General features: G+C 43.8%; 7 protein-coding genes, 1 long non-coding RNA gene and 1 pseudogene across 12 annotated transcripts in view; 4 read left to right on the forward strand and 5 right to left on the reverse strand.

The window, feature by feature from the left end:
- Nucleotides 1-6,545: 6,545 nt before the first annotated feature.
- On the reverse strand, nucleotides 6,546-10,218 carry LOC112834151 (ubiquitin-related modifier 1-like; annotated as a pseudogene).
- A 781-nt stretch (nucleotides 10,219-10,999) lies between these two features.
- PRKAR2A (protein kinase cAMP-dependent type II regulatory subunit alpha) lies at nucleotides 11,000-119,055 on the reverse strand. 2 transcript variants are annotated; one of them, XM_025885082.2, is made up of 11 exons: nucleotides 118,570-119,055; nucleotides 59,382-59,417; nucleotides 48,404-48,456; nucleotides 45,600-45,683; nucleotides 40,525-40,631; nucleotides 38,538-38,691; nucleotides 31,111-31,212; nucleotides 30,868-30,942; nucleotides 17,884-17,949; nucleotides 15,286-15,427; nucleotides 11,000-14,833 (listed from the first exon to the last, which is right to left on the reverse strand). In XM_025885082.2, the coding sequence occupies exons 1-11, from the start codon at nucleotides 118,820-118,822 to the stop codon at nucleotides 14,700-14,702; spliced, it is 1,206 nt and encodes a 401-aa protein (XP_025740867.1). In that variant the 5' UTR covers nucleotides 118,823-119,055; the 3' UTR covers nucleotides 11,000-14,699. The 2 variants fall into 2 exon arrangements, with proteins under 2 accessions (XP_025740867.1, XP_073757264.1); XM_073901163.1 differs by lacking the exons at nucleotides 30,868-30,942; nucleotides 31,111-31,212.
- Nucleotides 119,056-119,129: 74 nt separating this feature from the next.
- On the forward strand, nucleotides 119,130-122,052 carry LOC112833559 (uncharacterized). Its single transcript, XR_003210672.2, has 4 exons — nucleotides 119,130-119,550; nucleotides 120,195-120,278; nucleotides 121,320-121,392; nucleotides 121,811-122,052. It is a non-coding gene; the product is annotated as an uncharacterized lncRNA (long non-coding RNA).
- Nucleotides 122,053-124,404: 2,352 nt separating this feature from the next.
- SLC25A20 (solute carrier family 25 member 20) lies at nucleotides 124,405-152,693 on the reverse strand. 2 transcript variants are annotated; one of them, XM_025885447.2, is made up of 9 exons: nucleotides 152,452-152,683; nucleotides 147,902-147,994; nucleotides 143,054-143,181; nucleotides 139,692-139,782; nucleotides 127,797-127,914; nucleotides 127,010-127,082; nucleotides 126,531-126,640; nucleotides 125,913-126,037; nucleotides 124,405-125,253 (listed from the first exon to the last, which is right to left on the reverse strand). In XM_025885447.2, exons 1-9 carry the CDS (start codon nucleotides 152,554-152,556, stop codon nucleotides 125,191-125,193), a joined length of 906 nt encoding a protein of 301 aa, XP_025741232.1. In that variant the 5' UTR covers nucleotides 152,557-152,683; the 3' UTR covers nucleotides 124,405-125,190. The 2 variants fall into 2 exon arrangements, with proteins under 2 accessions (XP_025741232.1, XP_025741233.1); XM_025885448.2 differs by lacking the exons at nucleotides 124,405-125,253; nucleotides 125,913-126,037 and adding an exon at nucleotides 126,045-126,205 and having other exon boundaries at nucleotides 152,452-152,693.
- Nucleotides 152,694-167,562: 14,869 nt separating this feature from the next.
- On the forward strand, nucleotides 167,563-215,349 carry ARIH2 (ariadne RBR E3 ubiquitin protein ligase 2). 3 transcript variants are annotated; one of them, XM_025885430.2, is made up of 16 exons: nucleotides 167,563-167,747; nucleotides 170,725-170,783; nucleotides 172,798-173,141; nucleotides 198,353-198,420; nucleotides 202,395-202,458; nucleotides 203,950-204,100; nucleotides 204,982-205,103; nucleotides 206,403-206,512; nucleotides 208,264-208,381; nucleotides 209,381-209,431; nucleotides 209,522-209,543; nucleotides 211,248-211,399; nucleotides 212,214-212,357; nucleotides 212,968-213,036; nucleotides 214,556-214,639; nucleotides 214,866-215,349. In XM_025885430.2, the coding sequence occupies exons 3-16, from the start codon at nucleotides 172,893-172,895 to the stop codon at nucleotides 214,935-214,937; spliced, it is 1,476 nt and encodes a 491-aa protein (XP_025741215.1). In that variant the 5' UTR covers nucleotides 167,563-167,747; nucleotides 170,725-170,783; nucleotides 172,798-172,892; the 3' UTR covers nucleotides 214,938-215,349. The 3 variants fall into 3 exon arrangements, with proteins under 3 accessions (XP_025741215.1, XP_025741218.1, XP_073757276.1); XM_025885433.2 differs by lacking the exons at nucleotides 167,563-167,747; nucleotides 170,725-170,783 and adding an exon at nucleotides 187,360-187,405 and having other exon boundaries at nucleotides 173,002-173,141; XM_073901175.1 differs by lacking the exons at nucleotides 167,563-167,747; nucleotides 170,725-170,783; nucleotides 198,353-198,420 and having other exon boundaries at nucleotides 173,119-173,141.
- Nucleotides 215,350-220,897: 5,548 nt separating this feature from the next.
- On the forward strand, nucleotides 220,898-234,355 carry P4HTM (prolyl 4-hydroxylase, transmembrane). Its single transcript, XM_025885616.2, has 9 exons — nucleotides 220,898-221,269; nucleotides 221,475-221,556; nucleotides 229,483-229,673; nucleotides 230,517-230,613; nucleotides 231,432-231,594; nucleotides 232,132-232,317; nucleotides 233,013-233,103; nucleotides 233,310-233,433; nucleotides 233,945-234,355. The coding sequence occupies exons 1-9, from the start codon at nucleotides 220,898-220,900 to the stop codon at nucleotides 234,163-234,165; spliced, it is 1,527 nt and encodes a 508-aa protein (XP_025741401.2). The 3' UTR covers nucleotides 234,166-234,355.
- LOC141374229 (secreted frizzled-related protein 1-like) lies at nucleotides 225,173-227,670 on the reverse strand. The gene is made up of 4 exons (XM_073901738.1): nucleotides 227,585-227,670; nucleotides 226,427-226,596; nucleotides 225,566-225,744; nucleotides 225,173-225,211 (listed from the first exon to the last, which is right to left on the reverse strand). Exons 1-4 carry the CDS (start codon nucleotides 227,668-227,670, stop codon nucleotides 225,173-225,175), a joined length of 474 nt encoding a protein of 157 aa, XP_073757839.1.
- Nucleotides 234,356-234,489: 134 nt separating the features above from the next.
- WDR6 (WD repeat domain 6) lies at nucleotides 234,490-242,266 on the forward strand. The gene is made up of 7 exons (XM_025885428.2): nucleotides 234,490-234,755; nucleotides 237,950-240,431; nucleotides 240,524-240,607; nucleotides 240,702-240,818; nucleotides 240,917-241,035; nucleotides 241,136-241,740; nucleotides 241,869-242,266. The coding sequence occupies exons 1-6, from the start codon at nucleotides 234,656-234,658 to the stop codon at nucleotides 241,594-241,596; spliced, it is 3,363 nt and encodes a 1,120-aa protein (XP_025741213.1). The 5' UTR covers nucleotides 234,490-234,655; the 3' UTR covers nucleotides 241,597-241,740; nucleotides 241,869-242,266.
- Nucleotides 241,800-242,864, reverse strand: part of DALRD3 (DALR anticodon binding domain containing 3) — a 4,850-nt gene continuing 3,785 nt past the window's right edge. Inside the window, 5 exon segments of the mRNA XM_025885435.2 lie at nucleotides 241,800-242,033; nucleotides 242,120-242,188; nucleotides 242,292-242,405; nucleotides 242,500-242,682; nucleotides 242,767-242,849. Of these exon segments, the coding sequence (XP_025741220.1) occupies nucleotides 241,914-242,033; nucleotides 242,120-242,188; nucleotides 242,292-242,405; nucleotides 242,500-242,682; nucleotides 242,767-242,849 (569 nt within the window). The 3' untranslated portion in view covers nucleotides 241,800-241,913.

The following is a 242,864-nucleotide window of genomic DNA, read 5'->3' on the forward strand; positions in this document are numbered from 1 at the left end:
GGGGTGCCTGGAGGACTCAGTCAGTTAAGCATCTGACTCTTGATCTCAGCTCAGGTCTTGATTTCAGGGTCATGAGTTCAAGTCCCACGTTGGGCTCCACACTGGGTGTGGAGCCTACTTAAATTCTTTTTTTTTAATATATATATTTTTTAATTTTATTTATTTTTTGAGAGAGAGAGAATGACAGAGAGAGAGAGAATGAGAGGGGTGAGGGTCAGAGGGAGAAGCAGACTCCCCGCTAAGCAGGGAGCCCGATGCGGGACTCGATCCCGGGACTCCAGGATCATGACCTGAGCCGAAGGCAGTCGCTTAACTAACAACTGAGCCACCCAGGCGCCCCTTAAATTCTTTTTTTAATTTACTACAAATAACCCCCTAGAAATCAATAAAAATGAGAAAAATATTCAATTAACAATGACAGAACTATAAAATATTTGGGAATAATTTATTATGAAAGGTATAGGAATTGTACTGAGTGGGAAATTTCCTATAGGAAATCATACTAGGAGTCTGAGAGGGAATGGGGTCAGGATTCATACATCACTTGAGACTGGACACTTGCCATCCTGGACAAAATCTGGATTTATTAGCAAAGAAGAAGAAAAAAAAGGATTGGGAGGCAACCAACAGAATGGTCAAGTATATCAGAAGGCAAGGAATGCAAATCAGAGTGAAAATGTAACAGTGGCAAAACTGTGGAGAGAGTAAAAAGATGAGTGGTTGCCAGGCATTTGAGGAAGAGGGAGAGATGAACAGGTGGAACACAGAGGATTTTTTAGGGTAGTGAAACTGTTCTATATAATACTCTAATGGTGGATATATGTCATTATACATTTGTCAAAACCCATAGAACGTACAACAAAAAGAATGAACTCTGGGTAAAATCTGGACTTTGGTTTATAATGGGTCAACATTGGTTCATTGATTATAACAAACATACCACACTGATATGGGATGGTGAGGGAGGCTGCGTGTTGGGGCAGGGAGGGGATATATGGGAACTCTCTATACTTTCCACTCAATTTTGCTGTGAACCTAAAACCACTCTTTTTTTAAAAAAACTATTAATTTTTTTTTAAAAGAGAAATGAGCTGTCACTTTATATTTAGTAGACCAGCAAATGTTAAAAAGAGCCGCACCAAATCTTGCTTTCCAGGATGTAAGGCAAACATTAAACATTAAAACAAAACATTATTGACAAAGGTAAGACTGGTTACAGTTTTTTTTTTTTGGAAAGCAATTTGGCAAACTCCAGTAGAATAAAAATGCATATACTTTTGGACCCTATAGTCCCAAACTTTGGATTCTCACTTATAGAAATAAGAGCACTGGATGTGAGCTATATGGTCAGGGATATTTATTCCTACATCACGTACAGTGAGAAAAAACAGTTGCAAAGTGATTGGCCCATCCACAAGGCCCAGGTTAGAGACATTCTGGTACGTCCACACTGTTCTGGCTATTAATGCTGTGTAAAAAAATTACCTCAATTTAGTGGCTTAAAACAGTAACATTTATTTTGCTCACAAATGTGCCATTTGAGCAAGATTTGGGGGCTGCATCAAGATTCTTTGCTGCATCAATCTGGGCAGCTTGAAAGCTGGGGCTGCGATCACCGGAAGATCTCTCACTTGACGGGTGTTTAATGCTGGCTGTCAGCTGAGGCAGGAACACACACATTGGCCTCCATGTGCCCTGGGCTTCCTCACAACATGGTGGCGAGGTTCCAAGGATGATTGTCCCAAGAGAGAGGAAGGCAGGTTGGAAGCTGTATTACCTTTCCAACCCAGACTCCGAAGTCGCAGCGTCATTCCTGCCTCATTCTAGTCATTAGAAGCAAAGTCACTGAGGCTGGGATGTATGTTCAAGGAGAGGGAAATTAGACTCCACCTTTTGTGCGAGGAGGATCAAAAAAATTGAGGACAGGTTTTATGTCACCATCGAAAAGGAGGAACTGGAATACCACCACCTGAATTGGAGGGCCTGCAACAAGTTGACACGAGTGAGAAAGATGCAGAAAAGTGTGTACAAAATGATCTCATGTGTATAACAAAGACAAACCACTGTGTAAGTGTACATTGGATACCTCCTACAACACGGGTTTGAACTACACTTATTTGCATATTTCCCCATAAATACAGTATAGTACTGTGTATGGATTTTCTCTTCCTTATGATTTTCTTTCCTCTCTAGCTTATTGTAAGAATACAGTATATAATACATACAACATACAAAACAGGTTAATCGACTGTTTATATTATTGGTAAGGCTTCCAATCAACAGCAAGCTATTACGTGTTTGAGGAGTCAAAAGTTATACATGGATTTTCGACTGTGCCGAGGGTTCACATCCTTAACCCCTGTGTCATTCAAGGGATATATTATATTATATATACACACACACACTAAATATATATATATATATATATATATATATATATATATATATATACACACATATATAGCCGCAGAGGGGTTATATATATTGAATGAGTCAGGGATATATATATATATATATATATATATATACACCTTGAACGACACAGGGGTTAGGGATGAGATATATATAGATATAGATATAGATATAGATATATGGGATATAATATATATATAACAATTATGTAAGCAAGGAGAAACATAGGAACATGTATCTTTTTTTAAAGATTTTATTTATTTTAGAGAGAGAGCACGAGCAGGGGGAGGGGCAGAGAGGCAGAGGGAGAAGGAGAGAATCCCAAACTGAGTGCCGAGCCTTACCCAGGGATTGATCCCAAGACCCTGAGATTATGACCTGAGCCAAACCAAGAGTCAGACACTTAATGGAATGAGCCACCCAGGTGCCCCAGGGAATACGTATCTTGTAACGATGATTTTCCAGAGAGCGATGGTGATAGAAGGGAGAGGCAGGGGTAAACAAAAGAGGAAAAGATAAAGATTGTGCTAAAACCCAGCAGTTAGGATGATTCTCCCTTATGCATTTAATTACAGGTGGTTATATCACTGTATGAAGAAAGTGGTTACCTATCTATTTATTTGTGGTTGTGTTGCTGTTTTTAAGTCAGCTCTACACCCAGTGTGGGGCTTGAACTCCTAACCTTCAGATCAAGAGTCACAGGCTCCACCAACTGAGCCAGCCAGGTGCCCCAAGAAAGTGGTTTTTCGGAGAGGCATGTTTAGGTGGTGACGATCAAGAAACTTACCTTAGAACCTTAGAACTCAGGACGGGGAGGGAGGACTGGCTGCAGAAACACAGAGGCACTGTAGGGCGCCAACAGTGCCCTTCACCTGGGCTGTGTTTTGTGAGTGTTTGGCCCATGAGAAGTCATTGAGCAGAATGTTTTTGTTTTGTGCATCTTTCTGTATTCGTTATATTCCACACTTTGAAAAAAAACTTTTTAAAAACAAAACAAAACAAAACAAAACAAAAGCAAAGCAAACTTCGCAGAAGGTTCCGAGTGGGTGGAGCGAAGAGATGGGAGAGGGATCCCAGCCCAGACCACCGGACCCTCGGCCCAGCTCAGTGTCCCGGATGGAGGTGTAAATCTGCAGGGAGCAGCATGGAGAGAACACCCAAAGCCATGCTTCTGACAAATTTCCCAGGGTGGGGAGTGGAGTGGAGCCCTGGGACACTCCAACATTTAACTGTAGTCTGGGTTAAAGTGGCAACAGAGCTGCGAAGAAAACCCAGAGAACTAGATGTTCCTGAGAAGGTGGTCCTTGAAGCAGCAGAAGGGAGTCCACCATGGGGACTGATCCGTGACATGGGGACTCACCACCGCAGGGGTGAGCTATGTGGCCAGAACGGGAGGCGAGGAGGCAACTGCAGGGAAGTCTCAAGGCTTTTGCCATGAAAGGAGAACAGTGGGGCAAGAATTGCAGGGGCACATGGGGAGCAGAGGAGGAGCCCGGGGCTTTTGGCCCACGTTTCTGTTTTAATGAGGTGAGGCCATCGCTGAGGGGGGCTGAGGCAGAAAAGGTTAGAGGATCGGCCAAGGGCCAGGCAGCAAGCATTGCAAGGGGCCTGCAGATGAAGGGGGGCAGGAGGTGCTGAGCAGAGACCTTGCCTCAGAGATGTAAGTAGCCAGGCCCCAGGCAGGCATCAGCCAGGGTGAAGAGGTTGTCCAAAAGTGGAGGGAGTGAGAGTTGGACCAGGAGGTGGAGGCGGCCTTTCTGTGCTGAAGATCCCAGTTGGGGATCCCTGCGTTCCTCCCACACAGCCCTGGCCTGGGACTGAGGAAGGAAGAGCTCTTCTCTGCCAGGGCCGGGGCCAGGGGTAGGTTCGGGAGGGGGTGCATGGGCAGAGCTGTCCTGGGCTTAGTGATCCATCAAAAACCCCTTCCCTGCCTGTTTCTTAAATCAAGCTGGCCTTTCTTGCTCCACTCCACCCCCTCGGGCCCACGACTCCCAAGGGTTGATGGGCAGTTCCCAGTCCAGAACACGATGTTCCCACCAGGACAGGGCAGGACCCAGGTCCCCCACCACCCAAGACCGTCCCCTGAATCCATAGCCCTGGGAAGTGGGCCACATGCGGAGGGGCTGGTTGCAAATCATTCCTGATTTTGTTGTTGTTGTTGTTACGGAACAAAGGCAGGAAAATCACCAAGAAAAGGATCCCACAGGGCCAGGGTGGAGGCGGCTCCCAGCACATCGTCCTGGACGCACACCCTGTCCCCACCGCGTACAGGCCGCGAAGAGCCCAGAAGGACACTGAGAAATTCCCATTGTGCTGGAAGCCTGCCTGGTCTCAGTGAGCCCCATTCTGGCACGCTTCGTGTACCTTTGCCTCACTTTGTAAACCTGGCCCTGGACCAGTTCCCAGGTGCAAAGCTAGCCCTCCTGGGACATAAAACTAGCTCTATCCGTTTACCGGGTATGAGAATAACTCACATAGGTTTTCAGTTGTGAGGCCAGTTCTCTGTCACAGAGTGGGGCCTGCTTTTGCTGTGAGCCAGGGATGACCAGCTTAAAGTGAGCGTAAGGGGAGAACCATCTTGAGTTCTGAGGTAGGGGCAGTGTCCTGACGTGGGGGTCTGGGGGGTCCCATGCTTTCTGTGCCCCAGCTCTGTCTTGGTTTGAAAGCAGTCTGCCTTCCAGAGCCGCCAAGGCTGCCCCTCTCCTGGGGGTCCTATAAGCCTGTATGCAGCCTCATTTCTCATCCTGGCCACGCGGGTCTAGGACGGGACACCAGGAGTCCATCGTGGCTCGTGTGCTATTCCAAGTTGTCGGGAATTGATGCACATCTGCCCCAAAGGCCTCTGCCCTGACTGTCCTGCAGATCAGCTTCAGGTCCCCCAATCCTCCAGCTGCCCAGGCTGGGCTTGTGACGGGCATGGGAGAGTGTGCTGCAGGTGTCCCTGCATACCTAGGCCTTTCTTTTTCAGAATGAAAATGTCCAGTTTGGGGGCGCCTGGGTGGCTTAGTCGGTTAAGGGTCTGCCTTCGGCTCAGGTCATGATACCAGCGTCCTGGGATCGAGCCCCAGGTTGGGCTCTCTGCTCAGTGGGGAGTCTGCTTCTCCCCCTCCCTCTGCTCCTCCTCCACCCCGCTTGTGCTCTCTCTCTCTCTCTCTCTCTCGCTCTGCTCTTTCTTGAGTAAATAAAATCTTTTTAAAAATAAATAAATAAATAAGGGGAAAAAAGAAAAAATGTCCAGTTTATGCTTGGATGTTATGCTGGAAAGTGCTGGTTTGCTTATCTGGTGGGTCTAGACTTTAGCTCTTCCTTTTTACCAGTTTACTAAGAAAAAACCAACTGTATACCCCTGCCTCCTCATTCTGGGGGCTGGAGGACCTGGCCAGGAAGGAGATTGCTGGATCCTGGCGTCCAGCAGCATACACAGTGACTTGTGACCCTTGGCTCAGTGCAATTCTGCAGAGGGAGGGAATGGTGGGCCGATGGCCAAGAAGGCCACAGAGATTTGGCTGGTACTATTTCAACTGTGTTCCCCAAGAGCTGACCGCCCAATGCCCATCCTTCTGCCCGTCAGGATGGACTGATTGGTGGGGTCAGATCCTGCTGGCTTTCCTGGTGTCTGGGTTAGCTCCTTTGGTTTCACATTCCAGCCTGGCCAGCCTCCTGCCCTGCAGTCTACAAATGGGCTGGGCGCTGCTTGACTTTATGTACTTAAAGACAAGCCATTTGGGGTGCCTGGGTAGCTCAGTCGATTAGGCATCTGCCTTCAGCTCAGGTCATGGTCCCAGGGTCCTGGGTTCGAGCTCCACGTCAGGCTTCCTGCTCAGCCAGGAGCCTGCTTCTCCCTCTCTCTCTGCCCCTCCCCAGCTTGTGCTGTCTCACAAATACATAAATGAAATCTTTAAAAAAAAGACAAGCCAGTTAACTGGTTTTTTTTTAAAGATTTTATTTATTTATTTGAGAGAGAGAGAATGAGAGATAGAGAGCACGAGAGGGAAGAGGGTCAGAGGGAGAAGCAGACTCCCCGCTGAGCAGGGAGCCCGACGTGGGACTCGATCCCGGGACTCCAGGATCATGACCTGAGCCGAAGGCAGTCGCTTAACCAACTGAGCCACCCAGGCGCCCCAAGTTAACTGTTTTTTATTTATTTATTTATTTATTTGACAGAGGGAGACACAGAGAGAGGGAACACAAGCAGGGGGAGTGGGAGAGGGAGAAGCAGACTTCCCGCCGAGCAGGGAGCCCGATGCGGGCCTCGATCCCAGGACCCTGGGATCATGACCTGAACCGAAGGCAGACATTTAACAACTGAGCCACCCAGGCGCCCCCAGTTAACTGGTTTTATAGAAGGGAAAGTAGTGCTCACAGGATCAAGAATTTTGGTTGGGAAAAGTCAAAGAGGAAGGGGTAGAAATGCCACACAGAAGAGACAAACTTTCAGAAAAGTTTGATTTTGAGCCCATGGCATCACAAAATGCAAACTAGACCCAAAACCCATCTCTGGCCAAGTTTCATCATGATGTTTAGGATGACTAGGGTGAAGGTGACAATTTCTGAGACGTCCCTACCTGGAGGGAGTATCCTTCAAACCTCAAATCTGGTCTTTCTCCCTTTATAGTGCCTCAGACGCTTGTGTAACCAGAATTGTGCTATGTAGGCTAGAGCAGGGAGGGACAGTGCATGCTGTGTGTCCAAACCACTCACTTTATGAAGAGGCAGTGGCAGCTCTGAAGAAGGGCAGCATGACCAAGGGCAACAGTAAGGCATCAGGAGCATGATCATCCTTGAAATAGGAGACCAGGGCTGCTGTCTATGTGAGTCCAGAAACATGGAGGATAAGCTCTATCATCAATGGAAGAAAGGTCCAGAATGCCCAGGTGGACCTCAGTATCACTCTTGATAATTCCTGGGGTTTAAACAGTATCATGGGGTGCCTGGGTGGCTCAGGTCATGATCCCAGGATCCTGGGATCGAGCCCCACATCGGGCTCCCTGCTCAGGGGGGAGCCTGCTTCTCCTTCTCCCTCTCCCTCTGCCCCCCTGCTCCTGCTCTCTCTCACTCTCTATCTCAAATAAATAAAATCTTTAAAACAAAACAAAAAAACACAGTGTCAGGAATGTCCACAGCAGGTCATCAAAATTTGTTCAATGAGGGGCGCCTGGGTGGCTTAGTCGGTTAAGCATCTGCCTTCGGCTCAGGTCATGATTCTGTAGTCCCAGGATCGAGCCCCGCGTTGGGCTTCCTGCTCAGAGGAGAGACTTCTTCTCCCTCTGCCCCTCCCTCCCCCTATTCGTGCTTGCTCTCTCGCTCTTTCAAATAAATAAAATCCTTAAAAAAAATTTGCTCAATGAATGAATAAGTTAAGACTTAATTTCTGACATTCTAATTCAGAACTTGGGTAATACTCATGTAAATTCACAAGTTATTATTCAGTAAGTTCCTGGTCAACATGTTGCATTTTATCTGCATATCCCCAAATAATCAGGTAACAGTGCCATCTGTGCCATCATCTGTGATGGGGCATTTGTCCATAGAGAGGATGGGTATGGGTAAAGGAAGCAAAATTCATACTTAACATGAGGCCTTGTGAAACAAACACAGATTCCTTAATCACAGTAAACTGTTTTAATTCTGATGTTATAAAATGGATGCACTAAGATTGCTGAGGATATATTCAGGTGCCTGTGATAAGTACAGAACATATAAGAAAGCAAAGTCCTCATGTCACATGCACTCTTCAGGGCTGAGACTGTGGACAATATGCTGTTATTGTTGTCCTGGCCCTTCTTAACTGTTCATAGCAATACCACCACTAAAACCACAGAAGCCAAGACATATTTAATTTTTAAAGCCTTGAAACAAGGCCAGTTTGGCTTTGAGACAGCTCAGCTACCAGTTTCTTGAGCTCCGTGGGCTGTCTCAAATGCTTACCCACTATCTGACCCTTTTGTACTGCCAGGTCAAGGCAAGATCAAACTGGAACATGATTTTGTTGAACAGCTTCTTTTGGTTACTTGGAAAGAAATTGTAGGTCTACTGGGTTATCACAGGATCATTCCTTGTTCTCCTTATCGATGTTACCGAGAAGGAAATGGTAGAAGTAATATTGTCAGACAGGAGATGTTGTCTGCTGGGCTTCATTGATCAGTTTATCTTCCCCGGCAAGGATATACCTGATGCCCTTCCACAGCATCCCCGACAACTCAAATACCATGCTGTGATAGTTAATTTTTTAAAAACATTTAAAATTTAAAAAAATTTTTGTTTACTTTGTTTTTAAAGATTTTATTTATTTTAGAGAGAGAGCATGTGAGTGTTGGGGGTGAGGCAGAGGGAGAGGGAGAGAGAGAGAATCCTAGGCAGACTCCATACTGGTTGGGACGTGGTCTCATGACCCTGAGATCATGAACTGAGCCAAAATCAAGAGTCATACTGCTTAACCAACTGAATCACCCAGGCGCCCCTTAATTTTTTTATTTTTATTTATTTTTATTTTTTTAGTAAACAACATCTTTTATTTGCCCAAGGCCAGCTGTTGTAGGCATTGAGGCCCCAAGACTTCCAGAAGGGATGAAGGGAGGAGGGGCAAACCATCCTGCTTACCAATTGCTGCCTGCCCCCGGGAGGCAGCAGGAGGTAGGAAGGGAGATAAAGTCTACATTTGTGCCATCAAGGATCACGCCTGCTTTCAGATACTTATAAACATTCAGTTGCTGTGGAGGAGGAAACTGAGGCACTCTGACCCCCCAGGCCTCTATGTGCTAGTCCAAGTTTCTGCCTGCTCCTCTTTCTCTCTCTCCAGAATGAGCTGCAGGCAGCCTTTTGCTGGGGAGGGTCTTAGGAGCCCATCTGGTGGCCTGTGGGGGGGAAGGCCAGCCAGGGTCAAGGGCTGGGGATGGGGGGGCAGGAGGAGGGGTGTGGTTGGAAAAGCAGCTGCTGGGAGGGGGGAGTCAGCACTGAATAGGGGACCCCAGCTGGGGTTTCATAATGATATCAGTGGGGGACAGCCAGAGCCCTCTGCTGTCTAGATGGGGAAACTGAGGCAGAGACTCCTCCCATCTTGGAGAAGGGAGGGGCCTCCTATCAGCTATTCCGGTCCGTTCATCTTCTCCACGAAGACACTACAGCCCGGGAGCTGGACTGCCTCGTCAGTGGTCACTCGGTGTTTACACTGAGACACAAGGAGTGGAAGGCAGCTGGGTCACCTGGCCAGGGAGCCCGCTCCTGTTGTGACAAACCAGAGAGGCACCTTCCCCTACTTCAGCTGCTGGGGAGAGAGGCAGGGCTGAGCCTGCCCATCCCCACTCACGTGCCTGAGAAAGTCTCATTTTTAGCACCTGGCCTCTTTTCCCTGCCTGGAGGGAGGTTGGGTGACAGAGCAGGGAAGAAAGCGGCCAAAGGGGACAGGGAGACCTGGAAGGAGGGCCCCAGGGGATGTCTGATTGTGCTCTTCTCCCCACCCCAAGGGAACCCGGGCTGAGCGGGGCCCTCGGCCACCATGCAGCGTGGATATGAAGAGGATGCTGTCCTGGTCCTGCAGCTGGTAGTCCAGCTTGCCCAGCAGTTCCCAGTCTGCATCATTAACCAGCACCAGAATTCCTGGGCGCACGCTGTCTCCCTGGATGAACAACTCTCGCCGCTCTTAAAGCAAATTCTTCTTGATCTGACAAGGAGGTTCCAGAAGTTCCAGGGCTCCTCCTGTCCAGGTAAGGGGACCTGATGTTTCTTTACGCCGTCGAAAAGGAGCTCCACATCACCTCTGAACTCCACCTCCACTGACAACAGCGCTGCCGTGTTGAGGAAGCCCAAATTTTTTTATTTTTAAGTAGACTCCATGCCCAGTCTCATGACCCTGAGATCAAGACCTGAGCTGAGATCAAGAGTCAGAGGCTTACTCGACTGAGTGCCCCCATGATAGTTAATTTCATGTGTCAACTTGACTGGGCCATGGGGTGCTGATATTTGGTCAATCATTGTTCTGGGAGTTTCTGTAAGGGTGTTCTGGGATGAGATCAACATTTAAATCAGTAGACTGAATAAAGCACACTGCCTTCTCCCATTGTGTGTGGGCCTCATCTAATCAGTTGAAGGCCCAAATATAACAAAAGGACTCTTTCTCAAGTAAGAGAATTTTCCTGCCTGACTGCCTCCAAACTGGGGCATTGGCTCTTCCCGGGTTTTCAGCCTGCTAACGTTCTAAAAGGAACTACTCTATCAGCTCTTAAGGGTTGAGAACCATAAGAACCATTCCAGACTCAGACTGGAATGAAATCATCAGCTTTCCTTGGTCTACAGTTTGCCAACCCATCCTGCAGATCATGAGACCTGCCTGCCTCCATAATTGCATAAGCCGATTCCTTATAATAAATCTCTGCACACACACACACACACACACACACACACACACACACACACACACACACACTCCTTACTGGTTCTTACTGGAGAACGCTAATACATATACCCAGGCCTCGTGTCTAATTTTCAAGAGCTCACATCCCAGTCCCAACAATATATCTGCCAGATGAGTACTATGATGGCCAGGAACCCTAAAATGAGAGGACAAACAACACAGGGCCGCACCAGAAGGTCAGACATGATTTGTCAGCCTTTATTAACCAAAAGCAAAGCCGAGCCCTAGAGTTTCCTTTTAAAAAACCCAATCTTGTTTACGGCAAACAATGATTTAATTATATGTTCAATACTACAGAGCAATAATTGATCACTTTCTAATCACTTATTCTTCTGACATTAAAATACAAGTGTAAAACGGTTAAAATAAGATTCTCCCCAATGATTTAAAAACAACTCCAATTGAAAGACATTTCGAACACTATGTGTAGAACTCAGGACCAAAAAAAGACCGTAAAACATTTTACCTTTGAGGTAGCACAATAATGCTGAATTAGGTTTCTTTTATTACAATGAGCTTAAGAAAACAATGAGGAAATCTACCTTTTGCTCAAGGTGGGCTAAATGGTTTTCTGCAAATACCCCATGAGGTTAGTGACAGTTTTCTCCTTTCTTTCTCTCTCTCTTTTTTTTAAGTATAAAGATAGCCCTGCAGTGTGTAAAAGGAAACCCACAGGGGAAGGCTGCTTCCCATAAAATAGACATTAGAATCATTGAGGAACGTCAGCAGTCAAGACAGGAGTAACAAGAGGTAATTGTAGTGAAAAACCAAAACAACTTGTATCTTGGCAAGACTGGTTTACAAGTGTATGTCAAGAACAAAAATTCCAACATTTGCCAACTGAAAACAAAAGATGACATTCATGGGTCTTTTTCCTTTTTCTCTGTGCAAAAATGCTCTTTCACTTTTTCTAAATGAGAGAAGACTGTTTCTACACTGCGACTTGACATGGAAATGCTGTGTGCCCAGGGTGCCGCTGGGCACCAGTGGCACCTCTCACTGATTACCATTGTGAGCAGAGAATCTGGGCATTAAGAGGATGAACATGACCTCTCCTGGTCGGAGAACCATTTCTTGCCACTTTGCTGCTGAATTCACTCATTAAACTGCTCAAAGAAAAGATGCACCCTGACTCCTGCGAATCTACAGCAATTATATGTAAGACTATCAACTAAGAGGACAGCACACATGAACACTTCCTTCAGAGACTACAACCAAAACAAGAGAGTGGGTGTGATAAACTGGGGCTAGAAGAAAGGATAATATTGTAGGCTGGGCCTCAAGGCTCTCAGGAATATTTTCCATCATCCCAAATCAATAGCAAAGCCAGGAAAGAGGGCGTGAAGCTCTAACCCATGAAAGAGAAGAATATAAAAGGGATCTCTTCCCAACACACTCCTCCCCTTGAGGCTCAACCAACAGTGCAGGGCTTGCCTGGCATAATGTGGACACCAGAGCCCTCAGTTGAGCTTGGTCTGCCACCTCTGATTCCCCATGCTGCAAAGAGAACTGGAACCCTGTCAGACTCCTGGCACTAGTTCACTCACACTGGTCCCTTTAAAGTCTTCCTTCCTCAAGCCAGACCCCCAAGGGGTGCTGTATGCAGTGAGGATCTATACTCGTGATCCATATGTCAGTCTGTAGTTAGAGGAGGACTTAAACCTGGATGAATTCTACTCTGTAAAACAGCAACCATCAGTGAGTTGGGGGTACCAAAGAGGCTTCTGTGAAGGGGGAAGACTGAATTGGGATGTGCAAGAAGGCAGGATGAGAAGCCCATGCCTAGCAGCCTGCAGGAGTGACTCTGGCACTAAGCTCCCAGCCAGTCCTGACTAATGCTGGCATGGGAGTGCAAAGGGGGCATCTGCTCAGTGTTTAAAGAGTCCTTGAATAGAGGGGGCTAGACCTCTCTGACACTCCTAAAGCTCACTGTACCTACTTTTGGAAGAAACAGGTGTGATTCTTGTCTGCTAAAGTGCAAGATCTGCTTTCTTAATTTATTTGATAATAAAGCAACACCCTAGAAAAGAACCTTGGAAAATCGTGGGGAAAAAAACCACATGGGCTTTCCCATAGCTAGCTGCCTGTTTTGGGGTATTAGTTACAACCTTTCATAATTCTGGGAGCTGCAACGCAGGCTACCTAGCTAGGGCGGTCTGAAAAGAGTCCTTCTGCTTTCACTTCACGGAACACAAGAAAAAGGGAGATTTGACCAAGGTTGTGGTGGGTCACCACTCTGGAAATCCCTCCACCACGCTGTCCATGGCAAAAGCAGAGAGCCCCGCTTCTATGGACAATGGAAGTGACCATGTGGGCTCTATCATTATCCTACAACAGGAATGACTCAAGCCCCAGCATGCAATCTCTTAGGGATTTATTGAGTTACACAAGTTTAAAAAGTAAATCATATTGGAAAGGGCCTCTTGATTTAATATAACCTTGGCTACAATATTCAAATTTATCTCTATGCAAAGTTCACACTGCTCTTAGGATCTCTTATAGCATCTAAGTCATTCTCAAAAAAAAAATTTATCCTTAACTATATCTAGTTAATTAGGATAATTCATCACAATTCTACTTGATATAATTAAAAGGTTAAAAAGTTTTAAAATACAAGCTAATTTACTTTCCTCTGGGGTTAATAATTGGAACCCCCAATATCCCAACACCTTAATTAGAAAGGTCTTTGCAGTAATTTCATGGATTTTTAAAAACAAAGAGTTGATCTTCAGGATGAATGCCTGAGTCAGCTGACACACTGATATATATGACCAGGTCCAACGGGAATTCCCCAAATACAGAAATAAAAATTTTTTTAATTTCAAAAAAATAGCTGCTTCTTCTTTAAAGAGTTTAAAAATTGATAGTTCAACAGCAAAGCTATGTAACAACACTGGAGAAGGAAAGGGCTCTCTTTGTTGTAGTACAACCTCTTGCTGGCACACTGCCATTATCAGCTGGTAGGGCAACTGGAAATAAGATGGCAGGAGTTGCCCAGGGAAGCATTTGGGTCAGATAAAGTCATGGCACATCCAGACCCTGGCTCCTTAGAAATGGACAACAATTCATTCATGCAAACCGCACAGAGAGTAAATAAAACAAAACAGAATCTACTGAAACAAAACAAAACCAACCAAAACCCCCAACCCAGAAAACCTTCCCTGGCTCTCCGCTACCTGAAGAATGTGCTGATCGCAAATTCTCTGCTCTAACACGGGTCTTCATGGCCAATCAGTGTGCTCTGGGGTGCTGAGCTGCTGGGCCTGGGGCAGGGCCCTGCCCCCAGCATCGCTGTGAATTTGGAGATAGCTGTCATGGGTGCCCCAGGCCCGCAGACCTCCAGCCTCCCTGCCGCATCTTCTACTGTAAAACCGAAGGCTACCAGTGTGAACAAATGCGGACTTTCTCAAAGGACAAACGAGAAGATCAAGGGCTATGACAATTCCTCCCTTGAGAAAGGTCAGGGGCGGGTGTCTACAGTTGAACACAGCTCTGTGCAGACCTGTGGTGACTTCCAACAGCAATAGTAGCAGCCAGAGAGGAAAGGAAGATGATTATGCTGTGGACTTTGTATCAGGCACTTAAACTGTTGGAGAGACATGCCATTGTGAACCAAAGATGTGACAACTGGGTTGGAATAATCATTACGAGTGGTCTAATAATGGGCTTTCAGAAGCAAAGTGGAGGAGGTGTGGGCTGAACCTTGGCCCATCTTGTAGTGCTGACTTTCAAGTGTCCTACATGCCCATGGCCACAGCGATAGCAGCTGGCGGCGGCAGCAACAGCAGGAACGGGTCTGTTGTGTCTGTCTTCTGTGTGTGTTCTGTGGCTGACTGGGAGGTTTTGGTGTCACACTGAGAAGGCTCTGGGCTTCTGCCTACTGCCCGGGGTCAATCAGATCCATGCTGGAGCCAAACATCTTCACAAGCTGTTCCTCGTAGTGTGAGATGTTCCTCTTCATGATGTCCATGCAGGGCCCCAGAAGCCTCTCAAATGCTTGTACGTCCATAACTGCATTGTTAAAAAGAGGCGCGAGAGAATGAATTCTCTACACCAATAATTCAAAGTCATTTCCCTGATGCAAACCTTTTCTCACATATACCTGTTCACCTCAGGGAATCAGACTGGGGGATGCTGAGTGCTTGGAAAAAGGACGGATGTTTCTATGTGAGCACAGCCAGACTGTGTCATCTGTTGGCAACTTTGCAGAGCCCAACAGCACCTACTCACTCGGTCCCAGCAGAGCCCTGGACACCTGCCTCTGTGACTGCTCTTCTCACAGGCTGCCCTCACTCAGTGCTCAGAAATGTCTGCTCAAAGGGTACATTCACCCATTTCTAGTTAGTCAAGCCTAGATGTATGTGAGAACTGGTGAAATGAGTCAAGGCTTACTGATGGGGAAAAAAAAAATACTGCGTGTTAGAAAAAAAAAGTATTTGTGCATAAGAATTTATTTTTCTTACCTAAGCATTTGACATCTCCCACTGCATAAGCTGAAGCAGCTCTGGGTTTGTTGGTGACCAGTGCAAGCTCTCCAAAGTACTGCCCCTTATGGCAACGGGCAATCTCGACCTCCTGGTTCCCACCATCCTTGTTTGCTTTAGTCTAGAGCAAGTGGAAAACATGACCTAGGCTGATTCCAGAATCACAGCTGAGCACATCCAGTTACACACACTTGCATTCCCTTCTCAGGACACTTAAAATACAATTACTGAGAAATTCACTTTGCGGAGACACTAACTGTACCATGTCAACTGCAGGGGCTAATTCATCTCAGTGGTCTGGTTTATTTTTTTTATTTTTATTTTTTAAAGATTTTATTTATTTATTTGACAGAGAGAGACACAGTGAGAGAGGGAACACAAGCAGGGGGAGTGGGAGAGGGAGAAGCAGGCTTCCTGCTGAGCAGGGAGCCCGATGTGGGACTCGATCCCAGGACCCTGGGACCATGACCTGAGCCAAAGGCAGACGCTTAACGACTGAGCCACCCAGGTGCCCTCAGTGGTATGGTTTAATTAGAGGAGTTGGCTTTTACCTGGGCCTTCATCCAAGACCCAACACCTTTCAGGTAATGGCTAAATATCAAGAGGTAGGGAGCAGACCATTTTCTTTGGAAGATTTATATGTATCTTCCAAAGGAAAAAAAATAATTATTATAACATACATTATATATGTCAATATATATGATCATATTATAGTGTCAATTATATATTAATACATATTAATATAATATATATTTTTACGTATATATTTTTATACATTATACATTTACATATATTATATATATATATATGAATGCTGTCCTTTTGGTAGATGCTGACTTCTAAGGTGCAAGGGAAAAGACAAGATCTTTTGTTAAGTCCTGCTAAATGATGTCAATGTTTCTCTTAGGTAAAGTCACAATCCCGGGTCACTTCTTTTTTATTTGAGACCATGCCTTTCTCGGACAATACTTTACAGTAACAAGTTTTCTTTTTAGGTACTGCCTGCTCTGTAAGTTAGTGGTTCCCCACCCCTCCACCACACGCATTTTTTTTTTTTTAGAAGAGCTAAGTGACTAAAAAAAATTTTTTATAATGTTCAACCTGGATATTTAGTGCTTTAACTCTGTATTAAGATATCAAGCAGGGGGGAGCCTGGGTGGCTCAGCCAGTTATGCGTCTGCCTTCAGCTCAGGTCATGATCCTGCGGTCCTGGTAAGGAGCCCTGCATCGGGCTCCCTGCTCAGTGGGGAGTCTGCTTCTCCCTCTCCCTCTCCCCTCTGCTTGTGCTGTCTCTCTCTCTCAAATAAATAAAATCTTAAAAGAAAAAAAAAGAAATCAAGCAGGTTTTAATTTGTGCTTATCAAATTATGGAAAATAATGTAGCATATCACATTTAATATCTAGAGTTTCCTTTTTTTTTTTACAAATCCATCTACTAAGCTAAGCAATAATTTCAGTAAAAAAATTATTTAGAATTTATTAGTAAGAATTAGTCTCAATCTCTAAGAGCCACTTTAGGTTATAGGCAGATAATCTTCCTTCCACACTTCTGCCCCAACCTGTTTGCTCTGAAGTTGATCTGCTCCATCAGAGCCAACACTCTCCTTCCAATTTCTGTAGCATTCTCTGGGTCTGCAGATGCGTTTGTGCCCAAGTAGTCCCTTCTTTAGAGTAGCAGTTAACACACTGTCATATGAACACCAGCCCCCTGGGGATTTGTTACAATTCAGATTCTGATTCAGTAGGTCTGGGGCAGAGTCCAAGACTGCATTCCTGACAAGCTCCCCCAACCCCCAGGGCCACAGTGCTGCTGGTCCCACATACCCAACATTATGCTGTGATCAAGAAGTGTCAATGAGTATTTGAAAAACAAACATGTATCACTAGTCCAAAAACAGTAAAACTAGTCCAAAAACAATAAAAGAACATAGACGTTTCAACCTACTGTTTCATGTGAAACAGCAGATCTATTTTTAATAGAGGCAGTAATCATGTTTTTCTTTCTCCATATTTAACTTTTACTAAAGATAGTCTGTAAAAGGTTTCATATTAGGTTAGAATTATATTTAACTATTTTAACAAATTCTACATTCTTAAAAAAATTGGAATAGGGAAATCTGGTGACAATGGATTTATGATGAGAATCATTCCTCCCACTTACTGGTCATCAGTTTTCTAGGCCTCCCTATCCACGAAATGGCACAGTAATGCTGGTCCTAAAGACCTCCCCCCCAGTGCTCTAGAAAGGAAGCTTTTTTCATATTCAACACCCACGTGTATGCCTTTATCATGTAATTCCCCCATTTTCTACTACGGGGTTTATCTTTTTCTTATTGACTTATAGGCCAATATTTCTCATATCATTAATTATGTCACAGAGGCAAAGGCAATAGGAACAAGGAGAAATATACTAAATCCCTACCACTGGAGGTACTTAAACATGGGTCTTTGCCAGTCACATACCTCATAGAACAATGATGGTTTTGTTATACTAGACACACTTCACATTATTTAAAGCAAGCAGCTACTTTCTGTGCATGCACCTGGCATAAATTGCACCATCACACACAGACTCACCTTGCTTCTGATCAGGATGCTCACCTCTCCGGACTCTATAATGTAAAAGCTATCAGCCTTTTCACCCTAGAAAGGGAGAGAAGGTTGTCAGAGCTATACATATGTATTGGCGAGGGACACAGAAATACATAATTTTCTCATTGCCTGATTTTTTTTTTTAAAGATTTTATTTATTTATTTGACAGAGAGAGACATAGCGAGAGCAGGAACACAAGCAGGAGGAGTGGGAGAGGGAGAAGCAGGCTTCCCGCTGAGCAGGGAGCCCGATGTGGGACTTGATCCCAGGACCCTGGGACCATGACCCGAGCCAAAGGCAGACGCTTAACGACTGAGCCACCCAGGCGCCCGTCATTGCCCTGATTTGTATTTATTTTCCAACTCTACAAATTAACCAGTGGCTAACAAATTTAGTACAAAACAAGAGGATCCTGGTCACCGGGAATGTCAGTCCAACTATGACTGACGCACATCTCTCACTTCCCGACATGGAATATTCATATTTCTCCCCATGAATATGCCCAGGCTGCACATAGCATCACTATTGCTCAGGTTAGTCTGCTATTGAAACCTGTGACCAGGGGAGGGAGGGGGGGGCGGGGGACCAAGAGACAAGACTGCTACAGACAGTATTAAGGTGACTCCTGGCTGCCCCTGGGCCTGGGGCCCAGGGATAATCTGGACCACCAAATGCAGCCCTCCAGAGGACAGGGTGGATCTGGAGAAAGCCCTGCCTTGGTGAAGGAGGTACTTTGATGCTGGTTGATGTCACCCTTATGAGCCTCAGGCTTTTCTTTCACTTGCTTGGATTTTAAACCACTTGGCTGAACCGGTCATTCAGGTATTTCAACAAGTAATTAAGTACTTACTATGTGCCAAGGCACTGTTTTAGGCATGTGAGATGTATCTGTGGACAAAACAAATATCCCTACTCTTGTGGAAATCACAGTCTGATAGGGCAAACAAACTGTAAACAATCAACATAGTGAATCAGCAAATGATACTGTTACATTGGAAGGCAATTAAGTACTAGGGGAAGAAAGCAGAGCAGGCAATGTGGGATCTGGAGTGCTGGGGGAGGAGATGGCTACAGTATATAGATAGCAGAGTTTCATCAGAGGGTGAGATCTGAGCAAAGGCTGGGAGAAAAGGCTTTCACAGGCCCATTTCAGTCTCTGACACCTTTCTCTTAACATCTGGAGCAACGACCATCTACACTGGATAATTAAATACTAATCATCTGTCCACATTCCACGTGGGTCTTTTTTTTTTTTTTTAAAGATTTTATTTATTTGAGAGAGAGAGAATGAAGAGAGAGAGAGTACAAGAGGGGGGAGGGTCAGAGGGAGAAGCAGACTCCCTGCTAAGCAGGGAGCCCGATGTGGGACTTGATCCCAGGACTCCAGGATCATGACCTGAGCCGAAGGCAGTCGCTAAACCAACTGAGCCACCCAGGCGCCCCTCCACGTGGGTCTTATGTCTTCAGAAGAATCTACACTTCTGAATTTGTGTAAGACTTCAATGTCCTCCGACTACCGCACAGAACTCCAAATGTCCACCTTACAACTGAGGCTGCCATTCCTGAGTCAGTCTAGTCCCAGTTCACTATGTAATAATCACTGCTCCATGTGAGTAGAAGCCACAGCGTTATAAAGAGGTGTCTGCGGGTTTCTGCGGTGCTGTGTGGGATAAGTACCCTGTACCCAGCAGAGCCAAATCAGCATGAAATTCTAGAATTACACAAAGAGCTCCCTGACACGAGTTGCTGAAAGAAACTAAGGGGGAGCCAGACGCAGAGTCACCAGGATGAAGAGTGGTTTCTAGGTCCAAGAAGGGAGTTTCATAAGGGAAGATGTGATTACCTGTGTTCAGTTCTGTCGGGAGGTCAAGAGTAATAATGATTCAAATGTGTGGAAACATTCGGTGACCAAGACGAGGGTGGTGAGTGACAGCACTGAGCCACAAAAGGGACAGGTGGTGAAGGGTGGTGCCCGAGCTCTTTTTGTTTAGATAGATGTGCTCATTTTTGGGGAGCCTGAGTGGCTCAGTTGGTTAAGCGACTGCCTTCGGCTCAGGTCATGATCCTGGAGTCCCGGGATCGAGTCCCACATCGGGCTCCCTGCTCCGTCTGCTTCTCCCTCTGACCCTCCCCCTCTCATGCTCTCTCTATCTCATTCTCTCTCTCAAATAAATAAAAAATAAATAAATAAAATAAAATCTAGATAGATGTGCTCATTTTTCAAGGCTGCAGCCTGATGAACTTTTATACGTGTATGTAGCTGTGTGACCACCCCCTCGATCAAAACAGAAAATCTTTCTGGCCTCCACCCTACGGAGTGTTTCTCAGTCAAAACCACCACTACTTCACCTATTAGGTAACTGTGTCTGACTTCTGTCCTTGCAGTTTTCCTTAACTTCTGTTAAGGAAAGGAAGGCTGTTCCTTAACTTCATGTAAATGGAATCACACATTGACTTTTGTGTCTGGCTTCTGCTAGTCCACATTGTGAGATGGCACTTTGCATATGCTTGCCTGTGAAACGAATGAGAAGCTAGTTGCTGGGGTAAAAACAGTGAGTGGAGGAATCTGAGTGTATTTTGAGGACAAGAGAGACTCAGTCATGTCTACAGGATGAAAAGAATGAGTTTGATGAGGGGCACCTGGGTGGCCCAGTCGTTAAGCGTCTGCCTTCGGCTCAGGTCATGATCCCAGGGTCCTGGCATCGAGCCCCATGTCGGGCTCCCTGCTCAGCAGGAAGCCTGCTTCTCCCTCTCCCACTGCCCCTGCTTGTGTTCCCTCTCTGACTGTGTCTCTCTGTCAAATAAATAAAGTCTTTGAAAAAAAAAAGAGTAAGTTAAATCAACAGGGGTGCTCAAATAGAGCAGAATCTGCTACCAATGCTGTGTGCTCCCTCCCAGCAGGCACTCTGGTGAGCGCTGCATGTACATTGCTTCATACGAGCACCTAAGAAGTCAATAAAATCGGTACTACTGCTATTCCATTTTACAGATGAATTTCCTCAGAAGCTCAAAAGATAAATAACTTTGCCATAGGAGGCAAAGGGAATAACTGGTGGATTCCAGACTGAGAGGAGATGGGAAGGAATATTACCAAGACCACGTGGAATAATGAGGCTTCCCTAGGTAAAAGTCTGCTTCTCCCTCTGCTCTCACCCTGCTCTCGTGCTCTCTCTCTCACTAATAAATAAATAAAATCTTTTTAAAAATTTGTAAGGACGTAACAAGAGAAACTCTGAAGGGGGCAGCTCGCCAGGGGCTCCCCTGACAGCACATATGGTCTAGAGAACACCCAGAGACAGGCTGAGATGCACACTAGCATCCCACCATCCCGTGCAACAGGCAGTGGCTTCTGTTCTTTCTTCTGTATCTGGGCGCCAACTGCACACCTGCATTAAGCAAGGCACCCACCTTTAGGCACAACCACATGTAAAGAACAACTGGGTTGCAGGAAGAGGCTAGCGGTATGCTGGTGCTAAAGAGTCCCAGCAGTCCCAGCACAACTGTCAAGAGGGACTTAAGGCAGCAATCTCTAAATGCTGATGATCATCACTGATCTTCACAGATGCTGGGAAGCTTCTAGTTTTAAACTGCTAAGCAACCAACTCAAGAGAATGGGGGAGGGGGATATAGCAAAAACAAAATAGAAGAAAGGAAGTAAGATAAAGACAGAAAGTAATGAAACAGAAAACGTTCAATAGGATTAATAAAAGGTGCGAGTTGGTTCTTCAAAAAGACTGAAGGAATTGATAAGCCCCTCGCAAGCTTGAGCAAAAAAAAAAAAAAAAAAAAGGAGAAGGCACAAAACAACATCAGGAATGAAGACAGGAACATCATTCTAGGTTTTGTATATATTTAAAAGGTGTTATAGGGGAAACAATCAACAAAACTAAAAGGCAGCCTACAGAATGGGAGAAGGTATTTGCAAAAAACATATCAGATAAAGGGTTAGTATCCAAAATCTCTAAAGAACTTACCAAACTCAACACCCAAAAACAAATAATCCCGTTAAGAAATGGGCAGACAGGGGCGCCTGGGTGGCTCAGTCATTAAGCATCTGCCTTCGGCTCAGGTCATGATCCCAGGGTCCTGGGATCGAGCCCGGCGTCGGGCTCCCTGCTCAGCGGGGAGTCTGCTTCTCCCTCTGCCTGCCACTCCCCCTGCTTGTGTTCCTGCTCCCACTATCTCTCTCTGTCAAATAAATAAAAAATCTTAAAAAAAAAAAAAAAGAAATGGGCAGACAACATGAATAGACACTTTTCCAAAGAAGACATCCAGATGGCTAAGAGACACATGAAAAGATGCTCAACATCACTCATCATCAGGGAAATGCAAATCAAAACTATGATGAGATACTACCTCAAGCCTATTAGAATGGCTAAAATTAACAACACAAGAAACAGCAGGTGTTGGCGAGGATGCGGAGAAAGGGGAACCTTCTTGCACTGTGGTGGGAATGCAAGCTGGTACAGCCACTCTGGAGGACAGTTTGGAGGTTCCTCAAAAAGTTAGAAATAGAACTACCCTATGACCCAGCAATTACACTACTAGGTATTTACCCAAAGGATACAAAAATACAGATTCAAAGGGGTACATGCACCCCGATGTTTATAGCAGCATTATCAACAATAAACAAACTATAGAGAGAGCGCCCAAATGTTCAACTGATAAAAATAGATAAAGATGTGGTACACACACACACACACACACACACACACACAATGGAATATTACTCAGCCATCAAAAAAGAATGAAATCTTGCCATTTGCAACAACGTGGATAGAGCTAAAGTGTATTATGCTAAGCGAAATAAGTTAGAGGAATACAAATACCATATGATTTCATGTGGAATTTAAGAAAGAAAACAGATGAACATATTGGGAAGGGTGGGGGGAAAGGAGAGAGGACAGAGGAACCATAAGACACTGTTAATGATAGAGAACAAACTGAGGATTGACGGAGAGAGGTGGGGGCGGATGGGCTAGATGGGGGAAGTTAAAAGGAGGGCACCTGTTGTGATGAGCACTGGGTGTTGTATTTAAGTGATGAATCACTGAATGCTACTCCAGAAACCAATATTGCAATGTATATTAACTACGTAAAATTTAAATAAAAATATAAAAAAATAAAAGGTGTTACAGGAACATTATGACCAACTTTATGCCAAAAACACTGAATTTTAGACAAAGATGAAATAGAAAACTTAAATAGCTTAACAATTAAAATGATTTAATCTATAGTCAAAAATCTTCCCACAAAAGAAACACTGGTAAGTTCCATAAGGTATCGAAGGAATTCTAGTCTTTTTTTTTTTTTTAAGATTCTATCTGACACAGAGAGAGCACGCATGCGCACAAGCAGGGGGCGCGGCAGGCAGAGGGAGAGGGAGAAGCAGACTCCCCGCTGAGCAGGGAGCCTGAAGTGGGGCTCGATCCCAAGACCCTGGGATCATGACCTGAGTTGAAGGCAGACGCTTAAGGGACTGAGCCACCCCAAGGAATTCTACTAGTCTTACACAAACACAAACTCCTCAGATAATAGGAAGAGAATAGAATCCCAGCTTACATTATGAATCTAACATCCTGATATCAAAATTTGACAAGGCTGCTGTAAGAAAGGAAAATTATAGATCAGTCTCACTTGGGAATATAGCCATAAAATCTTAAACAAAATATTAACAAACTAGATTCATCAACATATGAAAAGGATACTACACAATGACCAAGTTGGTCTATCTCAGCAACAAAAGTCTGCTTTAACATTTCAAAATCAAATCAACGTAATCACTGAAGCCTTGTTCATAACAGCTAAAAACTAGGAACACCCCAAATGTCCATCAGCAGTGGGGAGGCAAATAATTTATTCACACACTGGAATATTGTATAGCAATGAAAACCAAACTACAGCTGTACACAACAATGCGGGTGAATGCTGAGCAAACAAAGATGCAAATAAAAGAATACTTTCTAATTCCAATTTAGAAATTTAAGAAAGTAGCAGGATGTGGCCATACTGTTTAGGATGTATACCTCAGTGGCAATCACTACAAAGGAAAGCAAATACATGACTACCGTAAAAGTCTGGATAGGGAGGAAGGAGGGCTTGTGACTAGGAAGGAGCTCATGAGGGTGGAACAGCTTCTGAGGTATAAGGGGGCTTCTCTGAAAATATCTAGAAATAAGTTTTTGGATTATAGAATAAATTCAGCTTTACAGGATAAGGGCAAATTTCTCTCAAAAGGGGTTATTCTATTAACAGTAAATAAAACTTCCTACTACATCTTGCAATTGTCAGATTCCTACTTTTTGCCAAGCCAATAGGTATGAAAATAGTTCTCACTGTGGTTTTTATTTTTTTATTTTAATTTGAGAGAGAGAGAGAATGAGAGAGAGAGAGAGAGCACGAGAGGGGGTAGGGTCAGAGGAGAGAAGCAGACTCCCCACTGAGCAGTGAGCCTGATGTGGGACTAGATCCCCGGACTCCAGGATCACAACCTGAGCTGAAGGCAGTCGCCTAACCAACTGAACCGCCCAGGCGCCCTCACTGTGGTTTTTAATTTGCACTTCCTAATTACTCAATGAGGCTGAAGCCAATTCATTTTTCACTGATGCCAGAACTATGGTTCGAGAATACAATTCTCACAGGGGCGCCTGGGTGGCTCAGTCGTTAAGCGTCTGCCTTCGGCTCAGGTCATGGTCCCAAGGTCCTGGGATTGAGCCCCACATAGGGCTCCCTGCTCCGCGGGGAGGCTGCTTCTCCCTCTCTCGCTCCCCCTGCTTGTGTTCCCTCTCTCACTGTCTCTCTCTCTGTCAAATAAATAAATAAAATCTTAAAAAAAAAAAAGAATACAATTCTCACAGTGACATCTTGCCTCTCAAAAATCTTTGAAAGTGCTTCTCAAACATTTCCACCAAGTATTCTTAATGCAAGGGCATTACCAAGTCTTGGAACAGTCTACAGCAGTGTTTTTCAAACTTTAGCAAACATTAAAATCGTCTGGAGGTGTTGCTGATACCAAAACCAGACAAAGACATCACAAGAAGAGAAAACTACAGACCAATATCCTTCATGAACAAACACCAAAATCCTTAATAAGGGAGTTACCCACTACATGCTAGATGGGATGCTGCCTAATTCACGAATTACTTAATAAAGCCAATAAGATCTTCAAATTAAAAAAAAAAACTTAGCAAAATTTTCGCAAATCCAGTAATAAATAAAAAGGATAATATATCACGACCAAGTAGGACTCACTCCAGGATCAAGCTTGGTTTAATGTTCAAAATTCAATCAATGTTAAAAAAAAAGTCAAGCAATGTAATTCATACTTGTTAACTAGAAAAGAAAACCCATATGAGCACCTCAATAAAAACATCTGACAAAATTCAACATCTTTTCATGATAAAAACTGAGAAAACTAGAAGAGACGGACCTTCCCTAACCTGATTAAGGGCATTTATAAAGAAGTTTACAATTTACATTATACTTAATGGTGAACAACTAAATGCTTTCCTCCTAAGATCAATAACAAGACCAATAACAAGACATAGATGTCTGTTTTCAGCGTTTCTATTCAATATTGTACTGGAGGATACATCCAATGCGATAAGACAAATTAATTAAAAATTAAAAAGAAGGTATACAGAAGTAAAACTGTCTTTGTTCATAGATAAAATAATCATCTACATAGAAAATCCCAAGGAAGCTACAAAAAAGCTACTAAAATCAGCGAGGTTAGCAAGGTTGTAAATACCACAGGATCAATGTGCAAAATTCAACTGTATTTTTATACACTAGCAATAAATAATTAAAAATTGAAAAAAGGAAAACCACTTAATGTTAAAAATATGAAATATCCAGGTATAAACTTAACAGATGTGTAAGACCTGAAAAGTATAAAATGTTAAGGGAAAAATTAAAATATATAGAAAAGTATAAATAAAAGTATATAAAAAGTATAAAAAAGTGCAAATACCTGAAAATTATAAAATATTACAGAGAAAAATTAAAATATATAGAAAAATTTAAAAAATATAGATATATTATGTTCATGAACCAACTCACTGTAGTGTACGTATCTGACAATAAGGTTTTTTGATTGTAATGTAAGTGAATGACATTAAGCTTTTGATTATTGAGGCAACCATTTCAAAGACACCCATCTTGAATAAACATATTGCCAGCTACACAACTAGATAAAGACCCAGGCTGCTCCCACCTATAAAGTTTCCCTTTTAGAAAGCCCTGGGAAATGTAGAAAACTGACTGCTGGAGTGACCCCACTTTTCTCTTCCCAGACCCTAATTCCTGCTCTTACGTTTTAAATTCGCCAATAAAGAGTGAACCTTTATTGGCGTTGGACACCAAACCCTGGACACCCCACCCTCATCCCCAATAAAGACAGAATTCCAGGTCCCCCACCCCACCCTGTGACCTCACTGTGTGGCTCTGGATGTGCCACGTACCCTCCAGGATCTGTGAGTAATAAACCCGTTTTTTCAAAGTTCCCTCATGGTTGTTGCTGAGGTAAATCTTGCAGTCATAATAAGAACCACAGGGCTGGTCCAGCCACAACACGGCTCTGGAGAACTGTCTGTGGGGGCTTGCTAGAAGTAGGTGAGTGTCCCAGGCATTCCTAGCTGAGAGCATCACTATTAATGACCTGAGAGTGACACAAAACACTCACTATTGTTACAATGTCAATTTCTCCCCAAATTGATCTATAGATTCAACATAGTCCCAATAAAAAAAAAATCTCAGCAGGCTTTTTTGGTAGAAATTGTTAAGTTGGTTCTAAAATATATACAGAAATGCAAAGAGCACAGAGTAGCCAAAATAATTATGAAAAAGAACAAAAAAATCTGGAGGGCTTAAACTACCTGATTTTAGGACTTAATATAAAAATCTTTTATAATCAAAACAGTGCAGTATTCAATGGAACAAAACAGAGACCACAAATAGTCCAAAAAACATATGGCCAAATATTTTTCAATACAACTGTCAAGGCAATGGGATAGGACAATCTTTTCAACAAATGATGCTGGAATAATTGGACATCCATATGCTAAACTCTGTAAAAACTTTACACCGTGTACAAAAATTAACTCAAAATGGATCACAGATCAGGGGCGCCTGACTGGCTCAGTCAGTAGAGCATGTGACTCTTGATCTCAGGGTCATGAGTTCAAGCCCCATGTTGGGCATGGAGCCTACTCTAAAAAAAAAAAAAAATCACAGATCTAAATGCATGAATTAGAACTGTGAAATATCTACAACTGCCCTGCTCAATACAGTAGCATGTGGCTACTGAGCACTTGAAATGTAGCTTCTACAGATTTAGATGTGCTGTAAGTATAAAATACACATCAAATTTTGAAGACCAAGTACCAAAAAAAAGAATGTAAAATATTTCATCACTGAATTTTTATATCACTTAGATGTTGAAATGGTATTATTTAAAGATATTAGGTTACATATATCATATTATTAGAATTAAGTTCACCTTTTTAAAAGATTTTGGCTGCTAAAAAATTTTAAATTACATATGTGTCTTACATATTTATTTAACAGTGCTGGCCTAGAGGTAAACATAGGAGAAAGTCTTATTGACCTTGCAAAGATTTTTTTTTAAATAGGGCATGAGAAGCATAAATTACAAGAGAAAAAAAATTATAAACTAGATTCTTCAAAATTAAAAATTTTTTAAAGGTTTTTATTTATTTATTTGAGAGAGAGAGAGAGAGAGAGACCAAGAGTGTGTGTGGGGGGGGCAGAGGCAGAGGGAGAAGCAGACTCCCCACTGAGCAGGGAACCCGACATGGGGCTCGATCCCAGGACCCTGAGCTCATGACCTGAGCCGAAGGCAGACATTTAACCAACTGAGCCACCCAGGTGCCCCAAAACTTTTGCTTTTTAAAAACTACCATTAAGAAAGTGAAGGGACAAGGGAGGTGGGTGGGGGATAGGCTAGATGGGTAATGGGGATTAAGGAGGGCACTTGTTATGATGAGCACCAGGTGTTATATGTAAGTGATGAATCACTAAGTTCTATTCCTGAAACCAGTATTACACTGTTTGTTAACTAACTAGAATTTAAATAAAAGTTTGGAAAGAAAAAATAATTAAAAAAAGAAAAGAAAATAGGTCACCTGGGTGGCTCAGTTGGTTAAGCATCTGCCTTCAGCTCAGGTCATGATCCCAGAGTCCTGGAATCAAGCCCCAAGTCAGGCGCTCAGCCCAGTGGGGAGTCTGCTTCTCCCTCTGCCCCTCCCCCTGCTCGTGCTCTCTCTTGCTCTCTCTCTCTCTAATAAAAAATAAAAAGAAAAAAAGAAAAGAAAATGAAGAGACAAGCCAGAGTCACAGCCACAGACTGGGAGAAATATTTGCCAACCATTTGTCTGATAAATGATTTGTAGTCAGATTACATAAAGAACTCTAACAACTCAATAATAAGAAACCAAATTACCTAATTGTAAATAGGGCAAAAGATTTGCAGAAACTTCATCAAAAAAACATATGGATGGCAAGCAGTCACAGGAAAAAGATACTCAACATCATTAGACATTAGGCAAACACAAATTAAAACCAAAATGAATTACCACTTCATATCCACTAGAATGGTTAAAATTAAAATGACTGTTGATACTGAATGTTGATGAGGATGCAGAACAACTGGAATTCTACTACATTGCTGAGGGAATGCAAAATGGTAGAGCCATTTTTAAAATGTTTGGCAGTTTGTTAGACATACATATACCATATGACACAGCAATTCCATAAAAACACATGTCCACACAAAGACTTGTATAAGAATGTTCACTGCAACTTTATTCATATTTGCCCCAAACTGGAAAGACCTCAAATGTCCGTCAACTGGTGAATGGAAAGACAAATTATGGTAGACCCATATAGTGAAATACTACTCAGCAATAAAAAGGAACTATCTGATGACACATACAACATGAAAAAAAATCTTAAAAACATTATGCTAAGAGAAAGAATTCAGACACAAAAGACTACATGTTATACGATTTCATTTATATGAAATTCTAGAAAAGGAATTTCTGTAGTGTTAAGTAAATCAGTAGTTTCCAAGAGTAAGGGGCTGGAGCGGTGGATTGACTAAAAATATAAATGAGGGAACTTTTTGGGGTGATGGAAATGCCCTATACTACTATGATTCTATGATTGCAGGGATGGCTATAAAACTCTAGAACTATACACTTGGTGATTTTATTGTAGGTAAAATATACTGTGACAAACCTGACCAAAACAAACAAACAGACCAACATAAAGCACAGTTTCTGATTCCTAAGAACTTGCATTTCTAACAATTCCTTTCAAATTCCCAGATGACACTGATGCTGCTGTTCCTGGGACCTCACTTGGAGACCCCTTGTCTAGAGACATTGCCAAAAGGGGTCTAGAATAAGCTGAGATCATCCCAATTCTTGCCCATTCTGTGTCGCCACCTAGCACTCCTATCTTCAAGAGGACAGACACTCCAGAAACACTGCTGCTTCTCATACCTCCTGAAGGCCTGGTGCTTTCAGAATGAACTAGAAGTCCTTTGGGAGTAAATTAAAGCACCTCAGGATCAGAAGCAAATTTGACCTGTCAACATATCCCATTTAACAGACCAGGACACCTGCCCTGGAACAGAGCTCACACCCACAGGCCTTTGCTCATATTGTTCTTTTGTCCTGAAAGACCTTTCCCTGACCTCAACTGCTGAAGCTGCACTTATTCTCAGCCCATTCCAAATGGTATTTCCCCCACAGAACCATATGGAATACTTCCTTTCCTACATGTTCTCACTGACATTCACGTGTTCCTTCATTATAGTGCTCATATCTAGTCCTACGTGTGTAGCTTAATAAATGTCTATAGAGAATCAAACCAATTTCTAATTGAAGGAATTTTTTTTAAGGTTTTATTTATTTTTTTGTCAGAGAGAGAGGCAGAGCACAAGCAGGAGAGCGGCAGGCAGAGGGAGAAGCAGGCTCCCCGCTGAGCAGGGAGCCCGATGTGGGACTCGATCCCAGGACCCTGGGATCATGACCTGAGCCGAAGGCAGACGCTTAACAACTCAGCCACCCAGGCATCCCTCTAATTGAAGGAATTATTAACAGCAGGAGTACCTAGAAAACAAAGGCATTTAAAGATGCCACTCATAGTTTTTTTGTTAGTCCTTTTTCTCTGGGAGTTTCTCTCTCTCTCCTTCTGTGATAATAAGGCCTGATTAGTCCTTGTAGTGCTGGTTGGGCCAACTCCACCCACTGGCCCTAGGGGTGGGCTCAGGACTTAGGTTTGACCAGTCGGGAGCCTTTCCTCCTCCGAGCTCCAGCTCTGGGTTCATAATGGGAACACTGCCCAACCCAGACCAACCAGATATTTTCCCAGTGTTCTTGCCAGAACCAGGCAGAGAAGTTTACACCTGAAGTCTTTACATATAATTAAAGATGCAAAGATAGTAGACAAGGAAAATTTTTACACAACACTCATCACAATGACCCAGGCCACTGTGTGGTGATCCTTACAGCACCCAAAATAACATGAGAGAAAGGCACAAAGGCAATATTAAAGACAACTTACAAATCTGGCCAATCACTGAAGACTGAAGACTCTGGGTTATGTTGGATTAGCTAAGAAGGCACCTTTGGGCCCAACATAGAAGGTAAAGGGCACAACCCTTAGACCTTCTCCAGGCTTTAGCACCAACGGATGAAGCTTACTCAAGGGTCAAAAGAAAATGATGTCCAAAAGAACTAATACCAGAAACCAGCGAAAGGTGAATGGAAGCAAGAGATGTGCATGTGTCCATGAGATGAACATCAATGGGCTTCAGGGGACTCTGCAGGAAGTGTGCCCTAGTAGCGAGCAACATGAGCTCCTGAAGTGAGAGGACAAGGGATGCACTAATCCTTCAGGAGGTGATTCTCAGGAAAGGAGCGGCACAAGGACGTGCTCACCTGCGTGATTATGCGCTCTCCATCCTTATAGACCTTCTCTCCTATTACATCCACAATCTTCATTCGTTCTGACACCTGAAACAATGGACATACCCATAAACTACAAGGAAAAGACCTCAATTGAAAGTCACAAATAATATCTAAACAACACAGAAATGGGTTAGAATAGTCCAATTTGAAAACTTAATAAATTACTTTGAAATATTAAATCTCCATAAACACTCTTATTCAAATATGCTTTACCTCTAGTGATTTAAGGAGAGGCACAGATTCAATAAATGATTCAAACATCCTTCTCTTTTTTGCATTGTTTTTCACTATAATTCTTCTAAAAGTCACACGGTCCTACAAGAAAGAACATGAAAATTCTGGTAAATGCCTCTGTAAGAGAACACCAATGATTTAATTAACTGGATGACAGCAAAAATTAGAGGACTATGGAATGTACTGGGCCAACTGAGTGTTTAATGATATTTTAATCAGAGTCACCCCTGGAAGAGAAAGACTGGTAACCTGTGTCAGACAGACGTCCCCTGAGGAACTGCTTGCTATCTATACTCCATGAGCGCCACCTATGGGTCATAAACAGAATACAAAATACAGAACTCCCAGTCAAACACTTGTGAGCTCCCAGTCACTGTTCAATGTGAAAAGATGCACCTTTGAAAAAAAGAGATAAAACAATCAGAGAGCTCTTGCCCTGAAGGACTTTACAGTCTCAATGGGGAGACAATACAAAATATACGGGAATAAAAAATCTACAGTTCAAGACAGCATATGAAATGTGCTAGGTGAACGCTAAAAACAAGAAGAGTTAAGTGCCACAAGAATTCTGAGGAGGGAGAGAGAGAGATCACAGTAGGCTGGAGTGATCAAGGATATTTTTGTTGCAAAAATATAAATTTTGGGGGTGCCTGGGTGGCTCAGTCGGTTAAGTGTCTGCCTTCGGCTTAGGTCGTGCTCCCAGGGTCCTGGGATCGAGCCCCGCATCGGGCGCCCTGCTCCGTGGGGAGTCTGCTTCTCCCTCTCCCTCTGTCGCTCCTCCTGCTTGTGCTCTGTCAAATAAATAAATAAAATCTTAAAAAAATTTTTTGGTGGGGTGCCTGGGTGGCTCACAGTTGATTAAGTGTCCAACTCTTTTTTTTTTTTTAAAGATTTTATTTACATATTTGACAGAGAGAGACACAGCGAGAGAGGGAACACAAGCAGGGGGAGTGGGAGAGGGAGAAGCAGGCTTCCCATGGAGCATGATCTCAGCTCAGGTCTTGATCTCAGGGTCATGAGCTCAAGCCCCATGTTGCGCTCCACACTAGGTGTGGAGTCTACTTAAAAAACAAATACATAAATATATATAATATATATAAGTAATATAAGTATTATATATATAAATATTTATTTAAAATTTAATATAACTTTTAAAAAATATAAATTTGGGGGTACCTAAGGGAGGGGGAGGATTTAAATTAATGGAAAGAGGGGAAGAAACTCAAGATAGAAGGCAGGAACGTGAAAGGTCCCTTGGCCCCAGCAAGTCATGGATTCAGATCAGGAGACAGCTAACCAGAGCTACAGTCAGGTCCCCCTCAGATATGTGTACGTATGTGTAGGGAAGGACACAAACAGAGAGGAGAATGTTAATTGCTTAGTTTTAGGTTTCTTGTAGCTAAGTTAATTGCACCTTTTGTCCGACTCAGGCTGTCAGGGGTGGAAAAGTGTTTGTTTTTTTTCCTTTGAAAGCACATAATGAAATCCTCAAGGCTGGCAGAATGAAACATAGCAAGGTAAGGACATGTTTAACTGTAAGTTGCTAGTGGAGTAGAGAAATCCCATAGAAGACAACTGAGTTGAGATGTCCAAATGGGTTTCACTGGCTCACAGTCTATTAGCTACAGAATTCCCAGCCCCTATCCCATACCATGTTTTATCTGCCTTACTAGAGAAGTCACTTACTACACCCTATACTCCTAGTATGAGCTACAGAAGCCTCCAACCCTCCCCCTGAACTGCTGTAGAAATCATCTGCTCTTCAGCACAGAGCCAGATTCTGCTCCATTTCTTCTCCATCTGTCTGCTTGAAAAGAGCCATTCGAACTCTGATTGCTCTAATGGGCTGCATGATTTGCCACTACTTTTTTAAAGTCCAAGGTTAGAGATGTATCATTTAAAATGTTACTGTTATACTTTGGAATATTATTCCATTATCTTTAGAATTCAGTTTCTACATGTTTTCTGGGCCAATCTAGGCATGAATGCTATAGAAAGAGGACAATCAAAAGTGAGAAAATGGGAATTATAAAGTTCTCTTCCTTCTATTTGAGTAGGCATTATCAAAAAATATTCTAAAAATCCCTCTACAATGTCACAAAGATTGCTACAATTGCAATAGCAAACTATTTCTATCTGAAGAGAAAACAACTGGTATCTCCCAAAGTGACAGATTTATTAATGTTCCAACCCTTTCTATGCAGACTTCCACCCTTCCCAGAGCTCTCACGCTGAGCAAGGCCAGCCCCTGTGGTTGTGGAGGGCATGCACAAGCAGCGGATCTTAACCCAGCTTTCAGGGAGCTTCCAATGGAGCTGTGAAGAGGAAACTCCCACTGGGAAGTAGTGGCTCCTTCAGGCAGCAAGTGTTCCGAGTCAAGCATAACAGCCTGAGGGTTCAAAAGAGAAAAGGAACACTACACTTTCCTGTGATTGCAAGCGTTTCCTAAGAAAGTTTCTATTGACTTTCACTTTTGCCAAGAGAGAACGGGAGCAGAGACTGTTAGCGGTCATGGTGGCAGCTGCCCCCGGTAAGAGAAAGAATGTAGGATCCAATTTGAGAAACTCAAGTAACAATACCAAGCCCTCCCTGCTTTGGCCTCAGAAGGCATTTCCAAGGCCTTGGAAGGTAACAAGAAGTCAGGCTGTGGAGGAGCCTCTTGGAGTCACTTTCTTGGAAGCGGTACTAAAGCACATGAACAAAGCAGGAGAAAAGCAGAGGCCAGAAGGGCATCTTGATAGGATGCTTAAGAGAGCAGGGAAAGGAAGAAAAGACTGCAAAAGATCAGGCTAGGAAGCAGAAAGACAAGGCAGGGATCTCAGGAGAGGGAGCTTCAGGAAGAGAATGGTGATAAGCAGCACCACAACCATGGAGAGCAGGTGTCCCATTCTGTAATCTCCCTTTTTTCAGACCCCAAGGGAGCTGCCTCCCTTATGTCTGTCTATTGAATTCTCATACCCCAACCATGGGGCAGGTGGTTTTACAGTTCAATTTGTTAAAAAAAATTCTATTGTGACTTTGACTTACAAATTCTTTAGGAATGTGCTATTTAATTTCCAAGTGTTTGGAGATTTTCCTGTTACCTCTCTGTTATGGATTTCTGGATTTATTCCATTGTGTTTAGAGAATACACAGTCTGATTTCAATTCTTTTAAATTTGTTAAGCTTTATTTTATATGCCAGGATACAGTCTATCTTGGTGAATGTTCCATAGGCTTGAAAAGAATGGGTACTCTACTGTTGTTGTATGGAATGTTCTATAAATTTCAATTAGATCTTTCTGGCTGATGGTTAAGTTCTTCTATATCCTTCCTGATTTTCTAATTGTTCCACCAACTCTTGAGAGAGGAGTGTTAAAAGTCTGCAACTATAACTGTGGATTTGTCTATTTCTTCTTTCAGTTCTATCAGTTTTTGCTTCACATATCTTGAAGCTCTGTTGTTTGCTGTATACATAATTTAGGGCTGCTATGTGTCTTCTTGGTAGATTAACGCTTTCATTATTATGTAATGTTCCTCTTTGTCCCTGGTCACTTTCTTTGCTATGAAGTCTATCTTATCTGATATTAATATAATTACCCTTGCTTTCTTCTAGTTAATGTTTGCATGGTATATATATAATTCTGTATTTTTACTTTGAACCTACCTATATCATTACGTTTGAGTGAGTTTGGTGCAGATAGAATAGAGTTGGGTCATCTAAAAAAATCCATGTGACTTGTCTCTGTCATTCAGTTGGTATAATTAGATTATATTTACAGTAATTATTCATATATTAGGGCCTACGTCTACCACTTTACTATATGTTTTCTGCTGTTCCTGCTTTTTGTTCCTCCATTTCATTTTCCTGTATTCCTATGGTTTACCTGAACAGTTTTTAGAATTTTGATTTATAGAGCTTTTGAATACATCCCTTTGTACAGATTATTTTAACGGTTGCTCTAGGTTATATTGATATATGTAACTTATCACAATCTACTGATGTCAACATTTTAGTAGTTGGAATAAAGTGTAGAAACTTTACTTCCATTTGGGTCCCTTTACTCCCTCCTTTAGACTATAATTTTCTTAAATATTTCCTTTATATACACTGAGAACCACATCAGACAATAATTTTGCTTTATTTTTTTTAGAGATTTTATTTATTTGACAGAGAGAGACACAGTGAGAGAGGGAACACAAGCAGGGGGAGCAGGAGAGGGAGAAGCAGGCTTCCCGCTGAGCAGGGAGCCCGATGAGGGGCTTGATCCCAGGACCCCAAGATCATGACCTGAGCCAAAGGCAGACGCTTAACGACTGAGCCACCCAGGCACCCCAATAATTTTGCTTTAAGCATCTAACACAATTTAGAAAACTCAAGGGGATAGTCTTTTGTATCTCCCCATAGTTTACTTTTTCTGTTGTTCTTTCTTCATTCTTCATGTTTCAATTTTCCTTTTTTTATCACTTTCTTTCTGTTTAAAGAACTTTCTTTTGCCATTTTTTTTAAGGTAGGCCTGCTGGTAACAAAGTCTCTTAGTTTTCTTTGATCTGAGAATATCTTCATCCCTGCAGGATATTCTAACTAGGTATAGAATTCTGAGCTGATAGTTATGTTTTTTTTCAACATTGACAAATGCTGTGCCACTTGTTCTGGACTCTATGGCCAGGAAAGCTGGTATCATTCAAACTGTCATTCCCTTAGAGGTAATGCATTTTTTTCTCTCCAGTAGCTTTTGAAATTTTTCATGTCTAGTTTTCTGAAGTTTGATTATGTGTCTTGCCATAGATTTGTGTTTATACAATTTGGGGTTCACTCAGCTTTTTCAATCTGTAGTTTTATCTTTACCAAATCTGGGAAGTTTTCAACTATTATTTCCTTGAAGAATCTTTTAGTTCTATACTCTTTCTCCTCTCCTTTTGGGATTCTATTGATACAAATATTCCATCTTTTGTTATTATCCCACACACTCTGTTCACTTCATTTCAGTCTGTTTTCTTTCTGTTGTCCAGAGTGGGTAATTTCTATTGTTCTACCTTCAAGTTCACAGATATTTTTCCTCTCTCATATTCATTCTGCTATTGAGCCCATCCAGTGAGTTTTTATTTTGGTTATTATATTTTCCAGTTCTAAAATTTCCCATTTGGATCTTCTTTCTGTCTTCTATTTCTCCATTGAGACCTTCTATTTTTTTCTTCATTTTTTTTCAAGTGTGTCCATAATTGCTTGTTGATGGCTTATGTTCTTGGTTATATGAGAACTGCTTTAAACCCTTGTCAGTTAATTGCAATATCTGTGTCATCTTGGTATTGGCATCTGTTGACTGTCTTTTCTCACTCAGGTTGAGAATTTCCTTGTTCTTTGTATTAACAAGTGATTTTTTAAAAAAGATTTTATTTATTTGAGAGAGAGAGAGAGTGAACAAGAAAGAGCATGAGCAGGGGCGGGGAGGGGCAGAGGGAGAGGGAGAAGTAGGCTCCCACTGAGCAGGGAGCCTGATACGGGGCTCAATCCCAGGACCCCAGGATCACGACCTGAGCAAAGGCAGACACCTAACCGACTAAGCCACCCGGGCGCCCAACAAGTGGTTTTCTATTGTCCCTCTGACATTTGGGCTATTATGTTGTGAATTATGTATCCAATTTAATCTTCTTCTTTTGCAGGCACTCTATTAGGCATAGTGTGCATGTACATGTTGGAGTGAATGTTCAGCTCCCCTCTGGACCCCAATGACACAACCCTGGCAGGGAAAGTGGAGTGCCAATTAGTGACACTACATATCATCTTATTTTGCCTCTTTGCTGCTGGGTGAGGCTGTAAGTTCAGCTTGCTGCTAGCCCCAGTGACACTGTGGGGAGGAAGAAACAGTTTTTCCTTTGGTAGTTGGCTGGAATAGGGTGATATTATCTGTTCTGCTAGGCTGCCCTTTTCCTGGTCCTTTAGCCAAAGGGGTCAGGGTTTCCTTGGGGTTGTTTTTGTATGTACTTGGTTGGTGGATCTAGGTTGTAGGCTTTTCCGAATGTCATCTGGGACTCACTCTCTAGTCCTTCTTTAAGTCCCAAGATCCCTAGCCATTCCACCTTCTCTTTTCCATCTTCCAGGGTCTTCCTAAGTTTGTTTGTTGTATGATATCTGGACTTTCTTAGTTTTAAGAGAGAAAACTAGTGAGGAATGGAGCTATTCCATCTTGACCTGGACCAGTAGTTGTTATCAATGTTTTTTTAAAGTTGGCTCCACGCCCAATGTGGGACTCAAAACTCACAACCTTGATATCAAGAGTCACATGCTCTACTGACTGAGCCAGCCAGGTGCCCTGCATCAATACATTTTAAAACTGAGTTTATTTTCCCCCATTACTTATTGATCTATGATCTAACCTTGAGTGTTTTTTTTTTTTTGAGACAAGAGAGATAGATGGAAAGTGAGTGAGCATGTGAGCGGGGAGGGGGGGGTGAGCAGAGGGAGAGAGAGAACCTTAAGCAAGGCGTGGAGCCTGATCTCATAACCCTGAGATCATGACCTGAGCTGAAATCAAGAGTTGGATGCTCAACCAACTGAGCCACCCAGGAGCCCCATCCTTGAGTTTTTCAATCACTAGGGTTCCCCCAAGTGTGTGATCTATTCTTAAGGCATTATATCTCCCATTTCTCAAGACATTCTTAGTTCTACATCACTATATCACAGGAAAGTGCTCTAATATGTCTTTAAACTGTGATTTCATTTGAGGAACTATATTGATAATGCTATGGTATACATTTAATTCTGCTTATAAAGCAAATGGAAACAAATTATCACAGATGTTAGTATCTTAAAAGTGAAATTTGGAATTTGTACAAGAGGATAATTATTTTGTTTAAGAAGGAAGACAGTTATAGATTTTGAAGGCTTGATGCTGAAGGAAGCAAGGTGGACCATGGGTAATGGAGGAAAGGGATCACAGTCGTGCTGTGCCACAGACACTCTAGGAAAGTTCTCTTTCCCAGGATATGGCCATCAGCCCTTCTAATCATCTAAACCTACTGGATGTTGGCATGGGCTGATGCACAAGTGGGTGGCTGTCCATAAAGAAAACTTAGTTCTGGGACAGCTAGAGATGGAAAACATTGTTGGCAGAGCTTTCTATGATAATTATTTTTCTAGGCTGTCTCTTATACAGAGAATTATCCCCTTTGTCTCTACCTGTCCGATAAAAACATAAACAGAAAGCGTAATAAGAACTGACATGACTATAAGGTCATAAGACTCAGTCTTTCCCCTGCAATTTAGAATAAGTGGTTTGTTGACAAATCATTTTAGAGAAATGGAAAAACACATTGGTACAAGATGCTTCATAATGTCTTTCAGAGAACTAGCTATAAAATATAGCATGAACCAAGAGCCCAAGGACAGAAAACCCTGAAGTAAGGGGACTCATTTCTCTAACTCACCAGTCCCCAGAGGGAACCTTCTGAAGTGGCGACAATGGTAGCAGCTCTCGGGGTGTTGTACATCAGAGCAAGTTCTCCAAAACTGCCATGGTTGTCGTACTGGCCAACAGAGCGAGTTTGATTATCTTTTGTTACTAAAATATCATAGGTTCCCCTGGAAGTATAACAAGAAATAATTTCATTTATTACTTCTAATAACAAATTTTAGACCTGGCATGTGGTACAGAAATAGAAGGTACATATGATATAAAACAGGCAATTTCCAAAAGATTTTTGCTAGCATACAGAAATATAATAGATTTTTGCATTTTGACTTTGTATTCTGTGACCTTGCTAAACTCACTTATCAGTTCTAGTAGCTTTTTTGTAGCTTGGGATTTTCTAGGGAGGAGCATATCATCAGCAAACAAAGACAGTCTCACTTTTTCTTTTCTAATCTATATGCCCTCCCTTCCTTCCTCCCTCTTTTCCTTCTTTTTTCATTGCCTTATTGCATTGGCTGGACCTACAGTATAATACTGAGTAGAAGTAATGAGAGCAGATATCCCTGTCTTGTTCTTGATCTTACGGGGAAAAGAGTCAATCTTTCACTACTAATTATGATGTTGGCCATAGGTTTTTAAAAAAATTCCTTTAATCTGATTGGTGAAAAACCACATCTATTCCTACTTTGCTGAGAGTTTTTACACTGAAAAGGTGCTGAATTTTGTCAAATGCTTTTCCTGAAGGGATTGAAATGACTATATGGGTCTTCTTTAGTAGTTTGTTGAAAACTAGGATATAGAACTGATTAAAATAAAGAAACCAAAAGGTACAATATTCTACCTATTGACTGGTAATTAATGCTAAAGAATAATATTCAGAACTGATAAACATTTAGAGAAACAGGCACTCTCAATACATCACTGAGGCAAACTTAAATATATCAATGTCTCTGCAAGATAATTAACAACATATAACAAATTCCTTAAAGAGACCCTTTTACCAGAGACACAATTTCTATGCATTCTATAGGAGATGATCTGGTGAAGGTGGTTCCCTTCAGGTCTGAGAGGGGGTCAGAAGGAGCCACCAAGATGATATTAACGGCTCAAGATCTTATGACACACTAAGGCCAGCAGGTCAAACCCACATATTTTATGTCTCCCAACATGTCTTACACCTGGAACAGAGCCAGAAGGGGCCAGCGACATGGAAGTTGAGGCAGTGTATTCATGTGTAAAATTAGGCTGGGACCGAAAGACCCAGATGACAATAGAGCAAAATGGTTTATGAAATCAATTCACTTGAACACTGGCAAATAACATGTTTACGAAGCACATCCTTCACATCTTGCCTAACTGTAAAGGAGACTTTTTAGTATTGATAATGGGTTGTACTGAGAACTCAGGTCAGCAGCACTAGACAGAGGGGGCAGGCTATGGACAGAGAGGGACAAGCTTTTTTTTTCCCTTTCTTGATTTTTTTTTTTTTGATGTCTTTTTATTAAGAGAAGTTCTTGGGGTGCCTGGGTGGCTCAGTCAGTTAAGTGCCCAACTCTTTTTCCCCCTTTTAAAAATTTTTTATTTTTATTTAAATTCAATTAATTAACATATAATGTATTATTAGTTTCAGAGGTAGAGGTCAGTGATTCATCAGTCTTATTTAATATCCAGTGCTCATTACCTCACATGCCCTCCTTAATATCCATCACCCAGTTACCCCATCTCTTCACCCAGCAACCCTGTTTGTTTCCTATGATTAAGAGTCTCTTACGATTTGTCTCCCTCTCTGATTTTGTCTTGTTTTATTTTTTCCTCTTTCCCCATGATCCTCTATTTTGTTTCTTAAATTCCACAGATGAGTGAGGAGAGGGACAAGCTTTAAGAAGCTTGTACACCTGGTCCTAAGTCCTCTCTCGGATGAACAAAGCATAGGGTAAAGTACATGCCCTGCATCATGAATCTCATTAAGTGTAGCCACACATCTGCAAAGCTCCATCTCCTACCGTTCTATGACATAAAAGTTGTCTCCATCATCTCCTTGGTCAATGACATGCTCATCAACTTTGACTGTCCTTTCAAACATGGCATCAAGGACTTGAGAAAGTTGTTCCTGCAGGGTATACACACAAATAGAAAAGAAGGCTTTTACATTTGCTGGGGGAAAAAATGATTACGCTTATCTCACTTTGTGACTACATAGTGGAAGTACATATATTAGACTGTTCTCCATATTCAAGCAAAATCCTTAAGCTATCTGAAACAAATGTTTTCCTCTGACCATTCAGCTTTGTACCTCCATGTACACAGCACAGCTGCCAAGTATTCTGAGGCAGTACTGCTTTTAAAAAAAATCCCATAATTTATGCAAAAAGAGGTATCTAAATCATGGCGCCCATTCTCCTAGTCACACCCACACGACTGTCAGTCAGGTGCCTTGATGGCTCCACTATGTCATCTGTAAAGCCATGAGACGCCAGCTTCCTACAGGTGTTGATCTTAACAGGATCATCAAATCTAAATGGTTGGGATGGACTTAGAGGTTACCTCACAGAGCAGCACAGCAACTGCTCTGACTAGCCACGCACATCACTTAACTCTCTGAGTCTCAGTTAATTCACATTTTAAAAAGGGTTTAATAGTTTCTATGTCATTGATTTTCATGGCTAAAAAAGAAAAATCTAAGGAAAGTGTCATACAACAGGAACTCAAAAATTGAGATTATTGGACAGCTACTATTGCTTCAAACATTTATATACAACACATACAATTACTTACTTATCATCACTTGCTATAACCAGAAGGTATCTAACTGTACTAAGTATAATGAAAACAAAACAATGCTATTAAATTCTTTTTTTTTTAAGATTTTATTTATTCGAGACACAGAGATAAAGAGAGAGAAAGCATGAGCAGGGAGAGAGGCAGGGGGAGAAGCAGGCTCCTCGCTGAGCCAGGAGCCCGATGTGGGGCTCAATCCCATGACCCTGGGATCATGACCTGGGCCGAAGGCAGACACTTAACCATCTGAGCCACCCAGGTGCCCCAATGCTATTAAATTCTAACGAAACAGTGGTCTCAGTCTAGGGCCAGTATCCCTCTGTCAGGGAGGGAGATCAGTGACTGTCAGGGGGCACTAACAAATACCAGCTTCAGCTCAAAGAAAGACTTTCTCCTTGGAGGAATGTGCACTGAAGATGTGGCAAGGAAAAATTTTATTGTTGCATAATTCCATGTGATTTAGTGTCTGTCAGTGTGACTGTGCTACCTAAAATAACTGAGTATCACTAAAAGCATCTCTTTAATTCCACAGTTCCATGTGTGTTGAATACTGTACAAGCTGACAAATACTAAAAAGGAAGTGCTATTCATGTGCATTCCACATTCACATGGAATGTGAGCCCAGTGTTGCCAGAAATCTCATGTTTAAATACAGGTAACAATTCAAATTTTCATGTACAATACAGGCCAAACCACACACTAGCTGTAACTGGCCTGTGGGCTGTCCACTGGCAGCCTCTCATCCTGAGTAACTCTTCTTCTGGTCTGGACTCTTCAAAAACATCAGTGTCATGAGATACAGAATAAGGTGTAAGGGGAGGATTCTAGGCTGGAGATGACTAAAATGACCCCATGACAACCAAAGGCAACATGTAATTCAGGAATGAAAAACAAAACAAAAAAGCTGTAGAGAACTTTACTGGGAAAATCTGAATACGGAGTGGGTGTTAGATAACATTATTGCATCACGGTTAATAATGGTTTTGTGCTAATGTAGAATATCCTCATTCTTGCAAAATACATCTTAAGGTATTTAGTGGCTAAGAATCAAGATGTCTTAAACATATTCATAAATGGCTCAGGACAAAAGAAAAAAGCAGTTCATATATACTTATGTGTGTGTACATACACATACAAAAGAAAGTAAATGTGACAAAATGTTAACTGGTCAGTCTAGGTAAGGGTACATGAGTGTTCATGGCACTATTCTTTTGACTATTCTGTAAATTTGAAAACTTAAAACCAGAAATTTGGGAAATAAATTTTTATTTTATTCATGTATTTTTATTTCTATTTTTTTAAGTAAGCTTTAACCCAACGTAGGTGTAAGTAAATTTTTAAAAACTGAAACAAATACACTCACCAGAATGGTTAAAATTTTAAAAGATAGATAGTATCAAATGTTGGTAAGGATATGGAGCAACTGGGAATCGCATATATTGTTGAAGGAATGCAAAACAGTACAACTGCTTTGAAAAAGATCTGGCAGATTTTTATAAAATCAAACATATACCTACCCTATGACTCAGCCATTTAGCCCTCAGATATTTTACTGAAGAGAAATGGAAAAAAAAAAGTTCACAAAAAGACTTGTACAGGGCGTCTGGGTGGCTCAGTCGTTAAGCGTCTGCCTTCAGCTCGGGTCATGATCCCAGGGTCCTGGGATCGAGTCCCACATTGGGCTCCCCGCTCAGCAGGCAGCCTGCTTCTCCCTCTCCCACTCCCCCTGCTTGTGTTCCCTCTCTCGCTGTGTCTCTCTCTGTCAAATAAATAAAATCTTTAAAAAAAAAAAAAAGACTTGTACAAAATGCCCACAGCATTATTCATAAGAGCTAAAAACAAGAAATAGACCCAGTATCCATCAACAGGGAAAAAAAAAACGGATAAGCAAGCTAGTATTTTCATATAATGGCACACTACTCAGCAACAAAAAGGAATGAACTAACATTACCAGCAATAAGGCATCCTGACATCACAGACCCCTTGATATGATGCTCTGAGAAAGACAATATAATTTCTGTAGCAGTCAGGCCAAGAATGTATGTATATCCATATTCCAGTCATGAAGAAACATCAGACAAATCCAAACTGAGGTACATTCTATAATGAAACAGTACTCTTCAAGGTGTCAAGATTATGAAAGACCAGAAAGGACTGAAAACCACGACAGACTGAAGAGAAAGAACTAAATGCAATGTGGGATTCTGGATTGGATCCTTAACCAGAAAAAAAGGAAATATAAGTGAGAAAATGGGTGAAATCCCAATAAGGTTTGTAGTTCAACTAATAGTATTATAACAATGTTAATTTCCTGGTTTTGCTCACTGTCCTACGGTTATGTTAAGATGTGAATCCTGGGGGAAGCTGGATGAAGGGTATATGGGAACTCTGTACTGTTTTTGCAGCTTTCCTGTCAGTCTAAAACTAATTCAAAATAAAAAGTGAAAAAGGAAAAGGAATGAACTACTGATACCTGCAACAGGGATGAACCTCAAAAACTGTGCTAAGTGAAAGAAGTCTCACACAAAAGAGTGCATACCGTGTGATTCCATTTATATGAAACCCTAGGAGAGGCAAAATTAATTTATTGTAGAATAAATCAAAATAGTAGTTGTTTCTAAGAGGAGGCGAGAATTGATCACAAGGGGGCATGAGGGAATTTTCTGGGGTGGTGGCAATGTTCCATAACTTGTTAGGGAATTTGGGTTACCCAAGTGTATACACTTCTCAAATCTCAGTGAACTCACTTAAAATTTAGACATTTCATTGTATACAAACTTTGTATCAGAAGACTATAAACAGGACAAGCAGCTCCAGGATATGCATGCCAAAGTCTTTAAAGGAAGGTATAATGGTATCTGCAACTTAACTCTGAAATGAACCCAAAAAAGTAAGATGGGTTAATGCAGGGGCCAGCAAACAGCTGCCTGTTTTTGTAAATAATGTTTTACTGGAACACAGCCACACCCTTTCATTTATGTATCGTCTGTGGCTGCTTTCCTGCTACAATAACAGAGTTGAGTAGTTGTGACAGACATATTTACTACCTTGTTCTTTAAGAAAAAATTTACCGACCCCTTTGCTGAAAGATGGGTAGATGGCATATAACAGCAAGCACAGTAAAACATTAATCATAGAATCAAGGCAGTGGATGAATGTGTGTTCTATAGAAGTCTTTCAATTTTGTTGTATTTGAGTATTTTCATGACGAAATATTAGAAAAAAATCACTACATCTGACATTTTAGTTATAAATAAAATGGTAAAATGGTTTTCTTCAATACTAAGAAAACTCTGAATATTAGATTGACATAGCAACTGTCCTTAGAACATCTGATGATATAAAATTTACAAGGGGTTTTGTTCAGTAGGTAAAAGCAAGTCTTCTTTCAATTGATACAGATGGATCTTCTAGGGAAAAGAGGAGACACAGACCAGCATTTCTCACAACCAGCCTTTCCTTGAGGTCAGGGTCCTTGTTTTAGTCAGCCTGAGACTAATAAAACTGACTGAAGTTCTGGCTATTCTTATAGCCACACAGCTCCCAAACAGACTGGTTTATAGATATCAGGGATGGTTGTGAGGACGTCATTAAAAGACTTATTTGCAGGAGCTGTGTAGTAGGGGAATTCTAATCCCATCCTTCTTGTCTCCGCACATTCTAGGATTCTCCGCCCAGTACCTCAGCTACTTATACAGCTTCAGCGTGTGGCTCTCAAAGAGAAGAAGTAATGAAATTTGAAGATTCTCTGTCCTCATGAGGTAGCCCCTGCTCTCTATCGCCACCAAGGGAGGGAGGACAGGTCCAAGCATAGATCCCACACCAGAGCGCTGCTGACACACACCACTCCCCATGTCTGAGGTCTTTGCTGAGAAGCACACAAGAGATGCCCCACATCTAAGGCCTGAGAAGTCACAAACCTCCAGTGGGTTAACTGCTACCAGAGAAGAGAACTCCATAACTTGCATCTTTGGAGAAATTACTCTGCAGCATAAATTCAGACCCTCCAAACTAAGCCACGGTCATGCAAACCTGAACATTTCCTTTTAACATGACCAAGTTGCATGGTCCTCAAAGTGGTATTTTCTTGGAGGAAGTACCAAAGCAATTCAGAGAAATACTAGAAGTCATCTGAAAAGCTCATTATGAGTTATGATGGGCAACACAATGCAAACATTTGTAGGTAAGATGAATCTAAAGTTTTCTGCCTTATATAGCTTAGGCTAAGACGACAAAAACTGTTTAAATGACAAATAGGAGAAAAGCTGAAAGACAAAAATATTTTTAAAACCAATGTTACCTGATCAAGATTTTTGAAAAGGAGAATATCTTTGCAAGCTTCCTGAAGTCTGCATCTCTGTTGATCAGTTTTAGGATGAATCACCTGCCAATCCAAATGAAAGCAGGGAAATATTTTTATTCCATTTTAAAATTTGACTTTACTTACAGATCGGTAAATTTCTTTCTCCTAAAAAGTGGGGAAAATTAAGAGCATGTTTACTATGACTTTCATTCGATACAAATACCAAGCAGTGCCCTGATCATGGAGGGGCACTGTGATGGGGGCAGAGCACTTACCTTGGGGCCACTAACTGACTGTGTGACTTGCAGCAAGTCAGCTACCCCCTGGGAGCCTCAGCGTCCTCATCCGTAAAGCAGAGGGCTATTGATTTGTTCATTCAACAGATACTAAGCATCTACTAGGTGCCAGGCACTGTTATACCTCTGGGGACACGGGAAATGCACAGGTCAAAATAACTGCTCTCATCCAGTAAATCTGTAAAATATGTTAGAGAGTGACAAGGCTAAGGAGAAAATTAAGGTAGGGAAGGGTAATAAAAAAGTGTATGTGTGTGGAGTTGGGCGGATGAGGCCCCATTGAGAAGGTGACTTTGTGTAAAGATCTCAAGGAAATGAGGATGACCTGAGGGAGTGAGTCATGTGGACATCTCTATGGGAAGAGCACCTCAAGCAGAGGGAACAGTAAGTGAAAAGAAGGCCTTGTGGTAGGTGAAGAGCATGTCTGAGAAGAACCAGGAGATGGGTGTGACTCATGCAGAGCAAGGGTGAAAGATCAGGATGAGACCAAATTGGGAAGTTAGGTGAGGGTGATGCCCAAATCACAGATGGCATTGTAGGCCACAGAACTACAACTTTCCCCTAGCCATATGGGGGCAATTTGAAGGCTCTGACTGAGGAATTAAAAAGAATTAAAAAGATAAAAAATGTTTTTAAAGGCTAACACTGGCTACTGAGTGAAGAGCAGCCTTGAGGGAAGCAAGAGTAGAAGCCAGGAAACTACTGTGATTATTCCAGTGCCAGATGGTGGTGGTCAGGACTGGGGTGGTAGCCACGGAGGTGTTGACAAGTAGTAGAGTGCTGGATATGTTTTGAAGACCAAGCCCATCGGATTTGCTGGAAACTGAATGCCCGTGTGAAAAAAATAAGAGAAGCTGAGGGTGACCCTCAAGTTTTGGACCTGAGCCCTTGGAAGGATGGAGCTGCCATGAACTGAGCTGGGGAAGACTATGGGTGGAGAAGAATGTTTAAAGGGAAATAATCAGGAGCTCACATTCAGCGTGAGTTGCCTATTGAAATCTAAGTGCAGATGGCAAGTAAACAACAGCTGTACATGCTGTAGTCCAAACATCAGTTTAGTAGTAGTACTGGTGGAATCTACTAAATTAGAGTTGTCAGAAGGATTAAATAAGTTAATACATGCAGTATTTAAAACAGTAACTGGTATTTAGTAGGTGCTCAAAAACTGTTATTATTACTGATATTAAGTGTTTATTGAACTAAAAAAATAATTAGTGCTTAGTATTGCTGTTATAATTTAGAGACCTAAGTACTAAAAAAAAAGCACATTTCTTAATCTGATGAGAAATAACAGATGTCAAAAGTATTAAGTAAAATTTAATTTGTGATATTAAAAAGTTAGTAAAAAACTGCTTTAATTTTTTTGGTGGGGGAAGGGGTAGAGGGAGGAGGAGAGACAGAATCCCAAGGAGACTCTACACTGAGCACACAGCCCAATGCAAGGTTCCATCTCATGACCCTGAGATCATGGCCTGAGCTGAAATCAAGAGTCAGATGCTTAACTGACTGAGCCACCCAGGTGCCCCTCCCAAAAAACTGCTTAACTGCTTTAACTTTTAAAAGTCATCAAGAATTTTATAATATCCAGAATAAATTTTTAAAATTTACATATCTATTATATTCACACAATGGTAGCATTTTATTATTAGAATACTTCAGAAATCTTTCATGGGCTGCTCATTTTACGGCATACTTGAAAGATCATTAAAGCTTCTTTTAAAACATCAATCTTTTAAAAATGGTGGTTCAGATATGCTTTTATAAAAATAATTTGGTAACTGTACAAAAGTTTAAAAAGTCTGAGTTTTTAAGAAAAGACCAAAAGTGAACCATAGTCCTGCCACAACCACTGTTAACATTTGGGATATATCCTTCCAGAAATAATTCTTTGTACTAATAAATACTAGACGGATGGATAAATATATGTGTGTATGTGTGTATTTTAAAGTTTATTTACTTTTTAAAGTAATCTCTACACCCAACATGGGGCTCGAACTCACGACCCCAAGGTTAAGTGTTACTTGATCTTCCAAAAAGGTCAGCCAGATGCCCCAGATAAATATTTTTTTAATTATTTTTTTATTTTAGGAAATGGCTGCAGATTCTCTTGATTTGAATGCACCATAATTTAGCCCCTGGTAATCCCCTATTTTGGGGGCATTGTTCGCATTTTTTACTATGACAACACTGCAATGATCTCTGTTTATACATCTTCAGGAAGGATCCAGCTGCTTATTAGGGATGAATTCTCCTTCAGGTAACTGCTGAGTCAGTTGGCTTGACTATGTTTAAGGCTTTGACAGCTACAGCTAGGCACCCCATCTTATCATAACCTCAACCAGTCCTGCTTTCATTCTTCTTAATATTTATCTGGTAGATAAAAAAAAATAGCACCTTGTTGAGATTTTAATTTGTATTTATTTAATTACCAGCATGATGTAGAGGAGGAGGGGAGTGAGTGGGGAATAAAGCAATTCTACCTAAGGCCTTCGCAGCAGTTCTTACCCTTGGATCAGTATCTTCCTCTTCTTCATCAGGGTTATAGGTCTCAGCACAGACTAAATTTGGAGAGAAAAACATAAAGAGAAAGTGAATAAAACAGATGTGTACTTTTACTGGAAAAATAGGAAGTGAACACAGTTTCCTGTTATTTACTGTTTTCTAAAACTATAATGATTTTTAAAGCCCTTTCATCAATTAATAAATATATTAAGTACCTACTCATGCCAGGAATGCTATTAGGTGCTAAAATGCCAGCTTTCTAGGGATTGGCAGTCCCAAAGAGGAGAGAGTTGGTAAAAGATATCATAGAGTAAATCCCATGGTAGTGGCAAGGACAAGCAAGGAGGTACTATCTCTGCTGATTTTTTTTTTTAATTTATTTGACAGAGAGAGACACAGCGAGAGAGGGAACACAAGCAGGGGGAGTGGGAGAGGGAGAAGCAGACTCCCCGCTGAGCAGGGAGACTGATGCGGGGCTTGATCCCAGGACCCTGGGATCATGACCTGAGCTGAAGGCAGACGCTTAACAACTGAGCCACCCAGGCGCCCCTCTGCTGAATATTTTTTAAACAGGGGTGGAAAATCAGAGAGTACAACATATGCGATATAAACACATGGACATGGATATGGAATAATTATGAAAAGAATCAATTAAAATTGCTCAACATCATTCTGTACATGTATGACTTAAAAATAAGAACGAATGTTAAACAAAATGAATACTATATGTCAGTCTTTGTTCTGGGTACAGTATTAAATAAATCTAAAATCAACTTGATTTTCTTTGTAGGTAGCCTGTGTTTGTTGTGCTGGCTGCCTGCAGGACTTGTCTCTGTTGCAATTCAAAGATTCAGAAAATATTCACTGAACATTTGTTTATAACAGCAAAATATCAGAAATGATAGAACTACCCAAAAAATACGACATAACTATTTGAATAATATGCTATAAGAAAGAATGAGGAAGATCTCCACGGGCTAAAAGTGAATTCTAGGGAAAAAGAGCAAGGTGAAGAATATATGTAGTATGCTATCCCTTCCATAAGAAAGGACTTCTATGAGAAAGGAGGAGAGCTAAGAAGAGGGGAAAATAAATATAAAAATAAGAATATATACACAAAAGTTTTTTTTTTTTTTTTTTACCTATTTTTCCAAAGGGAAACAAGAGAAGAATAAACCAGGAAGTTAGCAGGCAAGGACTGCAAATGGTTTCTGACCCTACATTCAATGCATTTGTGTGATGGCTAACAACTAGGGAACAAACTGATACATACTGCTCTCAATTTAACTCCTGGTTTCTTAGACACATTTACTCACTGAAGCCTTGGTCTAGCTGCATGCCAGCTTCCCTTTCCATTGACTCTCTGAACTCACGGAACACCTGAGAAATGGTATGTCATGTAGACATGAGGCCCCTCCTGCCTGGACTACAGTACTCTAGTGTGGGCCACACCTCCTGTACTGTAATGCCATCAATACTCTGCCTGTCCAAAAGGGATCCTGTACCCTCACACAGAGAAAAATTAGGGAGAAGGGAGTTATTAAGAGGACAAATACCATTCTAGTCCCTAAAACAGCATCAGGTAACGTTCTGCAGGAAGGTCCGCCTAGTCCCCGGCTGGTGCAGGCTTTGGGTAGCTGAGCCAGGGAAGTGACAACAGGATGTAGATAATGACTCACTAACTCTCTCCAAGTCATTCCTGATTCCACAAGAGGAGGTCAGCTACATTTATCTCAGATCTGTCCTAAAGATTAAAACACACACTTTCCTCCCTGCTCAGTGGGGAGCCTGCTTCTTCCTCTCCCTCTGCTGCTCCCCCTGCATGTTCTCTCTCTCTCTCTCTCTCTCTCTCTCTCTCAGGAATGACTAAGGAACGAGGAAGCAGCAGTGAAGGCAAACACTGTTAAACTGCAGCCTCTTGGTTCTCTGTGCTCTTCATTAACGTTGTCATTAGCAGCCCAGGTTTGTTTGTTTGTTTTTTTCTTTCTTTCTTTCTTAATGTATAATGTATTATCTGTTTCAGGGGTACAGGTCTGTGATTCATCAGTCTTACACAATTCACAGCGCTCACCATAGCACATACCCTCCCCAATGTCCATCATCCAGCCACCCCATCCCTCCCACCCCCCTTCACTCCAGCAACCCTCAGTTTGTTTCCTGAGATTAAGAGTCTCTTATGGTTTGTCTCCCTCTCTGGTTTCATCTTGTTTCATTTTTCCCTCCCTTCCCCTATGATCCACTGTCTTGCTTCTCAAATTCCTCATTATCAGTGAGATCATATGATACTTGTCTATCTCTGATTTATTTTGCAGCCCAGGTTTCTAAATCAGAAATTTGTAACTCATCAGGACTTTCTTCATTCACCTCTTATCCAATGAATACATCAAATTCTACTTCAAAAATGTCTTCTTAGAAAAAATGCATTTAAAAACCCTCACTTTGGAGACAGATGGGTACATGAGTATTATTACACTAACTTTCTCTACTTCTGCGTATGTATGAAAATTTTCATTTAAAAAGTTTAAAATAATAAGCCTGCAGGGTTGAGACTGACAGGATTTTACTGATAATGACACAGTCTTGGCTAGCCTATTTCCAGGCTTGCTTTTCCTTTGATTTTGAAGGAAAGTACTTTAGTGACTTAGCTTGTTTTATATTTTTATTTTTTAAAAAAGACTCAAAGGTCTTTCTTTAAAAAAGATTTTATTTATTTATTTTGAGAGAGAAAGAGCATGTGCATGTGCGCCTGAGCAAGTGGGGGTGTGTGGGGTGGGGTGGGGAGAATCTGAAGCAGACTCCACACTAAGCACTGAGCCCAACTCAGGCTCGATCTCGTGACCCTGAGATCATGACCTGAGCCAAAATCAAGAGTCATATGCTTAACCGAATGAGCCACCCAGGCGTCCCTCATTTTTATATTTTTAGACATAAACATAACTGAGGCAGGAGATGTTACAGTCTTGAAGTCTTAAAGTATAGCACTGTGATTTAAACAAAAGTAGTTAGTTCCAGTAAAACTATTATTAATGTTTCTATTTGTGGAAAAGCATTTTATTTTTCAAAACTGCTTTTGAATTTTTCCCTTTTCTTTTGAACTCCAGACTCACCTCCCTTCGCCTCTTCCCCGTTTCCACCCAACCTCCCTACTTTTTCCTGGTCTTGACCCCAAATCACTTTTCTCATCTTTCATATAAAAATCCATTTTTAAGTGTCTATGTGATTGTTGCCCCAGAGTCTGTGTGATTCCCTATGAAGCCTCAAGAACAACACTGTCATGAGATGCTTAAGATCTACTGAAAATGAAGACTGAAAGAGTAGCACAAACCCTTGTTCCAGCGAACTTGTTTTGCCACAGTTCTCCAGCAGATGTCACTGGTCAGCAACATGAAACTATACAAAGGGACAAGAGACCATCCAGCACAATTTCTTCTTCTAAATTTTAAATGCTGCTTCTGTCATCCAGAAATGTGATTCATTTTTTTAAAGATTTTATTTTTAAGTGATTTCTACACCTAACATGGGGCTCAAACTCACAACCCTGAGATCACGAGTTGCCCACCCCACTGACTGAGCCAGCCAGGCACCCCTGGAAATGTAAATCATTAAAATGTGCTGGTGAGAGAAAACTCTTTCATTTCTACAAAGAAATGAGCACAGATCCTGGTCACAGCCTGAGGCTCTATGCTCTCCTGCCATCTCCCATGAAGAGTTGACTCAGCCTGTGTGTATTAGTCAACTTGGGCTGCCATAACAAAGTATCAGGCTGGGTGGCTTGAAGAACAGAAATCTATTTTCTCACAGTTCTGGAGGATGAAGTTCAAGGTCAAGGTAATGGCACCATTTTGTTTCTCCTGGGACCCTCTTCACTTGACTCGCAGGTAGCTGCACTCTGTTCCTCACATGGCCCTTTGTCTCTGTGGTGCACTCCTGGTGTCTCTTCCTCTTCTTATAAGGAAACCAGTCCTATTGGATTAGGGCTCCACCCTTATAACCTCATCTAACCTTAACTGCCTGTTTTTTTTAAAGGCCTTTTCTCCAAATAGTCATATTGGGGTTAGGCCTCACGTAGGAATTTGAGGGGGACACAATTCAGTATGTAACACTGGGTTTCTAAATTATTTCTAGTAATGCTTGGTAATATTTCACCTGAAGATAGCTATTGGTGGAAAAAATACTGAATATTGTGAAAGGATAGCAAGAGAAAAATCAGTATTTCAGTCCATTATAAGCATGTAAGCGTTAAAAGGCAGGGACACCTGGGGAAGGAAGAGCACCAATCATGCAGACATGAGTGACCACCATGGCACCAGACTCTACTGACTGGTCAGTCATCACCAGAGTCAGATACTCCCCGCCCAAATGTGGCATGATGTCAACACACAAATTTCTGATTAAAATGCTTTGAAGCTTCAACACGTATTTAATAAAAGAAAGGGTTTTCTGGGGATGAAGTTTCTTAACAAATCAGACTAACGTTTCAAACTCAAAGGCAGTTAATACTACTTTAGGACTATTTCAAGAAAGCTGCCTTTAAAGAATTTATGAACTCTCTTCATCTAATGAATTTATCACATGTAATAGGGCTGTTCTCCTAGAACTTAAACTTGGAAGGCACAGCTTTTCAATTCCATTGCTTTGCAATGGAGAGAGAACATCAAGGAGGGGAAGAGCTCATCTCTGAAGCTACTACATGCACTGGTGTCTGAGCTTGGATCCACCCACCACTCATTCACTATTTCTCTATGTCCCAGATCCTTGTCTCTTCAGGGGTAAGAGGGCATAATGACACTAAAATCATGTAAAAGGTTAACACTGGGCTGCAGGGCACCTGGGAGGCTCAGTCAGTTAAGCACCTGACTCTTGATTTCAACTCAGGTCATGATCTCAGGGTTGTAAGATCAAGCCCCACATCAGGCTCCACACTCAGTGGGGAGTCTGCTTGAGATTCTCCCTCTGCCCCCACTCAAATAAATAAATAAATAAATATTTTTAAGATTTTATTTATTCATTTGAGAAAGAGAATGTACATGCACGCGCAGGGGGAGGGGCAAAGGACAGAGGGAGAAGCAGACTCCCCACTGAGCAGGGAGCCAGACATGGGGCTTAATCCCAGGACCCCCGGATCATGACCTGAGCTGAAGGCAGATGCTTAACCAACTGAGCCACCCAGGTGCCCCAATAAATAAATCTTTTTTTTTAAAAGTTTTATTTATTTATTTGAGAGAGAGAATGAGAGACAGAGAGTACAAGAGGGAAGAGGGTCAGAGGGAGAAGCAGACTCCCTGCTGAGCAGGGAGCCCGATGTGGGACTCGATCCCGGGACTCCAGGATCATGACCTGAGCCGAAGGCAGTCGCTTAACCAACTGAGCCACCCAGGCGCCCTCTTTTTTTTTTTTTTAAAGATTTTGTTTGACAGAGAGACACACAGTGGGAGAGGGAACACAAGCAGGGAGAGTGAGAGGGAGAAGCAGGCTTCCCGTGGAGCAGGGAGCCCGATGCGGGGCTCCATCCCAGGACCCTGGGATCATGACCTGAGCTGAAGGCAGACACTTAACGACTGAGCCACCCAGGTGCCCCCCAATAAATAAATCTTAAAAAAAAATTAAAACACAGGGCTGGGCTCACAGGAGATACTCAACAACTACTAGCTCTTTTATGCTGCTTCATGTTCCAGACTATGATTCAGTCAGACATGCTGAGTTGTTGTTGAAGTCTCTGACACAGCACATGTCCTCACACAGCTAGTTATTGCTGAAATCCCTGGATCACATAAGGAACACCATTCCCTACCTCTCTTTCCAATCTTATTTTATCTCCTCACCCACAGTCAGAGCAGCCAGATCCAGTTCATCCCCCTTTGAGTCTTAAGACATTCTTTCACCTAGAATACATTCTTCTTGGTACTAGCCAAACAGTAACCATGTTTTACAAATTCCAGTGCAATTTCTGCCTCCTTCAAAGAAATGTCTCTTGATTTTTTTCTGTCCACAGTAATTTCTTCTCCTGATTTCTGATCCCTTCCTTTGTTCCTTTCTTCTATCCATCCATCCATATTTACTGACATTGTTCTAAGTGTTAACTATATGCATCAATGAACAAAACAGATGAAACTTCTCTGCCTGATTGGAGCTTACACTCCAGCATACGGAACTAGATAATAAATAGGACAAATAACAGGGGGAGAGAGTGGGAGAGACAGACAGTAAGAAGAAAATAAAGTGAGGGAGATGGGTGTGTGTGTGTGTGTGTGTGTGTGTGTGTATTGGGTCTTACTGAAGACCTGAGAAGGTGTCTTTCAAATGAAGGTCTGAAGGGTGTGAATAAGCAATCCACAAAGATAGTTTTGATGAGATATGGGAGCAAAAGTCTGATTAGACTGGACTCAAGAGAGAATAGAAGAGAAACTTAAATACAGCAAATATGGACAACTCCTTCAAGGAATTTGCTATAAAGATAGGGAGAAAAAAAAGGGTGGTGGCTGGAGAGGAAAGAGTGGTTTAAAAAAAGCTTTATTTTTTAAGAACTGGAAGTCAATGCTGTGTTTCTCCTCTGAGAAGAATAATCCCACTGAAGGATAAAGAGTATGCAGGATGAAGGGATGAACTAATGTACAGGTGGACACTGGACTCATAGGTAGGTAAGGAAGGATAGATGTGGTGGGAGTCTATGGAAGCTATCTTCTGTTGCTTCCGTTTTCTTCGTTAAGAACAAAATCATCTGCCAGGCATGAAGATTAAGGAGGAGGTGCAGGTTTTGGGAGAAAGAAGGTATGAAAGGCTTATCTGGGAGAACAGGAGAGCGAAAGAAGTACAGAGACACAGTGTGACTGCTGGCATCCAGAGCCTACTAGTGAATGATCAGGTACTGAGAGTAAGATCAGTCAACAGGGCTGTGTATTTTCCTTCAATCATGTACTGCTGTGGTGCAGAGTCAGAATAAATGGACAGCTGGGCTTAAACAGAATATAGTTTAGCCAAGTAAGTAAAAATGAAAAAGGAAATTGAGGGTATGTGCCACAGAATGGTTATAATCGCTGATCAAGGAATTTAAGGTTAGTAAAAGGTGAAGCGAAGAACAAAAACGAAGATCAAGTTGTCAGGGTTGGAGCAGGAGAGCAAGAGCCCAGACGACAGCAGGTGGTGGGAGATGAGGATCACTGACTGAGTATGAAGAACTGTAATGCTTGGGGTGCCTGGGTGGCTCAGCTGGTTAAGCATCTGACTCTTGATTTCAGCTCAGGTCATGATCTCGGAGTCATGAGATTGAGCCCTGAGTCAGCTTAAGATTCTCTCTCTCTCCCCCCCGTCTGCCCCATCCCTAAAAAAAAAAAAAAAAAAAGAGTTGTAATGCTTGTCATCCCAGAGTATGACCAGGGGGAGGAGGAGCTAAAGTAGGGTGGAAGACAAAAGGTCAGGAATGGAAGGGCAAGACACTGAAAGAATCATCTATATGGAAATCAGAAGAAAACAGCCCATGCAAAAACAGCCCATGCATTATTAGATAACTAAAACAAGGAGGAGAAATGGCTGATAGAATATAATAATGTGAGGTTTGAAGGTGAGGGTTGTAGGGAGGAGGTAGGAGAACAGTCTGGAAGCACTAAGGAGTATAAAAACATTTACCCATCTCCTGTCCATGTTACAAGAAAGGTGGAAGAGAAGAATCACCATTTGAGAAGACTGCAGGGCAAGCCAACCTTCAGCTAGATCCAGAAGATGAAAGGCTGGAGAGGGAAGAGTGTACAGGCTGAGAATTTAGGGGATTTAGATGAAAACTGACCAAGAGGTCCAGAGGGTATAAGAAAGGGTCCTTAGAGACAGGAAGGGTAGTACTTAGGACCCATGCTACCTTTGGGCACATTATCACTTTGACTGTTCCAAGTGACTTGACTTCTGCTTTGTCCTCAGTTTCTGCATCTGTACAGTGGGGATAATCATGGCACGTACCTCACAGTGTTAATGTGAGGACTATGTTCGATGACATAAGGGAGGCATTTCGAGAGACCCTAAAATTGTGCACCTAGCACATAGTCTGGATTAAAAAAAACATTAGCTATTCCTACAGGCTATTTTCTCTCCTGCATAATCATTTTGGATTCTTTTAAGAATCTTTTAACTTAACACTTGAATAATATTAAAAAGTTTAAAATCTTCAATTAGATTGTTAAATCTAAGGAGGAGGGATAATACCATGTACTTGTCTGAGTTCTCCACAGAGTTCAAGGCCTGAACAACACTGACAGAAAGCTTAAATAGCAATTCATGAACACCATCCGTGACCTCTGGAGGAGATGTCACTGTAGTCTCCATTTCCCAGATCTGTCCTACAGATGTCAAGAGATATTACTAATCATTTAGGAAAAGGGGGTATAGGGCAAGGATGAACACAAATGGAAGATAATAGCTCACGGATCTCGTACCAACCTTTAATCCCCACTCTATTTTTTCTCTGTAATGTCTCTCTACATAGAACACATTTTTTTCAATCTCCTTTCAACAGACTTTGGTGTACAACCTTACCAAAGGCTTTCTGAAACACAAATGAGCAGATTTTCTCAAAGAAGAGGACTGAGGGACAGAAAAGGGCGCCTGGGTGGCTCAGTCGTTAAGCGTCTGCCTTCAGCTCAGGTCATGATCCCAGGGTCCTGGGATCGAGCCCCACATCAGGCTCCCTGCTCAGCGGGAAGCCTGCTTCTCCCTCTCCCTCTGCTTGTGTTCCCTCTCTTGCTGTGTCTCTCTCTGTCAAATAAATAAATAAAATCTTACAAAAAAAAAAGGGATTCCTAGTCTCACTACATATTAGGTCATGTGACAATTTAAAATCAAGAAACCTTTCTAGAATGAGGGGATATGAAAGAATGATGTGATACATATAGCTCACATTGCAGTTTGAAGCACATTAACATTCCCATTATACAATCAAATAAACTCTAGATGTATCCAAAAGTCAAACATTTTAATTATAAGGAAACTTCTAGAAAATACATCAGCTCTATAAAAAAAGGACCTTCTCAGCTTAAGAGCAATTATTTAAAACTGTGTGTATATATACATATATATATATATATATATATATATATATATATATATACATTCAATTAATATTTAGTGAGTGCTTGCTATGTGCCAGGCAGTGTTCATGGAGCCAGTCCCATGTTAAAATGTCTGAGTCAACAAAAAAAATAGCAAAACTAAAATAAGTAGCACAACCAACTAGGAAAATTTTGCATTAAAAATTTCAAAAAGTTGGGCACCTGGGTGGCTCAGTCAGTTGAACTCTTGGTTTCAGCTCACGTCCTCATCTCAGGGTCGTGAGATTAAGCCCTGTGTCTGGCTCCATACTCAGCACACAGTCTGCCTGGGATTCTCTACCTTCTCCCTCTACCTTTGTCCCTCCACCTGCTCATGTTCTCTCTCTCTCAAATAAATCTTTTTTAAAATTTTCAAAAGGTTAAAAATCATGATAGAAATTTACTCAAACTTAAAAAAAATTTACTCAAACTTATAAAAAAATAATCTGGATCATAACAGAGGAAGATATTGCCAAACTATTCCCGTATAAGAAAATAAAAATAGATTTCTCATATTTGGAAAATATTCATTTTTGTTAATAATCAAAGGAGTGCCAAATAAAACAATCTGAAGTACTATTTTACATCTAAATTAAATAGGTACCATCTATGTTAGTGAGATGGTGGTGGAAGAGAAGTCTTTGTAGGGTGTCTTTCTCCCTGTAGCCTATTCTGTAGACTGCCTCTGGAAAGCAATATACAGAAAAAAATTCAGGCAGTGCTCAGTCTCTGACTAGAGAATGCTACCCAGCACTGTAACTGAATAAACAGTTTTAGTGGCTCAACAATGTATGCAAGTAGTTAATACAGTATAATTTAGAATACCAGAAATAATAATAATAATATGAAAAGGAGTTTTACGAATAGACATTTTTCCAAAGAAGACATCCAGATGGCCAACAGACACATGAAAACATGCTCAACATCACTTAACATCAGGGAAATGCAAATCAAAACTACAATGGGATATCACCTCGCACCTGTCAGAATGGCTAAACTCAACAACACAAGAAACAGCAGGTGTTGGCAAGAATTCGGAGAAAGGGGAACACTTTTGCATTGTTGTTGGGAATGCAAACTGGTACAGCCACTCTGGAAAACAGTATGAAAGTTCCTCAAAAAGTTAAAAATAGAACTACCCTATAATCTAGCTATAAATACTAATAGATATTTACCCAAAGAATACAAGAATGCTAATTCAAAGGGATACATACACTCTGATATTTATAGCAGTATTATCTACAACAGCCAAATCATGGAAACAGCCCAAGTGTCCATCGACTGATGAATGGATAAAATGTGGTGTGTGTGTGTGTGTGTGTGTGTGTGTGTAATGGACTACTACTCAGCCATAAAAAAGAATGAAATCTTGACATCTGCAATGACATGGACAGAGCTAGAGAATATAAGGCTAAGTGAAATAAGTCAGTCAGAGAAAGACAAATACCACATGATTTCACTCACTTGTGGATTTTAAGAAACAAAACAAATGAGCAAAGGGGAGGAAGAGAGAGAGAGGCAAACTAAGAAACAGACTCTTAACTACAGAGAAGACAATGATAGTTACCAGAGGGGAGGTGTGTGTGGGGATGGGTTAAACAGGTGATGGGGATTAAGGAGTGCACTTATTGTGAAGAGCATTGGGTGATACATGGAAGCATTGGAAAAAAAAAAAGTAGTTTTTAGAAGCCATAATTATAAACATGGGAAAATACTAATGATATAAATGAGACAAATATGTACATATATTCTCAGAACTCAAAATGAAACAGAATGAAGGAATTACAGGTAATTTTTATAATGTTCTGTAATGCTAACTTACCTTTTTATTTAAAAGATCAGTTTTTTATTTAAAATAATCCCATCTTAAAACAGCATTTTAGCAGTATGTTATGAAAGAGAATACATACCTGATACTCGCCGATCAAATCTGCCAGGAATTGGAACTGTAAAACAAAGAAGCAAAATTTAGTCATCATTATGTCACATGACCCCATTTTTAACAACAGAACTAAAAGCACCTTAATACCAAATGTTGGGTCAATTCATACTCTTTTTTAATCAACCACAGATAGTTGTTCAACATGATCACAAAACGCAATATAAGGAAGAACTTACATCTTTGAAAACAAGCTCTTTATAACTTTAAGGTACTCAGGGTGGCAATTTTCTGTTTACATTCATGTTCCATCTAATTTGTATCATATCAAATGAATAAGAAGTCTACTAAATTTATTGGTAATGTTATGATATTAAATAGTTAATTTTCTTCTTTAATGTTTTTCAAAGATAATCCCAATACCTGCCGGATAATAGCCTTTAAATTTCATTTTAAAATACTTTAATGAGGGCGCCTGGGTGGCTCAGTTGGTTAAGCGACTGCCTTCGGCTCAGGTCAGGATCCTGGAGTGCCAGGATCGAGTCCCACATTGGGCTCCCTGCTCAGCGGGGAGTCTGCTTCTCCCTCTGACCCTCCCCCCTCTCATGCTCACTCTTTCTCTCTCTCTAATAAATAAATCTTTAAAAAAATAAAATAAAATACTTTAATGAGCATTACACTAAAATGAAAAAGAAATTAACCATTAAGTTATGTTCTCCGTCAGTATGTCCACAGTGTATCAAAATCAGAAAAATGTCTTTAGGCTGAAAAAGAATCGCATAAGCTTTCCCTTTGCTAATCTCTTCTACTTTTCACCTATCGTTCCTTATGTTTGATGATTATCTAAATTCTCACTACTAAACTATATCATATGAATACAATGATTTTTTTAAAGATTTTATTTATTTTTTTTAAGTAAACTCCACCCAATGTGGACTTTGAACTCATGACCCTGAGATCAAGAGTCACATGCTCCACTGACTGAACCAGCCAGGCACCCCAAGCTGGGTTTTAACCTTCAGAGCTTAATCTGATTATTTTTATTTAAAAAAAAATTACGTAAAATATCCCTTCTCACCCTCCATAAAAAGATAAACTTGAAGATTAGTGAAAAACAAATTGAAGATGGCTCAGAGAGCCAAACTCAACTAATGTGAAGCCTCTGAAACAAAAATAGACCCAGGAAGGAGACAAATGTTCATTCACCATAACAGGACTAGAATTCTCTTTTTGCATGTAGCATGGGGTAAAAGTCACGTTACCAACAAATAGGCAAAAATTCAAAAGAAAACTGTAGCCATTATTGATAGAATAGTCCCTCACTACTTCCTCAATGAAACTGTGGATATGTCAAAAAAACAAAAACTATGGATCTGTCAAAATTAATCCTCCCACCAGCAAACAAAGACGATAAATTCAGTTCAACAAATACAGGTAGGCTACCTAGTAAATGGCATGCACTGCAGTAGACAATTTGGAAGACACTGGTAAATAAAACAAAGACTCCTAATTTCATGAAGCTTGCATTCTAGCTTGAGGGATGTGGGAGAGTTTCCTTTGGTCACTTAAAACACACGTTCCTGTCACTCAGGCAGACAGATGAAATGTATACCAACTTAAACTGACAAACCAAGGCCTCATGGAATTTCCATAATTAAAATCCCACTAAACATTAGTATACAACATAAAATTATAAAACATACAATGAAACAATTTAGCATGGGTGCTATCAGGGGATATCTCAAACAAAGGGTTAGATATTAAGATTAAGAACTATTATAAAATAACAGAATTTTTGGGGGAGATTTTATTTATTTATTTGACAGAGAGACAGTGAGAGAGGGAACACAAGCAGGGGGAGTGGGAAAGGGAGAAGTAGGCTTCCCACTGAGCAGGGAGCATGATATGGGGCTCAATCCCAGGACCTGGGATCATGACCTGAGCCAAGGCAGAGGCTTAATGACTGATCCACCCAGGCGCCCCTAGAACAGAATGTTTAAAACAAAGACATAAAAACAGGAATCAAAAGCATAAATAAAGGAATAAGATACAACCAAAACAAAACAGGGAGACTTGAAAAAAATTTGGAACTTCTAAGAAAAAAACAACACATTGAAATTTTAAAAACTATGATGCAAGGCACCCTATCTGGGTATATAAAATCTAAAATGCTGGAAAAATCATTGTAAAACATCATTACCAACAACTTACTACAATAATATTGATTTAAATGTATAGGTGGAAATCAAAAGGGAAATTAGAAAATATCTTGAGATGAATGAAAACAAAAATACAATACACCAAAACTTACGGGATGTACTGAAAGTAGTGCTGGAGGGAAATTTATAACTATAAATGCCTACTTTTAAAAAGAAGAAAAGTCTCAAATTCATAAGCTAATTGTACAATTTAAGGAAGTATGGAAAAAGGACAAACTAAATCCTAAAGCAGCAGAAATAAGGAAATTCAGAGTGGAGAGAAACTATAAAATAAAGCATAGAAAAAAAAATCAATGAAACTAAAAGTTGGTTCTTTGAAAAGATCAACAAAACCAGCAAACTGTTAGCTAGACTGACTAAGAAAAAAGAAGATTCAAATTACTAAAATTAAAGTGGGGACATTACAATGGAATACACAGAAATAAAAAGAATTATAAGAGAATACTATGAAAAGCAGTAGGTCAACAAATTGGATAACCTAGATGAAACATGCCATAGGGGCGCCTGGGTGGCTCAGTCTTCAAGTGTCTGCCTTCGGCTTGGGTCGTGATCCTAGGGTCCTGGGATCAAGCCCCGCATTGGGCTCCCTGCTCTGCGGGAGGTCTGCTTCTCCCTCTCCCACTCCCTCTACTTGTGTTCCTTCTCTTGCTGTCTCTCTCTCTGTCAAATAAATACATAAAATCTTTTTTTAAAAAAGAAACATGAAATAAACAAATTCCTGGAAATACACAAACTTCTAAAACTTGCTCAAGAAGAAACAGAAAAATCTCAACAATCTATAACAAACAGGAGGATTGAACTGATAATCAAAAATCTCCTAACAAAGAAAAGCCCAGGACCAGATGTCTTCATTGTTAATTCTACTAAACATTTAAAGATTAACATCAATCCTTCTCATACTCATCCAAAAAAATCAAAGATAAGGGAACACTTCCTAACTCATTTATGAGGTCAGTATTACCCGATAGCAAAGCTAGAGAAAGACACCGCAAGTAAAGAAAATATTCATTATGAATATAAACACAAAAATCCTCAAAAAAATACTAGCACACAAAACCTGGCAACATATTAAAATGATTATATACCATGACCAAGTGGGATTTATCCCAGGAATCCAAGGGTGGATTAAAATAAGAATATCAAGCAATATACACATTAACAGAACGAAGTGGGGGGAACCACATTATCATCTCACTGATGCACAAGTATGTGACAAAACACTCTTTAATGATAAAAAATAAACTGGGAGTGATGTCTGGGTGGCTCAGTCACTAAGCGTCTGCCTTCAGCTCAGGTCATGATCCCAGGGTCCTGGGATCGAGCCCCGCATCAGGCTCCCTGCTCCATGGGAAGCCTGCTTCTCTCTCTCCCACTCCCCCTGCTTGTGTTCCCTCTCTCGCTTTGTTTCTCTGTCAAATAAATAAAATCTTAAAAAAAAATGAAAATGAAAATAAAGTGACAGTATGGCTAAAATTATTTAAAAAAAATAAACTGGGAATTATAAGAGAATTTCCTCAACATGAAAAAGGCACAGCTAACACCAACTCAGTGGTAAAAGATTGTAAGCTTTCTCCGTAAGATCAGGAACAAGACAGAATGCCTGCTTTTGTCACTTCTACTGAATATATTACTGAAAGTTCTGGCCAGAGCAATTAGGAAAGAAAAAAAACTATAAAAGGCATCCAAATTAGAAAGGAAAAAGTAAAATTATCTGCTTGTAGAATGACATGATCATCTATGTAGGAAACCTTAAAGAACCCACACAAAAAAGTTAGATTTAATAAGTGAATACAGCAAAGTTGCAGGATATAAAATCAACACCCAAAATTGTCTTTCTATACTACTGCAATGAACAATCCAAAAGAAAATATTTCTAAAATTCTATTCACAACACCATCAAAATGAATAAAATATCTAGAAAGGAGGCAAAATATCTGTACACTGAAAACTATAAAACATTGCTGAAAGAAATTAAAAGAGACATAAATAAGCCTTTTGCAATGTAAGTGTACCCATGTTGCACACCTTAAATATCTTACAATCATATTTGTCAATTATACCCTAATAAAGCTAGAAAAAAAGACATAAATAAATGGAAAGCCATCCTATGTTAAAGGACTAAAAGCCGTAATACTGTTAAGATGATGATACTATCTAAAGCAATGTACAGATTCAATGCAATTTCTATTAAGATTCCAATGGTGTTTATTTATTTTTTATAGGAATGGAAATACCTATCTAAAATTCATGTAGAATCTCAAGGGATCCCAATTAGCCAACTAATCTTGAAAAAGATAAAGTTGGAGGACTCATACTTCCTGATTTCAAGACTTACTACAAAGTCTCAGTAATCAAAACAATATGGTATTGGCATAAGGATAGACATATAGACCAGAACCATACAATAGAGAACCCAGAAATAAACCCTCACATTTTGGTGAACTGATTTTCAAAAAAACTGCCAAGATCACTCAATGGGGAAAGGACAGTCTTTTCAACAAATGGTGCTCAGAAAAATAAAGCTGGCCTCTTACATTTTCATCATAAAAATTAACTAAAAATGAATCAAAGACATAAAATTAAGAGCTAAAATGATAAAACTGTTAGATAAAAACACGGAGGAAAATCTTTATGACACTGGATTTAGCAATGATTTCTTGGATATAACATCCAAAGTGTAGGCAAAAAAAAAAAAAAAAGAAACAGATAAACTGGACTACATCAAAATGAAAACCTTCTGTGTATCAAAAGACACAACAGAGTGAAATGGCACACCATGGAATGGGAGAAAATATTTGCAAATAATTTATCTGTTACATCCAGAATAAAGAACTCCTACCCTTCAACAAAAACAACAAAAACCAAGCTGATGAAAAAATGGACAAGGACTTGAAGAGACTTTTCTTCAGAGAAGATATACAAATGACCGATAACCACATGAAAAGATACTCAATACTACTAACCAATAAGGAAATGCAGGGGCGCCGGGTAGCTCAGTCACTTGAGCCTCTGACTCTTGGTTTCAGCTCAGGTCATGATCCCAGGGTCATGTCATCAAGCCCTGCGTGGGGCTCTGCGTTCAGCAGGGAGTTTGCTTGAGATTTTCTCTCTCCCTCTCCCACAGCCCCTCCCCCAGCTTCCACTCTCCCTTTCTAAAAATAAATAAATAAAATCTTTTTAAAAATAGGATAATGCAAATGAAAAACACAATGAGATACCACCTCACACCTTTTAAAGATGGCTACCATTAAAAAGAAAAAACAAGAACAGATAATAAATGGTGCAAATGAACAATCCAAAAGAAAATATTTCTAAAACTCTATTCACAACACCATCAAAATGAATAAAATATCTAGAAAGGAGGCAATATATATAAAATATATATATTTTTATATTATATATATTTATATTTATATATTTTATATATATATTTTTATATAAGTATAAAAAAACATGTTTTGGTTTGAAGTCAAATAGGAGAAAGTCATGGTTAGTTTGCCTGAAGTAAATTCTATTCTTTTAAGAAATTTTTATTTAATATTTTAACTTGAATATAGTTGACATAATGTTACATTAGTTTCAGGTTTATAACATAGTGATTCAACTTCTCTACACATTATGCTATGCTCATTAAGTGTAGCTACCATCTGTCACAATACAATGCTATCGCAATATCACTGACTATATTCCCTATGCTGTGCCTTTTATTACTGTGACTTATTTATTTCACAAGTGGAAGCCTGTTATCTCCCACTCCCCTTTACCAATTTGCCCAGCTTCCTACCCCCCTTTCCTCTGGCAACCATCAGTTTCTTCTCTGGATTTATAGGTCTGATTCTATTTTTTGTTTATTCATTTCTCCTGTTTTTTAGTTCCATATATGAGTGAAATAATATGGTCTTTGTCTTTCTCAGTCTGACTTATTTCACTTAGATAACACCCTCTAGGTCTATCCATGTAGTCACAGATGGCAAGATTTCATCCTTTTTTATGGCTCTGAATAGCCAAAGCAATCTTTTTTTTTAAAGATTTTATTTATTTATTAGAGAGAGAGAATGAGAGAGAGAGAGAGAGAGCATGAGGGGGGGAGGGTCAGAGGGAGAAGCAGACTCCCTGCCGAGCAGGGAGCCCGACGCGGGACTCGATCCCGGGACTCCAGGATCATGACCCGAGCCGAAGGCAGTTGCCAAACCAACTGAGCCACCCAGGCGCCCCTAGCCAATGCAATCTTGAGAAAGAAAAAAGCTGGAGGTATCACAATACCAGATTTTAAGATATACTACAAAGCTGAAGCATGCAAAAGAGTATGGTATTGGCACAAAAAGAGACACACTGATCAATGGAACAGAATAGAGGGCCTATCTGCCCCACTTATATGCTCAATTAATCTATGGCAAAGAAGGCAAGAATATATAGTGGGGAAAAGACAGCTTCTCTTCAATAAATGGTGCTGGGAAAACTAGACAGCTACATGCAAAAGAATGAAACTGGACCATTTTCTTTTTTTTTAAATAATTTTTTATTGTTATGTTAATCACCATACATTACATCATTAGTTTTTGATGTAGTGTTCCATGATTCATTGTTTGTGCATAACACCCAGTGCTCCACGCAGAATGTGCCCTCTTTAATACCCATCACCAGGCTAACCCATCCCCCCACCCCCTCCCCTCTAGAACCCTCAGTTTGTTTTTCAGAGTCCATCGTCTCTAATGGTTCGTCTCCCCCTCCGACTTACTCCCCTTCATTCTTCCCTTCCTGCTATCTTCTTCTTTTTCTTTTTTCTTAACATATATTGCATTATTTGTTTCAGAAGTACAGATCCGTGATTCAACAGTCTTACACAATTCACAGCGCTCACCATAGCACATACCCTCCCCAATGTCTATCACCCAGCCACTCCATCCTTCCCACCCCCACCACTCCAGCAACCCTCAGTTTGTTTCCTGAGATTAAGAATTCCTCATATCAGTGAGGTCATATGATACATGTCTTTCTCTGATTGGCTTATTTCACTCAGCATAACACCCTCCAGAAACTGGACCATTTTTTGACACCATACACAAAAATAAACAAAATAGATTAAAGACCTAAACGTGAGACCTGAAACCATAAAAATCCTAGAGGAGAACACAGGCAGTAATTTCTCTGACATCAGCCATGGCAACATCTTTCTAGGTATGTCTCTGGGGCAAGGGAAACAAAAGCAAAAATAAACTACATCAAAATAAAAAGCTTCTGCACAGCAAAGGAAACCATCAACAAAACAAAAAGGCAACCTACTGAAAGGAGAAGGTATTTGCAAATGATGTATCTAATAAGGAGTTAATATCCAAAATATATAAAGAACTTATATAACTCAACACCAAAAAACCCAAACTGATTAAAAAATGGGAAAGACAGAGGCACCTGGCTGGCTCAGTTGGTGGAATGTGCGACTCTTGATCTCAGGGTTGTTGGTCTGAACCTCACGTTGGGTGTAGAGATAACTTAAAAATAAAATCTTAAAAAAAATGGGAAAGACAATTAACATATGATTTCACTCATATGTGGAAATAAGACAAATGAACAAGGGAACAAAGAGACAAACGAAAAAACCTCATATGCAGAAAACAAACTGGTGGTTGCCAGAGGGAAGGTAGGAGGGGGATGGATGAAACAGGTGAAGGGGATTAAGAGTACACTTAACTGTGGTGAGCACTGAGTCATGTATGGAATTGTTGTATTATTATAATGTACACTTGAAACTAATATAATACTGTATATTAACTATATTCAAATAAAAAATAAAGTTAAAATAAAAAATTTTTAAATGGGCAGAGGACTTGAATAGACATTTTTCCCAAGAAGACATATGGATGGCCAAGACACATGAAAAGATGCTCAACATCACCAATCATCAGGGAAACGCAAATCAAAGCCACAGTGAGGTATCACCTTGTATTTGTCAGAATGGCTAAAATAAAAAAAGGGCACGCATAGTTTTTAAAGTAAATTAAATAATATGTTGAAATTCACTGAATTTATTTCATAATATATTGAACTAAAATTTAAAAATGCAAACTTGGGCGCCTGGGTGGCTCAGTCAGTTAAGCGTCTGCCTTCGGCTCAGGTCATGATCCCAGGGTCCTGGGACCGAGTTCCACACCAGGCTCCCTGCTCTGTGGGGAGCCTGCTTCTCCCTCTCCTCCCCACTTGTGCTCTCTGTCTCTCTCTCTCAAATAAATAAAATCTAAATAAAATAAAATAAAATAAAAATGCAAACTTAAGGGGCACCTGGGTGGGGCATCTGGGTGGCTCAGAAGGTTATGCATCTGCCTTCGGCTCACATCATGATCCCAGGGTCCTGGGATCGAGTCCTGCATTGGGCTCCCTGCTCCTTGGGGAGCCTGCTTCTCCCTCTGCCTCTCTCTCTCATGAATAAATATATAAAAATCTTTACAAAAAAGGGGGGGCACTTGGGTGGCTCAGTCGGTTAAGTGTCCGACTCCTGATCTCAGGGTCATTGAGTTCAAGCCCCACGTTGGGCTCCATGCTACTTAAAAATAAATAAATGCAAACTTAAAATCACTGTTTTCATAAATCATGCAAAAAAGACAAATGATTTTTTAAATTTCTAAAGCATTCTCTGTTACTGTGAAAAGGTTCAAAAGTAAAAAAAGTTGACTTGCAGTGGAAAACGTAATTAAAAACAAGAGTCTTAAGGCCTTTAGCTTGAATGAATGAGTGGATGAACATTCTGCCTGATAAACTTATGTGCAATTTAATTTTAAATTAGTACATGTCTTCTAAGGTTTTACAGGTCCAGAAGAAACAGCTGCTCTTGGAACAAGATACACTGCCAAGGCATCCAGAGAATGCTACCAACAATTATAGCAGTCAAAGAGACCACCTTATTCTAATTTCACCACTGTTTGCAGAGAGCTCAAAACAGATCTCATCAGACTTTATATGGATCAGACAAAATATTCAACTAGCATAGCAGGTATAAGAAAATCTTCCAACAAAAAACACTGCCAAGGGCGCCTGGGTGGCTCAGTCGCTAAGCGTCTGCCTTCGGCTCAGGTCATGATCCCAGGGTCCTGGGATCGAGCCCCACATCGGGCTCCCTGCTCAGCGGGAAGCCTGCTTCTCCCTCTCCCACTCCCCCTGCTTGTGTTCCTGCTCTCACTGTCTCTCTCTGTCAAATAAATAAATAAAATCTTTAAAAAAAAAAAACACTGCCAAAAATTTCTCAGATTTTCATTATAAACATACACTGATAGGGGATAAGAAGACTTAAAACGTAACCTGGTCTGAGAACATGTGCCTCAAAAACATTAACAAATGCCATCTCAGTGGAAACTAAGCTTCATGATTCCTGATAAAAGGAACTACTAAATGCTGATGTGCCCTGAAAATTAAAACATGGTTCTCTTGGAACAAGTAGGATATTATATGTGGTGAATAACATTAAGATCATGCTAGAGAAATCAAAAACATTTCCAAAAGTCTCTCCTATTTTATTTTATTATTTTTTTAAAGATTTACTTACTTATTTGAGAGAGAAAGCAGAGTGGGAGGGAAAGAGGGAGAGAGAATCTGAAGCAGACTCCATGCTGAGTGTGCAGTCTGACACGAGGCTTGATCTCACGACCCTGAGATCAGGATCTGAGCCGAAACCAAGAGTTGGTGGCTCAACCAACCACCACCCAGGCACCCCAGAAGTCTCTATTTTAAATTCAAACAGGTGATCAATAGGATAATAGAATCTTCACTATGAATGTAATAGGACATGGCATAAAAACCTGGAGAACATAATCCAAGCACAACTAAGGAAGGGCAAAATTCAGGAGGACACAACATTCTACAATTGTTGGAAAGGCAAATAGGAGGCACACTGAATTCAAAGCCTTGCTGGTAGGATGTTAGCGGCAGTTGAGTAAGCTTGTGATTTCAGGAAATGAAAGGGGTATGATATGGCATGAGCAGTATGAGACAAGAGCACAGAGATGAGGGTGAAGCGGTGAGAAAGGGCCATTTTGGAAGCCATCCAATGGCAGAGCGATATTCAGAAGTAATAAGCTGGTTATTTGTATGCACTTTCTTTCTCTTCCAGCTGGGGAAGAGCAGAGAGATAGCAATCTATAAATAAGGGTGTTGTCATAGATCCCAAAATCATAAAATACCAGAGTTTTAAAGGATCTATGAAGTAATCTGATCTGGCCATGACAAGTAAGGTTCATCTCATGTGGCAACTCTAATTGATGTCACTGGTCCACCTGAATCATCACTGATTCCCTTCTTTCATTACTTACATCTACTTCATTAACAACTCCATCTGTTTTCCCTCCCACTTTATCCCTTACATCATTCTACCTTTCTCCAACTCAACTGTTATCCTAGCCTGAAGTGCATCATTTCTTGCCTGGATGACCTGCAACAGCCTCCAAACGTGTCTTCCAACTGCCAGGACTGCTCCACATCAATCTATTCCCCATGCAGTTATCAGAGTGATCTTAAAGTTTTGGAAGACAATTTGGCAGTTTCTGTCAAAATTTTTAATGTGAACTGCCTTTGACCCAGCAACAATTCCACTTCTAGGAATATATGTATCACACAATCATCACATTATTGTAACAGCCAGAAAAGAAAAAATGAAAAAAAGAAAAGTCTAAAAAAAAGAAATGAAGGAAATGTTGGTATAGCTAGAGTACAAACCTCAAAGTGGCCATTAAAATGGATGCAACACACCAATATGAACTGACAGGGAGACCTTCAAGATACACTGTTATGTGAAAAAAGTTGCACAAGCACACTATGATATAATCCTAATCTAACAATTTTGTCTTTAATCCAACTATTACATATCACAAATTTTAAAAAGCCAAAGAGTACTATAAGCTATAACTAAGAAAACAGTTATCAGCAAAATACAGCCATCCTTCAATCCATCTCTCCCTATTCCCAATTCCTGCTCCCCAGAGGCAAACACATCAACTTTTTCAGCTATTTCTCCTGAAATTTACTTCAAATTTCCAAATAACAATTACAGTACTAATCCTCTTTCGGTTTTAATTATCTTTTGACTTTTTAGAAAAAATACTTATTTATTTATTTGACAGAGACAGAGAGTGAGTGAACACAAGCAGGGGGAGCTGCAGAGGGAGAAGGAGAAGCAGGCTCCCCGCTGAGCAGGGAGCCCAAAGTGGGGCTCGATACCAGGACCCCAGAATCATGACCTGAGCTAAAGGCAGATGCTCAACTGACTGAGCCACCCAGGCGCCCCTCTTTTGACTTTTAACTCTAAAAAAGAGTAGGAATAGGCTTGCAGAGTAGCAAGATAGGATAATCTGGATCCCTGACAACTTCCTGAAGCTCCCTGCCCTACTGCGCCTGGGCTGCTATACTTCAGGCTTCCTTTAAGTGCTATTATTTTAGATTTTCTGTCACTCACAAACCTAATCCTAATCAATACAGAAAGCAAAGCAAATTTGGCCTATCAAGATGACAAAGAGGGCGCCTGGGTGGCTCAGTTGGTTAAGCGACTGCCTTCGGCTCAGGTCATGATCCTGGAGTCCTGGGAGCGAGTCCCACATCGGGCTCCCTGCTCAGCGGGGAGTCTGCTTCTCCCTCTGACCCTCTTCCCTCTCGTGCTATCTCTCATTCTCTCTCTCTCAAATAAATAAATCTTAAAAAAAAAAAAGATGACAAAGAATGCTGTAAATTGTGGACATGGAATAACAATATCTAACATATATGTGCCAGGATCTGGCCTAAATACTTTATGGGTATTAATTAAGTCAGTTAATTCTCACACAAACCTTATGAGGTATGAGGTAGAAAAAGAACTGAAGACAAGGTTAAATAACTCACTCTACTAACAAAGGTGGAACCAGGTTCCGTGGCAGGCAGCCCTAGCTTCATAGCCCATGCTCTCAGACAGCCACACAGGTAAGCTGTAGAGGTTAACATCAAGAATCACCCAGGGGATGTTAGCAGGAGAACTGGGTAAGACTCACATCCATGCAACTTTGTGAAAGCACCTACTTTCTTAAAATGTCTTTTTAAATGAAGTTAAAAGCCACCATTAGAAATTTGTATCTGGAGTCCTGATGGAATAATTTCTTAGAACTAGCTCAGTTTATCAAATATTAGTACTTTCATTAGGCAAAATCTGTTAAACCAGGTTCAAAATTGAGTACTTTTCTAAGATCACCATTAACAGTTCTTTTTAGGGGAGCCCGGGTGGCTCAGCTGGTTAAGTGTCTGCCTTTGGCTCAGTTCATGATCCCAGGGTCCTGGGACTGAGCCCCAAGTTGGGCTCCCTGCTCAGCAGGGAGTCTGCTTCTCCCTCTCCCTCGGCCCCTCCCCCTACTCATGCTCCTTCACCTGATCTCGCTAATAAGTAAAATTAAAAAAAAAAACAAGTTTTTAAAACTGTTCTTTTTTCCATTTAAAATAAATTTAAGTACAAAAAACAGTTCTTTTTAAAACTGTTCTTTTTCCCCATTTAAAATAAATTCATTTAAGTACAAAGAGTGAGCCAATATAAAGAAAAAGAGAAGTATGGGCCAAATAGACAAAGGAGATTAAGAGGTACAGACTTCAGACTTCCAGTTATAACGTAAATAAGTCACAGGGATGAAAAGTACAGCATAGGGAATAATATAGGCAATAAAATTGTAATAATACTGTATAGTGACTACACTTAGTATGGTGAGCAATGAGTAGTGTACAGAAGAACTGTCCAATCACTATTGTTGTACACTTGAAACTAATATAACATTTTGTGTCACTTATACTTCAATTATACTTTCTTTTTTAAAAAAGAAAAATAAGCTTAAACTCTCAGGGGGCACTGAGTCTGAAATAGCTGGGGACAAAAAGGAAAACATACCACTTTTTAAAAATAACAGCTTTTTCTTAAATTAACAGCTTTATTGAGCTAAAATTCACGTACCATACAGTTTATGCAACTCAGGGGCGCCTGGGTGGTTAAGCATCTGCCGTTGGCTCAGGTCATGATCCCAGAGTCCTGGGATCAGCCCTGAGCTGTGTTGGGCTCCCTGCCCAGCATGGAGTCTGCTTCTGCCTCTCCCTCTCCCCCTCTGCTCATGCTCTCTCTCTCTCTCTCTTTACCACTTTTGTGGTTGATTTCATCTTATTCTAGGGAGTAAAACTACAACACCTTTAATGATCTATACTAAAAGAAACCAACTCCAAAGAAAGCAGAGTCCAAAGCAGGAAAAGTTGGGACATCTTTGTTTTCTTCACTGTGTGGTCTGTGAAAACTGTACATTCTTCAGAAATTTCTAAATCAAAACAACAAATCCAGTTCAGATAAATTCTTTTAATCTGAAATTGATATGCCTTTCCCATCCAGTGGGGTGAGGAGAGGCCTAAAAAGTATCAATGCTGACCACCTATAGAAACTAGATAACAAAGGGCGCCTGGGTGGCTCAGTCGTTAAGCATCTGCCTTCAGCTCAGGTCATGATCCCAGGGTCCTGGGATCGAGCCCCACATCGGGCTCCCTGCTCAGCGGGAAGCCTGCTTCTCCCTCTCCCACTCCCCCTACTTGTGTTCCCTCTCTCGCTGTGTCTCTGTCAAATAAATAAATAAAATCTTAAAAAAAAAAAAAGAAACTAGATAACATGAAAAAGATGGTAACTGTTTTCATAGTGAGACTTTGACTTCATAAAAGATACAAAATAAACACGTTTCTAAGCTTTTAAGGTTAGCAAATACAGAAATAAATCATCTTAACGGCCCAAGCAGTCTGTCTGGTAAAGCATGTAGAGCCATACGCTGGAGAGTAAACAAAGCTTCTTCCTGAGTGGAACTCAGTACCAATGCAGCTGCGCCATGTTCCTCACTCACCAAGAGGCTGGCAGTTCACCATCATCACCCTCTGCCCCTTTGACCTCCCATACACCTGACATGGTTGACTAGCCCTGCTTTCTTGGATTCCCCTTTCCATTGGCTTGGCCAAAACGTTGTTCTTTTTTCCTCCTACCTTTCTGGTCTCAGCGGCACTCTCTCTCACTGCTGCCCTTCTTGTTGCAAAGCCCCAGGCTTCCTTCTCTCCGTAGCTGTCACAACCCCCCACGACTGCTGCCGCTGCTGCCACCACAACACCCGCACACACCAAGTCCATTTCTATATTCCCACGTTGTTCCTGAGCTCCATACCTCTATTTCTCATTGCCTCTGGAGGTTTGCACTTGAATGGCTGAGACCACATCTGTCCTAGGTCTTCCTGTCACCATCACCATGGAAGCCTGTCTGTACCTCCTCCCTCTGCCTCACCACATCACCCTTTCCCCACCCCCACACACATTCAACTGGGCACCAGGACTTAATTGAGTCTGCTTTTGAAATTCACATCCACTCTCTATGCTTTCTCTAGCCTCAACTTTAAAAAAATACCCCCAGGGGCGCCTGGGTGGCTCAGCTAGTTAAGCATCTGCCTTCAGCTCAGTTCATGATCCAGGAGTCCCAAGATCGAGTCCCGCATCAGGCTCCCTGCTCAGAGGGGCGTCGGCTTCTCCTGCTGCCCCTCCCCTTGCTCATGCTCTCTCTCACTCACTCTCAAATAAAATCTTTTTAAAAATTTTAAAAATACCCCCAGAGAGCACCCCAGTACCTTCCATGCAGCTCCAGACAGTCTTCCAAATACAGACTACTAACCACAGCATTCCCCCAATGAATAAAATCTCTGATAACTTGCCATTGCCTCTGAATAAGGTCCAAAGTATTTCTTTCAAGGACTTTTCACAATCTTTTCTTTCACCTTCCTCATCTTTTTCTTTTTTGGGGTTTCCTTTTTTTTAATCTTAAATTCAAGTAATTAATATAGTGTATATTAGTTTTAGAGTTCAGTGATTCATCAGTTGTATACAACACCCAGTGTGCATTCCATCACGTGCCCTCCTTCATGCCCACCCCATCCCCCTCCACCTCTCCTCCAGCAAGCCTGTTTCTTTCCTATGCTTAAGAAGTCTCTTATGGTTTGTCTCCCTCTCTGGTTTCATCTTGTTTTATTCCTCCCAGGTTTTTTTTTTTTTTTTTTTTTTAACTAACCAGAATCATGCTGTATGTATTGTTCATGTGCTTTTTGGAGATGTTCTCAGCCTAGCACACTCCTTTTATCCATTCTATGTTCCACAGAAATAGATATTTGGGTTGCTTCATTCTGCTGTTATAATTATTCCCACTTTTGTGCACAAACTTGGGCACAGGGGCTGAAATTTGAGGGGAACAGTGTCAATTTGAGCCCTTAGCAATCTGAGGTGAAGGCATGTTGACTTGGCATTTAGCAGGTGGCAGGCCGTGCACGCTGACTCGGGCAGCAGGGCGGCTGGACCGTGAATTTGGGACCCACAGGCCGATGGCATTGTGTGTCACAGGGACGTGGCTGGTTTTGCTTTTAATTTTTGTTTTTCTGGGAACTTGATCTCTCCCTCTATTCTAAATGAAAGCCTTGCTGGATAGAGTATTGTTGGCTGTAGATTTTTTTCCTTTTAGCAGTTGGAATTTATCATGCCACTTTCTTCTGGCTTGCAAAGTTTCTGCTGAAAAACCCACTGACAGCCGTATGGGGTTTCCCGTGTATGTACCTGCTTTCCTTTCTCTTGCTGCTTTTAAAATTCTCTCTTTCTCACTACTTTTGGCCATCTTCTTTACTTTGTGTCTTGGTGCAGACCTCTTTGGGTTGGTTGTGTTGGGGGCTCTCTGTGCCTCCTGGATCTGGATTTCTCTTTCCTTCCCCAGATTCAGGAAGTTTTCAGCTATTATTTCTTCAGACAAATCTTCTGCCCCCTTTCCTCGCTCTTCTCCTTCTGGGATCCCTATCATGCGACTGTTATGCCTGACAGCATTGCTCAGTTCCCTGGGTCTATTTTCATTTTGCGTATTTTCCCCCCCTCTCATCTGTTCGGCTTGATTGCTTTCCATGACTCTGTCCTCCAGGTGGCTGGTCCTTTCTTCTACTTTCTCTTGCTTGCTATTTATTCCAGATGGTCTATTTTTATTTCCATTTAGTGAGTCCAATAGCTCTAACTGGTTCTTTTTTATGTCTTCTAGCTCTTGGTGGAGGGTCTCAAGGAAGTCCTGCAGTCCTTCCTCAATTCTAGTGAGAATCTTTATGAGTGTTACTTTAAATTCACTATCAGACATATTACTTATCTCCATTTTGCTTAGGTCTCAGGCTCTGATTTTGTCCTGTTCTTTGATTTGGGACATACTCCTCTGTCTCCTCATTCTGTCTCTTGCGTTGTCTGTTTTTCTGTGTTAGGAAAGTCAGCTACGTCTCCTGCACTTGAAAGTAGTGGCTCTATGAAGAAGAGGTCCTGCAGTGCAATGTCTGTTCCCCAGAACCTGGTGCTTCAGGTGGTGTCTCCTATGTGTGTTGCTCCAGGGGTGTCCTACCTTGTGGCTGGGATGTGTTTGCCTTCAGTCCTGTTGTCTGCGATGGCTCCCTGCCTGTTGTGGGGAGAGTCTGGTGCCCGCGGTATCAGTGGGCTGCTCCGGGGCTGCCTCGGGCTTGAGTCGAGTCAGACCAGGCGTTTGTGCCAGAGATGCAGTAGCACCAAACTGCAGGCACTGTCCCTGTGTCGTCCCCAGAGAAGCTTTTGTTGGTGGGTAGGGCCTGCAGTCAGACCAGTTGCCTACCCTCAGCCCACTGCTGGGGTCACAGTCAGATGGGTGTGTGGTTATCTTCCCCTCTCCCTGGGGCAGGACTCACTTTGGAGTGGTGCTGACCTTGTCTGGACCGCGCACACACTGCCAGGCTTGTGGCACCACTTTGACGGGATCTTGCCAAGAGCAATTAGAGGGGGTGGATCTGCTTCGCTTGGCCTCTTGTCTATGCCGGAGAGTCTGTTCTGCCAGTTTTCGGGCTGCTTTTTGAGTTACTTATGCCGACGTGGGTGCTCTCTAGGTGGCCACGCGGCAAGAGGTCAGCCCAGGGACGTCCTACTCTGCCATCTTCCCAGCAGCCTCTCTCACCTTCCTAATCTTAATGCCTGCCACTTCCTGCCTCCCCAAACTACAGATCTTGTACTCTGAGGTTTCTGTGCCTTTGTTTCTCCCTTAACCTGGCCTACAACATATTTCTGTCTTTCTCTGCTTGGCAAACAGCACTTGCTTGGTTGGTCTTTGTCCCCAGGTAGAATGGGCCCCAGCAGAGGCCATGTCTACTTCTTCTTGAAATCTCCAGCACCTAGCACAGTGGCCTGACATAAAAGAGACACACAGATGTTTGAGCTGGAGTAGGCAGTATGTTGCTGATGTCTTAGTCCAATATTTCTCAAATGTATTTTGGACAGTAAAAAATGCATTTAATGTATGGTAACAGGAGAATGGTGGCTACCAGGAAGTAGGAGGAAGGGGAAAAAGGGAATTGTTTAATGGGTACAGGGTTTCAGATTCGGAAGATGAAAAAGTTCTGGAGATCTGTTTCACAACAGTGTGAATATACTTAACACTACGGAACTGTATACTTAAAAATATTTAATAAATTACATGTTATATATTTCTTACCACAATTAAACACATTTAATACTGCAACCCAGTATACATATCCAATTATAACTGAAAATACATAACCTCATTACATGCAATAAACTCTAGTATTCTCTATTCTATTTGATTTTTTAAAAGAAACAATGCTGGTCATTGCATTCTAAATGGATTTCAGGGGCGCCTCAGCGGCTCAGTTGGTTGAGTGTCCGACCCTTGATTTCCACTCAGGTAATGATCTCAGGGTTGTGAGGTCAAGCCCTGCATCCAGCTCTGTGCTCAGCAAGCAGCTGGCTTGAGATTCTCTCCCTCTCCCTGTGCCCCCCCATTCATGCACACATACTCTCTCTCTAAAATAAAATAAATCTCTTTTAAAAAATAAATAAATAGATTTCAAAACTCAGTAGTAAATTACAACCCGAAGGCTAAATATCACTGTTCCAGAATGCATTGCAACCTTTCTCACATCAACAAAGAAGGGGTAAATACCTCATTGCCTCTGCTATTGTATGAGCCTTCTCCAGATACCCTTTCCTTCTGTCTTATCAGACTAAAGATGGCAAGAACACTCTAATGCTGGAACATTATACAGTAGTGTTTGAGGTAATTAATTCAAGATTTTGCCTATTATGTGCTAGATACTGTATCAGCAATAAATGAAACAAGCTATTTTATCAATAGAATTTACATTCTAGTGGGAGAAACAAACAAGAAATAGACATGTGACGTTAGGAATAAGTGATAAAAAGAAAAGCAAAGCAGAGTAAGGAAGCAGAGTAAAGGAAGCATATCAGCGATTGTTCTGAGTTCACCAAATCCTGTTTTCTTTTTGTACTGGACACACAGCTAGACTGCTTCCTAGCCTCTCTGGAAGCTAGGGACAATACTGAACCATTCTGGCTAATGGAACATTGGTGATTGATGTTGCCAACTCCAGTGTGACCCCTCAAAACCCTCCATGGGATCCTCCATGTTCTCTTCTTTCCTTTTTCAACCAGTTGCAGAGAAGTCAGCAGAAGACTGCGTCTCCAGAGAAGCCCTTCCCTTCCCAACCAGGGTTTCCTGAGAGAATTAAGCCCTTAATGCAATGACGTGAATGACTAATTCCTCAGTTCTCCCAAGGATGGCATATAAGTAGTACCACTCCAGAATCATAGAGAAATTACCTTGTTGCATGCAACAGATGTCTTAAGGCATTAGGGCTTAATTATTTCCCCAGACTTCCAGTTTAAAGGGCTACTCTAGGGGTTTAAGGAGCCTGGGTCTCTGAATGTGTGAGGAGCAGAGGCCTAGCCCTGCCAATGCACATCAGACTGTGACCTGAGCAAGAAAAAACAAAACAAAACAAAACCCTGTATTTAACAAGATAAATAATGATAATACTGGATTATAACTCATAGAAGAATCCGAGTCCATACTGATAAATATTAATAATATGATAAATACATACATAAGAAAGGAAAATTCTTTGAGTAAAATTCTGACCAATAAATGAGAAAGGAATGATGGAAAATTTTTTAAGGTACATTTGGCAAGCATCATAGTAAATAACTGTTTAAGGCAAGAATCATCAATGGATACTAAAAAGTACAAAGAGAAACAGTTATCTTTATAGTCTTAAAGTATCTCCCCACAAGTTACCAACTAATTAGAAAATAATCATAACTTTACAGTGGAGTAACCTGGTCAGATGCATCCTTAACCAAGTGATTAAAGCTGACACCACCCGTAATAGTATACCTTGTGTCTTCTGATATAATGCACTGAGAAGGACACAGCACTACCTCTGTGGTATTCTTACTAAAAATTTATAACCTGGGGCGCCTGGGTGGCTCAGTTGGCTAAGCGACTGCCTTCGGCTCAGGTCATGATCCTGGAGTCCCCGGATCGAGTCCCACATCGGGCTCCCTGCTCAGCAGCGAGTCTGCTTCTCCCTCTGACCCTCTTCCCTCTTGTGCTATCTCTCATTCTCCCTCTCAAATAAATAAAATCTTTAAAAAAATAAAAATAAAAATTTATAACCTGGATTTAATCAAGAAGAAATAACAGACAAACACAAATCAAAGGACATTCTATAAAATACATGGTCAGCACTCTTCAGAAGTGTTAAAGTCATGAAGGATAAACACTGTTTAGTTCAAAGGATGTCATTGTTTAGTTCAGAGTTGTCATGTCATTAAGGAGACATGACAACTAATTCAACGTTTGATCCTGGATAGGATCCTGAGTCAGAAAAAAGTTGTTCTGTTATAAAGAACACTACTAGGACAGCTGATAAAAACTAAACATCTGTAGAATAGATATTAGGTACTAGCATTACATCAGTTATTTCCTATATTTTGATCACTGTATTGTGGTTATGTAAGAGAATACCATCCCTCCCTTTTTAAAGGAAACACACTGAAATATTTAGAAATAAAGGGGCATCGGGCACCTGGGTGGTACAGTCGGTTAAGCATTTGACTCTTGGTTTTGGCTCAGGTTGTGATCCCCGGGTGGTGAGATCGATCCCCACATCGGGCTCTGTGCTCAGTGTGGAGTCTCTCCCTCTCCCTCTGCCCCTCCCACTCGTGCCCTCTCTCTCTCTGTCTCTCTCTAAAATAAATAAATAGGGGGGCACCTGGGTGGCTCAGTCGTTAAGCGTCTGCCTTCAGCTCAGGTCATGATCCCAGTGTCCTGGGATCGAACCCCACATCAGGCTCCCTGCTCCGTGGAAGCCTGCTTCTCCCTCTCATACTGCCCCTGCTTGTGTTCCCTCTCTCTGGCTGTCTTGCTGTCAAATAAATAAAATCTTTAAAAATAAATAAATAAATAAATAAATAAATAAATAAATAAATAGATAGGGGTGCCTGGGTGGTTCAGTAGGTTAAGCGTCTGCCCTTGGCCCAGGTCATGATCTCAGGGTCCTGGGATCAAGCCCCGCATTGGGCTCCTTGCTCAGAAGGAGAGGGAGTCTGCTTCTCCCTCTGTCTCTCTCCCTGGCTTGTGTGCTCTCTCTCTCTGTGTCAAATAAATAAAATCTTAAAAGAATAAAATAAAATTAAATAAATAAATCTTTTTTTTAAAAAAAGGAAATAAAAGGGCATCATGCCTGCAATTACTGACACTGTCTTTAAAATGTTTATATTAATCATACATTATTTTACATTAATTTTTATTTCAATATTGCATTAAAATATCTATCTTGATTCCTGAGTTTTTTGGTACCCACTCAAATTTTGTGCCCAAGGCAAATGCCTCATTCTCCTCATGCTTCCCAGCCCTACTATTACAATTCAGAAAAAATAAAATGTGTGTGCATAACTGAGAAAAGAATATGACATACCAAATGTGGTAAAATGTTAACATTTGGGGAATGTGGATATGAGAATTCTCTGTTCTATTTGCACTTTTCTATAAGCCTGAAATTATTTCAAAAGAAGTTAAAATGAGTTCTGAATGAAAACATGGATATCTGGAAAATTAGAAAATATGTTTATTCCTAAGAGAATGGTTAAGCAGATCCATGACTAATTACAGAGCCTTCAAAAATCATGTTTTTGGAGGGGCAACTGGTTGACTCAGTCAATAAAGCATGTGACTCCTGATCTCAGGGTTGTAAGTTCAAGCCCACATTGGGTTTAGAAATTACTTAGAAATAAAATCTTAAAAAAAATTACAGACCCACAACTATATGGTCAACTAATCTTGGACAAAGCAGGAAAGAATATCCAATGGAAAAAAGACAGTCTCTTCAACAAATGGTGCTGGGAGAACTGCAGAAGAATGAAACTGGACCACTTTCTTACACCTTACACAAAAATAAATTCAAAATGGATGAAAGACCTAAATGTGAGACAGGAAACCATCAAAATCCTAGAGGAGAACATGGGAAGAAACCTCTCTGACCTCAGCCATAGCAACTTCTTATTAGACATGTCACCAGAGGCAAGGGAAACAAAAGCAAAAATGAACTGTTGGGACTTTATCAAGATAAAAAGCTTCTGCACAGTGAAGGAAACAATGAACAAAACTAAAAGGCAGCATGAAAGAAGCTATCTGTAAACAACATATCTGATAAAGGGTTAGTATCCAAAATCTATAAATAACTTACCAAACTCGACACCCAAAAAACAAATAATCCAGTTAAGAAAAGGGCAGAAAACATGAATAGACATTTTTCCAAAAAAGACATCCAGATGGCTAACAGACACAGGAAAAGATGCTCAACATCACTTATCATCAGGGAAATGCAAAACAAAACCACAATGAGATACCACCTCACACCTGTCAGAATGGCTAAAATTAACAACACAAGCAACAACAAGTGTTGGCAAGGATATGGGGAAAGGGGAACCCTCCTGCACTGTTGGTGAGAATGCCAATTGCTGCAGCCACTATGGAGAACAGTTTAGAGGTTTCTCAAAAAGTTAAAAATAGGGGTGCCTGGGTGGCTCAGTCGTTAAGCGTCTGCCTTCAGCTCAGGTCATGGTCCCAAGGTCCTGGGATTGGGCCCCACATCGGGCTCCCTCTTCAGCGGGAAGCCTGCTTCTCCCTCTCCCACTCCCCCTGCTTGTGTTCCCTCTCTATGTCTCTGTCAAATAAATAAAATCTTTAATAATAATTTTTAAAAAAGTTAAAAATAGAACTACCCGGAGCACCTGGGTGGTTCAGTTGGCTAAGCAACTGCCTTTGGCACAGGTTGTGATCCTGGGGTCCTGGGACCAAGCCCCGTGTTGGGCTCCCCCCTCAGCAGGGAGCCTGCTTCTCCCTCTCCCTCTGCCCTTCCCCCCACCCCTGCTCATGCTGTCTCTCAAATAAATAAAATCTTAAAAAACAAAACAAAACAAAACAAACCCTACCCTACAACCCAGCAATTGCACTACTAGGTATTTACCCAAAGGAAAAAAATACAGATTCAAAGGAATACATGCATCCCAATGTTTATAGCAGCATTATCAACAATAGCCAAGAGAGCCCAAATGTCCATCCACTGATGAATGGATAAGATGTGGTATAGCGGCGTCTGGATAGCTCAGTTGGTTGGGCGTCTGCCTTCGGCTCAGGTCATGATCTCAGAGTCCTGGGATGGAGTCCACCATCAGGCTCCCTGCTCAGTGGGGAGCCTGCTTCTCTCTCTCCCCCACCCCTGCTCATGCTCTCTCTCGCTATCTCTCTCTCTCTCACATAAATAAATAAAATCTTTTAAAAAAAAGATGTGGTGTATATATACACACATACATATATACATACATACACATACACAATGGAACACTACTCAGTCATCAAAAAGAATGAAATCCTGCCATTTGCAATGACCTGGATAGAGCTAGAGTGCATTATGCTAAGTGAAATTAGTCAGTCAGAGAAAGACAAATACCATATGATCTTACTCATATATGGAATTTAAGAAAGAAAACAGATGAACATATGGGAAGAGGGAAAGAAAAAAAGGAGAGAGGGAAACAGGGAAACAAGCCATAAGTGACTTTTTTTTAAGATTTATTTCAGAGAGAGAGAGAGAGAGCACTTGAGCCCGAGAAGGGGCAGAGGGAGAGGGGAAGCAGACTCCTCGCTGAATGTGGAACCCAACACAGGGATCCATCTCCTAACTTGGAGATCATGACCTAAGCCGAAACCAAGAGTCAGATGCTCAACTGACCGAGCCACCCGGCACCCCACTGGAAGTGACTCTTAACAACAGAGAACAAACTGAGGGTTGATGGAGAGAGGTGAGGGCGGATGGGCTAGATGGGTGACGGGTATTAAAGAGGGCACCTGTTGTGATGAGCACTGGGTGTTGTACGTAAGGGATGAATCACTGAATTCTACTCCAGAAACCAATATTGTACTGTATGTTAACTAACAAAATTTAAAGAACCTGAAAACTTCTAACTTAGTAAAAGAAGATATTAGTTGAAAAAAATTATGTTTTTGGAGACCATTTAATGACATGGAAAAAATGCTCTTTGTAGGTTAATCAGAGCAAAAACTGCCTGAATATGCTATACAATGTCAGTTTTTACATACACATTTTTACCTGTGCATAAATAAAAAAGAAAACCACCAAAATGTTAATGAGGTTTTCTTTGGGTGGTAGAATCAGGGACAATTTACATTTTCTTTATGCTCTTGTATAATTTCCAAATTTAAAAGTAAAAATATATTACTGCTAGAAGAAATATATTCTTTTAATGGAAGGCATGAAACAAAACAGAACTATGAACCACCAGCTCTGTTAGTGAACAGAGAAAACAGTATTGAGAATCAGAATTTAGTGTCTTATCTATTAAAAACTCATACATTCTTTTCCTACCTGAAACATGTGACCTTCTCAAAAGGAAATACAATGAGCTCATTTCATGCTACCTTTATATTTGTGTTCCTTTGTTAACATACTGAAAGATGGCCTAAACATTTAGTTAGGAACCAATATTAAAAATGTAATTGATTAAGCAATAATCAAAAATCAATTATATGAAATTATTAATAAAATTGAGCTTTTTAGGAAATTCTGAGTTATTTTTTCATGCTTTCACTTACAACATGCACCAATTCTCCTGAAACTCTTCCAAAAATTGCAGAGGAGGCAACATTTCCTAATACATAATTATGATGCCAGCATTATGCTGATACCAAAGCTAGACAAAGATATCACAAGAAAACTTCAGATCAATAGTCCTTATGAATATAGATGAAAAATCCTAAAAAAAAAAAAAAAGCAACCAAAATCTAACAAATCCAACTGAATCCAATCGCACATTAAAAAGATTATACACCGGGGCGCCTGGTGGCTCAGTCAGGTAAGTGGCTGACTCTTGGTTTCAGCTCAGGTCATGATCTCAGGGTCATGAGATCAAGCCCCACATCTGGCTCACATTGAACAAGGAGTTGGCTTGAGATTCTGTCTCTCCCTCTCCCTCTGCTCCTCCCCCCTCTCATGTGCTCTCTCTCTCTCTCAAATAAATAAATAAATCTTAAAAAAAATTATACACCATGACAAACTAGGATTTAGCACAGGAGTGCCAGGGTAATTCATCATAAGAATATCAAGGTAATGTGCCACATTAATAGAATGAAGGAAAAAAACACATGATCATCTTAATAGATGCAGAAAACACGTTTAGTAAAATTCAGCAGTCTTCCATGATAAAAAAGAGTCAAAAAACAGGAATGAAAGAAACTTCATTAACATAAAAAGGAGTATTTATAAAAGTCCACAGCTAACATCATACCTAATGGTGCAAAACTGAAAACCTTTCAGGGCGCCTGGGTGGCTCAGTCATTAAACATCTGCCTGGCTGGCTCAGTGGGTAGAGCATGTGACTCTTGATCACAGGGTCCTGAGCTCAAGCCCTATGTTGGGCATAGAGTTTACTTAAAAAAAAAAAAAAAAAAGAAAGAAAGCAAAAGAAAAAGATAAAACAATTCCATTTAAATGGCACCAAAAAGAATAAAATACCTAGGAATAAATTTAACAGAGGAAGTAAGATGTATGCACTGAAAACTACAAAACAGCACTGAAAGAAATACACCTGAAACTAATATAATACAATATGTTAACTACACTGGAATTAAAAAGTTTTTAATTATCTTTAGTTTTTTCTACCAACAAAAGAAATAGACTCATTTAAGCAATTCCAACATTATAGAAATATACAACATAGAAACCAAAAATTTAAAGTAAACCTAACTAAATGGAAGACATCTCATGTTCATGGATTAGAAGACTTAATATTGTTAAGATGGAATACTCTCTAAAGGGATCTACAGATTTAACACAATCTCTATCAAAATTCCAATGGCCTCTTTTGTAGAAATGGAAAAGCTGATTCTCAAATTCACATGGAATTATACAGGCTCCAAATAACCAAAATAATATTGAAAAAGAAAAACAGGGGTGCCTGAGTGGCTCAGCTGGTTGAGAGCTGACTCTCAGTTTCAGCTCAGGTCGTGATTTCATGAGTTGTGGGACTGAGCCCCGTGTGGGACTCCGCACTGGAGTCTGTTTGAAGGTTCTCTTTCTCCCTTTCCCTCTGCCCCTCCCACCCAATAAAAAATTAAAAAAAAAAAAAAGAAAAAGTAAGTGAGACTTCCCAATTTCAAAACTTACTACAATTACAAGCATGAGGAGAAACATAAAAACCAACAGAATATAATTGAGAGTCCGGAAATAAACTCAAATATCTATGGCCAACTGATTTTCAACAACAGTGCCAACAACATTCAATGGGAAGAACAGTCTCTTTGGCAAATAGTGCTAAGACAACAGGATATCCACATGCAAAGAATGAAGTCAGAACCCTAACTCCATATACAAAAATTAACTCAAAATAGATCAATGACCTAAATATAAGAGTTAAAACTATAAAACTATTAGAAAAAAAATAGGAGTGGGGCGCCTGGGTGGCTCAGTTGGTTAAGCGACTGCCTTCAGCTCAGGTCATGATCCCGGGGTCCTAGGATCAAGCCCCGCATCGGGCTCCCTGCTCCGCGGGAAGTCTGCTTCTCCCTCTCCCTGCCACTCTCCCTGCTTGTGCTCTCTCTCAAGTAAGTAAGTAAGTAAGTAAGTAAATAAATAAATAAATAAAATCTTTTTAAAAAATTGAATTGTGTGCTTAAAATGGATGAATTTTATGTTGTATTTATTATGTCAGTAGAACTCATTTAAAAAAAAAAAAACATTGAAAGCCCTTAGCCATGATTCATATCAATATTAAGTGGAAGGAACATGGAGAGGAAATGAAACAGAGTAAAGAGAAAAACAGGTAAAAATATCACTCTTTTTCATTCAATGAATATTTATTGAGTGCCTACTATATGCTAGGCACTGGGATTAGGGTGGAGAGCCAAACAAATCACCTGTCCTCAGTAGAGTTTATAACCTAATTGTGGTAATAAACAATAAACAAACATATCCTATAATGCAAAAAGGCACAGACTCAGTAAGTTCAGAGGTATATTAATAGGAAGAAAATAATTCATCATACCTTTTTCATTTGGCATTACAGACAACTGTGAGAAAAAAAAAAGTTTCTACTACTTTATGTGAAGTGAAGCCTTGTGTTCTGTTTAAACTTTTAAAAAATTTAGCTCTGAAATGTGCTCAGATTTTTTAAACTCTGAGAACTTGTAAACACAACCGATTTCTACAGACAGCAAAAACTTGTCTAATCTTGTGTTAGTCACAGTAATCAAATTAAATATAACACTCTTTACATATTAAAGCACAAAGAACTAAAGACAAGAGATAAAGACTGGGGTATGATTATGATTAGAAAGGAACAGGAGGTACCTCTCCAGCTTCCGGATATAGAAGACAAAAGTCCACTTGATTATAGAGCTTGAGCAACAGAGCCTAAATTCTTCCTTGGGATTGACAAAACTCTTTGCAATTTCCAGAAAGTTTGTGATTTAGGTAGCTGCTGTGAGCCATGTTAAAGGTTCTAAGTAAAGCCAGATAAGGCAAGGGTGGGGGAAGTTATCAAGAATGTTAATGGTGAAGGGTCACTGAGTAGGATATTCAACTGACTTTATAATCCTTTCTATTCACCCAAAGAGTGAACAGGTTTATGGTTTCCAGTTTCTTTTAAGAAAGACATATTTTGAGGGGCATCTGGATGGCTCAGTCAGTTAAGCGTCTGCCTTCGGCTCAGGGCATGATCCTGGGGTCCTGGGATTGAGCCCCACATCAGGCTCCCTGCTCCGCAGGGAGCCTGCTTCTCCCCTCCCTCTGCAGCTTCCCCTGCTTGTACTCTCTGTCTTTCTCAACTAAATAAAATCTTAAAAAAAAAAAGACATATTTTGAATCTTGAACTAAGTTTGACCTTTTTGCGGATTTTAAACATTCTTCAATGCCTTGCTCCATTTGTATTTTCATAAAGTTCTATAAGTTTGATGTGCACCAGGGTAGAGAATCATTGCTGTAAATCAGTAACATATTACAGAATCAGAGTCGTTCAAAGATTATGAAGCCCTTAAGTCAGAGCAGCTCTCCAGAAATTCAAAGCATAGCTCTGTCTGGTAGGAAACAGCTAGTCCACTCTTATTTTCTCATTTTAAGTTTTGTGGGTTTTTTTTTAAAGATTTTATTTATTTGACCGAGGGCATTGAGAGAGCATGAGTGGGGGGAGGGGCAGAGGCAGAGGGAGAAGCAGACTCCCCGCTGAGCACAGAGCCTGACTAGGCTCCATCCCAGGGCCCCGGGATCATGACCTGAGTGGAAGGCAGACGCTTAACCAACTAAGCCACCCTTGGCTTAGGGTGGCTTGAGGTACCCGCAAGCTTTGTGTTTTGTAAATATTTAATCATGAATTTCAACATGTCTTTTAGGATATGAAGAAAATGGGTGGTTTCAATTCTCTAGTTCTAAGGCCTTTTGATATTCAGAAGTGTTGGCATATTTTTGTGAAAGGCTGAATGTATATATTCCATTTCAGAGTTCTGTTTCTTTTGAAAGCACCCGGCATTGAGAGATGCCATGCTACTAAGAAATTGGAAGATTCTTAATCCTCCAAGTACAGAAATGTTGCAGTTTAGAACAGGGAGAGTCAGTCACTTTCCATTCCCAAAGGCACTCATTAGTCTACAAACATGAACACACACTGCACCCAAGAGGTACTAGTAATACAGACTCTGCCTTGGCTGCCCTCTGCCCTGATGCAAAGGTGTGAAGAGGCAAGTCAGGCTTCCTTATCTTCCTTCATGGGTCAACATTCACTTCCACCTTTACCATACCCAAGGCATTCTTACCAACAGAAATCAGGCCAGCCTGTTAAGAAAACTGGAAGCCGATCAACTAAGCCTATCAAATTATTTGCATAAGAAGTATCTGCCATATTTTCAAATGACAAAAGCTATACCACCAACCTTCAGTCTGTCATTTTACAACGTCATTAATTATTTATTTATTTAATTTTAAAGAGAGAGAGAGTGTGTGTGGACGCGTGAGTGGGGGGAGAGCCAAAGGGACAGGGAGAGGGGAAGCGGACTCCCCGAGGCTCAATCTCCCAACCCAGAGATCATGACTTGAGCCAAAACCAAGGGTTGGACATTTAACCAACTGAGCCACCCAGGCGCCCCATAAATTATTTATTCTTAATATTTGACAAGGCTTTGCAGAACGAAGCAAATCTAAGAGTCATGTTTTTTTTTAAGCTCTATTTGTTTGAGAGAGCGCGTGTACCCAAGGGGGCGGGGAGCCAAGGGAGAGGATCTCAAGAAAACTCTCCGCTGATTGTGGAGCCCAGTTGGGGGCTTGATCCCACAACCCTGAGATCAAGCGTTGGATGCTCAACCAACAGAGCCACCCAGGCGCCTCGAGAGTCAGAATAAGATTTGAAGTCAAAGACAGATTTGCATTCTAACTGTAGAACTTAACCTCTCTGAGGCCTTGGTATCCTCATAAATTCAATGAGAGTAGCATGATTTACCACAAATGACCTGAGGAGGGATTCAATGACCCTATGTATGAAGGTGCTAAGACTGTAAAATGCTAGGGATAGCACAGTTTAATTTTGTATTTTTTCAAAATTATAGGTCTTTAAAAGACTGGAGCTCAGTTTCACATTTTTTCACAGCTGCTATTTCACCATGTGTACCCTGTTCAAACATTTTTTTTTTTTTTTAGTTTCACTATGTGCAAGTACATAGCCAAGAATTTCAAATGCACCATTGAATGCAATTGTCTCAACAACCCTACTATCATCCCATTTTGTATCTAAGGAGACTGAGACTAAGAGAATTGCCCTCAAATAGTTACAAAGCTAGAAAATAGTTAAGCCAGGATGTGTTTTATCTAAATTTGACAACTCAGGAAAAGCAGAGCTGTGATTAAATACAATGCCTGTTTTATATTTTTGGGAAAAAATTCCACCAGTTTAAGTATGGAACCAGAGCAACATACTGTATATTAGAATTCCTCAGCTTGCAATCATCAAGACAGTATGGTACTGGCACAAAAACAGACACAGATCAGTGGAGCAGAATAAAGAGCCCAGAAATAGACCCTCAACTCTATGGTCAACTAATCTTCAACAAAGCAGGAAAGAATGTCCAATGGAAAAAAGACAGTCTCTTCAACAAATGGTGTTGGGAAAATTGGACAGCCACATGCAGAAGAATGAAACTGGACCATTTCCTTACACCACACACAAAAATAGACTCAAAATGGATGAAAGACCTAAATGTGAGACAGGAATCCATCAAAATCCTTGAGGAGAACACAGGCAGCAACCTCTTCGAGCTCAGCTGCAGCAACTTCTTCCTAGACACATCGCCAAAGGCAAGGGAAGCAAGGACAAAAATGAACTGCTGAGACTTCATCAAGATAAAAAGCTTTTGCACGGCAAAGGAAACAGTCCACAAAACCAAAAGACAACCGACAGAATGGGAGAAGATATTTGCAAATGACATATCAGATAAAGGGCTAGTATCCAAAACCTATAAAGAACTTATCAAACTCAATACCCAAAGAACAAATAATCCAATCAAGAAATGGGCAGAAGACACGAACAGACATTTCTGCAAAGAAGACATCCAAAAGGCCAACAGACACATGAAAAAGTATTCAATATCACTAGGCATCAGGGAAATACAGATCAAAACCTCAATGACATACCACCTCACACCAGTCAGAATGGCTAAAATTAACAAGTCAGGAAACAACAGATGTTGGCAAGGATGTAGAGAAAGGGGAACCCTCCTACACTGTTGGTGGGAATGCAAGATGGTACAGCCACTCTGGAAAACAGTATGGAGGTTCCTCAAAAAGTTGAAAATAGAGCTACCCTATGACCCAGCAATTGCACTACTGGGTATTTACCCCAAAAATACAAATGTAGGGATCCAAAGGGGTATGTGCAACCCAAAGTTTATAACAGCAATGTCCACAACAGCCAAACTATGGAAAGAGCCCAGATGTCCATCAACAGATGAATGGGTAAAGAAGATGTGGTGTATATATACAATGAAATATTATGCAGCCATCAGAAAAACCCCAAATCTTGCCATTTGCAATGACGTGGATGGAACTAGAGGGTATTATGCTAAGTGAAATAAATCAATCAGAGAAGGACAATTATCATATGATCTCACTGATATGAGAAATTTGAGAAGCAAGACAGAGGATCATAGGGGAAGGGAGGGAAAAATGAAACAAGATGAAACCAGAGAGGGAGATAAACCATAAGAAACTCTTAATCTCAGGAAACAAACTGAGGGTCGCTGGAGTGGAGGGGGGTGGCTGGGTGATGGACATTGGGGAGGGTATGTGCTATGGTGAGCGCTGTGAATTGTGTAAGACTGATGAATCACAGACCTGTACCCCTGAAACAAATAATACATTATATGTTAATAAAAAAAATTTAAGGGACACGTGGGTGGCTCAGTTGTTAAGCGTCTGCCTTCGGCTCAGGTCATGATCCCAGGGTCCTGGGATCGAGTCCCACATTGGGCTCCTTGCTCAGTGAGGAGCCTGCTTCTCCCTCTCCCTCTACTGCTCCCCCTGCTTGTGCTCTCTCTCTCTCTGACAAATAAATAAAAATAAATAAATAAATAAATAAATAAATAAATAAAAATAAATAAATACAAAGAAAAAAAAGACTTCTTCAGCTTGCTCCTGTGGAGGGATCATCACATCACGTTGCCTGCCCACTGCCCCCACCGGATGATAAGCTCCTGCAGGCATGAATGCTCTTCCTCTCTTCTGTATTCCAGTGCCCAGCAAAATGAGCATCTGCCCAACTGAAGCCAGAATGCAGAGGGAAGCTGAAGGCTGCAACAGGATTTAGCTCCAGGCCCACCTCCACCCCATGGCATCACTCAGTATCCCTTCCTCTTTCCATTTAGATATTTGGAGTTATCATTTAGGAGTGGCCTTTCTCAAACCTGAAGTCCTTGTGAGGCTTCACTCTCAACCCTACCCCTCACCCTCACTTCCAACTAGGCCACAGGACAGGGTGGACGATCCAAGCTGGGCAAATCCTAGTGTTTCCACTCTCCCAGCACAATGACTTGTCTAGAATGGGAACCTGACCCAAGACAAGCCAAGCAAGAAGAGAAATCTCGCTCATTCTTTTGATTAGATTAGAAAGCTATAGGCACTAGGGAGCCAAAGAAGGGTCTTCTGCAGGGTAGTAGCAGGGTCATATATGCATCTTAGAAAGATGATTCCAGTAATAGCCATGAAAAAAAGACACGAATTGGGGCGCCTGGGTGGCTCAGTCATTAAGCGTCTGCCTTTGGCTCAGGTCATGATCCCAGGGTCCTGGGATCGAGCCCTGCGTCGGGCTCCCTGCTCAGCAGGAAGCCTGCTTCTCCCTCTCCCACTCCCCCTGCTTGTGTTCCCTCTCTTGCTGGGTCTCTGTCAAATTAAATAAATAAAAATTAAAAAAGAAAAAAGACACCAAGAGAATAAGACACACAGTGGGAAGACCAGTAATGGTTCTACAATAGCCCTGACAAGAGATGGGGCTTAAACCAAGACAATGGTAAGAGGAACAGAGAAAAGAGAACACTTCAGAATTGCTTTCTGTCTCACTGGAAATATTGTCCTAAGAGGAAAAACCTGTCCCCTTAAATCCCACATATAAAGATGAGCACTGTGGACACCTGACTCATACACTAAGTGACTTACTGAGTAACTAGAAAGCAGTAAGATGAAGTGGTTATGAGCAGAGTCTAAGCCATGCCACTTGGGTTCAAATCCCAGTGTTACATCACTGTACTAGCAGTGTGACCTTGGATGAGTTATTTAACTCCTGTGCCTCAATTTCCTCATCTAAAAAAATTGGGATAATAATAGTACCTACCTTATAGGGTTGCTGGTATGCAGACAAGGAAACCCTTGAACTGGTTGGTAAAAGACAAGTAGTAGCTCAGCAGACAAACAAGGGGGGAAGACCGCATTCCAGGCAGAAAGGAAGGCATATGCAAAGGAGAAGAAACATGAAAAATGAGCTTGACTCATGACCTTTGCCCACTCTAGATCACACTCCTAGTGCTGGCTAAATGCCAGCTGGAATTCCAGCCTCAGGGACTGTATCTGAAATTCAACTGGTCCAGAATGAAACCAATTACCTTCAGATTTCCGGCTCCTCCAGGCTCCCTACCTTTCAGGCAGCATCACCATCCTCTCCCATCAGACAGTTTTAATTATTCCCCATGATCTTGTAAACACACAGGCTGTAACAGTGGGTCAAGGGTGGCCTGGTTAGTCTGAGGTAATTCATGCCTCATGGGAAGAGACCAAACACCTCCGAGGGCCTTGAGTACAGGACATGACTGCGCCAAAGTCAGAAGGAGCAGTGGGGACCGGGGGTCAAGTCAGAGGTGGCAGAGAGTACTGCCAACCCAGGGGCAAAACCAACTCTGGGAACACAAACCATCCAGGCCCTGATGAATCATCCTCTGCTATAGGATAAAGAGACCAACTTTGCATCCAGCTTTTCCAGAACTAGGACAACAACTTCCCCTATCTACTTCAATCCCCTTTAGCTATTGCTATATTGCTGATAATAATTCCATGTTTTCCAATCAAAGTTATTGATAATCCAACTTTCTAAAGATTTTACTGTGGGCAATTCAAAGACTGCCTAACAATTATAGTTATCACACCAGTCACTATGATAGGTACATAGCATACATTATCTTTAATACTCACCACCCTTGAAAAGTAGTCAAGAATTTCCTTTTTAAGAATACTGAAAGTCAGAGCCATGACAGAGCAAGGATATAAACCTAGGTCTGCCTGATGCCGTGTAAGTCAGTTTCCAGTGAATTTAATTAGCATGAGTCAAGTCATCAAGGGACTGATCATATATGGGTGTATGGGTATATTTAAAACATCTATTTTCTGGACTTGAAAAACAAATCTTAGAAGTAGTGACTCAACTCAAGGAAAACATTTTTTTTTAAAGATTTTATTTATTTATTCAAGAGAGAGAGAACAAATGAGAGGAAGAGGGAGAAGCAGACTCTCCCCTGAGCAGGAAGCCTGACACAGGGGTCCATCCCAGGACCCTGGGATCATGACCTGAGCGGAAGGCAGACACTTAACATACTGAGCCACCCAGGAGCCCCATAAACATTCCTTTTTTATAACATTCCTGCTAACCCCTAACTCAACTGGTCCAGAATGAAACCAATTACCTTTCACTATCTTTCACTAGGCTCAGTTCAGGCCCTAATCACCATTCCCTTGTATCATTACAATGGATTACAGGACGGTCTCCCAGCATTCACTCTGGCCCTGCTTCAGACCACTTCTTCACACTGCTTGCCTACAGTACAAACATGATGGTGTCCCTCCCATTTATAAAGCTTATTAATGGGTCACCATCTCACAACAGCATTTCCCAAACTTGTGTGGTCATAGAACTGTTTTAAACTGACAGAATATCAGCTGGCATTCACAATATCTACTGAGTGGACTAAAAGAGGAAAAAATGGCTTCAGTAAAATAATGCAGAAAAATCCAATGAAGTAAACGTTATGGTCAAATAAAAAAACAGATTAAAAATTAAGCCATTTTTATTTTCTTATAAACAAAATTTTGCAAGTTATAATAAGAACACAAAACAATGTCACAGACCAGTAATTAAGTGGAAATCACACATCATGCCAGTCAGTAACTCTGAATCACATAATGTAAGATGCAGATCCGAAGTCACCCATGTGTTCATAATGCCCCAGCATTAGCTTTTAGAATTATATAAAAGTGTTTAGAATTCCTTATTTTATACTTAAAAATATACTCAATTGTCAAAAAATTACTCAACCGTCATTTTCTTTTTTTAAGTCCTATAACATCTGTAACACTGGCATTCTCCAGCTTTAGCAGGTGGCAAGATAACCCAAGAGCTTCTGACACTGCACAGTGTGTCACAATTTCTCTCCGGGTCATATTCAGTGAAGAGTGCAGTAGTATATTTCCCTGTGTTTAAGAAAAAGAGGAAGAGAAAACAGCATGGAGGTTCCTCAAAAAATTCAAAATAAAAATACCATATAGTCCAATAAGTCCACTACTGAGTGTTTACCAAAAGGAAAATACTAATTCAGAAAGATATATGCAGCGCTATGTTTACTACAGCATTATTTACAACAGCTAAGATATAAAAGCAACCAAAGTGTCCATTAATGGATGAATGGGTAAGGAAGATATGGGGTGTATGTGTGTGTGTGTAAATATGTATAAAATGGAATATTATGCAGTCATAAAAATGATGAATTGTGCTATTTGTGACATGGACAGACCTAGACAATATTATGCTAAACAAAATAAGTCAGACTGAAAAAGACAAATACCACATGATTTCACTCATATGTGAAATCTAATAAAACAAGTGAATAAAAAAACAAAAAGGAAAACCAGACCTGTAAATACAGAGAACAAACTGATGGTTGCCAGAGGGGAAGGGAGCAAAGAGATGGACAAAATGGATGATGGGAAGTGGGAGATAGAGGCTTCCAGTTATGGAATGAATAAGTCATGGGAATAAAAGGCACAGCACAGGGAATACAGTCAATGATCCTGGAACAGCACTGTAGGGTGACAGATGATAGCTACGCTTGTGGCAAGCACAGCATAATGTATAAACTTGTGGAAGCATTGCTGTGCACTGAAACAACATAACATTGTATGCAACTATACTCAGAGGGAAGGAAGGAAGGAGGAGGGAAGGAAGAACCAAAAGAGATGTATTCCATCTGTGCACATGCACATACAGATTTTAATGGAATATATTGTTTAAAAAATTAAACATCAATTGTCCTTAACTTTAGCTATCCATGAGAATCACCTGGAATCTTGTAAAAATTACTGATGCTTGGGGTTTCACTCTCCTTCAATTCTCCTCCCAAACTATGAATTAATTGCATGGATATGAAGTCTGAGCATCAGTTTTGTTTTTTTGTTTTTTGTTTTTTAAAGATTTTATTTATTTATTTGAGAGAGAGAGAGAGAATGAGAGATAGAAAGCACGAGAGGGAAGAGGGTCAGAGGGAGCAGCAGACTCCCCGCTGAGCAGGAAGCCCGATGTGGGACTCGATCCCGGGACTCCAGGATCATGACCTGAGCTGAAGGCCGTAGCTTAACCAACTGAGCCACCCAGGCGCCCCTGTTTTTTTGTTTTGTTTTGTTTTTTAAAGCTCCCAAGGCTGAAAACCATTGCTACAGGGGAGGGAGGAAATCAAGTGGAAGTTTTAAGGGTAGAAACCAGACCTTAAGGAATATACCTTATTTTGTAGATTTAACTTTGAATCATGTATCTTACATAATTACAAAAATAATTTGAAAAAGTAATCCTCAAATCATAAAGTAAATTAACTGTATACTGAATTGAGAGGAGAACCACACAAATAACTATTTCAAGAGACTTGATCTGGATATCCTAGTGGGGGGTATTATCCTATAGATAATAAGAACTCAAGAAAATCTTAAACAGTCTTCAAACATCATACTGCTGGTCTCATGATTCTGAGACTTACATGTGCATTATGGGATTAAGAAAATGAGTAATTATATTATTGAACAATGCAATTTTCTGGCCTTATAGAAAGGATATACGTTAGGTTAAGTGAAAGCAGTATAGTCCTGAATTTGAATTGGACATACGACTAGCCCCAGTAGCAGTGAGTACCCCTACCATCCACATTGTGGTCTTCACCATTTTTGTCTAAAGGGAGACAGGGCTCCTTGAAGAAATTGCTGATTCCCGGTCTGGAGCTAAACATGTAAGGAGACTGGAAAATCTACCAGAAATCAGAGATGATATGAACTACTACTAGGATCAAGTCAAAATAAATTAAAGAAAACTTAAAGAGGTTCCCATTACACAAAGATGGGATAATATGAGCATCAAATAAGAACAGATGCCAAGGGACTAAAACACCAAATACAATTAAATCCTTGACTTTATAATGGTATTTTTTTAAAGACTTCATTGGTCATCACTGGAGGATACTAGAGAACCAACTTATTATTCTGAAAACAAGTAAATAAAAGGAAAGACAAGCATTTATCCTGTCTTTCCTGAACAAAGGAATTCTGCTGGGTGACCTAAGAGTTAATGAGAGGAAGTTTTTCTCTACAGAAGCATTCCAGTATGCAATGAAGAAAGAATGATAGAATTTATGCCATCTGAAACCTTGCTGAATTAATTAATATAATCTAGGCAACAATCAACATGATCATCAGCATCATAAATGAGAAGACCAGTTAGCTTCATGTGCCTTCTAAGAGAAGACACATCAAAGTTTTGAAATAGTTGATGGAGGTGGTGGGCGTAGCAGGAGGGGGACAAACCTGAATCTGATCAAGCCCACACAGCAATGGTTCTCAAACTTCAGGGTGCCTCAGAATCACCAGGAGGACTGGTTAAGATACAGATTGCAGGGGCGCCTGCGTGGCTCAGTCGTTAAGCGTCTGCCTTCAGCTCAGGTCGTGGTCCCGGGGTCCTGGGGTGGAGCCCTGCATCGGGCTCCCTGCTCGGAGGGAGGCCTGTTTCTCCCTCTTGTGTTCCTGCTTGTGTTCCCTCTCTCACTATGTCTCTCTCTCTCTCAAATAAATAAATAAAATCTTAAAAAAAAAAAGATACAGACTGCAGGGGCATGTGCGTGGCTCAGTGGGTTAAGCATCTGCCTTTGGCTCAGGTCATGATCCCGAGGTCCTGGGGCTGAGCTCCATGTCGGGCTCCCTGATCAGTGGGGAGTCTGCTTCTCCCTCTCCCTCTGCCCCTCCCATCCTCGTGCTCTTGCTTGCGTGCTCTCTCTCTCATAAATAAAATCTTTTAAAAAATACAGATTATAGGGCCCCAGCCTCAGAGTTTCTGATTCAATAGGCTGGAGTAAGACCAAGAATCTGTATTTCTAACAAGTTTCCCAGCTGAGGCTGATGTTGCTGATCCTGGAACTTCACTTTGGTAACCACTGCTCTAGTGCTAATTATGAATTTAGAGGAAAAATGAGAGAGAGAAACTGATGCAAACATCATGGGGATGTAATCAGCAAACTCCAGACTGAAAAAAAATCTATAAAATAAATTTTCTTGTACAAATAAGCTCCAAAAGAAAAAGAGAGAGAATGGGGGAGTAGAAAGAGAGAAATCCTACAGTTTAAAAGAGACTTAAGAGATAAAGCAGCCAAATGTAACCTATGGACCTCATTTGGAGATGTGTGAAGTTTGAACACAGATTGAATATTGATACTAAGGAGTTATTGTTCATTATTTTAGATGTAAGAAAAGTTTTGTGGGTGAATGCGGAAAATCCCTTAGGCAGAGCTCAACCCTCAGTCAACAGGGAAAGACTCACTGGGTCCAGGTAATACAAGTGCAGCAAATGTGGGAAATCCTTAAGCCACAAATCTGTCCTCATTCATCCCTAGAGACGGCACAGTGGAGAAAACAGTTATGTGTGCAGTGAATGTGCAAAATCTTTTAGCCATAGCTCAGTGTTGATTCCACGTAGACTTCAAATTGGAAAAAGGCTTTATAAGTGTAGTGACTGTGCAAAATCTTTTACCTCTATCTCTGCCCTCAGTTATCATCAGAGATCTCACACAGGAGAAAGGCCTTATGAATGCAGTGAACGTGGGAAATCTTTTATCACTTGTACTGATCTCCGTTATCATCAGAGAGTTCACTCTGGAGAGAGGCATAGGAGTGCAGTGAATGTGGGAAATCTTTTATCACTCATACTGCTCTCCCTTATCATCACAGAGCTCACAATGGAGAAAGGCCTTACGAGTGCAGTGAATGTGGCAAGTCCTTTACTCAAAGAAATAACCTCATTATACACCTAAGGGTTCACTCAGGTGAAAGACCTTATGAGTGTAGTGAATGTGGGAAATCTTTTAACAACAGGTGGACACTCATTCGACAGTGGAGAATTCACACAGGAGAAAAGCCTTATGTGTGTAGTAAATGTGGGAAATCTTTAAAAATAAATAAATAAAACTAGTCTTTAAAAATATAAGCTTAAATATTTATAGGTAAAATTATTTCTAGAATTTTATTAATTTATTTTTTTTTTTTAGAATTGTATTTAATAATTTGGGAGGAAGGTGGTCTGAGTGCAAATGACTCATGAGCTGACACAAGCTCACACCAGATCAGGAGAACTGATTCTGCGGTGCGTGAATGGCTCAGTCAGTTAAGCATCTGCCTTCAGCTCAGGTCACGATCCCAGGGTCCTGGGATCGAGCCCCGAGTCAGGCTCTCTGCTCAGTGGGGAGCCTGCTTCTCCCTCTTCCCCTGCTGCTCCCCCTGCTTGTGCTCTCTCTGTCAAATAAATAAATAAAAGCTTAAAAAGGAGAACTGTTTCTAAGAATCTTTCCCCAACTCCTTGTTCAATGAAATTGTGTTGGTAGCTTGAAATTAGCAAGGTAAACATACGGGTAAATACTCCCAAGGGAAACTGGCAAACACTATAAATCAGAGGTGGTTGCCATGGTATCACTACCATGAAGTTGGGTGCTGAGTAGATGGGTTTATTACACTATTCTTCTTACTACTGTCAATAATTAACATTTTCCACCATAAAAAAAAAAACTAAAAAAGAAAACCAGCATTTCTGTGTGGCAAGAGGAGAACCAGTGGGCAGGGTGATTCTGATACAGATGGTTCATTTACACACTGTTTACAAAACACTGCCCTAACACATATATCCAACTACTAAACACAGTCTCTTATTCTGAAATAGCCATTGCCACACACAACCACTGCCCCCATGCTCACTAACTAGTAGGTGTGACATTTCTCTGCTCCTAAAGTACACGCTGACTAAAAAAGATCCATCTCTAACCCAGTCCCATCGTCCAAGACTCAAAGAAGACAGCTCCCTTCCAGGGGCTGAGCACTCCTTCTCTCTCATAGCACACAAAAACTCCATGTGTCTACCACATCACGCTAAAAGCTCCTAAGGAGTAGGGATAGGGACTTTCCTGCCACCTTTTGTCTAGTACAGACCTTGGCACACACAGACACCTAAATATAAATGGATTGAATGAATTATTTTCTATTATCCACGCTGGAAAGGACTAAAAACCAAGTCCCCTTTCTGATCACCAACTCACATCTGGCCACCAATTTAAGTAGAATTATAACAGGAACATACAACTATTCTGACACCAGTTGGTGTGATTCACTACCATTCTGATGCTAACCACCCAGAGCAGCATCATAGTCCACAATTAAAGGACCTGGTCCCCAACAAGACTGCCCTTCCTTCAGATGCCAGCTGCACTTTGGAAGTCTCCATGCCATCCACATTTCTGGCCAACTGGCTACAAATTCAGAGGTTCCCACAACTCCCCAGGTTTGATTTGCTACAGCAACTCACAGAGCCCCAGAAAACACGATACTTACAATTTTATTATAAAGGATACAAACCAGGATTAGCCAAATGAAAAAAACACAAAGGCTATGGTCCAGAAGGGTCCAAAACACAGAGTTTTCCCCTCCCTCTCCTCATGGAATCAGGGCACGTCACTCTCCTAGAACATAAATGTGTTCACCAAAAAGGAAGCTCCACCAAGCTTTGGTGTTCAAAGATTTTTTCAGGGTTTCATTCCACAGGCATGACTGAATCATGGACCACATGATTAAACTCAATCTCCAGCTCCACTTTTCCCCAGAAGTCAGACTGGCTCAATGTCCCAATCCTCTAATTAATTATATGGTTGGTCTTTCTGGTGACCAGGGCCCATTCTGAATTATCTCATTAACATTAATTCAGGTGTGATCCAAGGGACTCATGAATAAGAAGGAAATTCTAAGAATTTTGGAAGGTACAAAGGCCAGACATATTCTTTAGTATGCAACAAAAACTAACTGCTAAAATTCCCTAGCCAACTTACAAAAATAAAGACAAACATAAAAAAAAGTCTTTAAGACCACTGATGTCCACTCATTTTAGGAGCACTAAATCCCATTCTCATTTATTAGCATTTCAGATATCACTGGTCTACTAGACTACGCACCATTTTTAAAATTTTTTATGCATTGGGGAGCCTGGGTGGCTCAGTTGGTTAAGTGTCCGCCTCTTGATTTTGGCTCAGGTCCTGATCTCAGGGTTGTGAGATTGGGTCACAGATCAGGCTCTGAGCCGGGCATGGAGACTGCTTAAGATTCTCTCTTTCTCCCTCTCCCTCTGCCCCTCCTTCCCTCTCAAGATCTCTCTAAAATAAAAATGATTTTTTATGCATTAAATTTAACTATACTCCAAGGGTTATCGAGTGATTGCTAGGGGAAAAAAAACCCTTAACATCACCAACCAAATGGGGTTCCTCTTTTGTCAGATGAAAAATCCATTATTTGAGCATTGACCTGGTAATGGCAAGACAAATCACCTCCTTGTTAAAAATAATGGAGTCACCAAACAAAAAAACCTCACTAATCTTTCCCAAAAGAGTCAACAAGAACATGGCAAAAGGTGACAAGTATGTCTATTTACAGTATGAAACAAATCCTCCTCTAATCATTTTACTTGTCTTTAAAAATACTGGATGTCTCAAAAAACAAAAGTGCTTAATTATAACATTGCAAATGGAACAATAATTCTCCAGCCACTGGCTTAGCCAAAAAATCTTTATCCAAATTTCATCATCATTAGTCACTATCTTCACACGCAATATCTTGTGGGGTATCACATCTTAAAACTGTTGCTGACAAATTCCCAGGCAGGTATCAGGGCTTGGACTGAGAAAAACTCAAGCCATCTATTTTTAGATCTTAAGTTCATTTAAGTGGAACTTCAAATGCAAAATAAATAATACAACCTAAAGGTTTTAGTTACCAGGCTCTGAACACTCTTTATTTTTAATATTTTATTTATTTATGTGACAGAGAGAGAGCACAAGCAGGGGAAGTGGCAGGCAGAGGGAGAAGCAGGCTTCCCGCGGAGCAGGGAGCCCGATGCAGGGCTCGATCCCAGGACCCTGGGACTATGACCTGAGCCGAAAGCAGCCGCTTAACTGACTGAGCCACCCAGGCACCCCTGAACACTCCTACCTTCTTCTAACTCCAAAGAAACATAAACTAAATTTTACACTTAACAGGAAAAATGACATGAGGAAAACTTATTGGGAAGATACAATACACAAGAACACTCCTAGCAGAACACCTGTTTCTATAGACAAAAAATAGCTGTGCCAACACCTATTTCAGTCTGGAGCCACATCATCTAAAATTATTACAAAAAGACTTAATGAGTAAAATGTTTCTCCTCTTATTTTCTTCAAGTTCCTTTTTATTTGAAGAGAAAGCCTCGATCCATTTTACTAAGGAAACATTTAATCTTGAAATAATATCTCATCCTTCAACAGAACTGTAAACTAAGGCTATTCTGTGCCAAAAATGATAAAAACAAGCTCCTCAGTCTCTGGAATGGGCAAATATGCCCAACCTGTCCTTACCTACATATTATACACTGGTGATCTCCAATGTATTTGGTCCTTCGAATGAGGACATTTCAAAAGCTGCCCATAAGTTACTAAACATGCATTAACAAAGTTCAGGTTTTTTTTGTATTAAAAGAATAGATCCTTTGTATTCTGTGATTAAGCATCCTCTAATTTTATTCTATTTTAATTTTATTTTTTTTAAAGATTTTATTTACTTGAGTGAGCAAGCAAGAAACAGCACGAGCAGTGGGAGGGGCAGAGTGAGGGAGAAGCAGACTCCCCGCTGAGCAGGGAGCCCGATGTGGGGCTCAATCCCAGGACCCTGAGATCATGACCCCACCTGAAACCAAGAGTCAGACAGTTAACTAACTGCACCACCCAAGGGCCCCAGTTTTTTTTTAATAATCATATTTTCTTAGTAAGGGCCACGATACAAAGAGAGCCCACCTTTTCTCTTGTATTTGGAAAATTATTTTTCACACAACTCATTCTCATAGCCGTTTTCAAAAAGGGCAATAAGTTCTCAGTTTTACTGTAAAAGCTTAGAAGAAGGAAGAAGGCCACATTATCTTTTAGTTGCACAAGTGAAGAGGTGGGTCCCTGAGGAGCAGTAACCCCACATAGTCACAACTCAGGAAGCTGATGAGCGCCCATTTCCGCCAGGGAATATAGGCCCCAGGAGTCTCACCAGAGTCACAGACATGTTCATTATGATGTGATGAAGACAGGACCTACGTTGCCATTCTCAAAGAGGAGGAACAGTGTGTGAGTCATAGTACTGTATAACTCACTTTTCTAATTGGAGCCTGTCTTGCTCTTTTCTATGATAAAAACAGTGTGTGAACAGATCACTGAGGGACATCATTCTTTTTCTAAAATTGAAAATATTTTAATAGTAAGAATCAGAAGGCTGGGGGAAAAAGCAGGCAATCTTCAGCATTCTCAATTAAGTATCTCCACTAAAAAAACTAATCCAAGGATAATTCAATCACTTAATTGTTGATTTTGAGTATCTGGCTATTTCTTTTTCTTTGTTTTTGTTGTTGTTGTTGTTTTGTTTTTGTTTTTTAGAGAAAGAGCACAAGTGGGAGGAGCAGAGGGAGAGAGAGAAAGAATCTCAAGCAGACTCACACTGAGCATGGAGCCAATGCGGACTTGATCTCACGACCGTGAGATCATGACCTGAGCCAAAACCAAGAGTTGGATGCTTAGCCCACTACACCACCCAGGCACCCCCTGGCTATTTCTAGAAATATGTTAGTGATTCCCTCATTATCATAATTGCTTCCTAAATATTTTCATCATAATAGTGACCTCTATTTTTTCTTCCATTTTTTTCAACAGAGTAAGAAGTTTATAAGAGCAACAAATGGAAAATTCCAACAGATAAAGTCATCCAGAAATAGCTCATCATCTCTCATCAGATAGTGAAGTTCTGAGACTTTAAAGAGGTTCCAATAAGCTGCCTTTTCATCAATTTCTAGATAAAACATTTTGTACGAAGAAGTTGATATTTAAGATTTTTATTTATTTATTTGAGAGAAAGAGACAGAGATAGCGAGAGAGAACACAAGCGGGGAGAAGAGGGAGAAGCAGGCTCCCGGCTGAGCAGGGAGCCCAGTGAGGGACTCCATCCCAGGACCTTGGGATCATGACTTAAGCCAAAGGCAGACGCTTAACTGACTGAGCCACCCACGGGCCCAAAGTTGATATATTTTTTTAAGATTTTATTTATTTGAGAGAGAGAGTGCACACAAGTGGGGGAGAGGTGGAAAGGGAGAAGGAGAGGGAGACGCAGACTCCCCACTGAGCAGGAAGCCCAATGTGGGACTCAATCCCAGGACCCCAAGATCATGACCCAAGTTGAAGGCAGACACCCAACCAACTGAGCCACCCAGGCACCCCAAAAAGTTGATTTTTTTATTATGTTATGTTAATCACCATACATTACATCATTAGTTTTTGATGTAGTGTTCCATGATTCATTGTTTGCGCATAACACCCAGTGCTCCATGCAGAACGTGAAGAAGTTGATATATTTTTTAAAAAGTACCCTTCCCTAGGGCGCCTGGGTGGCTCAGTTGGTTAAGCGACTGCCTTTGGCTCAGGTCATGATCCTGGAGTCCCGGGATCGAGTCCCGCACCGGGCTTCCTGCTCACTGGGGAGTCTGCTTCTCCCTCTGACCCTCTTCCCTCTCGTGCTCTCTATCTCTCATTCTCTCTCTCTCAAATAAATAAAATCTTAAAAAAAAAAAGAGCCCTTCCCCAAAAAAGGTACATTATAAAAACCTTTTTAAAAACGCATTTGTTTCTTTCTCATGGATCCATGGCATTCAAAATAGCCAATAGACAAGCCAGAAAAATCAATAACCTGTTTCAAAGAGAGAATTTTCCCCTAGCTTAAACATTCACCTCTGAGATTCAACTCATTGAAGTAAAACCTTAAATTACCCTTTAAACTAAATAACAGAGAAGGCAAATAACACTCCTTTCCACCCTCTGAATATGAGGTGTCCCCACTTCCTTCCCCGTTCTAACCTAACCAGCCTTGCTGCATCAACTGCTACCTCTCCTCTGGCTCTTCTTCCTCCACATAGGAACATGCCAGGGGTGCCTGTATCTTAACAAAAACAAAAACAAAAGCTTCCCTCACACCCACCTCTCCTTCAAGCTATCACAGGTCCTTCTTCAAAATGTAGTCCCCATTCCTTAGCTGCATCGTCCGCAGCCCACACACCACACACGCCCACACACCACACACACCCACACCACACACACCCACCACACACACACACCCACACCACACACACACACCACATACCACACACACACCACACACACCACACCCCACACACACCACACACCACACACCACATACCACACACACACCACCATACACACACCACCACACACACCACCCCCCCAACACACACACACACTCCCTGCCCTAATGCCGCCTGACCTTTTCCACCACAACCGCCTGACCTTTTCCACCACAACCGCTTGGAGCCTCTAGCCAGTGTAAGTACAGGGTAAGTAGGGTTTTTTTTTTTTTGTAATGCAAGTGACTGACTTAAACATTGATTAAGGAAGCATTCACTTCAAAGAGGCATCCACTTCAAGAGGGCTATCTTGAATAAACACATTGCTAGCCACTTGATTAGTAGATAAAGAGCCCAGGCTGCCTCCCCTCACTGAGGCTCCTTTGTTTTGGAGATCTTGGTTGATTTTGCTAACCGGTCCTTTGGGCCACTTGTTTTTTTCTCTTCCCATGCTTGAAGTTCCCCCTCTTATGTTTTAAATTCACCAATAAAGAGTGAGCCCCCAAACCCTAGGCCCCCATCTTCAACTCCAATACAAGTAGAACCCCAGGCCTGTGTGTGCTCATGCTCTCTTGTTCCCAGGCCTGTGCTCGCATTCTCCCCCCACCCCACACAACGTTCTCGCTGTGTGGTTCCACATAATTTCCAGGTCCTGTAAATAATAAAACTTTATTCTTTTTTTTCTTAACGTTTCTTTCAAAGTTTCCTGATAGTTATTGCTGAAGGGTGTCTTGCAATCATAATAAAAAGTACAAGGGCCAGTCTAACCACAGCACTGGTTAACACCAGGCTGAGACCAGCACACAACATCCTGAGAATTACAGCTGAGTGCAACCACTTGAACACCGGCCTTACCACTGTCGCTCTCTCCATTGCTTCCAACACTACTGAATGACCAGTCCTTTCTGTAGTGCCCATCTCTGTGCTCTCACAGTACACTCTATGATACCAGTCTCCAAAATCTGCTCCCCATCATACACTCACTCATTTACTCAACAAGAGCTTTTTAAGTATCCGCTATGCACCAGGTGTAAGCTAAGCACTGGAGACAAAGAATAAGACAGAAAGCTTCCCATCCTCAAGGAGCTTTGATGCTACCGAAAGAGAAACAACAAAAAGCAAATGAGAATTCCAGATCTTTACAGAGCTCTAATGTAACCACCTAGGGTGCCATTAAACCTCAACAGAGAGACCCACTCTAAGCAGGGCAATCAGAAAAAGCCTCTCTGAAGCTGAGTCCTAAAAGAAGAGCCAGCTGGTCAAAGCCAGGGGAGAAAGATTCAGGGACAGCCACGATCACAAAGTAGTTGGGGAGAGAGAGGTTAGTGCAGAAATAAGCTTAGCAAGCAAGGAAGGGTAGGGCTAGAGAGAAAAGGTAGAGAGAAAGATAGGGACCAAACCCTGCAGGACTGTATAGACCACAGAAGATATGTGGGTTTCATTCCACTTTCAATGAGGGGAGTTAAACTGAAGAATGGGGGCGCCTGGGTGGCTCAGTCGGTTAAGCGTCTGTCTTCAGCTCAGGTCATGATCCCAGGGTCCGGGGACAGAGTCCCGCATCAGGCTCCCTGCTCAGTGGGGAGCCTGATTTTCCCACTGCCTCTGCCTGCCACTCCCCCTGCTTGTCCTCACGCTCTATAAAATAAGTAAGTAAAATCCTAAAAAAAATAAAAATAAAAAAATCTCTCTGGCTACTAGGTGGAAAATGGACTGGAGAGGCAAGGTGTCTGAGATAAGAAATTACTGCGGTTGTCCAAGCACAAGAGGAGAGCCAGGGTAGGGACCCAGAAAAAGCAGACTGGGTATGACACTCAAAGCACAGCAACAAAAGAAAAAAATAGACAAACTGAACTTTATCAGAATTTAAAACTTGTGTTCTTCAAGAATATAAAAGGACAACTCACAAAATAGGAAAAAATCATTTGTAAATCACATATTGGGTAAGGAACCAGTATCTGAAATATGTAAAAACCTCTTACATCTCAACAAAGACAACCCAATTTAAAAATGGACAAAGGACCTGAATAGATATTTCTCCAAAGAAGATATACAAATGGACAAATACATGAAACCTTATTAGTCATTAGGGAAATGCAAATGAAAACCATAATATGATACACTTCACACCCACTAGAATGGCAATAATCAAAAAGACAAGTGTGGGCAATGACATGGAGAAATGTCACTTTAAAATGATGAATTTTAGAGGTGCGAGGCTGGCTCATTCAGAAGAGAGGGCAACTCTTGATCTCAGGGTTGTGAGTTTGAGCCCCATGTTGGGTGTAGAGATTAAATATTTTTTAAATAAAATAAAATGATGAATTTTTTGTTATGTGAATTTCACTCAATAATTTTTTTTTAGATTTTATTTATTTATTTGGCAGTGAGAGACAACAAGAGAGAACACAAGCAGGGTAAGCGGGAGAGGGAGAAGCAGGCTCCCCGCCAAGCAGGGAACCCAACATGGGGCTTGATCTCAAGACCCTGGGATCATGACCTGAGCCGAAAGCAGATGCTTAATGACTGAGCCACCCAGGCGCCCCAATATATTTTTTTTTAAAAAGACAGTAACAACCAAAAAAGACAATAACAAATTGTTAGTGGGGATGTGGAGACACTGGAACCCTCACACATTCCTAATGGGAATGTCAAATTGTGCAACCACTTTGTAAAAGTCTGGCAGTTCCTCAAAAAGTTAAACACAGAGTTGTCATATAACCCAGCAAGTTTGCTCCTACATATACACTCAAGAGCATTTCAAAACTTGTGTTCACACAAAATTTTATGTGATGTAATTTGGGTATGTAATGTACATCATGGGGACTATAGTTAATACTGTATTATATATTTGAAAGTTGCTAAAAGCGTAAATCTTAAAAGTTCTCATCACAAGAAAAAAACTTAACTATGAGGTGACTGATGGATATTAACTGAATTTACTGTGGTAATCATTTCACAATACATCATGTATCAATTCATTACACTGCATACCTTAAAGTAATACAATGTTATATGTCATTTGTATCTCAATAAAACTGGGGGGAAGTATGTTCACACAAAATTTTTAACACAAATGTTCAGAGTAGCATTATTTGTCACAGTCAAAAAGTAGAAATAACTTGCGGCGCCTGGGTGGCTCAGTTGTTAAGCATCTCCCTTTGGCTCAGGTCATGGTCCCAGGGTCCTGGGATCAAGCCCCACATTGGGCTCCCTGCTCGGCAGGAAGCCTGCTTCTCCCTCTCCCACTCCCCCTGCTTGTGTTCCCTCTCTCGCTGTGTCTCTCTCTCTTAAATAAATAAATAATCTTTAAAAAGAAAAAAAGTAGAAACAACTCAAAATAGATAATTTGATGAATGGGTAAAGAGAATGCAATATATTCATATAATGGAATAGCATTTGGCTGTAAAAGGGAATGAAGTACTGATAGATGCTATAATATGGATAAACCTTGAAAACATCATGCTAAGTAAAAGAAGCCAGGAGCAAAAGAACACATATGATTCTGTGTACATGAAGTGTCCAGAATAAGAAAATCCATACAGACAGAAAATAGATTGCTGGTTGCCAGGGGGAGAGGAGAGGGAGGGATGAGGAGTGACAATAATGGGTATAGGGGCTCTTTTGGGGGTATTGAAAATGCTATGAAATTATATAGCGGTGATGGTTGCACAACTTTGTGAATGTACTAAAAACCACTGAATTGTATTATTTAAAAAGGTAAATTTTATGTGCTGTAGCTCAATTACAAAAAAGAGAAAGAGAAAGCAAAACAGACTGATCAAACATATGGAATCAAAGCTAGTAGAACAGGGTTAAATAATTGGAGGTAATAATTGCAGTATTTCATAGAACTTGCAAAAGGATGAATGTAAAGAGTGGGGGTGGGGAAGAGACAGAGACTACTCTCATCCCCATCCTAACCTAAGTCTTAAATCTTGGCATTTACCCATACCTTTTAAACCCAGAATGTCAGAGGTCCCCAGGATCATGTCACAGCCTCATTCTCGTCAACCTGGAGAGCCTCATCTACTTCCATACCACACTGATGGCTCCTCACACCTCTCTTCCAGTCTTGACCTGCCTCCCAGTTCCAGGCCTGTCATTACCATTGCTATTTCTAACTGGCCACCCTGCAAACCTATAAAATTCATGCAATAGATCCAACTCTGTCTTCCCCTTAATTAAGAAAAAAAGGGGGGGAGGGAAGGAAGGGGAGGGGAAGAAAGTAGAGGAAGAAAGGAAGGGGAGGAAGAAAGATTAATCTTAACATTTCTGAGTGTAATATTGTGATATAATAAGAAATGCATGTTTGGTCTCTGGCCCTGGTTCCTGGCACAGAGCTCCTAAAACCCTAGGAATTTCCTGAGTGACTGAGAAGAGTGTCTTGTTATTCCTAATAAGCCCCTTTCAACCATACCTAAGCTTAAGCTAATAAGGAGGATGGGGGCTGGTTACCAGAGGAACCAACCAGGTGATTGGAACCTGGGGAGAAGGGCTGGGAATTGAGCTCAACACCAATAACCAATGATTTAATCAATCATGCCCACATAACAGAACTCTAAATAAATGGGTTCAGAGCTTCCAAGTTGAACACACTGAGGTCTGGGAGGGTAGTAGCTCAGAGAGGGCATGGAAGCTCTGTGCCCCTTCCCATATACCTTGCCCTATGCATCTCCTCCATTTGGTTGTTCCTGAGTTGTATCCTTTATGATAAAATGGTATCAGTAAGTAAAGTACTTTCCTAAGTTGTGTGAGCCATTCTAGCAAATTATCAAACTCCAGGAGGGGGTTGTGGAAACCCCCAATTTACAGATGGTCAGTTGGAAGTATAGGAGGCTGGGACTTGTGATTAGCCTATGAAGTAGGATCCCGTCTTGTGGGACTGAGCCCTTAACCTGTGTGGTCTGCATTAACTCCAGGTAGTGTTAGAAGTGCTGTGAGCAGAGAAACAACAGCTTTCTTTTACCTGGTACCTTTATTAACAGCATCATCCCTCTAGTATTCTAAGAATAATACCAGGTTCACCCCAGGTGGAGTGTGAGGAATAAACCCTGACTTTCCTCTCTCCCTCACCTTCCAAAAGCAAGGAGTCAATAATTCTTATCAACTCAAACAAAACAAGTATCTCAAGTATACAACTCTACATTGAATGTGAGCAGACATTAGATAAAGATAAAGGTTCAACCTTCCTAAAGTGAATAAAATTGAAATTAAAACATTGAGAAAAAATTTCCAAAAATTAGTACTTTTTAAAGAATTTTAATACCTTGTGTTTCAAATGTACAACAAATTTTGTATTCACGTATGTTGCTGGTGACTGTGTATATTGATCAGCACACTCCTTCTGAAAAGCATATGACTATATAGTACTTATTAAATAGCAAACCAAAGTACATTTTGACCTATTAGTTCTATTTCTAGCAATATATTCTAGGAGAATAAGCCAAAAATGTTAAAAAGGCTTATGTACTCTTTGAGGAAGACATGGTCACAGCTGCAGTGGAGTTCGGGGTGTGGGCTCCTACTTCTGACTCACTGCTATTGGCTCTCGCTGAGGAGCAATTCTGTCAGGAAACTGAACTGCATCCATGGCTCTTAAATACAACAGGAAGTCACCCCGGAACCAGAAGTGGCGATTCACCAAACGAGAATTACCCTAACTGGCCGCAACATAAAATCTCTGAAGAGGTATATGCTGACTTGATGAGAGGATAAAGGAAAAGAATCTCAAAATGAAAGGACCAGGAGGTGCCTAACAAGACTCTGAGAATCAGTTCTTAGAAAACTCCTTCGGGCATCTGGGTGGCTCAGTTGGTTAAGCATCCAGGTCTTGATTTGGGCTCAGATCATGACCTCAGGGTTGTGAGATCAAGTCCCATGTTGTGCTCCACAATGGGCATAGAGCCTACTTAAGATTCTCTATCTCTCTCTCTCCCTCTGCTCCAACCACCCCTCTAAAAACAAACAAACAAACTCCTTGTGGTGAAGGTACTAAGATGGGATCTTTTTCAGATGAGGATCCATAAGCAACTCACTGAGTTGCACAGTTCTGAGATTGTTAAACAGATTACTTCTGTCAGCATTGAGCCAGGAATCAAGGTTGAAGTCACCATTGCAGATACTTAAATTAACTACTTCCATAAATTATCAATTGCTGGGGTGCCTGGGTGGTTCAGCTGGCTAAATGTCTGCTTTCACTTCAGGTCTTGATCCCAGGGTCCTAGGTCAGGCTCCCTGTTCAGTGGGGAGCCTGCTTCTCCCTCTCCCTCTGCAGCTCCCCCTGCTTGTGCTCTCTCGCTCACTCTCACTCTCTCTCTCAAATAAAATCTTAAGAAAAAAATAAAAAATAAATTATCAATTATTTTTTTAAAAACCTATATACAGGGCGCCTGGGTGGCTCAGTTGGTTAGGCGGCTGCCTTCAGCTCAGGTCATGATCCTGGAGTCCCGGGATCGAGTCCCGCGTCGGGCTCCCTACTCAGCAGGGAGTCTGCTTCTCCCTCTGACCCAACTCTCTCTCTCTCTCTCTCATTCTCTCAAATAAATAAATAAAATTTTAAAAAAAGAAAAAAAAACCTATATACATAACTCATACAAGCAAACAACTGGAGGCAACCTAAAAGGAAAATAATTAAGTATATATATTCACTTAATTTACAAAATGCAGCCAAAAATCATTATGACAACAAAATACCAGGAAACTACATCCAGCAGCATATTAAAAGGATTATACCTTACACCATGACTGAGTGGTATTTATCCCAAGAATGCAAGGGTGACTCAACATACAAAAATCAGTGTAATATACCATATTAAAAGAATAAAGGGAAAAAGCCACATGATCATTTCAATTGATGTACAAAAAGCATTTGACAAAATTCAACACCCTTTCGTGATAAAATCACTCAATAACTAGGAATTAAAGGGAATTTCCTCAGGGTGCCTGGGTGGTTGGTGGCTCAGTCAGTTAAGAGTCTGCCTTTGGCTCAGGTCATGATCTCAGGGTCCTGGGATCAAGAACCACATCAGGCTCCCTGCTCAGTGGGGAGTCTGCTTCTCCCTCTGCCTCTCCCCATCCTGCTTGTGCCCTCGCCCTCTCTCTCTCCCTCTCTCTCTGAAAGACTGAAAATGTTCTCCCCAGATCAAGAAGAAGACATGGATGCCCACTTTATGTTTTTTAAAGATTTTATTAATTTATTTGAGAGAGAGAGAGAGCATGAGCAGGGAGAGGGGGAGAGGGACAGGGAAAGGGAGAAGCAGACTCCCTGCTGAGCAGGGAGCCTAACAAGGGGCTGGATTCCAGGACCCCAGGATCCTGACCTGAGCCAAAGAAAGATGCTTAACCAACTGAGCCACCCAGGCACCCCAAAGATGCCCACTTTAGTCACCTCTATTCAGCATAGTACTAGAAGTCCTAGCCACAGCAATTAGGCAAGAAAAATAAATAAAAAGGCAATCAGATTGAAAAGGAACAAATAAAACTATTCACAGATTACATGATCTTATATATAGAAAACCTTAGAGAATCCACAGGTTGCAGGGTACAAGATCAACACACAAAAATCAGTTGTAGTTGTATACATTCACAATCAACACTGTGATGATAAAATTTAAGAAAACAAGCTTTCTTACAGAAATGGAAAAACTGATCATGAAATTCATATTGACTCTTGATCTTGGGGTCATGAGTTCAAGCCCCATGTTGGGCATAGAGCTTATTTTTAAAAAAAGAAAGCGTTTGTATTGTGAATGTATTTAATGCCACTGAATTGTATACTTAAAATAGTTAAAACGGGGGGTACCGGGCTGGCTCAGTTGGTGGAGCATGCAACTCTTGATCTCAGGGTTGTAAAGTTCAAGCCCCTCATTGGGTATAGAGATTACTTAAAAACAAAATCTTAGGGGCACCTGTGTGGCTCAGTCGTTAAGCATCTGCCTTCGGCTCAGGTCATGATCTCAGGGTCCTGGGATCAAGCCCCGCATCCGGCTCCCTGCTCAGCGGGAAGCCTGCTTCTCCCTCTCCCACTCCCCGTGCTTGTGTTCCCTCTCTCGCTGGGTCTCTCTCTGTCAAATAAATAAATAAAATCTTTAAAAAAAAACTTAAAAAAAAGGTTAAAATGGCAAATTTTACATTATGTATATCTTACCACAATTTAAAAAGGAGGGGTGGGAGAAGGGTGATTTTAGTGATGGTGTAGCAAATGGATGGGGTGGAGGAGAGATGAGTGGGAGGCCCACAGATGCTCAGCTGCATACAGCTAGCTGAGAAGCAATAAAAGCCAATCTCAAGACAGGGACAGTGGGGAAGGACAAGATGAGAGAGCCCAGAGAATAAAATGAGAGAGTGAGAGACACAGAGAAAGACTGATTCCTAGGTTTACTGCTTAAAAACTTAGAGGAAACACACAGTGTGACAAATAAGCTAACAACATCAATTTCAGGCATATGAGTTTGAGAGATGAATGAGAGATAACCAGCTGGCAAAATTAGCATAAACAGGTATGTGTATCATCAGAGAAAGTTTTGAAGTGATAGTTTTGATTTTGCAGGTCTGGGTTCAAGGCAGTAAAAAACCTCAGGAAGAGAGTTGCTCTGAAGCAGAAAAGGGAACAAACTAAATTCTGGAGATCATGAACCATCATCTAAAGGGCAGAGAGGAAGCCAACTGCTGGATGGAGAGCCAGGGGAATGAAGACACAAATGCCAAGAGGGAGAGAATTTCAGAAGAGGGTGGTTCAACAGTGTCAAAATCCCGCTGAGAGATCCAACTATGTGAACTACAGGAATATTATTATTAAGTAGTTCCAAAAAAATTCTGCTAATGCTGTTTGGACCAACTCCTATGTCATGCGGTATATACTGGGCAGTAAAAACTGCTGGGGAAAATTCCTAAGGAATCCACTAAAAAAAACTACTAGAATAATAAGTTCAGCAAGGCTGCAAGATACAAGATCAATATTTTAAAAAATTAACTATTTCTATACACTTGCAATGAGCAATCTGAAAATGAAAGTTAGAAAACAATTCCATTTACAATAGCATCAAAAGGAATTACTTAGGAATAAATTTAACAAAAGATGTGTAAAACCCGTATCTCAAAACTACAAAAAAGTGTTATTCTTTAATTTAGAAGATCTTCTTTAATTAAAGAAGATCTAAACAAATGGAAAGACATCCTATATTCATAGACCAGATGACTTAATAATGTTAAGATGGTAATACTCTCCAAATTAATCTACAAATTCAGTGCACTCTATCAAAATCCCAGTTACCCTCCTTGCAGATATTGACAAACTAACCCTAAAATTCATTTGGAAATTCAAGGAACCCCAAAAGCCAGAACAATTTTGAAAAAGAACAAAGTTGGAGAACTCATACTTGTTGATTCCAAAATTACTACAAACCTACAGTAATCAAGACAGCGTAATAGTGAGGGCACACAGATACAAAGATCAGTGGGACAGAATTGAGGGGGGTTTTGGGTTTTTGTTTTGTTTTGTTTTTTTTAAGTAGGTTCCATACCCAGCATTGAGCCCAACACAGAGCTTGAACTCAACCCCAAGATCAAGAGCTGAAATCAAGTCAGGTGTTTAAGGGCGCCTGGGGGGCTCAGTCAGTTAAGAGGCTGCCTTCAGCTCAGGTCATGATCCCAGGGTCCTGGGATCGAGCCCCGCATCGGGCTCCCTGCTCAGCGGAGGGCCTGCTTCTCCCTCTCCCACTCCCCCTGCTTATGTTCCCTCTCTCACTATCTCTCTCTCTGTGTCAAATAAATAAATAAAAAGTCTTTAAAAAAAAAAACTCTAAAAAGAAAAAGAGTCAGGTGTTTAACCAACTGAACGACCCAGGTGCCCCTAGAACCCTTAATACACAGCTGGTTACAATGTAAAATGGTGCAGCCACTTTTGGAAAGCAATCTGGCAGTTACTCAAAAAGTTAAACATAGGGGTGCCTGGGTGGCTCAGCCGTTAAGCGTCTGCCTTCAGCTCAGGTCATGATCCCAGGGTCCTGGGATCAAGCCCCACATCAGGCTCCCTGCTCCATGGGAAGCTTGCCTCTCCCTCTCCCATTCCCCCTGCTTGTGTTCCCTCTCTTGCTGTGTCTCTGTCAAATAAATAAATAAAATCTTTAAAAAAAAAAAAAAAGGTTAAACAGAGAGTTACCACACAGTCAAACAATTCTACCCCTACATATATATACCAAAGAGAAACAAAAACATAGATCTACATGAAAACTTGTACACATGAATATTCAAAGCACCATTATTCATAATAGCTAAAAAGTTAAAACAACCTAAATGTCCATCAACTGATGACTCGATAAACAAAATGTGGTATATCCATACAATGGAATAGTATTCAGCAACAAAAAGGAGTAACATATTAATATATGCTACAATACTGATGAACTTTGAAAACGATGCTAAGCAAAAGCCAAGAGCAAAAGACCATATACTGTATGATTCCATTTATATGAAATGTCCACAATAGACAAATCTACAGACAGAAAGCACATTAGAGGGGAATGCAGGTGTTGGCATTGATGGCTAGGGTATGAGGTTGTTTTGGGGGTGATGAAAATTGATTATTCTAAAATTGGTTGTGGTGATGGTTGCACATATCTGTGATTTTAATAAAACCATTGGGAGGAAAAAACCACTGAATTAAACACTTTAAATGGGTGAATTATATAGTATGTGAACTGTATTCCGTGTGTGTGTGCGCGCGCGCGTGCACGCGCGCGCACTGGGAGACCCACAGATGTAAATGTTTTATGGTAAGTACAGAAGTGAATCAAGTCTGGATGCCAATTTATTGTTCTGGTGAGGATAGAGTTACAGTAACTTATTAATAAGTCTGAAGTCTTCAGGCTTTCCCAAGAGTTAAATACTCATTACAATACAATATTTGGTGTGCCGTTTCACATTGAAACACTGTTGTTAAAACAACCAATAACAGCTAGTAACTTTGAGAGTTTCAAATAGCATACAATCTTTTTTTAATATTTTATTTATTTATTTATTTTTTATTTTTGTAAAGGATTTTATTTATTTATCTGCCAGACAGAGAGGGAGAGTACAAGCAGGGGAAGTGGCAGGCAGAGGGAGAAGCAGGCTCCTTGTTAAGGAAGGAGTCCGATGTGGGACTCAATCCCAGGACCCCGAGATCATGACCTGAGCCGAAGGCAGACGCTTAACCATCTGAGCCACCCAGAGAAAAATCACAAGTAGGCAGAGTGGCAGGCAGATGGAGAGGGAGAAACAGGCTCCCCGCTGAGCAGGGAGCCAGATGCGGGGCTCGATCCCAGGACCCCAGGATCATGACCCGAGCCGAAGGCAGCCGCTTAACCGACTGAGCCACCGAGGCACCCCTAGCATACAATCTTATAAACTGAACTGGTGGTTAGCCATACTAAACAAAATCTCCCTTGCTATATACAGATCCAACTCTATATATCCTAGTTCTTATTTTAGGTATTGTGGGCTTATTACCCTAATGTTCCTAATCACTGGATATGTAATGTATTTGTCTTTTTAAAAATTGTGATAAAATATACATAAAACTTACCATTTTAAGATTTTATTTATTTAAGAGATAGTGAGAGAGAGTGAGAGCATGAGATGGGAGAGGGTCAGAGGGAGAAGCACACTCCCCAATGAACAGGGAGCCCGATGTGGGACTTGACCCCGGGACTCCAGGATCATGACCAGAGCCGAGGGCAGTCATTTAACCTACTGAGCCATCCAGGTGCCCCAAAACTTACCATTTTAACCATTTAAGTGTTCAACTCATGGCATTAAGTACATCCACAGTGTTGTGCAACCATCACCCCTATCCAATTTCAGAACTTTTTCATCATCCCAAACAGAAACTCTACACCCATTAAACAATAACACCCTATTACCAGCTCCAGCTAACCTCTATCCTACTTTCTGTCTCTGTGAAATTTACCTATTCTAGGTACCTCATATAAGCGGAATCATACATTTGTCTTTTGGTGTCTGGCATAGTGCACTAGCATAATATGTTCATGGTTCATCCATGGTGTAGCATGTATTAGAATTTCATTCCTTTTAAAGGATGAATAGTATTTCATAGTATGTATACACCACAATTTATTTATCTATTCATCTGCTGACAGGACATGAATTGTTTCTACCTTTTGGCTATTGTAAATAATGCTGCAATGAACACTGGCATGTAACTATATATATGACTCCCCAATTCTTTGGGATATATACATAGCAGTGAAAGTGCATGATCATAAGGTAATTCTTTAATTTTTTAGGAACCCACCAAACTGTTTTTCCACAGCAGCCAGACCATTTACATTCCCAACAGCAATGAACAAGGGCTCCCACTTCTCTACATTCTCACCAACACTTGCAATTTTTTTTCATAATAGCCATTCTCATGGGTGTGAAGTGGTATCTCATTGTGTGCAATGTATTTTTAGTCTATTATCTGTAAATAGAAGTTCACCTTGTGTTGATTTCTATAATTATACATAGCACAGCCACGTTAGAGATATAAACAACAAATATTTACATGCCAATAAAATAAAGCACAGGGTTACAAAGATTTAATTTTGAACTCATCAACTCATCAAAATCAACTCAATTTTGAAAAAGATATCAAAGATGACAAAGAAGGTAGACATAACACAAAACCTATAAATTCCATTTTACTCATCTGGGACTAATTTCTAAAATACTAATATGTGGGGGCGCCTGGGTGGCTCAGATGGTTAAGCATCTGCCTTCGGCTCAGGTCATGATCCCAGTGTCCTGGGATCGAGTCCCGCATCGGGCTCCCTGCTCCTTGAGGGCCTAATTCTCCCTCTGCTTCTCTCTCTCTCTCTCTCTCCGTCTCTCATGAATGAATAAATAATCTTTAAAAATTAAAAAAAAAATACTAATATGTGTACATAAAATTTTCACAAAGCAGGTTACAGCTTTGTGATTTATAGATATGACAGTCAAACAAATGTAGGAGTCACTCCTAAAAAATAAAACTTTAAGAGACACATTTATCCCTGGGAGATCATTGTCACTGTCCCCATTTTAAAGGTAAGTGAATCTGAAATCAAACAGGTTTAACCACTTGTTTTAGACCACAAAACAAATCTGTGCAAGAGATTTGGAAAATAATTTGATTTCTAGGCTTAAGGTGAAAATCTCATAATTTAATGGACAAAAAGTCAAAGAAAAACAGAACCATTTCTACTCTTGGCAGTGAATAAACTATGGGAAGTTGTCCACAACCCTGAAGCTTACAACCTCCAACAGCAAGGACGGATAATTAACCCCTTGCTAAAGGACCTGAATGTGGATTCGACTCAGAACTACCCCCCCCCACATGCTCTAATAACACTAAGTCTTCTAACTTTATCTGTTTTCATTGTTTTGTTAAATTTTGGCGGCTCAAAAGTAGGATAATTCTATTGTTAAATTGACAAAACCTATGTTGAAGCAACCAAGGAAAATGGAGTTTTTTGACAACCTTGCCTAAATCAGATACAGAAAGTGTTGTCTTTTTTTCCTGCACCCTATATGCTAAACAAGATAGTAACTGTTTATCCTCACCAATCGTTTGATCCAATCGTTTTAGCGAAGCCGAAATATATATTACATATATTTTAAGAAATACTTTAAGAAATTTCAAGAAATACTAAGAATATTTTAAGAAATCCACATCCAGTTATGCAGAGGTGAAATGACCTGACTGGGACCTGCTTCAAAATACTTGAGCAAAGAAAAAAAAGTAGAGATGAAACATTTGTGACAGATATTTAAACTGTTGAATATGGATGATGACATATAGGGGTTCATTTCACCCCTTCTCTCTCTACTTTTGCCTATGCTTAAAGTTTTCACCATAACTTTTCACAAAATGAATGATTTCCAAACAAAGTTACCGTCCTGGTTATTAAAGACGAGTCGGTGGATGTGAGCCTCCTTGTCTTCGGAACCAAACCCGGCGAAGGGTCCCCCAGCAGAGGCGAGGCCGACGTGGGCTCCGCGCCACCACGCGGGCCGAAGGCGCGCACGTTTTCTCCCAGGCTGAATCTGACAACTCACTCGGTGCGCTACAGGGCTCGGAGGACCGCCGAGCTCAGCGGGAAGTGGCGCACGCGGGGCTCACGCCCGCGGCTCGGGGAACCCCGACAAACTCCGCTCGAGAGCTCCAAGGTCCCGGCCCAGTGTGGTCGGCCCCCGCAGCCCCTCTAGACCGCCGCTGGAGACCCCCATACCGCCATCTCCGTCCCCCCACCGCGAACGTCGGCCCAGCCCGCCGCCTACCATCCAGGTCCTCGTCGTCCTCCGACTCGGTGTCCGCCTTCGCGTCGGCGACCAGGCCAGGGCAGGGCTCCAGAACCTGGGAGCCGGAAGGAGGGGCGGCGGGCGGGCTGGCGGGTTGCGAGCGGGCCTCGCGCAGGCGGGTGAAGTAGTCCACCGCGAAGTCGACGAGGTCGGGCGGCTGCTGCCGCAGCACCTCCACCGTGTAGCCCTGCAGCAGCTCCGTGAGCCCCGGCGGGATCTGGATGTGGCTCATGCCGGCGGCGGCCGGGAGAACAGGCGGGTCCGGGCCGGCGGCGGCCACTGCCTCCGCGCTCCCTCACGCCGGCCTCTCGCCCGGCGCCCGCGAGGTTTCCTCCCGCGCGACCCGGCTCTGGCCTTCCTCGAGCGGCGCCGCCCTTCGGCCGGGTGTGCGTTTCCAGGCCGTACGACCCTAAGCTTCTACGGCCGGCCTGGTGCCGCCTCCGTTGTCACTGGGCAGCCGCCGCCGCCGCCGCCGCCGCGGGGACCGACGAGCGGGCAGGCGGGACGGGCGGGGCAGAAGCCCGGGTTGTGACGCACGCGGTCGCGGGCGTGCGCGCCCCCGCCGACCGCCGGCCCCCAGTGCGCGTGCGCCGCTGGGCCGCCCGCCGGTCCCGTGCAGTCCCGCGTCGAGTCGAGGGCATGAGAGATCTGCCCGCTAAAGGGAGTCGTCAGTGCTTCCCACCTAGTCCCGAAGACCTTTCACATATTGTTTCAACATTCACTAAAAGCCTTCTGCTTGCCAGCACTTGGTAGGCTCCAGGGACACAGCCTAGAGCCAGATAGCCAGACGCCTGGCACGCACATTACAACCTCAGTGTGGTTCCGGCTGTCGTGGAGAGCAAGAGGACCCACTTTAGGGGGTGACATTCAGGCTGACTCCGAGGCCTGGACAGGATCCGACTACAGGAAAATCTTGAGGAAAGCCATCTGAACACAGAGGACAGCAAGAGCAAAGGGCTGGTAAAAAGTCAGGACCACCCTGGTCCCGGGGTGGAATGGTGGCATGACAATAGGACCTTCAGAAGTCTGGCAGGAGGTCTGTGATATGTCAGACGGGAAAGGCGTGGTAGATGGTAGGAGTTTCTGTGATATAGTAATTTGGGAGCCACAGGCAGAGAAATAAGCCTGGAAGAGTCACTGGGCCAAATATGTACCCTGACGCAGAGCAGGAACCACCTCTGGGTCTCTTCCTCCTCTTGAGCACTCCCACCAGGATTCTGCAGGCCTCTTCTCTTCCCACACTCCACCCTGGGCCCACACCGTTTGGTGGTGTTGAGCAGACCACAAAGCAGTTATCCTATGCCCCTAGGGAGGGGGCATAGGTGAAGTGGAGAGGCTAGGCTATTTCCCAAGTTGCCCCCTTCACCCACACCAGATCAAAGGGAATAGAAAAAGGTGATTGTCCTGGGTCACAGTGCTGAAGAAAGTCCCAGTGGGCATAGGACAGAATCCTGCCTCTCCTTGCTGGGCCCAGACAGAAAGTGACGAGCTGTAGGCTTGGGAACCTCCAAGGCATTTGGGATGGTTAAGCTCCACCTGGTAATTACCCAGTATTAATTAAAATAAGCACTAAGACCTCTCATATTGGCTTGGCACACACCCAGGAGTTCAGTGCTGCTGGAAACAGTTTCTGGAAACAGGAGCACCGATCCCTGCTGGGTACAGAAGCCATCCACGCTCTAGGCCAGGTGAGCCTGTGATTCCAAACTCCAGTGTCTCCCTGGACAAGTTCCTTGCCCCCGGGGGGAGTCTTGTGCAATTTACTTTGTGAGAGCAGGGATAGTGTCCAATTTGTTTCCTGTCGGTTCCTTACTACAGACTGTTGGAGAAGGTTTACTGAATGAATGAATGAATGAATGAATGCTTCCACATAGCAAGTGGAGTCAGTGAAACTGCTCTCCTGACCTCTGTCTCAGGATCCTTTTCTTTAAAGTGTTTTTCTGATCTCAGCTTATGAACACTTCACTAAGGATGGGCAGTAAGAAGCTAATGGGGCAGGGTTCATCTGCTCTTGAGTAGACCAACCCTTCCAAGTTTTCTAGGAATCAGCCCATACCCAGAAAACCTGGGTGTTACTCCCACTGCACCCACCACACCTGGGGATCTGCCTGCTTCAAACAATCCTACAACCAACCCTTTGGAAAGGCAAATTCACAGCTCCACTCCCTTGCTTGCTCATTCTTCAGGTTTTATGTTTTAAAGGGGGACAGGCGCCTATATGGTTAGGACTCTCACCTCAATTACAAAATAAGATAGAGGAAGGCTACTCTAGGCTGATGACAGAGCTGGGTGTGGGCAGGTTCTCCCAGTCACTCCTAGAAACCTCCATCAGCCTCTGCCAGGAGTAGACTGGTTTGCTGTCAATTGCCCCAAGGCTTGGCCATCCATCCATCCATCCAGCAAACACGACATTCAAAGAGCATCTTTGGACGTGGAGGGAATGAGGGCCACAGAAAGCAGGAACCCCATAGCTGTTCCTTACCTGTCTCCACAGACCACCATGAGAGTAAGGACGGACAGCCAGCCTCCAGGCCCTATGTGGCTCCCCTCCCTAGCCCTGGCCCAAGAGTAGGGATCCATCCCTGCCCCTTCTGGGAAGCCCTTCTGTTGCAAGTGGAGTCCCAAGGGCCTTCCATGAATGCCCAGTTGAGCTGGCCATAGAAGAGTACCTTAGAGCAAGAGAGAATACCAGGGCCCTGAATCCCACATCTTCTACCCTTACCCTCTAGGAGGTGCCTTCATTCAAGCCTGTCCAGCTCTACCACTAGAGGTTACCATGGCAACCAAACCCACAGGCAGCAGGTAACTGGAAAACAGCTGCCAACAGTAAGTGATGGTGGGGAAAAAGGCAAAAACAGAGACCCTCAAAAGCAAGAGAAATATAGAGACTGTAGCAGAGAAGAGGAGGCCCCAGAGCACTGACAGGTGCTCAGCTCCAAGCGCCAGTCCTAGGAGTCACTACCCAGCAGGCAGTCAAATCTTACACAGACTGCCACACCACCAACCACGGGCAGACATGAACACAACGGGGCCAATTCTCAGAGATGTTTACAACTATGGATCACAGTAACACAGGTGGGGCACATGTTTAGCCCAAGAGCAGTGGGTCTGGTGAAAATGAACATGGGTAGAGTACCCCAACTACTATTTCCAATAAAACAGTGGATTTCATGTACTCTTGATAGGTTTATTATTTTAAAGGTTTTTTTTCTCTTTCCAGGAAGAAGGAAAACACCCAAACTCCCCAGACTTCTCTGGAAGCCCTCTCTTGGCCCACACCTCCCAGTTTATATGCCTTCTGCCCTGTGATACCCTCTGCCTAATGGGGGTGTGGGAGTAGACTCAGCCCAAGCAGCAACACCTCCCTCTTCTCTGCCCAAAGGGGATCTCTGAGCCACTCCAGTCCCCTACCTGTCTCCTGGAACCTGTTGATCATCTGACCACCCCTGCATCCCAGCCCCTCTGGTCCAGTCTTCCAGCTCATTTAGTATCTACGCCCCTCAATTTCTGTTTTGCCTTAGAAGTGTTTATGAGCCTCTTGGACAGGAAGGCTTGGGGAAGTGTGCTATGTTTTCTCTGTCATCACCCAAGCTGTCCTTCAGCCTCTATAATGCCTCCCTCATGTGGCTACTGCCTTTGGTCCAGGAAGTCTGCTCTATTTTAACAAGCATCCATGCCCCAGGGAGCAGTTAATTCCCAGGCCACCTGTTTCTGCACCTGTGAGCCACCCCTTCTCCAGGACACTGTGTCCCAAGAAAGTGTCAGTTTCTGCAGCAGACCTTGGGCCTGCCTCAGAGACCCCTCAAGGCAAGGACAGAACCTGGGAAGCAAGGGAGAGCCTGGCTGGAGAGCCACAGGCCTATATGCTCACCAGAGCAGAAAAAGCAGAAAAGAGAGCCCTCAGGGAACACCTGGCCCTGGGGCTTTCCCAGTGCCTACTGGGACTACGCTACCTGTGGCCTGACTCACAGGCCAGTGGCCAGACTTTGACCCTGTAGTACAGACAGGCCTCCTGGAGCTTGGGTCAAGCAGCCCCAGGACAGCCTCTGATAGTTTCACAAGCCTTTCTTCAGGCCTGTGGACACCCAGACATCACTCTGTTACCTGCACTCTATTATCAATCTGCCAATGATCTTGGCAGATCAACTTACCCTGTCTGAGCATTGGCCTGCACATCTGAAAGTGGGGGTAAAAATCCCTGCCCACTAAACATTGAGTGACATGGGGATAAAGAAATAAGAATGAACCCATGGGAAGGTTAGAAAGGGCATAGGGGGTTCCAGCCTCAGAAGAACTGTAGGGAAAGAACTGTGGGTGGAGATGGTATGACCTTACAGCAGAAATGGTGCTACTGTTGCTTCTAATAGGCTTCTTGCAACATCCCACTGTCTGCCCCTCACCTTTAACCCAGTTATACTCTTCTTTGTGCCTGGGTGAGGCTGTTATCACCGGCTGGTTGTTTTAACACCTGCTGTCTGGCTTCTCTACTTAATGCTGTCTGTGACAGAGAAATTACTGAGGAGGGCCCCAGTCTTTCCCCCACGCTTACCCCCATCAGGGAGAGAAGAGATATATCAGGAACAGGTGGCATTTCAAAGTGCATCGTAAAAAGGAAGTGCCAGCCAGGAGGGAGTTACTAACCATCTGCTCTGCTCCCTTCACAAATATGTCTCCTGGGGCTTCCTATTTGACTTAACACCTATTGAACAACCAAAGGAATAGAAGAATCTACCACCACTAACATCAAGGAACCAAAACTTTCCATTTTAAAATGGAAGCTGTTTCAAAGGGCATATTATCCAGAAGCAGGGACTGTAAAAGTGATGCTGACCTATGGGAATGGCTGTCATTTGGCTGGAATGCAAATGCAATCATAGGGGCTTCCAGGCAAAGGCTGAGGTTGCAGAATTATCTCAAGGACAGGGTGCTGCCAAGAAGAGCTTCAAGAAACACATATGTGGCCTTCTTCAAACCAGTGAGATTAAATAAAGACAGCCTGCCGCGTGAGGGGGCAGGCAGAACACTGAATTAATATTTCTAAGCAGAGGGCACACAATTTTCATCTCTAAACAATGTTTTTTTCTTTTTACTTGATTATAATTCCTTTCTGGTCATCCAGAAATGTCTTCCCAGGAATAAAGTACCCTTCCTTAAAGGCCCAAATCTTCAGCTTCCTGCCGGGCTGGCCACGCCCATTCCCAGATGGGGGTGGGTCCCTGTTCCCTCACCCCCCTTATGCAGAGTGATGGCGCTAAAGCCGAAGTCCAAGGGTCTCTGTGCAGTTGCGGCAAGGTGGGACATACAGCAGAACTCTGTGACTGCCAGATGGGACAATGCCAGAGAAGCCCAGCTCCAGCCACCAAAGACAAATTAACTTGTCTCCCTTACCTCTTCTGGATGTACCTGGGCATCATCAATAGCCTAATTAGCAAAGCCTGGCTGGTGACATCAGATCACAGTGACCCCCAAATTCATATGATAAGTCAGGATTGCTTTTGGCTTTTAGAACCATCATCTCTGTTAGCTCAGGGCAGAGAGGTGAAAGAATGAAGGGAAGGGCTGCAGGCTTATACTGAGGACTATGGGAACAGTTAGCAATCAAGCCCCCCTCCACCCCACGCCATTTCCCCTCCCCATCAGGCAGTTGCTTCTAGAACAGTCAGGGAAGTCTGGACTAGCCAAAACTTCCTCCTCTTTCTCCTGCTGAAGCCCCTGCCTGAAGCCACAAAAGGATACCAGATCCCTGACAGCCTCCACCACGGCCACAGGCTGCCTGCTGAAATGACCCAGAATCAAAATAATTTCACACAATGCAAAAATTAGAAACAATATTTATTGTTTCCTGTTAAAATAGGGCACTCTCATGAGAAAAGAGTGCGTGAAAAGAGCCTTTCCTACACCCCAGGCTTTGTCACTTATCTCAGCAGGCTAGGACTGTTAATTCAAAACCCTTCTTGCTGTGTAGGAGGGAAAGCTCTCCATCTACTCCTGGGAAATTAGGCTACTATAGTTTTAGTTTTGATTGCTTGCATGCATTTAAAAAGAAAAATCAACCCGACTGTTAACAGGCTATCTGCCCCTAGGCACATTTGCTCAGTCCACCTGGACAGAGAGATGTGGACCTGAAGTCCACATCCCCATGTGCAGGCCAGGATTAAGTGATACCCTGGAAATCTGGTGGGTAGGGATCGAAGAAAACACCAGCTCTTGGTCAGTTGGTTGAAAATATGCATCATGTCTCCAGTAAGAAGCTGAAATTCCCTCTTTCTCGAGTAGTAGTTTGGGTGTAGTAGGGCCTGTAGTTAACCAGTAGATAGCTCTCTGACCATTGGTGGTATCTCTGGTCTAGAAGCTACTTACTCCACCTCCAAATCCTCTTGAGATCCCTTAAATTGATATGAGTAAATGCAAGTTTCAAAATGGCACACCAAGTTATACCAGGTAGAAGATGTCATTAAGGCAATGGTCTCAACAAGTCCATGTACAGAGCTCTGATCCCACCATTCCCCTCCCTTTGCCTTTCAGGACTGCCTAGTCCTGCCCACCGCTCCTCCTCTGTGATAGCCTCCACCATCCAGAAGCCTTGAGCAGCCTTCAGCCTCACAAGTTGGGGGTGGCCCAATTAAGGAACTTCATGGCAACTTCAAAGCCAAGGAAACAGGCCTGAGAAGGGGTTAGAAGGAAGAAAAAAGCTAGCAGGGGTTGTGACTATCACAGAGACCCCAGCACCATGCTTGGCTGACGCTGTCAGGACCAGAACCCTTCCCTAACTTCATCAGAACCTCTCCCCAACTTCATTCCCACCCCAGGTCAGGGAATCAAGCTGTGCTTTGGTATTCCTGAGAGGGGAAGAAAATCCACATCTCACAACTACCCATTTCTGATGACCTAGTCAGGAGATCAAAGCCCCACCTCTCATGGGGCGCCTGCGTGGCTCAGATGGTGGAGCGTCTTCCTTGGGCTTGGGTTGTGATCTCCAAATCCTGGGATCGAGCCCCACGTCGGGCTCCCAGCTCAGCAGGGAGTCTGCTTCTCCCTCTCCCTCTGCCTCTCCCCCTGCTTGTGCTCTTTCTCACTCTCTCTCAAATGAATGAATAAAATCTTTAAAAAAAAAAAAAAGCCCCTCCCCTCAAAGAATCCCAAAGACATCCCCTCCTGAAGCTTCAGGAAAAGAAGCAAATAAGGAGGCTCTGGCCAAGGGTGGGATTTGGGGAAAACTGAGCCCCCAGTCCAATCCTAGGAACAAGCAAAAGTCAGCCCCCTAGAGCTTGGAACCTGCTCTAAGCCCTGAAGGGAAAGCATAGTCCCTGTCTTCCACTTACCGCATTGGCTGGAAAGGCTCGGATCATCACCGCATTGAACCCCTTATACAAGGATGTGACTCCTTCATTCCGGATCAGCTCTCTCAGTACATCTCTGAAACCATTAGGATATTTTCCAGGAGGTGCTGCGGGTGGAATCCAACTGTTAAGGCTTTAGGAAGCTTCCTGACCTGCCTATGGTGACCCACATGGAGAAAATTTTATAGTCAAGTCTTCCTGCAAGGTCACTGCATCAGGAACAGGACACCCTCTAGGTCATCTGGGACCAGTTCACAGACAACACAGTTCACCACCTTGGGACAAACAGACACAATGTCTGGATTACTGATTCTGAGGGAGTGGAGAGGAAGAATGAAGAATCTAATAGTCCTTCTGCTCATGAGAAGGCAGCAGAGTTGATTTGACTGCTTATCTCACTTATTTTGTGTTTTGGCCAACAGGAAATGAATGAGTCTAGGGTTGCTAGAACACAAATGACTGCAAGGGAAAATGTTGGTCAGACAGATGCTGGGTGCTGCTGTGGACACTATCTCTAGGGCCCTAAGAGCTCTGCATCCCAGGGGCAGGCCAGTTCTGGTACCCACTCCACCCACATCTACCCCACTACCCTCCACTAACCAGTCTGGAAGCGGGACTTGAGCACGTCCGGGGGGATTGCCACAGCCCAATTGAAGATCCCTGCGATGCCCCCAGCCACCAGGATCCGAGGCACACTGAGCTCACTGACACTGCAGAATACCAACCACAGCCCCAGTCAGACAAAGGCTGTGAGTGAGGCATTCAGACCATCCCTCCCTCAGCAGATGGGGCAGTTAGAGAGAGGGAGAAACTGGCCAGAGGGAGGAGGGCCAAGGCCAGGGCTCCGGTGACATGGCAGCTGCCTCTCCTTGGAGGGGGTTTCATGAACTTGTTTCATATACTTGCTCCAACAGGCGAGGTACAGAGTAAGCAGTGTTAGCTGGGTTTCAGGAGCAAGGAGAGCAAAGTGGACACAGAGCCAGAAGCAAGCCCCACTCTACCTTCAGACCCACTCACAGTAAAGGGCAACCAACCCATGACCAAGCGAAGTGGCCTCTGAGCTCCTCTATTCTCCTTACCTCTTTCCCTCTGGCGTGAAGATATTTTTCAGCCACTCATATGTCATGAAATACATCCCACTGGCTGGAACATCTGTTAGGGGCAAGAAAGCGAATTAAATGATATAAAATCCTCATGGCTTTCTAGAACTTAGAAGAGCCACACTTGGACTGGCCCTTTCAAAGTTTCCTGGGAAGTTCCTCGGCAGCACCTCCTATGTGCAGTAATCACTTTGCAGTAATTAGATGCTGCTTTGGGGCAAGCACTGGTAAGAGTGAGCACAAACACACATGACATCATCTCACCTTCAAAGTCCCCTCTGAGTGGTCCCCATGGACACGCCCACCCCAAGTTACAACTACAGCTAGCCTCTGGCCTTCCTCCAAGCTGCCATGTCAGGACAGGGGTGAGGCTATATCTGCCTCTCCTACTGCCCCCCCAGCAGGACGTGCCTCTCGAAACCAGGGAGAGCCCCACTGTCCTTAGTCACTCTTCCCCTCCACTTATCCCTCCAGCCACGATTTCTATCTACTTGCCACTCCCCTGTAACTGCCACTACAGTGACTTGCATCCTTGAGGGCCAGCCTGCCAGAAGGATAGAGGTCCTCCCATCCTCATTGGTATCCATGCTGGCCAGGGGTGAGACTGCCTAAAAAACAGGACATACCATGCCAGTCTTGTCAGAAGTGTAGCTTGTATAGTGCCAAGGCTAATCTGGGGATCCAGGTAAGACCCTCAGTGGCCAATCCACCTCAGATGCGCCCCCCCCCCACAAGGTGACCTCAGGTGGAGAACCTAAAGGGTTACCTCGCATGAGGGTGAGCACTGTCCCTTTGTAGATGCCTCGGATCCCAGATTCCTGGTATAGCTTCTTTGCACAGTCCAAGGCCCCAGTGTACTTGGTTTCTCCTGAAGAAGCCTGAATCTGAGAGGGAGGGAAAAAGTCATCAAGTCAGTAGCAGCAACATCAAAGACAACAGACTCAGCAGGTTACAGAAGATGACAAGGTGAGTGTGGGAGTGGTCTTTAGGCATTAGACTAATGAAAGACTTCACTGTCAAACTGTAGTTATTTGGAACATAGAATATTGGTGGAAATCACTAGGAAATAAGCTTAAATGAAAATATCACAAAGTATGCACACACTGACAAGAAAAAAGTCAACAGAGGAGTTGGAAAATAAGTGGAGGAACTCTCTCAAATACAAGAGCATTCCCAGTAAATCTAGTTGGAAGGTCATTCACTCATTCCTTCAACAAATATCCATGGAGCACCAAATCCATTCCAAGCTTTCACTGATCATGAAGCTCGGTTAAGGAAAAGTGAGCAGGAAATGGCTGTTCAGAGCTCTAAGTGCCAGGATAGAGGTCCTGTACAGAGCCAGGGGAGGGGCAAGGAGAAGCCCCCATACCAGTCTCAGGGACCCAGGGCCTAAGAGACAAGAGCTTGAGTAAGGCAGGCAGGGGTAATCCCAGAAAAGATCTGAGAGAAAGAACCCCATGCAAGATCCACATCGAGCACAGAGCCAAGAGGAATCATAACACACAGAGGCATCAACCGAAGACTAATTAAAGCTGGACAGTTAAGCTTTAACAGTCCCAAGGAAAAGCATGAAATAAATATATAAGTCCAACAATTTTCTTACATACTAGCAATAAAAATTTGAAAATAGGGCGCCTGGGTGGCTCAGTCACTAAGCGTCTGCCTCCGGCTCAGGTCATGATCCCAGGGTCCTGGGATCGAGCCCCACATTGGGCTCCCTGCTCCGCGGGAAGCCTGCTTCTCCCTCTCCTGCTCTCCTTGCTTGTGTTCTCTGACTGTCTCTCTGTCAAATAAATAAAATCTTTTAAAAAAAAATTGAAAAGAATGGGAAAGAATTTTTTTTATGGTGTATGGCTGGAGTACAGTGTTTATTGTCTAAAAATTGTTTATTGTCTAAAAAAAAGGAAAATAATGGGAAAGCAATAAAATATATGTGCATCAAGCAGTAATAGGATTTGCATAAATAAAGCTCTAAAGCACCTCCAGGGGACATAAAAAAAGAGATGAATAAAAAGAGTCATCATGCTGGTTAGGAAAGTTTTTCACTGGAAAGACAACAATTTTTCTAAAATAATAAATTTAAGACAATGACAATCAAGTAATAATGGCTTTTTAAAATATAACTTCCCCAAATGACCTGGGCACATGTAAACCTGGTATGTCTGAGGAATAGCAAGGAGACCCATGTGACCAGAGGACACTGGAGCTGACTCACAGTGACGTGGGGGGCCAAAGAGGACTGGTATGGAATTGACATGTTATTATCAGAATCTTCTCACTGTTACGTGGTGAAGGTGACCTGGAGCAATGTAGCTGCAAATGGAGGGACAAGAAGGGACAGACTTGGGATATGTTGAAAGCAAGCTTAGCTGTTCAACAGATAGGATATGTACAGTGAGAGAGAAGGGAATCTAGGAGGACTCCTGTGCTTTAGAGCTGAACAACTAGAAGGATGGTGTTGCCACCAACTGAGCTGCAGAAGGCTGTACGTGGAGCAGTTATTGGGGAAGACCAGGAGTTCATTTTTGCACATGGTGCCACTGAGGTGCCTATTAGCATCCAAACGGAAATGTTGGATGAACTAGTCTGGAGTTCAGGAAAAGCCTGAGTTAGAAATATAACTTCTTCCTGCTAACGTGCAACAAAAAACCCTAGGTGTTATTTTTAATTAATGAATTAATTTATTAATTTATTATTTATTTATTTATTTATTTTTGGTGCAAAAAAGGTAGTTTTATTAAAGCATGGGGACAGGACCCATGGGCAGAAAGAGCTGCCAAAAACCCTAAACATTATTTTTAAAGCAAACATGAGAAGACTCTGGAAGTTTGGAGAAAAAGAGAGACTGGCTAGGGGCCTTTGAACTTGAGGAATGACATGGTGGTGAGTTCCTTGGATTTTCTTTCTGATATATCTCAGACCTGGAGCTGAGGAAACTGGCAATCCAGGAACGCCAACAAGCATAGACCAAAAAGAAGCCCCAACAAAAGCCTGTGTTCTCTAGACAAGGACGAAGAAAGGGAGAGCTTAGAAAGATGAAAAATTTTTAGACAATAAACACTCTACTCCAGCCATACACCATAAAAAAAAAAAACAAAACTGGGGCCTCATGCCCATCCACACCAGCAAACACCAAGTGGGGAGCTTAGACTTCCACCCTTGCGGGGCTTTAATAAGGCACCCAACATGCTGCCAGGGTGGAGTCACAGAAGGCCAGGTAGGGAACTAGGACTTTCATCCCTGACAGCTGGTAACCAGCACCCTCCTATCCTATGGGGTCAGTGGAGACGCCGGAACCCCCACACCCACCCAGCTGTAAAAAGAAGTGCCCAACCCTGAGGTGCCAACAGAGGCCAAGTAGGGAACCTAGACTTCTATTTCCACCTAGCAGTAACAAGGCAGCATCCTTCCCTTTCCTGCTGGAAGTCAGAAAAAGCCAGCTAAAATAGAAAGTTTAAATAAGATCCACAGTCTCAACATAATATGCAAATAACCAGGTTTTGGTTGAAAAATCGCTCAACATACCCCAAACCAGGTAGATTTCAAAATGAAAGGAAAAAGACAGGGCGCCTGGGTGGCTCAGTTGGTTAGGCGACTGCCTTCGGCTCAGGTCATGATCCTGGAGTCCCGGGATCGAGTCCCACATCGGGGTCCCTGCTCAGCGGGGAGTCTGCTTCTCCCTCTGACCCTCCCCCCTCTCGTGCTCTCTCTCTCTCTCTCAAATAAATAAATAAAATCTTTAAAAAAATTTAAAAAAAAAGAAAGGAAAAAGACAGGCAACAGATGACAACACCAAGATAACAGAGACATTATTATTATCTGACAAAGACTTGTTTTGTTTTCTTTGTATTTTTGTTTATCTGACAAAGATTTTAAAGCAGCCATGGTAAAAATCCTTCAATAGGTAATTATAAATATTCTTGAAACAGATGAAAATATAGAAAGCCACAGCAAAGAAATAAGGTCTTAGCACAGAAATATAAGATGTAAGGAAGAACCAAATGGAAACCATATAATTGAAAAATACAACTGGGAAAAGGAAAGGAAAGGAGAAAAGAAAAATATAACCAAAATAAAAAGCTCAATGGATGGCCCACTCAAGAGCAGAACAGAGGGGTGCCTGGGTGGTTCAGTCGGTTAAGCATATGCCTTCTGCTTGGGTCATGGTCCCACAGTCCTGGGATCAAGCCCTGCATCGGGCTCCCTGCTAAGCAGGGAGCCTGCTTCTCCCTCTCCCTCTGCCCCTCCCTCCCCCCGCCCCCCCCCCTCCTCCCCCCCCTCTATTTCTCTGAAATAAGTAAAATCTTAAAAAAAAAAAAAAGAGTAGAACAGAGGCAAGAGAGGAAAAAAAATCAACTGGAAGACACAACAATGGAAAATACCCAATCTGAAAAACAGGAAGAAAACAGACTGAAACAGATTGAACAGAACCTCAAGACCTGTGTGACTATAACAAAAAATCTAGTATTTGTGGCCTCAGGGTCCCAGAAGGAGAGGAGAAAAGAGGACAGGGCTGAAAAGGTACTTGAAGAAATCACCGCCAAAAGCTTCCCAAAACTTTCCCAATGTGGCAAAACATAAACACATAGATTCAAGAAGCTGAGCAAATACTAAACAAAATAAACCCAAATAAATCCATGCAATGACACATCACAAATGAACTTCTGAAAACTAAAGAAAAAGAAAAAATTCTTGGGGTGCCTAGGTAGCTCAGTCAGTTAAGCATCTGATTTTTTATTTTGGCTCAGGTCATCTCAGGGTTGTGAGATAGAGCCCCGCATTAAGCCCCACTTAAGATTCTCTCTCTCCAGGGCACCTGGGTGGCTCAGTTGGTTAAGTGTCTGCCTTGGCACAGGTAATGATTCCAGGGTCCTGGGATCGAGCCCCACATCAGGCTCCCTGGGAGCCCTGCTTCTCCCTCTCCCCCTGCTTGTGCTCTCTCTCTGTGTCAAATAAATAAATAAAATCTTAAAAAAAAAAAAGATTCTCTCTCTCCCTCTGCCCCTCCTCCCTCTAAAAAAAGGAAAAAATCTTAAGAGCAGCCAGAGGAAAATGACACCTTACTTAAACAATCAGAATGACAGCAGAAACTAGGGATGATAGAAAGAAATGGCACAGTATCTTCCAGGTAATGAAAGAAAAGAATTGTCAACCCAGAATCCTATGTCTAGCAAAAATATACTTCAGAAATAAAGAGGAAATCAAGCATTCTTAGATGAAGAAAAACTAAGAATTTGTCGCCAAAGGGAGACCTACCCTGAAAGAATAGCTTCCCCCAAAAAGTAGTGAAAGGAAGTTCTCTATACAGAAAAGAAACAATGAAAGAAGGAACCCTGAAACATCAGGGAAGGAAGCAAGAACACAGTAAGCAAAATTATGGGATGTTGCATAATGATAATGTGAGGGACATTATACAGTGATAAAATGGTCAATCTACCAAGAAGACATAGTAATCCAAAATGTGTATGTAACAAACAAAAAAGCTACGAACTGGGGTACCTGGGTGGCTCAGCCGTTAGGTGTCTGCCTTCGGCTCGGGTCATGATCCCTGGGTCCTGGGATCAAGCCCCGCATCGGGCTCCCTGTTCTGTGGGAAGCCTGCTTCTCTCTCTCCCATTCCCCCTGCTTGTGTTCCTTCTCTCGCTGTGTCTCTCTCTGTCAAATAAATAAAATCTTTAAAAAAAAAAAAAGCTACAAACTATGTGCAACAAAACTGACAGAACTGAAAGGAGAAACAGAAAAACCAACAATTATACTTGGAGATTTCAACCTCCTCTATCAACGAACTGGTAGAACAAAAAGACTGAAAATCAGCAGAGATAGAGAAGAACTCAATACCATCAACCAACAGGATCTAATCGACATTTATATAAGACTCCACCAAATGACAGAAGAATACACCTTCCTTTCAAGTGCCCATGGAACACAGACCAAGATAGACCACGGGCATAAAACAAACCTCAAGAACTTTAAAAGATTTTAAATAATACAGAGTATGTCCTCTGATCACAATGGACTTAAACTAGAAATCAATAATCTCCAATACTTGGAAATTAAACAACACTCTTCTAAATAATTCAAAAAGGAAGTCTCAAAAGAAATTAGAAAACACACTGAACTGACTGGCAATTAATATATAAGTTAGAGGTGCCTGGCTAGCTCAATCAGAAAAGCATGCAACTGCTTATCTTGGGGTTGTGAGTCTGAGACCCACGCTGGGTATAGAGATTACTTAAGTAAATAAATTTAATATATATATACATAAAAGTTTGTGAGACACAATCAAGCACTGCTGAGAGGAAAGTCATTAGCACTGACTGCATACATTAGAAAAGAGGAAAAGACTCAAACCAACCATCTAAACTCTCACCTCAAAAACTCTTCAAAAAGAAAAGCAAACTAAACCTTAAAAAGCAAAAGGAAGGAAATAATAAAGATATGAGCAGAAACCAATGAAATCGAAAATAGAAACACAATTGAGAAAAATCAATAAAACAAAGAGCTGCTTTCTTGAAAGGATCAAAAACATTAACAAACCTCTAGTGAGGCTGGCAAAAAAGAAAGAGAAGTCACAAATTGCTATACCAGGAATAAAATAGAGGATATCACCACAGACCCTGTAGACATCAAAAGGATAATAAGGGAATACTACAAATACCTCTATACACACAAATTTGACAACATAGATGAAAAAACAAAAACATAAACTACCACAATTTGCCCAACAAGAAGTAATTTGAATAGCCCTGTAACTATTAAGAAAATTGGATTCATAATTTTAAAACTCCTCCCAAAATCCCTAAGCCTAGTTTCATTATAAAATTCTATCAAATGTTTAAAGAATTAACACCAATTCTACACAATCTCTCTCAGAAAACAGAAGAGGGAACACTTCCTAATTCATTTTATGAAACTAGTATTATCCTGATACCAAAACCAGATAATACAGAAAAAATGACAGATTAATATCTTTCATGACTATAGATATAGAAATCTTTAACTAAACGTAAGCAAATAGAATTCAGCAATATATAAAAGGAATTATATAACATGTCCAGGTTGGTGAGTTTATTCCAGCAAAGCAAAGCTGATTCAATATTTGAAAATCCGCTGATGTAATCCACCAGATCAACAGGTTAAAGAAGAAAAATCACATGATCACATCAATCGATGCAGAAAAGTATCTGAGAGGGTGCCTGGGTAGCTCAGTTGGTTAAGCGACTGCCTTTGGCTCAGGTCATGATCCTGGAGTCCTGGGATCGAGTCCCGCATAGGGCTCCCTGCTCGGCAGGGAGTCTGCTTCTCCCTCTGACCCTCCCCCCTCTCATGTGCTCTCTCTCTCTCATTCTTTCTCTCAAATAAATAAATAAAATCTTAAAAAAAAAAAAAGAAAAGTATCTGACAAAAGTCAATATCCATTCATGATAAAATTCTCAGAAAAAAAGAGTAAAAGAAGGTAACTTCCTCAACTTGATAAATAACATCTACAAAAAAAAGTACATCTAGGGCGCCTGGGTGGCTCAGTTGGTTAAGCAACTGCCTCCGGCTCAGGTCATGATCCTGGAGTCCCTGGATCAAGTCCCGCATTGGGCTCCCTGCTCGGCAGGGAGTCTGCTTCTCCCTCTAACCCTCCCCCCTCTCATGTGCTCTCTCTCTCTCAAATAAATAAATAAAATCTTTTAAAAAAAAAAGTACATCTAACATATTTAATAATGAAATAGTGAATACTAAGACTGGGAACAAGGCAAAAATGTCCATTCTTGTCATTCTTACTCAACATAGTACTAGCAGTTCTAGCCAGTGAAAGAAGGAAATAAAGGTTAAACAGATGAGAAATGAGGAAATAAGACTGTCCCTATTTGCAAATGACATGACTCTCTACATAGGAAATCTCATTGATTTTATTTAAAAAAAAAATCCTAGAACTAACAAGGGATTCAGGAAGGTCACAGGACATAAGATTAACATACAAAAATCAACTGTATTTCTATAAACTAGCTATGAACATGTAGATAACAAAATTAAAATTACAGTACCATTCACAATGCAATTTTTCAAAGTCAAAAAAGAAAAAAGACTTAGGGACTAATATAAGAAAACACGTACAGGACTTATATGCTGAAAACTATACAGTGTTGATGAAAGTAATTTAAAGTTCTAAATAAATGGAGAGATATACTATGTCCATGGATTGGAAGACTCAAAATAATAAGTGTCAATTCCATCCAAAATGACCTACAGATTTAACATAAATCTTAGCAAGATTTTTCTCAATTTTCTCTTTTTTAAGATTTTATTTATTTATTTGAGAGAGAGAGAGAGAGTGAGTGAGAGAGATAGCACAAGCCAGGGGGGAGAGGCAGAGGGAGAAGGAGACTCCCCGCTGAGGAGGGAGCCCCATGCCGAGCTCAATCCCAGGACCCTGGGACCATGACCCAAGCTGAAGGCAGATGCTTAACAGACTGACCCACCCAGGCGCCCCTTAATTTTCTAAATTATCCTAAAGTTTATATGGAAATACAAAGGAATTAGAATAGCTAGAACAAGTTTCTTTTTTTTGTCTGTTTGTTTGTTTTAAAGAATAAAACCAGAGGGATCAGTCTACTCAATTTCAGCACTTAGTATATGCCTATATTAATCAAGACTGTAGTATTAGTGGAGGGATAAACACAGAGATCAATGAAAGAAAAAAGTAGATCCACACAAATATGCCCAACTGATTTTTTAAAAGATTTATTTATTTGAGGGAGAGAAAGAGCTTGAGTGGGGGAGGGGGAAGGGGAGAGGGAGAGGAAGAGAATCTCAAGCAGAGTCTGTGCTGAGCACAGAGTCCAATGGGCAGGGCTGCGCAGGGCTTGATGTCACCACCCTGATATCACCACCTAAGCAGAAACCAAGAGTTGGGCACTTAACCGGCTGAGCCACCCAGGTGCCCCTTAACAGAGTCTTTTGAGCAAACAATTTTAATTTGGGGGTACCTGGGTGGCTCAGCCGGTTAAGCATCTGACTTCAGCTCAGGTCATGATCTCAGGATCTTAGGATACAGCCCTGCGTGGGGCTCCACACTCAGTGCAGAGTCTGCTTGGGATTCTCTCTCCCTCTCCCTCTGCCCATCCCCTTGCTCAAGCACACGCTCTCTCTCTCTCAAATAAAACAAATGAATAAAATCTTTAAAAAAAAAGAGACTCTTTAAGAGGATGAAAAGACAAACTATAAACTGGGAGAAAATATTTGCAAACCATGTATATGTCAAACCACTAGTATCTAAAATAAAGGACTCTCTCAAAACACAACAATAAAAAAAAAAATCCAATTAGAAAATGGGCAAAAACATAAACAGACATTTCACCAAAGAGGATACACAGATAGCAAATAAGCATTGAAAAGATGTCCAACATCTTCAGCTATTAGAGAAATACAAATTAAAATGAGATATCACTACACAACTATCAGGATGCCTAAAATTAAAAATAGTGACAGCACCAAATGTTGTTGAGGATGCAGAGAAACTGGACCACTCATACATTGCTGGCAGGAATATAAGATGGCATAGCTACTCTAAGAAACAGTTTGGCAGTTTCTTTAAAAACTAAACATGCAACTACCATATGACTCAACAATTTGTACTCGGGCATTTATCCCAGAGAAACGAAAACTTATTTTCTTAGAAAAACTTCTGAACATGAATGTTTATACCATCTTTATTCCTAATAGTAAAAAACTGGAAACAAACCAGATGTCCTTCAGTGGATGAAAAGTTAAACACACCATGGACTATTAAAGAGGAATGAACAATTCATAGACGCAACAATCTAACAAATCTCCAGAAAATTCCAAACCAAAAAACCTTACTTGGTAAGTTTATTGTAGTGTAATTCTATTTATATAACATTCTTGAAATTATAAAATTAGAGAAATGGCGTACAGACTGGTCATAGCTGGGGTAGTTAAGAACTGGAGTGAGAGAAGGGAAGTGGATGTGGCCATGGCATGATGGAAATGTTCTGTATCTTTATTGTATCAATATCAATATTTTGGTTGTAATATTATACCATGGTTTTACCAGATGTTACCTTTGTGGGAAAATTGGGTAAAGGGTACATGTGATTTCTCTGTATTATTATGATTTTTTTCCTTTGTATTATTTTTTACAACTGCCCATAGATCTATAATTATCTCAAAATAAAAAGTTTAATTTAAAAAATACACAAAATTGGAATAAAGCTTGCACTGTTAAAAGCTCAAAAAATACACAAAATTAAATGACAAATTCAAACCATGAAACAGACTTGCCACATAATGGTAAGTAATTAACAACCCTAATATGTCCAAAGCTTTTGTAAGTCAAAAAACAAATGAGCAAAGAACACAAACATGCACTTCACAAAGGAAAAATACAAACAACGAATATTCATCAAAATAATTAACCTCACCACCACTTAAAAGCCTGAAAATTTAAAACAATGCAACAATCAGACTGGCAGAGATTGTAAATTAGATGCTGCAGAGTTTGCTGGTAAGTGGTTGCTCTTCTATTACTGACCGGAATAGAAAGTGACAGGCCTTTATAGGCAGATCATTTGGTAATAGGTATTAAAAAAAATTTTTTTAGGGACACCTGGGTGGCTCAGTCATTAAACGTCTGCCTTCAGCTCTGGGATCGAGTGCCGCATCGGGCTCCCTGCTCAGTGGGGAGCCTGCTTCTCCCTCTCCCTCTGCTGTTCCCCCTGCTTGGCTCTCTCTCTCTCTGACAAATAAATAGCTAAAATCTTTAAAACACACACGCACTTTTTTCTTTAAAGTATACACCTTTAGGGGCACCTGGGTGGCACAGGTAGTTAAGCATCCAACTCTTGGTTTTGGCTCAGGTTGTGATCTCGGGAGTCATGAGATTGAGCCCCATGTCAGGCTCCATGCTCAACATGGAGTCTGCCTGGAATTCTCTCTCCCTCTCCCTCTGTCCCTCCCACTCGTTCTCTCTCCCTAAAATAACTAAATAAATCTTTTTTTAAAAAGTATACACCTTTGAGATGCCTGGGTGGCTCAGTCGGTTAAGCGTCTGCCTTCGGCTCAGGTCATGATCCCAGAGTCCTGGGATCGAGTCCCGCATCAGGCTCCCTGCTCAGTGGGAAGCCTGCTTCTCCCTCTGCCTCTGTCGCTCTCCCTGCTTGTGCTCTCTGTCTCTTTCACTCTGACAAATAAATAATATCTTTAAGAAAAAAAAAAGTATACACCTTTAAACATAATAATTTCAAGTCTGGATATTTACTCTAAGAAAATAATCAGGTACACACACAAAAACTTATTTATAAAGATCTTCACTATCATATATAATTTGTCATGCCCCCAGATAAGGGATTATTGGGTAAATGACAGCTATGTAATGAAATAATATGCAGAACATGATGCTTGAGAAAAATAACCACACAAAAAATTAGGATACATCAAATGAAAAAAGTGGGTTATAAAACAAATGCAGGGACGCCTGGGTGGCTCAGTTGGTTAAGCGGCTGCCTTTGGCCTGGGTCATGATCCCAGGGTCCTGGGACTGAGTCCTACATCGGGCTCCTTGCTCAGCAGGGAGCCTGCTCTTCTCCCTCTGCTTGTGCTCTCTCTGTCAAATAAATAAAATTTTTTAAAAAATAAAATAAATATAAAATATAATATATATAATATATATTATACATAACATATATAATATATAATATATATATTATATTCATATACAATGCATATTATATATAATATAAATATAAAAATAAAATAAAATAAAACTAATGCATTACATGACCCCAATTTTATTTCAAAAGTTAATATTTCTTAATTTACCAAAAAGATTAGAATTCAAAAAGGACGCATAACAGTGGTTACCTCAGTGAGATGGTATCATGGGTGAGAAATACATTTTTTTCTGTGCTTTTTTGCATTATCAAAATTTTCTAGCAAGAATGGTGTGTTAAATCATTTAGCCATTAGAAGAAAAAAGCAGTAACTTTTTTTTGTTTTAAAAGGAGCCCCGGGGTGCCTGGGTGGCTCAGTCAGTTAAGCGGCTACCTTCGGCTCAGGTCATGATCCCAGGGTCCTGGGATCGAGCCCCGCATCAGGCTCCTTGCTCAGCGGAGAGCCTGCTTCTCCCTCTCCCTCTGCCTGCCTGCCGCTCCCCCTGCTTGTGCTCTCTACCTCTCTCTCTGTGTCAAATAAATAAATAAAATCTTAAAGAAAAAAAAAAAAAGGAGCCCTGTATGGTAACACAGGCAGCCAGTTCACACCCTTGGCCTGTGAAAGAGCCAGGCACTCCAAGGGCACTGAGCCTTTGGGCAACTGGTAGACATAAGATACAATGGGCAGAAGCAGCCTCCCTTCCACCTCTGAAGAGACATGACTCACCTTTCAGAGTTCCTGAAGTAGCTGTTAATAAGAGTGGATAAGTCTGGAATGACACGTCACAGGTGTGACATTTTGGTTGGTTTGTTATACTGTCCTGGTTCTACTACAACTGCTTCCATGTTCCTGAAAACCTTGAAACTATTTTGCACACCTGACCTGAAGCCTTTATGAAGGGTGAAAGGACATAAACATCCACACAAAACTGCATACTGCATGGAAAAAGCTAGCCGCCTCCCCCCAGATCACATTCCCCTACCCCAGATCCCACCCTTACCTGTAACAAGCACTTGATCCGTTCTCCAGGGGTCATAATTCCTGTGGTGAATACACCAGATAACATCCCAGCTGCAAATATTTGGGGGTAACTGTATTGAAAACAAAAACCAGAGGCAAGCACCTGTGACTAACCACCCAGGACAGAGGCGATCCCAGCAAAGAAGATGACTTTGTAAGAAAATATAAGCACTGAGGGTTGGGGGATGCTCTAAGTGGGTGATGGGCATTAAGGAGGGCACTTGTTGGGATGAGCACTGGGTATTATATGTAAGTAATGAATTACTAAATTCTATTGCTTTAAACCAATACTACACTCTATGTTAACTAGCTTGAATTTAAATTAAAAAGAAAAAAAAGAAAAAAATAAGCACTTGGACTAGGCAGAAGCCCAGCACAAATAAGTCATATTTTGCACAAAAGCCAAGTTCTAGGTATATCCTCAGTGCCAAGAGCAATATGAGCTCGGTCAAGAAGGCTACTTGCACACTCAGATGGCCTCACCCATGGGAGAAGCTTTATAGTGAGACACGGTTCCCTTCCCTGGGCCTGCCATGCACGATGACTATGGACAAGTTTTTAGGCTTCACTTAGCCTTGATTCCCCATTTGTAAAATTCAGGGTTGTGGAAAAAAGCCTCTAACTCAAGATCTGGGTCTCAGTTGACCCCAGTTCTCCTCCAATATCACTTCCTCTGGACCACCAAGGTCCTGAGAACATTTTAAGCCAAGACACAAGCAGGACAGCATCATGGCTGGTGGGGACAGCTGTGGCCACCTCCATAGGCTGAGGGGCAGCCAGGACAGTTGCAAGGACTAAGATGCTGAGAAAGGCCCAGACAGGGATGGTACCCAGACAGGCATGATGGGTTCTGTGGCCCCCCTGTGCATGGAATGGTCCCCCAGTGGCCAGAGATACAGATCCTCACCCTGGCCCTCAAAGAATGAAGCACACCAAGTATTCGGAGGAGTCTGAGACTCCAGGCATCTATACCACACAGCTGCCTGTGCTACCCCTAGCATCTCCTTTTCTTTCTGGGATTAGTAATACCAGGGTGGCCAGCAGGCAATGGAGCACAAAGCCATAATTAGTATTTCAACAGAGCCCCCACAATTTAAAAAATGTTGCTAAAAATCTTCAGTTACTCTCCAGAGCCTCAGGCCCCTCTGACCCCCAGCCTCTGCGAGCTGACCTTCAGGCAGGTCCCACACAACAAGGAGCCCAAGATCTGGAGAGCAGATGTCAAACAGGGGTATGAAGACATCTACCGTAGGTTCTTCTCTCCAGGCAGGGCATCAGTTTCAACAGCCCTGTTTTTTCCATATTCTCACCCCAGGCAGGGCCCACACATATGCCTCAGGCAGATAAGTCTACCACACAGGTTGACTGTCTAACAGTCAAGAGAGTTGCTTTCGTGCATGGCCTCCTTCACAGGCTCAGTTCACACTACTATCCGAAGAGGAGCCCTCTCTGCAACTGAATTTCCCCTCATGAGACCAACTGTTCTTTGCAGGATGCCCATACCCCAGGTTGGGCACACCCTCATCTCCTGGGAGTAAGGACTTTCCTCTGAATGTGGTCTGTGTGTGTGCACAGGGTACTCTGTAGACACTCTATGACTGCCTGGCCCGTTCTGCCACCTCCCACCCCTACCCCAGGTTGGCATCTGTGAGTCTGGATGTCTTGGGCATCCACTCCATGGTCCTGGTAGCACTCATTTCCACACTATCCCTAAATACCACTGCAGGGAGGGGAATATGGCAGGACTGATGTTCAGAATTTAGAACATGGCAAGATTATAGGGGTGGGGTCCCGAGTGTCTCGACCTTTGCGCAAGCAGGAAGGCTGTTTCTCTGTACACTGATGTGATTGTACAGGGAATACAAGCCACAGGCCAAAGTACTAATGATAACCCCACTGGATGTTTTAGTGCGTGGTCCTGGTACAGCTAGGAACTGGCACATGAGCTAGAAGACCAGGTGCTCAGAGGGGACATGTGTTCATGAGATATTTGGACTACCAACAGTCAAACACAACTTCAAAAGGACCCTATACACGTCCACATTTGCAGCCACCTGTGGCTATTTATAGAAGCTGGGCACATTCAAGGGTCACAAGGACTCCAGAAATAGTTCCATATTACAAGCATCTGTATCTACGTCCTAGACCCTTACTCAGCATGCTGTGGCCTGAAGTAGTGACAGAAAACAACCACATAGCACCCTGGGCTTCCTCCTTTGAGCTCCTGGATCTCAAGCCTGGCTAAGCCTCTGGCAGTTCTGTGCTACCTGTAACTCCTCCCAGGAGTTGTCACCTTGCAAGTCTCAGACTGAGTCACCTTGCCATCCCACGTTTCCATTCAGAATTCCCCTGCATCCCAAGAAGCTGGTCTGATGAAAAGTACATCACAGGGAATATAATATAATCGACAATACTGTAACAACTTTGTATGGTAACAGGTGGTGACTACACTTATCATCGGGAGCACTTTGTAATGTATATAATTGTTGAATTACTATGTTAGACACCTGAAACTAATATTATATGTCAACCATATTTCAATTAAAAGTTAAAGAATGCCTGGGTGGCTTAGTTGGTTAAACATCTGCCTTCGGCTCAGGTCATGATCCCAAAGTGCCCGCCTGGTCAGCAGGGAGTCCGCTTCTCACTCTGAACCTCCCCCCTCTCATGCTGTCTCTCTCTCTCACTCTCTCCCTCAAATAAATAAACAAAATATTTTTTAAAAAAGTTAAAAAATGTTTAATTTTTAAAAAGTTGACATGTTTTTATTAACTACTTTGTAAATTCTGAGCTGTAATCCTGACTCATGTGCCTCTTCATACCCAAATCCAACTTCTTAAAGTTTATGAAAAGAAAATACACTCATTTATTGCACTTAACAGAGAAACCAGTATCTGAAATAATTATAATCATATGATAAAAATGATGTAAAACAAAAGTTGAGACCTTCCCTTTTCCCAACCAGGTGATGGAAAACAAGGTTGCCGCTGTCTTTACTGCAGCACCAGGAACTGTTCATGGTATTTTATACACACTGTAGCATTCAGACCTCCCAATGCTGTGGGGTTGATATTACTAATACCCCTAGTAAGATACCACTTCACAGAAGAAATTATGACAGCCTGATAGGGAGGAGAGGGGAGGGCTTTAGGTTGTTTTCTTTTTCCCTTTGGTTCACAGGGCAAAAGAAACTCAAGTACCTCCCTCGTGTGGAGCAACCAGGAGCCAGTGTTAGGGGCCCAGGAGGATAGCCACTCCCTATTTGCTGAGATTTTTTCCCTTAACCCATGTCATATCACCGGGCAGAACAGCTTCAAGTGCTCCAGACTTGTAAGTACTTACCTAAGCACATCCTCTGGGCATTTCTGTTGTAGTTTCTTCCCCAAACCAAACCCAAAGAAGCACACGGCGAACATGGGGGTGACCCCAATGATGGGGGCAGCCATGCCCCGATATAGCCCCGTGATGCCCTGCAAGGAATCATAGAAGCAGAAGCTGTTTATAGACACAACTACCCTTCACTCCACTGAAATGGGGAAGTAGTGTGTCCCCTAACCTGTGGCTTTCTTCCTTTACCTCTTCTCCAAGCAAAGAGAGCTTTAAATAGGAAGAAAACCCCAGAAATAGTTGTCCTCTTATACACCACTGAGGAAACTGGAAACAGCTTTCATTCTGGAAGACAATCTGGCAATATGCAGCATACTCTTTCATCAGGAAATTCTCTGTCGAGAAATTTATTCTAAGAAAATACTCAAGAGATGTAAAAAGAGAATGACATCAGGCAATTATAAGCTCCTAAAATTTTGGAATAAACCAAAAAACTCCCAAATAGGACACTACCAAGACAAACGATGGGAATTCCATAAATGGACTATCACAGTTATTAAATCGCATTGTAACATGAGAAGAGACTACTAGGTCTACTTAGAGACCACTAAAAAAGCAGGCTAAAAAACAAGATGTACAATGTGATCTGACTTCCTTGGAGTGAGATGACAGGTAACTAAGAAGTTTTTGTATTTTCCAAGTATCAAGACGTGGGGGTTTTATTGTTAGAAACAATATTAAGACCGCACATCAATTTTCACTCATACAGTTTGGTGATAAAATCAACTTTGTAGTAGCAAATAAATAGACAAATAGATAGATATCCCAACCAAACAAGATTAGCAAACCAGGGAAGAGGAAGATTTGGGACCCAGGAGACCAAGGGTTCAGCGCAAGAGAGGTGAATGGGGTTTCCAAGATGGCGTTGAGTACGGTCAGTCTAGAAAGAAGCCAGTCCACATGGGAGTATGAAGATGGAGGACTCCAGAAGGGATGTTTCCAAGAAAAACAAAGCAGAACGACTCTCACAGTGGAACAACAGATTTAACTGTTTAGGCAGTGTGGAAAACCAAACAGAAAGGTACGCCACAGAGCTTTTCAGATACAGGGTAACAGAGACAGCAATTCAAAGAAACATAAGCAAAAGAAACTGACACAATTACTAACCCAACCTCAAGTAAAACAGTCACACAAGAAATAAAATGTACCTCACAGTACATTAGTTAGTTAAGAGGAAAAAACATATATGAAGTTGTAATCATGAAAACAGTGAATTGGGTTAAACCACAAAATATGATAAAAATTATATGGGCAGGGCAGAAAGAAGGGATAAAGGAATGTAAGACTTAAAATCATCTACCACAAACAGGTAGCTAAAACATGTAAGAATGTATAAAATATAGTAGTAAATGTATATTATTTAGGTAGAAACATCACAAACCGGAAGAGCTGAAAACAGCTGCCTCTGGAGAAGGGGGGATAAATCACTTTGCTACTTCGTTACAAGACTTTTAATAACAAACCCAAGCGCTTGTATCACTTCAATACAACATAAGGAATAATTTTTTAAAGATTTTATTTATTTATTTGAGAGAGAGAGATAGTGAGAGAGCAAACAAGCAGGGGCAACCAACTAAGCCACCCAGGCGCCCCAATAAGGAATAATTTTAAAAACAAAACTAAAAGGGCACCTGGGTGGCTCAGTCAGTTGGGCATCCAGCTCTAGGTTTTGGCTTGGGTCATGGTCTCAGAGTCATGAGATCCACACTTAGCTCAGTTTGCTTGGGATTCTCTCTCCCTTTCCCTCTGCCCCTCCCCCAGCTTGTGCACTTGTGCACGCTCACACACACTCATGCTCGCTCGCTCTCTCTCAAAAAATAGATAAAATCTTTAAAAAATATATTAAAACTGGTCCTTGGGGCACCTGGGTGGCTCAGTTGGTTAAGTGTCTGCCTTCGGCTCAGGTCATGATTCCAGGGTCCTGGGACTGAGCCCCACATTGGGCTCCCTGCTCAGTGGGGAGTCTGCCTTTCCCTCTCCCTCTCTACTTGCCCCCGTTTGTGCTCTTGCTTTCTCTCAAATAAATAAATAAAATCTGTAAAAAAAAAAAAAAAAAGCTGTTCCTTAAGAGAGAGCTGCAGGTGGGGCGCCTGGGTGTCTCAGTCCATTAGGCATTGGACTCTTGACTTCAGCTCAGGGCCTAATCCCAGGGTCTTGAAATTGAGCCCTGCTTTGGGCTCACGCTCAGCGTAAAGTCAGCTTGTCCCTTTCCCTCTGCTCACCCCCCACCCTGGCTCGTGCTCATGCATGCTCTCTTCAAATAAACAAATAAAATCTTTTAAAAAGAGAGAGAGAGAGAGAGCTTCAGGAGAAACAGGGTGGTGCTACACACTGGGAGGGTCCACAGACACAAGCTGAAGGACCTGTCTCTCTGCAGACTCTGGGCATTCACAACCAGCCTTCTAAAGGGGCCAGTTGTACCAGTCAGCACTCCTAGATCCTGGAAAGGTCTCACATTGCCACAGGCTGTAAGCAGACCCTCTGAGGACAAAGTGCAAAAGGCAATAAACAGGAAAGAATGAAGGGGAAAGAGAAGGTTCTGAGGAGGATCTACAAAAGCAGAATGTGACAAAATCCTTCCAAAGCCCACAGCTCCCTGCCTGGGCTGAGAAGGATGCCCAAGTCCTAAGGAGCTAAGCCCATGCCTCCTGACAACTCCACTAGCTTTCCTTCCACTATGCTGGCCCACCCACTTCCATGCAGCACCAAGACCTCCAGGAGCTTCAGAAAGCAGAGAACTCAGTCTGCACAGCAAAGCAGGGACACGCACACATATGGACTAAGGAAGCCTATTCAACTCTGCAGGGAACTGGGTTTATACAGGCCACTCTCACCAAGCCCCCAGGACCCAGCACACTGCCAAGACACTAAACAGGTACTCAGTGTCTGTTGACAAGAGGCATATAATCCTGCCTCTCTTTATCTAGGGCACAGGACTCCGAGCAGACCCAAAGCCTAAAGCCTACTCAGACACTGGTCAGATTCTGCTCTGGGCAGCACAGAAGAAAAGGCAGCACCAACTCAGGCATGGGTCCTGCAGGAACCCTGGGAACAACTTCTCCCCCAAGGCTGAGTCCATCACTTACCAGCATCCCCTCTTTATCTGGGTGACATCTACTTCTCAGTTTCTCTACATTTAATAAGGGCTGTATGTTTAATAGAGATTTTATATGAGAGTTGTATTTTAGGAAGCAAAGGAAAAGTTCTCAACAAGGTCTTTTAACATATGTGCTAATGAAGTAATAAATATCACTAGTAAAAAAACTTTTTTAAAATCCTATGTTTTCAGGGGCACCTGGGTGGCTCAGTCATTAAGTGTCTGCCTTCAGCTCAGGTCATAATCCCAGGGTCCTGGAATCGAGCCCCGCATCGGGCTCCATGCTCAGTCGGGAGCCTGCTTCTCCCTCTCCTGCTCCCCCTGCTTGTGTTCCCTCTCTAGCTGTCTCTCCTCTGTGTCAAATAAATAAATAAAATCTTAAAAAAAAAAAAATCCTATGTTTTCAGGGGCGCCTGGGCGGCTCTGTCAGTTAAATGTCTGCCTTTGGCTCATCATGATCCCAGGGTCCTGGGACTCAGCCAGGCTCCCTGCTCAGCAGGGAGTCCGCTTATCTCTCTCCCTCTGCTCCTCCCTTCCCCCCTCCCCTGGAGCGGGTGCTTTCCCTCTCTCTCTTTCAAATAAATAAATAAAATCCTTAAAAATAAATAAATAAATAGGGGCACCTCAGTGGCTCAGTCAGTTAAGTGTCTGCCTTCAGTTCAGGTCATAATCCCAGGATCCTGGGATTAAGCTCCGCATTGGGCTCCCTGCTCAGCAGGGAGCCTGCTTCTCCCTCTCCCTCTGCTGCTCCCCCAGCTTGTGCTCTCTCACGTGTGCTCTCTCTCAAATAAATAAATAAAATCTTTAAAAATAAAAATAAAAATAAATAAATAAAATCTCATGTTTTCACTCTAAAAAATACCTGAGGGCGCCTGGGTGGCTCAGTTGGTTAAGCAACTGCATTCGGCTCAGGTCATGATCCTGGAGTCCCGGGATCGAGTCCCACATCGGGCTCCCTGCTCAGCGGGGAGTCTGCTTCTCCCTCTGACCCTCTTCCCTCTCGTGCTCTCTATCTCATTCTCTCTCAAATAAATAAATAAAAGAAAAGAAAAGAAAAGAAAAGAAAAGAAAAGAAAAGAAATACCTGAAAAGTTATTATGTAATTCAATAACCCCAAACCAATTTAGTGTCTTTGTCTAGGGGTTTGAAGACTCACTGGCTTCTCTCACTGTTCCTCAGACTGGCTGACTTTTTCCTCTAGACTTTACATGAACTTCTTTATGACTACATTTTTTTCCTTTTCTTTTCTCTTTTCTTTCTTTCTTTTTTTTTTTTAAGTATGCCCAACGTAGGGCTTGAACTCATGACTGTGAGATCCAGAATCACATGCTCCACCAACTGAGCCAGCCAGGCACCCAGAGACTTTACGTGAACTTGTGACACTGACCTCTATTGAACCGACTGATCCAGATTTGTATTTTCTTCCATTTCACATCTCTAATTAGCCCAGGGAACACCTCTGGGCTAATTCTGCCTTCCAAATGAGAGAACCATTTTATTAGCTTCAGTCTTCCACATAAAACAGTGGCTGGAACTATCAAAGACTCCAGCGCCGCAACAGGAGGGCATAGGACGGCAGGATGAGACAGCAGCTATGGGCTAGCCCTCCAGCAAAAAGTCACCCTCTCCCCCTAGGGGGATAACAAACCAGCTCTGTGAATGTGGTCCTCTGAGTAGGAGGAGTGCCCAGCACTTGGATACCATACCTCTCTAACAAGAGTCTTCCGGAAGCAGTCGAAGGTCCCAGAATACATGGGAGGCTGTCCAGGCAAACTCGGGAGCTGTGTCTGCAGTCGGACCTGAAACCAGAAGTGAAAATACAGTCAACTCCCAGAAACAGAACTTCCTGCCAAACTCTGAACAGAGAAAGCTGTGCCTGTGTATGTGTCTTCAGCATTCACTTAGCCTGCTAGATTCAGACTTCTCTTTCTTCCAGTTTATCCAAAGTCTGCACTCACAGGTCATGAGTAGCACGCTTTTTCCCCCCCTCATCTAGTTACTTCCACCATTTATTTCTTACCTAATGGATCCCACAGTGACCCAATGGGATAGCTATTCCCAGCTTACAGATGAGAAGACTGGGTTTAGTGCCAAGAATAAGGCCTGGCTGATGCAAAGCTCCAGCTCCTGCCACCCCCGCCCCTTCCATCTGCGGTGGCATGCTGGTGGTTAGGTAAGGCACTCCACAGAGGCATTCTGGAGTAAGGTGGATTTAATCCTACTTTTCTTGGTTCTCATCCTTCTCGACCTTTTGGTATATCCAATGCTTCAAACTATGTCTTCTTGAAACCTCCCTTCTTTGTCTCCTTTTCTACTCCAGGCATTCTTCAAGGCTTAGCGCCCTACCCATCTGGTTCACAATCCCTTTCAGAAAACTCAGATTGCAGGGCTTCAGCTTCTACTCAGTGATGACTATCACTTGGTCATCTCCAGACCTTCTTTCCCATCTTTAGGGTTACATTTCCAACTGCCTGGAGAAGCTCTCCCTACTCAAATCACCTCTAGAATCTCACCCTCCTAAAGAATGTGCCCTTTGTGCCAGAGCCACCTAGCCATCCTCTTTCTCAGAATTTGAAACCATAGCATCACCTCCGACTACTTCCTGTTGCTCTTATGACACGGGTACCAAGTCTGTTAAAAGTGGTCCTTCGAGATTCTTCCAGAATCCTAATTTCTTCCTCTCTCTGAGTTCTCCTCCAGAGCAAGTTCTAAACTATTTTCAATTATGTCCACTAATTCTTTGATGCTCTTTCCCCTTCAAAGGTCAGTCCTAATTCATTCCCCTTAAATGTGGACCAGACTCAGTGAACTCACTTCTATCAAGTAGAGTGTGGTGGTATTGATGCTATATGACTTCCAAGGCTAGGTGATAGAAAGGCCAGGTTCTGCCTGTCTCTATCTCAGGTTATCTGCTTTGGGGGAAGTCAGCCACCATGTCATGAGGACACGCAAGCAGCCTAGAGAGGCCATGTGCAGAGGAAAGAAGGCCTCCTGACATAGCCAGCATGAACATGCCAGCATGTGAATGAACCACATGGAAGCCAATCCTTCAGATGACTGCAGTCCCAAACAACAGCTATTATGGGGGGGGGAGGTGCACTGTCTTTGGTCCAGTACCTTTTTTTTTAAAGTAATCTCTACACCCAACGTGGCAGTCAAACTCATGACCCCAAAATCAAGAGTGACATGCTCTCTGATTCTTGATTTCAGCTCAGGTCATGATCTCGGGGTCCTGGGATCAAGCCCCGCATCAGGCTCCCCACTTGGTGGGGAGTCTGCTTCTCTCCCTCTATACCTCTGCCCTTCCCCCTGCTTGTGTTCGAGCTCTCTCTCTCTCTCTCTCAAATAAATAAATAAATATTAAAAAAAAAGTCACATGCTCTACCAACTAAGCCAGCCAGGCAGCCTGGTTCAGTACTTTTTTTTAATGGCTTTATTAAGATATAATTTACATACCAAAAATTCACCCTTTTAAAGGGCACAATTCAATGGTTTTTAGTATTTTGAGTTGTGCAACCTTCCTTAAAATCAATTTAGAATATTTTCATTACCCCAAAAAGAAACACCACACCATTAGTAGTTACTCCCCATTCCTCTCTCCAATCAGCTCTTGGCAATCACTTATCTACTTTCTGTCTCTATAAACTTGCCTAATATTTACTGAATATTAAGTCCTTTGCCCATTTTTTAATTGGGCTATTTGTCTTTTTATTGAGTTATAAGAGTTCTTTACACATTCTGGATCCCAACCAACATCTGCAACCTCACAAGTGACCCTGAGCCAGACTATCTGCCTAAGCTGCCCCCAAAATCCTGCCTCACAAAGACTGTGAGAGTTAATGACTGTTGTTGTTTCATATCACTAAGTTTTGGGGTAAGTTGTTACACTGCAATAGATAACTGATATACCCAGTTATTTCTGCAGTCTATTTCCTGGCTGTTTTTCCTGCTCAGAGTTCTTCTGCTTCCAAGTCCTTCTCAGGTTGTTATCATACTAATATTTCAAAACACCATTTTCAGCATGCTGTTCCTCTGTTTCTTTAGAATCTCTTATTCTCATATTTGTTAGGGCCTTACATGTCACAATAAGGAATCACTCTCTAGGCAATGGAGAGGACATGCAAATCTGAATTTATAGGACAGAACAGTAGAAATGTCCAGAGGCTCCCACTGCTTTATATCTAAAATCCCTTATTTTGGCTTTCAGATCCTCCACGGTCAGACACAACCTCCCTCGCTTGGTAGGTAGGGAGAAGTGGATCAAAACTGTTGATCCCTTCCCATGATTTTGTGTAAATCTCATCCTTGTCCCATCATGACATTGGCCATCCAAGCCAGCAAGAACATTAAAGTACCCCATGGTTGGGGCGCCTGGGTGGCTCAGTCGGTTAAGCGTCTGCCTTCGGCTCAGGTCATGATCCCAGGGTCCTGGGATCGAGCCCTACATCGGGCTCCTTGCTCAGCGGGAAGCCTGCTTCTCCCTCTCCCACTCCCCCTGCTTGTGTTCCCTCTCTTGCTGTGTCTCTCTCTGTCAAATAAATAAATAAAATCTTTAAAAAAAAAAAAAGTACTCCATGGTTGATGTTATTTTACAGCCTGACCCCCACTGCCAAGCCTGTATCTGCCTTCACTCTTGCCCTCCCCAGGCCCAGAATGTCTGGGGTTTTCTACTTCTCCAGTCAGAACTCAGCCAGCCCTTAGCCACCTGCCACACAGCCTTTCCAAGCTCCAACTCCTTCTCAGGCCGTAACTAGTGACCTTGGACCTTTGAAGGTGCTGGAGCCCATGTGGCTCTCTGAGGTCAAAAGGCCTGCAATCAGCAATTTGTGGTTTTGTTTAAGCTTAAAAGAGGCTTTCTGGCTGATAAAAGTGCCAGGGAACATTTTCAGTCATTTACACTTCAGTACAGAGATCACTGGGCCCTTCCTAAAAGTCACATCTGTGGGGAGGAAGAGCAAGAGGATACAGAAGTTAAGAGCAACATTTGTGTAAAGCAGCCAAGAAGGGTTTTGTTTTGTTTCAAGAGAGGTCCCAAATGCCTGGAACTAACAAGACGTCTGGCTACATGGCTCAAGAGTAGGATGAGAGACCAGATGCTTTTCCTCTCTTAATAGACAGTGCTGCCTAAAACGACCACTTTCTGGGAAGCACTAACACACACAGCATTTATCATCAGCTGAATAAACATCTGATTTTATGTTTCACAGTACCCTAACCAGCCTGGTTGTTTTAAACCTGATCTTCCTGTAGAAGATCTTCTCCGGCTCTTCTCCCAGATGAACGGCAGCAAAGAGGTTGCTGCCCAGACCTGCCAAGAGGAAATGTCCCCAGAGCAATCTCCTGTGGAAGAAACCCAACCAATATTCTAATAAGTCCCCTACACAGACTTCCCACTCTGCAAGACTTATGTCTGCTCCCCACAGGCCCACCCTGGACATGATCTGTCAATTTCCTCCAAATGTGTCTCCAGAAGTAAGGTTAGAAAACTCGGATAAAGTTTTAAATGCTAAGTCGCAGGGCATGGACTTTGGTCTCCAGGCAGGCCTTGCTAAAAGTGCTAAAAGTGGGAAGAACTGAGGCAGGATGTGAGGAAAACCAGGTAACTGGTCCTGGTGAGTTTCCTCCTTCCCAGAGCCAGTTTGATTATGGCTTCCTCACGTGGCAGTTGTGAGGATAATCCTGGCCCTGGGCAAAATCAGTCACTTGCTTTATTTGGAAGGGATTCAATCTCTGAGGTTATCATCACCTCCCACCGGAGACCTGTCAGGTTACGGAGGTGACAGGCTGAAGATGGCCAACCCCCAGCGGGGAAAATGAGGAGCCGGTGATGGGGGCCCAGAGAATGTGTCAAAAGACGTCTCTAGAATAACTGCGCCTCTGCCTAGCTCTCTTTCTGAGGAGGGCTTTAACAGGTGACCAGTTTCAATCCTGCTGATAATGTTATAAGGTTTGCTGATATCAGAGCTTTGAGGAGGCGGTTTTCTTTCCTATCCCCAGAGAAGTGGCGGAGGGTCAGGAGAGGATGCCGGACAGAGAACTTTAAATCAGAGCCCTTGATGGTCGGTTAGATGCTGCTCTCTCTGCGCTTCCCCCCACCCCCCGATCCTCGAAAAGAGTGAAAGGGAGAGTCCCTAGACTTCTCATGTAAACTCTCACGGGCCCCGCTTCTATCCCGGGCTGCGCCTCGTGGGAGAGGCTACTGTCTGCGCCCCTCCCGGGCCTCCTCCCTCCAGCCGGCGCCCCAGCCACCTCGCACCTTGACGGTGTCCAGCGGGTGCCCCACAAATACCAGGCACATGCCGCCAAAGCCGCCGGCCAGCAGGTTCTTGAGCGGGCTGATGGGTTTCGCTTCGTCTGCCATGGTCCGTCCGTCCACCTCGCCAGCAGTGTGTCGGTCTGTTCCGAACCCGTCCTGCTCCACAGCCCCAGCCACAGCGCCTGCAGCGCCGACCTTTCACCCACTTTCGGGTGGGCGGGGCAAGAGCGGGAGACAAGTTGGGAGGAGGGCCCAGGCTGCAGGGTCCGGCTTCCGCTGGGGAGGGCGGCTTCCGGTCGAGGCCCCGCCCCCGACAGGCGTGGTTCGAGGAAGCGGAGCCGGCCCCCACACCCTCTGGGTGGTGTTTGGGAGAGCGGGCGGTTACGGTTACTCCTCCAGGAAGTCTTCCTGGACTTGAATGTTTTCTAATCTGGGCTCCCATTCCTCCAGTCACTCCACTGAGGCCGACAGCGCTTTGCTATGTTCCAGGCGCCCTTCCAGGTGCTGGAGGCACAGCTGGTAGCCCAGCACACGGGTCCCTATCCATGTGGAGCTTACAGAGCATAACAAAGTTAAATAAGTGAAAACTGCATAGTGTATCAAGTGGTGATAACTGCTTTGGAGAAAAACCTGGAAAGAGGGTTAGAGAGTATGGGAGAGAGCAGGTGGGTGATAGGCAGTTTTAAGTAGGTAAGGGAGGGTTTCACTGAGGAGATGAGGGAGTGAGTCCTGTCCAAAGATATAGGGTGGAGGGTGAGGGACCTAAGAAGCAGAGGAAAAGAAAATGCAAAAGCCCTAAGATGGGCTGTGCCTGGCCTGTTTGAGGAACCACAGAGAGGCCTTTGTGGCTATAGCAGAGTGAGGGAGAGGAAGGAGTAGCAGGTAAAGACATAAGAGATAATACTGGCACATTAAACAGGCTTTGTGTGCCACTATGAGCACATCAGCCTCTCCTCTGAAGAAGATGGGAGACAGAAGCCATTCTGGGTTTGTTTGTTTGTTTGTTTTTAAAGATTTATTTATTTAAAGATTTATTTATTTATTTATTTATTTATTTATTTATATCATGGGGGGGAGGGAGGGGAAGAGAGAGGGAAGAGAGAAACTCAAGTGGACTCCATGCTGAGAGTGGAACCTAATGCGAGGCTCCACCGTAGGACCCTGAGATCATGACCTGAGCCAAAACCAAGAGGCCAACACTCAACTGACTGCGCCACCCAGGTGCCCTGCCTTTCTGGGGTTTTGAGCAGGGGAGTGACATAGTGAGTTAACAGCACTGTAGGGAGCAAGGAGGAAGCAGGGAGCCTTGACGAAGCTAAAAGTAATGGTCAGAGGTGCTGGCTTGGATGGGACACAGAAAAGGAGGTGGTGAGAGGTATTTGGATTTTGGATATATTCTGAAAGAAGAATCTAAAGGAATTGTTAATGAATAGAACATAAGGTATGTGAGAGAGGAGTTAAGGATGATGCTAATATTTTTGCCTTAATGACTCTAGGTGGATGGTATCCAAGTATTCACTATCTTACTCTTTCATCATTTCTGTGTGTTTGAAAATATTCAATTAAAAAGCTGTGAATAGGGGTGCCTGGCTGGCTCAGTTGGAAGAGCATGAGACTCCTGATTTTGGGGTTGTGAGTTCAAGCCCCATGTCGGGATTACTTAAATAAGTAAAACTTACACAAAAACAATAGACATGTGGCAGGTACCTCACTGCCAAGCTGACCTGATAATAGCCCTCCTTTGTAGTCCTTTCAGGCTAGAGGGAAGCCTGGAGTGGGGAAGATGGGCAGACCATGTATGCTGGGGGCGGAAAGATGAGTAACACGATCAGGATTGGGATCTGACTGAGCCTGGCTGGTCTAGAAGTCCTATAGGGGAGTAGAGGGCAAAGAGTCTGAGGCAAGGGCCCAAAGCCTGTCTACTCTGGGGAGCCGGATGGAAAAGGAGCTAGAACCCAGAGGCTAATATTACCAGAAACCTGCAGCAACTCTGGGTTTCAGAAACACTGCAGTTGCTGTACTCATGGTACCCTGAGGACATATTTGATCATTATCAGGTATACAGATTGGGAACCAGGGGAGAGGTGAAGCCAGAGACAGAGCCAGGAAGGCTTCAGCAAAGAGACGTATATGCAACCCCTGGAAGACTATACCATGGGGAAATGGGCTGGCATCTTAGGAGGAGCCCCCAAAACAGAAGTTGCTACTAGAGTTTTAGAGGAAACCAAAGAGAGAATGATGCCTTTCAGTAAAAGGGATGAAAGGGTCAAATGCTGGGTCAAGCTAAGGAATTTTAAACACTCCTTAGGTTTAACTATTAGTCATTGGTGACATTTAGAAGAAGCTTGCCAGGAGTGTTGATGTAATGGGTTGAGTACTGAACAGGCCGCAAGAAGGCAGGGCACTGAGCATCAATTAATTACTGGTTCGAGGAGTTTGGCAGCGAAGCAAAAAGAACAAAGGCTTAAAGGAAGGTTTAGATTTTGGTGTTTAAGATGGGACTGAGGCTGAGGGAAATATCAAGAAAAGAGAGAGAAAGCACTGCTGATAAGACAAGGTCCCTAAGGGCGCCTGGGTGGCTCAGATGGTTAAGCGTCTGCCTTCGGCTCAGGTCAGGATCCCAGGGTCCTGGGATCGAGTCCTGCGTTGGACTCCCTGCTCCTTGGGAGCCTGCTTCTCCCTCTGTTTCTCTCTCTCTCTCTCTGTCTCTCATGAATAAATAAATAAAATCTTAAAAAAAAAAAAAGACAAGGTCCCTAAGGTGATGGGAGTGGTATCTAGTGTGTGTGGCATCACCCAGCAAGCTTCTTCTAAATCCCTGGGATCTCCAGGACTCAATCTCTGGAACTGAGTCCTGGCACAAGAGTCTTTAAAGCTTTGTGACTGGGTTGGAGAAGCACCCACTGTTAAGAACCTCCGAAACAGAAGAAAACTGTTTAAGATAGGCAAGGAGACAGCTCATAGGCCAATTGTAAAGTAAGGTAGCATAACACCTGACATGCAGTAGGTGCTTAAAAGGCTGATTGTTGTTGGGGCTCCTGCATGGCTCAGGTTGGTTAAGTGTCTGACTTTTGAGTTCAGCTCAGGCCATGATCTCAGGGTCGTGAGATCGAGCCCCGTGTTCAGCTCTACGCTGAGCGTGGAGCCTCCTTAAAGGTATTCCTTCTCTCCTGGGGCACCTGGGTGGCTCAGGCAGTTAAGCAACTGATTCTTGCTTTCAGCTCAGGTCATGATCACATGGGTCATAGGATCAAGCCCTGTGTTGGGCTCCACATTCAGCAGAGAGTCTGCTTGAAGATTCTCTTCCTCTATCTTTCCACCCCCTCCTTTAAAAAAAAAAAAAAAAAAAGGATGATTGTTGTTAAGTAAGTTACAAAGTGGGTTTCTGTCCTCAGAGGACAGAAATCTCAGAGGACAAGAATCTCAGACATTAGAACAAGAAAGGGCAGTTAGAAGAGAGCTCAAGTGCAAAGCAGATTGTCAGTTCCTGAGACTTGCGATTTCCTCCTGACTTTCTTCCCCAGTGATCATCTTTGTGTTTGTTTCCCATAGATTATGGGGAATTTCAACCAGGAGAGGGCCACATGTTCACTGAACCCTTCCTGTTTGCAAAACTCTGTGCTAATCACTGGATTGACCTCAGGAGTTTTACTGAGCAGAAGGTCCAAGATTCAGGATTTCGTAATGGGACCTTATTTCTCTCATTTACTGCTGGTAATACTCTGGCTACAGAAGAGAAGCTAATTTAGAGTCAACCGGCACTCAGAGCAGCTTCTAGGAGAGATGGTCTTTGATATAACCTTCCTAGTAACCCCTGCTGGTAACCTTGAGCACCTCCATGACAGACCACAATGTGGACTCTACTTAAGCCCACTAGGTCCTATTAAATCCCCAAAGGGTAACTGATAATTCACTAAACAAATGGTCTTCCTGCCTATTTATCTGGTCAGCCTTACCCACAACTAGAAAACTGACATGAAGGGGTGCCTGGGTGGCTCAGATGGTTAAACATCTGCCTTCGGCTCAGGTCATGATCTCAGGGTCCTGGGATCGAGTCCCACCTCGGGCTCCCTGCTTAGCAAGGAGACTGCTTCTCCCTCTACCTGCCACCCCCCCTGCTTGTACTCCCCCCCTCTCTCTCTGGCAAATAAGTAAATAAAATCTTTAAAAAAAATAGAAAACTGACATGAAATTTAATCTGACTATGCCATTTCCTGCCAAAAATCATCTTCAGATCCTCATTGCACCATAATAATATACAAATAGTATTCTCTGGGCAGTCAAGGCTTTTCATAATCTCATAGTAGCGCACTCCCTCAACCTTGTTTTTCTCTAGACTCTAGCTTCATCTCTGAGCAAACTGAGCTTCTCCTGGTTACCACACAGACCTGTTATTTAATTGCCTCCCACCCTTGACCCAGGCCTTTACACGAACTTTTCCCTTCAGCACATAGTGTCCTTCTTCCTACTCCCTAACATGCGGATGCAAGAGACATATACTGAGTTGCTTCCACATGCTAGACATTGTCCAACCAGTGGTTCTTAGCCATTTTCAGGGTGGAAAATCCCTGGTACTCCTTCCCCAGAAAAGTGTACATATACATATGCAGGTTTGCTTTCAGTCTCATGAGAATTTGAAGCCATCCTTGGACCTCAGATGAGAAGCCTATTCCTAAACCCTGGAAATCAAATATGGGCTAATCTTCCTAATGTCCCTTCTTTGGTGCTTTTTTCTTCTTTCTTTCTTCCTGGCCTCAGATTCTAAGTCTGGGCTGAAATCTCTCCAATCTCTACTCATCATGGGCTCCACCCCTGCTGCCCACAGGGATCTCAAACTCAACACACCTAAAGGTAAATGGCATCCAGGAAAAAAGAACCCACAGGAAATCTTGAATTTAAAAGTACTTCACAGGTGAGCTGAATTAAAGTATGGACACGCCTAGAAAGAAAATTAGAAAGCTGAACAATCAAGTTGATAAATCTCTTTAAAAAGGCAATGTGAAAAAAAAAGACAAGCTGAAAAAGAGAGGGAAATTATGACACAGAGGACAGATTCAGAGGTCCCCACCTCTCTAATAGTATTTCCAATAGGAAATGACAGAGTAATAGTATTACTAATAGTATTTCCAGTAGGAAAGGACTGAGTAAGGAGAGAAGGATATAATCAAAGAAATAAAGAAGAAAATATCTCAGTAGGAAACTCACATCTTTCAACTGAAAAGGGCCAGTGAGGACCAAGCAAGATGAATAACAAAAGGCATCTATTTGTACTGTGGCAACTTTTCAGAACAAAAGGGAAAAGAATCTTAAAAGCTTTCAGAGTGAAAAAAAAAAAGGCTATCAAGCAAGGAATAAAAATCAAAACATAGCAGGTTTCTCATTGACCATGCTGACTATAAGACAACAACAGAAAATAAGTTCCAACTTCTGAGGTAAAATAATTTTGAACCTTCAGTCTTATGCCCAGCCGAATTAGCATTCAAGAGGCAGGAAGCAACAAGCACACTTTCAATGAAGAAAAGAAAAACTTGGAAAGTTTGCTACCCACATGCCTTCTCTGAAGGAATTATTCAAGAATATACTACAGCTGTCCATCAACAGATGAATGGATAAAGAAGATGTGGTAGATAGATAGGTAGATAGATAGATAATAGAATATTATGCAGCCATCAAAAATGAAATCTTACCATTTGCAACGGTGTGGATGGAACTAGAGGGTATTATGCTAAGGGAAATAAGTCAATCAGAGAAAGACAATTATCATATGATCTCACTGATATGTGTAATTTGAGAAACAAGGCAGAGGATCATAGGGGAAGGGAGGAAAAAATGAAACAAGAAACCAGAGAGGGAGACAAACCATAAGAGACTCTTAATCTCAGGAAACAAACTGAGGGTTGCTGGAGTGGACGGGGGTGGGAGGGATGGAGTGGCTGGGTGATGGACACTGGGAAGGTTATATGTTGTGGTGAGTGCTGTGTGTTGTGTAAAACTGATGAATCAGATCTGTACCCCTGAAACAAATAATACATAATATGTTAATAATAATAATAATGATGAAAGAATATACTAAAAAAAAAGAATATACTACAGCTAAACAAATAAATCCAAGAAAGAAAACATGGTAAGCAAAAAAACTTGCAAAACTAATAGTTATCTTAATAATCATTGATGTTCAATTAAAAATAAGAATCTGGTACAAAAATTCCAGAAGATTCATATGAGACATGGTACCTGGGCCATATCCAACAGTTTTCTGTATGTGGTTGCTTTCACTGTTACTTATTCCTAAATTTTAGAGGCTAACATAACCCTGATGCCAAAATCAGACAAGGATAGCATTCACATTAGAAAAAGGAAACCAGAAACTATCATCACTTAAAGCATGAATAACAAAAATATTAACAGTAAAATATTAGCAAATCAATTCCACAAAGTTTTTTTTTAAGATTTATTTATTTATTTATTTGAGAGAGAGAATGAGATAGAGAGAGAGAACATGAGAGGGGGGAGGGTCAGAGGGAGAAGCAGACCCCCTGCCGAGCGGGGAGCCCGATGCGGGACTTGATCAGGGACTCCAGGATCATGACCTGAGCCGAAGGCAGTCGCTTAACCAACTGAGCCACCCAGGCGCCCTTCCACAAAGTTTTAAATGGATAAGGTATTATGACCAAATGTAGTTTAAAATCAGTGAATCCCAGGGCACCTGCCTGGCTCAGTGGGTGAAGTGTGCAACTCTTGATCTCAGGGTCTTGGGTTCAAGCCCTATGTTGCTTGTGGAGCTTACTTAAAAATCCCATAATGTGGTCATAACACTAATATAGTAAGGATGACAATCCATGATCATCTCAATAAATGGTAGGAACCATGTCATATTTGTGGTAGACATGGAGTTTTACCACCTAGAACCTTCTTCAAGGAAGGCCTGGCTGCCCAGCTGTGGAACATAGAGTAGCAGACAGCCTCCAGCTCTCAGTCCTTCAAGAGATGGCCTTAGTTTCAGATAGCTGCCTCCCCTCTCGGCATACCCTTCCCAAGACAGCCTACACCCAATGATTGAGCAAGTGTATAAATCCAAGTTTGTAAAAGTATATAAATGCCTGGTGAGTCTGACCTGGTATAAGATACTCTGATAGGCAACTGTTCATTCTGTTACAGGGTTGCAGGGTTCTTGTGTCCCAGAGCCAAAGAATGAATCTCGTGGACACAAAAGGGTGAAGTGATAGCTTATTTAAAGTGAAGGTGAGAACAGAAAGAAATCTCTCTAGAGTGAGAGGGGTCCCTTCGTGGTCACCAAATGATGTAGTTTTGGAATGTTGGTGAGGTCCGGAGCCGGTGGCCAAGAAAGAATTCTTGAGACATCTTTGGTGCAAAAAGGTGATGTTACTAAAGCCCGGGGACAGGACCCGTGGGCAGAAAGAGCTGCACTGGTGTCAGGAGGAGTGGCCCATTGTGTACTTTCAAGTTGAGAGGGGGTTAGGGATAGCCTAAGTCTCTAAGGAATTTTGGAAGGAAGGTTTCCAGGACCTTGAGGGGGTTGGCTCTTGTTGGGAAAAGGTCATTTATTACTGTCTAATAAAACCTTAGTCATGAGTCCCTTCAGATGTATATCAGTGGGTCATATGCTTGGGGGATAATTGCCAACATGTATCTTGGGGGGTAGAGATAAAGGAAGTTTCCAAGGGAATTTTTATATGTTAAAGTAGACTTACAGGATCCTGGGGGTTGGGCTACAATTGTCTTTTGCCCTTGGCAAAGTGTCAGCATCCAGGCAGCTGAGTCCCTAGAGGAATGTCACTCTGCCTGTTTCAAGGACTTGTCAATGGACTGTAAGTAGTAAGGATATTTAGTAATTTTTCTCCTGCCTTTGTTTCCCACATCAATTCCAGTGCTTTCTGCTGGGTTAGTGGCAGGTTCACTGGGCCTGCAACACAGTTTAACTTTTGCCTCTGCCCAATTCTGCTTCCTGCTCCTTCCTTTACATATGTTGGTCCCTAATACATACCTTGCTCTCCCAACTCCGTTTCAGCATTTGTTTCCAGAGAGTTTGACCAGCAATAGTAGCATATGATCATTCCTTATCAAAAACAAAACAAAAAAAGGGGGGTGGCTGGCTGGCTCAGAGTCAGAGGAGCGGGCAACTCTTGCTCTTGGGGTCGTGAGTTCGAGCCCCACGTTGGGTGTAGAGATTATTTAAATAAAGAAAAATTTAAAAAAAAAGGGAAAGAACATAGGGGCAGTTGGTTGGCTCAGTCAGAAGAGTGTGTGACTCTTGATCTCCAGGTTGTGAGTTCAAGCCCCACGTTGGGTATAGAGATTACTAAAAAAAATAAATATATAAACTTTTAAAAAAGGGAAAAGAACATAAAACTGGACACTTAAGATTTTAAGTAAATTCCCTTGTAATAGATAAAACACAACTATCTCAAAAAAACACACACAGCTGGAACGCCTGGGTAGCTCAGTCAGTAGAGCATGCACTCTTTTTTTTTTTTTAAAGATTTTTATTTATTTATTTGAGAGAGAGAGAATAAAGGATAACACGAGAGGGAAGAGGGTCAGAGGGAGAAGCAGACTCCCTGCTGAGCAGGGAGCCCGATGTGGGACTCGATCCCGGGACTCCAGGATCATGACCTGAGCCGAAGGCAGTCGCTTAACCAACTGAGCCACCCAGGTGCCCGAGCATGCACTCTTGATCTCAGCCTTGTGAGTTCAAGACCCACGTTGGGTGTGGAGTCTACCTAAAAAAAAAATTTTTTTAAAGCAACTTAGTAACTATATCTTTCTCAGCAAAAATGTTTAAAGGTGAAATATTAGAAACCTTCCTATTAATGAGAGGAACAAAGGTATGCTTTTGATCATGATTACTGCTTAACCTTTTATTGAACATGGTAGCCAAGATGATAAGACCAATAGGAAAGAAGGAGGGAAAAGAAGAAAGTAGGAAAGGAAGGAAGAAAGAAAGAAAAAAAGGAGGGAAAAAGAGAGGGAGGGAAATAAGACAAGGAAAGAAGAATAAATGAAAAATTTAAATATTAAAAATTAAGAATCCAAAATATCACAATTTTCAAGTGATCTAAATGCTTACTTTTAAAATTCAAGAGAATCAGTTGAAGACCCATTGAAACTAAGAAGAAATGTAGTAAAGAGACAGACACAAGAACAATATCCAGAAACAATAGCTTTTCGATACATTAACAATAACCAATTAGGGGCGCCTGAGTGGCTCAGTCAGTTAAGTGTCTGCCTTTGGCTCAGGTCATGATCCCAGAGTCCTGGGATCAAGCTCCACATCAGGCTCCCTGCTCAGCGGGGAGTTTGCTTCTCCCTCTGCCCCTCCCCCTACTCATGCTCTCCCCCACCCCAATAAATAAATAAATAGATAGATAGATAGATAAATAAATAAAACTCTTTTAAAAAATAACCAATTAGAAAACATGCAAAAAAGAATCTTATTCAGGGCGCCTGGGTGGCTCGGTCGTTTAGTGTCTGCCTTCGGCTCAGGTCATGATCCCAGGGTCCTGGGATCAAGTCCCACATCGGGCTCCCTGCTCAGCGGGAAGCCTGCTTCTCCCTCTCCCACTCCCACTGCTCGTGTTCCCTCTCTCACTGTGTCTTTCTCTGTCAAATAAATAAATAAAATCTTTTTTAAAAAAAGAATCCTATTCAGAATAGTAAGAAAACCCATAACATATCCAGGACTAAATCAAAGATTCATGTGAATAAAATATAAAAATTCAAAGGCATAAAAGAAAAACAAGTGTAAAGACATATTCCTTGGATGCAAAGAGTCAATATTGAGGATATGAGTACTACCTTTAAGTCAATCTTAGAAATTCAGTGCTCTCCAGTGGATTTTTTAAATTTTTATTTTATTTTTTAAAAAGATTTTATTTATTTATTGAGAGAGAGAACAGGGAGAAGGGCAGAGGGAGAGGGAAGAGACTCTCAAGCAGACTCTACAATGAGTACAGAGCCTGACGTGGGGCTCGATCTCATAACCCTGAGATGATAACCTGAGCTAAAATCAAGAGTCAGATGCTTAACCAACTGATGCTTAACCCAGATGCCCCATCTCCCCAGTGGATTTTTTTTTTAAGATTTTATTTATTTATTTGACAAAGAGAGAGAGCACAAGCAGGGGGAGCAGCAGAGGGAGAGGGAGAAGCAGGCTCTCCGCTGAGCAGAGAGCCCGACATGGGGCTCAATCCCAGGACCCTGAGATCATGACCTGAGCTGAAAACACTGAAGCTTAACCGACTGAGCCACCCAGGTGCCCCGTCCCCAGTGGATTTTTAAAAGTGAAACATGTCAGGGTGCCTGAGTGGCTCAGTCAGTACATGTCCTTTCACACATGTCCTTCTAGGACCTTTTCTATACATCTACATATATATATATATTTTTTAAATAGATTTTGTCAGAGAGAGAGAGAGAGCACAAGCGGGGGGGGGGGGAAGTGGCAGGCAAAGGGAGAAGCAGGCTCCCTGCTGAGCAGGGAACCCGACTCGGGACTTGATCCCAGGACCCCAGAATCATGACCTGAGCTGAAGGCAGACACTTAACCAACTGAGCCACCAGGCACCCCTACAACTACATATATATCTACAGACACACACACACACACACACACCCTTTTTTCATTAATAAAAAGCTATTGTAAATATCATTCTGCTTTTTCATTCAGTGGAAGGTGCTACTATTATCCCCATTTCACAAATTAGAAAACTAAGTCAAGGAGAGGTGAAGTTCCTTACCCAAGTTCACACAGCTAGGAAGTCACCAAACTGGGATTCTAACCCTGGGCATCTGGACCCAGACCCTACCACTATAGGCCTATAAGGGTGAAGCCTGTGATTGAAAGCTTTGAAGGGTTTTGAACAGGGGATTGACATATTGTATGCTTTAAAAAGATCTTTCTAGATAATGTATAGAACCGATATAGTGGTTCTATATCATGGGTAGGAGCGTGGAGACTAGTTAATTGCTCACACCCAGGGACACATGTTGGTGGTTTGCACTAGAGCAGCAGATGGGGAGAACTGCCAAATCAGGACATATCATGGAGGTATAGCACTTAGGGATTGAATGTGGAATTGGACAGGGAAAGAAGAGTCATGAGAGACTTGTGAATTTTTGGCCTGAGTAAACAGTAAGAGATAGAGGCATTACTGAGCTGGGACACACTGGGGGAATGACCAGTTTGGGGATAAAATTGAGTTTTGTTTGGGACTTCAAATTTGAGTGCCAATATGACCTCCAAACGGACAACTGAGTGTACTGAATATGTTTAGGGAATCGGGTAGGGCTAGAAAGACCTGTAAGTCATCAGTGTGTTGGAGGTCCTTAGGCAGAGACTGGATGAGATTCCTAGGGAATGAGCGTAGATAGAGCAGAGAATGGAGATGTAGTGACTCTCCTGTGTGGTACTCCTCACAGCAATTTCATACTTATTTCACAATTCCTCTAATTTTTTCATCTCTTACTAGACCAAAGTTCCTAAACTGCAGGGGCTGTGATCTCCTTCCCCCACCATTATATCTAACAACATGTTGCCTGTCCTTCAGCCGGGCTCAAAGAATCAAAGGCATTTTTAAAAGGTGATTTGGCAGTAAGAGCAGGGCAGTTGACTCATCAATTCCATTTCTAGAACTAGAACCCCAAACATGTTCACATCTGTGCAAAAAGAAGTACATCCAAGGGTGTTTGTGACATTATTTGTAATTGTGAAAAACTGCAAACAGATGACCTGCAAAGGGAGCATGGTGAAAGAGATAATACGTTCATATTAGGAAATACTGAGAAGGGGTCCAGCACTGTGGAGAGAGGGTAGGCTCTGGAGCCACACCAGCAGGGTAAGAATCTCAGCTTGCCCACTTTCTAGCTTTTTAATTTTGAGGAATTACCCGAATTTTCTTTGCCTTAGTTTGCTCATTCGTGGAATGGAGAATAATAATAGCTCTTTTTTTTTTTTTTAAGATTTTATTTATTTATTTGAGAGACAGAGAGAATGAGAGAGAAAGCACATGAGATGGGGGGAGGGTCCGAGGGAGAAGCAGACTCCCTGCCGAGCAGGGAGCCCGATGCGGGACTCGATCCCGGGACTCCAGGATCATGACCTGAGCTGAAGGCAGTCGCTTAACCAACTGAGCCACCCAGGCGCCCAATAGCTCTTTCTACTAAGTGAAAAAAGCAGCATCTTATAATAGCCTGTTACTAACAGAAAAAAAAACATTTGTGTAAATGTGTGTGTATAGCTATGAATAGATATACATGTGAATGCACAGAAGGGATCAGACAATGGTAACGACCCCAGATAGGGTAGAGAGAGTCCAAGTGAGTTAATGGGAATATTCACACGCTGCTATCAATACTTTTATGTTAATTTTTTACAACTTTAATATATCAATATATTAGTTGCATAATTAAAATCAATAAAAGGGGGCGCCTGCGTGGCTCAGTTGTTAAGCGTCTGCCTTCAGCTCAGGTCATGATCCCAGGGTCCTGGGATCGAGCCCCGCATCGGGCTCCCTGCTCAGTGGGAAGACTCCTCTCCCACTCCCCCTGCTTGTGTTCCCTCTCTCGCTGTGTCTCTTTGTTAAATAAAGAAAATCTTAAAAAAAATAAAATCAATATAGGTGAAGATGAAAGCTAGATGTATAAGATACATATATGTAACATGTGATGTGACAGATTATACTTTCCAAAGATGACCATACCACCATATATCCCATTCCACATGCTTTTCTTACGATGTGATACAATGTTAGTTTTCCTCTATTGAGGGTGGGTCTTCATTTCCTTCCTTTGAACCTGAGAGGACATATGTAACTGCTTGGACCAATAAAATGTGGTAGAAGTAATGCTGCCTAACTTCAGAGGCTAAGTTATAAAAAGAGATAGAGCTTCCACCTAGCTCTATCTCTCAAGACACTTGTCCCTGGAAACCAGACCAACGTGGAGAGGTCATGTGTGTATGTGTTCTGGATAACAGCTCCAGCTAGACCCCCAGCTGACAGCCACCAAAACCCACTGGATATGTGAGTAAATAATTCTTCCCCATGATTCCAGCTCCTAGCTTTCGAGTCTTCCAGCTGAGGCCACAGACATTGAGGAGCTGAGACAAACCATTCCCACCATGGCCTGTCTGGATTTCTGAACCACAGAAATCATGAGACTTTATATATTTCACATGCATATATATTTTGAAAAAGTACTATCATACACATTTCATTTCTTATTATTATCACTTAAGAGTATATCAAAAATACCTTTCCTTATTAATAGATACCTTAGTAGAGCATCATTGCTAATGGTTTTCTTCATTGTATATTTTACCATAATTTAACAAACTCTTACTTTAGGACATTTTGGATGCGGCAAATGTGTCCTAATTGGAATTCCTATTTGGAATCACCATTCCAAAGCACATATATGTGCACATATTTTTATGCATATCCTTAAATATTTTGGCTTAATTCTTAAATCTCTATTTCCTGGAGAGAAATTGCCACTGGTTAAAAATATTATCATCAACCCAATAAATGTTTATGTAATAGAGTAATATTTAAAACAAGGTTGGATCTGTGCCCTTAAGAAACTCACCTTTTGGGGTGCCCAGGTGGCTCAGTCGGTTAAGCGTCCAACTCTTGATTTTGGCTCAGATCATGATCTCAGGGCTGAGACTGAGCTTCCGCCCAGCATGGAGCCTGCTTAAGATTTTCTCTCACCCTCTCCCTCTGCCCCTCTCTTTCTTGCTCCCCCTCTCTAAAACAAACAAGCAAAAACTCACCTTTAGCAGGAGAAAGACAGCTGTGCAAATAAGGATAATACGTAGTTTTCCAATATATTGTATGTACACCCATGTGCTTATGAACAAATTCTCTATTTTGCAAATGCAATAATGCTACAGAAAGTTTCCTATTATTTGCTGGAGAGCATTTATTACCAGTAACCCAAAACGAGAGCTTCTAATTCAGATTTCATTTGCAGAAAATACACTTTAGGTCCTTTGCTAGTATCATAAAGGAATAAAATAAGCACATTGAAGTTTAATAGACTTTTATGTTGCCAACATATATAGAATTCATAATCCTACAATTGTTAGTCATTGCTATTAATTTTCACTCCAAATTAATTTGGGCTTCCTAGTATTTGTTTCCTTTTGGGGGGAGGGAGGGATGCTTTCTAGTATTTGCGCCTTATTTAGGTACATGCTCTTAGTTAAACTGAAAGCTGAAAACCATGTATAAGAAATACACGAATACACGCAAGAAGCAAGAACTAAGTAAGAGAGCTCGTTACACACAGTTATCTTGCATATCAGTACATAGACTATGTACTATGGATGGAAATAATTTGGGTTATGGGAGGACTTGCACAGCCAGGGTGCTCCCTAACATCACCGGCTTCACACCCGCATTTTCACTTGTGCAGCAGCAACTCGAGTGAGCCTCAGTGGCTTTCTATCCACCATGGTTGGCAACAGGTCCTAGAAGTTAACTGGCAGTCATGGGGGCACATACTTCCTAAACCGTTTGAAGAAACCGTGTAACAAGGCAAATGTGGAATTTAATAAACAAAATCACGATTCAATCTTGTACGATGAACGGGAAGGTGAAGAACTGGGTGGGCCACGCAGCGGAGAGTAAAGGGAAAGCCCGGCGTGGTATCTGCGGCTCGGGGGCCACCAAGCGGCGGCCTGAGAGTGTAAGCAGAAATTCCCGGCCCGGCGGAGACCTGAAACCCCAATTCTTCTTCCACCAGATAGCGGCCGGGAAACAACAGTCCTTTACCACTCCATAGGCGTCAGTATGTCTTCTATGTGCACTATACTCGAATACAAACAGTGAAGCGAACAGTCCATCAGAAAAACGCTGGTTAAAATTATACCGGCGGTCGGCGCCGGTAGGAGAAAGCCGGAAGAGACGCCTTGACCACTTTCCAATAAGCCGACTCCTCTCCTCCGCTGCCTCCTGCAGCCATGGGCGCGGGCCATGCCGGGTCACACTCGGGATCGGAGTGCTCGGCTGCAGTGAACCGTTGGCCAAGGGACGGTATTACCCAGCACCAGTCGCGACCTCGGCGACCGCCGATCGACCCCGGGCCGGAAGTGACGCAACTTCACTGAGCACTTCCGGAGCAGCGGAGACCGCTCCGCGGGAGGAAGGAGCGCGGGCCTTGACCGGCGTCGGCCCGTCACCTCCGCCCGCCGCGTCTGCGCCTGTGTCTGAAACCTCTGGCCCGGCCGGTCCCGGTCTGGCCCGCCCGGGCTCAGCGGCCGCGGGCTGCGGCTCCCGGTAAGTGTGCGGCGCAGGTCGCGGCCTTGTTTACCCCAGCGGGCCGGGGAGGGGGGTGGGCTCTCCGCGCGCCTCCGCCTTCGTCGCCGCCCGCGAGGCCCCGGTGCCCCCGGCCGCCGGTTCCCCGTCTCAGCGTCCAGCGCCGCCCGCGGAGGGGCGGCTGAAGGCTACCACCGGGGCGGGCTGGCTCTTGGCGTCTCTCCGTTTTTCCTCCTCCCGCCGTCTTCCCAGCTCCCGGAGAGGTCGGAGGCCAGCGCCTCTGACCGACTGGCGCCGGCGCATCTGGGCCTTCCCCACCGGGCGCGCCGGGGATACGCGCCGCCTCCGGGGCTTCTCACTCTAGTCATCATTCGGAGCCCTCGCAGTGCCACCCGCGCAGTTAGTTAACGCTCGCCTGCGAAGGGTCCACCTGCGCGTGGGCTCCGTGTCCTCGCGGCTGTCCCTGCGCCTCGGTAGAAACGTGCGGCCCAGGAGCTGCGCCGCCGTCTCGCCGGACGGTGCTGTGCTAGCGGCGGGAGAGACAGCCGTGTTGTCGGATGACTTCACCTCAGTACTGATTGTTGCTCTGTCCCGTAGAACTTTCTGCCACAACGGACATATTTTATACTTTTGTTCCTAAGTAGGGTAGCCACTAGCTACACGTGGCTATTGAACATTTGACTTATGGCTAGTGAGACTGAAAAACCAAATTTTAGGTTTTTATTTAATTTTTAAGTCAAATTTTAATAACTACATGGGGCTAGTGGCTACCGTATTAGACAGGGTAGTATAGTCTAGGGTTTTGAAACTAAGTTACTGGTTCATATTTTAGAAGTGCTAAGTAGTTTTTTTCGGAGATGTAGCGTTAGTAAATGACCATTCAGAGCCAAATATTATGTCTGGAGTAAACATCTTCAGAGTTGCCAAAAAGTGTTTTCGTCAACTTTTAAACAGAGAGAAGTCTTCAGTTTGGATCCTTTAGCCCAGGGAGGGTGTCAGCGTCTCCTGAATACGTGACTTTGCCTGGGGGTGGGGGGGTGTAATTTCTATTACTTCTTTTCTGTTTGGGGTGGAGGGATTATATTTAACATCCAAAGGAAATCAAAGCGTTGTCATCAGTTCTTTTAATAAGGCAATAACATTCTGGCCCCTTTGAACAATGTTAGCACTCTTTTGAGTAGAATTAGGTATATTTAACTTTGAAAAGATTAAAAATTAAGTTTTTATTTAAACCTGGACCTAGGGGCGCCTGGGTGGCTCAGTTGTTAGTTAAGCGACTGCCTTCGGCTCAGGTTATGATCCTGGAGTCCTGGGATCGAGTCCCGCATCGAGCTCCCTGCTTAGCGGGGAGTCTGCTTGTCCCTCTGACCCTCCCCCCTCTCATGTACACTCTCTCTCAAATAAATAAATAAATAAAATAAATCTTTAAATCTAGACCTAGAACTCCCACTAAGTATGAAATCACTTTCTCTTTTTTTGGAGGGAAATATGAAGTTTTCCCCTGCTTCTTGAGTACTTAGTTGGTGAGAAGCCTATGGGCAACCTCTAAGTTCAAATTCTGGGGAAAAATCCAGAGAAAGTGGAAAGCATGGTCTTCTGTTTGTTGTGATTCTGAAGGTAGCTTTGTGGATAGTATTAGGTTCTCTGGGATGGTGGTGGGGAGTTGTAAATCTCCGTAGCCAATGGATCTGGTGGAAGTACTGACTCTGGGTAATACCGGTTACCAGCAGTGTGATCCTGGCAAGTCACTTAACCTTTTTGAACTGTGGTTTCCTCATTTGTAAGAAGGGGATGAGAGCCACTTTGTAGAGTTGTGAAGATTTAATGAGAATGAGTCAAACCTGCAATTGGCTCTCACTAAATAAGAGCTAATATTGGTAGTGAAATTTTGTAGATGGGAGCAATATTTATGAATTTTGTTTGCCCAATAAGCAATACCTTGAATAATATACAGGTAAAAGAAAAAAGATTTTAAAAAATCAGTTCTCTACTATTTTAGATCTTCCATAATCATTGTTTGGACTTTGATTTTCATTTGGTTTATATTTGCCTATGTTTGAAGTATTTTTTTGGAAGTTATAAGTTTTAGTTTTCCGAGAAATCCTTTTTTTTTTCTTTTTAAGAGTTTATTTATTTACTTGTCAAAGACAGGTACAGAGGGAAAGAGCACAAACGGGGAGCAGCAGGCAGAGGGAGAAGCAGGCTCCCTGCTGAGCAAAGGGTCCAATGCGGGACTCCATCTCAGGACCCTGGGATCATGACCTGAGCCGAAGTCAGAGGCTTTACCGACTGAGCCACCCAGGCATCCCAAGTTTTCCAAGAAATCCTAAAGGATAAAGAAATAGACATAAGATTTCTAATTGAGTAAGCAAGTAGGCTTGCTTACTTATTTAGTCTTGGATAGTGAGATCTGTATCTCTGAGCAGGTCAGATGGCCCTTGAGCATGTCAGAAGAGAGGCGGCACACGGGTATTAATATTGCCTAGTGGGCATCCTATTGGGGACACTTTTTATTTCAAAATAACTTTTTCATGAGTAAAGTGAGATCTGAAATATTGGCAGTATTTTGTGTTACATTATCACCATGGAAGTGACTTTATACTAAAAATCTCATTTTAAGTCAGTTGCAATTTACTTTTTCCACTTCTTTGTAACATTTAGGATTGAAATTGTGGTAGTAATTTAGGGAATCTGAACCATAGGAGTAAGGTGGTGGGTTTTCAAACTAAGGGAGGGAATTAGGTATCTATTTACATTACCAGTATTCTAGGTTAAATAATTACTGGCTGTTTACTTTGAATACTTTCTTTTTTAGAAGGCCATGTAACTCTTTTCAATATGACATACGTGTTTCTGTGGGACTTTCAAGAAAATAATTTCAGTTACTCTGGTCCCTTGCTGCTTATCCTTTTAAATGTTTTTGCTTGTTAAAAAATAAATTTGCAAAACCAGGGTACCATCTTCAAAAATATAAATAGAATTTCTCTTTTCATTTCAGATGGAAATTATATGACAGAATATTTGGGGTGACATTTTCAAAGATCTTCAAGAATTCAGGTATTTTTAATTTAAAGATTAATTTTTTTCTCCTAAGGGAAAAGTACCGTCGTTCGTTTGTAATTTGGTGGTTCTACCATATAAAACAATTTGTTAAAAGTCAAACTGCAAATATTATATTACTGCTCTCATTAATGTGATTTTAAAAAAACTGGGCATTTATGGTTAGCATGTCAAACTTAGATTCACTGATATTTTTATATTAAAAGGTGGCTCTGTAGTCATTTAGACTGGTTACGTATTCACTACACGTTTTTTTCTTTAACATGTTCATTTTAATGTGTTTTAAAATAATTTTTAAAGATTTTATTTACTTGACAGATAGCTAGAGCAGGAACACAAGCAGGGGGAGTGGGAGAGGGAGAAGCAGGCTTCCTGCGGAGCAGGGAGCCCGATGTGGGGCTCAATCCCAGGACCCTGGGATCATGACCTGAGCCGAAGGCAGACACTTAACGACTGAGCCACCCAGGTGCCCCTAATGTGTTTTAATTTTTATTTCTTGTCTTAATTATGGTTGATTTTTTGAGAGATTCTTTCCTTTTTTTTAGACTATTTTATTTATTCATTTTATTTTTAAAGATTTTATTTATTTATTTGACAGAGAGCAAGCACAAGCAGGGAGAGCGGCAGGCAGAGGGCGAGGGAGAAGCAGGCTCCCTGCTGAGCAAGGAGCCCAATGTGGTACTCGATCCCAGGACCCTGGGATCATGACCTGAACCGAAGGCAGACGTTTAACCGACTGAGCCACGCAGGCACCCCTAGATTATTTTATTCTTTTTAGAGAGAGAAAGCTCGCACAGTGAGAGCAGGGGGAGGGGCATAGGGAGAGAATCTCAGGCATACTCCCCACTGATCTCACGACCCTGAGATCATGACCTGAACCCAAATCAAGAGTTGGACACTTAACCGACTGAGCCACCCCTTGAGAGCTTAACTATTTCAAATAGACTTTGTATATACTTTTGTGTTTAATCCAGATTTGGTTATGTAAGTTATTTACATACCATCCAATGCAGATGCTCTTGCATTTTAAAGTCCTATTAGTTTTTAGATTTAAATCACTATTTAAGGGACGCCTGGGTGGCTCAGTGGGTTAAGCGTCCGTCTTCAGCTCAGGTCATGATCCCAGATTGGGCTCCTTGCTCAGCGGGGAGCCTGCTTCTCCCTTTGTTGTTGCTCCCCTTGCTTGTGCTCTCTCTCTCTCTGACAAGTAAATAAAATCTTAAAAAAAAAATCACTATTTAATACTGTTTCTTGCAGATGATTGCTTGAAACAGTACTTGTGGAGAAAAGTTAATGGGCATTTGCCAAAATCTTCTCTGTATATCTGTCGTTTTTCTTTGCTATTGGATCAATTTGTTTGTGTTGAAGTACCCCTTTTAAAGAATCAGTAGAATCCTTTAAAACTGAAAAATCAGTTAACTTTGCAGACTAGAGGAGGTTGTTGAAGAGCTTTGTCTTTTGTTTTCTTTACTAACCATGCACCTGTTTTCCAGACATCTGAGAGTGATGTCTGTGAAACAGTGGTGCTCTTTCCTAGACATTATAGTAGAAAGGAATTGTGTCATTTGTGTACCGTCTGTGTCACTACTCAGTGGGGCATAATTAGCAAAGAGATTTTAAATTTTGGTAGCTCAACCTTTAGGTTGCTTCCCTTGTGGGCCTCCAACTGTGGGGATGTGCCTCTTTCTTAAGGACTTGGGAATTTGACCCTTTGACATAAATCCTTGGGAATTTGACCCTTTGACATGGAGTAGATGGCCTTCCTGACTCTTTCATGCCAGGCCCTTCATGTGCAGTTACCATTATTAGCTGCTTCTGCTCCTCAAGGAATGAGTTTTCCTTAGATAAGCCTGGTCAGGGACATGATGGTGTTTCCAGTATGAGTCCAGAGTTGGAATAGGCCATAATAGGGATAGGACCAGGCTATACCATTTTGATTCTTCAGTGGTTACTGTTATAACTTCTCATAGTGAAAGTAAGTAACACTTATTTTTTTCTTTTCCTTCCTTAGAAGACAAAAAACACTAATGCATTTGAGAAAGTGGTAAAGTTTGGGGGGAGGGAAAAAAACTGCTTTCCTGATCTGCAACTTGGCTGGATGCTAAGATGTCTGTGGACATGAATAGCCAGGGGTCTGACAGCAATGAAGAGGACTATGACCCAAATTGTGAGGAGGAAGAAGAGGATGAGGACCCTGGGGACATAGAGGACTATTACGTGGGAGTAGCCAGCGATGTGGAGCAGCAGGGGGCCGACGCCTTTGATCCTGAGGAGTACCAGTTCACCTGTTTGACCTACAAGGAGTCGGAGGGTGCCCTCAATGAGCACATGACCAGCTTAGCCTCTGTCCTGAAGGTGAGCAGTGTTGTCAATTCCAAGTGTAATTCCCCCAATTAAAGCTAAATACAAGCTGTTGCTCACTGACGTCTCCTCCAGACTGATTGAATCAATGGCGCTGTAGTGAAACCAAATTTAGGTATGCGTTGGATTAGTTGGACATTTGATGCTTTGCTTTGTTTCCTAAAATATGCATATTTAAGGCCCTCAAATTCCCAAGTTACTAAGAATTAGAAAGGAAGGATGGGGTGGATTCAGGATAGACTGGAAATACATAGAAGCAGAATTACGTAGATTAACACTGGTTTCAGAAAGTGAGTCTTATAAAACTTTATGAGGTAAGATAAGATTAGCCTCAGAATCACCATCCTCCTTACAACCATGTGTGAATTTCTGGCAAATGTCTTTTTTTTTTTTTTTAAGTTTAAACAAATTTTTTTTTTTTTTTTAGATTTTATTTATTTATTTGAGAGAGAATGAGAGAGAGTACATGAGAGGGGGGGAGGTCAGAGGGAGAGCAGACTCCCTGCCGAGCAGGGAGCCTGATGCGGGACTCGATCCTGGGACTCCAGGATCATAACCTGAGCCGAAGGCAGTCGCTTAACCAACTGAGCCACCCAGGCACCCTGGCAGCTGTCTTGAGAGGTACCCAGGATGTGCCCTGAATAATCAGTGCCTCTGGGCTAATTGAACTCCATTGTTTCATATACTAATGTCTAATGTTGAAAGAGATTTTAGCTTGTATTTCCTTGATTTTGGGGGTGTTATATGGAAGCTTTAATGAGTGAGTTATTCCAGCAAGAATCTTATTTTTAACACAAAATTCGTATGCTTTTCAATCTTGCACCTCAGGCGGGTTTTATTGTCCTTACCCATGTACGTTTTGTGCTATGTAATATTAAACTAGTACATAGTCCACTCACATAAAACACTATGTACTATGAACATTTTTATGGTCATTTAGACAATTTCCTAGCATGTTTCTTCCTCCTCTAATATTGGCCATTATGTGAAAGTGGGGACATTTCTCTTATTTCATTGCCCTTCCTTCAGGAACTGTTATATGGATCTTGTTAATCTGCTTAAATTGAAGGCCAAGGGCACATTGGCATGATTTCAGCCAAGTAATTTTCTTGTTGGTATTTAAATGGAAGTAACTAAGGTATGCCGTGTGTGATTTCTATAAAAGCTGCTTTACCTACTAGTTTAGGGACCTCCCCAGGAGGTCAGTGAAGGCTCATTAATACCTTGGATTTGGATATTCAGGGCTTTATTAGCAACTAGTGGGAAATTAAAATGTACACCTTTTTTTGTGACTCGCTCCTGGGAGGGTTGCAGACTTCCTCTCTTGTGCTCAGAAAACTTTGAAGAACGGAGACCCATTGGAATCTCTGGATTTGGGATTTCTCCCCCTTGGCTTTAGCAAAGCTGCTGGGACCTCTTTCTAGAGGACATTTCCCTGGTGGAAAAGGCATCAGATCTCTTCCTAACAATGCACACACCTCTCTATCTGGTCAGCTAGTTTCTTTTGCTTTAACCATTTTGTCAGGTTATACACAGTGTTGGTATTTAAAATTAGAAAAGGTATCGTCAGGTGTGGCTACGTGCTGGACAGTATCAGTTGACTAAGTTCATCAGATGTTCTCACCTGTGCATAAGAATTCTCTTCCCTCTGTGCTGACTTTCCTACCCTGCTGGAGACAGCTGAGGGGCCCAGACACCTATCCTCATTTTTTTTTAATTGTGGTAAAATACATGTAACATAAAATTTACCCATTTTACATTTTTCCTTGCTGTTAAGCTGATATAGGGTCAGCCCTCTGGAAAGTCTTCTCCCCATTTTAGAAAGCCCTCCCTTTCCTTCCTCACCTTTTATACCCTCAGGGCTCCTTCAGAGTCTAGCTTTTACTTTTCCTGAGTGAGCCTTCTTGAGACCCCTACAGCACAGTGGTTGTACCCTCCTTTGTTCTTGGTGCCTGAACATTACAACTCATGTATATTAGAGCACATACTGCAGTCTTTGGACCGCTTTATCTTGTTTTACCTTTCCATGTATTTTTGCCTAATCTCTCCAACTAGATTGTCACTTCATGGAGGGCAGAAACTGCTTTATACCTTTTCTCCCCCATCATTCCTGTCACAATGTTTCATCCATAGTAGGTGTTGAATAATTTCTTGGATACTGTGAATTTTGTCAGCTATTGATGACAATAGCTGATGCTGCTGTGAACTAGATTCCCTAGTCCCTCTACTGTACATCCTTCTCTGCTATTAGGAAAAGGCATTGTTCTGACCCTCAAGGTCATGAAAGGAAGGAGCAAAACGAACTTGGTATAGAGAGGAAGAAATAAAAAGAGATGGAAGAAAGTTGAAACACTAGGAAAGGGTTGAAGAGAAAATGGGGCAAAGGGGAAAATAGTCCATGAAAATTTAGATCACGATAGAAGATAGATTTTCCCCCCTCCCTAAACCTCACTGAGAAGCATGCTAATAACCATTTTCTTTCTGGGGCAGGGCAGCAAGGGTCCTGGCTTTTTTGGTGGCTTGGCTGCACATAAAGGGACTCAGTGGTGTTTTAAGTAGTTTCAGAATTTGACCAAAGAGGCTAGGCAAAAACAGCTTGGTTAAGAGTAAAGGAGAGGGAATCACATACAATCTTTCTTTTTCAGGCTGGCTGAAAACTTAACATTTTTATTTTTGTAATTAATATTTTATGAGATGAGAGGGAATAATTTAAGTGCTGCATTTACAGAACGGTGTTTATTGGTGCTTTGGCTATTCTAGCTGCCCTGTTGCATGTGTATCTGTGGTTGGACATCAGTGGTGATCCTGGTGCTGTTTGTACAACTCTGTGACATATCAAGATATTTAATTCTTTCATATGATTTAGGTGCTATTTGGCTGGTAGAAAATATGACATGTATGTGGTTTAAAATTATAGCCATGTGAACAGTTGTTTATGAATGAAAGCTAAGTTTGAGGACTGGCTTGACTTTTTCACTGATACTCGTCTGTTTTACTTGTTTTATTTGTGTGTTGGCAGTTGCCTATGGATGAGCCATTGTCCAGCATAAAATTAAGCCTTTTGTTGCCTTTTGAGATTTGATGTCTCTTAAATATTAAAATTCCAATTGTCTGGGACACTGGGTTTTTGGTTTAGTGAGGGCCCCTGGTGTCAGGGTAACTTCCTGTATGTGTTTTAAGACAAGTTCATGAGTAAGATCATTAATTGAGAAAGGAGCATGCCCAGGAAATCAGATTAAGGCCTAAGGATAGACAACAGAGAAAATGCTTATCTGTTATTGGGGGAAACTACTGGTGTTCAAATCATGGCAAAACGGAAGCATTGTTTTTAGAATGAGCTGTCATCTTACACAGATAGGATACAGTTGACCCTTGCACAATGATGGGGATTAGGGGTGCCAACCCCCACACTGCCAAAAATATGCATATAACTTTTGACTCCCCCAAAACTTAATACTAGTAGTTTACTGTTGACTGAAAGCCTTACCAATAACATAAACAGTCAACACATATTCTGTATGTTATATGTATTACATACCAGATTCTTACAGTAAAGTAAACTAGTGAAAAGAAAATGTTAAGAAAGTCATAAGGAAAAGACATTTACAGTACAGTATTGTAAAAAAACTTGTGTGTAAGTGGCTCTGTACGGTTCAGACCCATGTTGTTCAAGTGTCAACTGTAGTCATTAGAGATTGGTTGATTGCCAGGTGAAGTATTATATTGTAGGAGGGGGAAAATCTCTGACAAATATTTGTAATGATTGTGTGTGTCTTTAGGTCTTAAAGTCTTCAAGGAAAACAAAGCTGACTTTTTAAAACCCTGTATTTTCATATGAAACTCACACGAAGACTATTTGATTGTTATAGATGAGAGAGGCCTTTTCTGGTAATAACAGACATTTTTTTTAAAGATTTTATTTATTTATTTGAGATAGAGAGCACGAGAGGGAAGAGGGTCAGAAGGAGAAGCAGACTCCCTGCTGAGCAGGGAGCCCGATGTGGGACTCGATCCCGGGACTCCAGGATCATGACCTGAGCCGAAGGCAGTCGATTAACCAACTGAGCCACCCAGGCGCCCAATAACAGACATTTTTATTGCAAAATATGTAGTAGTTAGTCAAGAAGAATTTTGTCATTCAGTGAATCCTGCTAGTGCTGTTCTGTGAAACTGCTGAGGCATTTGCAGTCAAGCTGCCCAGATATTCCAGGCTGGCTTTCATTGGTGATGGGCCAGAGGAGTCTCCCGCATGCTACTCCTCTCTCAACAGCATGCTAGGGGTGTGGGCAGGAGAGGAGGAATGTGGTTCAGGGCTCCACCCAAACGCATAAGAAAGAGAAGAAATAGTCCATTTGGGGCTAGATGTAGTCTAATGGAGACACAGTGAGCTCTCTGAGCTTTGTGTTGCAGGAGATCCTTCGAGGTGGAGTAGAAGGGCAGTGCAGGTAACAAGTCAAGTCCAAGCCCCACGGGTTAATAAGCATGGGGGTGGGAAAGTTACCTTCTGAGCTAAAGCAGGAGACTAAGAAGTATAGGTTGAAGGAGTAAAATGTGGAGGATTGTGAATGAAGCGTGGGGTGTCTTTACTATTGGATTTTTTTAATCTTCTTCATCACTGAACTGCGGCTGTTCACTTCTTAAGCCTTTTGTGTTCCCCCAGATAGGATTGGAGAAATAAGCTGGCTATAATGAGTTTTTTAGTTCTTGCTTTATGAATTGCTGTATTAACTGCATTAGAGCTGGGAAAATGTTACATAGAATACTTTATTCTGCCACCCTCTTGCTTGAATTTGTTTTAAAATCTAGTATTTGATATTCAGCAAAATGTGGCTAGAAAATGTTTTGTGATTCTTTTTCTGTGGATCATCTTTCCCCTTTGTGGATGAATCATAATTAGTTTTCAGGGCTTCTGACACCAAGTGCAGAAAAGTCTTTATAGTTTCGTGTTCAAAACAATCTATTTCTGTGCTTTTGGTACTGTAACATGAGCAATTGATGTTCTTCACAAAATACCTTATATTTAGTCTTAAGTGGTACCAAGTTTTTGTATAATATCTGGAAAAGACTTTAATTTTACTTATTACGTCAACTTTTTTGTGTCCTGATATAGCGGGATTTTAGACCATTTTATTTTTATTTATGTATTTATTAATGGTAATTGTTTTTTTATTACTATTAATGGGAAAGTATCCTCAAGCTGGGCCTGGTAACACTGAGTGTTTATGTGCTGAGAAGCCATCTCATTTCTATTTTTATGACCTGATGTCAGGTTTCTTTGCATGCCTGTATCTCAATAGAATCTAAATTAAATTCCTGTGTTTCAGATAGTTGGTTTTTAGTGGGTGTGTTGACATACTTCATGATGCCTTTAGTCTGGAAATCTGATGTGCATTTTACTGATGTACAAATTTATTTTTAAAAGGGAGATGAGAAATGTCCAGAGTGACGTTGAGAATTGCCTAAGTACAACTGGTGCTAACAGTTGTCCCTGTCTCGCCAGTTTAGAAAGGTTATTGTCATCATTGACTTTGTTTGCTCACTGTGCACCTGGCAGTACACACAACATGTTTACCGCCTTCCAGAAAAAAAAAGCTTTCAATCAGATTCAAGGCCAGCTTTTATTCTAGTCTTTTTCTTGCGCTTTCACGCTATCACAGGAACCATGGGTAATCAAGGGGTGGTCTTATTTTATTTTATGAATTATTTATTTTAGAGAGAGAGCACACAAGCAGGGGGAAGGGCAGAGGGAGAGAATCCCAAGCACACTCCCTGCCTAGCCCTACAACACGGGCTCAACCCCAGGACCCCGAGATCATGACTGGAGCTGAAATCAAGAGTCAGCCACGGGGTACCTGGTTGGCTCAGTCGGTTAAGTGTCTGCCTTCAGCTTGAGTCATGATCCCAGGGTCCTGGGATAGAGCCCTGCGGTGGGCTCCCTACTCAGTGGGGAGTCTGCTGCTCCCTCTCCCTCTGCTTCCCCACCCCACTCATGCTCTCTCTCTCAAACAAATAAATAAAATCTTAAAAAAAAAAAAAAGCCGCTCAACTGACTGAGCCACCCAGGTGCCCCCTTAAGGGGTGCTTTTAATCCTACATTTGTGTTCAAATCCTTAACTTACTTATATTTAACTTTTTATTTTGAAATGTCACTACAGTATTTAAAGAAGAAATATCCTTCATAATTCCTTAACCTAAAATAAAAGTTTTCTTCCTTATAATCCTTTAGGGCTTACCTATATTCGTATATAATATTACTGTGCTTCAATTCATTCATTCAACCAATATTTATTAAGCACTTACTATGTGCCAGGCATTGAAAAAATAGCATCGAACAACATAGATAGGTCCCTGCCCTGGTTGATGTTACATTCTGATAATTGTTATGTACATGTATTTTTATATTCTGCTTTTTTCTTATATACAGGCATGCCTCAGAGATATTGCAGGTTTGGTTCCAGACCACTGCAATAAAGCAAATGTCACAAAAAAGCAAGTCATATGAATTTTTTTTGGTTTCCCAGTGCAAACAAAAGTTATATTTAACTATACTGTAGTCTGTTAAGTGTGCAATAGCTTTGTGTCTGTAAAACAATGTAAATATTTTAATAAAAAAATATTGCTTAAAAAATGCTAACCATCATCCAAGCTTTTAGCAAGTTGTAATCACTGATCACAGATCACCATAGCGAATATAATAATAATGAAAAATTTGAAATATTTCAAGAGTTACCAAGATGTGACACAGAGACATGAAGTAAGCAAATGCTATTAGAAAAATGGTACTGATAGACTGACTTGATGCAGGGTTGCCACAGACCTTCAATTTATAAAAAAAAATACAATATCTGCAAAATACAATGAAATGAGGTATGCCTGTATTTTAAATATTTCCCTGTTTTTATTTCATCCTCATAAATTACTTTAAATGGCTAAATATCACATCATCATATTGAGCCATAATTTGCTCAGACTTTTCCTATTGGGCATTTAGGTAAGTACTTATGTGTTACATTTCTTGGGGACTGGTTATGTTGCTGTGAACACTTTCATGAATGTGGCCTTTGTGTCTGTTGGGTCTTGGCCAGAGCCTGGGCTAGTGGTCAGATGGTTGGGCTCCATTCCCTTTTTTGCCATTTAATATAATGTGACCTTGGGCAACTTCCTCAACATCTCTAAGCTTCAGTTTTCTCATGTGTAAAATAATGATAATACCTCTTCACTGCATTAAATGAGATAATGCATGTAAAGTGCCTGGCACATGAATGTTCAAACAAATGGTCATGGTGGAGGCAGGGCAAGTGCAGAACAGTGGGATTGTTACTTTCACATATTTGCTGTGGTTCCTTAGAACACATTCTTAGGATTGTGTATTTTTTGGTTATAGGCTAAAAGCCACATTGAGGAAGGTTCTGGGTGACATATTGCTGATGGTGTCTCTGAGTGTGCATGTGGTAGATGGATCATATACTTTGGATTTTTTTTGTCTTCATCCAGAGCCTCTGGTTCCCTTCTCCTGGGGCCCACTGATGAGAAAAGTAAAAACACAATGAATTTTGAATTGGGACCAGGAAAAGGATGCAGGGAAATATAGCTTGTCTGTTTTTCCTATATTTTTGGTTGACTGCAGTGTTTGGTCTTGGGCCTGCATTGATAGCACTACTTAATGAAGTGCTTAGTTGCTTTTGGGGTTCTTATTGGGGCATCTCCTTATTTTCTTTAACTTGTGCTCTGTCCCTGTCTCCCCGGTTTTTTGTGTTTTGTTTTGTTTTGTTTTGTTTTTACTTTGCCTTTGCCCTTACTGCTCTAGGAAAAAATTGACAGATTTCTCTGCCCAAAAGTGGGAAGAGTTATAGGAAAGATTTGAGAAAGGTACAGAGTGAGATACAGGAAGCTTCTCATCTTGCTCTTCCTAAAATGTGTCTACCCTGTGGCTTGATTACTCAAATTGACATGAGTTGTCAGAATTTGAAGCTTATGTTGTGTTCCCTTTTCTTTGAACTGTCACAAACCTTTATACACATGAAATGGTTTCACTGTGAAAACCACAAGTTATCAACCATAAATGGAGAAAAATACAGGGAGAGTAAGCAAAAGGTTGGTTTAGAGATTTTAACAGAACAAAGCTGTTCTTATAATCAAGAACAGAGTGGTCTCCATCTGGGAAATTTGCTCTTTGACTAGCAGTTTTTTTCTTGGCCAGTACATGCTCTACTCATTCTCATTTCTTTTATCCCTTACCTTAGGCTCTCATTTTCCAGAGTCTGTAGATAGCTTTGCCTCCTTTTACAAGAAATAACTCCAATGCCATTAAACTTAGCTTCCTGGATTCTCTGTCTTAATTGGTGATACCACCATCCACCAAGCTGGAAGCTGAGGATTTACCCTTGATTCCCTTCTCCCATGAAGCCCTTCCTGTTCCCCAGGCAGAGTTGGACACTCCTGTCTCTGTACCACTCTGTGCATGTTTCTTGCTGTGTATTTATGCTAATTGGAAACTTGTTTGTAAGCCAGGGCTTAAACTCTTTGAGAGTTGCTTATTGTTGATCTGTCTTTGCCAAGTCAGTAAATGCAAAAGTTGAAAATTTAACCCCAGACCTCTACTTCTGTATGTTCCCATTTGTAAATAGAAGACACACTTATCAAACGACTTCCATGAAGCCGGCTGAATTCTAAGCAGAGACAGTATATACCTGGTAGATGTATGGTTCCCAGCTTGGGGTGCATCTCAGAATTAGTTTTGTCAATTCTGATACAGAAGCCTGAACTTCATGCAGACATAATAAAACAAAATCTTCAGAGGCGAGGCAAGGTATTATACAATATATTCGTGTGGAGAATTCATGTGGAAGTACAAAAAAAATTGTGAAACAATTCAGGTTATCAAAGCAAGGAAGAAAGAGTGTGTTCTTTCTTTGGCTGCCGAAAGGATGTGTCCAACATTCAGAGTGTGCTGGTTTCGTAACTGGAGTGGGAGTAGGATAAAGACACCCACCTATGCTGACAAGTTGGATGGGTTTCTTGTATTTTTTTTTACTGTAATATTTTTGATGTCTAAATGTAACTTCTGTGTCATCGATTATCAAGATAAAAGTGGGTTCTTAGGACCATGCTGATAAGGGGTAGCTGTAAAAATGACTAATAATATCTGCAATCATAAATACAATGTGAATGTTTTAAAAGTTTTGAATTTTATGGCATAGAACACTTCAAATTTTTTTTTATTTATTTATTTTTGCTAGCGTGTTAACATTGGCTTCTGCTACAAGATGATTGGTTGTCCTTACATACCTTTGTCCCCCCTCCATTTGTTTTTGTTTGTTTGGTATTCACATGTCTGTAGCAGTTTTATTTGTAATAGTAGCCAAAAACTGGAAACAACCCAAATATCCACAAACAGATGAATGAACAAATAGTGGCGTGCCCATAGAACAACATAACTTCTCAGCAGTATAAAAAGTGAATGGCTTATATAAGCGTCATTGGTTAATCCCAAAAAAGTATGCTGCATGAGGGAACCTGAGGGGAGAAAAGAGTAAATATTTTATGATTTGAATCATATAAAATTCTAGAAAATGCAAACCCATTGTGAAGGAAAGTAAATCAGTGGTTGCCTGGAGAGTTGGAGAGGGCAGGGAGAGAGATGATGATGAAGAGCATGAGGTAAATTTAGGGGTGGTTTTTCTATTTTGAAATATCATGAAAATGAAAGTAAAGCCATATTCATGTTATAAACTCATAATACAACAAAGAGAATAAGTAGACGGGGGTGGCTTGTGGGGACCTTGCACACAGGAGCCAGTTTGTCCAGCAGATCTTTGAAGAGACTGAGCTCTGATTTGACTGACAAAGGCTGGAAAAGATAAGTGAGCTGCAAATGAGAGGGTTAATTAAAGATTTCTATGTAAAATAGTTAACCCTGCTCCCACTTGGTTTGTAGACAAAATAATCTTATTTTTAAGAAATAGAGTAACCTGGGGAGAAATAGGGCCCTTGAGAGTGTGAGATTGGGCTGACCTCATTGGTCACTTTGGGGGCTCTTGAGTCTTACGTATATGCTGCCTCTAATTAAGCACCCTAAGGAAAAGCCTGTCAGTTGACAGGTTCTGTCCATGTACACAGAGTTAGGGTTCATTTTCCTGACACCCACTCCCCTTTTAAAATTGTAACATTCATATAAAATTAACCATTTTAAAGTTGAAATTCAGTGGCATTTAGTACATTCACAGTGTGGAACCATAATCTCCATCTAGTTCCGGAACATTTTCATTACCCAAAAGGAAACCTGGTACCTATTAAACAGTTATTTCTCACTCCCCCCAGCCCTGGGCAACCACTAATCTGCTTTTTTGTCTCTATGGATTTACTTATTCTATATATGTCATATAAATGGAATCATGCAATATATGACCTTTTGTGTCTGGTTGCTTTCACTTAGCATGATGTTTTTGAGGTTCATCCAAGTTATAGCATGCATCACTACTTCATTACCTTTTTTGGTGACCCTTTGTTTTTTTAACCAAGAATCACCAGACATTTGAGGAAAACATGCAAAATGGAAGAGAAATAGGAAAATTGATCTGAGCTGAAACAGACCAGTAGATGATTTTGCTTGTTTTTAAAAGCGTACTATTTAGTATTCTCCTAGATAATCAAGAAGATATGGCATCCATGAAACAATCAGAGATGCCATCTGGAAGAAACTGTCAAAATAAAAAAGCTCATAGAGATGAATTATGTGTTTCTCAAGTTAAAAAATATTCCGTAGATAGATCAGAAGATAAAAATCAAGAGAAAACCTCAATATAAAGCCAAAATACGAAAGGCGAAAATTGATGCGGAAAAAAGAGACATAGAGGATCAATTCAGAGATCCATCATCTACCAGAATTTCTGGGAAGTGAGAACAAAAAATTGAAAGGAGGGAAATATTTAAAAGTATAAGAAGAAGAAAATTTCCAGCATCTAAAGAAAGGAGCATTCTTCATTTTGAAAGGTTCTACCCAATGCCCAGAAGAATAAAGAAAGGCCCACTGCTAGAATTTTAGAAAAACAAGAATAGACGGAAAACCCTAAAAGTTTCTGTATACACTGGGTCTTCTAAAAGAAATGGGAATCAGCTGTGTCATCCACAACAGTGACAACCAGAAGGCAGTGGAGCAGCAGTCTTCCAAGTCCTGAGGGAGAACGGTTTTGAACCTAGAATTTGTCATAGCAAAATACACTTGTTTTCAGATGTGCAAGGACTTCCAAAATTTTCTTTCCTTATACCTTTACTGAAGCAGTTATTTGGCAGATGAAAATAAAAAATGAGGAAAATATTCAAGAAATGGCTGAACTAACCTAGTAGTCCAATGAAAAGTTTCGTACAGTAGGAACTCTGTTTTACCCTGGAAAGTAGCCAGCCCAAATTTGAACACAGATTTGATGGGATCCAAGAAAAATTTATTCGGGAACGGGAATGGATAGATTCCAAGCAACAGATAAAATGAAGAAGCTGGAAGATAGTTGGAATACAGTGAAGAAACCATGGAACTTTTTACAAGGGGCAAGGGAATTAGAATTCCTGTGCAAAGGAGAAAAACTGTATGCAAAAAGTTGTAAGCATATAAATCAAACACCTAAGTGGCACAAGTATAATTAATTGGTGGCTACTGAATAGAGATAACGTATCTGTGCCTAATGTATGAAGAATATCCTTCTTTGAATGGCCCAAGGATAGTGGTTTTGGAAGCACAAGGAAGAAAATGCAATTTTGGTCCTGTAAATATTTTAAAGTTACAAAGGTAACTGCTAGAAGGAACTAAAAATAGTAATTTAAATATTAAAAGATTGGGCCTCGGAAGGGGGTGGTAGGGAGTGGTATAAGTAAACTAAATCTGCTATAGAATTATGGGCATGCTCAATGAGGTTGGTGACAAGCAGAAGAACTGTAGAGATTTCTCCTGGATAGGAAGACTGGGAGGCTGGGCAAGGATGGGGTGGCAGGTATTGCTCCTTTTCATCAAAGTGCTTTTTATGAACCATTTGATTTTCTTTGTTATTGGTAATTGGGATAGGTTAAGAACTCATTGATTCCCAATAAACAAGTGTTTCCTGAGTGTCTTCCGTTATTTTAACTTTTAGATAGATGCTGAGAGCTGGGGGAAAAAATAGTTTGACCTCTACCATAAAATAATTTTAAGATCTCTTTGCCTTTAGTTTCTGCCACCTCTTTTTTTAGATTGATGAGAGAGATCTAAATAAATCTTTTTCTCCTTCTATTTCATATTTTCTGGTATATCCACTAAAAGTGCCATTTTATCTTGGTCTGTTGAAAAACTTAACGTAACTTCTTCAGACTCCAGCCTGAACTGAACTCCTTCCTGTTGCCCCTTTCTCTAACCCATATGTTTGATTTTTGTCTCCTCAAACCTCCTGTAAGCATCTCTGCTCTTCAGAACCCTCTGCAAACTCTCAGAAGACCTCTTGTCCTTCCTTTTTTTATTTTTTATTTTTTTAAACCTTCCTCAGATTAGCTGTATCTGGCCTCTTCCTGCATCCCCTAGAGGCCTGAAAGATCTTGGTGCCTGTCTGGGTTCTGGAGGAGAATGTGGGTATGCCGTGACAGAGGATAGTGTTAGCATGTAGGACCTAGTACTGGTGCTGGCATTGTGCCAAGTGCTTGCATATGGCAGAAAAGGAAATTGTTTCAAATCTCTGTCCTCAAGGAGCTTCCATTTCTGATGGAGTTTTATGTGAACAGAAAGGTTATAAAAATAGCGTTACATGTTTTAAGCATAGCCATCTAAGGCCAGCAATTAGTAGTTCTGCTTTGAAATATGTTCTTGGAGTCTTTGGCTTTATCAGTAAGATATGCTAGCCTCTGAGGTGTCCTCTAGAGAAGAGTGGGAATATGAATGGTACTGCCAAGATAGTATTTGGTATTCTCTCTTAATATGCCTCCTTACAGTAGCAGTAGCTACAAGAGGCAGAGCATTATTTGAAATCATTTTTGGACAAGATGGGCTTGTGGCTGCATGAACATAGTAGGAGATTTGGCTTTTAATCCTACAGTGTGCAGTTCATTGGATGACAGCTCCTGTCTGCATTTCTTTTGGTTTGGTTACTGGATATGTCCTTGGTTTGTAAAAATGGTGGTCAACTGCTTTATGGCACCCCCTGGAAAACTCTTAGAATTCTAGTAGGGGCTTAACCAGCCTTTTGTACTAAGTACTTTCCAGAGGTTTTTCATTAAAATTAACACCCTAAAATATAGGCTGGGATTTACTCCATGATAATGTAGCAGGTGATGGATGGATGAGGTACAGGTAGAGTGGATCTGGCCATGAGTTGATGTTGGAGCTGGGTGATGGGTACATGGTTTTCATCATACTCTTCACTTTTGTAGATGTTTGGAATTTTTCATAATAAAAAAGTACCCTCGTGGTCAGGGATGGATGACTCATATTTTTGCTTTATTGTATTTTGCATAAATAACTTTATTTAGTGAGATCTTTGGGTTTCTTGGTATTTATTTTAATGATCAAAGACAGACTAAGGTTAGACAAGAGAAATCTTCAAATTTAGCCAGATTTTTTAAAGTATGAATAGCATGGGTGCCTTGATTACAAGTCAGCCCTCCCTCCATGGAGACGTGTAAAGAAAAAGTGAAAGGCAGCAAAGTTATGATCAGGAGCCAGAGAGCTGGCCTTCTAGAAGCTGAGAATATGTAGATGTGAAGTATGGGAGAAGTGAAGGCCCACCACTTAAATTAGACTGTAGGGGTGAGCCTTGCCTAAAGTCAGAGGCCTGCTGGAACCCCACTATCACCACCACTGCTGCTGATTTTGTCCCATTCTAGGGTGATGTTCACCTATTCCTTTGTCTCTGTGGTTTGACCTTGTTCTTCCTCTTATGCCTTTTAGTACTTTCTCACCTCACCCCCTACCCTCCAAGACCTGAATTCATCCATCTTGATCTCCTTAGGCTAGCTTTCCTATATCATGTCCCTTTCTACCCCAGACCCAGAAACTCACCCACAGTTCACTCCTTTCCTTCATCTCTGCTGTTTAGTGAATTACCACTAGCGTTTGTTAACAAATGTGATTGGACCACGAAGTGGCTTAACACAGGCTGAGGCATGGAGACCCATTCGTGTAGCCTTAAAAATTTTCAGGCAGTTGGCAAGTAAGAATTCTAAATAAAAATTGAAACTACCACCTGTATTTTTTCAGGCCGTTGATGCTCACTGCCATCAGCTGCATCCTCCCTATGGCACTGGTAAGTGTGGGAAGGGCTGGTGACAGTTTTGGTGGGCTGCTGGATTTCTTTTTTCTGGGGGAAAGATCTATTTGCAAGCCGTGTTATTGACTTGTCCCCGAGGGCTGGACAGCTTCAACCAGCTATAGGAGACTAAAAAGAGGAAGAAGCAACTGACCATGCCCATGGGTTTCCTTGGGGAACTGTTGTCAAGAGCAGAGGCTCTTCACTATGTGCCTTGATCCTTACATAAAATTAGCACGTTCTGTGTATTATTTTGAATAATAATAATATTATTCAAGTGCTCTGGGATGTCAAATAGTAACTTAAATTTCCTGAAACTCTTAAAACATTTTTTCCAAAGATGGATATTGGCTGTGTGTTAGAAAGGGTCCAAAATGTTGTATGTACTTACCATTTCCTTCGGTAGCATGGTTTATCTTGCTCTAGGATTTTAAGTTCTTTGTGGTCAGGAGATCAAGAAATGTTTGTTCCAATGATTAATATAAAATTCTGATAGAGACTTACCAAGAAATTTGTGGCTCTCATTTACTAACAAACTTGAGGTGGACTTGGGGGGGACCTGTGATTTTAAAAAATTGTTTTTACCACAGTCTGCTTTCTGCTTAGGGAACTAATGGAGAAAATATACACAGTAAAGTTGAAACATAGGGTGGGACAGCAAGTCACAGAATTGCTGAAGTATAAGCCAATAACCAAATTGCTGCTGAAATTACCTTATCTAAGGTCTTGAAATCCTGGTGCTATCTCCTTATAGTGAGTGGGTTGGAGGCCACGCAGATTCGGAAGTCTTATCTCATCAGGGTGGTCTCCACTTTAAGTGACAGTTGGATGTTTACACTATTTCATTTCTCTAGTCTCTGAAGCCCTTAGAACATGTAAGGAAGTGCCTCCAGAATATCTAATGAAATGCAGAGGTGGTGGACTTGTATACTGTTAACCAGTGAAGAACTCCTTGCTGGTGACAGTGGCTAAAATATTCATGTACACTTTATTACATCTCTGTGAGAAAAATCTTAGCATCATTGGCCCATATTCTAGATTTCCTACTGGTCCCCACTTCCCAACCGCCAAGCCCTCCTTATGAAGTCGGGATAGAATTGTATGCACACTTACTACACTGTTTATAAGAAACTGAAAGAAGAACTCGACTCCCCAGCAGCTGTCTACTCCTTTAGGTATCTGTGCACAAGTGGTAACTACTGAACATGTTTTTTTTTTTTTTTAAGATTATTTATTTATTTATTTGAGAGAGAGAATGAGAGAGAGAGAGCAGAGGGTCAGAGGGAGAAGCAGACTCCCTGCTGAGCAGGGAGCCCGATGTGGGTGGGACTCGATCCCAGGACTCCAGGATCATGACCTGAGCCAAAGGCAGTTGCTTAACCAACTGACCACCCAGGCATCCACTACTGAACATGTTTTGAGGGCTTGTATCAGGGAAATAACCTTAAGCATCTGTCCCAAACATAGATTGTAGAAAATGACAGAAGATTTTTGCCTGCAACCTTTGGGAAGTACTGATGACCAGCAGCAAAGTCCTTTCCGACATGCATGCAGCTAAGGTGTTCCTGAAATAAAAGAACCGGAAACCGTTCGAGGGTGTTGGGATTATAAATGCAACGGCAAAACAAAGCCAGATTGGATTGGCAATGCAGAACAGTGTTCAGGGTAAATGACGACAGAGGGTGATCCCACAGTTTTTTCAAGCTGGAAGGCAAGCTCCCCAGAGGCTCCTGACCCATTGTTGGTCAGGTTTGATGGTGTAGAGAAAGAGGAGAAAAAGGCAGGGAAGATAGGCTGCTCTTGGCTTCTGCTCTTACCACATTTTTTACTCTGGACCACCAGAGACTTGAGGGCATCCTTCAGTCTTTGATGAACTTTATACCACTATTTGTCCTCCCTTCCCCACCTTGATCAGTTACATTCCCTTCCCCAGCTCCCAGGAAAAATAAGAGAGGAGTTTTTTACCTTTGGGTCCTCTGTTCACAGTAACCAAGGCTTAAGCACAACTGTGATGCCTCAAAGACAGGCTTGAGATCTGTGCTTTGTGGAACGGCAACATTCAAGGAGTAGAACATCCATGGGAACACTAAGAAGGCTTGATCTGGGAGGTTGAAAGAGAGCCACAGAGTGTTGTAAAGTTATTGGCATTATAGGCCTGTGTGGAAGTTGTATCTGCTTATGCTGAAATTCACATTGTGTGATCAATTAACCTTTGGTCAAAACTATGTTAAAACTCTGAAGGGGAGTTTTTTATTTTGAGGAGTAAGTAAAAGGTCAAAGTGATTATTTGATACAGTAGCATAAAGGTCAACCTTTTGTTTATTGTGACATTTGTTTATGCAAGTTACTACAATTGTGTTAAAAGTACCTCCTGACTTCTATTACGAAAAATTAAAACAGAAGTTTAAGGAATTGTACAGTGGACATCCATACACCTACTGTCAAGATTATACAGTTGCTAACCTTTGGCTACATTTGCTTTGTTATGTATCTAGGCATCAACCAATTTTATTTTTATACAGATTTGTTGAAGTATTATTTACATGACATTAAATTCACCCATTTTAAAGTGTACGTTAAATGAATTTTAGTAAGTTTATGCAGCTATGTAATCATCACCACGATCTGAGTTATAGAACATTTTCATCATCTGGAAAGTTCCCTTGTGTTCGTTAGTCAGTCCCCACTCACAGCCCCAGGCAACTAGGAGTCATCTTTCTTTCCATATGGTTTTACCTTTTCTAGAAACTTCATATAAATGAAATTTTACAATATGTAGTCTTTTGTGTCTGTCTGCTTTCACTGAGCACAATGTTTTTGAGGTTCATCCCTGTCGTATTACATGTCAGTAGTGCTTTCCTTTTTATTGCTGAATGATTTTCCATTGTATGGATATATTACATTTTGTTTATCCATTCATTCATCAGTTGATGGACATTGGGTTGTTTCCAGTTTGGGGCTATTATGAAATATGCTGCCATGACCATTCATGTCTAGGGCTTTAAATGGACATATGTTTTCATTTCTCTTGGCTAGATATCTAGGAGTGTGATTGCTAGGTTGTATGGTAAGTGTGTGTTTAATGTTTTAAGAAACTGCCAAACTCTTTTCCAAGGTGAATGCTATTTTAGATTCCTGCCAGCATTATATAAGGGTTCCAGTTTCTCCACATCTTTGCTAGCACTTGGTATTGATAGTCTTTTGGATTATATTCATTCTAGTGAGTCTGAGGTGGTATCTTGCAGTTTTAATTTGCATTTCCCTTATGACTGATGATGTTGAGGATCTTTTCTTTTGCATATTTATTGTTCATACCTTTTTCAGGTGAAGGGTTCAAATCTTTTGCCCATTTTTAAAAATTGGGTTATTTGTCCTTTTGAGTTGCATGAGTTCTTTATAGATTCTGAATTAAGTCCTTTGACAGATATATGATTTGTAATTATTTTCTTCTAGTCTGTGGCTTCTCTTCCATTTTCTTAATATCTTTGAAGACTAAAAGTTTAATGAAGTCCAGTTTATCAGTTTTTTTTTTTTAAGGATAGTGCTTTTGTTGTATCTAAGAAATCTTTGCCTAACCAGGGTTGCAGAGATTTTCTTCTAGAAGTCTTAAGGAGTTTTTAGTTTTACATTTAAATCTGTGAACTATTTTGAGTTAATTTTTGCATGTTATGAAGTGTCTAAAGTTCTGTGGTTTGTTTTTATATAATGTTCGGTTATTCAAGAACCATTTGTTGAACGTTTCCTCAACTGAATTCCTTGGCACCTCTGTATAAAATTAACCGTAAATGTCTGAGTTTACTTCTGGATTTTTTTTTTTTTTTAAGATTTTATTTATTTGACAGAGAGAGACACAGCGAGAGAGGGAACACAAGCAGGGGGAGTGGGAGAGGGAGAAGCAGGCTCCCCGCCAAGCAGGGAGCCCGATGCGGGGCTCGATCCCAGAACCCTGGGATCATGACCCAAGCCGAAGTCAGATGCTTAACAACTGAGCCACCCAGGCGCCCCTACTTCTGGATTTTATTGTTTCATTGATCTCTGTTTCTAAGCCCATACGTACTTTGCTGTCTTGATTACTGTAGCTTCATAGTAAGTTTTGAAGTCAGATGGTGTAAGTCCTCCAACTTTGCTTTTTCAAGATTGCTTTGGATATTCTGGATCTTTTACCTTCCACGGATTTTAGGATCAACTTTTAATTTGTGCCCTCTCCCCCCCAAAAAAACCCTGCTTTGATTTTGATTAATTTTGATTGCTGTGTTCAGTCTGGAGCTATGTTGTTCAGTCTGGTGGCTATGACCCCGTGTAGCCATTGGGCATTTGAAATGTGGCTAGTTTGAATTGGTATATGCTATAATTCTAAAATATATAGTGTGCTTTAAAGACTTATATGAAAAAAAGGATATGAAATAAAATAGTTCATGAATAATTTTGTGGATTACATATTAATATTATAGATGTATTAGTCTAAATAAAATATATCATTAAAACACATTTCACCTGTTTTAAATTTTAGTTTTCATTTGTTTGCTGCTGTATAGAAATACTTTTGGTTTTTGTATATTGACTTTGTATTTTGTTATCTTACTAAATTCATTTACTAGTAGTAGTTTTGTATATTTGTTTAGGATTTTCTGAGTAAACAGTCATTTTATCTAGGAATAGAGACAAATTTGCTTCTTCTTTTTCCAATCTTTTATTAATGTATTTTATGTCTTCCCCCCCCCCTTTCCCTACCCTGGCTAGGGCCTCCAATATAATGTTAAATTGTGAGGGTAGTCATCTGTACCATTTTCCTGATATAGCATTCACTGTTTCATCGTTGAATATAATGCTTTTCATAGATGCCCTATATCAGATTCAGGCAGTTCACCTTTTGTCCTGATTTGCTGAGAATTTTTATCTTGAATGAATATTGAATTCTGTCAAATGGGTTTTCTGTGACGGAAATAATCATTTTTTCCACCTTTATTTTGTTAATTCGGTGAATTACAATAGGAACTTTGAAATGTTAAATCATCTTTCCATTCCTGGGATAAACGTCACTTCGTTATACTATATTGTCCTGTTTCTATATTGCTGTATTTAATTTGCTAAAATATTTGGATTTGTGTCTGTTCATAAAGGATACTGATCTGTAATTTTCTTTTTGTTACATTTTTGTCAGATTTTTGTATCTGAATTATGTTAGTCTCATAAAATTAATTTGGAAGAAGTATTACTTTCTTGAGTTTCTGAAAGTGTTTAAGATTAGTGTTGATAAAGTTCACCAGTAAAAAGTAGGCATGGAATGTTGTGAGGAAATTTTTGATTATGAATTCCATGTCTTTAATAGATACAGAGTTATTCAGTTTATTTTTTCCATTTTGTGTCAGTTTTGCTAAGTAGTGTTCAAGGAACTTGTCAATTGCACCTAAGATACCAGATTTATTAAAATTAGATTATTTATAATATGCCCTTATTTTTCCTTTTAGTACCTGTTAGGTTTGTAGGGATAGTCCCTTTTTCACTCCTGTTATTGGTAATTTGTATTCCCTTTTTTTCTTAAATGTTCTAGCTAAAGTTTTTATCCACTTTGTTGATCTTCTTAAAGAATCAACTTACAGACTTTATTTTTCAATATTATTTGGATTGAAATTTATTTCTGTTTGGTTCTTTTTAATTTTTTCCTTTCACATGCTTTGAGTTTAGTCGTCTTTTTCTAGGGTTTTGTTTGTTTGTTTTTTTAATTTATTTGACAGAGAGAGAGACAGCTAAAGAGGGAACTCAAGCAGGCTTCCCGCCGAGCAGAGAGCCCGATGTGGGGCTCGATCCTAGGACCCTGGGACCATGACCTGAGCTGAAGGCAGACGCTTAATGACTGAGCCACCCAGGCACCCCTAGTTTGTTTTTTTTTTTAAGATTTATTTATTTATATGAGAGAGAGAGGGAGTGCGTGCGTGCAAGCGCACTCTCACACCTGCAGAGGGACGGTTGGTGGGGCGGCAGAAGGAGAGAATCCTCAAGCAGCCTCCTCACTGAGTGCAGAACCCAACATGTGGCTTGATCCCGAGATCATGACCTGAGCTGAAACCAAGAGTCGGATGCTTAACCCACTGAACTACCCAGGCACGTGCCCCCCCCCATTTTTTAAAGATTTATTTATATGGTTTTTTTCTAGTTTCTTAAGGGGACTTTATGTCATTGATTTATAGATTTTTTTCCTAGTGTAAACATTTACAGTTGTAAATTTCCCTCTGACATCATGTTAGCATCTCACCAAGTTTTATTCTGTGGTATTTTCATTATCATTCAGCTCAAAACATTTTCTAATTTCTCTTGTGATTTCTTCTGTGACACACAGGTTCTACAGAAGTATGTTCTTTAATTTCCAAGTATATGCTACAAAAAAGGGCATCCTTGGTAGAGAATAGTTAATAAGGTGTGTGGGGGTGCTAGAATCACTTGGTCTGTTGCTGGACTCCAGGGCATAGTGGTCCTGATGACTCTTACTAAGAGCTTAAAGTTTGTCTCCTCAGTACTGGAAAACAGTGATGGGTTTTAAGCAGGGTGGGAACTGATCCCGGCAAGATATGAGAGCTGTGTAAGAGCTGTTTAGTATTATTACTTTTACATCAGGGTTTCAGGAAGGTAATCCTGAGGGATATGGAGTAGAGGGGTTCAGACAATAGTACTGATAGGTTGTTAATTTCTTGATCAGAACTGTCCAGCAAGGGCTCATCTTGATTCTGCTCTAAAAGATTCTGTTCTCCACAATTGAAAAGAGAGGAATGGAAGACTCTCCCCAATTGTGAACTATCAACTCTAATAGATTCAGAATGGATTGCTGAGCTCTGAGCATTAAACAGTAATGGTGTGAATACTCAGGGAATTCTTTCTTGAGAGAATTCAGCTGTTTGCACTCTGAGAAAGATTCATCTCCAAGGTTTGTCCTGGCCCTCTTGTAGAAGATGGCTTAAATGTTGGTGCCCCTGCACCCCCTCCCACTTCCTTTTCTGCCCCAAATCACTGTTCTTGCTTTCTCTGAGATACTGCTGGGACATGTGTGCAGTCAAGTTCTCTCTCGGTTTGTTTTTGTTTGTTTGTTTGTTTAATATTTTATTTGGGATGCCTTGGTGACTTAGTTGATTAAGCATCTGCCTTCAGCTCAGGTCATGATCCCAGAGTCCTGGGATGGAGTCCCGCATCGGGCTCCCTGCTCAGCGGTGAGCTTGCTTCTCCCTCTGCCTGCCACTCCCCCTGCTTGTGCTTGCTCTCTCTCACACTCTCTCTCCCTGACAAATAAAATCTTTAAAAAAAAAAAGATTTATTTTTGCGAGAGAGAGAGCTTGCTCATGTGATAGCACAAGTAGGGGGAGGGGGTGGGGCAGAGAGAGAAGCAGACTTCCACTGAGCAGGGAGCCCGATGCAGGACTCAATCCCAGAACCCTGGGATCTTGACCCAAGCTGAACACAGACGCTCAACCGACTGAGCCACCCAGGCGTCCCCAGTTCTCTCATGTGACCCAAGATCAAGGATGAGGTGGCCTCCCTGCTGGGACTACTACTTTTTTAAAAAGATTTTATTTATTTTTCAGAGAGCACAAACAGGGGGAGGGGCAGAGGAAGTGGGAGAAGCAGGCTCCCCCCTGAGCAAGGAGCCCGATGGGGACTCCATCCCAGGACCCTTAGATCATGACCTGAGCTGAAGGCAGACATTTAACCAACTGAGCCACCCAGGCGTCCCATGGGACTACTTTTTTAGCATAAATTCTTCTAGGTACTCTTCCTCTACCCCTGTGCTCTTTTTGCCAGAGAACCTTTTGGAACCTGACTTCCCTGTAGATTCCCTGGTGTCCATTACAGGGCAAGGCACAGTCACACTGCATTTTGCTTAAATTAATGGTCTGTGAGTTCCTTTAGGTTTATAATGGATTACTGAGGGAAAGTCCCTGATTTTCTATGATATACTGTGGACATAATATGGGCCATTTTCACACCTCCATCTGTGATATGGAGATCACAGTAGCACTTCCTGCAGAAGGCTGGTGGGAGGTGCATATAGCTGACATGTGTGCCTCTTATCTTGTATATATTACTGTATTCTTGGCTGTCGGCACTGAAAGAATAGATTCATATACTCCATTGTCAGTTTCATAAAGTGCTAGACGTATTCTCTTTTCACATAATCTCTTCTCACCAAAACTCAACTCTGCTGGGATATTCTGAGTTGGTCATTAGTGGACTTGCAGTCATTAATAAAATTTCTGTTTCAACAGAGGGCCATGTTTTCCATAGGTGGGCTGCATGTGGTGTGCAAATTCTGAGGATTTGTTGCTGCTGTTAAGTGCTGTTCAAATCAAAGGATCAGACTAGATAGGGTGGTAAAATTCTTTTTCCTAAGAAAAGTTTTGGGGTGCCTGGGTGGCTCAGTTGGTTAAGCGACTGCCTTCGGCTCGGGTCATGATCCTGGAGTCCCGGGATCGAGTCCCACATCGGGCTCCCCGCCCAGCGGGGAGTCTGCTTCTCCCTCTGACCCTCTTCCCTCTCGTGCTGTCTATCTCTCATTCTCTCTCTCTCAAATAAATAAATAAAATCTTTAAAAAAAAAAAAAAAGAAAAGTTGTGGAGTTCGATTTTGAAAATCCACAGATTAAGACAGGATGTCACTTAATGATTGCCATTTGTTGAGGGGTCATGCTCTCTCCAGTCCAGTTCTAGGCTCTGTGGATCTGTGGGAGGCAGCCTGACCCCTGTTTTTAGCTCACAGCCTCCACCTAAGCCATCTGTGGTGAGGAAGGGAGCGGTGGGGGTGGCTGCTGGACATGGTCAGGACTCCTCTCATTTCCCAGGTGGTTTAGTGCCTTGTCAGGACCTAATAGCCACTGCATGTCAAGACATTTAGAAGTCAGGACAGAAAATGGTGTAGGGCTGATTGGGCCCCATTAGGTAAGAGGTGATAGAAAAGGCTCCAGTGAGGAGGTCATCCAAAACAGTATCACTATCAGATTAAAAAAAAAACAAAAACTGTAGTCAGAAGCTATATTCAAAGCAATTATTTAACTTTAAACCTTATGTTTTGTCTGTTTTCATTTTGTGATAGTGGTTTGCTGTGGATAAATAGTTTTGTTATGGCAACAGTTAGAAGAAATGTCAGTTACAATTCAGGGATCCTAGACCTAACGTCTCCATGGTCCTCAAGAAGAAAATACTACAGCAACGTGTATGAGTCAGATGGCTGTTACCTTGCATGGAAGGGATGTGGGGAACCCCACCCTTAGTGAAATGTGTTATCTTGAGACCTTGGTTTTCTCCAGATGTACCTGGGCTGTAGGATAAAAAGGCATTCACTCACTGCACAGCCTTTGACACTGATTATGCACTGGGACATGCCTTTGTTTAGTAAGTGTGCACCTGTCTCCTTTCAGGAGTAACTTGAGCTCTAGGGATTACGTGTTGGTCACTGTGTCTTTCCGCCTGCAGTTCTTATCTGTGGACCAGCTGCCTTATAGTTCCTTGGTAGTTCCTGTTTAAAGACTCAGTCCAGTGGGCAGAGTACCAAGGTTCTGTGTGTTCTCTTGGCTCCGTGGCCTGAAGTGTGCTCCTTGTTTCTCCTTGATTCAGTAGCACCCTCATGCTATGTAGTGCTCTCCCTAGGAAGCCTGATCTAGACCTCCAAACACAACCCTGTCTTCTGTGCTTCTACCCTAGTCTTGACAACTTCAGGGTGTTCCTTTTTGTAACTAGTCTGCCTAATCTGCTTCTCATCTCCACTCCACCCTTTTTAAGAGAGAGAGAGCATGCCTGCGCAGGAGCCCCAGAGGGGCAGAGGGAGAGAGAGAATCCCAAGCAGGCTCTCCAGTCAGCACAGAGCCCAACGCAGGGCCGTGTCTTACAACCATGAAATCATGACCTGAGCTGTAATCAAGAGTTCAGACGCTTAACTGACTGTGAGCCACCCAGGCGCCCTAGTCTTCTTTCCCTATTAACAACATAGTGTGGCTATAACATGTACATGCTATCTTACTACTGGCTTCTTTAGCCTAACATTAGAATGTGAACTTTCTATGTCAATAAACTTATTTCTGTAACATCCTTTTCAATGACTGCATACTAAATCATTGCATAGACCTATCATATATTGTTTACCTAGTTCCTTTTTGTTGAACATTTAGTAATTTTTAGTTTTTTACTCTTGTAAAGCACTGCGGTACACATATCCTCTATGATTTCCTCAGAAAAATTTACAGAAGTAGATTTCCTAGCTCAGAGCACCTTCTGAGGCTTTTTGATAGCCACAGCCAGTGTGCTTTAAAATGTAGGGGCCACAAAAGCTGTCCATAGGCTTTTTTTTTTTTTTTTTTTTTGACAGAATAAGCAGGGGGAGCGGCAGGCAGCGGAAGAGGGAGAAGCAGGCTCCCCTGCAAGCTAGGTGCTCCTGTCCATCGGCTTTTAAATCATACTTGCAATCAGGGCTCATTGGTTACCAGGAATTTGGAGGTTTTAAGCAGGGATGTTTTGATTTGCTGGATTTATACAAGAAGTCCAAGCCTGGAGATTTTCTGAGACTAACAGGCCTAACTAGAGGTGCACTTCCCATGTGTGGCCCTCCTTCAGCAGCTTGAGGGAACATAGGCCACATTAGGGAACACACAGCTCTTTTCTTCAATTGGATGCTGGATTGTTATTGTCACAGGGTGGTTTTACTTCAGTTTCAACTCAAACTAATTTCTTGGAAGTGTCATTAATGAAAGCAAAGAAAAGTGAAAGAGATTCAGGAAAGATTATACTAAGATTATCACTAGGATTATAAGAGTCTGAACTTAAAAGATGAAGCAGAGAACCAGGAGGAAGAATTTGGAAATCAAGCCTGGGCCTGCTGTAGACATGAATGTATGCACTTCTCAAAAAGTGGAGTTCTCTGAAAGAAACTACAGTTGTAATTTGATTTTTTTTTCTTTCTTCTTTCTAGGTATCTCATTCAGTTGCTAAACTTATATTAGTTAATTTCCACTGGCAAGTTGCAGAGATATTGGACAGGTAAGGTGTTTGGGGGAAGAGAGATGGCCTTGCCCATAGCTTCTTCCTCTGCCCATCCACCCAGTGGTGATTATTGTTTATGTTTTGGAGTATATCCTTAACAATGTGCATATTATATATTTAAAACATTGGATCATATTGTATATCCTTTTATCCTCTCAGTACCTGGCGAACATTTTTTCATGATTGCATCATATTCTTTCTATCTCTGTTTCATTGCTGGCTCAGTATTTCATCGTATAGATGTCCCATGCTTTTTTTTTTCTTTTTTAAAGATTTTATTTATTTATTTGACAGAGAGAGACACGGCGAGAGAGGAACACAAGCAGGGGGAGTGGGAGAGGGAGAAGCAGGCTTCCCACCAAAGCAGGGAGCCTGACGTGGGGCTCAATCCCAAGACCCTGGGATCATGACCTGAGCTGAAGGCAGACACCTAACGACTGAGCCACCCAGGCGCCCCTAGATGTCCCATGCTTTTTTCCAAACCCCTGTTGTCAGTGAAGTTAGCTCATTTTTTTTACGCCGTTAAGAATTTCTAATCAGTGCCCTTCTGTATAACACTTGCTAACATCTCCATTTGTTTCTTTTGGATATATCAAGTGAGGAATGCAACATACTTTTGAATATTACCTTCAGAAAAGATAGGCCAGCTTACCACCAGAACCAGATCTCTAGAGGCACAGACTTTGGAGTCTCAGAATGTCCTGGAAGTTGTCAGGAGGAGGGGTTCCTCTTCCTGCTGCCCCCTCCGGGAAGAGTCACCATGCCCTGCCTACAGAGGCATGTGCTTCTGTCTAGCATAGGGTTTCTCACCCTCAGCATGCATGCCATCTGGGGTTAGATAATTCTTTTTGTGGGGCACTGTTCTGTGAGTTGTAAGGTTTGGCAGAATCTCTGGCAGAATCCATTTGAAAAGACAACAAAAAATGAGCAAAAGAACAAACATTTCATAGAAAAGAAGGCATGAACAGCCATTAACATGAAAAGATGCTCAACCTCCATAATCTGGGACACTGAAATTAGCACCCCGAGCCTTTGAAATAAAGTCTCCAAGTAAGCCCTGGAGAACAAAATTGCCACTAGTGAGAATCACTGGGCACATCCCTGCCCTTTCACACACCAGAGAGTCTTTCCTTGTACGGTGTGATCCATTTATCTGCAAAGGAAGGTCATGCCTTTCCTTCTCCAGGCTAAACATAACTGGGATGGCTGTACCTGCTGGAGCAGCTCCGCCCACTCAGGAAGGAGCAAATACGCTTCTGATTTCACTAACTGAACTCTTCACTCTGTATCCCCAAGAGGCGAATACGTTTAGGTAGACTTTCAAGTGAACTTCCACTGTCTGCACTGCTGTTTCTACTACCCAGAATTGGGACCCATGTAGGTTCCAGCAGTGGGGTATCTCTCACTGTCCAACTGTAGCCTAACTTGGGGATAGACAAGATGGCTAAGGATATTAAGAATACTAGTGTGAGAAGTAGGAATAAAATCAGTTGAAGGAGGCATTCTGACTAGGTGGAATAAGGAAGTCACATATATGAGACCTTCTTCCCTGCTCAGCTTCCTGGATTCTGAGTAATGGGTTTTCCTGAGCTTTGTGTGACACTTTTATTGCCACGTGGTAATTGTTTTTATTTTTATTATTTTTTTAAGCTTTATTATTTATTTTAGAGAGAGTGTTAGAACAAGGGGAGGGGCAGAGGGAGAGAGAATCTCCAGCAGACTCCCCACAGAATCTGATGCGGGGCTCTATCCCAGGACCCTGAGCTCATGACCTGGGCCAAAATCAAGAGTCAGACGTTTAACTGACTGAGCCACCCAGGCGCTCCTGTTTTTATTTTTAAATGTATATATTCCATACCTCATTCCAGAAAGGAATTAAATTTTTATTATGAAATGTTTCTTTTTCAAAAATATATGTATGTGCACACATGTGTGTGATGTGTGTAGGTTTTAAAGAATGATAAAACAAACATACTTAAGTATCTGCCCAAATAAGAAACCCTCTGACCTTTATTCAGAAGCCTCTGATGGCAGTCTCTGCCTGGCCATACCCCCTTCCTTCCCCTCCAGAGTGACCAGTATCTTGAATTTGGTATTAATCATTTTCTTATTTATTGTTTTTTTTTTAAGATTTTATTTATTTATTGGGATGCCTGGGTGGCTCAGTCGGTTAAGCGGCTGCCTTCGGCTCAGGTCATGATCCCAGGGTCCTGGGATCGAGCCCCGCGTCGGGTTCCCTGCCCAGCGGGAAGCCTGCTTCTCCCTCTCCCACTCCCCCTGCTTGTGTTCCGTCTCTCTCTGTCAAATAAATAAAATCTTTTAAAAAAAATGATTTGATTTATTAGAGAGAGAATACAAGCAGGGGGAGCAGTAGAGGGAGAGAGAGAAGCAGGGAGCCTGATGCGGGGCTCGATCCCAGGACCCCAGGATCATGACCTGAGCAAAAGGCGGACGCTTAACTGACTGAGCCACATAGGCACCCCTTCTTATTCTTAAATTATATATCCTTTAGTTTTGTATGATTGTGTGTTTTTGTTTTTTTTTAGGCTCCATGCCCAGCATGGAGCCCAGCACGGGGCTTGAACTCATGACCGTTGAGATCAAGACCTGAGCTGAGATCAAGAGTCAGATGCTTAATCAGCTGAGCCACCCAGGTACCCCTAGTTTTGTATGTTTTTAGAACTTAACAGACATGGAATCATGCTGTATGTGTTCTTCAACTTTTAAAATTAACAAGGCTGCATTTTATGACATCCATATTCCTGTCAAAAACCATTTGTGAGTTTTAGTTTTTTGCTGTTACAAATAATGCAACTCTGAAAACTCTTGTGCATGACTCCTAGTGTCATATATTTTTCTACAGTTGAGTATAAAAACTGAGAGTATCTGTTCCTTAGCTTTACTAAATGGCAAAATGTTTCCAAAGTGATTGTATCCTGTTACATGCCTACCAGTGGTATATGAGTGTTCCTGATGCTGTCAGACTTGAAGTTTTACAATCTGCTGGGTATAAATGACATATAATCGTGTCCCAGATTATTATGGAGGTTGAGCATCTTTTCTTGTTAAGGACCATTCATGCTTTCTTTTCTGTGAAATGCTTGCTCTGTCTTTGCCCATTTTTTATTGTTACTTTCTTTTCAAATGGACTTGGAGGAAGTTTTCTTTTTATTTATTCTGAATATCAGTCTTTTGCCAATTATATATGTATTGAATTATCTTCCGTTTATAGCCTGGCTTTTCACTTTATGGTGTTCTGGTGACCTGAACTTCTTAAATGTAACATAATTGGTCAGAGTTTCTCTTTATGCTTTGCATTTTTTTTTAATTTTTATTTAAATAATCTCTACACCCAACGTGGGCTTGAACCCACAACCCCAAGATCAAGAGTAGCATGTTCCACCGACTGAGCCAACCAGGTGCCCCTGCATATTCTTTGTCTTAAGATATCCTTCCCTATTCTGAAGACACAGATATTTCCAGAAAGGAGTTGAAAACAAACATGGTCCTTCATAAGTATTTTTCTTACAGTTTGGTGTCTTTGAATCAGGGTTATTATTCTCATACCAGTTGAGGGCTAAAAATTGAAAGAGATGGGGCGCCTGGGTGGCTTAGTTGGTTAAGCATCTGCCTTTGGCTCAGGTCATGATCCTGGAGTCCTGGGATCGAGCCCCGCATCAGGCTCCCTGCCTAGCGGGGAGCCTCCTTCTCCCTCTCCCACTCCCCCTGCTTGTGTTCCCTCTCTCGCTGTGTCTCTCTCTGTCAAATAAATAAATAAAATATTTTAAAAAATTGAAAGAGAAAAGTATTTATACCAAAGTAAAAGGAAGCTTGGTACTGTCAGAAGGTAATTAGAGACAAAGACACTTTAGTGCAAACGCAGCACTTGTTGGTCTCATCTGGTTTTGTTCAGAGGTTAAAACGTTTGTCTTCGTTTCTGAATCCCTTTATTTCGGCTTTTTGTTTTATAGATACAAGTCTAATTCTGCTCAGCTGCTCGTTGAGGCTCGAGTTCAGCCCAGTCCCTCGAAACATGTGAGTATCTCCCACTTGAGCAAGGCTTCTCCTGACACACATGGCTCTTGCTGTGGCTTATGGTGTTATTGAGAACCATCTTGCTTTGTTTATAGTACAACATGCCTGAGATTTTTGTTCCAATATGGGCCTAAATCTTCCATTTCCATTTTAGTTTAAAGAGTTTCCTCATGGATGAAGAATAAATCATTGCCAGTCCTGGGGCCCTCTCCAGCCTCACCTTCTTCTTTACACACAGCCTGTACTCCGTTCCTGCTGGGCTGCTTGGTGTTCCCAAGCTCACCATATGCCTCTTCGACTGCTTGTGCTGGCCCTGGCCTGGAATGTCCTGACCCTATCCCCATCTTTGCTTGTGGGAATGGAACTCATCTTTAAAGACCCAAATCAGGCTGTCTTTCACAAAGCCTGTGATCTCTCCTCTCCAAACACGTCTAGTTATGTCTTGAAGTCTTTACCTGTGTGATGTAATGAGTCACTCATCTTTTTCAACTCCCCTACCAGACTGTGTGCTTTATGGTTAGGAACCATATCTTACTATGCATAGCAGTGTCTTATGTATTTAGGAGTTTGACAAACATTTGTCAAATGAGTAAGGGCCATGTCAAAAGCACTCTTTAGGAGGGAGAATCAGGGTTCAAATTACCCCATAACTTTGTAGCTCTCAGGAGAAAATTTCCAGAAGCACATTGGATAAAAATGAGAATATAGCCTTTTTCCTCCAATTGTTTTTTGTATTTCCAGTGAACTAACCAGAACCTAATGTAAACCTGTAGTGGACTTCTTTGTCAGTTTGTGGCTTGGGCCAGGGATCCCACATTGTCTTTGTCTGCCAGTTCGTATAGCGTGGCATGGATTCTGGAGTTCAAGCTTTGCAGTTATTTGCCCACATCCTGGAAGGTTTCTTCCCTGGTAGGAGCCTTCCTCATCCCTCTAAATTAATTGTATATTACATCTCTGCAGTGTGTTAAGGATGAGTTGTGAGTTAGTAAAAACTGTAAAGTTTTGTGTTTTGGGCATATCTGTGGGAAAAGCACTGTCTTTGACAAGTAAACCTGCAGTGTGGTATTGTTAGAAGCTTAAGTAGCAGCTCTGTGCACCAAATGGGGCAGTTCATAAAAGAAACCCGGTAGCCTCTAAAAGCAGAATTTGGACCGAATGACCTTTAAGGACCTTTGGCAATTTGGAAATTCTGAGTTTTTCAACCTGACATCATAAACTAATGTAAGTTCTCCTTTCAGCCTTCCTCGGCCTCTCTGAATCCTAGTGATTGTGCAAGCCCAGCTCATGTGCCACCTCCTTCAGGAAGCCTTCCTGATCTGTGCTTTCTTTTGAGAACTTTTGGGACCCACAGAGGCCACACATTGCAGTTGAGTTCTGACACTTGTTGCAGGGTCAGGCTCGCCTCCCATGCACCTAGCTGCATCAGGCACCCCTGTGGCCTCCCAGGATCTGAAGGTTCCTCTTCACTCATTTGGATCTGCCTCTCCCCAGGTTCCCACGGCCCACCCCCCTCACCACTGCGCAGTGTGTATGCAGTTTGTGCGGAAGGAAAACCTACTTTCTCTGGCCTGTCAGCACCAGTTTTGCCGTAGCTGCTGGGAGCAGCACTGCTCAGTACTTGTCAAGGATGGCGTGGGTGTGGGTGAGTCTGCTGCAAAATTTGTAAAAGGCTGGCATGAAGTATTTATCTTCAGCTTTGCCCTTGCAGGTACTCAGGTCAACTGTGTGTTTTCTTCTGAGCCTGATTGGGGTTTTTATTGTCAGAACCATTAGTTTCCAAACACATCAGGCTGAACAGTGGCAAGATTTTCCCCAGTCCTGAGCAAAATGAGAAGATTAAGGCTATTGTTTGGGCATATATGTAAATGTTGGTGTGAGTGCAAGGTGAACTTCTGGGAGAACTCTCCTTTAAGCTACCTACCCTATCTTGATGCCCCAAGTGGTAGCTATAACTCAGAAACCCTCAGAGATTGCTGCTATTTAGGTAGCATAACACAAATCAGATTTGGTGATTGGTTATAGGAGTGTTTGTCATGCTATGACTTGATGGTATTAGAACTCAATTAGCATCCCATTTACAGTATCTGCAGAATCTCATTGTGTTGGGTGGTAGTCACTTGCACGTAATACGAAATGTCACAAAACAAAATTGTTAGTCAAGAACCATATAGGATTTTTTTTAAGTTAATCTCTGCACTCCATGGGGGGCTTGAACTCAAGTCCCTGAGATCAAGAGTCGCCTGCTCTATCAACTGACCCAGACAGGTGCCCCAAGAACCATATAGGATTTTTTAGATGATACTGCTTTTTTAGTGGTGCTATTTGTGATATATATGTAATTTGAGGTAAATTTTAGTTGTGTCACTGCAAATACGTTAATTTCTCTCTCTCTCTTTTTAAAATCTGTGGCTTCAGGGATCTCCTATGTGGAATCTGAATTTGTTGGGTGAACGCAGTGGGGAAATATATTATTGTCATGTCTTCTGCAGTGCAGTTATCCGTCATGTTGTCTTTGTTCAACAGGAGTCTCTTGCATGGCTCAGGACTGCCCACTCCGAACACCAGAGGACTTCGTGTTTCCATTGCTGCCCAATGAAGAATTGAGAGACAAATACAGGCGCTACCTCTTTAGGGACTATGTGGAGGTATGACCAGCCCCTGTAGTTGCAAGTCTGTCTTCCTGGGCCTACCTTCCACCTCATGCTCATCACAGTCACTTTGTAGACAAGGCTGCCATTGGATGCTATAATTTGAAGAAAGAGCTTGTGGCTTTTACAAAGTGGAGAAGCCACTAGAGTGGTAGTGAGGAACACAGGCCCTGGAGTCAGGCTGACAATGACATGAATCCCAGGTCTGTTACTTCCTCGCTGTGTAGCCTTCCACCCTTTATTTGACCTCTCTGAGTCTTCGTTTTCTCTGGTAGAATGGTCAGGCCTCCTCCCCTTCTACACAGTTGCTTAAACTGTGTATTGTATGGCAGGGAATGAACACGAGTCAGGGCTATCTCAGGAGTTGCTGTTGCATTTGGTTCACTGTGTGATTTATAAAGCACAGAGAAGGGGTATTGCTTTTTGTGCAATTTGAAAACTTGTCCAGGATTCCAGCGTGGTCACTTTTGGATTCCCTCCCCTCCTTTGGGCTCCCGACTCAGGCTTGCAGCCTCCATGCAGCATAGTTCTCATAATTTTCGTCGATGGTGCCTGAGCTTACAAGATTGCCTAACTGGCTGGATCTTCTCGTACATGGGCTGCGGGATAAACAGTGCCTTGTTCCCTGTGCTGTTTGCTGCCTTTGGTACATGCGTGAAGGTCATTGAGCCTCTCAGAGCTTTTATTTTTGTTTTTGGGTAAAATTGGTGTGTAACATTATATTGGTTTCAGGTATACAACATAATAATTCAATATTTGTATATGCTACAAAGTGGTCACCAAAGTAAGTCTCGTTACCATCCGTCACCATATAATTGACCCCCTTCATCCATTTCACCCACCCTATAACCCCCTTCCCCTTCTATTCTCTCTATCTTTTGAGTTTTGTTTTGTTTATTCATTTTGTGTTTTAGATTCTGCACAGAAGTGAAATCATATGATACTTGTCTTTCTCGGTCTTATTTCACTTAGAATAATACTTTTAGATGCACAGCTGATTGGGCTGTGTTCCTTTCCAGACCTGTGCACTTTTAGCTCACAGACACAGTTCTGTACTCCATTTTATAATCTAGCCTTAGATCATTCTAGTGAGCTGCTACCTAGTTTTAGCTAAACATTCGTAGGTCTTTAATATCTGCCTAATGCTGTTCTTTGTGACATCCTTTCTGAATTCCTATAGCCCCTTGATAGAAGTCATCGGCTGGAAGGACAGAAGGTGTTTGAGCTGCAGGGAAGTCTGATTTGGAAGCAGTGACTAGGGGATGTCCTCATTGTTTCCCCTTGGTGTGTTCACAGAGTCATTACCAGCTCCAGCTGTGCCCTGGTGCAGACTGCCCCATGGTTATTCGGGTACAGGAGCCTAGAGCTCGCCGAGTACAGTGCAATCGGTGCAACGAGGTGTTCTGGTAAGAGCGAGTGTGGGTGCTGAGCAGCCCTGGGCTCCTGCCTTGTCCTCCAAAGCACCACTGCTGTTGCTGTGGGTGAGGGTGGAGCTGGGAAAGACAGGGTCTTTGAGCCTAACTAGCAGCTCTGCTCCGAAGGGGCAGGGTGTGTACCCAGCATCTCATGTTCCACGGGATGTTTGATAATGCGCAGTCTAGAAACAAAAAAGTGGCACAGATTCTTGGAGAATGTGCTATGGTTTGTGCTTCTGAGACTCATGGCACAGAGATTGTCTATGTTGGTATGTGTGTGCCTGCACAGATAATCGAATATTACTGTGTTTGAAAGCTACAACCTTCGGCGTTTGAATCATTCTCCATCTTGCCCTTTGTAGGCTAATTTTATAATGCTACAATTCATAAAGGTAGTTTATATCTACTTGGGTTGCTCTATTCAGTAGATACGGGGATAAAGTGTACTGAAGACTTACCATGGGAAAGACACTATTCTCATCTCTTTACCTACATTGTCACAATTGTGTATAATTGATACTATTGCCCTCATGTTAATAGGGGAGGAAATGGAGCTGCAAGGCAATGGCAGAGCCATAATTTACGTCCACATCTGTGTCTGTCCCTAATCATGCCTCCCTAAGATGATTCCTGGTGGGGCTTCAGAGAAACTACATGGAAAATGGGGTGTGTGTGCATGTGTTCTTGCCTTTCAAACCATTGTTGAGGGAGTCTGTGGCTCACCAAAGATTAAAAACCACTAACATAAGGGTGCCTGGGTGGCTCTGTCAATTAAGTGTCCGACTCTTGATTTCAGCTCTGGTCTTGATGTCAGGGTCGTGAGTTCAAGCCCCATGTTGGGCTCCATGCTAGGCGTGGAGCTTACCTTAAAAATAAATAAATAAATAAGAACCACTAATGTAGTTGCACTCCATCCTTTGTGTCCCACATTTTTTTTTTTTAAGATTTTTTTATTTGACAGATAGTGAGAGAGCACAGGCAGAGGGAGGGGGAGAAGCAGGCTCCCCACTGAGCAGGGAGCCCAACACGGGACTCAATCCCAGGACCCTGAGGTCATGACCTGAGCCGAAGGCAGACACTTAATCAACCGAGCCACCCAGTTGCCCCTTTGTCCCACATTATGAACTTCTTTCCCTGGGACATGTGTTAGGCTGTTTGCCTGAGTGTCTTTACTATCCAGACGTTGTGTTAGCTTGGACAAAAGGGAAATGAAAAACATGGAAACCTAGCTGGATGAGTTGTTGGAGTGTTTTCTTTTCTGATTTTAAGTTTCAGGCATTGTCAGAGGTATTGGCCCTGCAGACTGAACAGGTTCTGTCCTGTGTACATCCTGTGCACATCTGGCTGGGAGTCAAGTCAAGGCTCCCAAAAAGTGGATCTTGGTTCTGTTTGGGTCTGAGCTGAGTTACCTGTCTCAGAGCACCTCGCCATGCCCTTTGAGAAACTGAACTCTGAATTTGACATCCTTTAAGGGAGGGTTAACACCACGCAGGATATTTAAGACAGAAGCATTTTATTTGGGTTTATTAAGAGTGTGTCTTAGAAGTGCTTAGATTAAAGAGATATTCATACAGTATTTCGGTATAGCCCTGGGTAAGTAAAGATCCCAAAGGCCTTGAGAAGTGACTTGACTTCTTTGAAAAACTCTAATTCAGGATCTGTTGGCTTGGACAGAAGGAAAATTGAAAATATGGTACCCTGACCTAACAATTATTTGAATGTTTTTCTTTTCTGGTTTTAAGTTTCAAGTGTCGTCAGATGTATCACGCCCCCACAGACTGCGCCACAATCCGGAAATGGCTCACGAAGTGTGCAGACGACTCTGAAACAGCCAACTACATTAGTGCTCACACTAAAGACGTAAGGACTGTATCTTACCTGTCATGGATCTGCCCTCCTTAATGCTGCCTAGGGCCTCACCCAGGAGGCTGGCCATTGAGAGCAGAACACCCAGGGCCCCAGGGCCCTTGCTGGAGGCTGCAGACCCTTGCCCAAACTTGGCAGAGTTTGCAGCGGACTATCATAGCATGTGTTGGATGCGTTTATTTTAATAAAATAATAAACTCCCTGGAAAAGTTTGACCCATATGGTGAATAATTAGAAGAAAACCTGTTTTTTTTTTTAATGCCTCCCAGGCTTTAACAGCCCTGGGAGGGAGGTGGTTGATAGCAACATGTAGTAAAGAGCAAGGCTCTGATGCAAGCCCAGGCATGCCCAGTTCTCATTCTGAAACTTCCCATGGGAAAACGTGGCCCTCAGCCCCTTGAGCCCTGGGTGACTCAGCACCTACCCTGTGCTGGTCATGTGCTGAGTTGCTGCACTCACAGCATAGCCATGACCGTGACCTCATTAAACATAGTCTGCTTTGTGGCAGTGGGAGAGCAGAGCGTCAGACTGGTCTCTGCATTGCTGCCGAGGTTGGGGCATCTCTCAGATGAGAGCAAGTGAGCTTTAGAGGTTGTTTCCTTGCCCTCTTGTGGAAGCAGAAGTCCAGGCAAGCTGACCAGGACTTGGTCCAGTGTGGCAGCTCGTGTGTTGCTTTGGCATTCTTCCCAAGCAGGAAGGCTTTGTGCTGACTCAGCTTGTGCTTAATCTGAGCAGCCTCGTGGCAGAGACAGATGGTGGAAGACTTAGTGGGGCTCAGCCGGTGCTTGGAGTGTTTGAGAGCCAAATGTGCTGACCTCATTTCCTTGAATTGCTGTTCCAGCCTCAGCGACCCGCCACATTTAAGTGAGATGCTCCTCCCCACAAGGGCTCGCACGATGAGCTACTGGGCACGGGTGCCAGGAGCTTTGTGTAATTTGTCTTAGATCCGGCCTGGTCGTGTGTGAGCCTAATGGCGCCCTTCTGTCTCCTCAGTGTCCCAAGTGCAACATCTGCATTGAGAAGAATGGAGGCTGCAATCACATGGTGAGCAGAAGCCCGTACCCTTTGCATATGTGCCATGGAGCCTTTGGTCAGCCTGCCCTTAACATGTTCTCTTCTGTTTCCCTCTGACAGCAATGCTCCAAGTGTAAACACGGTGAGTCCCAGGCGTGGTACACAAGGCCCAGGGGCACAGTCTGCATTTCTTGTGCCTGGGCCTCCACTGTTTAGTGAGTGCTTTTGTAGTGAAGTGACAAAGGGTGGCCTCAGTCACTTACAGTACCCAGCCTAAAGCAGCTCTTGATTTTTTACTTACTCCTTTCTGGTGCCTCTTAACAATCTCACTGCCATCTTGCTGACACAGATAGTCAGAAGTCAAGGTTGGGATGACTCTTAGAACTTAATGATCCTCAGTCATCCAAGAAGATTTTAGTGTGCTCTTTTTATTTTTGCCAAGGCAGGTAAGTAATGTGGGGTTTATCTGTGCTACCTTACAGGTTTCTTTTTAGAACAGGCTGTTTTATTGGAGGGAGTAACAGAAGAGTCTTCCTTCAAGGTTTTACAAAGTTTCCACAAGGGCTTCTGATTTGGCCTTTTACATCTTCGTCCATCAGGAGTAGCTTACATGGAACCTATTGGTTTTGCTTTCCTTCCTGCCAGATGAAGTAAAGAAATAAAATTTGTTCAAGTAGAAAGTATGTCCAGGCAGGTCTCCTACACAGCAGCTTCAATGCTGACCAGAAGGCCCTGAGGGTTCCTCTTTGTAACGGTCCATCTAATGGTATTCCTGTGTTTTCCCAGGAGCCCACCATAATCAGAATGGACATGGCAAGGTGTTAGAGGGGAACAGTGGCAGTGAAGTGTAGAATGAAGATAGGCCGTGGGTAGTGGCATATTTCCTCTGTGGTATCCCACTCTGTCTTTGTGTGTTTGAGTGAGAGGGACGTGTTATCATCCACTTAGAAAAGTGCATAAGACTTGCATACAGTTTAAAGAGAAATGGCAAGTGAACACCCCGGTACCCATCATATTCCTTGCACCCAAGAAGTCCCCTGTGTGTCCCTCCCCGTAGTCTCCCCATCGCTCACCACCCAGAGTTAGCTGCCATCCTTTGCATTCCTGTATGGTGACCACTTATACGGGCAACCCTAAGCAGTGTAGTAGTATTTAAGACAGTAGCAAGCACCACCTAGCTAATTAAGGAGATAGCGGTATTGCCGCTGTTTAGTGAAGGCTCCCAGGAGAAGAGAACGACTTCTGGGTCTCTGAGGGTCTCCCCAAATTTTATATGAGGTCCTTTGGAGAAGTCAGTGAGCCAACTTGAATCCTGGGAAACAGGGTTTACCCACCGTCAGGGTCTTTGTCAGAGACAGGATATAGATCAGACAGGATAGAGATGTAGCCATCTAACAGCACTGTGGTTGGCCCCTCTCCATTAGACCACAGTAATTTATAGATGTTTGGTGGATCTTTATTTTTCTCTCTTCACTTCCTCAGTGTAGAAGCAGGCTCATAATTCTGAGTAGGAACTATTGGGTAGCTATTGGTTTTATAGAAGTGTTCTTTAAAAAAAAAAAAATGACAAAATAGCAGAAAGTCTTTATTCCCAGCTTTGTGTACAAAATATTCTTAGGACAGGTGGCTATTCATATTGGCAAGGAAAGGCTACAGGGACAGTGTTATGTGACAAAGAGGAGAGGTGCACTTTCCTCCTGGAAAGAGGCACCCTTAGGAAGTTCTGGTCAGGTCACAACCCCGCCCCACCCCCCTTTCACAGGATCTGTCTGTCCCACTGCTTTACCGTTGGAGGAATGCGGGCTTATCTTGTGGGTGTAAATGCCTCATTTTCTATTCTTTGCAGACTTCTGCTGGATGTGTCTAGGAGATTGGAAGACCCATGGCAGCGAGTACTATGAGTGCAGTCGGTACAAGGAGAACCCCGACATTGTCAACCAGAGCCAACAAGCGCAGGCCAGGGAGGCCCTCAAGAAGTACTTGTTCTACTTTGAGAGGGTAGGCATCTTCTTCTGCGGCTGCTCCTCATGAGTGGGCTTCTTCCCACTGGCCTGCTGAGGCAGAATTCCCAGGGACTGGTATGCCGGTCCATGCACACAGAAGTCAGGGAGAGGAGCTCCTGCAGTGGGCCTGAGTGATGCTTCCAGTAAATGTGACTTTTGGGCTTCAAAGGGCAGCCACGACCAACAGTGCTCTTTGAATGATGGATTAAAGAACAATGAGGGGACCATCAGATAGTCTTTTCCATCTGGTACCATCTTAGTCAAATTTAGAGGGCACTTCCTCCCAGGAAGACCCTTCAGAAGCCCAAAGAGGGTGGCACATTTGCTTTCTAAACACAGTAGACCAGTGGGTGCCTAGCTTTGTTTAGTCTTCAGGGCTGAAGCCCTGTTGCCCTAGATGGTAGAGTGATGTGGCTGGCAGGCCACTGCTTAGGACAGGGTTAGTAGTTTGGACTGAGGAAGTTCCCCTCCTGGGGCACTTGAATGGCTCCATCGACTGGGCGGCCAACTCGTGATTTCAGCTCAGGTCAGGATCTCAGGGCCCTGGGATCAGCCCACATTGGGCTCTGCACTTAGCAGGGAGTCTGCTTTTCTCCGTCTCCCTCTGCCCCTCCACCCTGCCCTGCATGCGCGCGTGCTCTCTCTCTCAAATAAATAAATCTTTAAAAAAGAAGAAGAAGTTCTCCTCCTGCACTTGCAAGGACACACAGTCCCCATAAGTTAGATGAAGCTGTGGCCATGCTGTGCCAACCGAGGTGTCTATTCTGAACTTATGTCAGGACTTGTGTACCTTTCTCTATACCCTGTAGTGGGAAAACCATAACAAGAGCTTGCAGCTGGAGGCACAGACATATCAGCGGATTCATGAAAAGATTCAGGAGAGAGTCATGAATAATCTGGGGACGTGGATCGACTGGCAGTACCTACAGAATGCTGCCAAGCTCTTGGCCAAGGTCTGTACCACCTACCCCTTCTGATCCCTGGCCCAGCACCTGGCCCTGTCAGGCCCAGACGTCTGAGGGTGGGAGGCAGTGTACGGGGCAAGGGAACACAGCACTGTGTCGCTCTACATGCTTCTGCTTCTGGGCCCACATTTCCCTGGGCTCTGCCCACTGAGGACCCAGCCTGCTGCTGGCTGCCAGGGGATTTCCAAGAAGAGTATTCCACTACCTCAGTCATAGGGAAGGAACTGCAGGGAAAACTAGAGCCCTTTGCTTCTTTTGTCCCATCCACGCATCACTCCAAAGAAACTAAGAGATTGTCTTTGGACAAGTATTGAGATAGGTGTGTGGACTCTGATGTCCGACCCGAGGGAAGAGCCATTGAGGCAGCTGCTGGTAATAAATCACAATTTGAAAAAGGAACTGTGGGGTGTTCTGTGACCATTTCTGTTTCAGCTTTTTCCATGTCCCCCAGTTCATCCTTTATTTGGCTTGGCCTCATTTCCTTCGAGCTCATACCTGTAGAGCCAGGCTAACTGCACGGTAGGATAAGAATTGTGAAAGCCGCCTGCGATGCATGCAGGTTAGGTTCGCACGTGCAGCCTTCTGTCTTCTGTTGTAGTGCCGGTACACCTTGCAGTACACTTACCCGTACGCCTACTACATGGAGTCTGGACCCAGGAAGAAGCTGGTAAGGCCAAGCGGTCCTCTGCTCTGCCCTCTTAGCTTCAGAGGTACCCTTGTCTACCCGCACTTTCCCAGAGAGTGGGGACCAGACCCTGGTTGTTGGGAGGGCAAAATAAAACTGTCAGTTTTAAAAAGTTTAGCTCTCCTGGGGCGCCTGGGTGGCTCAGTCAATTAAGCATCTGACTCTTAGTTTGGGCTCAGGTTATGATCTCAGGGTGGTGAGATTGAGCCCTGCTCCACGCTCAGCACGGAGCCTGCTTAAGATGCTTTGACCCTTGTGTGCATACATGCTTGCTCGCTCTCTCTCTCTTTAAAAAAAAAAAAAAAAAAGTTCAGTTCTCCTGTAGGCATCTCTAAAATAGACTTCAGGCCCTGGCTTTGTGTCTAATATCAAGGCAGATATACCAAAGCCCCTGAATGGCCATAGTTATAGGGCAACTGGCTAAAAAGCTCTTGGGAGGCCGGCACCCATGCTTTAGGAGGATACCCAATATGCATGTTCCTAAATTATAGTGGACTTTTTTGCATCTTTGTTTAATTCTTTATCTTAGATATGGGTTGTTTCCCCTGATTATAAAGTAATACACATTTATTGCTTAAATGTTGGAAGACAGAAAAACATTTACATCATCCATAATCCCACCAGAAAGACATGGCTACTGTTAGCATTTTTCAGCCTTTTAATTATTTCTACATTTAATGTTAATTATATACATGACATTCTGTTGTTATAACCGTTTATTGTTGCAGCTGTCCTTATTTACCAGGCTGGTAAATACTGTTTTTAATATGTGCATAAATGTTTCATTATATGGTTGTACCATCAGTTGGGGTGTTTATTGTTTCTCTTTTTCATTACTGTAAGACGTTGAGGAACATTTTGTGTATAATTGTACAACGGATGTACAATTACTAAGTCAAATGGTTTGAATATTTTTAAGACTTGATTTGCAGAAGGGCTGAAAAAATTAAGTATTCAGTGAATACCATGTCTGTGAATATCCATTTTGACTTGTTTTTGTAGCCTCTGTTTCCCTGTATGTTGAGAATATTGTCATCAGTGGCTTAAATTTTCCCCCTTCTTTCGGGGTGGAGGGTAATTGGGGCCTTGCTGCTTAGCTGTACTCTTCAGGTAGCCTTTTTTTTTTTTTTTTTTAAAGATTTTATGTATTTATTTGACAGAGAGACAGCAAGAGAGGGAACACGAGCAGGGGGAGTGGGAGAGGGAGAAGCAGGCTTCTCGCTGAGCAGGGAGCCCGATGTGGGGCTCGATCCCAGGACCCTGGGATCATGAGCTGAGCCGAAGGCAGACGCGTAATGACTGAGCCTCCCAGGCGCCCCTCAGGTAGCCTTTTGTTGAGGTTCTGGCTCTGGCTGCAGGAGCTAGCACTGCTCTCTGAGGACAGTCACAGGGTTGTCTGTAGCTCATGCGAGCCTGAGGTGCTGCGTCTGCCCCTCCCATCTGCAGGCCCTGCCCTGGCTGCAGCCCCTCTCCTTTTGACCCTCCTGCTCTGCCCATACAGTTTGAATACCAGCAAGCTCAGCTGGAGGCTGAGATCGAAAACCTGTCATGGAAAGTGGAGCGTGCAGACAGCTATGACAGAGGGGTGAGTGCCTGCCCCCTTCTTGGTCCCTCTCTTGCAGGCCAGGAGAACTGACTTGTTAACAGGCGACAGGGTTGTTAGCCTGTGGACCGGAAGCTGCTGCAGAGCAGGGTGGGAAGGGCAGTGCCTTGACCCCTTGAAGCCCCTGCGAGTGGTGGGGGGGTGGCTTTGGCTGTTCCGCGCTCTCGGGACTGGGCTATGCAAGCACCATCTTGCTTCCCTGCTGCAGGACTTAGAGAACCAGATGCACATAGCAGAGCAGCGGAGGAGAACCCTGCTGAAGGATTTCCATGACACCTAGAATGGGACACAGACGCGCTGGAGTGAGGACGATGTGGCTGTGAGGCCTCCCGGCTGCCGAACTGCATGCTGCAGGCTCTGCCTTTCACCACCTCAGGCAACAGCCAGGGCCCCACTCCTGACAGACACTGGCCATGCACCTGTTAGTCCATTTCTGTTTTCTTCTCATCTTTTCGCTTTTTGTTTCTACCAGGGCAGAGGCCATGTTGAATTGGTCTCTTTTCAGGACTTTTAATTCCCCCTGGATGGTTGTTGGGAGGGAGGGAAAGTTTTTTCTGAATGACTATTAATAGTATTAGATCATTACAACTTATGTAATTTTCAAAGGTTGTATAATTATACAAAAAAGAAAGGGCAAACCATAGAATTACACAGAACCCTTTTTAAAAATAAATTGGCATTGGAGTGTTTTACCCTCTAGCTATCTTACTTAGAATGTAACATATGCTGCCTGCCCATCCTGCCTCAGAATGTCTCCTGCAGGAGGACCCCAGGGTGGTCTCGGTTTTCCAGATTCTCATGGGTTTGGCCACAGCTGGTGTCTCGGGAAGAGTGTGGGTGGCGGACGGTGGGGAATTTAGTTGGCCTGTGTAACGGGCATGGGGCACTGGCAGTCACATCATGCCTCCTGCCTGGTCCTTGGGGGACCCTTCTGTGGTCGGGTGCACCTGCCTTACCTTCCAGGGAGGAGATAATACAGAAGGGGGCCTTGTCACAGGGTGTTATTGTCTCCAATGGCACTGTGTGTCTGTGGGCTCATCTTTCTTCCAGGTTTACCCGGGTCTGGCCACTGAGGCCAGAGCCCACAGCAGAGCATAGGTGGACTTGTGGCCCTCCAGACCAGGGGACATGGGTTCAGCACAGTGTTTCCTTTTGTCTCCTAAAGATAGAGATCTACTTTTAAAGGGAATTATTCCCCAGAATAAATTTGTTTTACCTTGGTCCCTTCTTTTGTGCCAGTGTTCCAGTAATATAACTAACTAGGTTCACACACAGCTGTCCATACCTGACACTGTCCTGCTACACTGTTCTCTGGTGAACTTCAGGGTCAGAGTTCAGCATGGCCCTCCCAAGGGCACAGGTCTTCCGGACTCAGGGGCCTTCTTTGCACAAGTGGTTTTCATGTTATCAGGAGTGTGTTCTCCTCCAGAGTGGCTGCTCTGGGGTCTGGAAGTCTGAGGCCAGGAGGGTCCTGGGTTTGCGGTTCCAGCTACTATGCTAGAAGGGCTGGCCAGGGGAGAGGGCCAGCTTTTGCACAGTTGAGTGCAAAGGAACAGGTGGTTGGTGTGGTGTCCTGCCTGTCCTAAACCTGGTCCTGTGTGCCTTTTAAAAGTTACATCTGTGATTCCTGGGGTTTTGTGGCTTTGTTCACTGCCTCCACTCTGAGGCTGGCAGAGCTGTCTATACTGGACAGGGCCTCCTTCACCTCCTGGAGGAGTTGCTTGGGACATTTGTGAATATTACGGTGGAAGTTCTTTGATACTCAGACATTCTCACCTCAGTCAGCAATTTCCCAGGGACCATGTTAGCTGTAAACTGAATCACTCTTGAAGTCAGAGGACAGCTGTGATTCTTGGGATCATGGGGTACACAGCTGGCTGCAGGCTCCCTGTCTCCCCCAGCCCCAACCCAGGCTTTGTCTTTTCCTGTCACCTGCAAGGGAGGGACTGTGAGGTAGAGTGGGAGAACAAGTTAGGAGTGCAGCACATGAGCCCAGAATTGAACAGCGGGGAGCTCACTGAAGGAGGAGCCTGCCTGCTGCAGGACCTAGGGGTCTGTGTCAATGCTGCATTGACGCGTGGAAGATCCTGGCGTCTGGAGCCCTTACCTCTCCATTAGTCCTTTCCGTGTCACCGCCATGGCAGGGGTGCTGCAACTCTGCACCTTAAGGCACACCCTGGGCATCCTGGGCAGTTCTTGGACTGCACGGCTACCACGTGGTACACTTGTACCCAGCTGTGGCCCCAACCACTGGAGCTGCAGGAGGTTCTGTGCCCCCAGGGGCTGTCCTTCGGTAACATCAGGAAGATGGGAAAGGTCAGGCAGAATTGTTCTGCCCTACAAAGGATAGAAGATAATGGAAGGCACAGTGTTTTCATGAATTTACCATAATATCTTTGTTTTCTTCAAAGAAAAAGTTGAGGCAACATCCTCTGCTCAATGTTGAGTGGTTTATTCAAAATAAACAAAGTTTCTGATTATAAAGTTGTGTAGAGTCTTCCTTCCAAGGATCCAGGTAACCTCCTGAGCCGACACCCCAGGGGATTCTGGCTAGTGAGCACCAAATGGGGGCCTTCCTATTGATCATCCCCCTCCTCTAGAGACCTGTGAAGGTCTCGCTGGCCTCTGTTCTGCCTTCCTTCTCTGTCTGGCTTTCTGAGGAGAGGGCATCTGTGGAGAGAAGTGGAATGTCCTGCCTATTTTTACTTTCCTCTCCGTCCTTGGGTTGCAGGCCATACCATTCCCCCCACAAAAAGATCCTGGGATAGTAGCAGAGTAAACTGGTGGGAATGCCCCACAGCTCCTGCAGAGGCCCTGAGTCCCTCATTCAGAAAACCCGCTAGGTCCCTCCAAAGCAGATATGGAAGCCTGGGTGGGAGTGAGGAGAGTGGCCTCACAGGGACTCGGGGGTTACAAAGATAGGACTCTAGACAGAAACCTGAGTGTGTGGAGTTTAATCCCAAGGACTGAGGACAGGAAATGGAGCTTGGGTTCTGAATTGAGGGGCTCCACACCTGTGGTGGCAAGAGTGGGAGCAACTTCGGTGATAGCTCAGAGGTTAAGGCTCCAAAGCTGTGGACAGCATGCACAGGACAGGCAAGGCCAGAGAGGCCCTAGACATGCCAGTCTGAACCCCACAGCTGCATCCCTGGCCCTCTGGGGTGCTGAGCCCCGTGCATGGCCTGGGCATACAGTGGTGTGCAAAGATCCATGGGCTCTACCCTCTCAGAGCCTCCAGAACATGGGGGACAACGATGGAATTGATCACTAGTGAATGTCTTCACTGAGGCAGCAAGGCCCAGGGCTAAAGGGTCACTCCTGGGGCCCTTGGGTGGCTCAGTTGTTAAGCGTCTGCCTTTGGCTCGGGTCATGATCCCAGGGTCCTGGAATCGAGCCCCGCATCAGGCTCCCTGTTCCACGGGAAGCCTGCTTCTCCCTCGGCCTGCCGCTCCCCCTGCTTGTTTGGTGTGTGTGTCCCTCTCTCTCGGGGTGCCTGGCTGGCTCAGTAGGTAGAGCATGGGATTCTTTTTTTTTTTCCCCCAAGATTTTATTCATTTATTTGACAGAGACACAGAGAGAGGGAACACAAGCAGGGGGAGTAGGAGAGGGAGAAGCAGGCTTCCCGCTGAGCAGGGAGCCCGATGCGGGGCTTGATCCCAGGACCCTGGGATCATGACCTGAGCCGAAGGCAGATGCTTAACGACTGAGCCACCCAGGCGCCCTGAGCAGGGGACTCTTGATCTCAGGGTCGTGAGTTCAAGCCCCACACTGGGTGTGGAGCCTATTTAAAAAGAGAAACCTCATGGCCCTTAGGTAGCAACAGGGCAATAGGTTTTAAAAAAGGCCCAAGTTCCAGTTTATGATGTGGTTGTGAGATTCCCACAGCCAACAGCAGGTGGAGCAGAACTAGACAGTGAGCATTCCACATCCCCACCCCAGTGCCCCAGCAGGCTTGCCTTCTGTTGTCTGGTGATGAGTTAGAGAAGGAGCTGTGCATGGCAGTGGGCGTAAGTCACTTGGGTATGGGAGATAGGAATATGGGAGAAAGGGTTCAGAAAAATCAGGAATATGAGGATTTGTGGTGATCTAATTATAGGTATTAAAAGGCTAAAGAGGAAATGGTCTCAACATTCATGGGTACCAGAAAACCATGACGTCCTTGGTAAAACTGTGACTCGGTTAGTTGGTGTTTTTTTGCATTAAAGAACTTAGGAGAGGGCACCTGGGTGGCTCAGTCAGTTGTCTGCCTTCAGCTCAGGTCATGATCTCAGGGTCCTGGGGTCAAGCCCTGCATCAGGCTCCCTGCTCAGCGGGAAGCCTGCTTCTCCCTCTCCTACTCCCCCTGCTTGTATTCCCTCTCTTGCTGTGCCTCTGTCAGATAAATAAAATCTTTTTTATAAATTAAAAAAAATTAATTTAGGAGATTACAAAAAGAAAAGAAAAAAATTTAGGAGATTAATACGATTTGGGGAAAATGTACTTGTTTCGGTTGTGCTATATACTTGGAAGTTGAGAGAATTCTGACCTAACTAGAGTGGCTTAAAGACAAGCTGCAGGAAATTTGGACACTCCTAAGTTGGTAATAGGATTTTTTTCCATTTGAATCCAAAACATTTCTTTTGTGGCCATTCTATGTATGTATGTATGTTATGTATGCTTTAGAATGCATACTGCCTCTGTCTGCACCTCCACGCACAGGGAGTCCAGGCTCGCCTGGTTACCTGCAGAGCCTGGTCCCCACTCCATCTGAAACAGAATGCTGGACCACTGGTGGTGTTTGGTCAGCATCCCAATTTCGGCTGAAACATAACAATTCCCATTACCACCTCCCCCTCCTCCCCGTTAGACACGTCCAGAATGTCTCCTTTGGTTGGGCAGTGTTTCTCTGTCGTATCCTAAGAAGATTGACAAGATGGTCCCTGAGGGTGGCTGGATGAGTGGATGCACCCATGTGCTTGGGCACTGGTGAAACCTGCATTGTGTGTAGAATCTCTGAGAGAGGAGGTGGGCCTACATTTGGAGCCCCTGGCCTGCTCTGGGGAGACCAGAAAATGCAGACTCCACTTTTCTGGAAGAAAACAGGCGGGAGAGGGGCTTGTTCACAGGGTAAAGAGAAAACCACTAGTGAGACCTGACTTAGTGGCGCTGCTCTTGTCTGCCTGTCCACCTGGAGGGGTCGGCTTCTGCCCTGGGGCCTGTGCATCTCTGCCTGAGGATAACCCAGCCCTAGAAGAGCAGGGAGCATGAAAATGCCCAGGCTTTGGCACTTGGTCACTGGTATGCCCTCCCACCTCCATACCTGGTGATGATCTGAGTTTCTTTCCTCTGAGGGGACTACAGCCCACACCATCCTGAATGCGCCCAATCTTGTCTACTTTTCCTCAGAAGCAATGGTGTCTCAATTACAGAAAAGCCCCTTTCTCACAGAAAAGTGCCTTTCTCCCTCTTTCCCTGTGCCAGCTTTGAGGCAAGAAATGTTTCTGTGCACCAGAGCACCTGAATACCTGCTTGTTCCTGCAGGTTGTTATTAGGGGTTTGAGCTTCCTGGTGCCAGGGCTCCTCCAGGAAGCCCTCTCTGACCACTACAAACTGGATCCCACCGTCTACGCCCGTATGCGACCTTGAACATCAGGCAGCTTCTTCCTAAGGCCTGACTCCTATAGGCCTCCCTGTGAGGTCCACCGACCTCAGAGCAGAACTCCAAGGTATTCTTGGCCTTCTAAGCTGGCGAACGACAGTGCCGAAAGCTGTGGGTCCTACACCATCACATACGCAGTCGTCGGCCTCCGCGGCGCCCCCAAATGCCGCATTATTGAGTCATCTTTTAGCACTGCTTCGTCGCTATCACCCCACTCCCGGAAGCGAAGAGAGAAGTGCATCTTAACCAGGGGACGGAGAAACTACTAATGGGGTTTCCTTTAATGGTGCCGCTCTTGTGTGCCTCTGCATTGCGGGTGGGGGAGAGGGTCGGCTTCTGCCCTGGGGACTGTGCATCTCCTCCTGACAGCAACCCACCCCGGGAAGAGAAACTCCAGCGTGGGCCGGGGTCCAGGGCGCACGGGAGACGGAGCGCCGCGCAGGGGCGGGCGCGGGCGGCTCCCGCGGGTGCAGCATCCCCATGCACGGTCTCCTAGAGACCGCGGCGCGCGCGGGCTCCGGGGCGGTTGTCCAGGCGACGGCGCAGCGCGGCGCGGGCATCCCCGCGGCCCCTCCCCTGGGCGTGCGCGCGACCTGGGCGCCATGGCGGCGGCGGCGGCGGCGGCGGCGGCAGCAGCAGCGGCGGCGGCGGCGGTGGCGGCCCAGAGGCCGGAGGCCGTGAGTCCGCAGTGGGCGCCGCCTGGACACGAGCGGGCCCGGGCTGCGGCCGGGCTGGGCGACTGCGAGGACGCACCGGTCCGGCCGCTGTGCAAGCCCCGCGGCATCTGCTCGCGCGCCTACTTCCTGGTGCTGATGGTGTTCGTGCATCTGTACCTGGGCAACGTGCTGGCGCTGCTGCTCTTCGTGCACTACAGCAACGGCGACGAGAGCAGCGACCCCGGGCCCCAGCGCCGCGCCCAGGGTCCCGGGCCCGCGGCGACCCTAGGTCCCCTCACCCGGCTCGAGGGCATCAAGGTGAGGACTCCCGTCTCGCCGCGCTCCAGGCCCTGCACGGCGAGCCCGTGACGGCCGCCGCGCAGCCCACGACCTCCACGCTGCTCCCTGCGTCGTCTGCCCCGCGCGCACCTCCCGCTCGTCGCGCTCGGGGCCCGGGTGCCTGTACCCTCCTTGGGTGGCGCGGCCTGGGGCCCGAGCTGCCCGCAGTGCCCCTTTCCCTTAGGTGGGGCACGAGCGGAAGGTCCAGCTGGTCGCCAACAGGGATCACTTCATCCGAACCCTCAGCCTCAAGCCGCTGCTCTTTGGTAAGTCAGCTGGGCGCTCTTGGGAAGGGCCAGGGGCTGCGGTTTGGGGGGCGCCTGGAGGCTTGTTTTGGCCACGTGACTTTTGTTTTGAAAATGGCTGCTTCAAAGTGGCTCTTTTATCACCCAAAGGTTTCCCAAAGTGAAGTACCAACCCCCACCTCTATAATAGGGTCACCGGGTGACCTTTCCACACTCCCCTCTCTGACCCCTACTCTGCAGCTGATCCTTCCATTACAGGGCTGGGCAATGTGACCCTGAGGCGATTGTCTAACCACTTCACTGAAACCATCTTTGGACACTTCCTGCCATCATTAATTCTATCACATTCTAGAATTGGGGGAGGGTGGGAAAGACTGATAACCAGGTCCTAGCTGATCTCAGGGCCTCTGAGGAGGAATCGCACTCCCAACGTGGACCTTGTGGTCTGATGAGGGTTCTTAGGATGGAGTTGTGTTCCGCCATAAGTAGGCAAAACCTTCCAGTGTGACCTCATTTGGAATCAGCATCATAAGCTCACATTTTCTGAGCTCTGGTTATGTGCTAGGCTTCATGTGATCGTTTCAATTAATTCTTACAACCCCTCTTGTGAGGTGGGTGTGGATCCCACCCTCAGGTTACTGGGTGGAAAAGTGAGACGCCGGGAGCTGGGGTTGGTTGACCAGACTCATACAGCTAGTTCAGGGGCGAAGCTAGGGTTAGAAACCAGACAGCCTGCCTCTAAAGCCTGTACTCTATAGTGAACATGCTAGCTGAGAAGACTCTTGAAGTCCTTCAAAGACCACCAGTGCCAGCAAGGTGGGGTTCCCCAGACTCATGACCTCGCCCAGGACAGGTTTTCCCACCCAGCCCTGGGTACCCAGTCTCAGTGATACACTTACCTGCAGACCTGGGGCTGTTCCTGCCTGCTGGGGGATGCGGTGGGTTAGGGGCTTTAAGGAGGGGGCTAGGGACCAAAGCAGAGCATCTGAGCACATGCCATTACCCCTGGGGCAGAGGGCCCTGGTTGAGAATTATGCCTAGACCTATGAGAACAATTTCATATGCATACAGTGTAAGGGGAAATAAGTTATGTCAGTCCTGTTGTGGGAGGGGCCCTAAAAGACTATTGTTACTATTATTATTACTACTGCATACGGTTGGAGTTTGTGCCAAGTGCTATTTTAAGTGCTGGGAACACAGCACTGAACAAAATAGGAAAAAACAAACCAAAAAACCACCAACACACACCTAAAGCTGACATTCAAATAAGGAGACAATAAACAAATACATATGGCATGTCAGATGGTGATAAATGATTGCAGACAGATAAGGCAGAATTTCAACTGGGGTTGAAACTGTTAGTAGGGTGACCAAGATAGGCCTCCCTGTGAAAGATATTTGAGCAAAGTCCTCTAGAAGCTATGGGATCAAGCCAGGTGGCTGTCAAGAAAGGGTGATCCAGGCAAAGGGAACAACACTCACCCCTTTGCTGCTACACTGACCTGAACAGACATGTCTGAAGGGGTTGTGTTCTCAGCCTTCTTGGGACCTGTATGCACTTAATTCAGATGTATGTCAGGTTAAATGAACCCATAACTGTACCCCTCACCCCCTAACATGCAGCTGTTGCATCAAAGTCCTACAATGCAGAGAATGAGAAACCCAAATCCCATAAAGTATAGGAAGCAGGAGAGATCTGACGCAAGGTAAACTGGTTCTGGTTAAGCCATCAGATGGGTCTGTGTATCCGCAAATTATGAAGGGCATGGCTGGGAGAATTGGACGGCTCCAGCTGCAGCAAGAACCTCCAGCTGTGGCCCCCATTTTCTCCCAACTCTTACATTGACATTGAGTCTGCTGGTGGACAGTGTCCCAAGTTTTACCCAGGAAGTCCTGAGGCTTGCTCCTTGGTGAAACGAGGTGAGCCACGTGAAGAAGAGATCAGTGATTATAGGAAGTCCCCTTGTGAGGCAGGGAAAGCACAGGGGTGAGGATGTCGGGGGGGGGGGGCAGTTACTGAATGCTGTGGTGTTGGATGGATCCAAAGAAGGAAGCCTTACCTCAAGAAGAAGCAGTGTCTGTCTTTTGTACCTGCCCATTTATTCATCTACTGTCACCCCAAAAAGGCAGGAGGGCCCAAGGAGAATGGGCCTGCTGTGGGCTCTGCCACCTCTGCCTTGCTGCTCTTGGCTCCAAACCTGTGACCCTCAGCCTCAGGGACCCAGGATGCCAGGGCTTGAGGGGTGGGTGTTCAGGACGTAAGCTGGGGCAAGGGGACTGGGTTCTACCCCAGAGTGCCCCCATCTCCAGGGGAGGGAGCCCCACCACTTCATGGGGAAGACCTCATGCAACCTCCAGTCTCTCCCTTTGGGAAACATTTCCCTGTTTCCCACCTTTGTCCCTAGAGACCTGGGGCAAGTGGGACCTGGGCCAAGTAATATCTACTTGACTGTGGTAGGCATCCTTCACAAGGATTTGGACCATCAGAAGTCAGCTGAGGACTTTGTCCTGTTCAGTTCAGAAGGGAGGTGTTCCAGTTTTGAGTCATTGTCATCTCTCTGGGGACATTGCTGCCTTTCACGTGGCTCCCCTCTCCTTCCAGCCCACCCTACCCCCATTCTGTGTCTAAACAGATCAATCTTACCACCCCCTTCCTTAAAAGTCTCCAAGATCCCCACTTCACCTCTAAGTGTCATTTGGTGGTGCCCTCATCTCCCGCTGCCCCTTCCTCACTCCCTGCTGTCCCCAGGCTCATGCTGCCTTGGGGCCTTTGTATGTGCTGTGCCCCCCACCAGAAGGCTCAGACCTGGCTCTTCCCACAGAGGGTGCCTTCTGCTCCATTGGGCCTCTGCACACACATCCCCTCCTCAGAGACCTCTCTTGACCTCAAACTGGGCTTAAGAGGTTCCCAGACACCCTTGCATCAACCTGCTTGGTTTTCTTCTCAGCAGTTAGCATCACTGGAGATTGTCTTCTCTATTTGTCATCTGTACCTTTGCCCCTAAAGGTGAGCTGCATGCAGGAGAGGCCTGATCTGTGCTGCCTGTGTAGTCCGCAGCCGGAGTTGTGTCCACTGCTGGTCATTACTGGCTGGCTGGAGGGATTTACTTGGGCACTCAGCCAGACCAGCACCTGTCTGCTTGCTCAGAGTGACCTCCCACCACCCTGGCCCCCTGATTTGGCATTCCCTTCAAGAGCAGCAGGGGGCGTTTCCAGAAGGCCAGCAAGAGTTTTGGCCCATTTTCGTAACTGTTTAAGGTCAATGAGTAACTGACACCATACACAAAACAATTTATCTTAAAACCATGACTGCTTTATCATAGGATTTCCAAGTCAGCTCAAGAAAATAATTAGGCAGTTACTTAAGACGACTGTATTCTTGACAAACACTGGAGGCCCAGAAATAGGGAAAAAACTGTGTGTATATAAGATCAGGTTTGTAAGCAGCTTAATGCAGTTTTCTGTATGGATTTCTCCCCACCCCCTTTGCTTTTCCATGGGCCTGCAGCTTGGTGGAACTGTGGGCTCAGTAAAGGTCAGGCAGATAAAATTGAGTCTGTGGGGCTTGACAAGCAGCCTCCTGCCCAGGATGAGCATAGCCTGAGGCTTTGCACCTGCCCTGAGACAGCTTGGGCTGCTAGGGCTTGTGGGCATTAGCTAGGCTGTCATCCCAGGCCTGGGAAGGACAGAAGGACAGAAAGGTGGTCTTGCCTACCCAGCACACACTCCCCTGCCAGGGAGCCAATCTCCTTCGTGTCTGGACAGAGCACTGTAGTTCAGGAAGGGGTCCCTTAGCTGTGACCACAGAAGTGGGCTTCTGCCCTGCTTGGGCCCTTCCTGGGGTTCCTCTGGACTCTGGTCTGCAAATATCCATGAAGGGCAGCAGATAGAGGGTTTTATGTATGTCCAGGGCAGCACGGGCTCTCCCTGCCTGTATTAACCCCTATTCTGGGCATTGGTGATGGTGCCACCTGCGCACAGCCAACTGCAGATGTCGGTGGCCTTGGCTCCAAACATAGGCTGTGGTTACCAGCAGCCGGGGGCCTTGCACCTCCCCACTTAGCACGTAGGTCCCAGCATGCCTTCCTCGCAAGAGGTTGTGCACGCACGTGGCATCCAGCTGCAGCCAGCAACGCAGAGTAGGGGCCAGTTCCACGGCAGGCAGTGGGCCCGCCTTCAGCACCTCTAGCCGGGAGTCCAGGTGGCAGTCTGAGAGACCAAAGGAGGACCCGTTGCATCGGGAGAGCCTAACCTTCACTGCTGAATGGGATCAGAGGAATGGGGTGATGCGCAGGGCCTCGAGGAGTAACCCCATCCCCTCCACCTGGTGAACCACACCCTCTTTGATGCTCTGCTCTTAATCGGGGTCCTAGAGAAGGGCTGAAGTCCTGGCTGCCATCCTCCTAGGCAGATTTGTTTGGTGTGTTGTTTTAGCAATGCCACACTTATTAAAGGCATTTATTTTGTGCTTCTAACCGTATATAGCATTTGAGTGTCCCCTCTTTCATTTTTCTTACACCGAGCTGGGAGCTGGGATGGAGGCACTTGTGAGGTGGGTGTAAGGGGTGCAGGACACTTAGGGGCGCACCAAAGTCGCTGGCACAGCGCATCCAGGACCTCGTTGGACGAGTGGGCGTCCTGCAACTCACAGTCCCTGCAGCTGGCCTGCGGCACTGGGGGGGAGGGGCCGAGTGAGGCTCCGCCGGGAGCCAGTGGGGGAAGGGTCGCCTCCCGCTGGTCCCTGGTTCTTCACCCTTTCTGAGATCCGCTGCTGTGGCCGCTCCCTTGTCTCCCCTACCAGAGAGACCCGTGTGCCTGGCCTTGCGGGCAGTGGCTTGGGAGGGTGGGGAGCTGCCGGTGGGCCGGGCCTGGGAGCCCTGCGGAGACTCACGTGGGCGGCCCAGGCGGGAGCCGTTGGAGAGAGCCTCGACGCAGAGCCCGTGGCCGGCGGGGAAGCGGCCGCAGTGCAGGATGGCCGGCCAGGGGTAGCCGTAGCAGGCCATGATGGGCGCACAGCTGGCCTGCACGGCCTCACACAGGCTGCGGCACGAGTAGATGACCCTGCGGAGGTGGGGGGAGAAGGATGGAAGGATCAGGGCGACAGGGCTCTCAGGACCGGGCTTCCTGGACTCCGGGTTGGTCTCCCCTCCCTCCTTCCCACTCCTCCGCCCCCCCCCCCCCCCCCCCCCCCCCACCCCCCCGGTACTCGCGTGGCCAGGGCTGCTTTCCAGCTTCCCAGCGCACCTCCCCCTCCAGCTTGGGCGGACGTCCAGTGCCCTGGAGAGGGGTGTATATGAAGCGCCCTGCGCTCTGGGCCTTCACTCCCCATCTTGGAGGGAGAAAGCAGAGCCCTCCCTCTTGTCCTGAAAGGCCTGTGGGAGACTGCAGTTTCTGGCCAGGGCTGGGGTTGGCAAAGAGCAGAGGCCGGATCATTGTATTCTGAAAGAGCCCATTCTTGGTGCTTACTGGCATGGTCACCCTGAGGCTCTGGGACAGTCCCTCACTCTGCAAAGGAGGAACTGAAGGAGCTGTTGTTCCCGGGGTAGGTTAGGCTGGAGAAGAGGAATCAGCCTGGCAATCTCTGGGCTCAGAGAAAAGGCCCTCAGATGCGCTCCATCTCTTGCCAGGATCCCTTGGGCAGACGGTTTCCACACCTCACTGGAGAGGGGCTTCCAGCCCCCCAGCCCAAAGCAGCCTACCCATTTGTCATACCTTGACATTCAAGAGCCCTTGATGCCAAGGATGCTCACCATTGATGGTCCCCTGCTTATGTCTCCTCTGTCCCATGGGCACCTGCTCCCCTGGGCCAGGAATACCCTGACAAGACAATCCTTCACGTCCCTCCCCACCCCTGAAGGCACTCAGCACTGAGAGGTACACGGCAATGGTTAGTGAACAGGCCCTGGCAGAGGCGAGGCCACCCCCTCCCCCCCGCCCTCACCTAGGAGCCCCTGCCCTACCTGTCGAGGCACACAGGGGCAAAGAGGGAGCAGAGGAAGAGCCGGGCATCAGGGTGGCTCTCCCTGGCCAGCAGGGGCAGCCAGCTGACTGCTGGAGAGCCTCGGCCACTGTATCATGATCCAGCAAATTGGGCAGCCGCATCTCTGTGTAGCCAATGTCGTGGCACAGCGCCATGGCTTGGGGAATGGGCATGCACCGTATGGGGCCCTGGGGGGGCCCTGCACCACTGTCACCCAGCAGCACCACCAGCACGGCTAATAGCCACAGCCCGTGATCCATCATCTGCTTTGTCTGCCTTGGTCTTAATGGGCTGAGGCTGAGGCCTTTATAGGTCTGTACCCACACCCCAGGAGCCAGTGTTTGTGCAGGTCCCAGGTGCGGGGGGGGGGGGGGGGGGCCCATCTGGTTAGGCCCCAGTGTGCCGGCCTGGGCCATTTGCATTTGATTAGCACACTGCAGGGGCCTGTAGAGGTTGGCGGCATCTTTGGGCCTGTGGATTACCAGCATTTAATAAACTGAAGAAACCTGGGCCTGTGTTTTTTCTTTTTCTGGTTTACTTTTCTTGTTTGTTTATTTGTTTTTTAAGCTACCAGGAGGTGACTGTTGATTAGCAGTTTGGTCTAACCCATTGTCCAGAGCTGCGTCCCCCCTCCCCCCACAGTGGATGGCTCACACCCTTTCTGGGTTTGCTGGGTTGGGGGTCAAGCAGGCCTGGGTGGGGGCCTTTACCCTCCCCTCAGTGTCATCACATCTCGGTCATCTATCCTGGGAAGCTGAATGTGGTCTTGAGCATGGACGCTGGAATACAACAGCCCGGGAGGCCCTGGGCAAGTCACTCATGTCTCTGTGCCTGCCATGCATCATGGATAAGAAAGGCAAATTGAGAGGGCCCAGCTTTCTAGAGTGAGTGTAGGGATTAAGGAGCTGATGATGTGCTTAGGACAGAATCTGTGCCACCTAAGTGTGTTCTGCTGTGATAACCACTAGAAACCTTTCCAGTTCTGGCTCTGAGCAGCCATTTTCCTTCCTCTTGGCAATGCCTGGAAGTTAACACTGGGAGTATACCCCAGAGAGGTGGTAGACAGCTCTGCAGTTTTGAGGGGTCACTGTGGTAGTGGGGCCCTGCCTCCAGTCAGTTCCTCTGTGGGCCTCTTGGTCCCCATCTAACGAAGTCCTCTCTCCCAGGAACGAGGGAAGGAAGCAGGGCCCACGCTCCTGTCTACGAGTGCCTGTGGCCACTGGGATGCGGGCTCCCCAGGTGTGAGACTCACTTTCCAGTTTGACCAAGCTGCTTGGGAAGCTGGTGTGGGGGCATCCAGCCACTGGAGCCAAGCCCCAAGCCTGCCTGGCCTTAACTTGGACTTAGAGGCATGATGTTCAGTGTACACTTGTTCCCAAAGCAAAGGACGCCTGGGGCATCTTCTCAGCATCTGCCAAAAACCTAAGAGATCCCCACTGACAGACGTGCCAGCACTGGGCCACTCAGCCTTGGGTAGATGGTCAGCGCCCACTTGTGTAGGAGAGTGGAGGGCAAGGACTGGCCTACAGCACTGAATGTTCTACACTTTGTTTGTATTTGAACAATCCTGAAAAGCAAAAATGAAAGCAAAACCCAGTCACCATCACCCCACTTTAAAATATGTACCCAATCAGAAGTGGAGGTCAATCCTCTGGCCTTCAGTCCCACCCCAAGGTGGCTGAGCCCCTGCTCAGCTTAGCTCTAGCAAGCGTCCCAGGGCTCCCCTGGGAAATGTGTGCTCTCGGCATCAAAGAAAAAAAGCCCCACATTCCAAATGCTAGCCAACCTATGCAGGACAACTCAATCCTGGGGTCAGAGTCCAGTGTAGAGGTAAAGGGGTGTGTGAAGTCTCGACCTTGGGACCACCAGGGGACAGGAGTACCCCAGGAACTCTGCAGAGGGGAAGGTACTGGTTGCATCAGTGCCCTGGCTCAGTCCTTGGCCTCACCCGCCTCCTCTTCTGGCAGAAATCCCTGGCTTCCTGAGTGATGAGGAGTGTCGGCTCATCATCCACCTGGCTCAGATGAAGGGGTTACAGCGCAGCCAGATTCTGCCCACTGAAGAATACGAGGAGGCATTGGGCACAATGCAGGTCAGCCAGCTGGACCTCTTCCAGCTGCTGGACCAGAACCGTGATGGTCGCCTGCAGCTCCGTGAGGTTGGGATCCTGGGGCCTGGAGTAGGCCCAGGGTGGGAATGCCTAGAATTGTCTTTCTGGTGGCCTGCTCATCCCTGGCCCCAAGAGTCAGGTGCCATCTCAGATCAGCTGGGGCATGCCCAGTTCCAGGGCTCCCCCTTATCCTTCCCTGGAGAGCCCCCTACTGCCTTGGGAACCCCAGAAGGTAGCAGGAGAATCCCCCTGGGGGTGATGACATTTATTATCACAATTCCTGGGTGGTGTGCCATCTGTGGTCTGGATTCCTTGCTGCCATGGCTGGGGACCCCACAGAACTCATGGTAGGTCTGAGGGTAGCTAGAAGTCTGCATTTCTCTTTTATATGCCTCTCACACCAGGCTTCTGACAGAGGTCTTGGCAGGGTGTAGGGTCCCTTGCCTATACAGAGTGGCCCACTGAGCCTGGTCTTCTTGACAAGCCTGGTGGTCATGCCCTGGCCAGGCCTCCCCTTGATACCTGTTCCCTGTTCACACCCAGGCCTTGGCCTCCCCCATCTAACCTGCAGTATCTGAGTGGGTCACAGTCCTGTCTTCCTCCAACCAGCTGACAGTGCTGGCCATGAAGGCCACAGTCCCAACAGGACCAGGAATCCCTATGGCCCACAGGTCTCTTAGCTGTCTTCCTGGCCACCTCCCCAGATGCTTGTGGGCCTCTCTCTGCCTACCCTCCCTTCAGCTCAGGGACCTCAGGCTCTGTCCTGTGTCCTCACCCATTACCCCATCACCTCAACCTTTAGCCCTTACAGCAAGAACTGGGTGGCTGTCTATGCTCTGGTGGCTCTCCATCATTGAGGCCACTCCACTGAGGGACCATTTTGTGCTTTAGGTCCTGGCCCAGACTCGCCTGGGAAATGGACGGTGGATGACTCCAGAGAACATTCAGGAGATGTACTCTGCGATCAAGGCTGACCCTGATGGTGATGGTGAGCTCATACCTCGCCACAGTTCTGTCTCTGTGAGCCTCCTGCCCCCTGAATACCCAGCTTCTAGAGTAGCCAGAGATGAGGAGGTGAGGATGCAGCCTTGCCCTCACTCCTGGGCAGTAGGCTGGGTCCTCCCATTCGCCCTGGTGACAGTCTAGAGGGCAGTTCTTGGAGGCCCTTTTGACCTCCTGGACTCCAGGAGGGGAGTTGCTGGCTGGCAGACGGCTGGTGAGGCCAGCTTGAGCTTGGCTGTTCACCCTGTTTCATCTACCTCTTTCCAGCCAGGCATGGGGTCTTTCCCAGAAGATGCCCTCTCTGGTCTAACTAAGATCTTGCCTGCCTTCCTCATGCCCACCTAGAGTCATGCTAATTGCTGGGGTGCTGGAGGTGGTTTGGGTTTGAGTAGGGGAGCTGTCATGCAAGTACCCCCCCTTTGGCAATAATTCCCAGGACGTTATTGAGGTATAGTCATCACTCACATGCCCAAGTTCTGGGCGAAATGGGGAAGGTACAACAGTGAAATAGAACTCAGAAGAATGGTCCTGTGGCTGGTGAACCCAGAGTGAAGGATCTGGTCAAGACCTGTGGCTGGAGGGGCATCATGCTGCTACTGCCCCTATGAACAGAGCTGGTGACAGGCCTACAGGCCTTGAGTGAGAGAAATCTGGGCCAAACAATGGAAGGTTTCTCCCTTGGGAGCATCTAAGTGACTGAGTCGGTTAAGCGTCCAGGTTGGGGGACAGGTGCACATGGCGCTCCAGTGGCTGAGGCCTCCTCACATGGGCTTGGGGGGCATTGATGATGGGTGCCCTGCACAGGAGTGCTGAGCCTGCAGGAGTTCTCCGACATGGACCTTCGGGACTTCCACAAGTACATGAGGAGCCACAAGGCGGCATCCAGCGAGCTGGTGCGGAACAGCCACCACACGTGGCTCTACCAGGGTGAAGGTGCCCACCACATCATGCGTGCCATCCGCCAGAGGTGAGCACCTCAGCAGGAGCCAGCCATGCGGGGCCCTCGCCAAGAGGATAGGCTTAATTAGCCAACTCCAGATTAACTTCTACTTGTTAGACCAGGATTAGGACCCATTAAGAGACAGGCAATTAACAAAGGCAAATTAATCCTCATTGTGGGCAAACAATATACATTTAGGATTAGAAATAGATTGGAATGTTTGTTTTTTGTGAGTTACAGAAATGACTTCTTATCTCTATCCACAGGACCCCCTGCCCCTGAGCAGCCAGGGGTTTTAGATAAGCAACCTCCTTCCTGGAGGGAGTGATCCCCACTCCCAATTTAGTGGAAATCTCACCTTCCCCACCCAGTGTGTTTTCTGGCATCCAGGGAGAAGGGCTCATGAGTAACCCCTTCCTGCTCCTACAGGGCCAGTTGGGGGGGGAGGCTCGGGGTTTCCAGGGCAGGTGGGCAGGGGCAGAGCTTGTGGCAGGTCTGGGGTCTGGCTTCTTCAGGGTGCCACCTTGCATGGGACTGCCTAGCTGAATGCCTGCTGCCCACCAGGGTGCTACGCCTCACCCGCCTGTCACCTGAAATCGTGGAGCTCAGCGAGCCACTCCAAGTTGTGCGGTATGGAGAGGGAGGCCACTACCATGCCCATGTGGACAGCGGGCCTGTGTACCCAGAGACCATCTGCTCCCATACCAAGCTGGTAGCCAATGAGTCTGTACCCTTCGAGACCTCCTGCCGGCAAGTACCTCCCACCTGGGGTGGCCTTCAACTCCCAGACCAGGCATCATTCCCGGGACGTAAACACAGCCCTGCCCTAACAGTGTGCTCCTGTATGGGGCCAGGAGAGTACTGGGCCATCCTGGTTGAGGATACCCCATCTCTCTCCCCAGTTTGTTTACCAAGTGGCAGGAAAGGGGTGGCCATCTTGTCTTAGTGGCCAAACTAAGGTACCCACAGACACTGACACTTGTCCCCAGAGTGCTGAGGCAAGGGGCAAGGCTGGGTCTCCAGGTTTTTTGGCGCCCCCTCCCCTGGATCTTGATTCTCCTCCACTGCTAGAGGCCTTGGCTTCTCGCTTTGAAGCTGTGTCCCCCTCCTCTGCTTAGGCAGGGAGGCAGAGCTCTTCTCTTCGTGTGACTGCTCTGGGTTAGCCACTTCTACTCCCGGCCAGCCCTTCTGCAGGACGGTGCTGCTTCTGCTAGCCTGCCTTTCTCAGCCAGCCACATGATTTAGCCAAATGCACCTGTGATCTTGGTCACACAAAACATTGTGACACACAGAAAGAGACTGGGTTTGCGGGAGGAAGGACAGGCTGGGACCATCTTGGCACTGACCTGCTGTGTTGTCACTGATCTTGGCCTGCCCTTCTGGCCCTTGGGAACCTGGGCAGCTCATCCTGCCCACAGCTGCTCAACGGGCCCCCTGCCTTACAGCTACATGACAGTGCTGTTTTATTTGAACAACGTCACCGGTGGGGGCGAGACTGTCTTCCCTGTAGCAGACAACAGAACCTACGATGAAATGGTAAGGGCCAACCAGGCTGTTACTCTGGTGGGATGGCAGGGCCTCGGACAATCATAGTATATACCCCTCCAGACCTGGGATGACGGGCCCAAGTGATCCCCTGGGCACTTCTGACTGGTTTCCCTCTGGCCACTTTTGGCTGCCTGGCCTTGGCTCTTGGCCATACAGTGGGGGTTTTGAAAACCCCACCATCCTGCTGCCCACAGAGTCTGATTCAGGATGATGTTGATCTCCGTGACACTCGGAGGCACTGTGACAAGGGGAACCTGCGTGTCAAGCCCCGGCAGGGCACAGCAGTCTTCTGGTACAACTACCTGCCTGATGGACAAGGTGAGGGCCTGTGACCAGGCCAAGGGTGCCTTGAGGGAAGCTTCCCTTTAACCAGCCCAGAGGGCCCCCCACACACACACACCGGTGGGATGTTTCCAGCACCCCTACAAATGTTTTTCTGCCCCTGGTGCCTCCCAAACATCATCCTCAGTGACTTCAGCGGCCTGCACCTGTGTAGGCTCCTGGGTTATCTTGACCCCTGTGATCGATTCCCTGATGCTCCAGCCTTCCAGCTCACTGGGGCTGGGACACGTCTTTCGCCAACCCAGGCTGTGGACAGGTCTGGCAGCAAGAAAGCTGGTTTCAGAAGACCAGGAGTGTTGTCATTGCGTTAGTCGGAGAGAGATGCTGAGCCCCGCATGGAGGCTGTGGGGCCAGATTTTGCCACCTATGTGTGCACGGCTGGGCCCACCCTGGCCATGCCCTTGGCCTATATGAGGTCAAGCTCAGGTCAACGCCGCCTAGAGTCCCTCTGGTCACCTCCCTTGCTCACACCATCCTCCTCTCCTAGGTTGGGTGGGCGACGTGGACGACTACTCGCTGCACGGGGGCTGCCTGGTCACAAGCGGCACTAAGTGGATCGCCAACAACTGGATCAATGTGGACCCCAGCCGGGCGCGGCAGGCGCTATTCCAGCAGGAGATGGCGCGCCTGGCCCGCGAAGGTGGCACCGACTCCCAGCCAGAGTGGGCCCTGGACCGGGCCTACCGCGACGCGCGTGTGGAGCTCTGAGGGGAGCGTCGGCCCCAGCCCCCAGCCCCAGGCCGCCCGCCGTCCCCCTCTCCAGATGCCGGCCAAAGGCCTGGCCGATGTCTTGCCCCATCCCCGCCTCCAACCGCGGTTAGGGCACAGTTCCTACATTCGTGTTATTTATTGTGTACAGACCCATGCTGCCCCCTCAAATAAAACTACACGGCTTTGAGCCGCGGGGCCGAGAAGCCGCAGGTCGGGTCGGGGGGAGGCAGATTGGGCCAGTCGGTGCCCGCCGCAGCGCTCGGCGAGCGTCACGTCAGAGGGAGGGGCGAGGACGGTCTCGCCAATGACGAGCTGGATTTCGTGGGGCGAAGGGTCGTGATTGGACATTGGCAGCGGGCTACCCGGGGCTCCTCTACCTGTTGCTAAGGCCGCCGCAGACCGGCTCTGCTGCGCGAGAGGAAGGGTCGTCTCGCGAGAGCTCAGCTCCCTTCTTGGCCAAGGCAGCCGCTGCGGCTCGAGGACAGTCATGGACGCTCACGAGGACTACGTTTGGCCGCGGGCAACCTCGGAGCTCATACTCCTCCCGGTCACGGGTCTGGAGTGCGTGGGGGATCGGCTGTTGGCGGGTGAGGTTTGGTGCGAGGCGCGCGCTAGCGAAGAAACCGGGCGCTCGCATGGGGCGGGACCATGAGAACAAAGGGATGCCCCCAAAGAGGAGGACGGGCGGCGGGATGAAGCCCGATCGAGCTGGGCGGGAGCCAGGAGATGGCGGGCTGGAGGCCCGGCCAGAGGAGCCCCAGAGACAAAAAAACGATGTGGCTGTCGAGTTCCTTCACAATCTGCAGCTGACGTGGAAAGGGCGGTGGGGCCGCGGGAAAATGCGGGAAAAGCAGTGGCTTTGAAGGCGGGGCAGGGAGGGAGAGCGGTGTGTGGCCCCTGCCGGGAGCCGGGGGGTGGGAAGCCCCCTTCGGGTGGGCGGGTCCGGGGGGCGGTCTGTGGTGTGGCCTCTCGGGGGAGGGGCCTGGTGGGCGGGGCTGTGGGCTCCCAGGGGTGGGTGAGGCTTCTCCATGGTAGGTGGGGACGACGAAGAATAGGGTGGCGGGAAACCAGGGATGAGACCTTTCTGAGCGGGCCAGTGCTTGGGGAGGCAGACGCTGAGGCCCCTTCTGAGATGGTTGCATCCAGGAAATCCAGTGTTGATATCCCTTCGGGGAAGGTCAGGTCGAGAAGCATAGGCCAGCAAAAGCCTGGGACCTGAAGCCCCAGAGCCCTGGAGAGCATCGAGGCCCAGCGGGAAGCCGCTAGTGACTGATGGTGGTGCTGCTGTTTTTTAAGGGCCCTGAGGCAGGGCACTGGAGGTCAAGCCTTGAGTGAGCTGCTTCCTATCCTAGGGGGTGGTTTTGTGTGTGTGGAGGGGTGGCCCAGTTGTGATCTGGTGTGGGGGCTCTGGGAGCCGAAGGTTCCTACCAGGGGTTAGACTCCTAAGGCTCCTGCAGGAGGGGATAGGTAGGCAGAAACCCAAAGAATCACAAGAATGGACTAGGAGAAGAGAAGCAGTGAGTTCCTGGCAGAGGGTAAGCATGCCAAAGGCCTGGAGACTGAGAATTTGTTACTTTGGGAGAAAGAGAGAGTTCCTGTGAGGCTGAGCAGGGGTGGGGTCTGGGAGAAGAGGCTGGAGAAATGAGCTGAGGGCCAGACCATTTTATGCCTAGATCTGACTTTATGGTGGTGGAGAGAGGCCTCATGAAGGGTTTTAAGCAGGGAAATGACTTGGGAAATGCAGGTTAGAAAGCTCTCCAAGTGAATTCCCCTGCTCCTGTGCCTTCCAAAGTGACTTTTATATTGCTACAACTCTCAAATTCCACCCATTAGTACCTACAGTCTCAATTTCCAGCCTTGTTTGCTTGTGGGTTCCAGGCCCAAGTGCACAGGTGCCTTCAAATGGAAATCCTCCTGCTGGGTGCTCCACCCGAGCAGGGAGAACAACAGCCACTCAGGTGCTCAAGCCCAAGCATCTTCCTCAGTGCCCAGGCGAACTCTGGTTGATTTTGACTTCATACTTGTGGCATCTGTCTGTTTCTTTACCTGTTGCCATCACTCGAGGCCATGCAACTTTGGCTCCCAGACCCCCTCAGCAGCATTCTCTCAGCCCATCCTTTGAGCCCTTTGTTTCGTATTCCAGCCGCACAACCTAGAGTTCTTGCTCACTTCAGGGCCATTAAACTTGATATCCCATCTGCCAAGAAAGGGTCACCCATCTCCCCCATTCCTACTCTTCCTCTGGTTGCCACTGCTTGTTGATTCCTCAGCCTAAATGTTACATGCTCAAGGTGGCCTCCCGTGACACTCGCCAAGTTGCTTAGATGACACCGGGGTGTTTCTCAGTCTCGGCACTATTAACGTTTTGGCCCAGATCATTTTTTGTGTGAGGGGCTGTCTGTGACTTGCAGGACATTTAGCAGCATCCCTGGCTTCTATTCCAGTTAGCCTAACTCCCAGCTGTGACAACTAGAAATGTCTCCAGATACTGCCAAATGTCTTCTAGAGGGAAAATCACTGGAGATTTCCCTCTTTTATATTAAAGCAATCCCTATAGTTCTTTCCTGGAACTTAACAAAGTTATGACAATGTTGGTTACTTGGATGATACTGTTTAGTGTCTGCCTGATGGCCAGGAGCCTGGGTCTGTGCTTGTCTTCCTACTCCAGCATGTAGTTCCTTGTCTGGTTTATAATCGAGGCTCAGTGCATGTCTAGTGAGCTTGAGACTGCAGGCTAAAAGTAGCATGAGGGACTGTTAGTGTCATCTCAGGTTAACAGGTGATAGATATCTTGGACCAAAGTCACTGTGGTGGAAAGGATTTGAAAAGTCTCTAGAAAATGAGCACATGGAACTTGGCAACTGAGAACATGAGAAGATGCGGAAGTTTAGCGGGGTAAGCGGTGAGCTTCCTGGTTTGGGGCTGGGTAGGCCGTTAACCCAGCTGGTAATGGTCAGTGGAGCCATCAGTGGAGTGAGGAGCATTGAGAGAACTTGAAGGTGAGCTAGTAGAGTGAGAGGGGCCCGCAGGGCAGCCAGAAGGTAGCTGAGGGTCATGGGAGCCTTGGCTGCCAAAGTGGCGGCCGCCTGTCCTGGTTTTTCCTGTCACTGTTGAACACGGTCACATCTGAGCTGCAAGGAAGAAGCTCTTAGAAATCCACAGGGGTTCTGCTGTGGTCCCAAGGTGGGCAGATCACCTTTGGGGACAGCCTCTTCTCTGGGGGAAGGAGAGTGGGAAGACTGTGTGTAGAGGCAGATGCAGCTGGGGCTTTGGGACAAGGGCTTCGAGGGTTCCTGCTGCAAGCGTCGGGTGTGGTGAGGAGGAGACGGCGTTTGAGGAAGCCAGGCTGAACTGAGTGTCGGGCGACTGGCAGGCGTCCGAAAGTCAGCACTGAGAAGTCCAGCTGACACTGAGGCCAAGGATTTTCCAGGGTTCGAGCCAGCGGGATTGTGTGTTTTAATGCATTCGCAGGCTATACTACATGCCCGATTTTTCCCTGCCCCCGTCTCTTCATGGCTTGGCAGAGTTGAGTGAGCGTTCTTTTTTTTTTTTTTTTTTAAAGATTTTATTTTATTTTATTCATTAGAGAGAGAGAAAGCACGAGCAGAGGAAGGAGGGGCAGAGAGAGAGAGGAACAAGCACGCTCCCTACTGAGCAGGGAGCCCGATGTGGGACTCGATCCCAGGACCCTGGGATCATGACCTGAGCCGAAGGCAGACGCTTTACAGACTGAGGCACTCCGTTGAGTGAGGTTCTGATGTGGCGCTCTGCTTCTGCCTAGGTGAGGGGCCGGATGTCCTGGTGTACAGCCTTGATTTTGGTGGCCATCTGCGGATGATGAAGCGCGTGCAGAACCTGCTTGGCCACTATCTTATCCATGGATTCCGGGTGCGACCAGAACCAAATGGAGACCTTGACTCGGAGGCTATGGTGGCTGTGTTTGGGAGCAAGGGACTCCGAATTGTGAAAGTTAGCTGGGGACAGGGCCGCTTCCGGGAGCTCTGGCGCTCTGGCCTGTGGAACATGACTGACTGGATCTGGGATGCACGTTGGCTTGAGGGCAACGTGGCCTTGGCCCTGGGCCATAACTCGGTAGTGCTGTACGACCCTGTGGTAGGGTGCATGCTGCAGGAGGTGCCCTGCACAGACAGGTGCACCCTCTCCTCAGCCTGTCTGATCGGAGATACCTGGAAGGAGCTGACCATAGTGGCAGGTGCAGTTTCCAATCAGCTCCTTGTCTGGTACCCAGCAGCCGCTTTAATAGACAATAAGCCGGTGGCCCCTGACCGACGAGTCAGTGGGCATGTGGGGGTCATCTTCAGCATGTCGTACCTGGAAAGCAAGGGCTTGTTGGCCACAGCTTCAGAAGACCGAAGTGTCCGCATCTGGAAGGTGGGTGACCTGCGGGTGCCTGGGGGTCGGGTACAGAATATTGGGCATTGCTTCGGGCACAGCGCCCGTGTGTGGCAGGTCAAGCTCCTAGAGAATTACCTTATCAGTGCAGGAGAGGACTGTGTCTGCTTGGTATGGAGCCATGAAGGTGAGATCCTTCAGGCCTTTCGGGGCCACCAGGGCCGTGGGATCCGGGCTATAGCTGCCCATGAGAGGCAGGCCTGGGTGGTCACTGGGGGTGATGACTCAGGCATCCGGCTGTGGCACCTGGTAGGGCGTGGGTACCCGGGTTCAGGGGTCTCAGCTCTCTGCTTCAAGTCCCGCAGCAGGCCAGGTACCCTCAAGGCTGTGACGCTGGCTGGCTCCTGGCGACTACTGGCAGTGACTGATACAGGGGCCCTGTATCTCTATGACCTTGAGGTCAAGTGCTGGGAGCAGCTGCTGGAGGACAAGCGCTTCCAGTCCTACTGCCTCCTGGAGGCAGCCCCTGGTCCTGAGGGTTTCGGACTTTGTGCCATGGCCAATGGGGAGGGTCGTGTCAAGGTTGTCCCCATCAACACTCCAACTGCAGCCGTGGACTTGACCCTGTTCCGTGGGAAAGTGCATAGCTTGAGCTGGGCCCTGCGTGGCTACGAGGAACTCCTGTTGCTGGCATCGGGCCCTGGCGGTGTGGTGGCTTGCCTGGAAATCTCAGCTGCGCCCTCTGGTAAGGCCATCTTTGTAAAGGAACGTTGCCGGTACCTGCTGCCTCCCAGCAAGCAGAGATGGCACACATGCAGTGCCTTCTTACCCCCTGGTGACTTCCTGGTGTGTGGGGACCGCCGGGGCTCTGTGTTGCTGTTTCCCTCTAGACCAGCTCTGCTCAAGGACCTTGGGGTTGGGGGCAAGGCCGGGGCTATCGCTGGAGCTCTTGGAGCAGGTAGTGGCAGTGAGGGGGGTGAGACTGCTTCTACTGAGTGGGGCCCGGTGTCCACCCTCCCTTCTCTGCATGGGAAGCAGGGTGTGACGTCCGTCACCTGCCACAGTGGCTACGTGTATACCACGGGGCGCGATGGCGCCTACTATCAGCTCTTTGTGCGAGGCGGCCAACTGCAGCCGGTCCTCAGGCAGAAGTCCTGTCGAGGCATGAACTGGGTGGCTGGGCTCCGCATGGTGGCTGATGGGAGTATGGTCATCCTGGGTTTCCATGCCAACGAGTTTGTGGTGTGGAGTCCCCGGTCACATGAAAAGCTGCACATCGTCAACTGCGGTGGAGGGCACCGCTCCTGGGCCTTCTCTGATACTGAGGCGGCTATGGCTTTTGCCTACCTCAAGGACGGGGACGTCATGCTCTACCGGGCTCTGGGTGGCTGCACCCGGCCACATGTGATTCTCCGCGAGAGCCTGCATGGCCGTGAGATCACTTGTGTGAAGCGTGTGGGCACCATCACTCTGGGGCCTGAATTTGAGGTGCCCAGCTTCATGCAGCCCGACCACGTGGAGCCGGGCAGCGAGGGGCCGGGCCTGACCGACATCGTGATCACGTGCAGCGAGGACACTACTGTCTGTGTCCTGGCACTCCCCACCGTCACTGGCTCGGCGCATGCACTTACGGCGGTGTGTAATCATATCTCCTCCGTGCGCGCCCTGGCCGTGTGGGGCATCGGTACCCCAGGTGGCCCTCAGGATCCTCGGCCAGGCCTGACCGCTCATGTGGTGTCTGCGGGGGGCCGGGCTGAGATGCACTGCTTCAGCATCATGGTCACCCCGGACCCCAGCACCCCAAGCCGCCTCGCTTGCCATGTCATGCATCTTTCGTCCCACCGGCTAGATGAGTACTGGGACCGGCAGCGCAATCGGCACCGGATGGTCAAGGTGGACCCAGAGACCAGGTGACGTGCATACCGCGAGGCGGAAACATGGGCTGGCCCCTTGCCACTGCTTCCAGGCTTCCCCTGACTGCTGGCCGGTGTTGTGTCTGCAGGTACATGTCCCTGGCTGTGTGTGAGCTCGACCGGCCTGGCCTTGGCCCCCTAGTGGCTGCAGCCTGCAGTGATGGAGCAGTGAGGTGAGAGCGGAGCGCCTTGGGCCCCGAGACCAGGGCTGGAAGTTTGTCCAGAATGGGTTCTGAGCTGGGCCCTCCCCCGCCCCCCCCCCCCCAGGCTCTTCCTTTTGCAGGACTCGGGGCGGCGGTTGCAGCTCCTGGCTGAAAACTTCCACCACAAGCGGTGTGTCCTCAAGGTCCATTCCTTTACCCATGAGGCACCCAACCAGCGGCGGTGAGAGGGGCCGCCTGGGGGCCCCGTGTGGGCCGGGTGGGGGCTCCTGTTGCTTCCCATCTTCCTCATTGACCCAGCTGCCCTTTCCTGGCTCCCAGGAGGCTGTTCCTGTGCAGTGCAGCCACCGATGGCAACTTGGCCTTCTGGGATCTCACTACCGTGCTGGACCATGGCTCCGCTGCCCTGGAGCCTCCAGCAGACCCTGGGCTTCCCTACCGTGAGTAGCTAGTGTGCAGCCGGGGCTGTCCCTCCCCATCTCGCACTTCGCCTTCACCCAGGTGGTAGGCTGGGCCCTGACAACCATCTTCTTCCTCCAGGGCTGGGCGCCCCCTGCCTGACCCTCCAGGCTCACAGCTGTGGTGTCAACAGCCTGCATACCTTGCCCACACGTGAGGGCCATCTCGTGGCCAGTGGCAGTGAGGATGGTTCCCTCCATGTCTTTGTGCTGGCCGTGGAGGCACCGGAGCTGGAAGAGGCCATGGGGGGTGCTGAGTTGGTGCCCCAGTTGCATGTGCTAGAGGAATACTCCGTCCCCTGTGCACATGCTGCCCATGTGACAGGCCTCAAGATCCTAAGCCCAAGCCTCATGGTCTCAGCCTCCATCGACCAACGGCTGACCTTCTGGCGTCTGGGGCATGGTGAGCCCACCTTCATGAACAGTACCGTGTACCATGTCCCAGACGTGGCTGACATGGACTGCTGGCCTGTAAGCCCTGAGTTTGGCCACCGATGTGCTCTTGGGGGCCAGGGGCTTGAGGTTTACAACTGGTATGATTAAGGTGTCCCGCGGTGGCCGGCGTGCTGGGCATGGGACCTGCTCGCAGACAGGGTGGAACAGCAGCGGCCGTCTGTGCCCATGCCCAGTGTGCCTTGAGGAGGAGGCGGCAGCCGCGGGCTCCTGACTGCAGAGCAGGAGCAGGAGGTGAGAGTGCTGTTTGGCCGACCCGGGCTATGCCCCACTACCTACCAACAGGACCAGGCTTTGTATGTAACAGAAGCAGTTTATTTTGGCTCCAGGTCTCTAACAGAATCTTTGTATCTTTTTTCCAGGTAATGACTTTGTAAACATTCCTAGATGTCGGGGTCTCTGTGGCCTTAGATGTGGTTCAGTGGAGGGAGACCCAGCGTGGCTAGGCCAGCGTGGAGCACTTCACGCACAGCCCGCAGAAGCTGGAGACGGGCAAACATTTGACCAAATAGGTGTGGTCGAGGCTCCTGGAGGAGAGAAGGGGCCTGCTGGTCTCTTCCTCTGCTTCCCTTGCACCCCTGCAAGCCCCCCGCCCCCTTTGCTGTGTACTTACCCCTAGGATGTGTACGCGGTTATAGTATGAGCTGAAATCCATGCTGAGCTGAACCAGGAACTTGCACATCTAGAGACAGAGACTGAGTCACTGGCTGGTCTCTTTGATCTCATGCCCAGCCCAGAATAAAGCAGCAAGCGTGCAGTATCTGTCCGGGCCTTCTCTGCCTCACCGTCTCGGTGCGCGCAGTCGCGTGGAGCCCCGGGGCCACGCACGCCAGGGCTGCGGTCTGGCTCAGCAGGTCTGGGAAGGGGAGCACGCCATTGAAGAGCAGCAGCCACTCACCCTGCAGGGGCGGGGCGGGGGTGGGGTAGGTGAAGGGCGCTGGGAGGGGAGGTCCCAATCTCCTGCAGGTGCCCGCTCCCCAGGAGGACACTCACCTCATCCTGCAGCAGTGAGAAATCGAGACTGCTCACAGGTGGAAAAGTGGGGTACAGACCTTGTTCCACGCTGTGCTGGTACCCCTCAAATAGTGTGGCAAGACGGGCACAGTTATACATGACGAAGGTGCCACTCTTGGTGCCCTTTGTGGAAACGCTGCCATCGCTCAGGGCCAGGACGAGCTAGGGGGTTGGGGGGGGCGCACAGTTGCAGCCGCGACCCAGCCTGTTCTCCAAGCCCTGATCCCGTCGGCCCCCCGGGCTCACCTGACTCTGCGGAGCTGTGCTGAGCATTTCAAACTTGATGGTCGCCACGGAGAGGACGCTGAACACCTCTGTCCAGGCCGGGTCTGCGGGGGTTGAGC

The sequence above is a fragment of the Callorhinus ursinus genome, unplaced genomic scaffold, assembly GCF_003265705.2.
Source record: "Callorhinus ursinus isolate GAN/ISIS: 27379988/994484 unplaced genomic scaffold, GSC_fseal_2.0 scaffold15, whole genome shotgun sequence".
Lineage (NCBI taxonomy): Eukaryota > Metazoa > Chordata > Mammalia > Carnivora > Otariidae > Callorhinus > Callorhinus ursinus.

Bases quoted from the DNA above. Each gene is read 5' to 3' on its own strand.
- PRKAR2A (XM_025885082.2), bottom strand. From the start codon at position 118,822: ATGAGCCACATCCAGATCCCGCCGGGGCTCACGGAGCTGCTGCAGGGC. The intron at 17,950-30,867 runs GTGAGCACGTCC...CTCCCTTTCTAG, and splicing joins GAGAGCGCATAATCACGCAG to GGTGAAAAGGCTGATAGCTT. The intron at 15,428-17,883 runs GTGAGTCTGTGT...CACTTGCTCTAG, and splicing joins GCATCCTGATCAGAAGCAAG to ACTAAAGCAAACAAGGATGG.
- SLC25A20 (XM_025885447.2), bottom strand. From the start codon at position 152,556: ATGGCAGACGAAGCGAAACCCATCAGCCCGCTCAAGAACCTGCTGGCC. The intron at 139,783-143,053 runs GTAAGTACTTAC...TTTTCAATACAG, and splicing joins TGCCCAGAGGATGTGCTTAG to TTACCCCCAAATATTTGCAG. The intron at 126,038-126,530 runs GTTAGTGGAGGG...TTCCACCCGCAG, and splicing joins CAAGTCCCGCTTCCAGACTG to CACCTCCTGGAAAATATCCT.
- ARIH2 (XM_025885430.2), top strand. From the start codon at position 172,893: ATGTCTGTGGACATGAATAGCCAGGGGTCTGACAGCAATGAAGAGGAC. The intron at 173,142-198,352 runs GTGAGCAGTGTT...TCTTCTTTCTAG, and splicing joins GCTTAGCCTCTGTCCTGAAG to GTATCTCATTCAGTTGCTAA. The intron at 209,544-211,247 runs GTGAGTCCCAGG...TATTCTTTGCAG, and splicing joins ATGCTCCAAGTGTAAACACG to ACTTCTGCTGGATGTGTCTA.
- P4HTM (XM_025885616.2), top strand. From the start codon at position 220,898: ATGGCGGCGGCGGCGGCGGCGGCGGCGGCAGCAGCAGCGGCGGCGGCG. The intron at 231,595-232,131 runs GTGAGCACCTCA...GCTGCCCACCAG, and splicing joins ATGCGTGCCATCCGCCAGAG to GGTGCTACGCCTCACCCGCC. The intron at 232,318-233,012 runs GCAAGTACCTCC...CCTGCCTTACAG, and splicing joins CCCTTCGAGACCTCCTGCCG to CTACATGACAGTGCTGTTTT.
- LOC141374229 (XM_073901738.1), bottom strand. From the start codon at position 227,670: ATGGCGCTGTGCCACGACATTGGCTACACAGAGATGCGGCTGCCCAAT. The intron at 226,597-227,584 runs GTCAGCTGGCTG...CCACCTCCGCAG, and splicing joins GTGGCCGAGGCTCTCCAGCA to GGTCATCTACTCGTGCCGCA. The intron at 225,745-226,426 runs GTGAGTCTCCGC...TTGGTCTCTCAG, and splicing joins CTCCCGCCTGGGCCGCCCAC to ACTGCCACCTGGACTCCCGG.
- WDR6 (XM_025885428.2), top strand. From the start codon at position 234,656: ATGGACGCTCACGAGGACTACGTTTGGCCGCGGGCAACCTCGGAGCTC. The intron at 234,756-237,949 runs GTGAGGTTTGGT...GCTTCTGCCTAG, and splicing joins GGGGGATCGGCTGTTGGCGG to GTGAGGGGCCGGATGTCCTG. The intron at 240,819-240,916 runs GTGAGAGGGGCC...CCTGGCTCCCAG, and splicing joins GAGGCACCCAACCAGCGGCG to GAGGCTGTTCCTGTGCAGTG.